Source organism: Coloeus monedula (genome assembly GCF_965178545.1).
Source record: "Coloeus monedula genome assembly, chromosome: Z".
NCBI classification, from domain to species: Eukaryota; Metazoa; Chordata; class Aves; order Passeriformes; family Corvidae; genus Coloeus; species Coloeus monedula.
In genome coordinates, this window is record NC_138822.1 from 48,850,289 (window position 1) to 49,138,646 (window position 288,358).

The 288,358-nt window shown below is 40.6% G+C and overlaps 6 protein-coding genes across 19 annotated transcripts; 4 read left to right on the forward strand and 2 right to left on the reverse strand.

The window, feature by feature from the left end:
• Window positions 1-3,771: 3,771 nt before the first annotated feature.
• On the forward strand, window positions 3,772-4,917 carry S1PR3 (sphingosine-1-phosphate receptor 3; the record flags this gene model as incomplete). Its single annotated transcript, XM_082301376.1, has 1 exon — window positions 3,772-4,917. The coding sequence occupies one exon, from the start codon at window positions 3,772-3,774 to the stop codon at window positions 4,915-4,917; it is 1,146 nt and encodes a 381-aa protein (XP_082157502.1).
• A 12,460-nt stretch (window positions 4,918-17,377) lies between these two features.
• On the reverse strand, window positions 17,378-68,959 carry SHC3 (SHC adaptor protein 3; the record flags this gene model as incomplete). Its single annotated transcript, XM_082302194.1, has 12 exons — window positions 17,378-17,506; window positions 20,558-20,853; window positions 22,969-23,163; window positions 24,079-24,175; window positions 25,154-25,307; window positions 26,364-26,490; window positions 30,466-30,517; window positions 34,663-34,716; window positions 37,872-37,991; window positions 40,685-40,748; window positions 52,984-53,054; window positions 68,420-68,959. The coding sequence occupies 12 exons, from the start codon at window positions 68,957-68,959 to the stop codon at window positions 17,378-17,380; spliced, it is 1,899 nt and encodes a 632-aa protein (XP_082158320.1).
• Window positions 68,960-107,351: 38,392 nt separating this feature from the next.
• CKS2 (CDC28 protein kinase regulatory subunit 2) lies at window positions 107,352-109,602 on the forward strand. The gene is made up of 3 exons (XM_082301101.1): window positions 107,352-107,523; window positions 108,302-108,429; window positions 109,248-109,602. The coding sequence occupies exons 1-3, from the start codon at window positions 107,465-107,467 to the stop codon at window positions 109,298-109,300; spliced, it is 240 nt and encodes a 79-aa protein (XP_082157227.1). The 5' UTR covers window positions 107,352-107,464; the 3' UTR covers window positions 109,301-109,602.
• Window positions 109,603-110,559: 957 nt separating this feature from the next.
• SECISBP2 (SECIS binding protein 2) lies at window positions 110,560-137,001 on the forward strand. Of its 4 annotated transcripts, none has more exons than XM_082301345.1 (18): window positions 110,560-110,627; window positions 111,763-111,908; window positions 113,749-113,941; window positions 115,947-116,076; window positions 116,495-116,649; window positions 117,760-117,847; window positions 121,007-121,140; window positions 121,669-121,827; window positions 124,508-124,609; window positions 125,912-126,031; window positions 127,198-127,330; window positions 129,858-130,027; window positions 130,800-130,938; window positions 131,391-131,520; window positions 133,076-133,296; window positions 134,015-134,169; window positions 134,606-134,804; window positions 135,580-137,001. In XM_082301345.1, exons 1-18 carry the CDS (start codon window positions 110,586-110,588, stop codon window positions 135,687-135,689), a joined length of 2,526 nt encoding a protein of 841 aa, XP_082157471.1. In that variant the 5' UTR covers window positions 110,560-110,585; the 3' UTR covers window positions 135,690-137,001. The 4 variants fall into 4 exon arrangements, with proteins under 4 accessions (XP_082157471.1, XP_082157472.1, XP_082157474.1 ...); XM_082301346.1 differs by having other exon boundaries at window positions 121,672-121,827; XM_082301348.1 differs by having other exon boundaries at window positions 121,016-121,140.
• Window positions 137,002-137,562: 561 nt separating this feature from the next.
• SEMA4D (semaphorin 4D) lies at window positions 137,563-239,717 on the reverse strand. 11 transcript variants are annotated; one of them, XM_082302214.1, is made up of 20 exons: window positions 239,586-239,717; window positions 184,831-184,893; window positions 177,090-177,481; window positions 174,643-174,788; window positions 173,376-173,438; window positions 170,958-171,056; window positions 169,735-169,828; window positions 168,678-168,791; window positions 167,609-167,760; window positions 166,193-166,368; window positions 165,914-166,070; window positions 164,895-165,117; window positions 164,420-164,535; window positions 158,449-158,621; window positions 158,189-158,232; window positions 156,748-157,074; window positions 154,062-154,268; window positions 142,704-142,913; window positions 139,941-140,038; window positions 137,563-139,437 (listed from the first exon to the last, which is right to left on the reverse strand). In XM_082302214.1, the coding sequence occupies exons 3-20, from the start codon at window positions 177,181-177,183 to the stop codon at window positions 139,408-139,410; spliced, it is 2,523 nt and encodes an 840-aa protein (XP_082158340.1). In that variant the 5' UTR covers window positions 177,184-177,481; window positions 184,831-184,893; window positions 239,586-239,717; the 3' UTR covers window positions 137,563-139,407. The 11 variants fall into 11 exon arrangements, 4 of the variants coding, with proteins under 4 accessions (XP_082158340.1, XP_082158339.1, XP_082158337.1 ...); XM_082302213.1 differs by having other exon boundaries at window positions 164,411-164,535; XM_082302211.1 differs by lacking the exon at window positions 156,748-157,074 and having other exon boundaries at window positions 164,411-164,535.
• A 44,015-nt stretch (window positions 239,718-283,732) lies between these two features.
• GADD45G (growth arrest and DNA damage inducible gamma) lies at window positions 283,733-285,761 on the forward strand. The gene is made up of 4 exons (XM_082302041.1): window positions 283,733-283,861; window positions 283,970-284,071; window positions 284,177-284,390; window positions 284,760-285,761. The coding sequence occupies exons 1-4, from the start codon at window positions 283,809-283,811 to the stop codon at window positions 284,868-284,870; spliced, it is 480 nt and encodes a 159-aa protein (XP_082158167.1). The 5' UTR covers window positions 283,733-283,808; the 3' UTR covers window positions 284,871-285,761.
• The last annotated feature ends 2,597 nt before the right edge of the window (window positions 285,762-288,358 follow it).

Consider the following 288,358-nt stretch of genomic DNA (forward strand, 5'->3'; position numbering starts at 1 on the left):
GTTGGAGAACACAGAGGAGGTTTGTCTTGCAGTAGGGCAGGTCAAGGGGTTGTGACCTTCCACACAGCATTGCTTCTTTCATAGCACATGTGGCAGAAAACCATACAGAGGGACATGGCATGTGTGGCAGAGGGACCATACAGACACTGGACCCTAGGTGGACCCTAGAGATATTATCCATGCTAAAGATCCCCTGCTCCAATTTGAAAGAGTGCTTGACCCTCCCGGGATCCTTGACGTCTCCAGGAGACCACATTAACCACTGGAGAAACCGCAAAGCATGCTGGTGGGCAAGGAGATTGCATAGGATGGGCAATGTCTTGGTGCTCGCAGCTGACCCCAACTGCTCTCTCTGTCCTTGGAGCTGGGATGACAGACATCAGCCAAATAGCTGGAGAAGGCAGCTGAATTGTCCTGCACATGACTGTGGTTCTTGACATTGTACCACTGCCTTAATTTGTGTAATTTAGCAATCACCATTTTAGCCAGCACATCCATGAGGAAGTATAGCCAGACTGCCCCTGCACTGCAAAGAGGTTTATCCTTCTAGTGGTACCTGGTGGTGCAGCAATAGGGATCCTCTTCTTTGCTTTAAAGAAAATAAAACTCATTTCCAGTGGTTTCAAGAGTCAGGGATGCTGAGGAACCTAACCGTGGACGTGCTGGGCAAGCAACATGCCACAGACAGGTTCTTCAGGTTATTTTTAAATATTTTGAACTGAGGTCCATACTTTGCAGCTAGGATGTGACTGGGGCAAACTTGTTTTGAGGAGTAAATCCTTGAGCTGTCACAAAGCAGTGACACAGGTTATCCTGAACCTGACTGTCGCTGTCTTGTTTTTGTAATGCACAACCTACATTAATTTTTCTAATTGTTAAAGAAAGAATGTGCTTTCTGAATTACTAGCTACAAAGCAGGAGGTAAACAAAAGAAGAGTATGGCTGAAAGATATTACTTGGAAATAAATTCTAATTTATTACATTATTATTTATATTAACTTTCAAATGTCTTTCAAATGCGTGATACTCAGTCACTGAGAGTCTTGGCAAATAATAATGTTACAACCTTCATTGTCTTACTAGCTCGTCAGAGGCAAAGATCTACTTTTGTGATACTAAGTTTGCTATAATAATTTTAAGAGAAGTAATTACCAACAATGGCAGAGACTGATTTCTGCTGATTGAGTGCATCATCCTTGCCTTCAGCCAGGGGAACTGGTATAGCACCATTACCTTTAGTAGAGTCATGACAGTTTACATCTGCTGAGTTGTGGCTGATAAACTCCTATGTCAGGCATATAATTCTCTTCACAGAAAGAAATGTATTTGCCCTTTGATAGACCAGTGTGATAACTCACTTGAAAATGACTTAAAGAAACATTTATTTTGTTGCATGTGGTGCTCTTAAATGATAGGAATATTATTCTCTCTGGCAGTCATCAGCCAGTGTGGTGAGTATTGCTGGTTGAACTATTATTAAAAAATACTTTTCTAGTCAAATGTAATTGTTTATTTTACAGTGGAAAGCACTTGCAATTCATATGGACACAGTAGGATTTTGTTGTAAGCCAATACAATGAAAGACTGTGACAGTTTATGTGATAACAGTGCACAGATTGTAACTGAATTACAAGTACACTGAACCTTAGCTGAGGTGAAGTTTTTCTGTTGAGAGCTTCACTGTTACCATGCTTCAGAAAAGAATTTAACAGCTCAAGGGCCCAGTTCAGCTCTTGGGAAAGGAATGAGGTGGTTGCTATCATCTTCAGAGTAAAAAAGGACCAAGGAGACCAAGCAGCCTGTGTGGTTCTCGGATGTCTTTCCCAGTGGACCTCTTCAACCAAAGTAGTTTGGACCTATGAACTAGAATGGGGAAATAACAAAGGGTAAACACCAAATTATTTTCTCAGAAAGTAATTTTAAATTGTACTAAAGAATTCAAGTCAGTTCACTGCAGGCTTTTATCAGATGACTTCCTTGCTGAAGGAGGGAATCAAGGAAAAGGAAGGGTGGGAATACAGGGTGTGTGTCATCCTTTAAATCCCTTTACTTTCATCTGGGATGTGGTTTGCTGCTCCCCTCATCCTCAGAAGGCACTTGAAAATGCATCTCTGACTTCCCAAGTGCCCAAAACAGTTTGTTGGGTCAGCAGTGGCCCACACATTTTTCTGATCTTAAGAAACCTGTATATACAATCATAAAATCAGAGAATGGTTTGGGTTGGAAGGCACCTTAAAGATCATCTGGTTCCATCCCTCCTTCCTTTGATACCTGTCATTTGAAAGTGTCTTTAATGTGTTTGGAAAATCTTTATGACCCTTGAGTAAAAAAATGCTGTGGTCAGGAGCTCTAGCTCTTAAAAAGTTCCCCAAACGAAGTTATTTAATTTTGGGCCCATGAGAAGTATCTTATTTCAGCACAAATTTTTTTCTTACCCTTCCCAGAAAAAAAAAATCACAAATTTGCTTCACATGAAACAAGTGCTGTCCTCATCACCATCCTTGCTTTCTTAGAGAAGTGAAAAATTGGCCGTTTGCTCATCTGCAGTGCATACATTTGGGGCATGAGCACTGATTGTCATTGGGGTATGCAGCAACTAAACTGCAACATTTTTGGTAAAATAGTAAGTGCTTCTGACATCTTCTGATATTTTTACTGTGCAGATTTCATCTGATATTTATTAAAAAAAAAGACATATTGGAAGATCTGCTATGCAAATGGAACCTCGAAGTCCATGGGAAGATGTTGCAGTAAATATAAGTTGTAACTTAAAGAAAATCAGAATTTCTGAGAAAGACAAATTTGGTGTAACTCTTCTTCATTTTTAAAAAACCAAGGAACATTAAATAGATGTCCTGTATACCTATGCAAAGGAAAAAAAAAAGTAAAATTAACCATAAAGAAAAACAATACTTATAAAAATATGACTTGCAATGTTTATTTTAAAAAACGTAGCAGAAATCCAACTAATTTGAATGGGAAGTAGGATTGCCTTTTTGATGACTGGCTTTCAGTGCATCTTCTCAATTGTAGATAGCATGAGTTTATACCATTAACTGTGGAAAGTTATTTTGGGCATTGACAACATGCACACTGGCATCAAGACTTGACACCAACTTTCTCAGGGTCTGTCCTACCTTGGGTCTGCATGGCAAACAAGAATAAGCTTAGAAAGCATAGAGTTTGCCCTACTGCTGTGGAGGCAGTGATGATTGGGCAGTGTTTTGGTAGTGCAATGTACACTTAATCTTTTTGAGAGGAGGTGAGCTGCTTTCTGTGCGCACTGGGGCTTGCTGGGTCTGTTTGCTCTAGTCCTTCTCATGACTCTTCTGTGTGTTTTTCAGCATGGAAATTTTATAGGGGGGAAACACCTTTGAGCAGTTTGCTACGTTGCCCTTGTATTTCTGCATCCAGGCTGTGTCTGAGCTTACCTACAGCTCCCGTGCGAGGCGTGCAGCAGTGCTTGACGTTGGTGCCTCGTCAGTCACAGTCCCTCGCCCTTGGCTCCTGGATGTATGTTGCAACTTAAGCACTGGGTGACACGAGAAGACAGTGATATTTATGTTGCATTTGTTAATTTTATTTTCAGAGCCTGGTTTGAGAGCCGCTTTCCCGAATTAATATGCGAGGCTTGCTGGAGCTGGGGATACACAACGCCTGCCCAGAGGAGCATTGGGAGGAACGTGGCTTGATCTCCCTCTTGTGGAAAATTATTGGAACTATATTCTCGTGATACTGAAGAAAAAAAGTCAAGGATCCATCAGGGAACAAATGATGGCAGCAGTTACCATGCCACCTGATGCTCTTGTCAGCCCTCAAGGAAATGAAGAGGTGGACTCTCTGATTGTACTGCATTATAATTACACAGGAAAGCTTATTTTAAGGGAAAAGGCAACTGATAAAATAGACCTGCCCACTATTTCATTTCTGATCCTGTGTAGTTTCATAGTCCTGGAAAACTTGATGGTATTGATTGCCATATGGAAAAACAATAAATTCCACAACCGCATGTACTTTTTTATAGGCAATCTAGCTCTCTGTGATCTTTTAGCTGGGATTGTTTACAAAGTAAACATTCTTATGTCTGGGAAGAAAACTCTGAGCTTGTCCTCCACAATCTGGTTCATTAGGGAAGGTAGCATGTTTGTTGCCCTGGGAGCCTCCACTTTCAGCTTGCTAGCAATAGCTATTGAGCGGCATTTGACCATGATTAAAATGAGGCCTTACGACGCAAATAAAAAATACAGAGTGTTCCTTCTCATTGGTACATGCTGGCTTATTTCGATTTCTTTGGGTGCCCTCCCCATCCTCGGCTGGAATTGTATAAACAACTTACCAGATTGCTCAACAATTTTGCCTCTTTACTCCAAAAAGTATGTTGTGTTCTGCATTAGTATCTTCATAGCCATTTTGGTCGCCATTGTCATCCTTTATGCCCGTATCTACATATTGGTTAAGTCCAGCAGTCGTAATGTCACCAACCACAATAACACGGAGCGGTCCATGGCACTCCTTAGGACTGTTGTGATCGTTGTTAGTGTCTTCATTGCATGCTGGTCTCCACTGTTCATCCTGTTCCTCATTGACGTGGCCTGCAGAGTCAAGGAGTGCTCTATCTTGTACAAAGCCCACTGGTTTATTGCTCTGGCCGTCATCAATTCCGCAATGAACCCCATCATCTACACCCTGGCCAGTAAGGAAATGCGTCGGGCTTTCTTTCGCCTTGTTTGTGGCTGCCTGGTGAAATCCAAGGTGGCCAGATCTTTGCCTATTCAGCCCACACCAGATCACAGTCGAAGTAAATCGAGCAGCAGCAATACCCAGAAGCCAAAGGAAGATTTCCCACCAATGAATGTTCCCTCATGTATTGCTGAGAAAAATGAATCTTCATTTCACAACGGAAACTTCTGTAAGTAAAGGACTCCTCGAGACAAATATTTTTCTGTGGTTTTTAGGTTTAAGCTACAAGTGTAGTTTAAATATTCATGCACTTCAGTCATAGGGGAAAACACTACCATTTATTTAACTTTGAGGACTTATTTATCAACAATCATTTGCTTTGGGTGTTCATTCAGTAACACACCTGATTCAGAAAAAGCCTTTCATGCTACCCAGCAGCCAGGACAAAGTCCATGCACAACTAACGACACCACGTGCCACAGTGGCGTTGCGTGCTAAGGCTTCATTTGGCACCTCCTGATCTTGCAAGACATCATTAAAACCTTTTAGAAACTTCACTAAAGACTTCTGACAATTGGAAGATGAGCCCAATTGTTGCCAACTGGGAGAATTCATTATATAAGTTGGTGACTATAGTTCTCTATATGTATCTTGCTGTTGTGTTAATGGCCTTATATGTATGTGGTATAAATAGCTGTATATTTGTACAATTTCTCATTAAAAAGTCATTGATTGGTAAAAGTTTACAACAGGCTAAACATTGTATTGCAGTATACAGTGTAAGGTGACTAATTGTACAAATAGATGCGTTACAATGGGGATATTTTAAATGAAGTAGTAGCTTTTAACTGTCAGAAAGTTTAGCAAGTCATATCAATGCAGTATTTTTATTTTTTCCACTGTTATTCAAACTTGTCATGTTTAGTGAAAGACAACATGGCAGTTGTCACTGTGGCATTTCACAACATATTTTAAGTAAGCAGTAGTAAATAACCATTGAGAGAGGATATATATGTTTGCTATTTAAAGTAGTTAAAATGTCATCCCTCAATACATGTGTAACAAGTGTATGTGCTGTTTCAATGCATATATTTTTGCTTACTATTTTCAATATATTTAAAAATGTATGTCCAACCTATGTAAACCTGTGTACATTGTGAATGCACTACCTAAGCTGAGATCGTTCAGTTCTGAAACAGATACGTATCATTTCACAGAGCAGTGAACCACAGTGGGTTCCTGTGGAATTCCTTCTTTCCTCTCCAGGCCCTACCACAGCATGGGATTATGTTAGAAATTCTCCCTGGGAAGTTTAGTCAGTGGGACAATGTCCCATTTTCTGTCAGTGGGACCCTATGCTTCTGCCATCTCTGGACACTTCGCAGATACAAGAGGGAAGATGCGGTACAACAGGATCATGCTGAAGGGCATATCTCCATTTATACCCGACCCTGATTTGGATCTGGAAGGAACGTTTCTTTAGTTTGGAAGACCTGAGCCCCAGCCCCGACCTTTTGAGAGGCTGTTCCAGAGAAACCTGAAAACAACTTTATAGTTCATCACTGCTTTACCAGCCTGAGTAGAGGATGGTGTTCAGTGTCAAAGGGGTTCCCTGAGTCCTGGAGCAGTAAAGACTTCACAGACATCTGGTTTCAGGTCCCCATGGAAGTGGCCTGTGGTACTTCCATCAACTGTATTTTATGGCTGGAGGCTTCAGTGGAATTTGATGGGAAATTCTGGGACAAGTTCCTATTGTCTTTCAGTAAGAATGTATACATCTAACTTTATTGGGCTCTTTCAAAAATTTGTGTTTAATGTCTCAAAACACACCTTGCCTTATGCACAATCAGAAGTAGTTGAGGCTTTTTTTAATAGACAGCCTGAAAGGTCTCATCCTTAGCTTTACTCTGGTCTTAATCATTTAAAGCAGCAGCATTAGACGCTCCTCATGTATGGATAGTGCATAAGTTGTGTATTGTATGTAGCAAAAGCCTTTGAAATGTAGAGGTTTGCATTGTGATTATCTTTTACAAATTAACAGTCTGTAAATGTTTTATGCTGTTAGAAAAGTGTATAAGAACAAAGAAGAATTGTATTTGAATGAAATAACTGTGAAAGAGAGTAGTAAATATTAAATAATTTCTACCAAAAATGTTGACAAGCAGTGCACTTAGACAAAAAGAAAAAGCTAAACCAAGCTAAGCATGATGTAACTATATGAATTGTAGATACAGGCTGCAGGCTCTGTAGCTTTGTGAGAAATAGAACTGGTGACATTGCATTGCCATGGCTTGATTAGGTTTTTAGATTTTACATTGCTGTTGGGCTGTATTGTGGAAGTTCTCCCCTGAAGTTGTGGCTTTTAAAACTGCCAGCTAAAATATTTGTATACTTGTGTTAGTTCCCAAAGTGGTGGCATGTAGCAGCTTCCTTGCTACTGTAGAGCAGATAAGCCTTAGGAACAGAATGGTTTGAGAAAACATGGTGGCTGAACCCACAACAACCCTCATGTCAATGATGTTACATGATTCTTGCTATATAGGTGAAAAATAAAGAAAAATTTTTAACAGACAGAGTCCAAGAAGATGTTCATAAAAGTGAGTTTTAACTTCTGCATTTGACCCTTAGCTATTGTCAGTGTTGGTGCAAGGTGCAAGTGATGCAAAGAAATCCACTGTTAAAGGCCATGTGATTGCTTGTTAGTACAAAACCATTTCATCCTACTTTGATTTCCTTCTCTGAGTTTGGAGCTGTGGGGATATTTTGTTAGTTCACTACCCTGCTGTACTTGAAGCAGGTTTCTAAGATTCATGGGTTCACATGTAACACTGATAATACAATTTACAAAGTACTTATGACTGAAGAGAAAAAAGCCTATTGTCAATACAATCTTCACTGAGTACATCCCATTGGGAAGTATTAGATAAGGGATAGATTGTGGAAGATTTCAGAGCAGAATTTTAAATTAGGACAAGTCAAGGGTTTAACAGCAGTGGACCTTAAACAGCCAGGAAAATAACATACCCTTGAAGCTGAGAAAAGATGATGAGTATCTTCTTTCACCCTAAAGTATTAGAAACACATCCCAGAACCTAAGCCTTTTATCTAGGCTGATTTACGCATACAGGAAACCAAATTAGATTTTCCTTTCCAATTGGTTTTACATGGAGAAAAGGCTACAAAGGAGACTAATATTTCATTCATATTATTTCGTGAATTGGAATATTTGGTTTGATTATGGATTATGAAGTAAATGCAAATCCAGCCACGTATGTAGAAAATAAAAGTTTTCACAATCTGCTTTCCAAGAGTCTTTTATTCCCAAAAGTCTTAGAGAGTATTTTCAACTCATTAGGTACCAGAAACATTTTGAAAACTTCTAATAAAAGTCTCAAACCTTTAAACTAAAGGTGTCAAGTAGCAGTCATTTTTCAAAGAATTGTGAAAAGGTTTTGGCCTTCTATGGAAAACATTTATTTAGACTCTGGGTATTGTGCCTGAAGGCAGTACCCCAGAGCCAGAAGGCTGGCTTGGTTAAACAGGGATCTTCTCTTGGGAATGAAACTAAACTGGAAGGTGTGTGCCCAGTGGAAGCAAGGTCGAGTGATGTGGGAGGAATACTGAAATGCTGTTTGCCAGTGTAGGGAGAAAATTACTGCGGTCAAAGCTCAATTAGTGATGAAGCTGACAGAACTGTGGGGATGATAAAAAGAGTTAGTTCAATATCAGTGACAAAAGGCAGCTTAGAAATAAAATCAACCCATTAAGGGTGAGGATGGTCACCTCACAAACAGGGACATGGACAAGGCAGAGGTGTTTAATGCATTCTTTGTCTCTGTCTTCAACACAGATGACAGACAAAGGGGGTCTCAGTGCCCTGATCTGGAGGACCATGGCTGCAAGAATGATCAGCTCCCAGTGGACCCTGAATTGTGCGGGACCTGGTGCTCCAGCTGGATCCCTACAAATCTATGGGGCCTTGGGAATCCTCAAAGAGTTGTTAAAGTCATTTCAAAACCTCTCTCAATGATTTTCATGGGGTTTTGGGAATCCAGAGAGGTCCCAGCTGACTGAAAACTGGACAACGTTATGCCGAGTTTCAAAAAGGGCAGGAAGGAGGACCCTGGAAACTACAGGCCTGTCAGTCTCGTTTCAGTGCCCAATCAGTAAAATCAGTAAAAATCAGTAAAATCAGTAAATCAGTAAAATCATGGTCAAGTTTGTTCTGGGAGGTATTGTAAACCTGGAGGACAATGCAGTCATCAGTCACGGTCAGCATGGCTTCATGAGAGGGGAAGAGTCCTGCTTGTCAAACATGATTTCCTTCTGTGACAAGGTAACCCACCTCGTTGATCAAGGGGGGCTTCCCTTGATGTAATCTTTCGGGGTTTCAGCGAAACTTTTCATAATGTCTCTCTCAGGATCCTTCTGGACAAAATGTCCAGCCCACAGCTGGATGAACACATTCTGTGGCGGGTGAGCAGCTGGCTCATGGGTCAGGCGCAAAGGGTTACAGTGAATGAGGTGACATCAGACTGGGAGCCTGTCACTGCTGGGGTTCAACAGGGCCTTGTCCTCAGTCCTGTGGTCTTCAACATCTTCATAAATTACTTGGATGCAGTACTTTACAGAATACTGAGTAAGTTTGCTGACAGTACTCTACTGGGGGAAGCTGCCAGCTCCCTCAAGGGCAGACAGGCCCTGCAGGGAGGCCTCAACAAATTAGAGGACTGGGAAAACACCAACCATATGAAGTTTATCAAGAGCAAGTGCTGGATTCTGCATCTGTGATTGGGGAGCCCTGGTTGTGTGTGTAGACCAGGGAAAGGGAGGCTGGAGAGTAAGAACCTGGACAGCAGCACTGTGGAAAGGGACTTGAGGATCCTGGTCCCTGGCAAGTTGAACATGAGTCAGGGGTGCCTTGGCACCCAGGAGGGCCAACCGTGTCCTGGGATGCATGAGGCACAGCATTGCCAGCCGGGCAAGGGAGGGGATTGTCCCGCTCTGCTCTGCACTGGGTGGGCCTCACCTTGAGTTCTGGGGACAGTTTTGGGCACCACAATATAAAAAAGACATTAAGCTATTGGAGAATTCCCGACAGAAGGCCAAGGTGAAGGGTTTGGAAGGGAAGCCGTGTGAGGAGTGGTTGAGGTTACTTGGTCTTTTCAGCCTGGAGGAGACTGAGAGAAGAACTCATTGCGGTCTACAGCATTCTCATGAGGGGAGGGGACCTCTTCACTGTCATGACCAGTGACAGACCTCAAGGAAATGGAATGAAGCTGAGTCATGGGAAGTTTTGGTTGGACATCAGGAAAAGGTGGTTGGACACTGGAACAGACTCCCCAGGAATATGGTCACAGCACCAAGCCTGACAGAGCTGAAGAAGCATTTGGGCAACTCTCTCAGGTACCTGGTGTGATTCTTGGGGTGTCCCATGCAGGGCCAGGAGTCGGACTCGATGATCCTGATGGGTGCCTTCCAACCCAGGGTATTATTATATGATTCTGTGAATGCTGTGCAGCTGAGGGTGGCAGGCTCTGCATGCACCGCCCCAGGGCCGGAGGAAGGCTTTGTCCCTGCTTTCTGGGAGCAGGGTCAGTCCCTTGGCCTATCTGCCTTGTCTGCTGCAGTTATGCCAGGCATGGCTGCTTTCTGGGAAGGCACATTTTGCAAGAAGCACTTGTAGTGAAGGTTTGTGTTGCCTTCAAGGCTTGTTTCCGACTGCTCGAGTAAGGAAATGGAAAACATACCTGTGTGTGAATTGTCAGGTACCAAAAAGCTGGGGTCCTAAAACTGAGCAATCAGCTGCTGCTGAGAGGAGATGTGCTGGTGTTCACCTGCAGGTGCCATTTCACCTGCCAACACAACTAAGGATACTGCCAGCAGGAGCTGGGAACCTAGGCCACACCGGGCCTGGAGACATGCCCTTCTTGTAGCCAGACTCATGGGGGCCAGGCACAGCAGCAGGGATTGGGGGTTTCTGCTGCTGCCCTGAGGCTCCCCAGCACCTGAAGAGGGCTGGAAGCACCGTGCAGAGGCATGCAGAGTTTGCAGGTACTCCTGATGCATTCAGAGTTGCATTTCTTCTCTCCAAGAGCAGCGTAACTTCCCAGGGCATGCTCAGGCTCAGCTTTTCTCCAAGTGGTCAAAAGGGAAGGAAGGACTTTTGCAAGAAGACATGTGGTCAGTGGAGGAAGAGGATTAGGGTTAGAGCTCAGCACAGCTAAGCTTCCTGCTGACACGGAGACATTGTCCTGTCCACAGCACACAAAATGGCTGCTTTTGTCCTTGCAGTCACTCTCCACAGAAACATCATGGAGTGGACTACCCTTTTCTATTCTCACCTATTTAATGTGCCAACTGGAAAGGCTACCTTTCGAGTATAGGGCATCATCTGGCTCAGAAGGAGGGCCTGTATTAACACTTACATGCATTCATGAAAATAGTATTTGTTGAGAACAAACACGTGTCTTCTCTGTCAAAGTACGTGGAGCTCCTGTGGTGGTGTAAGACCAGTGTAACTGAGGTCTAGCTCCCCATGTACTATTTGGTCCTCTGACATTTTTTTATCCCTGATTCTACTGGGTTGAGTAATTCATTGATTTATTAATATTCAGTATCCAGGTAAACCTTTTGGAATGGCACACATTCTGCTACAAAATGTGCCTCCCTTCAGGTCAATTAAAAAACCCAAGCCCAACCCCAAACCCAACAAACAAATCCTTTTAGGAACCTGAGCATAAGAGAACAGACTCAAGCCCACTCTATATGCATTTCAATCTAGTAATAGTGCTCACTGTTTTATTACTTTGGTTAAACATATACAAACTGAATAATCAGAAAACAGTTGCATGACACTTATATTCCAAACTACATTGCTCAAGGACTTCCTCAGAGACAAAATTTGTCTCTATAGCTAGAATATCACAGTCAGCAGAGAGGCAAAAACTTGAGATTCACAAAAGTGGTTAGGAATATAAATTATCACAATATTTCCACATACATTATTTTTCCTGCAATTCTCAGTTAAAAATGTTTCTAAAAGTAATAAATATTATTAAATAACAATTGTACAATAAAACTCCCTTTTACAGCAAAATAGTCACTTTTTAGTTTTGTTGTTGTTGCTGCCCACACAATGCAAAGAAAAACATTTACCTTGAAAGAAGAAACCTAGCTTCTTTCAAGTTTTGACTCTGCAGGACTTTACTGAGAAGCAGTTATCACACCAATCCAGACAAAAAGGACACAAATATATACTAATTAAAATATTCACATTCTCCACTGAATAGAAAATTTCACTTAATTTTGAATTAATGTATGCCTGGGTGTGTTTGGTGTCCTTTTCCTCATGGAAGAAAAAGGAGGACTGCTGGAAAAACTTTCATTTGACCTGGACTGTATTTGATCTTCATGATAGCTACATAAATCTGCATCTTAATCTCAAATTCTGAAGCCACCTTTGTTTTCTGAGTCATCTGCACTGTCTCTTACACAGTGGGGTAGCAGAATGAGTCACTCAGTTCTAGCTTCTTTCTTCCTTTGGTTTCTGTGACCCATTCTGTTGTCAAACAAGGTTTAAACACTCTTTATATGGTGCTTTTGCCAGAAATGTGTAGCTCCGAAATCTTATCCCCTTTACTGAGACAAAAAAAAAAAAAAAAGGCCCTGCCCTCTGCATTTTTTCCCCGGAAGGCTTAGGAGACATTTACGTCGGAGCGTGCAGAGGAACAGATCAGGGCTTGTGAACATAAACGTCTCAATAAGAGATGAGCAGTAGGCTTTGTATCCCCAGAGGTTCTGCTTTAACTCTATCAACCAATTAGCATGTTTATAATTTGGCAACAGCTCTCTATTCTCATTAGTGGCTTAAATGCCTACTGGCTCATGTTTCCAGGTTTCACATTTCTTATTCCTGAAGTTTTCTCTCCCAAGACAGCTTTTCACTCTCTACCCAAGCCTCTAGTTAACTGCAGGCAAACTGTATATCCATGTTATCTTTTCCACAGGCGTGCACTTACTCCTGCTGCATCCAATACAGATATGACCAAGGTCCACAGACACTGTGTGCGAGTGAGTAGAGTAAGCCCAGCTGATCACAGAGCATTAAGTGGAAATTCGCCCACATCCTGACAGCTTTGAACACATACAGATTTGTGAAGAGTGTAAACCTCAGTCTGGGCAAAAAAGTCAAGTGGTTTTGACAGTACACTAAGGTATATCTGAATTTAGACCTTATGCAGACATATTTTGAAACTGTCTGGAAAATAAAAAGGGAAGTATTTCTCTTACTTCAGCTTAGACTTTATTTATGCAAATATGGATTATGGTTTACTTAATATAAATCTTGGTTCTAACACTTACTTCGGATAAACATTGGAAGCTAAGAACAAAGTTTTGAAAGCAGGATTTGTAAGCTTTTTTCAGAATATTCACAAGTTCCAAATATCCCTCTTGTAACTGCAAATTTCCTAGAAGGTGCAAAACTTTGCTGGTTATCAAATCTACTGACAAATATCTAAATATGCATCAATTCTATTATTAATACATTCTAGCTGGCATCTGGCATTGATGTGCCAGCAACAATCACACTGTGGTATAATTTTTTAAAAATTCTCCTCATCTTATTGCACATGATGCCTGGGGACCATGGTGATAAGAAATGTGACTATATTATTCCACAGTGTGGAAAAAGTATGAATACAGGCTAAGAAATATTTAGTGCTGGTAGGTGATATTTACCAGATTGTTAAACATTTTGTTCCAGTGACAGTGCACATTTTGCAATCAAGTCTTGGTCCCAGGACTATGTCCTGTGTTCCAGCTTTTATTGAACATGTCTGGCAGAGAGCTTTTGGCAGAACCAGTGTTACCTCCCACTGTGAACCCTGTAGGAAGTGAAGTCGAGTGAAATTACAGTATGATTTTGTATCCACACTGTGTGTGCAAAGCCCTGGGCAGGAAGGTAGGCATTAAGCCATGGAAATTGCAACTTCTTATATGGTGACCAGCCAGACATGGTTAGTTTGAACATTCTCTTCTTGCATAAGGAAGGGAAGCTGCGACTCTTCATTCTGAGCAAATTCCCACTTGTCAGAAGGTAATTCAGTTTTCAAACCACATTTTCAGGTTTCATTGCTTCTGAAGAATCTGAAATAATTGAAAGTTTGGGAACATGATTGTACCTAGACGTCCAGCCTATCACTGCCAGCAACACTGGATGAATTTCATTAACTTAAAAATTAGTCTAGGTGTGCAATAAAAGTAATGAGAATCATCTGGTTCACATATAAACACTCTTTGTTTAAAGGCATTGAACGTGTTTTCATTGCCATTAGTTCCTATAGTTGCAACACAACTGGAATCAAAACTGTTATCAGGTAGGACTCAAAACCAATGTAGACAGTCTTGCAGAATATTTAGAGTTTCAGTTCTGATTTCTCAGCTCTTGTTGGAAAAACATCGAAAGATACTATAACATCACCTAATCTCAGTGATTTATATTGAGTCTAGAAATTTTTTCTTTCAGTAAAATCCAGCTTCTTGAAGTCATGGTACTGAATTACCACAAGCATCTAGTCCTTGAGATTGCATTATTAAAAAAAAAAAAAAAAAAAATGGATGAGGGACTCCAAACCGAAGGTGAACATTAAAAGACTCACATTATTATGCTGCCAGTAGTCAGGCTTTCAGCTAACTTCTCAGCATTTAAATCTATCTCGTTACTTTTGCATCTCTTAAATTGGTGGCAGCGTTGGCTCCTCACAGAAATGAGCTCAGCTGCTCTAGCAAGTTCAGTTAGTTCTTGTTGAAATCAGCTTAAAATGGTCTTTGACTCTAATGACAACTGCTTTGGAACTGCTATCCAAATAGCTTTACAGTTTATTTGCCCTTTTCATAAAGGTGAAAGCCAAATTCACCAGAGCGACAAAGACAAAAAATGTGGCAGGATCTACAAATGGAGTACTGACTGGCACACATGCTCTTCTTTCTTGGACAGTTTTGAGCCTGTTTGGCTCCCAGTGATGTAGAAAAGCCTCTGTATCCCCATATGTGGCCAGACAGGATCCGCCGGCCCGTTGCTTCAGCAGGGCACTGTCACAGTGCAATGGCGCTATTGCCAACTGGGACCAAACTGCATCTAGTCAAGATATATGTAACCTTTGCATCATCAGTGGGTATGCTGAGCTGGGAAAATTGGCTGTGCTGAAATAGCCACATTTCCTCGGAGGCAGAGTTTGTGAAATGCAGTCCGGGAAATTTAGTATTTCTGTCAAGCTGTTTCATTTTGTGTCTCCTTGATACCTGCTTAAATTTCCAAAACATGCAGCTAAGTGGCTGCTAAGTTATTAAAGCTACAGCTAGGACAGCAGTAAAAAATTAAGACATTTATTTCAGTGTATGTTTTGTGCCTTCAATTCATACACCCAAATCTTGCCACATTTTTCCAGGACATTTAGGATTCCAAAACAGACATAGGAAGCAGGTGGGCTTTCTGGAGATACCTAAGGGCATTATGCAGCAGACTTTTACTGAAATGATACGCAATATTCAAAGAAAAAAAGACACTTTCTCTTATAGGTAGTGACATCACACTGAAAACTTTCCAGAACACAGCTAAGGGAAGTTTAGAGCGTGGAATAACAAGCATTATATATGAAAAAAAGTGGGAACTGAGATAATTCAAACTGGAATATGGTGAGACATGGATAAAGAAAGTAATTTTTTGAGACTCTTGAATAAAATCATTTTGGTGGATACTACTTTGGGATATAAGATCTGTTCCTGTTTCCTTGCCACTCCCAGTCTTGTAAAACAAAGTTTTAAGAATTCCACTAAATTCAGTGCCATACTGATTTGTTTTCAAATGCAGCATTTAATTGCTCTCCTTTGCTCTCAGCTCCCATTCAGACCTAGAAATATCAAATAATAACCATCTGCAGTAAAATTAATCACAAGCATTTGGTTCACTAATGTCTTAGTTTAGCTTCTGGATGTCTTAATTACAGAATAAAGTGTATTTTTACATAGGCACAGATTACATGATTAGTCTTAGGTGTCTCAATAATTTTCAGTTTTGAGATTACCCAAAATCAAACCTTCATGTTGCAACTTCGCCATATTTAAAAGCAGAAGGTACAAGAAAATTATTTCAGAATTTTAACATGATAGTCCTGCCTGAATATATTCTAAGTGACTTCTTTAGTCAGTTTGATTACGGTTTGACAAATTTTGAAACTTAGCAAATCCTTAGAACCAAATGTAACTTTAAGTATACTGCAGAGTAGGCAGGTACTTAACCTAGACTTACCCTGCTGAGTTTTCCTGAATCAAGTCTGAAGATTTGATTTGAGAGACTGGTGCTAGAGAAGATCTTTGATTGCTGAAGGCTAAATCTTGACTCTGGCACAAGTATTGCCTTTACAGGAACTGTGTCTATTGAATTTGACTCATAATAAGATTCATAGAATGGGAGAATAACTTTATATAATGCTTAAATGTGAACAGTACAAACATCCCTTAAAGCATTTCCAAGTACCAAAAGTCAAGGGCATTTCTGCCAGAAATGCATCTTTATTTTGTGTTCATTTTTTAAACTTGGTATTTAGAAAAAACCAGTGTATTTGCAATACTTATCACTTGCTGAAGGCCAAAATGAAGTTATGCTTTGGCAAGTAAATGCAAGTGACATCATTTGCAAAACTGACCACTGAGTTCAGATAGTTTTCACTGCTTATAAGAAGAAAAGATTTTTCAGCTATGTCTTTGAACAGTCATGTACATCTTGTATTAAGCCTATTAAACACAAGTTATTTGAACTTGTCTAATCGTTATGCAACATCTTGTTTGAGACTCTTAGTTCAAGGACACCTAGATCTTCACCATAAGCAGAGAACTAATTATAAATAACCTTAGCACTGAAATTAATAAAGTTACAGTATATTGTTACAATATCATTAGAAAAATCAAAGCACACACCTTGTACACAGAGAGATCACACCAAGTCATTGCTAAAGCAAGATACAAATGTTTTAAATAGCATTGTATAAGAATTCAAACTTGACGTCAGAAAGATAAAATCCTTTTGATATCAGTGACACTGAATAATGCTTTTAAAAAACATTTTATGCTAAGTTTCTCAGTTGGAATACTAGTTACTGAATTCAGATTCCTTCCATGGTTAACTAGCATAATCCATCTGTAATCCCCATAGTTGTGCTTCTTAGGCAAAATCAGAAATAAGATTCATGTTACTAAATTTCTCAAGAAATTGAGACTGCTGAATTCTATTTTTTATCTGAACAATCACAATTGTCATTTTTCTTTTTGGTAAAAACACATGGCACAGAAGATAGTTTTATACTGTCAACAGACTGACTTGAAAAATATAAATATATACTGTATTTATATATATAATGTGTATATACACTATCAACATTAACATTAGAGAATCTGAACAATTTTGTTGAAATTACTTTTAAGAAAGCCTTTTGCTGTGATTTCATGTCACATAAAGCATTGAAAATGTTCAAGTGTACCATATGAAATGGGGCTTCTTAAACCTAAATAAAACATATTTGTGAAATGTATGTGAATATATGAATACGCATTTTTTAAATGTATATTTTCCTTTCAGATCTGCAATTTCTACCACTTATAGCTTGCAAGTTGCAATAACTAAAAGAGTTATCTGGAGTCAGTGTTTTCTTTCAGCAGGCTGTTGCAGGCAGAGTTCACTCACTGAAGAAACTATAGGCAAATTATTCTCAAGATGATAGTTGATGAGATGGCTTATGCTGTCAAAGACACGATCTTTTGTACGAACCTTCAAAAAAAAGGATGCAAGAAGATAGATTAAAGAGTAAGGTACTGTTCCCCTTAACTTCACACTAAAATTGTCTAAGAATAAAATGACAAAATCATATTTTAGAGACTGATTCCTCTTCAATCAAAATTGGTGGAAATTTGGCACTTACTGAGTGTGGCTTCCATTTTACCTCTTCTTCCCTCTATTTTCACTAAACAGATATTTTGAATGCAATTCCATGGATCAGCCTACTCTTATTACTCTTTCTGAATAGGTCTGCTTGAAAACCTTCTGTACATGATTTTGTTTCTCTGTAAGTCAGATTTTTAGATCAATTTTTCTTCTTCAAGGGACCACCTACTTCTTTCAGGTGTTTGCACTTTTTTAATTAGAAAGAGCTATCCTTCCAGGTATGTCAGAACCCAGTTTCTTTGTGCACCTCAGCATTTTTGTGCTTTTAAAAAGACATTCTTTTTCTGCTACTCGAAAATTCCCTTCCTAAAAAGTGATACAGCCACCATATGTCCTTAGCTTGGGTTTGCCCTGTGCTGCACAGTACATCCCTGTGCCTTTGGAACTGAAACATTTCAGGGCAGGAAACATCATTTTTCTAGCCCAGGGGCTAGAAAAATGCTCTCTGTACTAGCATCTTGCTGGTACACAATACTACACACATGATAGGAATAAACTGATACTGTAGGATGAAACAGTCAAAATTGCCAGAAGCCAAAAACTAACCTATATAACAAAGCAATCTTTAATTATTTAGCCACAAATATGTTCACAAAACTTTTCCTTCCTATGTTTCAAATGAGTTAGGCATACATCTGCTACAGGCAGAGCACAGGTCTACTCAAGCCAACACCATGTTGGACTACAACTTTCTATTGGGCTGGCTCTACACTGCCTCAAGCAAATGCCTGTGAGCACTGCTCTGGGTAAGGAATGTCATATATTCTCCTTGAACTTTTCTCAGGAAGAGAGAACAACTTGTGTTGAAACTTTGAAAAGTCATCTTACGCTGTGGTGGACACCTATTCTGAAATAATTCAGTCTTCAACATTAAGTTCTGGAAAAATTTCTAGAAGCTTAGCACAGGATGTCACAGAGTAAAATAAAGAGGAAACAAATAACTTTGGCATATGATGCTATCCGGTCAAACCAAAAGGCTCTCCCAATTTCTGAAGCATACTTCTTTGAAACGTCACATTCTCTAAAATCAAACTATATTTTCAGAATTAAAAGATACCTTTAAAAACCAGTAACTTTACTTAGCTATATTCTGGGATGTTCTTACCATAAGTTAGACACTCTACCATCACTAGAGTTCTAATTCCAAATCCAGAAAAATCATGCAGTCCTCTATTTTAAACATCCATTATCTGAACGAGGGATCTTTTTTCCTTTTTTAATTTTTTGCTAGCCGGATGAGAGCAGACGCAACTGGACAGCTAACTTTGCTCTGAGAACACACCCTTAAGACCTGTTACGTGTCACTGGGTAATGTGTGTGAAATTAATTTTCAGGCAACATTTGTGTGAATCAGTCTTTAAGAACAATCATTCTGAGACCACGCAGATGAGATGCAAGCCACCGGCACGCTGTGGCAGCTGGCCACACATTGGCATTTTATTGATGATTCTCCACTTTGACAAGTTGCAGATAGGGCTGCTCAGAAGCTGTGTCAGGATCCCACAAATCGTACAGACAGCTGTGCTGTCTGTAACTAACTGCAGCTGCAGAAAATCATTGTTCTGGAACAGCGCCTCCCAAGCAAGGCATTTCAGAGCCATTTGGGCCGTGATGATACAAGCAGGCTGAGGGAAAGGATAGGTGCAGATTACAAGCAGGTCCCTAACCAAGGAGGTCAGTAAATCAGAGCTGCACTAGAGGCAGTGCAGCAAAGATGGAGGGGGGCCCTGCAACCTGTGCAGGAAGAAAATACTGCGGAAGTCACCACAGGACCTGAGTATTCCATGCCAGTCAGCCCTGCAGCAGAGCTGCCGGTGGGACACAGCATTCCTGCACTTGCCACGTCACACAGCAGTGCTTCCCTTGCAGTAGCCTGTAACGGTTATTTGTGGGTTTATGCTGAAAAGAGAATTAGGGGACCTTGTTGCAGGAGTCACAAAACTGTTGGCAAATTTTAGCAATGGAGGCTGCCCCTAAAGAGGTGTAGAGCTACTCTCCTGGGCTTGTGTACCCATCAAACACAGGACTAGGCAGCTGGCGCCTCAAAAGTGCAAAAAAAAAAAAAGTGCATTCTCTGACTGGCCTCATGTGGCAAATGTAATTAAATGCAATGGGCGTTCCTCACCACTGCAATACAGACTCTGCAGGACTGGCATAGTTCTGCCACAGCTTTCTCAGCTCAGATGCCAACAGGCCAAGTCCTTTATGGGAGTTTCTCACTTACCTTGGGGCTGGTTAGCTAAAGTTGTCCTTTATAGAAGAAAAGGAGTTGCCTACTTGCAGCTGCCAGGGGCCAAGAATAAAACTCATGACAATGATTTTAATCTCTCTGAAGAGATTATGCCTCCACAGAAACAGGACAGAACAGCTACGGAAAGCTAGAGCTCCCTTGTCCCCTCCATCCTGCTGTGGGGAAGGTTCCTTCGTCAGGTAAGGGAGTCTTTGTGCAGCAAATAGATGGAGCAGGCTTAGCCCAGTTCTCTCCTGGGCATACATGCAGGAAAACACAGAGGGCCTGGTCCATATCCCAGCTAACAGAGAAAGTGGAAATTGCCAGCATGCAGGCTAGCCAAACCTCCTTCCTTTAGCAACAATGCTGAAGTGGCTTAGCTGCACTTTAGACCAAGACTGTGCAGCAGTGGTCAAAGTGTGAACTTGCCTGGGAGTCAGGTCCCTAAGGCTCCCTGCAATGTGCAAAAATCATGAGTTAGGTCTTCTGCTAGGCATCAGGGAGAAAATTAGAGAGGTGATGGCATATTAGAGATATGAGGTGGTGCTTATGATCAGTTGTGAATAAACTGTAAAGAAGATTAAAGACATTTAGAGAAAAAGTGTGGAGTCAGAAACCTCATCAACTAGTGAGGACTCAGTGCTTACAGTTCCTTCTGGGTCCACCAAAAGAAGATGCTTGGCTTGCCCTTTGTGCATGCCTGTCAGCACATAGGAGCCAGGATTCGTGGTACTCTTCCTCACGAGGAAATCTCCACATTTCTTTAATAGCTGTTCTGCTTCTTTCCTGCTCATCTCTCCTTGATACCACGGCTCTGTACTCAGCTCTTCAGCTTCAGTCCGGACAGCTGCTCTGGATAAAGGAGGACTGGTGCATCCCATGGAGGTGGATTTCTTTAACATAGTCTCAGATGTTTGATTCTTGAGAGCATCTTCAAATGGTTCTGGTTATGGAAATAGAAACAAGGGCAGGATCATTCAGAGGTAAACCATGTAGCAAAATGGTGATATTCTGGTCATTTAAAACTGGATTTATTTTGCATTACAGCCACTTCTCTTTATCTTTATGAAAAAATGAGGTAAGATATACTAACAGACTCACTGAATTATATAATATATTACTACTGAGGAGTGTAATGTTTAAAATGTATGTTATGCACAGAAAGATACTGATAAAAATCGGACTGAACCTTGTCAGGATCTCTTGAAAGGTACTGGTTTTATTTCAGTAGTGGCTATTGTCAACAGCTGTATTTATATGATCTGGTACCAGGAAAATCTCTCCTTCAGTCTTTCTAGGTATGTCAGACAGTTAAATTTCAAATAAATTGCATAATAGGGGTACCTAATGTCATTATACTCATATCTGGTCTCTGTTCAAACAACTTACTCATTTAAAAATTGTCCATTACTGAGTCTCTGGCCCAAGGCTATGTCTAGAAGGGAACATTCACCCTTACCTACTCCTAGCTCCATCTAGGAAGAGAACCTTGCAAAACAGACACAGGTTAACACATTTAACATCATTTCCATAGCTAAAATCAGCCTTGGGGAAGCATCTTTTAAACCTCAGCTAAGTCCTGAACTCAGTGCAACTGTAGATTTGCATGGAAAGGTGTGCCACCATGGATCCCAACAGTCATACAGAAATAGCAAATACGTCATAGGGTGCTTCATTACATGTTGTACTGACCTCTCAGAGGCTATTTACTCTTGCAAGACCTTCATCTTCCCCACCAGTACATATCAAAAAGAAATGTTGTTCTGTGCCCACTAGGTTTACAAAAGGACATCTGGAGAGCAGTATGGTGAAGTGATATACCAGCTGTAAATAGATTGTTCAGATGCAAGCAGCACACAGCCATGCTTGCATGGGGCCACAGAGAGGCAAGTTTAGGTCAGAGAAATAGGAAAAATACTGTACTATCACAGCTTATTTATATCTCAGCCAGTTATTAAAAGTAGCTTATCAGTGTTTTCACTATACTGCAGTCTGCACAAAGTCCAACATATGTTTAGCTTGTCAAACCACTAACTTTGGGCTAATTGGCACATTTTCTAATACTACTTTTCTCTGGTGTTCCAATGGCTGATAAGAGTTAACATCCCTGATTTCAAACAGCAGATTTTTCTCATTTCAGATCTATATTCACAGATAGATACTCTCTCAACTTTCTTCCCTCCTCCTTTCTTTCAATCCAATGTCTCACTAAGCTGTGGAAATAGAGCCATATCTCATCAAAAACATGCCAGGAAATGGTTTTATCTATACTGACATAACTGAAATGTAGATACTTTATTTTACAAATAATTTGTAGGCACCAACTGCTTTGTCTCACTGCCTTTTAATTATGTGAACTGAATTAAATAAAGCTTGGGTAAGCAGTTTATTTGAGGTTGGAAGAGTAAAAAAACCAAGAAAATTTTCTGTGCATCAAATGTTTTCACCATTACTTCACTTTATGTATCTCCTCAAGGCTGAAAACTATGTGTGTTAGTAACACCAATACCAAACTACAGCTGATGCTTAAGCCATGGTTTTGCAGCTATAGAGATGATTCTAATCTAGGACAAGTTGCCTTCAAAATTGGAACAGGTAGGACAGTAGGCCTACCCAGAGCAAGAGGTAACTCAGCACTTTGATTTCCATGCCAGATTCCTTGCTGCACAAAGGTTTTGATATATGCATTGACTTCCTCATAACATACTCACAGGACAGGCTGAAGATAGTTCTCCACCCATCCACACCTTCACCCTCCTTCACTTTCCTGTATGGCAAGCTTCCTGATTAATTTTTCTTCTGGCATAATTGCCTGTGATGTTAAGGATAACATAGACTGCAACTCACCTTAACTGAGTTATTATATAGCCCAGCTTCAAGTCTTCAGCCACCTTTTTTTTCAGCTCAGGCCAATATGAAAACACAATGGATTCTAAAATTCACCATAATTACATTGGGAACACTAAATTTGGATTTTTCTTTTTTTCTTAATACAGAAATAATGCATAAACATATCTGGTCCCTTGTTAGAAAGGAAGTGAATAGGAAGGGAACTCACTCATGTCAAACAGATCCTTTCCTGGGCTGCTTGCTTCAGCATTCTCTGTTGTTCCACTGAAGGTACTTTCAGCATCTGCCTGAAGTGCCAGTAGAGCTTCTCTATTTATATGCTGGGTGTTTACATATGTTGGCAGCTCTGCTGTTGGTGCTACTTCTGATTTGTCTTCTGACATACTACAAATATCCAGAGATCCTAGAAAATTCAAGACTTTGTTTTCTTTTTTTCTTTTTTTTTTTTTCTTTTCTTTTTTTTTTTTTTTATTTGACAGAACAGTGTTGGTATTATCACCAATTATCATCACACCTCATCAGCACAGGTTTAAATTTTCCTGGACTGGGAGACGTAAAGTCAATAATTGCTGGATTTAGTAGAAAAAAATGTTGATTAATGGATTCAGAACTGTGTTTCAATGAGGATATGGTGGGGCTGTGCTCCAGGAGAAAAGGAAACTTTTGTAAATAAATACTGTAAATTTCAAAAATTGTGTTCTGTTGGGGAGTTCATGAGAGCAGGAGAAGGTATAAAATCCTCAGATGTGTGCAGATTAACAACAGAGAACACATTCTGGCACTTGAATGAAAGTGTCCCTAGAAACACAGTAAAGTTGTCTCATAAAGGCGGATGGGGTGAAATTTTATACATGTATTGAAATTACTTACTTGAAATTGAAAGACAACAAAAGGAACATTATACATTATTTGCTATTTGTTGAGCAGAGAGCATTGCTTCACATTTTGAATTAGTCTTCTCACTTTAGGCTTTTCATTTGAAAATTCCATTTTTTTGCATATCCTAGTGGGTCAGATTTTCCCAACAGATCATGCAGCAGACCCTTAAATATCATAGAGTTTCAAGAAAGTTAGCTGAAAGTTTGGGCAATTCCATTTAGGAACTGCTCTGCAGAAGAAAATATTTCATGAAGGCGTGAATTTAATAATTTATCCAGAGATAATTATCAAATGCTTTTCACTGGTATCAATACTAAAACTCAGACAAAGGGAACCTATCAACCAAGTGCAGTTCGTTGCCTTAAACTTTGAGGAATCAGACTTTCACATGCCCCCCAAGACCACCTGCAGTATTATGGCTAAAAGTAGCAAAACTCACCTTGTTCAACAGGCCCATGATGCCATTCTTCACTGAATTTTTCTCCTAAGTGATGGCTCTGATAATAAATTTGCTCTCCTCCCACTTCTGATGCAGACTAGAACAGACACACATGCAAGGAATTTTTCAATTGCCTTTAAAATGCTCAGATACAAGTGGCTCTCTTGGATGTATTCTGTGTACCCTCACTCTTCCTTTCCAATTCATCATAATGTCAGAACATATACATATATATCCCAAATACATTTGTGTAAGAGTAAGATATTACTGGTGACCTTCATGTGTTCTTCCCTGCTTTCTGCTTTTAGTGACCCCCATGATACCAAATGATGCATCATTTCTATTGTACATTTGTACTCACATAGCGAGTCTTGACAACCTTTTGCTGGGAAAAGTGTTCCACATAAACACATGTGGGACCAGAAGACAGCCCCAGCACTCTTCAGAGAATGAGCTGAAAGAGTCACGTTGGTACCAGGGGATGCACCTGGGCACTGATGCGAGGATGTGGCTACAGATAGGACCCCTCTGGATTTAAGCAGAGTTGTGCTGGATCTGAAAACACCTCTTAGGGAGCTACATTGATACTGCAGTCAAACTTCCAACAGGAATGCTGGTAGAATTCTTAAAGCTGACCTTAGTTTAATATGAGGTGGAAAACCTACCTAGGAACCTGGCTGAATACTGATTGCTGCCAAGTCATTAACATAATGAACAGTTAGTAATGACTGCACTAGATAGTTTAAATGATTCTGCATTAAATCATTCCCAGTTAATGTATACTATTTGATACTCTGAAGCAGACATATTTTCTACAACTATAGTAGCCCCCAGAGGATCTCTGTTCCTTGAACCCACTTAATCTTTTAACACCATGAGGATTTCATCTCCTTTAATTTGTTCTGAACCTGCCTAATGTGTTGCCCCCTTGATCTGCAGTGGCCATTCAGATGGAAACTGGCCACACAGGAAGGGCTGTGAGTTACAGACGGTCCCAAGATATCCACCATACAACACATGTCTTTTTAAAATTTTGGATCAATCAACGGGAGAGTAGAGATGAGACTGTACTGACCTGAGCTGTGTCTGCACCAGTGGGAAGCTTTGTTTTGAGCCTGGCATCAAGGAATCCGCCAGGGGGAGGTATTTTATTTGGGATGCTGTTGTAATAGGGATGCTCTGTTTCCTCGATCTCTTCCTCCGTCCATGGGTCCTCAAAACTCTGCATCCTGTAGGGAAGAGAGTGGTTTGTTTTGCCCCTCACTTGCAAAGCACTTACAGATACTTTCAGCAGGTTAAAATTGCCTGTCAGGGGATCACTATTGCATATTTTATGGACACTCCAGCTACCATTTTAAGTCAGGAAGCAATGATGGATCATGCAGCAGATCTCTGTTTAGACAGACTGATATAAACCTCCTTTGCAATGGACCAAATTCTTTATGCTGACTAGAGGATGTTTTAACTTGGCTTTAAAGACCATTATAAACTGCTTTAACAAAGCAGTTCATCTAACTTTAAAATACCACTTGTAATATTATGACTTGATTGACTGACTAGGCTCTAAATCTTTGCCTTCAGTTCTGATTGCTCTATCACAAATATAATTCTGTAAGAACTTCACAAAGTCAAGAGATGTGAATACAGCATGCTCCCAGATTAGGATAGTAGCATTTTATATTTCCCGTATACCTGTTTTGCTCTGATATAAGACATTACAGAGGGTACAAGTTCACAAGGATTTCTAGTAATGTCAGTAGGCACATAGCAATCCATGTCTCCAAAGGAAACAGAATGCTATATCCCAGCCTTTTGTACATATACAAACAGACAGAGTTTGTATTCTCCAGAGAAAAATGCAGTCAAACCTCCCTGCAATACATCACATTCCTAGAAACATCACCCTAATATGAGAAATACTGAAACATCATTAGTCATTTTGGAAGCCCAGCAGTCTGACCTACTCCATCTAAACTGACACAGCTGCTATGACAGTAATGAGGAAATGCCACAAATAACAACCATTCTTGGCCATCCAACTCTGCCTAACTACAGCACAAAACACATGATCATTTCAACATTGCTGTGAAATCCATATTTAGCCTATTCTTTCAAACTGATTGTGGTCCTTTCATATTCGTTAGGTAAACACTGTTTAGCTAATACAGCAGAAATCTTATTAAAGCATTCAAATCCTGTCTGCCTCCAGCAACATTGTCCACATTTTATCAAGTAAACCAAAAGCGAAGGAAGATCCTTTAGCAGTCTTCTGCAGTAACACTCACCTATCAGGGAAAGTAGGTGTCTTAGAGGGACATTGCAAGTACTGCTTAAATCGAAGCTCAAATGCTTGCCCTATGGTGCTGATGACATCCTGGGCCAGGCCATCACAGCATTCCAGTATATGACAAGCTAAATGAAAAAGATTGACACATGCAAGTCACTGTTTATGTCATTGTGGGATGCACTGACCTATGACAAAACACCTACTTGTCAAGCTTAGTCACCCTATTAGTGATGTGCACATTTCAATAAAACCCAGTTTTGATACAGTGAATTTCAGGCAATCTCAACTTTTTAAAGGTTACACAAAATTGCACTGATGCATAAGTGCGATAGACAAGGTCACAAATCTGTTCCATTATTTTAACAAGTCCACAAACAGAAAAAACCTCATAAAATTTCACTTGTTATTACCTGAATGCAATAGATTATGTAAGAATTCTAAGCTTTAAATTGAAATTACAAAAATATTAATCTATTATAACAATAATAAAAACTTTATTTGCTTTCTTCAATTTTATTACCACTTCAGTTTTATGTCCAATCACCCCAAGTTCACAAGCTGCTCTCTCTTCCCAAATTACAGTCTGAGGGAGCAGTAGTATCCACAGATACTTTCTAGATAATGACCCCTGATCTTATTCCAGGAACACAGAGTACAAACATTGGTACGTTTTCCTGCTTCTTTGCATGGAGACACACCCAGCAAACTGACGGATCGGTGAAGAGTGCAGAGCCAGCTACCTGATTAACTCCAGCCCTTCCCCATGTGCAACCTCCCTGAACCCACTGTGACAGAGGCAGTAAAGGGGGAGGCTAGCAACACAAGCTCTCTTCCTACAGAAGACTGAGAAACCTTTAAAGAAGTCTGAGCAGCCAAATCTGTAACGGTTTTAAACCAGAGAATGGCTTGGAGGTCTGAAATATATGGGAAGACATAAAATATGTGAAAACACAAAGAGGTGAACTTGTGAAGAGCTCACTCAATATTACAGGAGCATAGATGGGTACTAATACCTGGCAGCTAAAGATCTGTATGAACAACATCTCAGTGAAATCCAGAGAAGCCCAAGAGAGTTAATCTTCCATATTCAGAGTTGGACAAGCATATTGCCTTACTGGCTATAGCCTGGATTGGATTTCAAACTATGGTTCTTTTCCAAGTCCTGCCACAGGAAAGTGGGTTCTTGTTCAAAGTCACTGATTTTTTCACCCCTGACTGATTTAATAACTTGAATATAAATTTTTCAGCTGAAAAACTGTGCTTTAGTACATGCCCAGTGTCCAACTCACTCAACAAGTGCATTGGATGCCAGTGGCCTACATATAAGGGTTGGTCATGACATCTGTGTGAAATTGTTTTAGTTAAAATAATACAGGGAGACTAAGTAGGTTTAGATATGGCTTTTCAGAGGCTGAAATACCAGACAGACTTCTGAAGAGGCCAGAATAAAGGGCCAAGAAACCTGCAGTTGTGTGAGTATGGAATGTCTGCTGTCTCTTCCTCAGCAGCAGCAGCACTTCATTCAGCTTGAGTTGGCACCAGTCACAGTACTAAACAGATACAGTGGTGTTCTCTTCTCACCTTAGAGCATCTACTGTGCCAACCAGGAAGCTGAAATGTCTTGTCCAGGGAAAATGCCCTTAGCTACATGTTGAAAGCGGATTCAGCAGACAAAACAGGACCTCCATGTGTCCAAAGACAGAGGCAGACATCCCTGACTAGCAGTGAGACGTTTGTTTTGACGCCCTCCACAACACTGCTATTGGCATTGAAAATTTAGCCTCAATGGAAGGTGCAGTAAATGTGGACCAAAAGTAGTTAGGCCAAACAAAGCTAAAATGTTTGCACCCTATAACTAGAGTGAGAATTTAAAGAGGTGACACTGCTCACTGCTAAACCTTTCTGGAGCTGAAATGAAGCATGAGTCACTAAGTAGTTTCAGTAGGTGACATAATGAGTAACCTGTTTCCTTGGATACGTGAATGGACTTTCAGCAGGTAGGAGATATACTTCTTGTAAAAGGATGAGAAGGTTTGGCTCACACAGAGATGATTTCTTGTGAATGTTACAGCAGAAAATAGACAGCCTTTAGCTTGCTAGACCCAGAATGCAAAGCACAAAGACAGCTTCTCCATCCTCGGGAAGAAATGAGTCTAACATGCAAGCTATACTACAGCACTGGCAGTGGGGTAGCGTCAGTAACAGCAGTCAATTTTTGCTAGATACAGATGTAAAGATAAATTCCCTTTTAAGGTAATTTGCAAACAACACAAAGAATGACAGAATGGCAAATGATGGTGAAAGATGGCAATTCAGGTCCCTTGGTAAATTAGACCCTTTAAAAAAAAATGTGTTTTAATACAGGTGACATACAAAGTCACCGATCTGCAAACCACTGATGTATACACACGAGTGGGGAAACCACGCATGGGAAAGCCGTAATGCAGAAGGCTTAAAGATCATAGCGTGAAGGAATTTCACATGAGGTAACAGTGCTTCACTGCAGCAAAGAGGCCTTAGGAGGAACCAGCTGACGATGAGGACAAAAGCAAGGAAAGTGCATTCTCTGCTATACTGGCAGCCCCTGTTATGCAGATATCATATACCTTTCTAAAACAGCTGCAGAAAAATGAAGAAAGGAGGTACAGAAATTATCTGAAAGATGGAGGATGTGCACTGCAGCTGGAACGCTGCAGAGTTCAATCTGTCAATCTTTTCATAAAGAAAACTAAGAAGTTACTTGACCTAAATACACCAAAGGAAGACAACGATATCAGGTGCTCAGATGACTCCCCAGTCTAGGATAGCCTAGCTCAACAAGGAGCAGTCACAGGAAGTTAGAGATAAACATATTCAGTGTAAGATGGAAGTAACTTAGTGCAGGAAGAACATAGTACAAAAGGAATATAGTATATAAAATCCACTCACACAGGGACAGAAAATGGAGCACAGGGCTCCTCCAAACCCTACAGAGCAAATATCTGGTGTACAATGCTAGTCCCTAGTCAATGGACCGAGATCTCTCAGAACAACTAAATCAGTCTTGGATTTAGCAAAAGGGTACTGCTAAAGCAGGTGGGGTGGAGAGCAGCTCTGCACCATGCATCCTGTAGTCTGACACTGGAACTTCTCTGACAGGCGACACATCAGGCTGTAACATAACAAGCATTGCAAAGAACTGGACTATTCCCTACCTCCCATTCCCCATAAATTTTCTAGGTGATATGCAGCATATTAGTATGCTTAGTGCAGGTATTATTTATGAACTAATATCCTCAAGCCTGGACATTTCTGCACATGGACATAGCAGATTCTTCAGGTATCATTAAAGATGACTACATATAGAAGCTATTGAATTAGTTGTGCCAATGGTAAGGTGGGCAGCTGAGGGTCTGCAGGATTGGCATTTTGGAGTTAAAAGTGTTTGAATTCTCCAGAAATCCTGTTGGAAGTACTTAATGTCATTTTTTTGGAGCTCATCTGTTCTTGTCTATGATCTATGAATAGTACACAACAAAATACTTTGTATCGTGCATTAAGACCTAGTGAACAAGATCAACCTGTCCCTGACTGATAGCTACTAAAGCAATACAACCTTGAAGAAAACTTCATCGAAAAAGAGAATTATGGCAAGCTGGCTCAAAAGCTAGCTATTGGATAAAGAATCTGATTCTGCCAGGAAGAGTTAGGCATGTACTGAGAAGACCTAGCAGATTCAGCTGCCTCTTCAAATGACTTAATCAGAGGGCTGCTTAGCTCTTGCACAGTGATTGGGTGTAGGTAAGACTCGGCTGTTGCCTAGTAGCTCACACAGCCAAGTAAGGCAAGTGTTTGATTTAAGAGATGAAGAGAACCAAACTCATATTTGAGTATGAACGAGCATCAAGTATGAACTATTCCAAGCCTGTGAAACAAACTGCTGCTTCTTATTGCTGCACAATCTTTCCATGACTCTGTCAAAGGCAATCCTTAGATTGGGCTACATTTATGTTTTTTGGAGTGGAGGGTGGGGGAGGTGGGGGGTGGAATCTGACCTAAACCATGAATAATTTGTGTTTCTCAAAGGAAAAACAGACTTCAAATAGATATTTCTAACTTACCTCTACGATTAACAGGATCCTTAGCTACATATGCAATATAGTCTGAAGTATCCTGTCAAAAAATTAAGATATCTACAATGAATGCAAAAAAATATTTTCACTGGTTACAGCAAAAGATCACAGTCCAGAGTAAGTACAGTCCTGTGGGCAGAGCCCCAAATGACATATTTTGCTCTACAGTTGCATACTACTTAAACCTCATATAAATGTTTATGGGTTTTGGTACTGATTGCACCACTTTACCTTTTAGAGAATGTGATCTAATCCAGCAGAATTTTAAAATCTATTCTGTCTATTAAACAAACTCAACAGGATTTGGCTCAGGCCTCATTTAGGAGGGAGTAGAATTACAAGTCCTTATCTTCAAACTACCCAGAGATTTCGGTTCATAACATGAATAATCATCTGGTTCTGTGGCAGAAAGAGTGGGAGTAACGGTGCTGCTCCCAGAAATACTGAGCAATGGCATTTATTCATGTGTGACAAGCAGGTGTTTACTTTACTGACAGCAGTGCCATATGGCACAGAGGTGCTCAGCCCCTGCTTGGCTCTGACAAGCAGTATCCCAGGACACCCTCCGCCAGCCCTTAGGCTGCTACCTGCCACACCTGTTGCCACACGCCTGATGGATTTTCTGGCAAAAGCACATAGACATCTTCTTGGGGGATTTTTTTGCTTCCTCTCCTGCCGCCCTTATGCTCCTGTGCACAAGTGGTGCAGACTTCTATCATTATGCAGACGAAACAGAAAGGCCTGTGTTTCTGGGAAACACTCAGGCCTGCTGATATATCTGAAAAATGCCATATTGCCTTGATGGAATCAGGAAGTCCTGGTTAGATCTGGTATTTCCTGACATGCCTGGCTAGTCTGGTACAACTAAACACAAGGGATATACAGGATACATTACAGCTGGCTGTGTAAATCTACCCAACGCCTTTTCAGGGGACTGACCCAAGACCTTTCCCAATTATGCCAAGATCTAATGTCATAATGAACATCACTCTTCAGTTAAAAGATAGACTTCTTCAGCACAGCTTTTTCTAGTGCAAGCACACACCACCACCACCCACCCAAAACAAGTCACTGTACCAAATGTCTGTACCATTTCCTTCCTAAGGAGAGAGCAAGGGAAATGACGAAGCACAGTCTTGGTTCTGGTGACAGATGTGTAACCATATCATTTAATGCATTGTTGGAAGGCACTCAGACACAGCAGCAGTGAGGTTGGTCTGTTAAAAAAGCGTTGCCCTACCATTTTGTCTAGTAATTTCTCACACATCCTGTGGCACAGGGTCTGGGCAGTGACTACAGTGGAATAAAGGATTCATATCAACAAGCAAGGGGAAAACAAAAGTGACTATGTCTATAGTAGCAAATAATACAGAGCTCTTGTCTCTCTGTGCTGTTTTCTCACAGCATGCCCTGAAACTCTGAGGGACCAGCACACGCTTAGCATCAACCCCAAGAGACGACTATGAGGGAAGAGAGGGAATGTGTTGGTGCAAATTGCACTATGTTATTTATTTCAGGGCTAGAAAGGCTAGAAAATGGGCCACAGATCAATTCATTTACTACTTCAGGCATAGTTAATGGATACCTTTATGCCTGAGTAAATCATAGATCTATCTCATAGCTAGCGTGGGTGTGACAGTCTGAGACCACCTACTCCTTATTTCGTCCAAAGCTCTGCGATTGAAGCTGACTATAACAAACCATGAAGCACCTAAGGTGGGCACTTTTCACCATGGCTCAGTTAGAAGACCCCCATCCAAAGACTATACAGGATTGGCTGATGCAGCAAAGTGATACTTGACATTCAAGGACTGAAAACAAGCATGAATAAACTATAATTTTCAACCTAAAGACATTGCATTGTGGTGTTAAAATTTGGAGGTATGGCTGAAGCTGAAAAACTACTGCCTTCAGGGACCTCTGAGAGACCTGCCTTATTAGATTTTATGAGATCCTCTGCCCCAAAATTTCTGCAGATATCTTCAAAAACACGTCTTGTCTGGCAGCCTGGAAACAGCCACCTGAAATTACTATGGAGCAAAATTGCTTAGTGTATCATAAGGAGGGGCTGAAGAGAGCTAAAGTGGATTGAGAACACAGTCTTGGAAGTGAACTAAAAATGGTTCTGAAATGGTGTATAGAAGGATTTGGTATGGAGATTCTTAAGCTGTTCTCCAAACCTGTGGAACAATTCTCCAGGGGTTATATTTTGAATAATACAATTAATGGTAATGGAGTGTGAGGAAGGTTATAAAGCTAATTGCTCTCACAAATGGGAGGCAAATATCCAGAGCGGGAAGGTTGATGGGGTAGAGAAGTGAGAGCAGTCTCACTTCCTAATAAACCAAACTCCAAAATTACTTCAAAACAAGGGAATCACTTACTGAAGAAGCATGGGCACAGATAAAATTTTCTAGGTCACTATGGCCTTTCTCCAACCAGTTTAAAACACATATAAGGAGATAAACTTATGGTCTGGAGCCCAGCTGTGGCTGGGAGACACAGTTTGCTGGTGGCAGTCCTCCACCAAGTGGAAATCACTTGAAAGTTATGAAAGTTATGAAAGTTATATCCAGGAGGCCCTCTGATGAGTAAATAAAGCCGCAACCTAAATCACATCCTTGCATTTTATCATCTTCTATGTGCACCCAGGACAAAGAACTACCTGTTTTATGCACAAGCTTTTGATTTAAAGTTGGTCCTTACTAGACCACGGAGATAAGCTTGTAGAACAACATTAGATCCTCATAAATACCTTCTTCCTCCCAGCTCCAGAATGAATTCATGCAGTAGTCTTATTGGGGACACAAACTTACAATTTCACTGTATCTTGTAGGCTCCCTTGCACCATGCAATTTTATTTCTCTGGTAGCTCACTGACTCAGTAGCGAGATTTTTCTCTCTCTAAAACATTTGGAAGAGCTTGTTTACTCCAAATCCAGAACTCCACTGCTGTTCCTCTCCTCTTTCCTGGTAAATCATTTCATCAGTGGGCAGTGTGAAATGGTGTTTCCAGGACTTAGCATTTGGGATGGCAGATGGGCAGCAAAGAATCTTCTTATGGAGGCAGGGAACTGTGCTAATCACTCCTCTGCCCACTTCAAGAATTGTTCATTTACAGCATCCATTGCAATCTGTTGTATTTCAAAGCTGCTGTTGATCCATTTTTTGTTCCCCAAATTATTGTGATATTGTGTCCTTTTCCCTTCTGTAATCGTACTGAGCTCAGCAAAGCTATACTAAGACTGAAATTCATCTTTATGTTTTCTGACAATAGCAAAACGAACAGAGAAAGCACCAAGCATCTTCACCTTAACAGAGTTGAACTGAGAGGCACAAAGCAGGCTAGAAATTGCCTTACCTCTAGAACATGACTGATACATGACAGATAATCATATGATGAAGAAAAAGGTACTCATTCAATTAATCTAAGTTTAAAAGCTTTCAAACCTCTAGGGTAAGAGGTGAGCACTGTCACTAATTTATAATTTTCCCCTTGCTTCCTGAGTGACAAATACATTTTAAGCCCATTTATTAATATACCTTTGGATGAACAGCTTATAAAAATAAGGAAAAGCACAATAAGCAGGAATCTGCCCTTTGATCTAAATGAATCAAATTTGTAGGTGTATCTAAAAGCTTTGCAAAACAAGAGAGGAAGATCTGTGCTTTTCCTGAAAGCCTGTCTTCAAGCTGCATGAGAGCATCAAATATACCTGCAGGCAGAATTTAGCAGAGTCTTCTCAATGCACACTTACGCTTGTGAAGAAGAAAAATAAAAAACCAAGCATGCATTACAATAAATATTATAAATATAACTGCAACATATTCTATTACTGTAAAAAGTGCAAGATGAGAAACAGTCAGGATAAAAATCCATGCAACGCCCATATGACTATACTACATTACTCTGAAAAAGGAAGCCCTGCTTACCAGTTATTATGTGAATGCTTATAGTCCCCTGATCCTTTTTGTTTCAGTCATTCAAAGGGGAGGATCTATGAACGCTTGTCAGGCGCTCCCCTCAAAGAGAACTTGATGGCAACAATCAAGAAAAATTTATGAAAGAAGAAACAGGAGCTACTGTGGTTATATTTTTCTGTTAGTAAGATATGCACTAAATTTTATCACACAGTCCTCATAAAGCAGTATCTATGTGGGAGAAGGCTTTAGAGAAATGCTTACCGGATCACCTCCAGACGCAAAGGAGATGGATTGCATATGGTGATTTGCTATGATCTGTATGGATCAAAAAGAATAAGTGTGAGTCAGATCCTTTTCTTACAGTTTGCAATTTTGATTTCTTTTTTTGCTTGTATGCTGGTGAAAATCCAAAATCAAGATCAAAATTACCTACAAGGACTTAAAAGAGTAGAAAGATAATATAAACAAACTTTAGGATGAATGTATCTATTCTGCTGTTTTTAGAAATGTACCAGGACACTGTAAAACTGCTAAACATGCTCAGAACTCCAGTAAATCAAACAGACCTGTCAGGGAGTATCTTTGGAGAAATTCTAATCTGCTAAAACTCACTTTCTTTATTACAGATAATGATAAATGAAACAAAAGGTCCTATTCATCAAACCATTTTTCTGCTGATGCCACTCTGGTGAAATCAATGAAACCATGCCAACCTGTACACCAGCTAAGGCTCCTAACATTGCATCCAACATCTACTGTCATTTTATGTTTCAAACATCAACATGTTTGCAATATACAAACAGAATTGTGAATCTAGCTGCAGTGTAGCATTGTGGACAAATTCACAGGCACACTCCAGGGCATTTGAAATTCAAATTGCTTATGTACAATTTGAACTAATATGATATTTCTCTGGGAAGAGACAAATTGTCCTGAACCTCTAATAAAAGCAGAACATCTCTGCTATTCTGAGAATTAACTTACGGAATTTTTTAATAATGAAATCATGTAACAACCAAGAAAGAAAATATCATTTGAAAGAAATTTTCACTTGATATTTGAGTCACAAAAGCCATGCCAAGGAATTCATCTGGGTTGGGACAGGCCCCTGTTTAGTGCCTAGTGACAACAGAATTAGGATCTTAATTCCTCAGTTTGGAGAGGGAACCATATACAAAAAATCATTATGGAAAAAACAAAATAGGCTAGAAAGATATTCTCTGGGCTGTTTCCTCTAATCTGCTTCTTAAAGACCTGAACTATCAACTACCTTCCTTGTAAAGAAAAAAGTCTGACAGGACTTTCTCTGTATCTTGCTGCTTTGCTAAGTCAGAAAGAGCTGATTACTATTTGTAGTGTTTCTTTTGTATAAAGAGCCCTTCATTTCCAAAAGCCCTGCTTGTCCCACAACAGCCTCTGAAGATGTGGTTAGTTTTTAAGTGTTCACTGGTGAATTAGTGTTCTGTTACTCATCAGTGACAATTTCCTTCTGTTTTTCCCATAAAGATAAAGTAACAGTAGAGTATATGCAATATAGAATACATATAGCATGTAGAATAGCCTAACAATAGAACTGATGTTCTATTTCATATTACCACTGTCTTGACTTATGCAAAGGACCCAATCTTTTACTTCAGCATCATATAAAAGAAAAATTATTTCAGATTGTCACTAAACTAACTTTTTCCAAATTTTAAGAAAGCTGAAAAGTGCTTGAAACCATTTTTTCAAGTCAGGGTTTTTATTGTTTTAACTCCACAGCTTATTTGGTTTAGCTTAGTTTGAGGTAGGGGTATTCCCCACTTCACTTCTGCCAATACCAAAATACTGAAAAGAGACACAGCAAATTACCAATGCCTTGCATTGCTCAAAATAAAATAATTCACTAATTTTGGCATATAGTTTAGAAACCTTTCAATCTATGCCAACTTGCATTTTAAAGAAATAAACAAAACAAAATCGTCTACCACTCATCCCTGCTTAATATGTTCACAAAACTGTTCTGCAGGGGTACGTGCAGTTACTTTCCTTCCACCACAAGGGCCAACAACACTGTTTGTCTTTTCTTCCAGATCTGCTGGGAAAAAGAGGCTAATAAAAGTTTGCAGCCATCTTCCTGCTGGGGGCCTCAAAGGGCAAAGCTGCTGGGCCGTGCTCATCTGCAAATCAAATCCTCGGCATAAACAAGAAACAGGGGCGGCCACAGCCAGACTAGGGAGCTCTGAGAAACCAGACATTTCCCAGGCCTGCAGCACCCAGAAGAATCTGCCTCAAAAAGAATGATATGAGAGAAAGATCAACAGTTTTGTCAACTCAGAGAAAAGGCAAAACATGTGGGGGATGACTCTTCTCTGGAATAAATCAGTTTAACTACATTTTTGCCCTAGTATTGGTTGACTACAAGGTGACTTTCAGAATTTGGCACTTTCCTAGCAGACCTAATTAACATCAAGTGCTTATGCTTCTGATGGGGGGTAACTGTCCTTATGAAAAGCACTGCTGTGTATATTCCATAGTAAAGCTACAAACTACTGCAGCCCGTCATAGCACTCCTCCCACAGTCTCAGTGCTCACTGCAGAAGATTTCTAAAAAAGGGTAAGATAAGGATAAATAAGGATAATGTTTTCTAAATAAGGATAAGAATGAAGCTATACAAATGAAAACATAGTAATAAACAGCAAGCTTTTTCTTAGTATATATATCTTTTCTTGTTTTTTAACCCTGAGGCTCCAAAGGACAATAGGAATTTTACTTTTTCCTCTCTGGCTGTATCTGGGCAGAAAGTTGCGTGCCTCAACGCAGTATGTGGTTCACAGCAAATAGCACAGCAGTGACTACGCATGTCTGTCTGCTTCCTCTTTATATATACCCTGAGCAAGGATTTTTCTCGTCTCATACATCATTCACAAACCACTGCAGTGATTCCCCAAAGTCTGTCTATACCTTCAACACAGAGAAGAAGAAACGAGTTACTTTAAAAATGCTGCCCTGTCTCTCTAAAAGACTGGCCTTTCACTGCACTGCAAAATCCCTGAGGCTGTATTTTTTAGCCGTGCCTCAGGAATAGTTTGCCCTTTAAGACTCCATATGGGAAGAAAACAACAAAATTGGGGATGTACATTCAGTATTTTAGTTTTTACTCCAAGCACATCCCTTTTACCACTCTGAAAGTTTGTAATCTTATTCAGTAAGAACTCTCATGACCAGAAAATGGTATCTCACATCATAGGTCTTTTAAGAGCAAAACCAATCTACCTGAAACATGGCATGAAGAAAATAATTCATCAAAGTTGTTTTGATTAGTGAATTTATCTGACTTCCACTCTGATTTATATTTTGGGTTCATTCATTTTATGATATTATTGAGGAATAATGACTTTGAGCAACTGAGTATTTGGCAGACAGCAAATAATTGTGCAGCAGGCTGTTCATCAAAAGCCTCACAAATTAATACAGAAGTTACACTCACCTGTTTTGTATCTGGATTCATTAGATTTAAGCTGCTGGTGGAGATATTCAACATTATGCTCATTCCTGCAAACTGAAGATTGCTCTTTCCCAAGATGCTAGAAAGGACTTTGCTTGGTGGCTGTGAGGAGGGGGGGAAAAAGCAGATTTTTGTTCTCTGTTTTTTTTTAATGACCTTCATTGTATGCAGGGTTAGTGGTGATCTTAAAGGCTTCTCAAAAGTTTATCACTTTTCAAAGATCATTTAATTGCAACAGCTGTTTTCCTCTGGAAATTATTTCTCTCTCTATTTATACTACTACTAACTACTACTACTACTACTACTACAATAATAATAATAATAATGTAGTACTAGTAGTTGTAGTAGTAGTAGTAGTAGTAGTAGTAGTAGTAGTAGTGATACTAGCCAAGCAGTTACTCATCTACCCTTGACCAAAAATACAGGGGTTTTGTGAGACAGCAAGGTCTCGTCTTCACCAAGGGACCAAGTAAGCTGCCTAAGATGAATGCCTTCAGTCAATATCTTAAAATGACAATGTTCTTATTCTGTAAAAATAGCTTCAACTCTCAAAAAGAAATCTGTTGTTTGCTTTACATCTACCAACTGTTCTACCCCCTTGCCACATGGAAAGTGGGACTGTAGTGATACTGGGATGCTCACAAAATGGGATATGGAGTGTTATGTGCTAGATGACCTCTAAAGGTCCCTTCCAACCCAAACCATTCTGTGACTTTGCTTGCAGACTTAACAGTAGATAAAAGCCAGATACAGATGAAATAAAACCTCTCTATGCTGGGGTACAACATGCATCTAAAGATTCTCAGAGAATAAGTCTAAGAATGTAATACAGGGAATGTAATAATATTGATTAAGTTTTGTAGGCATTTCACCATCTTTGGGGAGGTTTTTTGCAATAGATGTTATGCTGTCAAAGCAAAATTCACAAACTTCTCTCCTTTGACAACTATGGGGAGCAACATAGCTGCATGAGAGCAGCCTCATTCAAGTAACCAAAGCCTGTAAAAAATCAGACTGCCCAGCAGTAACAGACCAAGTCCTTCCACTTGCTCTACTTTCACTGATGAATATTGATACTGGTCATTAGGACATAAAAGCAAAACTGTGACTGGAGGCAGTGTTCTTCTGCCACTATATTTGCATTTGTCCTAAGCTGCCTGCAAGCTTACATAGTTTTGTTCGTAGCAGGATGGACACACCTGAGCTTCTGTAGCCCTGAAATTTTACATACTTTCAATTTTAGTTTCTTTTCCTTCTGATTAACTCATTAAAAATACACTACCTACATACTGCTCCTGTGTAACCTGTGCTGCACTATTTCAACCATGTCATGTTACAGAGCTAGTCCTTCATTAACTTTGCAATAAAACAAACTCTTTTGAATATTCTTGTATCTCTTTCCTTAATCCGTCATGATTCCCAGGTCATGCCTAAGGATCACCTATCCACAGTGTGGGTAAAGTGTGAAAACTTGGCTTCAGGAAGTACATATCACCTTAACCAAATTCATATGCCACTACTGGCAGAAACATGATGAATATACATACCAGAGACATGTCTTTCACATTTATCTGAAGTTCTGTTGCTATGTCTTTTCAATAACTGATAAGCAACATTACTTGTAAAACCTGTAATGCAGCACGGTGTGTCACTAGGCACTTGGAACTCTGTTTAACTTATTTTTCCAACTATATTTTGTGTCATTTTGCTATCCAAGAAGAAAGATACTTTCGTCTTTACTTTCAGATTTAAAATGAAAAGCCAGAGAACCAAGAAAAGCCAATGAGATAAATTTGGTGGTGGTGAAACCATAACCTTAATTTCTGAGTCAATTTCCCATGACACCGTGACACATGTGTCACATATGATTGATTTTACCAAGGGATGATTCTCCATAGCAAACAAGCGGCATTTCATCCCATCCCTTTTTGCTGAGATTCTGCCTAGATGGTGGAGCAGCTGGGGAGGCAGGCAGACCTTTCCCTTCACCTGCCCATTCTCCTCCCATGCCTAAGAACACACACGAGGCCTATAATTAACTACTTTCTATGCTTCTTCCCTTAGAGACAGCATTACATCCCAGCTTTGCCAGCAGGCCTCTGGAAGAGACTCTTGAGAGCCATCAGTGCCGGAGCTGAGCCAAGGCTTCCTCCTCTCCCTGTCTGAAGCCTCTAACTCCCAGCACACAAACAAAAATAAAAGCATGGTAACAAAATGTCAGGTACACAGTGGACTCACCATCAGCGCTGGGCACTGAGCATCAGCCACAGGTATTTACGGAAAGAACACAGGGAACAAAGGATCACCTCATATGCTATTTCCATTTCCAGAAATCAGTGATTACCAAACTCATTAAATGTCATCAGTAGATTTATGCTTCAATAACAAATCTAGTCACTCTCAAAACTATATATGTTTTGGGCTTCTGCGGTATCTTCCAGCACCTATTTTCATAATTTAGTTATGCATTTTACGAAAAGGCATCCCATTTTTGTTTTAACTCTTCCACTTTCAATCTACAAAAGAAATAAAATAAAAGGAGGAGATTTCTACGGAAGGAGCATAAAGGCACAGCCTTCATCCTGGATGTATTTATACTTCCAGATGCCAAGAAAAGCAGATCCTGACCAAGAGGGCAAGCAACAATATACAGTGGGTGAAAACAGCCAATACTTTAAATGATTAATCATCTGCAGTTCTCAAAGCTGCCTTAAAGTCACCTGCCTGCTGTGCCTGGTCTCCACTGTGCTGAACACAGAAAATACAGTCAACTGCACTACAAGAGAAAAAAATACCTTTCGTTTCTTGAAGGCTCTTTTGGCACCAGGCATGGCTTCACAAACACGACTGATTGCTTCCCTGAAGAGACAGAAAAAAGCTTTATGGCAAAAGAATGTGTGGGTTTCTTCATTATGCTTGAAATGCACTGGAAAGAACAACTTCGACTGTATTTCTGTTCACAAGTGAGGACAGCTAGCAGGTCAGTTAGCTTTGTTCTAAAAAAGAAAATGTTTCCTCACACTATTAAAAAGACCTTTTCTCACTGTAAATTAGCATATTGCTCTTAATACCATCCTTCAAGTCTCACTTTTGTACACTGCTTAACATCTTCTTTTTGAAAAAAATGTTTATTTTAATAAGAGAGTTAGAAATCATAATTTTTCTTACTACTATACTATGCACTTTTCCAGTGAGAGCAAAACCACCAGGCTTTAGATAGTATCAGAACCCAAAATATTCCTGGTAATATGTCCATTCTATACAGTACATGAGATGTACAACATTTTAATTGATACTAGTTCAATACAATCTGAGTAATTTATTAGTGGCCTTATGTTTACATTATAAAGAAAATTAATGCCATCAACTTTTTGCTTCAATTTTTTAATATTGCTTCATTTTTCCCATTGCACTCAGGTCGACTGAAAGAAATGTATGTCCAATACTGATCTGAATCCATACCCTTTCATAGAAGAGTAACTGCACACCACAAAAACTCTTGAAATCATACTGCTTCAAACAAATCTTATAGTTCCTTTCAGTATTTAGCAACTTATTATCTGAATAGTCAGTCTGGTCAGTGTTTAGAATTTGCTGCTGTACACACAGACCTTGTTCTGACCACCAGGTACAAGGCTTTAATAGGCTTGTCCCCCTGATACCGCAAGACAGAATGGCTTCACAGGAATGAGCAAAGGTGACTCCAAACCTTATTTAACTATTTTTAATATGTATTAAGACTAACAACACATTATATTTAGAGCCAAAACCATGAAAATAACACATATTTTATGCAAAAACCCCCTCCAAAACTGCAAACCAAACCAACCAACCAAAAAAACCCCAACCCAAACTAGAAAACAACAGAATGGGAGACAATGAACTACAAGCTAAAGAATAGTCAAAATAATCAAAACCTTGAAACAGCATCTGGATAAAGACATAAATGATTTTAACTTTGTGCCATATGCAGTGTATTTCAACTATGCACAGGATCAACAGGTGAGTCAGGAGAACAATGTCATACACTTATAGCAGCATTCAATTCATAACGACTCAGCAAGCGCTACAGATTGTATCAGGCGGCAATCAGTAATTGCTATATCATTATGCCTTGTGAGCTTTTAGCTAGGATCCAGTCCAAAGTTTGAATCACCTGAGAGAATCACATTTTATTGGTTTGGGGAAGTGGGTGTTTGTGGGAATGGAACATGCCTTGAAGCAGGTTTACAGTCCTGCCATTCTGAAGAAGTGTGAGGTTTATAGCAAGAGATGCTATAAAGATGCATCTCTTGCTATAAATGGTTAAAAAATCTTTTTTAAGATGGTTAAAAAAAAAATCTTTCAAGCACATTATCTTCCTTAGGTCTAGAGGAGAGGTTGATTGTTCCATAACTTGTCTTATTCCCCCAACTACATCTGTTTATCTAATAAAATTGCCTCTCACTACAAATCCTGCCTTACATATGCACTCAGGCCATTATAGCTACAACTGCACCCCATTTCATGGTTCAGTGCTTGTACTTAGTTCCCACCTTTACCACAATTTCTTTTTACTCCAAACAAGCATTTTAAAGTAATTGCTAGATTTTCTTACAAAGCAAGTAAAAAGCAGTTGGTTTAAAAGAACAGGTCTGATGCATTTAGAAATAAAGCACAGCAAGCATCACACAGCGATCACCATGATACTGAGACATAGGTCACTCCTGAAAATGTAATCAGGGAAAAGTAAATAGTATACCTCTCAATAGAAAAATTCACCATAAATGCTTGTCTTTGACTCAAGAAAAACAAACAGACATCATCTTTTACAGAGTCAGCCTCCCTGGCTAATGAGCTAAAACTTGTTGTTTCCCATCTCTTTCTTCTGCTGAAGCAAACCATTTGGAGGTAATGGAATGGGAAGTCCAGGCCAGTGGCAGTCTCCAGCCCACTTCAGTCTTTCAGACCCATGCCTCTTGCTTCACCAGATATGTCTTTGTTTCCCAGGCATTTTGACTGCAAGCTGCTCTCAGAGAGACATCACCAACGCTTGTCTCATCTTTGTCTCTTCCAGTGCTCCAACTGGTGCATTGAGATACCTTGCAGGTTTTGCATCTCACAGGAAAGACTTGGATTTCAGAGATATATTCTTGAGACATAAATTAGTCTATGACTTCCTTTCTCTTCCTATTTGCCCCCATCATCTTCTCTCTCTAGTGGCAGCATGGAACTTATAGAAAGACAAGGGGATTTCCAGGCCACTGCACCCAAGAAAAAATGTGTGCAATCTTGTGATTTTTCTAGTGCAGGGTTGGGTTTTGTAGCAGTTTTGCTACTAGCTCTTCTATCTGCCAGCTCCTGATAAACAGACATTAAGTGTGTTACTCAATAGATCCATCTGACTCAAGGACCTTGTTGATCAAAACTGCCACTTGAGCATATGTGAGGAAACACACTAGCTGAAAAGGCTGAAGGCCAGGGCAAGACTTGGCAAGGCAGCCTTGACTACTCCTTGCACGCCCTGTCTTGGTAGAGCAGAGAAAGCACTGAGAGTGGAAAAGCTGGGCTACACATCCTCTCACTCAGTAAAAAAGCACTATACAATTTCCAGCTACCTGTCTTCCTTTTGGTAAAATATCTCAGTTTTACAGAACTCAGTGTTCCCAAAGGCTGTGGGAAGACTGGGACCCTTTGGGTTTTGAAACTCTGTGAATACTAAATGTATTCAAGCAACTGCAGAGTTAAAGTTAACAATGCTTTTAGTGAAAATGCTGGGAACTTCAGAAAACATATTCATAGAGCAATTCTGTGTAATCAAGGTCAGAGTGTCCTGGCAGCAACTCTTTGCGTGCCTGAAACAGAAGGCACAGTACTTTTCCTGTGTGGGAGTGAAGGAGTCTAAAAGCAGTATTTGAAAAAATAATAATAAAAAAAAGGACGACTGAACATCTGTCACTGCACTGATATGCATTTTATCCAAAGGCCACCAAGATGATTAGAGGGATGGAGCACCTTTCCTACGAGGACGGGCTGAGAGAATTGGGATTGTTCAGCCTTGAGAAGTGAAGGCTTTAAGGTGAACTAATGTGGGAGCCTACAACAAAGATGGAGAGAGATTTTTACAAGGGCATTTAGTGATAAGACAAGGAGGAATGGCTTCAAACTGAAAGGGTAGGTTTAGACAAGATGTTAGGAAGAAATTTTCCACTGTGAGGGAGGTGAGGCACTGGAACAGGTTTCCCAGAGAAACTGTGGGTGCCCCATCTCTGAAAGTGTTCAAGGCCAGGTTGGATGGGGCTCTGAGCAACCTGGTCCAGCGAAAGGCATCCCTGCCCTTGGCAGGGGGATTGGAACTCAATGGTCTTTAAAGTCCCTTCCAACCCAAACCATTCTATGATTCTATAATAGTTTCCAGATCACTCTGTTCAGAATACTCCAGATCATTTTGGGGGTGAGGTTGTGCACAGATAGCCTGGTGATGTGGAAAGACTGGCCTAAAGATTTTTTCCCAGCTTGCATTGCCAGGTAGCACAGGGCAGATGTAACCTTTTTTTTTTTTTGCAGCAAACCAAATTTGCAAATGTCTAAGCAGCACAAACACCTGAGTCACAAATCAAGCCCAGGAACAGGTATTGCTGGTAGGCTGCCATCACCTGACTTGTGCAAAGAAACACTCGCCTATGTAAGGCAAAAATAAAAGTTCTGTATATATCTGCATGGCTAAATATTGTGCAGTTTGGTAAAGTTGGATGTGACTACATTTGGTTCCTTTCCAACATGAAAATTATTTGACACAGACACATATTACACCTTTCTAAGCTACATCCTGCTTCATTAGCTAGGCTCAGATGAAAATCAGTGTAGAGTTATGCCGATCTCTTGTAAAATTAGTTACTGTGCTGTCTGCAGTAGGGACCACATGCTGAGCTCCAAATCTGTCCAAGAGTATTTTCTGCTTTGCAGATGGCCATACTGTGGAGTCATTTTCTTGGCACAAAACATGTTGCATATTTTGAATATAATTTCAGCATTCAAATGTATTCAGTAAAAAAATCACCAATATTCATTTTCTGAGACTGACCAACCCTTCTTTAAAGTGGCTTGACATCTGAGACAGAAAAAGGGACATTTTATATTGCCATTTAGTTCCATTAAAAAGGCTAATGCCCTGGTGTCATTCATAGCTTTAGTGATATTTTATTCTGTTACACAAAGTATAACAGGAAGCTCAAATGTGCTCCTCTAGGAAACATCATCATATGAAAATACTCTCCATTTTTTGATTGTGATGTTTTATTGTTCCTGTTCTTAATTAATAGGATTTAATTGATTAAACCCCAGAATTGCAGAACTCTTATTTCAGGGAAATAACAGATACATACAAAAACCACAGATTTTCTCAACATATTTGGAAAAAGTAAAGCCATCTCAAATAATGAGGTGAGAAAATGTGACTACTTTTTGTCTGAAATGCTTTGTGTAACAATATTTAAAACCTACTAATACTCTCTTGTTAAGATATTCTACTGTCCTGCAGTTCCCAAGTTTATATTTCCCCACCTCAAAAGCTTAGGACTACACAGGTTGAAAAACAGACATCAAAAGAAAGACTTTCTAAATGGAAGAATTGTTCAGAAGGCTCACAGTTATTTCTTAACCTTACTAAGTTCCTGTCAATTTTAGTAACTTTTAATCATTACCAAGTATTGTACCAGTATTTGCTGAGGAGAAACAAAGTCTGTACTAAATATAAAAATAACTTGCTTCTGAGAAAATAGAAAAAAAAAAAAAACAGAGACAAAAACCATATTTTTAGAAGTCTGTTTAATAATTGGAGTATTTTTTGTTCATTTGCAAAGGCAAATGAGCATGTGCTGTCTGAAGTAGCACTGGGGACATTCCCAACGTCTGAAGACTAAACCAGTATTTGATGGAAGATTGACCATGTCTGGAGGATGGAAGGCTGAAGCAGTAGCTCAGGAGAACAAATCGCAGGGTGTGGAGAGGAAGGGGAGGCTAACTCTGCGGCGGAGATGCACCTACTGCTTCAAATCCAGAGCACTGTGCAGCAGCACCCCTGAAGGGAATCCCCCACAGAATCTAGTGCAGAGAGACTGAGTGATGCCATTTGTCACCATCCTGACCGAAGTGAAGCCTGTCTTGATAGGAAGCCTGGAAGAAAACTTTTAAACTTGTGGAATAAGGTGACATCAAGCAGATGTGTCACACAAGCTGATGTCACTCGTAGATCAAGATGACAACTCTTCTTTTTCTTTTTGTCAGCTCTTCATTTTGTTTCTTCAAATGGAGTTTTCTCACATGTAGAAAATCTAAAAGCAGAAAATGAAAGGAAGCTGGCCAAATTAATTTTTGGTTTACTGAATAAACTTTATACACTCAAGTGGTTGGCTTTGGCAACTATTAGGCATAGAATACCACATGTCATTAGATGTGCAGTATGCAATGTATCTAATGATAGTTATTCCTATGCTCCTGCATCTTCAGTGTGAGATTTCCATTAATCTCCTAAGAGAAACAAATGCACCTCAAAAGACTCTTTTGCTTTTACTGGCAAAGAAACTTTTTATCCATTGGTATGCTCTGTTCTCTGTATTTATAGATGACCTAACCTTTTAAGGAATATTTGAGACAGCTTCTGTACAATTTGTACCTTCTTTCATAACATGCAAGTAAGTTTCAGAAAATCCAGTTTCATTCATCAGTAATGGAGCAGTCTACCTGATCTTGATGATTTCTTCCAACACAGTAGTTCTGAACAACGGTCTTACTTTAAGAAATGTAGAGTGAAACTTGTTTATCCTACCAGCACACCTCAGCTATATCTCTAAACTCTGCATGCATACACAGCTTTGATGAACATAAAGTAAGGGCATATAAAACCTTGGTGTTGAATGCACAGCTACAAAACCTTCCTTACAGACAACCCTCCAACTGTCAAGAATATGGTCAATGACACAAAAAAAAAATCTAAACTGAAATGTACTTTAAGTTTTAGATCTGCTAAGGAGCTAAATCCTTTAATTTCTTTTATGACCACCAGGCTTTTCTCCACTCAGCCTGGTCTCTAGCTATTTATCATAGTCCTGGTCAGAGAAATGGAGAGAGAGAAATTAAAACTGTTTTCTCTTGCTAAATCCATTGCTAGGATCATAGTAATCTCCAAACTGGGTCCAGCCTCAGATCATTCACTAAAGTATTTTCTCTCTCAAAGAGTAGATATTAGCAGATACTTCAAAGGCAGACACAAGAAACTTTACAAAAGTAAAGTGAAAACATTTCATCTAACAAATATTTTTCTCTAATGCCTAACTGGCTTCACATCCAAAGCAGGACTTTGGAGACAGGTATCTTACAAAAGCTCTGTATAAGACAGATGATACTTTATAAACATCTGAGCTGTGTTTGCCAAAAAGGACTATTCAGTGTTGATGAACTCTCTGGTGTGACTGGACATGTCATGCGAACAACACACAAATTCCTTATGCCATTGATTCTTTGGGAAATCAAGCTGCCAGGTGTTATTAGCAGAACTTGAGAGTGTCTCGGTTTCCAGGTTTCTGGGATTTGTTAGCTTTGCACTGCAGTTTGCATTTAAAACATGTTAAGGCCACTCTGCTTCAGGTCCTGCCTCTGCAGACTCATGTGGAGTCATCATCTTTGTGAAAGTCCAGGATACAACTATATCCCTAACATCTTGCCTGACTACTTGGCTTTCAACTTTCCACCTTCCCCATCCCCCAAGAGGCTCTTTGTTTTCTTACAAAGGCAAATGGAGTGGGGGAGATCAATTAATTGCTCCCACTCTGGCTTTGTATTACCATATATTAAGCAAATTATTCCAAATACTAGGTAACAATTTCCACACTAATACTACATTGAAAATGAAAGATTCCAGTCTTAGGCACACAAAACCCTATTTATTCTACTCCATTGCTGTGCTAATAACAGCTTAACTAGCAAATATAAATTATTCTCAAACTACCAGGCACTATAGCTGTCATTGCCCCACTCAGAGGTGCGCTATATGAACTATAAGGCTGTCTCCATCCACTTTTGAGACTCCTGCTTCCTGGTGAACTGAGCAGCAGCCAGCACCCCATGCTTCCCACAGCTTTAACTCTGAACTAACTGGGCACACCTCGTCCTGCATACAGCTGTGTATGCAAATTGCAAAAGGTCTATGTGTTCTGCCATCCTCCAAGCACCACCCCACATCCAGAGCTCACATGGAAGAAGGCAGAGAGAAAACACACTCACCTTCAAGCAACACAGCATGTTAAGGAGGATACCAAATACAGAATTCACTGCAGATAACAGATTACCTATCTGCATTCAAAAATCACAGGAGAAACATTCTTCCTTTCAATGTCTTCCACCCTTTTTTCAGTAATGCTTGCTGGCAATTAATTTCTGCAAACAATACAGATACAGGTGAAACAGTACATCAACTGAACTCATTCATATTGTTTAGCATTGGACACAAATACAGCTCTAAACTTTGGATTTCCACCATCTCTTCTCCAGGTATATTGGCACAAATGAATTTGTTTTAATAATTTTATTAATAAAGTTCAGGCCCCAAATTTGGAGAGGAATATTTTTCAAACTGTTCATCCCAATACAGTTGATGGAGACGACTGGGATCAGAGTTTGGATTTGGGTCCACTGCTGATATGAGGCATTTCAGTCCTCTGACCTATTGCTATTAAAACAGCATGCAACATATGTTTTACTCAGCATGGGGAGGTGTGACTTTATGATGCTGCATGCAATAAATTGATGGCACTCAATTAAATGCCAATGAACATGCATCCTTGTAGTTCAGACCTGGATGTACAACAAACAGTGCATGCAACATCGAATTCCAACAAGTGCGTAAGTCACTCATGCATACAACACAAAAGTGAGGACTCATTATTCTACAGCAGCTTTAACAATAAGCATACAAACATTTTACATGAACTGCAAACACTGCACATGTTGCAAAAGAATTTTACCTGATTTTTAACTTATTTTTTTTATAAAAAGCCGAAAGGCACAAAGGGCCTGGCCACAGAAGCTTAAGAGTGGCCCCTTTCTATGACGATGATGGTAGGTTTCGGATGAACTTTAACCAGTTGCCACCAGCGGTTAGCTCAGTAGTCTTGTGCTAGTCCTCCTGTTCCTCCACTATGTTGAAAATTAAATGCTTTTGTTTGTCTTGCTGCCCAAGAAAGTCATCTTGACTTCACATGTGTTACAAGAATTATCACTGGGTAATTAAAGATGCAACACGTGGATTTAGCTGGCTTTCATTTATCATTATGTGTAACGGCTGACCGTTGTCTGGCGCATCCATTTATTTGCTCAAGAATTCACATGACATTACATTCATTACAGGAAAGAATAAATGCAATACAAGTGATGAATCTAGTTCCTCTATTTCTCCTGTAGTGAGAGAACATTGTGACTTCAAATGTGGAATGATAAAGGCAAAAAACTGTTAGAAATTGTAAATAACTGTTCATTTTTCCTCAAACTCAAAATTAGGACAGTAATACCAGTGCAAGGCACCACCAAGGTTATTCAGATCTGATGAAGAGCATGCCAAGTAAAGTGTTTGCTCACTGCTCTCACATGAAGATAAATGTATTACTGTAAGTTTTAACATTTTAATGTACAAAAAGTGAAAAGGCAAAACAAACACAAGTTACAGGATAGGATAGGTAAGACAGCATTAGATGGCACAAGTTGATATTTCACAGGACAGCTATAAGGAAGGAAAGACTGCTGACAGAACTATTTACTCTGGGGCTTTGATGCAGGTCCTGAAATTGAAGCCAAAGTTCTTCGTTTGTCAGATACGTCCATGCATGCACACTGATGTATATACTTTCCTAATGCATTGTAACAGCTGTGATTTTCAAAGCCATTCAAATTGTCTACACAACCTTTTCCCATGAATTTCTTATCTCTAATTCACCAGATAAGTGGAAATCTCAGTCCGATTTTTAAGTAATTTCTAAGTGCTCACTCAACAATTTAAGTGCCATTTACAAGCACTAATTCATTTAATCACAGAGTTGTCTGTGACTGGGATTAACAGTTTGTCTAAAATAATACCCACAGTTTTCAAGCAGAGCCAAAGACTACATGTCTTACCCTCCCATTACTGAGCCTCACAAGCTTTTTCTTCCAGGAATTGATGCTGCTTATTTTACTTTGGGGATTTGTTCATCCTCAAAGCTGACAGACACATAAAAGGACATGTGCAGTAACTGGAAGGCAGAAAAAAAGCAAATTTAGGATTCCTAATAACTGACTTCCTATGTTTAAGCTCTGCAACATGGAGAAAAAGTAAGGCTGAAAAAGGAGGCAGGGGTAGGCATGTGACACAGTGCTAGAAAGGGAGTAAGTGCTTTGTATGTGTCAAATATGATGTCTACTTATTAGGAAGAAATGCATCCAGGCTTCCACACTAAATCAAGAAACTTGACTCATTTTTTCTGTTTTTTAATCATACTTAGTAAATACTGCATAATGCCAGAAGTTAGAACAAGACAGATCACTTTCTTCTAAGACTGGTCTTGAAAGGTCTTGAAAAAATAACAGATCAAACAGGTGTGATGCATGCAGTAGGATCAATTTATAAAGTTGCAGGTCAGAAAGGGATCGCAGCTGCTGTGACACCTGTTTCTCTGGTTAGAGGAAACAGCACAGAGAAGTTTACACAGAGAAGCTTTTACTGTAGCTGTGGACCGAGGCTCCTTGCCTGATGTAGTCACAGCTAACACTACAGACCTAAGCCTTGGCCACACCACATCAGAAGCCATCAGGCTACCAGGACAGGTTTTTTTACTGCTGGAAAGCTGCAGAGAAGTCAGCGATGGACGTACCTAAAAATACATGTACGATGCAATAGATATAAATGTAACTTTCAGGTGCTTTTATTTTATTTGTAATCAAAGGTCTGCACAGGCCACTTGGTGCCAGCTGTCTTCTTAAGAGGGAATTGGTGCCTGTAATATCAGAACATCAGCCTTATTAATCCAGGGCATACCTTGAGGCGTATGTTATGTTTCTTAATACACACCAGAAAGTTAATTAGCATGTGTAAATTTTAGCAATTTCTTAATAATATTTTCTTAATAAACAATAGGCTTGCACATTAAATACTACATGACAAAGCATGTGAGTACTGAAAACCTAGGACATGACAAGGGGATTTCTAGAGCCAGATGAATTAATGAAATGCAGATTAAGATGCTAGGTCCTGATTCAAAAGCTACCTAAAACCCTAAATATCTTAGATCAGGAACTACATTACATAAATGATGAGATTTCATTGTTTTATGGTAAACAGAAAATCATGAATGCAAAATAAAAAAGCAAACCAGGAAGATAAGGCTTTCTGCTTGAAAAAAAAATACTTTGCTCTGGATATAATTACAGGAACATGGGATAACAAAATGATTTCATGTAGTGAAATATGCTATAACTTCAACAGAAAAAAAATGTAATGCCAAATTTGTTTCACAGTAAAAGCCAAGAAGATTTTTGGTTTTTTATTGGAGGAACTACAAGGCAAAGATATTTTGTTTGTGTAGACCATATTGCTTCAGATCACCAAATATGCTTATGCATTCATGTCTGAGTAGTGCCTTTAAGCTAGATAATGAGAAAAGTACAACACTATTCCAATGAAAGCATACAGTGAAGGAAACTGTGCAGAAAAATAAAGATTAATTCACTTCCAGATATAGAAAACAAACCAAATAATTACCACAACTGTTTCATAAGCCAGTATCACTGAACTTCCAAGTGGTAAACATAAATGTACCACCTGCATTGGAACTACAAGTCTGCTTTAGATATGAAATAATTTTGAAAGGTCACTGCTGAAATACATCAGAAATGTACATGCTACGTTTTAAAAAGTACAGCAGTAAAATTATCAAATGCCTCCATAGTCTACAATGCTTGAAAAACAGGATTCTGTCATTTACCTGTCCTTTTGCTTCTACGCCTCTCTTCAGTGCAGTATCTTCACAAATTAATGGTTAATTTTTTTGTGAGGACTTATATAGTCCAATTCAAAGCTGCTGTATGCAAGTGTAACTCAAAGTCAATGCATATGGACCATATGATTTCCATCCAAGCCTAAAACCAAGTGATTTTTCATATTTAATAACAGAAGTATTTAGCTGTTTATGACATGATAAATGGTTTATGACAGATTTATTTATTGTCAGCTGTAAGATGCCTCAAAGAGGTGAAATTCAAGCACTGTATTCAGTCATATCACTTTATATGTGTTTATCTGAAAAGTATTTCTTTATCATTTCAAATCCAGAATTTGAAGAAGTGGTCTCCAGTTGCTAGAAGACATCAGTGCTACATTCCTCTGAAATCAATGACTCAGCTTTTCAAGTGAAAATGCCTGCAAAACACCATTCCTATAGTTCTCAGAAAATATTCTTCATAGAAAAAAATGATTCATGGACACTTCTACTTCTTTAGTGTTGTACTTATGTACTGCTCTTACAAAAATACCATGACGAATTTAAAAGAATTGCCATAGGAATCTAATACAAGCTTATTGTTTCTTACATACAGTTTGAAAAAGAAACATTCTCTGGCTTTGTCTCTGGTATCATCATAGTGACACATTTTCATTTATATCCTTTGTGCAGATAGTTTGTTATCTGACAACTTTTCATAAGAAATTACTATAAAAACCCATAAAAATAAACTCCAAACCAGCTCCCTAGATTAATTTTGAGATCATAGATTTTAAGCATATTCTAATTCTCCCTGGCTTAAATGTCCTGAAATTGGTACCCAGATAAGTGCCTTACTTGGCATAACAAACGGCAAAAATTTTCTAAAGTAGTTCCTGGCATATCAAAAATCCAAAGAGAAAATATCTTTTAAGTCCTGTTGACACTGTATTAATACCATGTAAGGGATTTACCTGTAAAAGCAAAATTGAAAAGTGGACTTACTGTATCCAAAAATTCTTTACTGTGTGTTTTGCCATCTTTCTGGCCTTTCCACTCCGGGGACACAATTCAGAAGTTACTTTAAAAAACATAGTCGTACAAAGTCTTACCTTGCAACCTGCATTCTAGTACTGAAGTCAAGAGATCTCATTGACCGTAAGACTTCTATACACCCCAAGTACTGTAAGGAAAAAGAAACAGTTGGAAAATGTATTATAATTATGCTTGAGTTCTGGGAGAAAATGCAACTAACCATTAAAAGGCAATGTGCAATTATTATTTTTACATTTGATTTATCCTATGTCTAAATTTGCTATTGTATGTCACAGATTTGTTCCATAAACATTTTATTTTATTTGTCACATTTCATTCAACATATAATTTTATTTTTAACCTAGTCACTTTAATACACCCAATTTATAATGTGTTGACGTGCTTTTTTAGTTTTCTTCTGTCTTAATTGATCCATTTTAGATATAATCAAAGTAAAAAATAATCTTAATGAGAAAGGAAGTGTGGTAACGGAAATTCATCTAGGACAAACTTATTTAACAGGGAGAGAACTAAGTCTCATTAGAACAAAAAAGGCAAATTATAACAGGGAAAGCTGAAAAGAACACCAGCAACCAAATTCCTTAATAAACAGCTCAGGGATAGATGTGATTTAGTATTTTCATTTATTATAGTAGTAAAAAGATGGAAAATGCTAATCCAATATACTAATAACCCATGCTGGGAAATGGCTTTAACAGGGTCATTCAAGAAAGGAATGACATGAAGGTTAGCTAATATTAAGACAAGACCAGACTTTTTGACCCAGATTTCTGCCCAGCATCTCTGTGGGAAAAAGGGAGTACCATCATGAAAGATGTTAAAATTCAACAGTATCTATCACTGGGAGTGAGAAAAGCTCAAGTGAATCTTCTAGATTTGCTTCCAAAAGTGGGCATAACTTGCATACGCTAAAGTCTACAGGAGCTAAAGCTCTTATCAGATATTTGGATAGTGGCTTTGTACACACTGCCTCATGACTGGCATATCCCATGGCAGTGTCTTTGCGTGTAGGTTAAGTATTCAACCATACACTTGACATTTGACAGCCAAGGGAATTGGGGATGAGTCTTTACATCATGAGCCTAATAATGATGATCATGACGCTATTCTACCATTGTGTTTTTATATCAGCTCTTATATCAGTTTTGTATCAGTTTTTCTATATTTACAGCATAATGCAATCTATTTGGGTATGAAAATGGTGCAAAAATCAAGTGAGGCCACAATTTTTGGCTGTTTGAGAATTTTATTTTTGCTGAAAAAGTAATCTTTTAATTAGAGAATTACTGCATCAGTAACTATAATAACTACAATTTCAGAAAATATTTTCCATAGAAGCATGTATGTCATAAACTGTTTACAGGCTGAGGAAATACCTAGTTTGTTTTCACATATCCATTATTATTTCATTTATTTCTATCAAAGGCTATGAAGTCATTACAACACTGAATAAAATTAGCTAGAATATCAACTGACTCTTATTCGTTAAATTGCTCGAACTTGCATTATTATAGCACACAGTTTCTGAGAAGGGTTATCTCAAGACTCATTTCCTAGAATATTTTAGAAATCTCCTGCAAATCTATGTTTTCTGAGAGTTTATAAAATGGTAGTGGAAGGTATCTTGTCTAAAGAGACCCTGGCACATGGAGCTTTCAAGTTAAAAATCATACTCTCAAACTGTCATCTATGAGTGCAAAATTAGACACTCCTTGTATCTTATTACAAATAAATTCCTTTTTTTACATCTACTTCTGCCTCAGTACTTAAAACATATTCATGTTCTGATGAAGGGAGTTACGCCATTTACTGTATTTTTAATTATCTCAGAGGGTGATTTGATTTTCTTGGAGATTAAATTCTTTAGCATCACTTGAGATAATCAGCTGAAATCATTTAACTTATGCCAATAAACAGCAATGATCAATGTTTCCCTGTTTTCTTTCCTTGTCATTTTGTTTTAGTCTATGATGCTTTCATAAATTAATTTTGCCAATTATTTATTTCATACAAAATGCTTTTATAATTAAATATGCTGTAAATGGCATGACTATTTAAAGGTATCCCTGTGGGGTTTTTTTGTTAAAGAAATTTCATTATTTCATCAACCTGTTAGTTTAGACCTCTCAATACTAAAACACTCTTGGATTGCACTTGTTCCTTCACTTACCTATATTTGCCACAAGTCTTTTAAAGCAAAGTAATTGTACAAGTTTGAGAACCAGGTCCAGCATTTTGGAAGCAAACTCTGGAAGGTATTTTGACAAGTACATGCAGGCGTGCAAATAAATACACAAAAACATGTGCACACAAGTCACTGTCAAAATAAACGGACAAATAAGTAGACAAAAACCCATAAACATACTTAGAAGACGTGCATTCAGACTCCTTTGAGTCATACTACCTCATCTGCATTAACAAAAGTAGAGACAAGATCAGACTGAAGGAAGGTCAGATGGAAAAATTACCCTGTACTTGTTTTTATGTATATCACAGAGACAGCTGAACACAACATAGTAAGGATTGCAGTTTCCTGACTGATCAATGCAAAGATGGCAACTGATTTTCTGGGATAAAAGATGTGAACACTTAATCACCACGGCATGTTTTCAAGTAACGAAATTACTATAAAAATTGACATTCAAAAGGTCCAAAGGCCAACTACAGGGACATATAACTCACCTACTGCTATGCTTCAATTATTCCCCAAGACCAACACTGCTGTCTAAAAATATCCATTTGAAGTACATCCTGACAAGGATCCACAGAAAGAAGACATACAACCAAGATAGCAAGGAAATAAATTATTCATTTATTTCAACAAATAAATACCCTGATTAAAAAGAAATGCTATCTTTTGCTTTAGGCATTCCATGAAACATTTAAAATATAGTTATAAAACAGTCTACTTCTAAAAAAAGCTCCTCTTCACCCAGCACTTAATGTATATTCTAACCAATCAGCTACTGTGCACTGTGAAATTTATGAGCTCCCGCTATCATCCTCCCTCTCACTGCTCAGGAACCAAATATATCGAGATGCAGCCCACCTTGAAGTAGGAGGATTTGGGACTACTAGTTCCAAGATTTCTCAGAAAACATTCTGCCTTCTGTTGACTTTCTAATATTTGAATGAGTTTCCAGCTTGTGTACATTGAAAGGTACTATGTCCCAAAGAAAAAGTCTTTCACATGAATGAATACCTTCCCATTCAGAGGTTTTAGATTCATAACTTGTACTTTTCATGCTAAACAGTACCTTGCAGGAAGCAGAGTGCCACATACAGGTGGGACTATGTAGCTCTCATTCCATGTGGTTCCAACATTCTTACTAGTTACAATTTTGACAGATTAGTGTAAGAGAAGGCTATATGTCCCAGATTTCTGGTTTGTCCCATATGTGAAGACTTCTTCTGTACTCCCTAAAGTACCTGTCTTCCTAATGACTTAGAAAATTCTTGTTCAGCAACTAAAACTTTTTACTGAAGCCTGTCTAAGAGAGGATATTGAGTTCTCCCAACACTTGTCAGAAACAGACATGAATGCTGGCTGGGTGCATTTGTGTACTTGGAGCCAAGAGGAAAAAAGAAAAAAAGAGAATAGTCATTGTCAGAGAAGCCTTTTGCTCCAGAAATATGAACAACCTTGTTCGGTGCTTCCTAAAAAGCTCTTCAAAATACCAAGTTACTGGAAGAAATTCTCCACTGTTGGACCAAGAAGCTAGCAGTAACAACTGCAAGAAATACATCTATAAAAACATAGCAAGACTTATTCTATTATTGCATCAGGATGTAGCTCCATACAACACTGAAGCAGTCCAGCCTACATACACGTCTAGCAGATGAGTGTCTGCCTTGTACACAGCATGAAGATCTACCCGTCAGCTACTCTCAAGCAAAATAAGAACTCCGAGTCTCTGAATCCGAACTACCAAAGTAGCATTAACTCATCAAAACTGCATGGTTACTCTTAGTAAATTAAGATTTACTGGTTTTAATCTGTGTAACCAGACAACCATCATCAGATCTGAGTGGTTCACTACTCTGCAGCTTGTACCTGCCCTGTACAAGTCATGTAGGAAATAACATGGTTGAATCACCAAACAGACGTACACTTGCATTGTTAGACAAAAATTAGCCTGTGCCTTCAAATATTGATGTATCCCAAGTATGCTCTAAGATTACACAGCTGCAGATAATAGCCTGGGGACTCAAAAATTAGATTGTGATTTCTGGAGTTCTGTGTGTTGTATGGAGATATAAGTTTTGAAAATAGATATATACCTTGTCATAAGCTGGGCAATTCACTGCAGTTTTCTCACCCATGGGCTTAGGCTGTGCTTTTACTTGTCATGTGCAAAAGAGAAAAAGTGAGCATCTTTTACTTGCCACATCTGGTTCTCTGCTTCTCATGTGTATCTCAAGTCATATGCCTTCATTTTCTTTTCTTTTTTCTTTTTCCTTTTTTTTTTTTTTTTCTTTTCTTTCTTTTTTCTTTTTTTGATGGGTGGGGGAATTTGCTTGTTTGGTTTTGTGGGTTTTATTGTTTTACATTTTATTCTCATTATCCAAAGTGCTAATCCAGAATTACATTATGCCATGGAAGTAAAGGAGTAGTTAGTTAGTACGAATTGACTAGTGCTAGTTAACTATGGCTGAGGACTCCCTTATTTAAAAATAAGAGCTTTTATTTCAGATTCTATTGCTACTACTGCAATATGCATTTATTTATGCATCAAAGTGACAGTTCCTTCTAATTTCAGGTATCACCATCAACAGCTAAAGGAGCTTGTGAAATGTGCACTGAGAGTTCCACAATGTTTCACAATACTTAAAAATTACTTTCAGGTTTGCTATCATATTAAGACTCAAATCCAGATGCACGCTAACAAGCAGGCCATAATATAAAAATAGCAACAGCCCAGAACTTGATTTCAAGATAGTAAGCTTGTCCACATGTAACTGTGGATACAGTCAGGATTTTTAATAACCATATTGATGTGTGAAAAGGAGAAGGGGAGGGGGAAAAAAAAAAACCCCAACACAAAAACAGCCTCAGCCAAAAGCAGCCCAAGGCATAGCCAGAGACTGCGAGATTGACAAGTATTTTATAAAATGAATTTTTCTCTTTAGCAAATTAATATGAAACTCAATCCTTCAATCCCTTTGATATCACGTCAGATGAAATTCCCAGCTTAACTGAATTTACAAAACCCACTTTCTAAACCACTGAAGTAGGGAAAAAAACACCCACAAAAAAATTTTTTTTAAAACTTTAAAAAAAATTTTAACCAAATTTTAAAAAATAATTTAAAAAAGAGAGACAAGCCTAAGAAGGGACTGCAATCAGAAAGCGTTCCCTTTAATAAAATAAATTAAATTAAAGAAAAATAGTAAGTGCCACAATGCTTTCTAGTTTTTTAATTGTGCTTTACATGAACATTTATTACCCTGAATACCTTACTAGCTTGACTGAGACATGCATCACAAAATTACTTAACTCTGCTAATCAGCAAGACATGGGTACAAAAAGAGAAGATAGCTTACCAAAACATACATTTCCTTCTTTACTTCATAGGGAGATCATAGTGTAGTTGTATGTATTTTATTTATATGATTTGATTGAATCAACACTTGAAACCTTTTAAATATAGAGGTACTGCATTCATACTGAAGCAAAGTACATGTAAAGGCCCCTTATCATATGCTAGTAATTAACCCAAGGATGTGGTTCAGCTACCCAACTAGGACATAATCTGGGAATTTGATCAATCTTTCTGGACTCAATGATTAGCAAGACCTGCATTCTAACGTGCAAAAACCTTTTTTCTTTGTTTTTGTGGGCTTTGTTCGTTTCTTTGGTTTTTGGGGCTTTGCTTCTTTGTTTTGTGGGGTTTTGCTTCTTTGTTTTCTTTTTTACTTTAAGAGCTTCCCATTGCTAAGAGGGTGTTGTCAAATGTCAGGGAAACCTTTTCCGGGCAGGTGGACAACCATTGTCCTACCATTATCACAGCAAACATTTCACCCAAACTCTGACAGCACAGAAGTCTGCGGGATACCCTCTCACTTCAGGTGTTGCTGAAAATGCAAAGTCTTTGATGGGCAGAAGAGGCAGCCGTTGAAAATGCTGGCTACCATCAGCTGAGCAGATAGCAGTGTTGTTAGAAGAAGGTCCTACATGCACAAAACCATTCAGATTTATGCTAGTTTACCTAGCCACTTCCAGTAGAAGAATGGAATGGAAAATTTGTTCTGTGACATTTCTAATGTAGCCTAAGTTATAATATTAGAAAAAGCTGTGGGCAGAACCAAGACTAGATATTCAGAGAGAAATAAATTTGTATAAGCAGTAGTCAGAGAGTTTTAAGTCAGATGCTAGAGATTTCAGTTTCTCTAAAAAGTTTGAATAGTTTGGAATATAAATGTATTTGTCTTTAAATTCTCTGCTTAACTATCACCTAACACCATATTAAAATATTAGCTAACATGGGTGTTACTCTCCCAGCCATGCCATAGCCTCCTGCCCTTCCCTCCCCTTGGGGCAAGACGCATCTTCAGACACATATGCAGGTCTCTGGGGGCACCTGATGACTGTGCTCTACCGGTACATGCCAACACCCTCAGTCTGTACCTCTGCCCTGTGCTTTCCTGCTATACGCAAAACAGCATACCTGGTTGTGGAAGCAGCAATCCTGCATGAAAGAAACACTGGCAGCCTTGTTCTGAATGAGGAAAAGGCCCTATATTTAGACACTGTCAGAATCCGGCACCAAAAATGTGTCATAAACATATGCTGCCATGAAAAACAGAAAGGCTCTCTTCCGTGCTTTCATTACTTTTGCAGTTGGTAATTTTTATACCAGTAATCATGTACAGAGCTTTACAGTGAATCAATATTTCCCCCAAAGGTTTTTTTCTCATTAAAGAATGCATGTTCCAATCAAGACAGAAAACTCTAAGTAAGGATTGATTGAGTGGAAACGGAACAGAAAATCTTCTTTGGGGTTCAACTACAGATAAGCCTCAACCGTTCAGTGTAAATTTATCATCACAAAATCCTCCCTGAGACAAGTAAACCAACAGAGCTTTCACACTAGAAGAAATGATGATGGATATGACAATCAATTGCATTCCTCTTGAAAACAGGTGGTTCACTTCTATAGCAGTGGATGAGAGAACACAGTTCTCCCAAGAATACCTCCAGCTCTGGCCAACACCTTCCTATTTCCTCTTGCACAATAACTGGTTTCTACAGCAAAAAAACAGGTTATATGTCTCAATATATTCAGATTAACAATTCTTAAGTGGCAAATAATAGCCAACACTTTCTATGAATTGTCTTACCCTATGAAAGCATACTGGCAGCATCTCACAATCAACTCAACAGTAAGGATTCAGAATCTCTTAAAAAAGGCAAATGAATCAGCTAGGAAAAGAAGAAGGTATTTTATCTTATCTTGAAAAGCAATTTAGTAAGTCAACTCTGAGGTCTCATTCTTGCTAGTGAGGGGAAAGACATAACCGAGAAACAAATTTTGTGTCTGACTATTTTCTAATCTCCATCTCAAATGGGGTTGAAAACAAAACATCTTCAAATAAAATACTTTTTTTCTTATTTCTTACTTGCAGGTGAGTGAAACAAGATTGCCAACATCATGCCAAAAAATATTTATGTAGTAGACATGTTAAACGAATGAGGCCTTCATAAGATTTCAGAAAAATCCCATATTGGTAGTTTTGCATGAACAATATTTCTTATGTTCTTATCTTACAGATAACTGTTCTTGCATGCAAAACCTCAGAAATGTTAGAATCAGAAGTTCACACACTGGACAGTGACTTATTCTATTATTTTAAATGTAAACACATTTGGTATTAAGCCCCAATTTTTTGTATGGGCCAAAAATTTCCTTTAAAAAAGCACTATATTTGAGGGAAAAAACCCACAAGTTTTAGTTCTATACTTTTTAGGTTTAATTTTAAAAATACATAATAACAGTGAATGCAATTATTGCAGTTTGAACCACTTAGATTATGCACTGCAGTAGCATAGATGAATTGCTTCATTTTCACAGCTGCATACTTTAATTCAGTGAACACTTTCCAGACTCTATTGCTGCTACCTTGAATATCCACTAAGATATACTTCCCTTTAAAGCACCATGCAGATTAGTTCCAGCAGCTTATGTTCTGCATCAGAATTCCTTTAACACAGACACAAAAAAGCTTCTGCAGCCAAAACAATATGCTTCAATAGTTGGAAATCATATTAGACATTTGAAACTGTAAATATGGACACTGTAAATATATCTAACTATTAAAGAACTTGTTCTTCCTCAGTCATTAGAGAGTAAGAGAGTCATTAGGAAGTAGAACTTCTTGATGACGAGTATCACTAAAGCACAGACTCAGAAGATGGACGATCTAACAGGTGCTTTTCCACTACGCCAAATACAAACCCATGTTAAGTATCTGAAATGCATATACTGCTCTGCTTTCTAAACTGTGCATTTGGAGGTGTGATGTAGGAAGGACCTGTCACTGTTAAAACTGAAAATCCAAAACATGCAGGGAGGGAGAGGGAGTACTTTTTTATATGAATGCCACACATACCTCTGGTCTTCATCACAAGAGTTCAGCAATTAAACCAGATCTTTTTTCTGAGTCTTTATCAATATTTAACTCTCCTATGCTGAAGCTATAGTTTCTTGTGTTCTTACTAAGAGTCCCCAAAAGATGACTTCCACTGTGCAGAACAAAGGGATAAGGGGAGAGATTTCCAAGGCTGGATTTAAATAATGAAAAATCTCTAGAAGGTATCCTTGTAGCATAAAGGCTATGAAGAAGCAGAGCAGCTCTGGGAGGCTGGGGGTACCACCAGGCCCTTAATGGCCCCAAGCAGGCTCACTTGAGACCCCTTTCTACTGCCACTCCCAAAACTTCCAAGGCCAGGGTCATCTCAGAATCGGCACCTGCAGCTTCCAGCCTTTGTCCAATACCAGGCAGCCCTGCCTTTCCATCTTTTCCATCTTTTCTTTCCTTGCCAGAAATAAATATATTGCAAGAGAGCATTCAGACAATGTTTCTAGTTACTTAGTGCTTGATGCTTACTTTTTCTACACAATTAATTTACAAAAAAAAAAGTTAGTAAAAGTGAGTAACATGGTAGCATCTGCATTCAACATGTGGTGACAAAACATGGGCCCTACAGTCGGTGACAAAAACAGTGTTTCTAAAACATTCCAATTCCTTGGGAAGTTACAGGTGATTCTAAAATGTCCTGTGGTTCATGAAAGCAACTCATCTATAAAAAAAGAGACAATACTGCTTCTTTTAATTACTTTATCACAGATAAACAGTGTCAAACGTCAGTCAGGAAGGATGTTGCTGCCCCACAAGACATGCTCTCTCTTGTGTAATTCCTAAATTAGTAAGAGCTAAAAACAGAAATAAAGGCATCTTAGTACAACAACATATCCAAAGGATGGAAATGGTGCTGAATAAGCTAAGACAACATCTTAAGATAAACCTCTCTCTTTTGATCTGGTCCTTGTTATTTAAGGTATGTGTTCAACTTATGTCTCTAATTTCAGGATTTATTCTCAGGTAAAAAAAAAGATAAAAATACTTGTATCAGTAAATCCAATGTGATGATGCTGTACCAAAAAAACAACCTAGATAGCTTTTTCTGTCTACATCACATTATTTTCTTTGTGTCACTCTACACCCTGCCTACTTTTATTTTTTATGGTTCTGGTTGCCATTTCTGTCTAATTTCAAATCTGTTTTTTTCAATCTTTAAACTTTTAGCTGTGACTTGGATTGTCTGATTCAGCCTTTTGAGACTGAAATCTTACCTGGCCCTATGAAAATTTGTTTGAAAAACCTAGGGTAATATCTAGCTTATTAAACAAACATTCTAGATTATCCTTACTGAATTGCACCTAGTCCCTCCAGAAAACAAGGGATTACTGGAAATTGTGCTTGCACTGAGTCCCATCATTATTCCTATCACAACACAAATGGACAGGCTCTGCCTCAGATCTGACCTGACTGCAGCTGACAAAGGTCGAGCTGCATTACATTTTGTCATAAATATATAGGATCAAATGAAATTAATATTGCATGACTATGCAGAATTGCAGAGAAGCAATACTGAACCCCTCCCTCTACGAAATTTATTTCATCGCATGGGGCAGTAAATCACCTTGAAAGAGCATTAGCAGCTGGGAAGGCTGGTTGTCTCTGACACTATACCAAAGCAGATCTGAGCTTTTTCTCATTGTAAACAAGAAAATTTAATATTGATACTTTGTGCATTCATTTGAACTTTCAGCTATAAATGAAGCCAGGCTGGAGCACAAGTATAGCTATTGTGTTAGTGGAGACAAGATTTCTCTTCGGCTAGGGGAGAAAGAAGCACCCCACCACTGGGACGACGGAGAGCCTTGTCTCCAGCAGCACAGAAGGGCATGGGTTTTCGTGAAGATCTTGATTCATCTGTGTGTTTTCTTTATGATTGTAGTGGCAAATATTTACATTGGGCACATGATATTCTTACTGTAAACACTGTTGGAAGGCGAGTAAAAAAATCAACAATCCAATTCCCAAGGAAAAACAGAACAGGAATTCTGCCTGAATGCAATTTTACCTCCTACACTGACCAGCTAAATTCATTTAGGGATTTTAAAATTGTAGGACATACATAACTAGCAGGATAAATAACTAGCAAGAGTATAATTTTTGCTTTAAACAAAAATACTCCGTGCAAACACTCCAAATGTACTGGAGAACAGACATTCATGTTGACAGCTGAATCCTTCAACTCTGAAATCAATACATGCTTTGCTTTGTACAGAACGTGTGCAAATGTACAGTAATAGTACTTGATTCATGTAATTAGAATAATATTATAATTAAAGACTCTATGGTATGATTTCTGCTCGTAGAATCTGATCTAGTTTCTCTGAGAAATGTTCTCTTCCTGTTATTGGGCTGTACAACAGACCCACAGCAGTGCAGGTCCATGAAGATCAAAAGAAAGGTTTTCAACTGAGCAACAGGCAGCAATATAATTCTTTCATAGTCCAAATAACAGTAAAGGAAAATGGAAAGGATACTAACTGATCTCTCAGGAACATGGCACAATAGGAGGGGTTATTTACTTAACCAATGCTGTCTTTGTCACTTACTTCTCTCTCCCCTAATCTGCATGCATGCAGCTTTAAAATTCACAGTGATAAGCCAGTTTCATTAGTTTTTGTTAACACTGTTTGGGTACCCGGGTTGAGGGTAGCAGACTCTGAAGTAAAAACTCAGTATTCTATCCTATTATTACCATATGACTGAAAGACACAACACATTTTGTAAACATGTAAACCTCATTACAAACAGGATGCTTTGGGACTATGTTTTTTTGTTATTAGAATTACATGCACTAAATCCTACTGAGTATGTTTTTAGTCAGGCCATGCCAAACAACCAGTGATTAACCAACAGCACTACCTTAATTTGACTGACAAAAGCTTAATTCAAATCTGATTAAAAGAAAGCCAAACAAATTTGCACAAGTTTTTTCTACAAAGAAGATAAATGTAGCCAAAAAGAGATATGAAAAAGTCTTGCTGTGAAGTTCTTTTCTTTAGTGAGAGTAAATCAATTCTGGTTAAAACAGAAAGGGAAAAAAAAAAAGAGAGAAGTATTTTTTCAAAGAGTCCTGAAGTCTTCTAGAGGAAGGCAACATATGATGCAGTTCCCACTTTGTTAGCTCCATTTCAGGCTGTGCTTTGCAGTTTGGGTTAGCCACTGAAGAGACAGAGCCATTCAGTTCATCCCTAAGCACACACTTAACTTCCAGAGTACAAAGGTAGCCTCAATTATTTCAATGAGAATGCTCTCGTAAACAGTGTCATGCAGGAATGTTTGCAGAACTGAAGCCTTTACTTGGTGATGTGTTTGAACAGCTTCACAATGATGTCTGTTTTCCACATCAGACATAAACTGCTGTTATTCCCTCCCAAGGAATGAAAGTGTTAAAAATGTTCAAGAAATAATTGCAGTTAGGATTGTATTCTTGAAATATTTTGCTATAATATTAATAATTTCCTGTCCTTTTAATTGAAATATTATTTGCCTAACTTGCAGTGATTCTTTTGGATGAAACAGTTCTTCCTTCCTCTCTCTCAGATACTATATTTCTATCTGGTTTTTAAAACTAGATTTACCCAGGTCTGTTCTATACTACTGTGTTGGCTTTAAATCTTACAGGCTTTTTCAGACACACTTCATGATAGGTATATAAAATTAGACAGTATTTTTTGTTTCTTTAGTTTTCAACTTCACTTTAAACTCATTGACACTTGTTAAAAATCCAGCCATGAGTTACCTGAAGACAGAAATGCATTTGCTTCTCGACTGTTGTGCTCTTATTCAAATGAAACAAACTCCAAAATGTCTATAGCATTACCCAATTATACTCATCAGTAGATATTCATCACCAGAAACAACAGATTACAATGAAACATTTAACTGTTGTTACATTACTCTGGGTTTTTACACTTTTTTTATTCTATGTATTTGTTTTTCTGACAACATGAACATGTATAATCTCTCCCTGTAGTAATCAGTCCCACTATAGGGAAAGCGCTGAGCTCTTTAAGGACTTCCATCACAGCAAACTTTTTTTTTTCATTAATTCATTATTTGTTAAACTGTCCAGCAGTAGCATTAAGTAAGATATCTGCACCTGACCACCTTATGTCCCCAATATGATTATGATCATTGTCTAATTTGTTACTAAAATGTTTTTTGGGGTAGTTTTCTGAAAATTTTTATGTTATAATATATAAAAATGCAACATGAAATCCACTGGGAGGAAAAAATGCAGAAAGTGCCAGCACTTCTACGGTTGAAAACAATTACATTGCAGCAGACCATGGAGATCAGAATATAGCTACAGTTTACCATAATCCTACACCTTTTTAAGCATAGAGTTACACTGCCTATTTTAAAAATGAGTAATATGTGAAAATGTGGGAACAGCAGTGAAGTTTCAGATTTTTCATACATTGCACGTAGGAATTCTGTGTCTCTTACTTCAGAAGATTCCAATGTGAGTTATCAAACTGCCCAGTAGTTACAATTAACCCTGTCCCATGACTAATTTTCTGTCTTAAATGTGGATTAATGAGAAAATTGTAACCCAGTGCACATTTGCACAAAAAAAAAAAAAAAAGATAAAAGCTTTGCTGGTTAACAACAAATCTAATTTTTGTCTCCTTTAACAAATGGCATATGGAATTTTCTGCAAGGCATATGGTACTAATTAAACATGGTATGAGTCCCCCAAACAGTCAGTATAGCCATGAGGTACCCAAAGAATGTTTCCCCTCAGTATACATTATCTGTGTATTGATTTGATAGTCTGAATGGATAAAAGTCCTGGTTGCAAACAATGTTTAAGGATTTGGGAACTGCACTTCTATTCTTATCCATATGAATGCTGCAGTTGCCAAGGAAAACTGAGATACAAAATAAGCAAGCAAACTGGGAATTAATCAAGACCAGTTTATTTTCATTCATTCATTAACCACTTATTTGGGTATTTATTTTCAACCTTTGTTTTTACATTTAGAGTACTGTTCTGCAACTCTTATGCCAGAAACCACAAAGTTAAATTAATCCTCCTATTTTTTTAACAGAAACAGTAACCTAGATTCCATACATTTTAATGACTAATAAACTATTAACAAACACCTAAAAGTAAGTTGTTTAATTGATTTGGAAAATTCTGATATATACAGTGCACTTTCATGTACTCAACATCAATTGCACTAATTAAATATTTGTTCTACTATCTCTGTTAGATATGGGTAAATGACTTTAAATGCTAATCCACTTCTATATAACTTTAATTCTCTTTTCAATTCAAAGATACCACCTTCCTCTAGCATATAGTAGGCCAACTACTGAAAAGATTAAGAAATTGAATACTGTGTTTGTTCTGATTCATAGTGATCACTTCAGGTAAAACAAACAGCAGCAGTGTATTCTCACAGTAATTTTTGGGCTTATAATATCCTAACAAAAATAAAAAGTAAAATGGTTGAATCCCCTGAGCTAATGTGAAAATGGTAAATGACCTTGTGTTAACCAGAGTATTTCTGTGCAAAAGAACATCAGAGTCTCAACACCACTATGTCTAGCATCAGTGGGTTATTTTTATCAAGACACTTCTTGAAGAGTAACAGAGCAGCAGTTTGTGGCTTGAAAGGTGGCACTGACTCCTTTGTAGTTCAAGTAAATTTCAGAGTAGTAAAAAAGACAGTACAGTACAATTTCAACAGAGCTCTGAATTGACCAACTTACTCAATCTACCACCACCTGTTAAATCTATTATCACCACTAACACAAAGAAATGAAAACTGCTTCCTAGTCCCCCAACAGTTAAATATGCACTCTGCTTTTGATAATGAGACTTGAGAAAAAGCAGTGAGAGTTAAGTAACAAGGGTGTCACTCAGTCTTAAAGCATCCTGAAATAAAGTCACCTGTGACTCTTACACCAAAAATAAGATAACACTAAAAATAGACCTGTAATATTAATAGCCTGCTGCAAAACAGTTTAACACTTAAGATCCAAAAGCCTCTTGGCAAAGGAAACATGGCAACTGGAGAATGAATTCTGGACAATAATGTTATTTTTACACTTTCTGGATACTATGCTGAATGGTGTAACCAGACTCTCACCTAACTGCAGAAACATTGCACATACACTTATCTTGAAGGCTCTACTTTAACAGGTGGTTTCAAAATATTTTCAAAGCATATGGAAACATTAAGTTTACCCTGTAAACTTAAGACCCTCTGCTCTTGACATGCTGTATCAATGAACTGAAAAGAGCAATAACATTTAAGGTGGCTGAATCCTCATTATGTAAAACAAGCTGCATTTTCCTGCTCTACCCATAACATCATTTCTAATTGTGAAACACAATAAGAACTGTGCTTTCTGCCTTACGGCTGTAAGATTTCAAATATCATTTCACTTTAAAAAAACACTTGCCCTTAGAGGTTTTTCAAACTGAAAAATTCATGCAAGATTAACAGTTCTCCTCACATCAAGAAGTCTTTTTTTCCTCCTGTATATTGCACCAGACATATTGAAAGCCTACGTATCCAAGATATATACAGTATGTTAGGTAACACTGAAAACCTAAATTCAGAAGAAGGCTAAAAAACCCAAACCAAATCAGCTTTTAGCTTAGGAAAAAGATTTTTACACAGCTGTAGAACATTATTTGCAGTTTTGCTTTAATGTTACAAATTAACACAGCTTCCCAACCCTGCCTTCCTGCATTTACATTTCATGTATTATGCACCAAAAAAAAAAAAAAAAAATTCAAATAGAGATCCTTTCAGCCTGACTATCCTGTCAGCAAAACCAGCAGAGAATTTTTCATTGATAAAAGCAGAGAATGGAAGAAAACAGACCAACCTTCACAATGTACGTCACACCAGGTCCCAGGATCTTCTCACTCGAGTGCAGCCATCCTCGAGAGGATTTATTGGCAAAACTGCTAGTTTGATTCCAATCTTCACTTGCCAGGTGCATTTCCTCTGACCGTGCTTTTTTCCCCATACTCATCTTGCTCACGTCCTGCTGAGAACACGAAGTGGCAGAGACAAGGTTACATGTGTTGTCTGAAGCCCCTGCTGCTGAACTAGAAGCACTCGAGCTTCCCTGCAATTTGGAGACAGCAAGCTCCTTTACTGCAGAGGAGAGGTTTTTGATACCCAAAAGGCTCCCCGTGCTAGAGAGTTTCAAGTGGGACACTTTATGGATGAGGGTACACAGGGTGCTGGGTCCATCTTCTTGGTCCTTGCGGAGAACCTCTGGTGAGACCAGGTACGAAGGTGAAGTTGAAGTTGTAGCAACTGCTGAGACCTTGCTGTTCATGGGCAAATTGTGAATAAGATCATCAACAGATGTCACAGAATCATTTCTGAAGCGGTTATACTTGGTACGTTGAAGCATGCCCTTCTATCTGCTTTCCTGCATATGTTCTGGCAAGTCTGATGCCAATGCAGGAGATGCCTGTACTAACATAGCAGGCAATTCATAACGACACGGATGGATAACAAGAGTTTAGGGTAAAAAAGAAAAGAGTATAAGGAAAAGCAAAAAAAAAATGTATATTTTTAAGAAATTTCTTTTGGTTCCCTGTTAAGGTTGGGTGAAGTAACAGTTTTCTGTGACTGAGATCCCAGTCCTGCTTAGAGCTGCCAACTCGCTCTCAGCAAAAGCATGACTCACACAAATGAGAAGGACCCTTTTCAACAAAAGGCTGTGAACACTGCAAATCACTTCCTGTAGCCAAAAAAAAAGGAGAGAGAAGAAAAAAAAACCCACATCCACCCACTTACAGCACACTAGCACCAATCAATTTTCAAATTCCCTTTTCCTATCTTCTCAAACAGATACTTCCTCCCAACCTTTAATTCCTATCCCCTCCCACCACCCTTTTAGTACCAAAGGCAATTACCTTTAAAACTGAATTAATAGCCTCTATGAAACACCACTCTTTATTCTTCTGCTAAAATGTTCTTCCACCTCACATATTTGTGAATCTATAAAGAAATCACAATTAGATAGCAAATATCTGGATAATATTTACATACATATAGTCCCCCTCTCCTGCCCCTGCAGCAAAACACAGGCACCTTAAAGGCTTTCAGAACAGATGAGCAGAACTAAAGAACATATACATTTTTTTCCACAAAAGCAGCCTAACAGTGCCTTTTTGTCAATGCTGTTCCTCACAGAAACTGTTATATCAAAATTTTGATAGAGAAAGAAATCCTTCTCCCCTGTTACTTCACAAGAACATTCTATTTTAATGCAGGAATTACATAAGTACCTATGTGTGAAGAAAAGTATTTTTCTGATGTCCAACAACAGGCTTAACAGATGTTTTTTTCTTTCACAACTGATATTCACTCCGAAGAAAAACATGAAGAGGCTCTTCAATTCACTGGAATGTTTGGTTTAGTTCTGAAAAACTGAAAAAAAAAACCCTGAAAGAATATTAAAAGTCCAGGTAGCAGCAAACTGACATCCTGCAGTGAAAAATAAAAAAAAAAGCGCCTTTATTAAGTATAAATGCCAGTCACAAACATTTGATCTGGAGAAGTAGCAAACCATGCAGAAAACAGGTATTTCATTTCCCCTGCAATTTCTTTAAAAGTCAAAATGTTTACGGCAATGTGATACACAATGCCCATCACAAGCCATATGGCTTTTTCCTATAAATCAATCTGCTTTGCAAAACATTTTTTGGATGTAGGACAATACACTGCATTATAAACAAATTCAGACCAGAGAAGTTGTATAGTGCAAAGTAATTTTTTTAATAAATTACTAACTGCAGCACAACTTAAAGGAAAAAATCCTATGGAATTCCTTCCTTCTCCCATGGCTAAAGGCTGCAGTATACAAAATGCAAATACAGTGAAACAGCCGGCTCAAATACAGGTATTTAATTAGTATATTCATGACATACTGAATTAAGTCGGCACCTCTTATCCCAGCAGTGATGAATAACAGCAATGTCCTAGTCAATGTAAAGCAGTTTTCTACTGATCTGCAGAACAGCCTTTCATCACCACACTGCAAACCTGCTACAGCATCCTCACAGCATTCATTCCTCTCGTCATCCTCCTAGCACAGCAACAGCAAATATACACACCACAGCCTATTTTTACGTGTCTCTACTGCCCAGAAAACCCTACTGCTCCCGAACGGCTCTCTTCATTAGAAGCGGCTAGCAGGACTGCAAAATGTGAATGAGATGCTGCGCGTGTGAATGAAAGGGCTGGCTAGCATCCCCACATTTCTGTGAATGAAGCGAGGCCTCGCAGCCTCTGCCAGGCAATCCCTTGGGTGCTCACCAGCCCAGCCAATACCAGCCGGCTTTGATGACTCATTCAGCAAAGCCTTGCTAAATAGTGGAAGATCCCATTTCGAGCACAGGCGGCACCTTTTTTTGCTGCAACACCAGAAAATGAAGCCGGCGTGTAAGCAGACTGGAGGGGGTCGCGAAGCCCTTGGGGAACACAGGGTGTTGCCACAGAAATGCCTGTGGTATCCACAGGAGCAGCAGGTGAGGAAAACCGTGGAGTCAGATGTGGGTTTCTCCCCGACTGTGTTCATTCAGCCAATTCATTTACATTCAGGATAGGAACATGAATGCGCACATTTCGTTTGATGTTCGATTGCTCTCTGTGCGCCCGCAGATTCACAGATTTTACAGGTTTGTCTTCAGAGACCTCTGACAAAAACAAAACAAACAAACAAAAAACCCACAACAAACAAACAAAAACCCCACCCAACCAACAAAAAAACCCATAAAAATAACCACAAAAACAAACCCAAAGCCCTGCTTGAGAAAAAATTACATATGCTTATTTCTCCCTTATTTACCCTGTTAGCACAGTAGATATTTAAAGACAGTATGATCATCACTCCATGGGATGGTAGGCAAAGGGAAAGCTAGAGGATAAAAGCTTCCCAGAGCACCAGCAAAAGGTCTAATTTTTGAAACTTTCCCTAGACACAGAAACGCTTCCAAGCCATCCACTGGATGCAGAGCTCTCCTGCAAATCTGACATTAGACACTGCAGAGGAGTAGAAGCCACTGAATTACCCAGGGCTTGCAATCCGGTGCCTATTTCAGTGTGTGATTGGGAAACTGTCTCCTTTACAAATTCAGCCCTAAGGTGGGAGAACCGAACATTTTAAAACCTTGCCTTTTATAGTTCCTGGGACTAGAAATAGTACATAATTTTGCCCTACAGGCAGCAAGTTCAAATCGAACTCCAAGAAATAATGAATGAAATTAGAAGACTGTGTAATGGGCATAAACTGCAATTTAAATTAGGATCTAGCTCGTTCTAGCTATCGCCAGAGCATTTATAATGTCTTCTGTATTTCCAACACTGTGTCCGGAGCTTGCACACTGACTGTACCACGCCTGCCTTAAACAAGCTCATTGCTGCTATTATCATAGCAAGACAGCAAGACAATCAGAGCACTATTTATTCCTTACTTCTATTTGCAACCTATTCTAAGTCCGTGCATAAAGTGAATCCAAGTTGAAAATGGGCCTTTTTCTTTTCTTCTTATTTCTTTTTGCAAGGCTGTGAGCCCAACACTACAACACGATTAATAAATGGCCATGGAACAATTACTTCTTTGTTGACCCAGTAATAAAATGGCAGGTGGAAATTCAGTGTCAGTAAGTGCAAAATAATATATAATCCTAGAAATACATACACAGTCAGGGGGTGTACACTGCCTCTGACAAAATACAGTATTTCTTATGAACCACTGGTAATTTTGGCATCTTAGACCATTCCTTCCTTTTTGATTTTTTTTTCTGGTTTTTTTTTCAGCTCTGTTTTTTCATGGATACTCTCCTTACCCTGATTCAGTTTTTGTTTCACATCACTGTTCCTCCTTTTCTTCCTCCAAGCAGCTCTTATGAGCTTATCCTTAGCTGCTACATTTTTCCTTCTGTATCTAAACAACCTCTGCAGCCTGTATTTCAGAAGCTAGTAATTTTTATTAACCACAAAGGGCAAGGAAAGAAATTATGCTGGGGGCATGATTAGAGGGAGAAACAACATTTTGCTGAGTTTTAAATGGTTTTAAACCGCTGTGAATGTAGGAGACATTACCAATACACAAGCTAAACCAGGTAGGATGATGTGACCACCATAAAGAGGAGACACAGGGAATACAACCACTGTGTTCCCGAACCTATAGTAAGAAACTCTCCCGAATGCAAAAAAGGTGACTTTCAGTGATCATATTCAGAGAAATATTAATCATATAATCAGAATTGGCAAAAATACCTTTGTTCCTGTAACACACTGTGGTCAAGTATGTACTCTATACAAGTAAGTGCTAGAAACTATTGAAATTCTGCTGAAAAACTATTTGCATTTTCAGGGTTATTGCCCAGTAGCAATAAAATTACTTGCAGACTAAACTGAATTTAAGACAAATGAGAAAGACCTTGACTTTGGACCAAAAAAACCCTCCAAACTGAATTTGGGTTAGTTAAGTTATAAGACACACTGAATATGTCAGACAAACATAAATATAGATGTTGCTAAGAGTTTTAATACTACACAAAAAAAGTAGCCATAAGGCCATCACAGTTGACATTCTCCTTTACGACAAGCTCATCAGCAAACAGGATGCTATTCCCCACATTGTAATATGATGGACACAAGTGTTAATGCTCTGCTTTAGTAAACGTTCTTGCAGAATCTTTAATATTAACAAATGGTCAATTAATCAAATAAGAAGATAGCATTTATATAGTACAAAGATTTCTAATATCCTGTGGGAACATATCTTCTTTCAATAATTAAGAAGGAAAAATATTAGCATTCTTTGCACAACACGAGATAGATGTATATCAGAAATCTCTTATCCATGTATTTATTAATCAGCCTAATCCAGCTTCCTTTATGTGAGACAACCTCAGACAATGTAGAAACAGAAAAGCAAGATAACATCAAGATAAGCTAAAAGGCATTATGATCTAATCTTCTTAAGAAGATGCATAGCTATCTTAATTAAAAAAAAAAAATTCTAAACAATTTTATCTGTTCTGTTTGTACACACTTAATATATCATATTCCGTATTCCTGTTTCTCTGATTTATGTGCACACAGAACTCAGTTACATCCTACTGTGATTTCAAGGGGGGCTCATCACATGGCTGCCAGAAATATTGAAAGGCACTGAACTTCCCATCACTGCCATGACTATATACCTCAACTTCAAAACATTTTGCAGGAAGAAAAGCATAGACTGGGCTCACATCACTTAGATTTTTTTTCCATAATGGGTGTTTGAGTCTGACCTGAGCTTACTGTCCTATACAAAAAACCGTGAAGGCCTGTAGGTAAAGGCTGCTGTTTTCCCATAGCAAAAAACCAACCAACCAATCAAAATCCAAGGAATATCCCCTCCCCGCAAAAAGGCCAACCTGAAACCAAAGCTATTCTAACAAATTCTAGTTAATTTATTACCCCCCCCCCAAAAAAAAAGTGTTATAAATTGCCCCCACCTCCCTTTCATCCTCACCCCTTTTCTTTCACTGTATCAGAGTTTTGCTGTTTCCGTGGCAACATTATTGCTAAGGGTGGGCTGCATCAGGAAATAGGAGAATTATCTGTGGTTTTGCAAGTTATTTCTCTAGAAAACCATATTTTTGGAAGTATTACTATCCAAGATCACTGATCATTAATCATTAATGATGAACTTCCAACTTAAATTACATCAGTGCAAATTAAGGTCTCAAATATGCCTACAAATTTTTGTGCAGATGTTTATATTTTGAACCAGAAGCTGACCCTAAACAATGTTTAGGAGGCTGTTTTTTCTGTTAGTTGGAAATACTGAAACAATTTTGTCTTTAGACATGTTCACCATATGAAATATGACATGAAATATTTGGAAGAAAATGAAACTTGTAATTCCTTCTGCTCCATTAGTGGTTCCTAAGGGCCTACTGTTAAAAGTCAATACGCTACAGAAGTTCAGAGAAAAGATGGATCTGAGATAATACCCAAATCCGAACATGACAATGAGCTTTTGTGAAGAAGGATCAGACAGGGAAATGCACTAAAATCTGAAAACCAACACTAAATCTACTCTTACTAACCCCCAAATTTTACAGTAAATTATTCCTTTCTTTCAGCTGGACACTGAAGCTAGAGAATTAGCAGCAGTGTAACAGAGCTGTATTTCCTAAAAAAATACACAGTCTAAAGCTCTACCATGTCTGTCTGGCTACCTGCACCCACTGCAGACCTTTGTATCTAACAGGTCTTTTCCACCCTAAATGATCCTGTGTTTCTCTAGTTTTTCCTCTTTCTCTCTGTCCCAAGCTTCCACCCTCTGCACCAAGAGTCACACTCTAGATGGAGCTTCGCCCTAGAGACAGACTCTGCTTCTCTAAGAAATACATCCCAGTCACATTTTCTTTTGTGTCCACAAACCGTGGCATGGTGTACAAAATGTACTGCGTTGTGAATCATGTAATAAGAGGCCCATAACACGGTCCCACAATTTATTCATACTGATGGAAATGGTGCTTCTTCTGGGCATAATGTATTAATGTCCAAGTGTCTCCAGGTGTTCCTATTTTAAACAATCAGAAAAACCAGTGATTTGGAGGAGAAAGCAAATAGCAACCTAGTTCACTGACAAATTATGCTAGAAATTTTTTTGCTGTCTTCTTCAGATTGAAAGCCAGTCATTTACTCATTTGTTAACCTAGCATCTTTTTGGTTCTCATTCAAGAAATGCATTTAATAGTGCAGTAGTTTTCTTTTCTACATTCTAATAAGGTGTCTATTTTTGGGTTTTGATAGGTTTTTTCCGTATTTTATTTTTATTTTGTTCATATCTTTTTTCCCTAAGAATGGTTTGCAAAGTTTCTTTTAAAAACTCCCCTGTATATGAAATCTGACTTCACAAATTTCCTATTGATTCCAATAGGAGTCAAATTTTATCCTCCATTTTCAAACCTAAATGCAAGTCTGAGAATTTTAATTGTGTCTGACTTTTTGTACAAGATTTCTTAGATTGTTTGCCACTCATAAAGTACGCTTACTTTTATGAAAATGCAAATGTCTTTGTTTATATTTTGTTTTTAAAACCATGAAAAAATTATTTATACTTATACAGCTTAGACACCAGTATATTCTTTACCACCATAAGAAGCTTTATGCTCTAGTATCTACTCTTTTATTAGGATATAAATACCGGCAAGAAGAGCAGCAATGAAAAGGATATGTGAAAAAATGCATAGTTCACTTTGTTGTAACTCTTGGTATCAGGAAGGGCTAACTGTACCTTGTCTGAGCAGACAGCAATCCATTAAAAAAGACTTCCCCAAACCCATTAGTTTCCCCTCCTCTAATTAAAAGGTTATCCTCAAAACTGTAAGAACCAAAAACCAACGGAGAGTATAAATTACCACCTTTGTCTTATGTTGCACATCAGATCAAAATTCTGGCAGTGTGTGTAGAGATTTGGGGACAGCAGAGCTGTTCAGACTGCATCACCTTTGCCACGTTGCCATAAAGTGGCATGCTGTGGCATCTGGCTGAAGAATAGCACAGAAAAAACTGTTGTGGGGTTGTGGGGGTGCCTTTCTCATAGATCAGTTCTAGACCTCAAATCACTTCACAGTCATGAACGTTGAAGAGGGAGAAGAAACGAATTGCATAGGCCAGGACAAGTGTCTAATACCCACTTGTACCCACTTCACCCTGAAACAGAATCCATTAAATTGTGTCACAAAACGATACATACTTTCTTGGCAAACATGGAGCTGTTATCGATCAGCTTCAGTACTGAAAGAATTCTGGCAGTTCTGCAGTAGTGGATAACAGCACCAGTGGAGGGTTATTCACAGCAGCACTCACAGCACTCATTCCCAGTGAATTGAGAATAAGGGCTACTTCTGCATTATTTGTACATATAGCTGATATGAATCACCATACCTGTTTATGCTAATGCTGCTTGTTATCTGACCTGAAGTGATGGTTCACTTCTTTCTGGGTACAGTCAAATGAAAGAAGCATCTGCAGACAAGTGTATATGTGCAGGTATGCCCACATGCCTGCATGTGTTAAGGATTCATTCTTTTCTTAGCTGGGCTGCTTTTCTTCCTTGCATTTGAGTTGGCCTACCTTAGAGACAACAATACATATGGAAAGTAGGATGGCAAATCTGTGAAAGACATGATAATGAGGCAGGGCTGGATGGCAGGATTTAAACATCTGTTTAAATGTTCACTTAATTGGATTGAAGTTTACAAATTACATTGCTAGTAATGTAAGGAAAGGCACTAAGTGAAATGGCTGCAGATGTGAAGACTGGGAAATTCTGTTTTAAGCTCCATGAACTGAACCAGAGCAGAAGGCAGGCAAGCACCCTTAACTCTAAAAGGGACTCCAAGATTAAAAAATGTTTAGAATGGCAGAGAAATTGAGACAAAGATGTGTTTACTGCTCTACTGTCATACACAGCAACTTGTATATTTCTTTGTTGTAGTATTCAGAAAATGTGTTTTGTTCGCTCAAGCAGGGCAAGCCCCTGAGAAGCTTCAGTACAATTAAGGCTGAGTTGGCATGAAAACTGTTGGCATTCTGAGGGTCAGCAGTTCTCCAAAGAACCTTAGGCATATGCACTAAGACCAGATTTCAGTAACAGTAAAGACACATAGCAAAGGATGTACAGAAAAAAGGCTGGAGCAAAAACATGTCAAGTGCTTGAACAGACATGCAGAAACCAAAGCCCACTGGCCAAGCACAGGTAATTGATGGGTATTCAGGTCAGAGGAGATACCAGAATGGGGAAAAATGGTCAGCTACGAGGGTCTGTGAAGAAATCATGCATCAACAGCCCAACCCTAGAACTGCCCAGTTCTCACTTTGAATTGGGTTTCAGTAAAGTACTGGTGCCAGGATGAAGAAGTAGAGGAGAAATGCCACTGAGACACAGACCCCAGCTCACATTTCCAGATGAGAGAAAGGAAAAAGGGATGCTGAAACCACCACACGGCCTGAGAAGGCGTGCTATGGCAATTAGAAGCAGAAGGAAAAATCCTACCAAGTGCACTGAAAACCATCAGCCTTATTACCCAGTGGCAACAGTAGTGCTGTTGTCTCCAGTTAGTTCAAGTTTAAATGACAACACATCTGAGACTGACTGAACACTATCATTACAGTCAACATGTTAGCGTTGCATAGATGTTGATTGTCTGCTGTTATTATTCACTTTGACTAGGATATAAAAGGGTAAGGATCCATACTGTTATGAAATTATCATGTGCCACTGAAGCAACCTGTTACATGTCTGTTTTAACAGTTTTTACTGACCACTGTGAACTGCAATTGTCCGTAAACTAAGACTTTATTTTAATGACTAGCAGAACTTTATCTGTCGAGGACTACCAAGACAGAGTCACAGTGATTCCTTGTCCTAGTAAAGCTGCTCCTCTACCCAAATGTAAGAAACTTCACCAATAAAACCACAACTTTGCACCTAACAGTGTGCAAATATTAAGCCTGCTTTTGAACAGCACCTGACCAACATATGCTTGATTGAAATATCTAAACTGGAAGAAATCTGTTGTTTAGCTACAAGCATGAGGACCACATGCAGCAACAAAATCCTTATGTGCAATTAAATCAAAAACTCAACAGTTAAGGCAAAAGTAAGTCTACTATATGAAATTTTGTTTCAGAATATTTATACGTCTGTGTCGTAATACATATACAGAACACTATGATGAGAGTCAAATGAGAGAACAGGAGGATATTGGGAGGTTTCAGTACAGTGATGCATAGGTAGATGGTAATGTTCCTGGACTTACACTCTTTCTTACCTTGCCAATAGCATTTTAATTTTGCGTTTACATTTTTTGGCCAAAACAATAGTTCATTTTTTTTAAGGAAGAGCAAAAGAATATTCTGCTAGAAAAACACTTCCTACATGCACAAAAAAGCATAACCTGTATTTAACTGCTCTATACTACATCTTTCTAACCCTTTCTAGCATGCAGATGGAAATGTCTACACACAACCATTCCACACAAGCTTTCAGTCACACAAAACTAACACCTGCCCTCTGCTGTCCAAGATGCAAACAAAGCTGGAAGGAGCTCTTTCTTTCTACAGAGCACATTAATTCTCTCTAGAGCATTAGCATCTACAGGCTGCTTAATCACCTCCCAGGCAGCAAATCACACTCACAAGATGGAATAAGGAGAATGAAAAAAGTTTCGGCAAGGCCCCATGTGCTGGTTTTGGCTGGGGTAGAGTTAATTTTCACCACAATGCCTAGTATGGGTCTGTGTTTTGGATTTCTGCTGAACATAGGGTTGATAATACAGAGATGTTTTTGTTATTGCTGAGCAGGGCTTACACAGGGCCAAGGCCTTTTCTGCTTTTCACACTGCCATGCTGGTGAGGACACTAGGGGTGCAGGGGAGGTTGGGAGGAGACAAAGCCAGGAGAGGTGACCCAAACTGACCAAGGGATATTCCAGACTATGACATCATGCTCAGGATATAAAATGGGAGAGGAGAAGGGAAAAGGGGAGATGCTTGGAATGATGGTGTCTGTCTTCCCAAGTAACCATTAAATGTAATGGTGCCCTGCTCTGCTGGAAATGGCTGAACACCTGTCTGCCCATGGGAAGCACTGAATTAATTCCCTGTTTTGCTTTGCTAGTGTGCAAACCCTATTTAACTGTGTGTATCCCAATCCACAAGTTTCCTGCCTTTTGCCCTTCCAATTCTCCCTGATCCCACTTCTGGGGGAGTGAGCACTTCTGTGTAGTGCCTGGTTGCTGGCTGGGGTTAAACTGCAACACCATGTTATGGCAGCAAGAAGTGAGTGTGGGCCATCAAAATATAAGACCACAGTTTAAGAGGGCAGCAATGTCATGCCTGAGTGTGTCATCTGTTCAGAAGCACAGAGTACTGACCAGCAACCCAATATCTATTGCTCCTTCAGCTTTTTGTGTTCATGAAAGAAAGCAGTCTATAAAATATCATCAGTACATAAACCGTCTTGCTCAGCCTTGGGGGTGTCCTTTGCAGCAGAAATTCTCTCTCCATCACTTAAGGAAAAGAAGGGATATATACTGCCAGGAAAGGTGATGCAGAAACATGACATATGAGCAGTGTAGGTAGGATCATATGGTTGGTCTTTCTGTAATTATGCCCAGAAAAACATATTGTAGTTACAAAACTGCAAATAGATCAAAAGGATGACTGAAAAAAAAACCCAGGTAAATTTTTGTATATAGATAGTCAAAAATAAAGAGGCTGTTCCAAGTTTTCCTTTTTATCAGTTAATTTTTACTTCAAGACAAAAAAAAATGAAACTTCCCAGTACAGCAGATGCCTATAATCCTAATAATAAATAAGCACTGGGTTAAACCAGCAGAATATTCATTTGGCATCGCTAGAGATGTAACTGAACTTCACCAAATGAAAATACTTTTTAAGGGTTGTTAAGTGCCTTTTTGGGAAAGCTATTGATTTTCTAAACTATCATTAATTTGTTTGTTTTTAATAGAACTTTGGCCAAAGAAAATTAAAATTAGTTCCTACCATAAAAAGCATCTACCATAAAAGCATCCTTTACATATACACAGTGACTATGAGATACATGACGCTTTAGCCTGTTTTCCATTCCTTGGTTACCTCTGCAGCTGCTCAGTACCCTCTATCTGCATATCATCATTAGATTGACAGTTACTGAAACCACTGACCAAATTCAGCCAAAAACTACAAAGAAGGGGAGGTTTGGAAGATGTTAAGTAACAACACACTCATGGAATAAGCAGGAAGAGAAAAAGGTGAAATTATACCTATGTCTCCAGAGAGAGAGGCACCACAATATTAGCCTGTATTTCTTGAAGTCTAACACTTTTAATAAACATGCTTGCCATATTATCTGAGGTATTACCAGTATTACAACACTTCACAGATAAATGTCAAGACACTGGCAATATAATCAACATGGTTAGCAGGAGTTGTTTTGCTGTCATTTTACTGGAACAAAAAGATTTTGTATATGCCACAGAGCAGGGCTTGCATTTGTGAGCAAGAATCATAGAATCATTAATGACTTTCCAATAAACGTTTGAAATTTTAGATCCCATTTTCCTTTCTCTGAAATCTTAAGGCTGTTCATAATGCCCTTAATCTATTTTACGAAGTATGCCAACCTGCCTGTCACCCGTGTCTTCATGCAGAGTGGAATAAACCTGTTATCAATGCTTAAAAGAGACACTTGACAGTACCTTGGCACACCATCATACTTTGGCACACTTGTTTTCACTATGGTTACCTCATCTAGTATCTCTCATGCTAACACTCAAAAATTTTACATCTGATGTGGTGATCTGTTCACCCATTGCTTTTCCTGTCCCATATTGTTCCCCCTCCTGCTTTCCCTTGCCCCTAGCCCTGGCCACTCCCTCGGGTTCTCCCTATTGGTTCCTGTACCCCAACTCCACGTATGTACTGCCCCTCCGATCTGACAAAACCCCCCTGTGCCCAGATCACAAGGTCTCTCTGCCTCTGGGAGTCACCGGGACAAGATGTAACCATTAAAGATCCTCTGAAATCATTATGGAGAGACCCTTCTCGCCTCCTTTGCCGTCACTGTGTTGTAGAGCTGATAGCTGCTGGAGCAAGAGTGCAGAGCCATCTGAAAAGGACTGCGGGAGGACAGAATGGCTGCCCTGCCCTAAGGAGCTCTGCTGAGCTCTCAGAGAAAGCTGCGGCTTGCTAAACTAAACCTAGCACTACAACAGATGGCATCCCAACGTGAGGCATCTGAGAAGAGGTGCCCTGGAGAGCCTAGTCGCCTTTGGGAAGCCATTTCCCCAACGTGAAGTTCGCGTTTCATGAAGACAACAGAAGGAACAGCCGGTAGCCCCTTGAGAAAAGTAGCACTTTGAAAACGGGTCAGCTGGACAGTGACAGACCACACCGAGTGCCTTAAGTTGATTCTTACGTTCTGGTAAGCCCTAAGAGGAGCCTGGTGGGCCTGGTACGAGGGTGGGAGACTCTTTGTACTGGTAAGCCTCAAAAAGGAGCCGGGAAAGGCCTGGTTCAGAGGGTCATTTTTCTTTTTAGTTTAATCCTTTTGCCTCGGTTTGGGTGGAGGGTTGGGAGTGGGTTCTTGTTGAGGTGAAGGAGGTCGCACCTCATGTGAAGCCCCGGCAAGAAAAAACCCATCCCTAACAAGAGAAGATGCAAGTTCAGTGCCCCCAGTTTGGGAGTTTAAGGATAAGCGGTGCATGGGAGGTCCTTCCGCATGAGAGATAAAAAGAACTAACCTTTGTTTTGTTTCACTCAGTCATCTGGAAACAGAAACCTCCCGTCCTCTCCCTCTGACCCTCAGGAGAGATCGGAAAATGTTCTGACCCTTCTGTGTCTCCTCTGTCCCCTTACCAAGCTAGGGCTGATACCCTGGTCCGGGAGCTGCCCCTAAACCCTTATCCCAACCCCCCAAAACTCCCCCCATGTTAGCTCTACGTAGCAGCCAAGATGGCGGCTACCACATGTTCGACTCCGCCATAGTGCCTTCTCCTTCTTGTACTCCGTTGTCTTCCCGCGCGCACAAAAACTCTTGGCCCCTCCTTAACCCAGGCCCCTATGTCACTCAGTGTTGCTGCGTCAGTCCCCTCCTCCCCCGAAACGCGGAGTGCCTTTGTGCCGAGTCCCTGCCCTGCAGTGGCATGTGTGCCCCCGGCAGCCCCTCCCCCACCACCGCGTGTTCCATTCGGGCCGTGGCCGCCCCCCGCCCCGCCCCGGACCTGCAGGCTGCTGCGGCGACCTCTTCCCCCCTGGCAGCAAGTCCCGCCCATGTTCACGCCCTCCTTCACACTCGAGCCCCTTCCTGCCTTCTCCGTCGGTTTCCTCGCTTCCCAAACCCAAAAGTGCACGTGGACCCGGCCCAGCACGAGACCCCCCAGCCCCCCTGGCACTGCTCCGCCAGGGCCGCATGGCCCACCGCGGTCCTGCCCCGGGCCACCTCCCCGTCCCACTGGCCAGCTCCGGACCGCGGCGCGAGAGCAGTGCCTGTGCCGAAAGTGGAAAAAACAAATAAACAACAACAACAACAACAACAAAAAACCAAACAACAACAACAACAAAAAAAAACCCAAATGGGACTGCGTGGGGCTAGCCCAGCCCCAAGTAGTATCGGTGAGGGAGAGGCGGCTGTGCCAGGGAAAAGCCCCGGACCCACGGGGCGAGTCTGGCCCAGGGACGGTGCAACCCGGCCTGCCCCAAGGGTATCGGCAGCTCCACGCGCCACATGGCGTGGGAGTGGTGGCACAGCCTCCCCCATTCGCCACCCTGCATGGACCAGAAGTGAAACAAACAGCAACCAAAAAGATGCCATCCTAGCAGACCCAGCAGACGAAAGAACACGGTAAGCTACAAAAGCAGCTGCTGTGTGAGAACTCAGCCAGCACCGATCTCCAAAGTCAACAACAACCACCCGCCTGATCATTTTAAATTTAACTATTTTGCATTGTTTTACCTTTATTTCTGTTGTATGCCCTTCCCTTTTCAATTTAATATGAAAGGGGGAGATGTGGTGATCTGTTTATCCATTGCTTTTCCTGTCCCATATTGTTCCCCCTCCCGCTTTCCCTTGCCCCTAGCCCTGGCCACTCCCTCGGGTTCTCCCTATTGGTTCCTGTACCCCAACTCCACCCCTGCAATCTGACAAAACCCCCCTGCGCCCAGATCACAAGGTCTCTCTGCCTCTGGGAGTCGCCAGGAAAAGATGTAACCACTAAAGGTCCTCTGAAATCCTTATGGAGAGACCCTTCTCGCCTCCTTTGCCGTCACTGTGTTGTAGAGCTGATAGCTGCTGGAGCAAGAGTGTGGAGCCATCCAAAAAGGACTATGGAAGGACAAAATGGCTGCCCTGCCCTAAGCAGCTCTGCTGAGCTCTCAGGGAAATCTGCAGCTTGCTAAACTAAACCTAGCACTACAACAATCTGAGTTTGCCAAGTTCCACATACAAAAGCAATTAGTTCAGTTCATCCTTCAGACATTCATCTCACCATGATCATGATTACTGTCCCTAAATAGAATACACATCTCATGATTTCTCACTAGTTTGGCAAAACTCAACCACTGGTCCAGGTGTTCAGCTGCACATTCATTTCAATACAACTAAATATGATACTGTGCAATTTGCAGTTTACCAGCTGGCTTGAAGTAAGCTTAACAGTTAATAATTCCTAGAACAAAAGGTAAAAAGGAGCTGCTGTTAATATCGTCTCTGTTCTTTCATTTAACACAAGGAACATGTCTTCTGTGAGTGAATTCTTACTAGAACTAGTCAGTGACTTTCAAGGAAAATAGCTGGTGTTTATTAAAACTTCAGAGAGGCTGTCAAAACTCTGGGTGAATTGCTCCTGTAATCAGTCACCCAATTGCTTACTGTTGCAAAAGCACAAAACAAAACCACTGCACATTACACTTTGGAATCTGTTCTTAGCATGGGGAGAGAAGGTCAGTATTAGGTATAGTTTTTCTGGGTAATTCTTAAGGCTTAAATCAATCCCTTAGTAGCTACAATCCATTAGTGCTGGGCATACTCCTACATTATGCAGTCTGATGATGCAGACAGATTTGCTCCCACCTGCTGTGATTCATGCAGTCCAGTCAAATAATACAGTAGCATTATTCAACAAGCTGCAGCAAGGTAGTCTAATATTGGCCTTTCTGGCATTGCCTTCTAAAATACAGCCACATAATAAATATTTTTAGTATAAAAAAGTCACATGAAAAATTATCTTACTGTTTGTTTGGTGATCTTCTTGCACACAGAGCAAGTAGACAAAATGTGTTTATAGATTTAATTATATATAGACACACAGGCACACACATGCTTTTCTCCCTCTCTACCTCTCTAGCCAATATAAAGAAGTTACAGTTCATTTCCAAGGCTGTTTTTCCTCTTAGTGTATACAGCTATTCTGACTCCTGCTATGCCTGCAGTTTTGCTTTAATTCCAACATACTTTGTAAAGATCAAGTGGCAAACTCTGCAGGTATCTTATGTAATTCATTTGTCTTCCTCATCACTATGCAACACTGCATGATGGGAAAACTATGCACATATTTTGGCTTATTAATTAATTTTGCTTTCCCTAATTCTCTCTTGAAAATGTATTCCCATTGCAGAATGTCTCTGTCAGTATTTAGAGCATATCACACACTTCAGACTACCTCTTGAAATTAGCAAGAATATTAAACCAATTTTAATTTAATTAAAGACTGTTAGATTAAAAACACGCAGCAGTTAGGGATGCCATTTTTTTTCCTCTTAATTTGGAGTCACATCACTTCAAAATCAACATTGGATTCCATAAGACATTCGAGTGTACTTGACATGGAGATTGGTTCTGGTGTTCGTATGGTTAATCTGCTGAGTCGTGACTACTTGTAACTGTCAAATTCTCTCCAAGGATAAATAATTAAAGCTTCTGGAAGAATAAGCACACAGGAAGCAGTGGAGATTGGATGTACGTAGGTGTTGAGGGCATTAATTTTTATCCAATCGCTGAATAAAAAGCACATTATTCATGCAACCTTGTTCATTCACAGCTACGTGACCTGCACCACAATAGAAGACTGCAGCATCCAGTGCTGAATTCAAGGCATTCAAGGCAACGAGGAAAGGACTCCAACAGTACCAGCACAGAAGAGCAAAATGCTACACTGTAGGTGTAGCATGCAGCCTTTGGTTAATGCTTTAGCTCTTATGACTAATGCTAGAATGACACAAAAATACTTTTTCTCATTGAATATTTTTCTTTGGATGCAGTAAAAATAGCAAATATTAGCCTTAAGGTAGAAGGACCTGTTCACTTTCTTTTCAGCATGTATCTCCCACGTGTCAATGACAACTATCAGATAAAAAAATCCAAACTCATAGCAAATAACGAATAAAAGAATTCATTAATTGGTGAAGCAAAACAAATGCAATGCCTTGTAATATCTGTGGTACAAAACTTTTGACACAAAACGTTTCAATAAAGTGAATACTGAAAGGTGTAAAATCTACAAAGTAATTTTAGCTGTGAAGCTCAAAAAAGCCTGTTATAAGTTCCTGAGGGTTTTTAAAGCACAAGAGCAACTCCCTGTTCCAAAATAGATTCCTCCGCCTTCACATTGCTATTCCTATCCCATGTTAACTCACTACAAATTCTATCTTTGGCTTGATGCCTCATATGCGTGTTAACTAACTACTGTTAGATGTAATTGTTTATTTGCTTGATTATTTGTATACCACATACAAAGGTGAAACTCAAACAAGACTCCAGTGAAAAAATCAACACATAAATGCTAAAATTTTGGGTATCTATAAACATACATTAAGGTCCATGGTTACTGGAAAGCAAGGCACCTGCTAAAAGTGTTCATATCATCTCCCACAACTACCTACTCACTCTGGCATTTTTAAATACCAGATCAGTTACATCATTCTTAGTAGCAGATGTAACAGCTTCATATCTTATATCCAAGCACAGGCACAAAAGATTTTAACTTTCATTTATAATGAAAAGTAATGATCTTTTAGAAAGGCTTGAAAGCTGCAGAATTCCCTAATGACAAATTCGGGTGCTTGAAATGTTATCAGAATAAAAACTCATTTTATTTCTACATAAAAACAGAACTCTCCACAGATTTCAAGCATACAGGAATGAGGGAAATTAATTTGTTTCTTATCACAAAAAAGAAACTGAAAAAGAACCAAAGGGGATTTAAAAATGAAAACCCCTGTTATTTAAATATATAAAAAATGTAAATTTAAAATATATATATTATATATACAAAATGCTACATCTGCAGAAAAAAAAACGCATGCACGTGAGAAAAAGAATTAAGGTCCTCACAGTAGGAAAAAAGAAAATCATATATGGGCAGTCGAGAAGTAGAAGAAAATGAAAACAGAAATTTGGATATCTATTAATGGTTGTAACAGAAAAAATTTAATTTAGAAGTAATTGGTAAATTTGAAAATATCAAAGTCCTCAAGGAGACACATTAAACAATTAGTTGGAAAAACACAAAGTGCTTTATCCTACTGCCAGACTTAGAGTTTGGAGAACCTCTCAGAGTTGAGAATGGTCTTTTCAAAAGCATTGCTATCAGACAGACTTAGGAATCAGCATGAAAGTTTGGATAACAAACTCCTCCCCTCCACCTGCATTAAAGCTAAGGAGAGCATTGCAGAGCATATGAAATACGACATTGAAAATGGCAAAGTTTGTCCTGCGTGTTCTTCATTGGTCAGACTCTTCACTGAAACTCTAGTACAAAAATTTATTGCTAGAACAGGACAACATGAGATGTAATTAATCAAAAGAGCATAGAATTTTCCTGTCTCCCAATGATGTAGTACTAATGATTACCATTGTTGCTAAACATTTGCCTTACATTTTGAAGGAAATTAATCAACATTGCAATAAATCATATTATATAATTAAACATTGTTAATGCTGGGAACCAAGATTACTGAGCTCCTAGGTAACGCCACATTTGTGTGATGTTAAGAACTGTGTGACATTGCTTGGGAGAAAATAGCTTTCCTAATGTCAATAAAGAATGTAATATAATCTCCCTCTGCCGTTTCAAAATTGAAAAATGATTAACTGGAATGGAAGAGTAACACAGGACTAATTCTCCATTTATCATGGCCAGGTCATAAAATGCTGGTCATATCCATGATAGGTTCATTTCAGGGCTTAGCTCAAGAAATGTTAGTAACTTGGGAAAAGGGCACTGCTAATATTGCTGTAAGCCAGATTTTTTTGACTGCATATTTTATAGAAAAGAGAATATTCTCTCAATGTTCATGGCATAGATAAAAAAAGGAAAGATAAAGATTTTCAATTTTAAAAACCTGGCTAAGATCCCATGGCTTTTAAAATTCACTATTGCCATATGCGGTACTTGTGAAAATTCAATTCCTAGATATCAAGAGGTGGACCAACATAAGTCTTTTCTGAGCAACAAATAAAGGTGATGAATGAAAACTATGAATGTTTGCTTGGAAAGTTCAGATATGCCAATGAGAATTCAATGTGTTTAAAATAGCCACAGAAAGCCATCTCAAGTATAATTATGGAATCTCAGCAGAAATGCAACGTGTCCATAAACAGTACAACTGTTTTTATCCCACCCATATATAGCACATGTTTCTGACACGTTAATATGCAGATTGCAGGTGGGAGTTTCTAGGTTCAAAGCTAGTTTTTCCACTGAGTGGCATGTTCCCAAAATTCATTTTCAACCCACCTAATTTTAGGCACTTAGTGGAGGGGCTAAAGTTAGAAACCAAGTCATCCTAAACTCTCTCTACAGGCTATGGAAAGATAGTGACTAAGGGCTGGTAAGATTTTAGTGCAGCTGAATTACATCTAGTGAATGCCTGCTCAGTATTCAGACTGAAGCTATCTGCTTATTAGCAGATCAAATGTTTGAATATTGTTCAGAACAAACAAATTCCATCTAATCATTAAATGAGCTGTATACTTTCTCCCCTTATTCAATCTTCTCAATAGCTACTTCTATGAACAGCAACTTGCTGGCCTTTCAATCATCATTCTTTCTCTTTTTATTATCTTCCTAAAGAGATAATTCTTCCTCCTTTCTACTCTTGTTTCCTTAGGTAGCAAATAAGTAAAATCTAGTCCCTAACATAGTAGCACAACAGAGTTGGGTTATTTTTGTAACTACAGGTGAATGAGCAACTTGCCCACCTGATGGCTTAGATTACTTTAAAATTATCTGCAGCTCCCAAATACTTTGATTAGTGTTCAATAATTTTTTATTCTCACAACCAAAACCTCTGCTGGAAGCCTGGGAAGGTATCATTATTTATCAATTTTACTCTAAAAAGCAAGATCTCTGACAAAGAACGTGTCACAGTTAAATTTATTTCATAGGATGAAACAGTAAGTATTGGAAAATGGTAATAGGAAAAGTAAGGGCATTTATTGCCTTTTGCATTTCATACTAAAAATGTGATTACAGGAAACCATATAGTCAGTGTATATAATGCAATGATACATTTTCCAAGCCAAATATAGTTGACTAAATCGAGGCAGAAACATGGGCTGCAACTACAAAAATAGAACAAAGGAAATGTGGGGGAAAAAACCCAACAAACTCAAATGTACTTGAATTTTAAATATCTTTTTATATAATTATCTTCTAATTACTAATTTACAAAACATACTTATTCAAACATTTGTTTCAGAAAAATAAAAAACCCCAAAAGGACATATATCCTGAGACAAAAAAAAATATTCCTACAGTTTCAGTTCTACATGCCATCATAGCCACTCAGAAATCTATCTGTACAGCCTTCCTCATTACCATTTTTGATATTCTAGGAAGTCCATACATAAGATACTCCAGGTATTTACCTTGCATATTAAAGTATTTGTCATACATGCAATATACTAGCTTTCATTTGGGAAAAAAAAAAATCGGGAAACTTCTCCTTTGTTATTGCATCCTATGAGAATCTGAGAGGCAACTCCACAATCAGTCTTCCAGCAGACCTTTTTTTACCTGTGCAGGGCCCCACTACATTTAAAGAATTAATTGTGGATATATACTGATTCTATAAACACTATTATAAACACTTCAGAAGAGGCACTGTATTTTCTTACTTTCATTGTGAGAAGATAGCAAAACTTCTGGAAGTGAAGTAATACATAAATGAATAAGTTAATTATTAAACATTCATTTCATGCAATTATAAAATGGAATGATATTTCAGTTCTCTTGTGAAACTTTTACTGCTCACTATTCCCTCGGATAGGATATGCTTCACAGAATAATCTAAGACAAAGATCAGGACCAAGTAAATACTATGCTAGTCACATTTACAATGTTTTTAAGGAGTCAGTAAAGTTCAGTGAAGCCCATTAATTAATAATACGGAAACAGAGCAAGATTACAGGAATTTTTCTCACCTGCTTTATAAGGCTCGTTTTAAACTCAGCAAAACAAAATGTCTAGATTCATTTAAAACCAAACTGAAATCCTGCTACCATTATCTTCCTTCTAATTCTCATCATCTTCACTATTCATATTTCAGTGATATGTCATGCACCATATCAACAGAATAGAAGGCATTACATGAAAACAGAAAGAAAAAAAGGAAACACCCCCCCACACACAAAACCAAAAAAAATCCAAACAAAAAAAACCACCATAGAAACTTTGCAGTCAAAGAAAATCCCATGCTGCTAAACACTCTTGAAAGGATACCTGAAATGTATGGAAAATAGTGAGGAAGTAAATGCACATTTTGACCTCTAGGCTAAAAAATGAACATATTCACTCTTACGATGTGTACATACTCTTTAGTATACCACTGAGAGAAATTCACAGACATCTCAGAATGCAAGGAATTTATGCACATAACCCATCTCAAATCATGAATCTTCTTTCTACACTAAAAAAAGTACGCTGATATTTCATACATACACCAAAGCTGGGACTTAATACTCACTACTATTTTTAACAGGAGAATACAGAGTATCTGCAGGAACAGAATTAAAGCTGTGTTTTCCCTGATTTTAAATGGAGGAGGAGAATTTCATTCAAAAAGCCTTTTCTGTCCCTGGCAGTTATTTGCACTGGGAAAGTACTAGACAGTTGCCTTCCCAACTAATAGGTCCTGAGAATATGGTTGCATGTGTGATTGCAGTGGAGAACTCTGGATTGAATTACTAAAGAGAATTTGATCTCCTCCCCACTCATATTTTCAAGCTGCAGAAAGAGGCATCCTCCAATTACAAACAGGGCAGATTGAGATGCAACAATTGAATGGTAAGGAACAATCAGTCATAGATCTCACTCAGAGTGCCACAAATATGACATTCAACCATCTCAAAGAAACTGTGCTCACGCTTACCAGATGCTAACACATCCACTTCATTTAGTTTTGCCTTCTGCACAGTGAAAAATATTGTAATTTTGTAGTAATTACTGTCAAACTCACAGCTCTAATTATATTCTGCCATTTTAAAGTGCTTGCATATGCATTTAATGCTTCCAAAGATGTCACCCTAAATACTGACATTTTCTGTTCATTCACAGAAGATATACAGCATTAATAGCCAGTGCAACAGCACTTTAATGTAAAACAAATCACCAAGGAAAGTAAGGTTCAAGCAAACACTTTTGCATTTTAGAACTGAGGTACACCTACATATTTATATTTGCATTGTTGCAAAATACCCAGCTTCTTCCTTTTAGTCTGCTTCATGCAGCAGCAGAACTCTGACACCACCAAAATGCACGTTGAAGAACTGCTGAGTTTAGATTAAGCTTCAGGCTCTCCTATCTTTATTTGGTCACCATAAAAGTAAGCCAAACACAAGGGCAAAAATAATTTGATCCTCTTACTGTCTAAATTCTCTTACGCTTTGAATTACCATAGTAGAGTAGGTTCAACATTTGGTTGCTCGATTGTACAATCCGTATTGCAATTTATATACTCTCTAAAAAAACTTCATCTTGAACAACAGTTGGAGCAAAACACATCCTTATCCTGTAACAAGCTGAAACTGGAATATACAAAATATTCCCTACTGATGAAACCATATGTCTTCACCTAACATGCTGTATTTATAAAAGCTCAGTCATATGATTGACTGTATTAAAAAAAGGCAACACATTTAAACATATTTAAAGCGTTACTACCTGACTTGTCTCCTGGAAGCTTCACAAAATTTTGCAAGGTACTCTGAAACAGGACAAAGTGCTGTATTTTGTCAATCATGAGGAATATGAGCTTTGGAAAATATGGGTAAACTATGGATTTGTTTAAGCATCTCTATCAGTCTTCAACTGATTGGTGAGGAGCCTTGCTACTACTTCTTACTCTTCAGGAAGATCTTTCCCCTCCTGCATCCCACATCTCCAGGAAGGAGCTGACTGCATTGGCAAACCAGTTCTACGACAATGTTAAACTGCCACATTCCTAATTCCTACATTCAGTCCAGTGGCTCTGTTTTAATTTTACCTTTTCAGAAAGTACAATATTGAACACCCTGAAGGTTAATTTTTTCCACTTTTCCAGATATTGGGTTGAGGGCTTAAATAAGGGGATATAGCTTCAAGTTAATTAAAGGCTGTCATTTGTTGTTGCTAATTTGTGGTAATTGGCTTTGGTTATGTACTGATTAAATAAATGAGAGCACATGTTTAACTAACAGATGATACATTACAGGACTGTTTCCTTTAATTTATCATCAATCATATGGAGCATTTTTTATAACAGGTTTATTTTAGCATTATGCCATTCCAAAATTCTTCTCTCAAGTCTTTTTTCTCCTCTTGTGGCTCCATATGCTGATTGAAAAAATGTTAAAAGGTACCATGGTAACGCTTGCTATGCTATAAGACATATTGAAGAAAGTTTTCAGACTCCTCAGGCATAACTAAGACATTAAAAAAAATGCACAATAGTGTCAGAAAAATACTCCAGAGATATAGTGCTAGTATCCAGAGATACTATTTTGAGATTTCATAGACTTGTTAATTATATATATTTTACATTAAGAAATTATAATACACAGAGAGTGGAAAAAATGTCCTAATGAAAGCCAATTTGGTATTTCACAGATGCAACATATTTTGTGACTTAAAATACAGTTCCAGTGCTCTCAAAGTGTGAACTGGCAATTTCGAAGTCTAAACTTCACTGCGTAGCATCCAACTACCAACATCAATGATCAATGTCATTAAAAAAGAAATGATACACATAACGATTAATTTTTAGGGACAACAGGTTAATCTGGCTGCAAATTCAAAAGCACATACTGGTTTTGTCTTTATGAAAGTCCACCTCTCTCATCAAAGACCTAAATGACCAACCAGCTACACTGTTTAGACTGCTCTTGTTCCCTTAAAAATCAGACTAACCCGATCTTCACTGGGGGCTCCCTTGCAGCAGCACAGATTAGTAGCTGATAGCAAGCAGGAGAAACCAGCAGGATCAAGCCAGAGCACCAATCCCATATGCAGCCTTTCTTCTCACAAGAAAAAGCACACATCTAAATCCATACTATGCATGCACATTTCTGCCAACAGAAGCCCATGGAGAAAGGGTTCTAATTCCTGCCTTCAGGCTGGATAATAGTCTGAGTTCACACTTACTATTTAATTTTCTTTCAATTGCAAACCCACCCCACATATGATACTAATATAAATAGTAATAACACAGGAGTGTCTTCTGCATTTTTGCAATAGGACTCATTTCAGATTTGTTTTGCATTACACATATGTACAAAATGGTGTACCTGACAACACAACACCTCTGAAATCCATTTCTTCTTAAATGAAATGAAATGTTTCTTATCTGTCAAGTCTCAAACTCCAAGTATAACACTGTCTACCCAAAGCAAAGTAATTTTTGTAAGGAGGTTGTGTAACACTGAACCAAAAAAATGAAGTGACTTCATCTCAAGCAACAGTTTGTTTACGTAATGTCCCAAAACACACCCTCCCCCCCTTACTCCTCTTTTTATTTCTTGTATCTTCCCAAAACAGATTTTTAAGTCCAAAACCAAAGTACATTCTCAAAGCTGTATACATTTTATGGCTTCTTTAAAAAGTACTGTTCCAGATTTATAGCCTTACCATACTGCAGTTGCAAACCAAGAGCAGTTACAACATCTAACACAGTTCTTTCTGCATACAGCTGTAGGATTTGATAGTAAAGTTATACTCTGTAGGAAAGCTAAATATACCAAAGACTTAGCAATGATCTTAATATATCAATTTATAAGGTAATTTATTTACCTTATGTGAGGTAAAAAAATAAGGTAATTTATGAGGAGCCTGAAAGGGGAACCTCTGACCAGGTTTTAATGTGTGGCAACTGTGTGTTGCACATTGCAGTTCAGTAAAAATGTGTCTGCCATTTCTACACCCACTGTTGTTTCCATAGAAGATAAATTTATGACACATTTTGGCCAGTCCTTGGTCTGTGGCATACAGGAATCAAGAACCCAGGATGCATTCTGGCAGGCACATTCCACAGGCATAGATATACACACAGTTCCACACTGCAGATTCAGTTGAAAATGTGAATTAAGCTTACACAACCCCACCCCTCCGCCTGTCAAACACTTGCACTGCAGTGGTTATGTTACCAAGCACCTCATTCCAGAAAGCATGTAAAGAGACAAATTAGAGTATTTTTTTCTGTCTTCACAAAGAATCAAGCTATTGTTTCCCACAGCCTTTAATGCTTCATCTAAAATTAAAATCAACATGGCCACCAGTAAGTAAAGGGATTTTTTTTTTTTTTTTTTTGTAAATAGACAATCCATTAAGTCTGAACTACCAGCAGTATTTTGATAATCCGTGCATCATATAACCTCTGTCCTGAGTCTGAAGGCAGGGAGAGTCATGAGGGTTCTAGCTCTATGCTGTACAGCTGCTAGCATGAGTGGGACCAGTGGGTCAAAAGTGGCATTGTTGTGCCAGAAATGCAGGCGATTCCAGCATCACAAAAGGGAGGTTGAGTTGGAAAAATGTCTGGGGGAGAAGGGAAATGGAAATCCCTCTAGCTCCCTCTGTAAGCTGGCACAAAGTTCTGGCAGGGTTTGAATTTACAGTAAAAGACAAAAAAAGGAGGTATTATAGACATGACAGTTCTAAGATACAGCTGAAAAAGGTTAGTGTCAGGGAAAAGCAAGGACCAACAGCTCCCTAAGGGAAGGAGTGCTGGGACTCCAGTGTGTGACACAGACAGCAGGTTTAGGGTCCTGGGCCAGGCACAGGCATACCTGTGACACAAAGGGAACTGCAGCTCAGGCCAGACCCAGCTAGAAGCAGTTCCTGTAGGCTAGGCTTGACCCCAGCACATCCTCCCCATGGTGCTGCCTGGGAGCCTCTTCCCACCACTGTCACCAGTGGGAAGGGGTCATCAGCAACTGACTCAGCCACCACAATCAAGTCCACCCAAAGGGAGGCATGTTCCCACGACTCACAGACCATGATGGAAACACCAGAAAACACCACTGTAGACGAGAATTGTTTCCAAAGTTGCAGTCAGTCCATACTTTGAACCTCTGATAAAAAGATTATGCCCCAAAATAAAAGTTTTAAAAAATTATTTTCAAAAAAACAGTAGCCCTGAGGCCTAATATTTTGAGCCTGCATGCCTCTCTTACAGTGATGATAGGTTCCTGGGAGGAACACCAAGGTGCAGAAGCTGCACTACCAGACTAAGCCAGCAGAACCTTGCAGTTCGGTGTGCTCCAGCATGAAGGAAAGTTCACAACATGCATCTAGTTATCAGCAGTGGAATAAGATGTAAAACTACTTGAAAAATATTATGAAACAAAACATGTGTTGACATTCCATTGTTCACTTACATCTTAGTCCAAAATCTGCTGAGATGGCTAAAGACTTTTCACTGATTTCAATCAAGTTCATATGAATAGTTAAGAGGTGGGAAGGGAAAATCCCATTTTTAGCACATCTGCAAGATGGCAAAACAGGATCTGACTCAGTATCCATGACAACACCACTAATATTCCACTAAAAACACAAAACGGCATTAAGTTTTAATACCACTAAAGCAAGATGAATCAGTTTGCCTGTGTTTCTCTTCTATGAATTTGCTGAACTTTTTCTTTTTTTTTTTTTAAGGTAAGCCTGTAAATGCATGCAAGTAATGATCTACAATTCAAGTATGACCAAGGAAGACTTCAATCAAGGACATTCTTAGGAAAACTAATAGTTTAGGGCAGAGGCAATCCCTTTCATAACAGAAAGGGATACTGCTGTAAAAACAGGAGAACATTTCAAACTGAGCATATTTCCAATATATGCCATTTCTAGAGGTGAAGTTATCTGAGGAAGGCTCGTATCAGATTTGTAAGATAGCCCCATGAACAAATGTCCTGAATGAAATGCAGAGGTTAATTTGATGTACATTTTTAGTCTGAGAAGGAGTAAAGACAGATTCTGACAAAATATGTTTCCAGGTAGAATCTTCTTCCCATCTATGTTGTAACTGTTAAATTATTTTCTGTATAGATACTGCATGATAATGCACAATGGAAGTTTAACTGATGGATGTTTTTCTTTACATCATTGACTAAAAAGTGGATGGAAGGAAGTGTTGAGCACTAAGAAACTAAAAATATGTATACTTAATTGTGAACTATAAGAAAGGTTTACCTGCCAAGACAAAATCAAAATTTTGTGTACCCCCTGCAATAGATGACTTTTCAATATCTAAAATAAAGAAAGAGGGGAATCACCAGGAACTCTTGAAGTAGAGACATATAAGCAGGGAAATAAACAGAAAATAAAAATATAGAATTAGCTTGCAAAATGCAGGATCCAAAATCGTGGGGAAGAATTAAAATAGCTACTCAGTGCAAGGCAGATATTTTGAAATAGGCCAAGCAGAAAGTGACCATTGGAGAACAACAAATTAGATGAGTTTCCTTAAAGCAAAGCAACAGACTGACTGAAGTTCTAGGATAGTCATTCTCACAGGAACAGAAAGAATGAGATAACCACAAATGACTGACAAAATCACTTTAGGAACAGTGTATCTCATACAGCACATGTTTATCCCACAGAAAACTGGTAAGTACTGCTGTGAACTTAAGGAAGATGCTCATAATAAATATAAACCATTTAGCTCATTCATTGGATCAGGGATAGGACTACATATCCAAGAAAGATACTTAAAATCCAAAAAGACAAAGGAAAGATTCAGGCTAGGGAAAATACAAAAATATGAGTTTATGTAAGCAGAATTAACTGTTCCCAAAGTTCCTGAAAATTAAGTTTTGTTTAATGCCAATAAAATAAAGGATTGATTCAAAATGCCAGGAAAAACTGACACTAATTAAATGTGTTGCATTTTATCCCAGTTCTACCAGTGGTCCAAAAAGATCACAGCCCTGGGCCTGACTCATCACTGAAGCTTTCGTGCCACACACAGAATGGAGAAGGGAAGGGAAAATCTGTCACTTGTGTAGGTGGCTCCACAAAATGGGGAAACCCTGCTGTCTGACAGGAAGACATTTTACATTTTTTATGGTAATGGAGTGGGAACTCTGGTCCTTTATGTTCATTTTATGACATTTAGATCCTCCTGCCTTCCAAACCTTTGTAAATGTTCCCACATTGTGACACAGGTAATAAGCACAAGAATTGCTATTCTTTGAGATGAAAATGTAGGTGTTCCCTGCCCATTATCTTCAAAACTTCTGTTATCATCCAGTCTTCTTCAAATGGGAGTACACCAATTAATACTGCCTTAACCAAAACCCGCAAGTACTGGCTTTGAAAGAGAAGCTTGTCATTTACCATGAGATCAGTGAGCCCTCCAGTGGCTATTCTAAACCTTTAATTGAAACAATAACAGTAAGAAAAAATATTTGTATGTATGTGGATTATTCAGATTACACTTGATTTCATTTGTATTCTGTCATCTTCTATTACTTTAACTAAACAACACTTTAGGCAACCTTTATAATACTTGCAAACAGATGTATTTTCAGCTCACAAACACTTTCACTCCTGTGCATGTACAAAATTTTTAAGTGATACATTTTAAACATTTCAGTAACTTCACAAAAGTCAATGAGCAATATTTATGCAAGGGGAGGGAATACTGATGCATTGGGTTAAAATCAAAATCTTAGCCTATAATTCTGTAGGATATAAACCATATCTCTTGAAACTACAAACATCTGGGACAATGAATAAATATTCACAGGCCTTTTCAATGTAAAACCCAGCACATGGCAGATTTAACATAAACAAAAAATGCCTCTTCTCATAAAGGAACTTGTTCAGCCATGGAACTCCTTGCAACAAGATACTGTGGAGAAAAGGTATTTGGCCCAAAGACGACCTGAAAATTCATGAAGCAAAAATCCATATGGGCAAAGAAAGAAATCCCTCATCAGAATCTAGTCTAAGATGGGAATGTGTCATCACATACTTTTCTGACTCTTACACTCTTCCATTACAGAAGGTAACCACTACACAAAGCTGCTTGGGTAAAAGGATCTTTCCTCAGTTCAAACACTGACATATTAAAGTTTAAGTAAAACCTTACTCAAAGTATTTAAACACTGTATGAAAAATATCTAGTAACTGAAGAACTCTCCACTACAGAGTTTTTGCCCTTGATCCACTTTAAAACACTGTCATGTTGCACAGCTTCCAGGAAAAATCGGAGCAGGACTGTGCCTCATTTGACAGAATCTTCTTCTGCTTGACTCTCCAGTTATTATACAGTATCATCCTGAATTTGTTATATGAGCATTGGTTGCTATGGAAATCATCTGCTAAATTCTGCATTATTGATTTTGTTTAACATGGGAGTTGAATCATAAGAACCATTATGGTTGGCAAAGACCTTCAAGATCATTGAGTCCGATGTTTGACAGAAGTTGATGTTGTCAACTAAACCACAGAACTAAGTGCCATGTCCAGTTGTTTCTCGAACAGCTCCAGGTTTGGTGACTTCACTACCTCCCTGGGCAGCCCATTCCAATGGCTTGACAACCCTTTCCATGAAGAAATTCTTCCTGGTGTCCAACCTGAACCTCACCTAGCACAGTTTGAGCCTAGGTTCTCTTGTCCTGTCACTGGTTGCCTCGGAGAAGAGGCTGACCCCCACCTGGCTACACCCCCCTGTGAGGCAGTTCTAGAGAAGGATAAGGCCTCCCCTGAGCCTCCAGGCTAAACAATTTCAGCTCCCTCAGTGGCTCCTCACAGGACTTGTGCTCCAGACCTTTCACCAGCTCTCCCCTGAACATGTTCCAGCACCACAGTGTCTTTCTTGTTGTGAGGGGCCCAGAACTGGACACACAATTCAAGGTGTGGCCTCACCAGTGCCAAGTTCAGGGGGCCATCCCTGCCCTGGTCCTGCTGGCCACACTACTGCTGATCCAGGCCAGGATGCCATTGGCCTTCTTGGCCACCTGGGCACAGCTGGCTCCTGTTCAGCCACTGTCAAACATCACCCCCACATCCTTTTCCAGCCATTCTGCCCCCATCCAGTAGTACTGCCTGGACTTCAGACACAAGGACCCATCACTTCACCTTGTTGAACCTCATGGAATTGGCCTCTGCTCATCAATCTAGCCTTGTCCAGATCCCTCTGCAGAGCCTTCCTACCCTCCAGAGGATCAACACTCCTGCCCACTTTGGTGTCACCGACAAACTTACTGAGGGTGCATTCAATCCCCTCATCCAGACCATTGATAAAGTTGTTAAACAGGAGGAGCACCAATACTGAGGCCTGGGGAACCCCACTACTGACAGGCCACCAACTGGGTGTAACTCCATTCGCCACCACTCTCTGGGTCCAGTCTTTGCTTTAACTCAGCGAAGAGAGCGCCTGTCCAAGCCATGGGCTGCCAGCTTCTCCAGGAGAATGCTCTGGGAGACAGTATCAAAGCCTTTGCTGAAGTCTACGTAGTCCAGATAGCATCCACACTATTTCCCTCCTCCACTGGGCAGGCCATCTAGTCATAAAAGGAGATGAGGTTGGTCAAGCAGGACCTCCCTTTCCTAAACCCACACTGGGTAGGCCCAATCCCCTGGTTGTTCTGTATGTGCTGTGTGATGGCACTCAAGATAATCCGTTTCATAACCTTCCCAGGCCTGTATTTCCTGGATCCTCCTTCCAACCATTCCTGTAGATGGACATCACACTGGCCAACCTGCAGTTGTCTCGGGCCTCCCTGGTTAACCCGGGCTGATGATAAATGATGGAGAGTGGCTTGGTGAGCTCTTCCTCCACTCCCTCAGTATGCCTTGGTGAATCCCATCCAGTCCCATACACTTGTGATTGTCCAAGTGGCACAGCAGGTCATTAACTACTTCCTCCTGGATTGCAGGGGTCTATCCTGCTCTCCATCCCTGTCTACCAGGGCTGGCTGCCCTGAGGATAACTGGACCTTCTGTTAATAACTGAGGCAAAATTGCCATCAAGCAACCCAGCCTTTTCCTCTTCCTTGGTGACAATTTTTCCCCCCAAATCCAATAAATGATGAAGATTTTCCTTGGGTCTCTTTTAAGTTGTTAATGTATTTATTTTAAAAGTTTTTATTATCTTTCAAAGGCCAGAATGAGTTCTAGCTGAGCTCTTGCCTTTCTAATCTTCTCTCTACATGACCTAACAACACTGTTGTACTTTGCCTGAGTTGCCTGCCCCATATTCCAAAGGTCATAAAATCTCTTTTATTCCATGAGTTCCAGTAGAAGTTCCTTCTTCAGTCAGGCTGGTCTTCTTCCCTGCCAGCTCACCTTTTAGCAAATAAGGAGAACCTGCTCCTGTGCCTTTTAAGATTTCCTTCTTAAAGCAGATCCAGACTTCCTGGAACCCTTTGTTACTAAGCACTGTTTCCCAAGTGACTGACTGAACCAGTGTCCTCAACAGGCCAAAGTCTGCCCTCAGGAAGTTCAAAGCAGAGGTTCTGTTGATCCCCTTACTTTTTTCACCAAGAATAGAGAAACTCCATCATTCCATGGTCAATGTGCCCAAGATGGCCTCTGACCACCACTTCTCCCACAGCCTTTCTCTGTTTGTAAACAGCAGATCTGGCAGGGCATGCCCCTGGTAGGTTCCCTTACCAGCTGTGTCCGAAGTTACCTTCCACACTCTCCAGGAACCTCCTAGACTGTCTCCTCTCCACTGTGCTGTGCTTCCAGCAGACACCTGGCAAGTTAAAATCTGCCACAAGAACAAGGGCTAGAGGTCATGAAACATCCACTGATAGAATATTTCACTTCTTCCTGGTTGGGTGGTCTGTAACAGACTCCCAGTAGGATCTCTGCTTTGCTGGCCATCCCTCTGATTGTCACCACAGGCACTCAGCCTCATCCCCACTGTCCCTGAGCTCTGTACAGCAGAAACCCTCCCCAATGCACAGAGCCATCCCATGGCCTCTCCTTCCTTGCCTGTCTCTTCTGAAGAGCTTGTAGCCATCCACTGCAGCACCCCAGTCATTCCACCACATTTCCATGATGATAACTATGTCACAGCTTCCTGCTGCCAATGGCTTCCAGTTTGTTACCTATGCTGGGTGAATTGGTGCACTTCAGCTGGGCTGTTGATGTCAGACACAACAATGGCATGTCACCCCAGGCTCGTAAGTGTCACTTTTTAGATCCAAGCTATAGTCTTTTGAGTAGGTTCTGATCACTACTTCCACAAGAAAATTCATAAAAACAGAATGAGAGAATTCAATCTCAATGAAATGATACAGATCAACAATAGCCTCCAAGCTCTGCAAGGATCTGAGAGGATCACAAACATTCTGTATTTCTATACTCATCCGCAAGCTGGGCTCTTTTATGACTTGGGAATAATTTATTTAAGAATCTATTCAAGGACACCTTCAAAATGAAATTCTTCAACCAGCATAGGTAGTGCAAGGAGCATGCATCATAACTGGCTCTATTTGTCAAGTGAGTTTATCCTCTCTCAGAGGGCAATCCTCAGTGATTCAACTGGATTATTTTCAACACTTACATTGTTTTATTCACAGTCAGCTAGACCATCAAAACATAGCATCATTTTTTAGTCTCTCTACAATTTTGTGCGAACTGAAACAAAACAAAAAGAATCTGTCTTCTGCTTTTACTAAGGGGATGTTAATTAGCACACAAATAACACTTATGATAAAGTCCGTCAAATTAAGTAAGGCAGTAAATTCAAATTTAACTATCTAAATTGAGGTAAATTCTGAAGATCAAATCTTCAGAGACAAATACTGTTAATATTACACAAACAAGCAGCCTGAGAGTACTTTGAGGACTACTAGTGTTGTGGAATACTAGGCAAACACCATATGAAGCCAGCAAATGAAATAAACGAAATAAAATGAAATAAATTACCCTGACTGAATATAAGAACTATGTGAGGCTGGTTTTCTATTGACTCATGATTTGTGGCTTTACGCCTCAGAAAGCATGTGCACCAAACGCTGAGAGATATTTACCCCTAAAGCATTTATGCAAAGCTTTTTTCCCCATGTAGATTCTCTGTCCAATAAAATGCAAGTTTAACTGTAACATCATCCCCCATCAGAGTTCTTCTGCTCTATTTGTCTGCCTGTTATCATGAAACCTGCAAAAATTTACCAGCATTTGTCTTAAGTTTGACCAAACAAGCCAACAGGTTCAAAAGCTAGTTGAGGATCAAAACTCATGAAAAGTACAATTGTGTAAGCCTTGCTTCCATAAGAAACAATGAAAATATAAAACCACAGATAACAGTTCATCAATATGTGCTATGAATGTGATTCACATTCAAATTACTCAAAAGTTATTAACTGTGTATATGATTATGACTCATGAAGACAGTACAAAAGGTTCCTTGACTCTGATCTTGCTGTTCTATTCAGAAAAATACATTCAAGAATCTGACATTAGTGTTTTATAAGGACATGTTTGAAAACTGAAGCACAGTAAAAGTACATATAACTTTTTTTTTTTAAATGTCTCACAGAACTGAACAGGAAAAGCTGCAGAGAATTTTAATCAGAGACTGCTATGCACAACACAGATGGGAAATTTTGCATCTCCCCCTTCTGACAAAAAACACAGAAAATGTTTTCATGTACTATAACTTACATCCTGAACTCTGCATATGCCATAGTTAAGGTGCACATAGGCCCTTCATTGTAACACTTTTATTTATCATAGCCTACACATCTCTGGATGCCCTTAGTCACAAGCAAACAGCTTACATCGAGGCTTTAAATCTGCTCCTGTCTAGATACACAAAATTATCCCCCACAATAATGTTCATAGCCCATCTTTAGTTCTAAAGAGCCTCTGTGCTGACTACAGTCATGCTGTTCTCATACAGAGTGCAGAATACTAGTGCTCAATTTTATACATGTCTGTGTTACAGCTACAGGAGACAGAGAGGGCAGCTCAAGAGTATTCTCTTTGTGTTCTGCCATTTTATCTTGTGTTTCAACAGCAACTTAATGACAGCTGCTGCCCTAATCAGACAGGAGCTTACATTCCAGTTGAGCAGCTTGCTCACATTTCTCCTAACACACCTATACCCCTAAGGCTATGTGGAATATTTTTTAGTCTGTGCTACGGCAAACTTCTTTGATAAATGTTTTAATACATGCCTTCAACATGCCGAAGCAGAAGTGTATGATAAAGCTTTTCTCTTCCATAAATATGGGTATTTGTGGTTTCATTCACTTCTGACCTGGTTCAGAAGCTTTGGAGTGAGGATTCAATTCATCTCTTGATAACCTTAATCTTAATTCTTAAAACTAACTTCTCTGAATATAAAAAAATATAACAATTAAAATTAAAATGTCATCCTAGAGCACTGGAGAGAAAAAATTACTTTTGTTCTACACTCAGTGTTTGCAAAAGTTACAGTGGGAAAGCATAACTAACATAACCATAGAAAGCAGGCCTCAAAGAAACCACTGATTGGAGACAGGATCAGCTTGACCTAACCCATTACTGCAGAAAGCATTTTTTTCTGAAATGTTCTAAGACATTTAAATTATGTACTGGTAAAAAATGTTTCCTAAGGTCTAGCACAAAGCTGCCCTGACAAAGTTCAAGCATTTTTGTTCTCTCCACACTGTGTACAGAACAGTTTATTCCCTTCTTTGCAATGTGACTGACACAGCCTTTGTGTGTAACAGTATTCTGAAGACAATGATGAAGAGCCCTGTTTCACACAGTACCACACAGTGTGGCTGAGGCTGGACCTCTGGAGGGAGGTGTGTGGTATGACAGCCCTGCTCAAGCAGGGTCACCTACAGCCCATTGCCCAGAATCACATCCAGACGGCTTCGGAAGGTCTCCAAAGCTGGAGACTACAGCAGCTCTCTGCCAGTGCCCCATCTGCCTCACAGTAAAGAAGGCTTCCTGATGTTCATGAGGAACATCCCATGTTTCAGTTTGTGCCCACTGCCTCTGGTCCTTTCACTGGGCAGCACTGCAATGAGCTTGGTTCTGTTCTTTGCACCCTGCCTTCAGGTTTTCACACACAGGTTCTCATCTTTGTAGCCCTTCATTGAACTCTCCCTAGCAGCTCCATCTTTCTCTTGCACTAGGGAGCCTAAAGCTGGGCTCCAGCAGAGGCCTCACATGTGCTGTATGGAGGGGCAGGATCACCTCCCCCAACCTGCTGGCAACAGTCATCCTACTGCAACCCTGGGCACTGCTAGACATCCTTGCTGCAAGGACACCGCTGGCTCACATTCAGCTTGGTGTTCATCAGCATTCCCAAGTCCTTTTCTGGAAAACACATCTCCAGCTGGAGGGTTCCCACCATGTACTGGTGCCTGTGGTTGTTCCCCGCCCCGGTGCAGGACTTTGCTCTTCCACTTGTTCCCCTTGTTCCCCTCATTCTCCTCAACTTCATGAAAGTCCTCTCAGCCTATTTCTGCAGTTCCTTGATCTGGCAGCACAAGCCTGCAGTTTCTCAGTTACTCCTCCCAGCTAGGTGTCTGTCACCTGTGAACTTGCTGGGAGTACACTCTGCCCCACTGTGCAAGTCATTAATGAGGATGTTGAAAAGGCTCAGGCCCAGTTTTGACCCCTGGGACAGACACCTACTTACTGGTCTCTTGTGTCATATGTCACCATACTCTGGGCCCAGCCATTCACCTGAGGTCATTGTCTGCACAGCCAGTCTATACATCAACTGCTTCTCTTTGAAGGTATTACCCACAGTCGAAGGCCTTACTGAAGTCTACAAAAACAATGACTGCTGTCTCCCAGGCTCTTTAACAAATTGGTCAAGAGCATGATATTGCCTTGCTGAATGCATACTTACTCCTGATGCCTTCTCATTGTTCATCTGGAAATGATGCTCAAGCTTAACTATTCAACAGGTTTAACCATTTAGCAAGCTCACTGTTTTTTTCCAGTAATTTTACAAATTATATCCCTAACACTACTATTCTCATTTTAGGAAAAGGATAGCAAATTAATAGTAGAACTTAGCAAGTTCCTGGTACTGTTGCATTATTTATCATCCTCCAGAATTTTAAAGTCCTGTCTGGAAAAATAACTGATGAAAGCAGAAGCTGAAATGACACTCCAGTATTAAATAAGTAACCCTCGGTTACTAAAACAAATATGTTCATTTTTTAGCTCCACCAGGTGCCTGACAAACACACTTGGTCAGTCCTGAGGAACAGGGATTTTCAAATTAATCAGAGGGATCTCAAATATGATTGCATAGATATCTAAGAATCGTTTTGATCCTCTCCAAAATTGTTATTAGGTATGAGTACTTGCAACAGAAGGAAAAGTTGCTTTAAAGGGACTCCAGGTTTTCACTTCTGAATGAGCTCAATGAGAAAGGCTTACACATAGCCTTACATAAGGGTCAATTTTCTCTCATATTCAATATGCATGAGATAAGCAGAAAGCTTATAAAGAAAACAGGGAGATGAAATGTCTTTCATCCAGTAGAACCCATCATGGTGGTTTAATCTTTTTTCCCCCATTACTACACAATGATATTCCTAACAGAAATCATTGTGTATGTTCTGCCTCAAGTATTTAAAAATAACAGTTGTGCTGCCTGAAATAAGGCTAAAAAACTCCAAACCTCTCTGTTTTGAATAATCCAACCAGAACTTTAGAAAACTTTCAGGTGGTTTGTACTTTTACAATTATACTGGAATATATATTCCTTTGTTACATTGATGCCATGAAGATTTTTGCCTTTTCTTTTATGCTCCTGTTATATCTTTTTTCAATTTCTGTATTCTTAGTGCTTTTTGCCTACATTCTTGGACTTGTTTGTTCAGCTAGGAGACTAAACATTTTAGAAGTTTCGTAGTTACGGATCAGTGTGCCCCAGACCCCAAGGTCCTCTCCAGAACACATTCTGTAAACTAAGATAGAACCATCCATGGGAAGATTCCTTAGGGAGGGGGGCTCATTCAAGCCACTCATTGGGGAATTTTTTGATAGATATGCTAATTAATAAGACCTATAATGTTATACCAGATCTTTTGGGGGGGGCATTGTGGTGTGCACTGAGGTGCCTTCGACCTGGAGGTGGTGCACCTAAAGATCCTTAAAATAAATACCAAGCTAAAATCCCTTTTTCCCTTCTAACCATGTTTCACTCTTGATTTTAAGACCAGGAAAAAGCATCAACGTGAGTTTCACACATTTAACTGTATCAGTTCAAAAACACTGACTTCATTTTGCCTGTAAATGACCTGTGTCCAACAAGCTCTAATATGCAGTCCAAGTAAGAGAAAAATATTACGGCTAGATTACGATAAGCACTCCCTTTAATGATTATACGGTGTGAAACTGGCTTAAACTTTATTGTTTAAGACAAGCTGCAGTGCCAAGCAGAAACAATGCTGCTAAAAAAATCATCCCTATTACCCACGCATGTGTATCTGCAGTCATGCATCACATGGCTTCGGTTGTTTTTTTCCTCTATCAGAACTGTTTTCAGACACATGCATTACATAACCCCGGGCAGTACCCACGTTTCTGGCAGCACGATGGAAGCAGAAACTTCTTGAAAGACTTATCTCCTTTTTCTGCAGAGGCCCAGCAGGGAGAGGAGAGAGCAGCACACCACAGGCAGAGGGCATGGACCCTGAGGGGAAATTCAGGTTTGACGTTAAGAAACTGTTTACTGCGAGGGCGTGAAGCACTGAACAGGCTGCTCGGGGGAGGCTGTGCATGCCCCATCTCGGGGCGTGTTCAGGGCCAGGTTGGATGGGGCTGAGCAACCTGGTCTGGTGAAAGGTATCCCTGTCCGTGGTGGGTGGTTGGAACTACATAATCTTTAAGGCCCCTTCCGACTCCTCACCACTCTATGGCTCTATGATTCTATGAAAGCAACCTAAGATTGCTCTTTCTGGCCACGTTCCCACCGCCCTTATCTCATCCCGCAGGGCTGAAACAGCACGCTTATCTGGGGAGCTGCAACGCCTCTTAGCAGACCCTAGCGGCCTGCTATGCACGTATTCCCAGGCATGCGTTTGATGATTTGTTTCGCTGGGTAAGGATGTTTGCAAACTGAAATCCTGTCCGCAGTTCCCACCCTACTCTGGGCACATCTGCACCCCGCGTTTTATGTTTTCACCCTGAGCAAGTACGACCGACACTGCGGCCACTCCCGATAGCTGCAGCCAGGGCACCATGGGCTTACAGCAGCTACCCGGCAGGCCGGGGCCAGCGTACTTTTAATGTGAACGCGACGCTTTGTTAAGAGGACGAGGCGTCTCTCGCTCGCTACCCTGAAAGAAGCAGGCCCCCCGGACACCGGGGACCAAGCCGAGCCGGGCCCCGCCAAGTGGTGCAGGGCAGGGCAAAGCAAGGTACGGCAAGGCCAGACTGGGCTGGGCCAGGCCGAGTCAGGCGCCGCAAAGCAGTGGCGGTGAGCGCCGGAGCGAGCTACGCATGCGCGGGCCGGGGGCACCCTGCCCGGCCCGGCCGTCCCGCCGTCCGCTCGAGAATCCGCTGGAAGGGCCCCCGCCCGCCCCGGCCGCCGCTGGCCAATCACGGCGCGTCCGCGCCTCTTCCCCCACCCGCCCCGGCCCCCCCTCGTGCCGGCGCCGCCGCCCTGCCCGACCGCCACCGCCCGTTACGTAACGCTGCCCCGCCCGCCGCGGCTGCCGGGGATTGGTTGGGAGCGGCGAGCGCGCGAGTCACGCGGCGGCGGGCTCGGGTGGGGCGCGGCGGCGCGGCACGCGATTGGCCGGCCCCAGCGAGAGCCAATGGGAGCCGAGCCGCTGGATTCAAACGTTGAGGGGCGCGGAAGGGGGCAGTTAGTGCGCGAGGTGCTCGTGAGGGGGTCACCAGAGGGCTGTGCTGCTGCTCCAGCCTGTGCTGCTGCCCGCCATGGCCCACAAGCAGATCTACTATTCTGATAAGTACTTTGACGAGCAGTACGAGTACCGGTAAGAGGCTGCGGGAGAGTGCAGGAGGGCTAGCTGAATGGATTGGGAAGAGCCACTCCCTAGGAGGGCGGCTCAGGCAGGCGCCTTGGCCGAGCTGTGCGGACTGTTCTCAGGGAATGAGGGCTCCGCCGGGAGAATGGAGCCAGCGAGGGCGCAAGGCCAGGGGGGAGGGGCTGTGCCGAGCCTCCCCATGGGGGGTTTCCGCGTGGCTTTGAACTGGCTGGAAGAAGGGGGTGGGTGATCCAATGCTGTTTTCGGCTGGTCCGGACCGCTGGGCAAGCGGCCACAGGGTGATGGCGGAGGGGCGGCACTCGCTGCGCGACTCCAGGGAGGGGATTGTGGCAGAGCCTGGGATGGAGCAGCGTCGGCCCCTGCGGATGAGGGACTGTTGAGGTTTAACTCCCTAGGCTTACTTGAAAGCTGTATTACAAATATTTTATAACTCCAAAGTTCCTATTTTTCAAGTAGCTGATATGGCAGCCTGTTGCTAGGAGCGCATGCTTCTCTCACTGTAGCGACACTGAATTTCTTCTAGAAGGCAGATTGGCTTGCAGTATGCAGTTGCTTTACAGCTATAACGTTTAATACTCGTAAATAATTTTAAACTAGATTATGGGACGGGTGTCATAATCAAATTCATGCCAAGACTCTGTACCCTTGTTTTCTTCATAGGGAAACTGAGTATTCATAAGCTGCTTACTGTCTTTCAGTGCAAATCTGTTCTAGTTTTCTAGTGTACATTATGTTGTGTGTGTGTTTAATAATTAAACCTCTCCAGACATGTGATGCTGCCACGAGAACTTTCAAAACAAGTGCCAAAATCTCATCTGATGTCTGAAGAAGAGTGGAGACGACTTGGTGTTCAGCAGAGTCTTGGCTGGGTTCACTATATGATCCATGAGCCAGGTGAGCACATCTGAACAGAATTAGACAAACGAAAAAGTCAAATATCACCTACCTGGTGTTCAGTTGAAGTATGTGATGCATAACTCCTACTGTGGGATCCATTTGGAGTTCACTACTGAATGTTTAGACTCTCTCTCCTTGCTATTTTAGTCCACTGCCAACAAAGGCAATGTAATCTTTATTTTCAACCTTCACATCCTGCTTGCAAAATGCAAGTCTTGTCCTACATGTGTATTGTTTAACTGTAGAGAAAAAATACCAGACTGGAAAGTGTTCCTGCCTCTGCCCATAGAAACAGGCTTTTTGTGAGTTCTTAAATAACAGGGGTATGCAGTGACTGAATCAAAGTTAATGTAGCAGCGTATCTTTAAGTCATAAAGCTGACACACCTACTTTTACTTTCCATGAGGCATTTAGAATTAAGAAGATCGATAATAATGTAAGCTGGCTGTATTAACCAGAGTGGATTTTGTTGGTGTTTGATATGTACCTAACAGACAGTATCCGCAGTTTGTTAGTCTAAGTTACAGTAGCAGAGGTTATCAAATAGTCTAATGTAAAGAGACATTATAAAATACTCTGTATTTTCCCAGTACTTCCCTTCTACAGAAGTTTATGATACTGCCAGCATTGAGTATAAAAATGAAAGCTTGACTGTTGCAAGGGTACTGCCGACTGTTAATATTGCATGTGGGGCCATATTTGGGCTTACTAATTATTTATTTGAAAGTAAGCTTCAACTATCATTCTAAATTAAAGAAATCCCTTTAATCAAGACTTGGACAAACTGACACTTTGTTCAACTTTTCTTTCTGCAGAACCACATATTCTGCTCTTCAGAAGACCTCTTCCAAAGGATGAGCAGAAATAAGCCATCACCTCTTGAAACTTCTGGAACTATGTATATGAGTGTATATATGTTGGTAGTATTCAGTGAATACTTTGAATTTACAAAACATACATCCAAACCTGTGCATGAGCTGTATTATTCACAGCAACAAAGCTCAGTCAAATGCAATTCCAAGTAGGCTGCTATGATATTCAAAGAGTGATGACTTTACTGTTAATTGTTAATGTAAGTGCCTCTCTGACTTAAATTGTGTTAATGTTTGTGTTGCTTGCTCTAATTAGCTCATTGCTTGTTAGTGTTCTGTAACTTTTGCACTCATATATTCTGCTGTAGTGCAGTATGTTCAAATCCAGTAGTTCAACTGTTTAGTAGTAAGTAGGCTTAAGAAATAAACTATTTTTAATGTTCTATGAAACTTAAGTGTCTGGAGTTGTAATTTATTGGATAAAACAAATATTCATTGTCTAACATTTTTTTAAGAGTACCTACTTCAAAAAAACAAAAATAATTTGGTGAACCTATTCAATGATTACTTGTTATAAACTTAGGGTTGAGTAGTACTCAGTATTTCAAAGAGCTATTTTTATGCTCCTTTGTTTGCCAATACCGGTCAATTTTCTATCACAAGGTTTTTATGCTGGGGTTTTAGCCTGCTTTTCCTGTCTTGCATTCAGATTGTCACCGTGGCATCTTGGGACTCTGTAGTTATAGCCATACAACCACACTTTTTTGTTTTTTTTTTAAAGAAGGTGCTTCAGTGTATTAACAGGTTCATTTCAAAGGTGAATTACAGTACAGTTGTGCAAAAGTTGGAAGGCCAACAAAAGCAGGGCTGAAGTGTGTGCTCTCTCTGTGTAATGTGTGCTTTCATGGAGGCAGACAGAAGTAAGTAACCTGGCACGTTTGGTGAGGAAAGGTAGTCTTTCCTCCAAAAGCGCCCAAAGATGTGTGTCTCAAGTGCTGGTCTGTACCAGGCCCGGTCAGAGCAGAGCTGTCCAAGTCTGCTTTAAGGCATGCTTTTCCCCAGAACGTGACCACCGGCGTCCTGGGTGGCTGTCACCAATGCATGCCTGCCTTTATTCCGTGCTTTCGCTCCGGTGGGACAGAAGCGGCTGCACCTGCCGGCAGGGCGGCTCCGACGGGGCCGAGCCCCAGCCGCTGCCCGGGCTGCTTCCCCCGAGTACGGGCCCTCAGGCCGCGGCCATTCGCGCACCGCCCCGAGCGCGCGGACGGAGCGGGGCCGTGGCGTCATCGCGCGCGCCCTGCGCCGGGCCGGCGGCGGGAGCGGGGCCGCGCCCCCCGCGCCATGTCGGCCGAGAGGCAGCCGCGCTCGGGCCGCGGCGGCGAGGTAAGGGCGGCAGCACCACCCGCAGTCCCCTGCCCTCTTTCCGGCTCTTCTCGGCGCGGAGTCGCTCGCCGGGAGCCGCCTGGGGCGGGAGACGCGGGTGGATCTCCTCGGCTCGCGCCGAGCTGCCGCTCCCTGCCCCGGGGGCCGCTCACTAGCCCGGGCCGAGCGCGCCGGATGCCCATACACTTCCCCGGGCAGGGTAGCTGCCACCGCGCTTTGGATCAGCCTTTGGTTCAGGACAGGGAGAGGAGTCCTTCTGGAAGGTCAAAACCGGGGGGGGAGGGGTCGCTCAGGTTGGAGCAGAGCGAGTCTCTTCCTACCACTTGGGGTGGGGAACTCTAGACATTACTGCCAGTGAGCTCAAGTGTGGAAACATCTCCTCATTTAGAGTGGAGGGTCTGCTGGAAGGACAGGTAGACATCCCAGGCATTCTAAGGCTGGGTGCCCAGATTCTAACCAATTGCAGTAGTGGACCTTTTACCTGGTTCGGGGATGTTAGTGATCAACCTACGGTCACAGTTGCTTCCTGCGTGTTTTGATGACATGGCGGTAAATAGTTCGAGTCTCATTTCATTCAATATATACATATCCAGTTTAAGTCGATGGTAATTCAGAACAAATGGAAAACTTGTCTTAATAAATTTGTGTTGTGCTAGAAGCAACAAGGCTATTAAATGAAGTGTTCCATTTCAGGCAGACTGCCTTAAAATACAGATGTGCACAAAGACATTATTGTTACATACTTTCAGAGTTTGGTTAACAGAAATGCTAGTATATTTATGAGTTTTAGCTTGTACTGTTCAAATGCAAAGTAAGAATTTGTATATTTGCATTTATTGCATCTTGTTTTAAGCAAGCCTTTGTCCTTTATATAACTTACCTTTGTGAGTGTTTCATGATAAATGAGGGTATTTAATAACTTTCCAGAGCAGTCACATATTTTTTTGAGTTCCTTGGTTTTGTTTTCATCTTATTTCTCCCTTTCCTTTTGGTGAGCTTTATTGTTTTGCATGTTTTATTAGAAGAGAGCAAACTAACACTTTCCAATGACAGTTAAGCTCACAAGTCTGAGTATTTTTCACTTAATAACATTAATCTCCAAATGCATGTAGCCAAAAAACGTTTTGTTTCTCAGGGCATCAAGTTGTCAGCAGAGGTCAAACCATTTGTTCCAAAACACGCGGCGGTAACTGTGGCATGGTCAGAACCCTCAGAAGCATGTGTCTTTCCTAGGTATTTAACTACATGCTACCGATTTGTTCAGGAACCATCTTTGGATAAGTATGTATATTTTCTGAATCTTATTTCTTGGGGGATTTAACCTTCTGGTTTTGAACAGTGAGTAGTCTTACGAAGCGAGGTTCAGTATATTACTAGTCCAACTGTAGAAATGCTTCTGCATTATCTTCATGATTTCGTTTTTTACATTTATGTTCTCTGGGCATATACCGGGTACCTTGTCTTTTGCTCACAAGGGCCTGTACTGTTTCAGAGCATTAATGTGGATTTGGTGGTCTGTAATGATTGGTCTGGTTTTTGTGTGTTTTGGAAGGGGCTGAATCCAGTCCTTGGATAAAAGTTGTGTTATGACCGGGCTGAGGTAGATGTAGTTGTACACGAGCAAAAAGATTCTTCAAGAAGGTTTCTCATCCTGTAAATATATGATATATCGGGCCTCTCCTGGATCTCCTCTCCACAACCTGTGCATCCTCAGAAAGGCAGTTTTACTGAAAATGCTACAGGTTTCTGAAAGTTTTGGCGTTTTTCCATTAGAGCCCAAGAACAGTATTCGTGGTAGACTTATAAAAGTATTTTTTAACCCAGAACAAACTAGAAAGCCTGTATAATAGGATAGGAAGTAACTGAGTCTTGTAAGAATCTGATGATGTTACATAATTCTCTCATTGCTTCTCAGGACCCTAAGCTTTGGATTAATTATACAATTACTGCAAAGTTATTGGTGTTTCCTTAAAAATTCAGAACATTAGTGAACAAAATCATTGTAGGCCTTCTTTTTATCCTGCAGGGAATCTCAGTATTTTCAACCTATTTTCATTTGTACTAGAAATTTAATGTTGAGGTGAGTATGGCCTGTTCTATGCATTAGAGAAAGGCCACAGCATTAGCATTAAATCAATTACTATGAAAAAAACCCCAACGCAGACAACAGTAGTCTCCTAATGAGTGTTTTACCTTGTTGTGAGACATAGTTATATTTTTGAGTCTCATTTGGTATATTTCTACTTCGTGTGTAAACTGATTATAAGCATTGTTTTGACTACATTCTATCAGAATTGCAACGGGCAGTATGAAGTGTGTTATCTGAAGTCTCTTGTACTGATGGGAAAGTTTCTCTGTCATTATCTACACAAAATTCTGAGGTTGGCAGCTTCGTGGTGAACAGCTTTAAAACCTGAGTGTAACTTTTTGAAGCTGAGAAATTTCTCCCTAATGAAATCTAGACTCTCTAAGTATATATTTTCTGGACAAAGTGTAGAAGGAAATTGAAAGGGAATTTTTGAGCATACATTTGAAGGAAAGAGGCGTGCCCCAGACATGTTGTGTATTCATGAATTGTCATGGTTACATGGAGGTCAGTTAATTATTATTATTTTGTAATTCTGCATTGTATTTCATACATGTTTCACACTCCATAAAATGTTATACTCCTACTTTGTTACTGTAATTTTAAGACAGGTTTTAATGTTTGCTTTTTTGCAGTCAAATATGTGATGGATGTCATGTCCTTACACTGTGCTTTTAGTTTGTTTCACAAGAAAAAGCTTACTGAAAATAAGCATGAAGAATCTTGGTAACCTTAAACAGGCATGAGAACTATAACTGCAAAGCAGACTAGTTTTGACACCTGGAAATGGATAACATCTGTGTTTTAAGATATTTGCTTAATTACACGTTCTCCCAAAACAAAATTAATTGTTTTTGAAGAAGTCTGTAGCAGTGAGTAAATACTTAACTGAAATAACATGGAATAGTTTTCTTTTGAAATAGAGCTTTCTTGTTAAACAAATTCTTTAGACAAATTCCTAGACTTGTTGTCTAGGCAACAAGTAGACTTGCCCCAGGATGACTTTTCATTTCTTTCTCAATATCCATCACTTAGTGTTCTGGGAGATCCTGCCCTCCGTGAATACTCCAGCTGCTGTTACTCACCTGATGTTGTTGCAAATGTGTATCCAGGAGCTGGCTCACAATATCAGTCTAACAACTCAACACGCTATAATGGTTCAGGAATAGTCAGCGAATCTGCTGAGCAAACATGTCTGGTCAGACAAGAAAGTAAGAGCCTTTCAAAGGTGAGCAAATTTGTGTTTTTTTAAAAATTAATATTAAATTCTTACTTTAAATCAGTCTTTGTAAATGTTTGGTTCATACTTTTAAAGTGAATCATCATTCTTTCTTGTAGTGGTCATGAATGGTATTTAAAGAGGATAGTAGTATAGTGTGCCCAACTTCAGAATGCTAAAAAGTTCATGTAATTCTACACTTCAAATTAATACAGTTTTTCAAGCAGCATTTTTGGAACATGAGGAGAAATATTTTTTTTTCCTCAGAAAGCAGCATCTAAGGCAGGGTGTTAGGGGGGAAAGGTCATTCATTTGTGAGCTGTGCTTTCTTTCCTCACTCTTTGGGCATGGGGGGAAGGGAGAAGGGCTTTCTTTAAGCCCAGTGGCAGCTTCCATGAACCTTACTTAAGAGAGACCTTTGTAATCATCTGCTTGACTGGTAAGTGATAAGACCACTTCTGTTGTTGAAGGATTTCCAAGACTTGCTACAGGTTGAAGACAATCCACAAGAATGGAGGAACTTGTGTTGCCGTGGAGAGGGAGGAAAGGTTCATTTTAGAAATGTACTCTTTTTCAGTCAAAAGTAAAACAGATGTTCAGTAAACACCTTCAGTCATTTGTGTGTGTGTCTGTTTGGAGATAAATTTCCTGAAACTTGCAAAATATTTTCAAACAAAAAATAGACAAACCTTTCAAAATATAAAAGGGAAAAAACCCTAATGTATTATAAACTAATTTCCCTCCATGGTTAGACATTGTGCCTCTTAAATGTGTTGTGTTTAGTGTTGTTGTTTCCAGTAGTTGCATCTAATCTGTTCTGCAGTCACATCCTTCTGGTGGACCTCACTATCTAGGCAGAGACTTGGTAATTTCACTGTGGTCAAGCTTCTGGAGAGGAGTTGTAAGACTAGGTCGTAAGCATGCATTACTAGACATAACATACAAAGTCTAGACACCTAAAATTGTTCGTTTTCTTGCTGAGAGGAGGATTAAGCACTGAATCTGTCTGGGGAGAGGATGAGCTCAGCATTAGCACAGGTGATGTAATATGAAGAAACTTAGTTAAGCTTCTGGGGGGAGTTCTGTGATCTTTGTAGGGGCTCGGTCTGAGCTTTGTACTGTTTTACAGTTTTTTTGTCATTTTTCCCTGTCATGTTTTTTTGTGAACTTCAGAGAAGTGATTCATCTTTGCAGCTTTGCATTAATTTGATTATGTCTTCTAAAGCTTTAACAATTTACCTTTGGAGATCAAATAATGCCTTGTCCTGCCACCTAAGTAAACAATTTTGCTGCCAAATGTACTTCGAATTTAGTCCAACATCCTATAATCAGAGTTAAGCTATTTGTTTATGTTGGTATAGTATAGTTTGCATAGATGCAAACCTGGCGCTTATTCCTTGCTCTCTGATCCCTAAGTCCAGCTCTGCCAGACCTTGTTTCATGGAAGAATCATAAGATTTCCAGAGCTGTGCAGTCAATATGTGTGAATGTGTGTTCTTTAGAGGGATCATGTAGGTGTGTCTTCTCTAACTTCTTTGCTCCAAGTTTTTTGGATGTTGTGACATTGTCTTACACAGTTTTGTACTTGATATGTGATTTAGTTAAAAGATTGCGTGCTTATAAGATTTTGGCTCTGCTCTAAAAGAAACTTTGTTTTAGAAAATCAGACTGGATGATAATACCAAACAATTTCAAATTATTGGAAATGCTCTGATGAATGAGATCTTAAAAGTGCAGTTGTCTAGAAGCATATGTATATATCCATCTTATTTGAGCTATAATATATGCTAAAATTGGCACAGGTAACAAGGTAGATGAAATTAAATAGCACATCTCTAAATGGCTGTTCATAGTTTTATTGGTCACTTGTGGTTATGATATACTAACTATTTGTGTTGTATTAACTTGATGGTCAAACTCCAGATGCAGAGGTGGTTAACTGTAACTCATGGCAAACTTGCTGGCTTTACAAAATTTAAGTAAAACCAACTAAATATGTTGCAAATACTTGCAGCAGAGGAGATCAAAAGAAGGGGAGAAAAAACTGGACAAGAAAAGGCATGATGGAGGTGAATCTTCGGTCAGAACTGTGAACAGGACTTCATTCCAGACATCTACATGCAGCAGAGATTCTGTGAAGCCGGGTACAAACATGTTGTTTGGTTATAAGTACATGGAATAGATGTAGAATGGTTGTCTGTGCAATACGCTGTAGTTTGTGACCGTGTTTCTAAGTATGGAATAGTTAAGGAAAAAGATATTTTTTCTGTGTGACTCTTTTGAGAGGGAATGGTGACCTGTCTTTTCCTGATTGAACAAATTCACATCAACTGATACAAAAAATTTCTAAAACAAGCATCTGAAATTTATAGTTGCTTGTTGAGTCAGTGTTGTGTATGCATGTTGATTATAATTGCTAGGTTTTTTTATTTAATATGAGCTGTGCATAGCAACAGTCCTCAGTGATGATTACTGTAGTTATGTAAACTAGTGTACCATAAAACGTACCTAGAAATAATCACAAGCAAATTTAATTTCTTAGACTTTACATGCTTTATTTAGACAGGTTCAATAAAACTACAAACAAGAAGTCAACTGAAACTCCAAAACCAGAGTCTCGTCCTGTACCCACATTTGAAGCTAGCATTCTGGATTTCCACAAGTCACAGAGTTTGGGAAGCAGTGAGATACTGAATGTACGCCATAAAAGTACACCAGTAAGTTTGGTGGAAAGTAACACTGTCCTTAGTCAACCTCACATGTCTCTTCTGCTGAACACTGAGGTTAGCCTGTGCTAACCCGTGTTGCGGAACTCGTAGGAATAAAACTTGTCAAAAGTACAGGCATTTCTGAATGCAAGTATTTTGCATTCAGTATGGCAGTTTACGACCTATGTAAGTACCTTGCAAGCAAGGAGGTTCAGAGCTAGAGGTTTCAGGGCTCTTCTAGGCAGTGTTGTCAGTACTTGGTGTCTCTTACCCTTTCTTACTGTTCTTTCCTTGTCTGTGCTGGCCATAGATAGAGGAAAGCCAGGTTCCACTAGAACCTAGATATGTATTGATGTGGTCTATATTGCCTATAGAGACCACATATGTTCCTGTACTTTCTTAGCAGCTTACTGTTTTCTTTTTCACCTGGAAATAATAGTAAGTAGTCACTTATTCAATAGTTTCAACACATTAAAAAAAAAACAAAGTGTGGTGTTGTACTTAATTGCTTTGTGCTAAATGTTAAAATAAGAAACTGAATTCCAGAAGGAGAAAAAATATTGTTGAGTGTTATTCTTTATTTCCTTGGTTCCCTGTTTGTTAGTAAATAAAACACTGAAGTATTCAGCAGTATGTCCTGTATATTGAATCAAAGTTTTCAGTAGTGATTAATGATTAATAATTCTGAAGGATCCAGACAGAATAATATTTCTGATGCTTCTGAGTGGAAGACTGTAATGAAAAAAGACCTTTCTGCTAACTCTTGAGTTTCATTTTTCATTACTTGTTTGAGTTTGATGATGGAATTTGTTTTTAGCATACATGAAACATCAAAATATTTTCTTGTCTATTGTTAGATCCTTGTTTTGATGCTTTTGTAAAATATAAGGCATAATCTTGCTTGTACACCAGTGAAGAGACACCTGCTCAAATTTTGTATTACTGTAGGTCTGAAATAATGGTTCTTCTAAGACAAGCAATAAAAAGGCTAAAAGGGTCCCTATGCCTTTGTCTGTAGATGGGTTGAGGATTTTTTGGTTTATGGTGGTTTTTTGTGTTTAGCTCTGTTTCGGTCAGTGATTCTAATCCTTTTATGATACCTGATCATCTGTTTTGCAGGAAGATACTTCTGCAATAAGCAAAGCTTCACCACAAGCTTCAGATGAAGCAAGAGCCAGTTTAATTCCCTCTTCATTTGATGATAGAGGTAAGTTATCCAAAGAAAAATGATTTGCCTGCATTTTTAACTGCTTGTGTCTCATCAGTTTGGAAAACTAAAGTGTTCTGAGGAGCTGTTGATGTGTAAAGTAAAAAAAGGATTTAGGAGCAAGCTCATTATAAAAGAAAAAGCCCTGAAAAAAATAATGCTGTATCACTTTCTTTCCGGTGAAATGACCGCTTATCACTCATTCTGGCTTATATATGTCATCAGCTGGGATTGTAGAATTGAAGAATTATTGGACCATAACCCTAACACTGCCAAGTCCACCACTAAACCATGTCCTTAAGTGCCAAGCCTCCACACGTTTTAAATACCTCCAGGAATGGTGACTCAACTACTACTCTAGGCCGCCCTTTCTAGTGCTTGATAACCCTTTTGCTGAAGAAATTTTTCCTAGTGTCCAGTCCAAAACTGCCTTGGTGGAACTTGAGGGCATTTCCCCTTGTCCTGTCTCTTGCTGCCTGGGAGAAGAGACTGACTCCCACCTGTCTAGACCCTTCTTTCAGGTGGTTGTGGAGAGTGATGAGGTCTCCCCTGAGCCTCCTTTTCTCCAGGCTAAATAATCCCAGCTCGCTCAGCTGCCCTTCACAGGGCTTGTGTTCCAGACCCTTCCCCAGCTCCATTGCCCTTCTCTGGACACACTCCAGCACCACAGTGTCTTTCCTGTAGTGAGGGGCGTAGAACTGGACACAGGATTTGAGGAGTGGCCTCACCATTGCCAAGTGCAGAGGGACAGTCTCTGCCCTGGCCCTGCTGACCCCACTGTTGCTGATACAGGCCAGGATACCATTGGCTGCCTTGGCCACCTGGGCGCACTCTGGCTCAGTTCAGCTGCTGTTCACCAGCATCCCCAGGTTCTTTTCCACTGGGCAGTTTTCGTGCTGCTCTTCCCTAAGTCTGTAGCACTGCATGAGATTGTTGTGGCTGAAGGACAGAACCTATCATTTCACCTTGCTGAACCTCATGCAGTTGACTTCTGCCCATCAATCCAGCCCTGCCCGGATTCCTTTGCAGAGCCTTCCTACCTTCCAACATAAACGCTCCTGCCCGGTGTGGTGTCACCTATGAACTTGCTAAGGGTGCACTTGCTCCTCTTGTCCTGGTCATTGATACACAGGACTGGCCCCAATACTGATCACAGGAGAAAGTAAAGAAAACTGGCTCCAATATTGAGTCCCATTTTGTCATGTCATTGATGCTCAAGGGAGCATATTCCTGTAGTTGCCTCTCATGTTATTTCAGGTGAGGAAAGGAACATGTATTGGTTATTGGAAGTCTATTGAGTCATATCCAGATGTTTTCCATGAATAAATGAGAGACATATATTTGGTCGGTCTTTATATGCAGATTTGTTTTGAATAGTTGGCACTCTAGAGTTTAGTATGTACCTAAAACTTCTTTTGTGTCGTATGTTATTTCTGTTAAGAGAACTGTAATGCCAAAGCACTTCCCTTTTTTTGTGTTTGTTTTGGGAGTTTGGGTGGGGAAGAGGGGCTTTGGGGTTTTTTTTGCTTACCTGTTGTCTGACTGTGGGAATGAAGACCTTTTTTTTTAATTGCCACAAGCTATCACATGGCTAGTTTCATGTGAAAACAGTTTTGTTCATCAGGACTGTCTTGGAGGCATCATATACGTTAAGATTGAACTAAGTGCCTCTCACTGGATTTCTGTGCATACACATATATGCGCCAGTCTGAACAGTTTGGTCCTTATCTTCCCAGTAACTTCAGTAAGGATTCAGAAAGGACAGGAGAATCTGCCGAAATGCCTTGAAGGACCTTATAAAGATAAAGTTATTCCAGAAATTTTGAAGTCATCTGGTAATGGTGTTTTTTTAGTTAAATACTATTATAAATTCCTGTCCCTGAGAAACAAGTAACAGTTTCTGGTGGGTTGACTGTAGCAGCAGTCAGACTCCCACCCACCTGTTCTCTGGCTCTCCCTCCTCAGCAGGACAGGAGGAGGAAATAAGATAAAGAAGCTTGTGAACCGAAATAAGGACAGGGAGATTGCTTGCTTGTCAGGCAAAACAGACTCAACTTGGTGAAGATTAATTTATTGACAGTTAAAAATAGGGTCTGATGGTGAGAAGCAAAAACAGAACTAAACCCACTTTCCTCCCACCCTCTCTTCTTCCTAATATCTCCTTCATGCCCTGAGTGACACAGAGAAAGGCCACTCTGCCACTTCTTTCTCTGCAGGGTTGCAGGGGCACGGTTGGCTCCCCATGGTCTTCACAGGGGCTGCAGGAGAACCTCTGCTCTGGTGCCTGAGCACCTCCTCCCCCTCTTTCACTGACCTTGGTGTCTGCTGGGCTGCTGCATTCAGGGTTTTTCTTACCATTGGCCTTCCAACTCCTGCACCTGTTTCTTGTTCTGTCTAAACACAAGCACCACCAGCGTGGCTGATGGGCCCAGCTGGGGCTAGCAATGGGTCTGTGTTGGAGCTGGCTGGGGCTGGCCATGTCCATCTCCTCACAGCAGCTAATGCAGACTCCCCCTGCTACTGAAAATTTGCCATCTAAAACCATTACGCTATTTTATTGTTCAAGGGAAGTTTTTTCTTGTTCTTAAGAAAAATGTAGATTGTGTTCTATGTTTGCTTTGCATTAGGAATATTTACAAAATTAATTATGTCTTTCTAAACACTGATACACCTCAATGGTACTAGGTGACGTTCTTGTACACTGAGGCACACTGAGAAGTATTTCAGCTGGTACATGTGCCTGTAACACAGGGAAGGTTTTAGGAAATAAAAAGTACTGATGTGGCCTTGTGCATGAAAGCTGCATGACTGTTAGGAGAAATATTAAGGGAATTTTGTATATAAACATAGCAGAAGTTTCAGTATTTTGGAGAGGATCATGGGAGTATGGAGTTAGGGTGATAGAGTACAGATCTCCAAATATTGTTTAATTGTGTTTATGTGTAGTGTGGGACAGTATACGGAGTAGTTACAATTCAGGAGGCTTGCTGGAGAAATGAAATGTGTGTTTTATTCCAGTCCTTCTTCAGAAAGAATATGGCTCTGCTTTACTTGCTAGGCCTTGATTAATTAATTACCAATGCTTTTCCTTTTGAGTATTTGAGGCATGTTTTTGAGACGTCTTTGTGTTTCCTTTTTTCCCAATGTCATTTCCCGAAGCACCTGCAGATGGCTCTGCTCAGCCACGTGTGTCTTGGGCCGTGGTACTTTCGCAGCCTCCAAAGAAAATTGTTTCATCACCAGTATCTGAAGGTCTTTCTAGAGGCAAAGGGAAGCAGGAGAGTGAACCAAAGGTACGTCTCTGCTCTCACCTAATTTCTGTCACTGTGTTTGTGTCTCTTTGCTGGCATTTTTTCCCTGGGCTCTGTACAGTATCCACTTCTTTTAAGAGATAATGTAAAGTCAGCTTGTTCTTACTAGAATTTTTCTTGTAGTGGAAAAGAATCACAGGGTATCAAAAAGACAGTGCTACTCCAGGAATAAGAACTTTCAGCTCTGAGGCTGGATTTTTCTCAAATTCCTGACCCTCAGAATGAGACTTGAAACATGGAAACTCTTGCCTTACTTGGCTGAATATTTCCTAATTAAATCCCAGTAGTCCAAATATATTCTGAAAACAATGCAGTATGCTGCAACTGAAGAATTCTTGCTGTAGCTATGAATTTCTAAGAGATACTGAATTTTCCTTGTCCACTTAATGTCCCAGCCTGGATTGATTAAGATACCCTTTAGTAGTATAAGGCTAGTCACTTGCATATATTTTGGTAGGTGATACTGAAAAAGATCAGTTTTTAAAGGTCATGCCTCGTGGTCTTTTTCAGCAGTCAGAAACAAAAAATAATGCGAGTGAAACTGAGCCTGAAGAAGGGTCAGAAAAGAAGAAAAAAAAGAAGAAAAAGAAGAAAAAACCCAAGTCACCCACTGATGTAGAAGGACCTCAAAGTGAATCTAATACAATACAGGAACCACCAAAGATTGAGGTAAACTGAAGAAGTTTTTGTTGCTGTTCTTTTAAGTGTTATGAGTGTACTAGAAGACCAAATGCCAACACAGCTTTGTAGAAATTTAAGTTCAAATCCTATTTGTAGAGGATGTTGGTATAGTTTTATTTCAATTGGGATGTTTTCAGAGGTTACTGGTAGGAAACTGTTGTACTTTTTAAATTACCACATATTTGTTGAGCACAATTTCCTAAATTAAAAACACTCTGTAGCAATTGTTGCTTGGGGAATATACTAGGTGCTACAGTGTGCCACAGTTTTAAAGATTGTGGTACCGGTATTACAATTCTAATTGTCTCACATATGGAAGCAATTTCTGTGTAACACAATTGACAATGCTTACATTTCTAGCTTTTAATTTCAGTGTCTTTCCAAATTCATGTAGCTGTTACAGGCATATTAGTACTTTGATACTTCTATGTATCAGTATTGCAAAGGCACGAGCCTCTCCCATGTTAGAGGATTGTTGTCTGGTCTGTGGTTTAACAGTGCTTCACTGAAGGCCCAATATTGTACAGCATATGCATGTGTTGATTTACATGTTTGATCTAGCAAACATAATATTCAGTCTCCAAAATGACAGCATAAAGAAGCAGAACTGTGTCTACATGGTTTCATTGTGTGGTTCCTTGTCCAGGAATGGCACAAGAAATTAGTATTAACAGACCTCTTTGTTAGAGAATTATGGGTAAAATCAAAGATCTGCTAGTTCTTTTCTTCAGGAGAGTATCCCCATTTTTGCTATATGCTATCACATGGTGCCTGACCTATGAATGGACATTGTCTAGACTGCAAGAGAATGGCAGAAGCCATGGAAAATAAGCAGAATGGTAATGCGACTATTGAAGTCAAAATCGGAAAAAAATTGCCTATAATCATGGAACAAGACACACGCATTGCACTGAAATCCATGATGTGGATGCAGCAGTTCTTGTGGCAGTGGGGGAAAGCTTTGTGACCCTCTTGGTTTGCTGGGAATGCTTGTGTCCTCATCAGCTTGAAAAATGGGTGAGATGCTTGTATGATGCTCTTGAAATAATAAACATGAAGAGATGATACACGTGGAGCTTCTGGGCACCCAGGAGGCTTAAGAAGGTTCTGCTTATGTGCAGCAGCTCAACAGGGCCATGTATTGGATTGCTCACTAGTTTTATACAGGTCAGACATTTATAGGCACTGCTGATAAGTATAAGTGGATACATCTGGAGAAAGCCAAGCCTGTATTTTCATATGCATTGGTAGGTCCTGACCTAGATGTTTTTCTTCAGTTAAATATTGAGGCTGCTATTGATAATCAGGTGAGTGCTAGTAGTACTGGTCAGACATGCAAACAGTGCTGGGAATTACTAGGAAAATAAAAAGGAAAATGGATTATGACAGTACGGAATTTCAGGGCATATCTGATATAAATGTAGTGTGGATTTTATTTTCTTACATTCCCCCCATTCCTTAAAAAACACACATATTTGAACTAAAAAAGATAGACAAAAGGCTCCAAAAATAATCAAAGGTGTGAAGCAATTTCTGTGGGAGGCAAGACTGAACAAAATTAGGACTCTAAATATGCAAAAGAGATGGCTAAATGGGAATATAACAGTGTTAAGAAAATAAAAAGGAAATTATTTGACCTTTCTCCTAATTTTTGATGTTCTTACAGATGATAACTTACAAGCAAATACAGGGAGGTGTAACATCACACTGAGTGCTGCATTTTAATTATTTGGTTTTTTACTGGATGTTTCAAATGCCAGAAATCTCTTTGCATTTCAGAAGCAATCAGACAGACTTACTTAACTCTTCTGGTTGAAGATGTCACTAAGCTGAAGAGAGTGTATTTGTGAAATACTTTTTCACTTCCTTGCAGTTGCTTTTTGGCTTATTTGCGAGCTTCTTTAAAATTATTTCAGTGGTTAAAGTGTGTCAGTCCTTGTGCTACAGCTCCCTAGCTTGGGGTGTTTAAATGAAGCCTTTCAGGCTGGAAAAAGTCTTGGTGTGTTCAGTAGTACTGTATCACAGCTAAAAAGGCCTCTCAGGAAGTGGGAAGAGAAACAAAAACCTAGTTGGTGGATTGGGATCGTTATAATGGAGACAGTGGATATAGGGTGACCAGAATAAAGCAGACTTCAGCCTGTCTGCCCTTGATTAATCCAGATTCTGCATATGCATCTTCTGCTAATAAAACTTACTTTTGTATGTAAGCCATAATAATTTGAGTAATTCCTATGTTTATATCTGTACTCTAGTACATACTGCCTGTTTTGTTCTTCACCACTCACATAATTAAGGCAGAGTTGCACAGCTGGAGACTGTACTGGAAGAAGAGGGAAGTTGTTTGCAAGGCTTTTAAATTATTTGAAAAACACTCCTTTAGGAGTTGTTTACCTCTAATTATTTCTATCAGCTGACAGCCATAACCAGCTGCTGTTGGAAGCACCTCTGTTACAAGCTGTTTCAGCCCTGAATAAGCTGCTGCATAGAAGACTTAACCATTGTAATATTTGTCATAGCTGGTGGCACTACCCTTGGCTTCTGGATTTTTGTACAGTGAAAAAAATTATGATGAATGTTTGATAAGCAGGGAGAAAATCGTTGGAGTGTAGGAAAAACAGTTTTGAAAATACGGATTGTTCTTATGAAATCATCTGGTTTATTTGTTTAGGATGTTGAGGAGTTTCCTCATCTGGCAGCTGCTTCTGAGAGGAGAAACAGAGTAGGACCTCAGAAACCATCCTTTACTTCTGCAGTCAGAAAGCAGTCTGAAGTAAGTAATCCTGCGACACTGTGTGAGTCAAATGTCAGTTACAAATCCAAGTTGTTTGGGTTTTTTGGGGTTTTTTTTACATTACTGAAATAAATCCTAAGAATTAATTTAGAAATGCATTCAGTATGCAAATGAATCCTAAGCATAAATTACAATGATTGGACATATGATTGTTTTGTCAAAGCAAGTAGCATAGATAATAATGGTAACATTCCAGATTTCAGTTGCTTTGAAATTCGTTTTGCTGCTAAAAATTTTGGTCCTTGGTTTTATTTCCCTGTGAATTTTAGTGTTTTAAAAAAACCCCAAAACACAAGAAAACAAAATCGTCGTTTGCTTTGTTTGAGGCAATAAATAGTTTTGACAAGGAAGAGCGAGTAGCAAAAGGCGCAGCAATTGCTTAAAAAAGATTTATTATAACAAAAGGTGCTCTACAGACATGCAACTCAGATGAAAGCAACCCCTTACCTTTGTAGATGTAAGTGGGATATAACCCCTCAAAGCTTACGTAAACTGTAGAGACATGTGATTATTAGGCTATTCATATGCCTGTAACAAGTATTTGAAAATGAAGCTGCCTTGCTAGTTTTTCCTTCCAAATCTGAAAAAAAACCCCCCACAAATGTGATTAAATAGTATGGCAGCCAATAAATGGTCACTCTTCTAGAAGGCCACATAGGGTCTTCCCAGAGCCTTCTCTTTTCCAGGCTGAACAGCCCCAAGTCTCCATATTTTATTATAAGAGAGGTGTTCCAGCCCTCTGACCATTTCTCTGGCCCTCCTCTGGACCTGCTGTAGCATGTCCATATATTTCCAGGTAGGGACACACAAGAGCAGAGTAGAGGTAGAGAATCACTCCTCTCCGTTGGTGGGCCACGCTTCTTTATACACAGCCCAGGGCACGTTTGGCTCTCTGGACTGTGAGTGCCCATGGCTGGGTCATGTCCAGCCTCTCCCTTGCCAGCACCCCAAATCCTTCTCAGCAGAGCTGCTCTCCATCTGTTCATCCCCCAGCCTGTGCTGATAGTGGGAGTTGCCCCGACCCAAGTGCATCACCTTGCACTTGGCCTTGCTGAACTTCATGAGTTTCACACAGGCACACCCCTCAAACCTGTCAGGAATGCCATCCATCATTCTGAATGGCATCCCTTTCCTAAAGTGTACTTCTCGGCTTGGTGTCATTCACAGACTTGCTGAAGGTGCACTCAGTTTGAATTTAATAGCATCTTCACCCTTTTCCGTGTGTCTGTTTTGAAATATTTTTTCTTCCTTCCTGTCACCTTTCATCTTTGAATTTCAAAGATCCATCTCTCCGAAGAACCTTGTGATAGTTGGTCTCCCTCTCTGGATGAAACTCCCAGGGTGGATGGACTGTCAGGGAAACAAGTTTCATCTTCTGTATCAGAAAGAAAGAAAACTCAGGTAAATGAATTCGTGTTTGAAGAGAAATTCACAACTCAGAATGACAAAGGCAGTGAGCTCATTTAAATATAAAACTAAGTCCATTCTCATCTTGGATTCTGTATTTATACTTTGAGATAAGGGATATGGTCCTCTTGATTAGAAGCAATCAGTAGTAGTAATTGCTAGCCCCCAGGATATGATGCAGTGTTTAGGGAAAACCACAAACTTTTCATTAATATCTGTGGATTTCAGATACCAGGAATTTTTCTTTCACCTGTTTTACTTGGTCATGGCGTAAATCCAGTCCAAACTGTTTGTCATAAGGAGCTGGGAACCTCCTAAAAGTGGTTCTAACAGAACAAGGAGCTAAGGAGATCCCTTTATCTTGGGGCAAGGAGGAGGAATACAGAGCAAGAGTGAGGTCAGGAGGTAGTTTCGTGTTGGTAAGTAGGTTCTGGCACAGCTCTGATGCAAAGTGAGATTCCATTTGAAGACTGAGGAGGTCATGTTCTGTAACCCTGTTGTAAGAGAAATTACAATGAATTGATTCTCCCAGGTAAGACTTCTGGAAGTGCAAAGTCTGGCAGTCATTTCCTTAGCATGTTTTGCTGTGGTAGTTTGTCTGTTAATAGTCTTAGCCACACTATTCATTTATAGTCTATTCATATTCTGCCTCATTAAATATGGATCATGGCTTTTGCCTTCTCTTCAAAGCAGAGAGAAAGATGAGTGCTTTTGAGGAGATGGTGCAATATGATGACCTCTCTTTTTAGTGAGACATTGGAGATAATGATTTATGTGCCTTGCAGTCACATACCCTGGAAGAATCACCGTAGTTTTTTTATACTTCTAATAAAACTTTAAATTCTGATAAGCCTTTTATCTCATTCAAAGATAGATGGCAGTCTGACCAAAGTGGGACCCTGACATAAAAGCCTTCCTTTATTGAAGAATTTATATTTTTATGCTTTGTTGCAGTAGCTTTTTAAAAAGTTACCTGAACTGTTCCTGATATTTTTATATTTTTGACATTAAAGTTGATGTTTATTTAAAGATCATTGAGTGACATTAAAGATCAGAAGTATTGTGGATAAAGATGTTAAAAGATGTATTACACCATAAAAAATAACAGTCTTTACGTTCTGAAGCGGAGAGCATTACTAATTGGTTCTGAACTTGTTCAGGAAACATCCAGGAGCAGTGGTAAGAAGAGTCAAATTCCTGTGCAGTTGGATTTGGGTGGCATGCTTGCAGTCTTGGAGCAGAAGCAGCAAACAGAGAAGTCAAAACAGTCTCCTAAACCTGTGGTATTTTCAGGTAGTGGTTACTATGAAATTTCCTTTCTTTCACCTTAAGCTGTTTTTAAGTATTCAGACATTAAATGTAGTCGGATTTCTGAGCTGTGATGATCTCTATGCAGGCAAGAGCACAGTTCACCAGATACAGGAGAAAATGAAGGTTCTTGAAAAATTTAAAAAGCCTGGCAGTCTGAATTGTTTGATGGAAGACTTGTGGAAAGAAATATCTTAAGGACACTGATTTGTAAAAGAGTGCCTTGTATAAATATGAGGCATGATTGAAATGTTGCTTTGACAGAAATACCATTGTTTGTGGAGGTTTTTGCTCTGCCTTAAGTATGTGTGTTATTGTTCTGATCTGAAGAGGCAGGCATGGGCTACACAGTAAAAAAGGCTTTCTTAATCTCTTCTGATGCTGGAAATCATAGAGCTGTGACTTGATTGAAAACACTCCTTTTTAAGCACAGAGTTACATGAGAGTCAGGCAGCCTAAGCCAAGGGATGAGTTCTGACATACCTCTTAATTGTGAAATAATTGATGTTAACAAAATGTTAGGTTTTGTTAATGGAGAGCATCTTTCAGTCCTTTTGGATGTATAACCAGGATGCAGAAAAAAACAGCTCAGTGCCTTTCTCATTATAGGTCAAAGTTTAATCTTGATTATGCTAGTGTAGTATATTTTGCAGAAGGAACTGTGATATTTGCTAGCATTCAATGATGGTAAAATTTCTCTTATTTCAGCAAAGATGTTTTTTTAGAAATTATTTCAGACAGAGATCTAATCACAAGAGGTTTCATCTCACAATAATTAATGTGATAGCTGAAATTTTAAATGTGAAGCTCAAGATTACCAAGCACCGATGAGATTTTTCCTTCACTAAGCTGAGAGAAACTGTAAGATGCTTTTTTAAAATACTTTTTTTTTTTCATTTGATCTCCCTTTTTTTCATTTGAGCTAATCAGACTTAATGCTGCAGAGGCACTAATAACCAGTTTTGTTTCTACAAAATTACATAGTGCACGTATTGATGAGTAGGTGATGGGCCACAAAGGTGTGGGTAAAAATACCTCTTTCTAATCCTAAGTTTCCTGTGCCTGAATCTGCTGCAGCAGAGAAATTGATGTGGCATGTTTGTATCCTGGAAGCATGAAGACAGATGTTACCTTAGCTTTGTAAGTTTTTGATGTTCAGTGTACCCATTAAATTGGTGTGTGCCAAAGTACAACTGTAGGTTATGAAGTGGCATTGTGCTGGCCTCTGTTACCAGAAGAGGACAGTGAACAAGAACAGAAAGGAGTGTGACCACAGACAGTTGTTCTTATTCCACTTACTACTTCACATGATAAATAATACTGGTAAAGTCATCAAGTTTAGGAACATGAAAACTCTGAACTTGAAATGGTGATGTACACATGAAGGAAATTTGTGTCTGCAGGGTGTGTGCTTATTTATTGCTTCAAATCCAGCTTCAATTTTTGTAGCCACCTGTGCTGCATAACGTTCTTGGCAGTGTGTTGTCAGTTTGCCTTTGATACACAGAGCCAAAAAAGAAACATTAGGTGTAGCAGTTTTGTGACGTAAACTGTTTATAGTAAGAGTACTGCATGTGATGTGGGAGGATCCGCATATAAATACTGTGGAAGCAGTAAATGAAGATGGCTTAAGACAAGCCTGCCAGAATATTTGAGTGTATTTAGGGGAGAGAGGTTGCCTGAGTCACAGAGGTGTCAAGCTGGTTCCACTGATACTTAGTCATCCTCTCTATTGACTTGCTAATGTGAACTGCTTTATATTGCAGGTAACTGAAGTTTGACAAAGTGCTCTACAGGATGCAGCAGTTCCTACTGATAGTGAGGGAGAGTAGTTTTTTGGTATGAGGTCATGGTGTGGAAAATCCAGGTTTAATCATTTGTCCACTCATTTAAAGCTTCTGTGCTCTAAACCCCCTGAAAAAATACAAGTAAAGTAGACGTCTTCAGCGGGCTTTTCAGGTTAAGCAAAAGAGACCTAGCTGTAGCTTTGCATTACTCATTACCAATTTGCAAATGAATTTCATCCAGCTTCACTAAGGTGTAACAAAAGGTAGGCGTCAGTGCTCAAGTTTATTTACAGCAAGTAAATCTAAAATCTGTAATACTGCTACTCAGTATTTATCTTAACACAGTACAGAATCTGTGGAGGAAGAAATGCCACCACCATGAAACACAGAAATTCCTGAAAGTTTACCAAGCCAGCATGGCATGGTGGTGAAGGTATCTTGGACTGCAGTGTTTGGTGAAATTCTGCTTTTGAGACACAAAAAATCTGCTTGTGATTCCAGGGGTATAATAGAAGCAGAGGACGCAGCAGTCTTTTGTGAGTCTTTTTAAAATAACAGTGTTTAATGACACAGGATTGCCCATAAATATTCTTAATAGTAACACAACACAAATTTAATATGTGTATACCAGTCTTAAACTTGAAATTGGATTCTAGTTTAGGTATTTCATCGGTATATTTAGGTGTATCACAGTTGTCTGATGCAGACTTCTTCTTAAATCTCAGTTGGCGGTGCCATACCATTGCTTTCTAAAGACCCTGCTACAGCCACAAGAAGTCACCGTTTAAACCAAGGAAAGATGCCTCATAATCCCTTGGATTCCAGTGCTCCTTTGGTAAAGAAAGGGAAACAGAGAGAAGTACCTAAAGCAAAGAGACCAACACCTCTTAAAAAGGTCCTCGGGTATTTTTTACCTTAAATAGTAAAACCATAGGGTAATCTATTTTCTGTGAGTCTGTTAAGCCCCCTCATATGGAGATTTGCATCTCAGTGTCCACTGGTCTGAATTAAATTTTAGCTTTGCTTGGTTTCAAAGATGGGACAGGTAGAAGAGGGTAGTCTTGCTAAATGGCATATACAAATTCCCCAAAAATATACTTTCTTCCTTGAATCAATTGATAGCTGAAAAAGTGCCACTACAAAAGTGTCCACGCATCAGTGGTACAGGGGGACATGCAAAGAAACATTACTTGCCTTGGCAAAGATGACTTTATTTGCAGGAGTGGGGGGGAATGGATCAAACAGAGGTAGTATTTAATGTTTCTGTGCTCTTCCAAGCCAGAACAGAACTCCTGCTGATTCTGCAGCAACAGGTGTTAGGTCCAACTGGTGATTTCTGTTGTATCTTCCCTCTTTGCCCATTCATGTTGCTTCCTGTCATGTCTTCTATACAGAGGATTTTTTTAACTGTAGTTTTGCCCTTGTAGTTTATCCCTAGTAAATATTTTCTCCACCCATGCCCTGGTAATCAAGGTAAAAGACCTTTTCTATGTAAATTTAGGAATTATCTTTCCTTCTTTTTATGTACAAATAGAAAGAAAAGGTTGTAAACTTCAGATGCTAGTGCTGAACCTCTTTATGAATGGTCTGTATGTAAATATGTGGTAAGAGTAATGTTTGTTATCTGTATGACATCAAATTGATTTGGTTTTGATATGTATTTTTAGATTATTCTGAAAGAAAGAGAACAAAGAAAACAACAACACCTGTTAGAACAGAAAGCAGCACCAAAAAATGAAGATAACATTTGTCAGACAGCTGGAAATGTTACTGAAGACGAAACACTTCTACAGGATAGTCGCGCAGGTATCTTTTGAGAGAAGCTGTAATATACAGTATGTAGCTGAAAATTTGAGCACATTTAGTACTTTAGAAAATAGGTACTAAATACTACCAAATGAAAGCTGTGACCTCAGAATTTTCTGAGATTCATCTCAGGCTTATCTTGACTGTAAAGTGGGCCAAAGCTGCAAGTCAGTGCAGTTGAGTAATAGGGATTCTGATTACTGTTCCACACTTGTATGCCTGTTGGTTTTATGGTATGTTGTAATGACAGTTCCCACACACCTCTGGCAATTAATGAGGTTTGAGATGAGAAAAAAACCCTATGAGATAAAAAAAAAAAGTTAGACCTGTTTCCTTACTACCGCAGACTGTTGCAATATGAAAACTGTGACTCTTCCGTGCTTGACAGTTTAATCTTTTCACAATGGTTTTTGGTCTGTTTTTTCATTGAAATACCTTGATTTACATGATAGCTGTTCCAGTAACACATGTTGCTGAAGGGTTTCCAGAGAACACAGGGATCAAGGAATCTAAAGAAGGTTCTGTGACTTCAAAGCAGCTAACTACCACTCTTCCAAAAATCCACAGCAGGAATTTTAGAGAGTAAGTATTGATTGTATTGATGTCTCATTTTGCACAATGCCACCAATACGGCATTTTTCGAACAAGGTAATTCAGTTGCATTCCCTGCAAAACTAACTGGAGTTTAGACTGAAGGCTCTAAATTATTTTCTTTCAGTCTTTCTGTAAGCCGACACACAAAGGAGTTAGAAACTTTGTGTGTTTTGTGATTCTCACTTGAAAATGCATGTTTCTTGAAGGAAAAAGCAGTCAAACTCATTAGAGGGTAAGGGAGGAAAAGAAGCTGCTATTAAAATAATAGGTACTTTATTGTAAATAATGGGGTAACAGCTTAAATAAGGTGTGCTACTTTATTTCATAATAATATTTTTAGTTGTAGTTTGCTTTTCTAATGCCAAACCAAATGGCAAAGATGGAAAGAAACCAGATGACATTTTCATGTTGGGGCTGGGCAAAGAAATAAAGGGGATATTTATCAATTATTATGTGCAGTTTCAATTAAACATTTGAGGTGATGTGTATACACATTTCTTTATAAAGAAGAAGTAGTCATTACTATATATGAAGAGGTCAGAGATCCACTCATGACAGCTTAAAGCAGTTTCTTGAGGAAAGCAGTGTTTTAATTTTTTAACTCAGTCTTACTTATTACAGGATGTAGAGCATTCAGCAAAGCTTAGATTATTTTCTTTAGGTTAGGTTTTTTAGTGTTTCAGTAGATCTGTCTTCAAGACTTAGTGAAATCAGTAGGAAATATTAAGTAAATACTCTTGTAACATGAAGAAAATTTGGAAATAATTGTATCTCTAAGATCCAGGATAGATGTTGTGATCTCTTGTCATTATCTTACGTGAATTTGCCAATTGGCATCCTTCTGTTAACAGTGGAGTTGATGTATCTTTAATTTTTCTCTTTGATACCCTTCCTCAGTGAAAAATTCTTCGTGTAAAATGTGGGGTGGGCTGAAATAATTTGTAACTCTGATCTTCCCAGAGAGTACTAGAAGGATGAAGTGCATTGTTTTATATCCTTTCCTTACGAACAACACAAAGCCATAGTCAGATAAATGAAATAGGATGACAGACATGAACATAGGGAGGAGGAATCTGATCCTGTTTTCCGTATTTGTTACACACAGCCTTGAACTTACAGAAATAAGTGATAATTTTGTACTTCGGTTGCTGTACTTGGATTTATATACATCAAAATAAATGCCCTCAGAAAAATGCTTCAGTAGAAAAAGATACACACATACTTATCTATTGGGATAAAATATATATATGTGTGTGTATATATGTATATATATAAATAGGTTTATTGTATATATGTATTTTTAATATAGTTTGATTGAGGAGCCAGGTAACACAAGGGACAAAACTTCTTCCTCTTAAGGTCTCAGACACTGAAAAAACATCCCAAGTAAATTTTTATATAACACGTGTGTTTGGATTGGAAACAGAAAAAAGTACAAAGACACAGAATGGAATTTAAAATGTATATTTAATGTTTTACTCATTTAAATGTTACGTATTTGTAATTTTAGTCAATTTAACATTTGATTGCTCCTTTCTTCCAGTTACTGCAGCCAGGTCCTTAGTAAAGAAGTTGACAGTTGTGTGACAGATCTCTTAAAAGAACTGGTTCGTTTCCAAGATCGCTTGTATCAGAAAGACCCAGTAAAGGCCAAGATAAAACGCAGGCTTGTTATGGGTCTTAGAGAAGTTCTGAAACATCTGAAGCTGAAAAAACTGAAGTGTGTCATCATCTCTCCTAACTGTGAAAAGATTCAGTCAAAGGGTAAATAAGTTCTTAACAAAAAAATACCAGTTCAATAAAAGAAATGGGAAAGGTTCAATATACTGACAGCAATATTATTGTTGGAGGAATTTATTTGAGTATCCTCTGAAATCCAGCCACATAAAGTTGCCTCCTGTGTTCAGATTGTTTATTGCTGTGCAGCTAACTGTGAGCTGAGACAAGACTATCTTGGGTCTTGGGGTGGGAGAAGTTACCTCAGATTAGGGTCTCTTTAGTCACTGATTTGCAGTGCTGCCCTACAAAAAATTGCACTGAGACAATCCAAAGGCTGCTGATGCCAGCTGCTATCACAAGGAGTCGCACTGTATCAGTCTCTTTTAGGACATGGAGTGACAATAAGTCACTAGTCATAGTTTCCTAAAAGTTGTCATTATTTGCATTAATTTATTGTCATTATTGTAATTATTGTCATTTAAATAATTCCTTAGCAGCTGGGTCTTTTTTGATACTAGATTAGACTGTACTACATATATAGTAAAACATGGAATAGTAGCAGTCTGAAATTAATGCTAACTAAGAATTAAGAAAAAAATGTCAGGGTCTCCTTTAAAAATGGATATTCAATGCTACTGTTGTGATCCCTGGTTTTTTTCCTATAAAATGTAGTTTCAGAAAGCACCCATAATTTTGGGATTTGCCATGTTTTAACAGTATGGTTCTTTAGCTCCAGTCAGCCTGATTGTATTGTCTGCTCCAGGTGGGCTGGACGAGACTCTACACAACATTATCGACTGTGCCTGTGAGCAGAATATCCCGTTTGTTTTTGCCCTTAATCGTAAGGCCCTGGGCCGCTGTGTGAACAAAGCAGTGCCTGTGAGTGTGGTGGGAATTTTCAGTTATGATGGGGCTCAGGTAAGCTGAAATAAGTCACTTCATGTTTTTGTTCAGCTTCATTTTTTACCTGGAAGAGGAGATAAAAATACTGCAATATTTGAAGGGTTTTTTGTTCGTTTTGCTTTTGCAGACTTAGACTGTTCATCACAGGTCATACCCATAGCTTATATGAAAAACGGATTTTAGAAAAAAGCAGGCAGCACTGTTTTAAAAAAATTACTTTTGCTGTCTCTTCCTGACATCATCTTTATCTCCCTCAGGTTTTTTTTTCAAGAGAACAAGTGTTTTTATAAATGCTAATAAATGCTGTGTTCTTCATGTCTTCATGCATACTAAGCTGCTCAACTTTTATATATGAACCTACACATTCTGAATAAGGAATATTCATTAGATTTTCAAGGAGACATTAAAACTTGCTGTATGATTTAAACTCTAATATTTTATATTGCCGTAGGACCATTTTCATAGAATGGTACAGCTGACAACAGAGGCCAGGAAGGCCTACAAAGATATGATAGCAGCTTTAGAAGAAGAAGCTAAAGCAGGACTAGGAGAAACCCAACCCAGCATCTTACCTGAATCTGAAAAAAGTGGCTTGTTAGAAACTTGTAAAACATCTTCCAGGGACTCAGATGAGGATGTTCCGAATTACAGTAAGTATTTACTGACTTGTTTTTTGTTCCATTTTCATACATAGTGCTCATCAATTCTGTGATTTTCAGTGAAACAAATGATACCTGCACTAGTCATTAGTAAGGAAGGGGGAAATTCTTGGGGTTTTTTTTATAAATTGGAGGTCAGGTTTTGCTGAGAAAGTGTTAAAGAAAGTTCCTTTCTGAAATTCACCAGTGGCGAGCAGTAGTCATTGCTTTGCTGAAGAGAGTTTAACAGAGCTCCTAATTACATTTCTGTTTATTCAAAAAATCCTCTTAAGATTAATTGTAGATGTCCATACTTCATGACTGTGGTAGACTTGGCTTTTGTAATGAAGCCTCTTTGTGATCCATCTTCCTGTCCACAAGCACTCGCTCCTAGAAACATTTTCCTCCAGGTCTGATTTAAGTCAACAGACAATACAATGTATTGCAGATACTACTCAAAACTTCTTTGAAAATCTTGAAAACTTACAGGTTTTTTTAAAGCTGGAACCACCTTCAGAGTTAGCCTTGCTTGAGTAGGGTGTTGGACACAAGGAGGTCAGTAGACCCCATCACTCCTAAGCTATTTCGTGTGTCATCTGATGCTGCGTAATGTAAATGCCAATGTGCCTGTGTGTCAGCTTATCTCGGCACTTACTTTGAAGGGGAAGTAAACAATCAGGTTTGGCTTTTCATTTTAAGTTTTGCCTCAAGTATTATATGGTAATATGTTGATTTTTGTTTTTTCTTTGTTTTCTTGTTTGTTTGTTTGTTTTCCAATATTCCCTAGTTAAAGTCTGGAAGAGAAAACTTGAGGAAGAATATAACCCATATGCACTGGAATTGGAAAAGAGTGCAACTGCTGATGTGGCGATACTGAATTTGGAAGACCATCAGTAAATCCAGATCCAGCTCTATTGGGCTTTTTTTTTTTTTTTTTTTTCTGTAAGATCCCTAGGAAAAAGGTAGAAAAATAACCTAATCTAAAGAAATACATGAAGTTAGCTAAGTAAACTGTTCAGAATCCCTTTAAGCAAAATATACACTGGAGCATGTGAGGCACTGGTTAATTTTTATGTTCTGTGTGTTTGATTACTATAGCAGATGACACTACCAAATTGTCATAGCCCCAAACCATTTGAATTGGCTTGAACTTTAATGCTTTTATGGAGTAGCATTGATGTCTTGGGATAGAATATACCAAAAGAATCTGATAGAAAAATAATTTTCTTTGGGAAGAGATTCCTCGAGCCAGAAGGGGCTAAAGGAGAGTTGCCCTTAATTTGTAACTCCAGTATAAAAAACTTCAGCTGTTGTTTGATTGTGGGTTTGTTCTTAGTTTTTTCTTATAAATAAGCCTGCTCAGAAGGGCAGGCTGCTATCAGTGTCACTTTATTCTAGTCAACAAGAAATTAATTTGGGGCGGGTAGCTTGATTTAAACTAATTAAGGAAGGCCATGATGACAAAGTTCCTAGTTAGCTCTTCTGTGTTGTTCTTTGGGGATCATACATCAGGTGTGAAGGAGATAGCACAGACTACAAGGGTCTGAAATTCCTGAACTGAATGTGCTCTGTTTAGACTTTTTATAAATTTCATGTTTCTTTTGCTACTGAGAGTAGTTTATCATACATCCTGCTTTGAAGTTAGAGGATATTGCAGGACAGCAAATGTGCCAGCCTGCTATCTGTACCTTCTCCTTGCTGAGACTCCTCATTCCTTCAGTTTGGGGTTGTGTTGGTATGTACATCTAGGAGTTTTTGAGCAATCTCGGTTTGTATCTAAAGAGAAAAGATTTATATCTTAAAAGAAATGAAGTTTGTATCCTAGAGGAAATAAAATTCTAAAAACAGAATGTGCTTATAGTAGTGGTGGAGCACCTTAGTGGGAATGGCCTGTATCAGTACTGTTTTTTGAGGACAAGCCTAAAGAAAGTAACGAGGGATGCACATGTAACTTGTTGCAGCTTTTCTAAAAGGTGATACAGGTGCCAGGAGCTGCTCCGCATCTCTGAGGTATGTCTGCAAGCGCTTCACCATACTGAACATTTGTAGTGCAATACTTTGAAAAATAGCTGCCTTGTGATGATAGAAGTGATTTTAAAAACTTCAAATAATTTTGAAATGCAAACACTTTTGTAGAATATAAATTGTATAAAATCTGTTACAATATATGGATTCTATAAAGAATGGTTGTGATTTAAGTAAACTTGTCTTGTGGGAATTTAGTGATACTTGAAATGTCAGTTTTGGGAAAGAACACTGAGAAGGGGAGCCGGCCTTATGCTGAAATGCACAGTTGGTCACTAGTTATGGTGATGATGATCTTTTTGTATTAGTTCCTTCTAATCTTAAATGGAAATTGGGGGTGAAAGGTCCCATTGACAAAACATGCTTTTGGCCAGCATACACCCTTGATCCAAAGGTAAGTTGTGATTTATTCATTTGGACCTGTGCCATTCAGATACACATATAAAATTCTGGAACTGCTAAACCCAGTCATTGCATGGAATGAGGACCATTTGGTGAAGAAGTTTGGGTTTTGACTCTGTTTTCTATTTTGTCTTACTGTAGAAGAGCATAAAACTTTGGAAACACAGGTTGTTCACAATCTTAGGGACTTATTTTCAGTTCTTAGTATAAAAAAAATATAAGGTGTCACAGCTGGTGCACAGATTTTTTTTTTTTTTTCCCCACAAGATTGAACTAAACAAAAAATTTGGCAACTTTTTACTACTTGCAGTAATTTCCTGTAGAGACAAAGCAAAGCTTAGCTATGTCATCCATAACCCATGTTCCCACTCAACTCCACAGAACTAAACTTAAGTCTGCTCCAAATCTGTTGAACAAATGGAGGAGAGACAATTCAAGGAAAGTCTATTTATCGTTGTCCCAAGAACAAAAAAATTAGAACAAACGAGACAAAAATACCTCTGGTGGTGTCAGAAGTCTGCCTCAGCATTAATGAAACGCCTATGTGAAAAATAGGGAAAATGGTTAAGAAAATAGGGAAAATATGAGTTGTCACCCTGTGTGTGTGACAAGGTGGTCTCATACTAAAGAAAAAGGGTCATTCGAGTCTTAGCATGGGTTGACTGCTGTTTTTAATGTGGAAACACTCATTTAAATCTTACCACATAGGGATGACTATGAAGCTTTCTGCTGTGGCTCGAAGCAGCTCTCCACCTGGGCTGATTGATTAGGGAGCATCTTACTTGCTTACAGATTGTTGAAATCCATTAAGCAGATAATAGAGAAAATTTGATTTATACCTCAGACTTTTGTTTCTTAGATGCAGAAGGACAAAACTTTACGGCATTACTGCTCAGAACAGTTGTACTGTGGATAGTGTAGGTCCTCATATTTTCAATCCACACTTGATCATCATAAGGAATGATTGAATTCATTCAGCATAGAATTCTTTTAAGCTACATTTTCTCAAATATCGAAGAAGAATTTTCAAAAACTAGGGTCTTCTTGCATACTTTGTAATCTATCTGTATTTATTTGGTACAGAATTATTACTGTCATGGTTTGAGCCCACGCAGTGACCAAGCACCGCCCAGCCTCTCACAGTGGGAGCAAATCAGAAGGGTAAGAGCTAGAAAACCTGTGGGTTGAGATAATGACAGTTTAATAGGAAAAGTAAAAGCCATGCACACAAGCAAAGCAAAACAAGGAATTCATTCACCACTTCCCAATGGGCAGGCAGGTGTTCAGTCAGCTCCAGGAGAGCAGAGCCCCATCACATGTAATGGTTACTTGGGAAGACAAATGTTATCACTTCATACATCTTCCCCCACCTTTATATCCTGAGCACGGATGCCATACAGTCTGGAATATCCCTTTGGTCATTTGGGTCACCTGTCCTGGCTGTGTCTCCTCCCAGACTCCCCTGCACCCCCCAACTTCCTCCCCATTGTGGCAGTGCAAAAAGCAGAAAAGGCCCTGGCTCTGTGTAATCCCTGCTCAGCAATAACATCTCTGTGTTATCAACCCTGCATTAGCACAAATGCAAAACAGCCTCCTACCAGCCACTGTGAAGAAAATTAACTCTACCCCAACCAAATCCAGCACAATCACCGAAGGAAATGTGTTTGAACAAATGAACTTGATGACACTAGAAAGGAATGCTCTTCAAAACACTGGCAACATAAGGGTAAACATAGTAAAATTAAAATAAGCGTACAAGTTGAAATGCCTTTAAATAAATGTGACCCACATCCTAATTTCTAAATCATATGCCAAGATCCTCAAGCCCAAAATTACCTGTTTGGCTTTATGAACTCAAAACAGAATACAGACTATGTTCTTTGAACAGCATAAGTTTTACTGAGACTACTTTTGTTCTTTATTAAGCTGAAATAGCTGACATCAGAAAACCAGCTATAGTTGCAGCATGGGATGGATGGCTTTTCCTGTAGCGTGTAACGTAACTTAGTTATTCTTCGGTGCAGTAAGAAAATCCCCTTCCACTTAATGCTTGAGGTGATTCTGAATATCAGTTTTAAAGCCAACTCTAATGCTTTCAAAGACTTCCCCAAATGCAATAACACTAAGAGTATCAGGTATTCTTAACTTGCATACATTTCTCCTTCTAGCCTGTTCATTCCTTTGTCCCTTAGAGGCTGTTTCTCTTGTTGCAGGTCTCCTGAAGAAAAAATTCAGAATGATGTATTAATACCACTCTAAAAATGAAAATGGGGCTTAAAGGTTGCCTATACTAACTGTTCCACAGGCAGCAAGCATGTCATATCTAAGGTTTTCAAAATTAATCTTTGTTCTAACTGTTGACGAAAAATACTAATAGATGGGTATGGACCTTTTTTGTAAAAAATGGTCAGCTTTTATGGACAGTACCATTTCTGGAGTCCAGTAGTTTCTGCAATCCAGTTAGTCTACAGATGTGATGAAATTGATCTACTCTATTCATTATACACAGACTTACTCTTTTGGGCAGGAAGAGAACTACTGACTGATGAGCACTTGGTTAGTGGACTGAAGGAACAAGCTGACGTAACTGCGATGAATGTCACAGATAAAATAGACTTCACTGCTGAGAGGGTCATGAACCATGACTTGTACAGGAACATTGATCATTTTGTTAGTACATGCAGTTGCAGAACTGCAAGAGGCAGTTTATAAAAGTCTTACCCATGTTTTCCTCCAGTTTTGCATCATCTTGTCATGTTCACTGATGGCACTTCTCCAGGTATCAAATTCTTTGGTCCATGCATCCTGGCCATCACTATCTGAGAATTGTACATGGGATGATTACATAACCATATAATGGTAGAAGTCAGTACCTTATCAGTTGCAGGACTGCCTGTCCTGCAGGAAGGAGACCTAGAAGGAACCATCATCTCATTTGGCAGTTAAGTGCTGTTGAAATTGTTCTCTTACCCTGTGCAGCAAACTTAATATCCTCCAGAGGAAACAGGCTTAGTGCTGTTTATCTGTGATTCAAGATCTAGAAGGTAGGACCTACAAATTAATAGTTCAAACCCGTGTAACAAGCACAGGAATGCTTCAGTTAGATCATAACAAGCCTGGGGAGAAAAATGACATGATGGAGAGGACCAGTTGACATGATGAACCAATGACCTGATGGATGTGTCCAGCTAGTATTCCCCATTTTTCAGTAATCATAGAATCACAGAATCAATCAGGTTGGAAAAGACCTCTAAGATCATCAGATCCAACCTAGGATCCAACACTACATTGTCAACCAGACATGGCACCCGGTGCCGCATCCAGTTTTTCCTTAAACACCTTCAGGGACTGTGGCTCCACTACTTCCCTGCACAGCCAATTCCAATGTTTTATCATCCTTTCTGTGAAGAAATTCTTCCTAATGTCCAATTGAAACCTTCCCTGGGGCAGCTTTAGACTGTGTCATCCTGTCCTGTCACTGGTGGCCTAGGAGAAGAGACTGGCCCTCACCTGGCTGCACCCTCCTTTCAGGCAGTTGTAGAAAGGGATAAGGTCAGCTCTGAGCCTCCAGGCTAAGCAACCCCAGCTCACTCAGCTGCTCCTCACAGAACTTGCGCTCCAGACCCTTCACCATCTCTGTTGGCCTTCTCTGGACACGCTCCAGCACCTCAACATCCCACTCCATCATCTCCCCAAACTGCAGGCACCCAGAACTGAATGCAGTACCCAAGGTGTGGCCTAAGCAGTGCTGAGTACAGGGGAAGAATGGCTTCCCTGGTCCTGCTGGCCTGTTGCTGATACAGGCCAGGATGACATTGGCCTTCTTGGCCACCTGGGCTCACTGCTGGCTTGTGTTCATCCACTGTCAATCAGGACCTCCAGGTCCCTTTCTGCCTGGTCTCTGTCCAGCCATTCTGTCCCCAGCCTGTAGCGCTGCAGGGGGTTGTTGTGGCCAAAGCAGGACCCAGCACTTGGTCTTGTTGAACCTCGTTGCTGGATTCAGCCCATCAAGCCTGTCCAGGTCCTGCTGCAGAGCCCTCCTATCCTCCACCAGATTGACACTCACCCCCCAACTTGGTGTCATCTGCAAATTTGCTGATGGTAGACTCAATCCCCTCATCCAGATTATCAATGAAGATATTAAATAGGACTGGTCCCAGTACAGACCCCTGAGGGACACCCCTGGTGACTGGCCACCAGCTGGATGCAGCACCGTTCACCACCACTTTCTGGTCCTGGGCATCAGCCAGTTCTTAATCCAGCAAAGAGAGCCCCTGTCCAAGCCGTGGGCTGCCAGCGTTTCCGGGAGTATGCTGTGGGGGACAGTGTCAAAGGCTTTGCTCAGGACCAGGTAGACAACATCCACAGCCTTCCCCTCATCCACCAGGCAGGTCACCTGGTCACATAAAAGGGCATCAGGTTGGTCCTGATTTAGGAAGGACCTGCCCATCCTAAATCCATGCTGGCTGGGTCTGATCCTTCAGCCCTCTGTAGGTGCCATGTAATTTCACTCAAGAGTTCTTTATACTTCCTGCCAGTGATAATTAAAGAAGGGATGTGTTACTGCATCTTGGTAAAATTCTAGTGCTATTTCTGTGTGCCAGCTTTTTTTGCAGAAGGTAAGACTGATGGTGACATATTTTCTGTTTATCCTTTGGGACACTAGCAACAGTGGTATGTATGTTTTAAGAGCACAGTGAGAGCCCTTCTGTCTGCTTTACATTTACGTTGGTTTCACTGAGATGCTCTTAATTCTGCTTCTAATGCAGATTTCAAAGTAACTGGAGTGATGGCATAACTCCCATGGCTTTTCTCTGTCACTGAAAAAAGCAGCACTGAGCCTTGACAGACTCACATTCAGTATTAACCAGTTGGTTAATTTTTCCTTCATTTTGCCAAGAAAATCCATGCTGTGTCATGTCCATTGCTCCTGCTGTCTTTTTAAAGACTGTTCAGACCTTCTCCAGCCTGGGTAAGGTCTCAAGAGCTAGTTGCAGCAGGCATTCTGGATACTCCAAAATCCTGCAGTTGCTGAAGTTATTTAACTGCCTACCTGCCTAGTTAGTGTCCAGATGGAGCTGAGAAAACTGACCTTGCCCATCCATAGATGGTTTACAAATCATGCAATTTCAAAAATCTAGGGTAGTGGGGGTTTCTGTTTACCTTCTGACTGCCTTAAGTCCATGTGCATTAAAGAATTTTTCTACATTACCTTGTAGAATTCCAGCTGAGTACTTACTTGTAGCTCTCTAGTACTCATTTGGTTTTCAGTTTTTGTTAATTAGTTTAGCAGGTTTTGGTTCAATTTCTAGATCATAACTGCTAATTTACATAAGCCCTTTGAGGGACGGGGTAGAAAGAGTTTTTATGGCTGTAGGCAAGAGTTACCACCTTTAGATATGCACGTTTTATGGGTGAATATTACAGAGCTTTACTCTTTATCAAGGTCAGGCCAAACACAGCATGCATTTGGAACAACTGTACCTTTATCTTCCACTGTGATCAGCACTTCTGATGTTGTGTTCCCAACTTTTGAGATGAATGAACATCTGTATTCTGTGTTTTCTGATACTGAATCTTTCACCCAGCTGAGAACATGCACTCTGCCATCAAGCAGCATGTGAGATTGCTCCGTGATGCACGCCTTCATCTTTTGTCCATTCTTCTTCCAGACAAAGTAGGAGTCATCCGGACCTGTAAAAATGTCAGGTTATTCTGTAAGAAAATAGATGATGAGTCTTTGAAAAGAACACAAACCCCATCACATCAAGATTAGGCTTAAAAACATGAATGGTTGATTGTAATGTTTCTTAGGTTTCTTCAGCTAAAGTTCTAGCTACCAAAAACCTGGGATAAAGAGGAGCCAACTCTGGAAATTCAGGTTCAAGCCAAAGCTGTGAGTTTGTATGTATTGAGGAATTCTGTGTGGATTCTTGCAAGGGGAAACTTAGCACACACATGGTAGAACCAATGATGAACACCAGCACCATGTGCCCGTATGAATTCCTGTAGCACTAGGCACATTGCCTACTGCTGTCCAACATAGCTCCTGGTACAAAGCTGAAACCACCTGAGACATGCCTTGCAGAATCTGAAAAAAAGGCCAGGAGGGGAAAAGTTCAAGAACTCAGTGCGTCAAAGATGCTGGAAGTAGTAATGAAAAAGGCAGAAGTGGAAAAAGCACAGAACCAGTAGTCACAGCAGGCACTTAAGCAAGACAGAACTTGAAAGAAGCTTGGATCAACAACAAAGAGCAATTTAATTTTTTAGCCTGGTTACTGTTATTTGTCTTAACCTGCAAGGGCAACATTTGAATAAATCAGAGATTGACAGTAGCCTGGAGGAGAGAACAGCTGTTCCCAGAAAACTGGCAAGGTTGGCTGAAGTGTGCTTGGCAGCATCAGAGCCTTTCCATTTAAAATACAGACATCTGGGCCAAGCTAAGATCTTTGTATTCTGATGTTTAAAACATGACTATTTCTCCCTCTGGGCTTAGGATCCAGACTAGCCTTAGCATGAGAAGATGTAAAGAGAAATTTGAGGTAAAAAGAAGATGAACTATTTTTGCAAAATGTCTTGACAGAACCTACTACAGCTTTTACTGTGAGCAAGTTGATGTGGCATTTTTTCCCTAGAAAAATACAATTCTACCGTTAGTGTCCCAATTAAGTTTTAGATAATCATGCAGAGAAAAACCAGCTAGTTTTCACATTTGTGTACTTACTCAGTGTATCATATTAAATTCTTAACTCCTAAGTTTTATTTCCAAATCTCCCACAAATAATGGGCACACAAATTAGCAGTAAGAGTAAGGGTGAATGATAGAGAAAATGATCTAGTTAAAGCATTGTGGAGTTTCTCTGAGGGAAGTGGCACAGTCTGAAGGGCTGACAGCAGAAAATAGCTGGTCTAGCACACTTTTTTTTTAAGGTGTTTTATGGATGATTGTACTTATTCTATAGTTGACAGCAGACTGGTTACATGTCACTAAATTAGTGGGAAGTCTGGAACCAGGGACAAGTTACTTCAGTAAACTAAAGCTGAAGTTGAAATTTGGACAAACGGGAGGAATAGTAAGTGCAAGCACAGCAAAAAAGTCGAAATACCTAAGTGCCATTTTAGAGCCATGCAAGGAAGTGGCATGTTTAGTGCAGGACACTTCCCTAAACTTACTTCAAATGTACTAGAGAACCTGCTCTATTTTCCTGTGCGAAAGATCTCAGTTGTGCTGGAAATCGGCCAAAATTTCAGCTTACATCCACGTTTCACCAAGAGATAAATATGCAATCATTTCTTTATACATGTATAAAGAAATGTATAAGTATAGTAAAATATGTAAAATATAAATTTTGCAAGCTGTCTTGGTTCAGATTGGCCCCTTACAAAGTTGCAACTTGGCAATTTTACTCTTCCTTTGTTTTTCTGTGCAGTCAGAAGCACTGGAAATCCCCAGAGATACATACTCATCCCCACTTACACTGGTTGTCAGCAAAATCTAGGTGCAAGCAGTACTCAGGATTTTACTGATCCTGTTTCAGTGGAGCTTGTTTCCAATTCTCGGGCAATTACCTTCTCTACTTTGATTTCATTTTCAGATGGAACAACAGAAAAAAATACACTGTGAAACAGTTTAATCTGCAAAAATTTTCAGTCACATTTGTTAAATTTTCTACAACTCTATGGTGAGAAATTCAGCATCATATCTAATGGTTAGGGAAGTATTTTTTTAAGATAAAGGAAAATAACACGAGCATATTCTCTGCATTTTCTATTGTTACTATAACACAAATTAATTATAGGTCAAGTGCAACCTTAAAAATACAAGTTTCTGTCAAACCTGATCTACTTACTTTGCCATCCATGTTAGGAATGCTTGAAAGATTTAAAAAAAGTAATCTTATTAAAACATAATAATCAAGTAGAGAACTAAACAGCACAACAGGCCAGGTATATAAGCAGCTATGTCTGAGAAGTCATTAAATATATTTCAAACAGTTAACATCAAAAACATTGCTTCAATAAACTACATTAATTACACGTGATGAAATAAAACCAACTTCACCACCTTGGTGATTCTAGAAGGGGAATTAACAGATATCAAACAAAAATACAAGAAACTTTGTGGCATTATCTGAACTACCCCTTTTCTTTGCATAAGCCCCTCAAAATTTCCAGTGTCTTTGGAAGTGTTTGCTTCTTTCCCACATAGACTTCATTTCCTCTGCTTTCAGCAGTTTGAATGAAATTATAACACCCAGGTAGTAATGGCCCAGGTACTGTCCAGGTAGTTTCTGCCAGCAGAATGGGTTCTCTGACCTATGTGAAATCAGGCTGGTTTACACAAATGACATATTTAATATCCAGATGATTTTTTTCTCAGTATTTTCCATGAGAAAAAAATTCAGCTGTCATAGGTAGCATAGAAACTCAAACCACTGCAGCTGCTTGTAATCTTCTACCCACAGTCTGACTGCATTCACTGGGTTATTCATGTAAATTTGACCTAAGGTTAAAAAAGTAAGTAAAAAAAAGCAGACTTGAAGAACTGAAGTATACAGCTACAGAGTCAGAGCAGCATGGGGATGTGCTCTGCTCAGCTGGATCAAATTAAGCATTTGCCATATACACATCACATCCTAATAGACATATGGGTTTCAAGACAGCTTGGAGACACTAATTTAAAAGGAGCAGATTATGTATTAAGTTGAGCTCAGTGACATAAGGCAGGAGGACCAAGAGGGAGCACTGGCCACGCTGGCTCCTTGTGCCAAGTGCTGCAATGTGCAGAGAGCTGTGGAGATTTCAAAAGCAGCCCAGTGAAGCTGCACTGTGAACCCTGAGCAGTGCTACCACTGCTGGTGGTTCAGCATAGGGTCTCCCTCATTTCTAACCCAGTTCTTGAAGGGTAGCATTTAATAAGGCTTCCCTATATTCACAGAAACACTTCCAAGATAAAGACAGGGGACTTGTTACAACAGCAGGAGCCATCAGCAAACCTAGACCCCAGCTAATAATTTCTGCAAGTTGCCAGCAAATTGAAATGCAGGGAAGATAACCGACAGGTATCCCACAGAGAAATTCTACCAGGGTAACAAAGAGTCTTTTACACAAATGCCTATAATCTAGACAAAGAACTGCTACCGGAGGCTATCCACAGTGATGGGAAGTTCAGGTTTAGGAAAAAACTTCCAATACACACCAAAACCTCTTTCAAAGCTCACTACGTGCAGCAGACTAAGAAAAAGAATGGCATCTGGATTTAATGCTTGCTATCAAGCTTGCAGCTTTGCTGAATGCTACTGAAGCGAACATCCCAGATTTCTGAAAACCAAGATCATACAGGAAGCCCTCATCCAGAGCAGGGATTAAGTTTTAAAAAGGCCCTATAATCTGGATGCCGGAAGTTTTTTTTTTTAAATCAGGCATCAAAGTTAGCCCAGGAAGAGGTTAGTCAATCATTAATATGAAATATTACCACCAGCACTACCTAGTATGTGAATAAAAGATTTAGGGCTGGTCACAGTTCTTGAGTTGTAGGAGTCTGAGTCACTGCTGCTGCTAACGTACCAGAATAATAAATCAGTACAAAATGAAGCCATCAGAGGGTAACTGACTGGAAAAGCGAAGAAAAAAAATCTTTAATTGAGGCAATCATCTTTGCAGTTTTCTTCAAATATTGTGCAAATTAAATAGCCTGTACCCCCTATAACAGGGGTGATTTTTTTTTGTAGTTTTGTTGACTGGTGCTTGTTTTTGATTGTTAAAGTAGGGCAATGCATTCTAGAAGACAAGCTTGACAGCAATGGAAGAAAGTCCCTTTAAAAAGCCAAGAAAATAGACCGCTCTGAAATGCCACAGAATATTACTTCCAACACCATGTATTTCATACTGAAGGATGCATGGTGTCCTCCTCCTTCAGACACGTGGTGCTTCATTAAATTACCGGTCCCTGTGTGTGACATCACCACAAGCTGATGCAGCCTTACGAAGGCAGATGAAAAGCAGGAAGTGCTTCCTGCGAAACGTGAACCACCTAAAAGCTGGAAGCAGCAACCAGTCACTAGAGGTGATGCACAGCACATGTGGGTGCAAGTAGGACACGGCCTCTGTCTTCTTGGAGTGGAATTTAAAAGCAGGTTGGGAGAATGGCTGACTGGCACATTACATGAAAATGCAATTGGTAACTGTTCATGCATTTATTCAGATGTTCTCTGAGGGTGTCCAGAAAAAGGTTTTGCAATCGGAACATAGATAATTGTCAATGAAGAAAAATCAGATGAGGCACCAGTAAGCTAGAACCAGGGACTGTCAAAAAAAAAAAAAAATTAGGTTCCATTTTCACAGTATCACAGAATTAACTAGGTTGGAAAAGACCTATGAGATCATCAAGTCCAACCTATAACCTTACACCACCTTATTTAGACCATGGCACTACGTGCCACATCCAGTCCTTCCTTAAACACCTCCAGGGATGGGGACTCCACCACCTGTGTGGGCATCCCATTCCAATGCCCAATCACCCTTTCTGTGAAGAATTTTTTTCCTGATGACCAGCCTAAACTTCCCTGGCACTTTGAGTTTGCCTTATTATTTTTGGCCGTCCTATCAGCTAACAAGGCTACTACATTAAGTTTTAAAATAAAGTGAAGAAAATTGGAGAATATATTTTAAGGAGTAACATGCTCTCCAAAAATCACTCCTGTTCTCCAGAGAACACAAACAACTGCTTTTGCTTTGTTTGTCAGGTAGATCTAGCAGAAGATGACTGAAGAGATGGAAATGAGATTTTCATCTCCACTGTGGTGACAATGCACACAACATGCTGAGGCAGCTCTGGTAGCAGTTTCTGCTGAAATAGCTGAAAAAAAGATGACAGCTTTGGTCTAAATTATTACTCAGTTAATCAGCCACACCAGTGGATTAATAATTACAAGTCTACAGGCTGTAGCTCTCATGGGCAAGAAAAACATGTGTACAGGTAGCCAGGCTGCAATCCTGATCAGTTGCAGGTAGCAAGATGTTCTAAGGAAAACAGTGTAAAATTGTGGTTATGCTCCAGATTCCAATACCAGTCCAAATCCATCACATCTCTTTAGGCATGACTGGGAAATCATGGCCAGGGTATAGGAGTTATTACCAGTGTACTGCTCCAAGCTGAGGCATTACTGAATCAAGAGTTCCACATTAGCAAGGAGAAAAACAGTTGAAATATTTATGCTGAATTGCAAAAGAAGAAAAGCTAAACTGGGAGGCCAAGTAAACTGTTGTAAGCAAATGGTACAGGAACAAAACACACCTCTGAATCCCCCTCTCCTGAGATAAGACATCCCAAAAGGCATTTGGGTCTCAAAGACCCCAGTGCCAAGCAAGCTTCTCCTTTTATACATACCTAGGGACACTACAAAAGCTGACATGGATTCTGCAAAACTTCTTCCTGAGCCCTCGTAGTCTCCCAAAATCGCATACATTAAATTCAAATGGAGAATACTGCCTCTTTTGTGACCTAGTCAGTTCATCTCTGCTGACAGCCCATGCAGCACCCAATCCCCAAGCAAGCTGAAAAGCTGAACTAGACAATGAAGCAGCAAAGCTGCTGCTTCACAGAGGTACTCCTGCAGAGGTGCCAGCTCTTTTCCTTGGCCTCGACAGACTTTTTGACAAGTAAATCTCTCAAAAGGGCAGCTCATTCAAACTGTGTGCAGGTACCAGTGGAAGGCTTTGAAAACCATGCAGTGGCTTCCTTTCCCCAAGCCCTCTGCTGACACGAGATGCAGCCTGTAAGACTTAGTGGTGAGTGCCTGCAACACTTACTGGTGTGCAGGAGACACACTACAGCACACTGTGTTTCACGCACATTACAACAGCAGTAACCACTGCAGGCTACAGCTTCTAGTCCTAAGTGGACTGAATCTCCCACGGGAAGGTATTTTAGGGCCTTTCTTTATGTTTTAATCATTTATAAACTACCAAAAGCCACAAAAGATGTTTCCCAACTGCACCGTCTTATTCATTCTGCAGGAAAAACCTGTGCGAATGTGGTCAGCTGCACACTGTAAAAGGTAGGAAAAAAAATTGATGAAATCTGAGAAAAAAGTAAGACACTTTTGGTTCTACTTCTTTTCCTTGCTCTCCGCCTTTTTGATTTGATGCCTGATGCTTTTTAATTTGCTTTATGCTTAAATTATTTTTACACTGAACTTATTCTAGCCCTTACTGGAAAACCAATATAGTAAGAAAAAAAAAAAGGCAAGGAAAAGGCATTCTTGTTGCACACCTTTCCACATATTTCTTAGCTTGACATAGCCTTTACACATAAAACTGCACAGCAAAGAAAATTTCTACAGACATGTTTCAAAATCTGCTGCTGATGACAGAATTTAAAAATGCATCATCCATGTCACAGTCCTCATGAAAATGAATTTTCAATTTCCTTACAGAAATCACTGTGAAGGAAGCCATCAGAGCCCCGCACTTACAAAGGCGTTTAATGCTGTTAGTTTTGCATGCAGGCTTAGCTATGATGGTCTCAGCAAGCCCTATATCTAAAAAAAGAAACGCCAGCATTGTAGTAAAAAGATTACATTCCTAAGATACTGCAATCTAAAGCAACAAGGGTATCTTTAATGTCTATGAGTTTAAGGCAAAATAGGTCTGTGATATGTACCCAGTTTTGTAACCTTAAAACTTCCAAGCCCTTTTCTGTTATATATTAAAGGTACAATCTTAATTTTTCAACTTATCTTCTAGATGCATCCCAAATAATAATAAACAGGTGGCATGTCAGAGATCTGCACACAGGAAAGGTTCTATAGTGCCAAGGCACTGTTAAGCAATGTTTAGTCAGTGCAGAAATCATTGAAAAAAATTGTACAAATCTACAAAATGACAAATTAACAGCTACTATGAGACAACTGTAGCCAAAGACTGATATTGAGTCAAAAAGCATGTGATGAAACACCAAAGGTCTGTTAAGCAGACAATTCATGAAGTGGGATATGAAATTGTTTAACATGGTGCAAACTTACCATTCCCACAGGAAGGTAAACCATTTCCTAAGCATACAGATTAAAGTAATGGGTATTGCTTCAGGAAAGCATCACTGTGTAAATCTCAAAACATACTGCATAAAAACTTTGAAGTTCTATAAAGTTTTGAAATATTTGTGCAGTGGATTGATTTGTCCTGGAAGATGCAGAGCTTTTCCTTTCAAGGCTACCAATTAAACCATTCTCACATTTCAAAAACTAACATTGTATCTGTCCATAGCCATAATTAAGAGCCACTTACCAACTTCAACTGGTTATAAAACACAAGTGTATGAAAAATTGCTCTTGATATTTATGCTCTTGTAAGAGCAGAAAAGTAACAACCCAAGTAAAGTCCATTATAAGATGATGGCATGCTGTAATTTAAATGCTGTCATTGTAGTTCTGGACAAACATTATGTCCAGCACAAAGCACATTCCTAGGCAGGCTCATTCTGCTCTGGATGCTGCTCACCTCCATGCCTCTCCTGACTGAGCTCTACACCAGACCAGACCACCCCAGGGCACCATGGCTGATGCAATCATGCAAATGATGCAAAAAAACCTCACCCAAGAACGAATTACTCATTTCCATGGGTAAATCAGTCTCTGACAGGCGACTTCCTCCTCCCAGGGGAAAAAAAAAAAAATCAGGCGCAGCAAGGTATACGGGCTTTTGAGCCCTTGTGCTGGGACCTGCAAAGCACCAGCACTTGGTGACATGAGCACAGGCAGCCCTCAGGTGCCGGGACAAGCCTGGGGCTGGTCTCTTTCAGACTCACTCTGCAGGTGCCTTCTCAAGAGTCTTACTCAGTCTGCAGCAGTCCTCGTGAAGTGCACTGCATTTTGTATTTTCACTGCATTGCATTTTGTATTTTCCCACCCTTCTGCATGTCTTTCAGTGCAACTTCAGGCTCCACCAAAGAGGAACCTCTAGTGAACCACCCGCAGTTACGATTCTTCAGGTTATGGATCTTTTCTTCCATGGATGTGGGAAACTTTCTTGTACTCCTTCTAAAATAGCATAACCACAGGGAACAGGCATTGTACGTGGGTGTTACCAGATACCCATCTTAATATCTCCATGAAATAACAACTCCTTTAAAGTATATTGCCAAGTTCACAGAGCTTTTATGGTCACACTCCTGGCTTTTTTTACCAAAACTGGAAATAATCCAGTATGTAAAATCTCCAGCTGCAGACAAACTAAGGGAGGGAGTCATCCTGACACCATGGACACAGAGAGTCTTGATCTGCAGGTAAAGCACAGTGTTTTGCAGCATTTCTGATCACAGAAGTATTTACACTGTTGCACAGCACACTCAGTGTATTTTAGCTATGTCATTGGTCTGTGAAGTTACCGACATGGGAGATACTCCAAAGCTGAGGGAGGAGGTGCCAGTAAAACATCTCCGAGCAGAACCAAAACTCTAGAAAATGCCTGTTCCTACTATACTTTATTTCAACAGACCACACCAGAGAAATTATACAGCAGGTGCATACATCATCAACTCACTGTCTCTCCCCTGAACTAGATGGTATAGTATTTTGTTCAATTTATTTGAAGCTTTCCTCAACTGCCTGCAAAGATTTTTAAAATTCTGTAATGGGAGAGTAAAGTTCTATTAGAAAAAGTACACAGGAAACCTAATGTTTGCCCATGCACACACAGCAGACAGGTCTCTGCAGAAATGTGAGACTCTTTGGGGGACTAGAGAGAGACAAACTGGGAAGAAATTTGTGAAGGGAGATTTATTCCCTCCTTTTCCAGAAGGGCAGGAGTACTCCATGCTTGAAAAAATTTATATTTCAGAAAAAATGTACCAGTTTACCACAAGTGCTGTTTGTGCTGTATCCACTTTACCTTATGGAAATGAGCCAGTTACAAAGTTGTAAAGTGTTATCCTTAGGCGAGCTTTCAGGTTAAAACACGTGGGATGAGTAAGAGATGAGCAAAAGAACTCACCAACTGCTGCCGAGTTTCCAGACAGCTTGAAACAGATATTTACAATTAAAAAAAGGAAGAGATTCAGCAATTCTGATAAAATAACAATTAAGTTAAAAACTTAATTAAAAATAAGCTTGAGGTTTTTGACTGGATGATGCGGCAATCTATGTATTTGCATCATACATTTACTGATGCCATATCCTTTTTGCAGACAACAAGGCACAACATTTAACTCTCTGCCTGTCTCATTTAACCCTGTTGCTCCTTGCAAACACGTTTTACCTGACAGTCATAGCTGAGGGGAATAAAGTTCCATTACAGCTATGTTAATATAAAGAAATATCAACAGACACTGAACAAATCTGAACAAATCCAAGCAGAGACCTTCCTTGCAAAAGCAATTGCTTAGCCAACCCCCACCCGGGATGAACTCATATATCCCCACATACAGGACCCAGAAAGATACAAAATATCTGCACCAGTTCAGTGTGAAGGTTTACATTTGCTGGTTTGTTTGGTTTTTAACTCAAGAGACTAAAGTTGTAATCTTGGGTAAGACGAGTGTGATGTCAGCCAATTGCCTTGTTTCCCAAAGGGAGCAAAACCTCCATCCATGACACAAAGTCCAGTCCTTCCCTGCTTTGAGAGGCATTGGAAGTGCTTCCACAGCTGGGTCACCTTGGCCCCACCTGTGCCATTACTGCATCCCTTGGATGTCAGGTGTTGTTAGCTTCTCACACTATTCACCCCTACACCTCCTGACGACTGAAGTCCACAAGCTGACTTTAGGACACTGCACCTTCCTTCTTAAGTTCACTACCAAGGCAAATACAATTTTTAAGGACAGCATCAGCATCATGTTAAGATGGACACTGCTGGATGAAAAAAAACAATTTAAAAATAAAGTCCAGATTTGTAGTATGATTATCGAACTGTTTAAATCTTTTGTGCTATTGTAACTTTTTTTTCCAATGGTGGACAATGAAGTTTCTGAATTGCCTAAGGCAAAAGTGAACAAATTACTGCTGAAAAGTGTTTTCCTATCTAAATGATTCTATTCTATCAAAGAACTTTCATCCCACTGTTGTTCCTTTTAGCCATGGAAATACAAACAGTGCCTTTATTAAGATCTATGCTTATATAAAGATTTATGCATTTTGATCTGATTCCATGTAACACTAATGGACACAAATATGGAACAACACTACTTTTTATAATTATTCAATTAGTGTAATTTCTTCTTTTAAAGAATAAGGTTACATATGAAGACCCGTTTAGATCCATTAAACCACACTTAGTTTAAAACAGCAATTACAAACCGTAATTTGTAACAATCCAAAAAAAACCTGGAAAAAAATGTTGAATTGCTATGGAAAAAACAGCTCTGTCCCCCTGTACACCTCATATAATTTATCCATCATAAAATGGAAGTTGTTATTACTGTATGTACTTCACCATTTGAAATAAGATGAAAAAAGAATGACTGACCTGGTCCAGAAAATATGCTAAGTTCAAATCCAATAAAAGTGTGATTTTTAAACTGCATACACCTGACAATGGAAATATCTACCTGCTAGACATCCATGTGCAATCCTGATTCACTGAATTCCTTCAGCATGCAAGTGAGCCTAATAAAATCAGTTACCTATTAACATACTAAAGTGCATTGCTGAATCAGAGCCTCCATTATACAGAACAATACTCACAGTGACTCACTGTTGGTAAGAGCATGTTGGCATCCTGATACCATCTCTGCTCTTGTTCCCCCCCACCCAAACATCAGAAAAGTAAAACTTATACAGTACACAGTGACACAGCTAAACCTTTAATGCAGAAAGTGCTGGCTTATACAGGGGTCCTCCAACTTACCTGTGGCTTGGCAGAAGAGGTGGAAGGGTCCCCGGATACTAACATGCTGTGCCTGGTCACTTAGGAAAGGTGGCAACAACATGACCTTTACGGGGTCTTTGCTAGACCAAACATCAGGCTGGGTACTGGTGGGTGAAGGAGGTGAATCACTTCCCACACAGGACAAAAAGGAGGTACCAGTAGGAGGGAAAGGTATAGGAGATGAGGCTGTGTGACAGAAGAGGACAGAAAAGAAAGTAAAAGGGTACTAAGGAAAAAAGTTGCAAGAAATACATCACACAATGAAGAAATAATGCAAAAAGACAAGTGAGTTTTAGAAAGGTAGTAAGACGAAGTGTCCCTAGGCCCCTAGAGAAGAGCACTTCCCTCCTTCACCCACGTTGTTTTTCTCCCATCCTTCCCATCTCCCCACCCTCGGTTATATATAACCCATACAACTGAAGCTGAGAGGCTGCTTCAAATTAATTACAAAAAGTTTTTACATTCCCCCCAAAGGAAATCTGAAGGAACATTAGTGCTTGCCAAATGGAAAGCACTGTCATTGTGTCACGTTTCAGAAAAGCCAAGATGTAATACAATTTATTTTAATATTTATTCTGTTATATGTACATAATTAAAAATAGAAAAATAAAACCAAACTGAATCTTATAAAATATAAACCGTTTACACTAAGATGTTCTAAATTATGTTTGCATGAAGGTTCAACACAGAAAAGCAGCCCAGGCATACTGCTATTTACTGTTAAAATGTATTCTACTTCTAGCAATATTTACAGAAAGAAGCAGTGAGAGGAACAATTCTTCAGGACTGTACTGCACACAAAATGCTTTTACAGACAAACAGTGCTGCTGTGAACCAGGCTGAGAACAAATGCACACTTTCACGTTAGCAGGCATGATTCACATAAACAGTTCAAAGGACTGATTGTTTAAGCAGCTCCAGTTTCAAGTCTCCAGTTGCAAAGGAGAGTGAAGGTATCATCCAGAAAGGGTGACGCTGCAAGTATTTGTCACAAAAAGAAGCTGAGTTATTTCTGAATCTGAAAAGAAGAAAAAAATCAGCAATGTTTTCTCATCAGGCTGTGTCCTAACAGTCCATTCCAGCAAGTCACTAGCTGAATTGTTGGGAGTTAATTCTTCTTGATTCCTGTTTTGCTTCCACAATGCAAGAAATCTCTTTCCATGTCACTGCTAACTGACAGTTGCTTGCCTGTACTGTTCTATAAACTAAAGAAAAAAAAAAAAAATCCAGTTTTGTATAGAAAATAAAATGTGACTATGTCCAGCTGGCTGGCTGGTGGGGGGAGGAAAAAAAAAAAGAAAAGCATTTGTTTCCTCCTTCCCCATTCCCCACTTACTCCATGTTTTGAACTGATATTGTAGTACCTACATTTCTAGAAAGCAGCAAAGAAAAAAGCCTTTAAACAAGATTATCCCTGAGTCTTACATAAATCAAGGCAATGCTATCCCCATTATACCTTAAAATCTAAGATACTTATAGAGCAGTTAAAAAAATTAACTTTAACCAACTAAAGAGATCTAGTGTGCCAAAACACAAAGCATAAAACTAAAAACAATCACTAGGAGCAAAGAAAAAAAATGTCCCAATCTGGACAAAAGTCTATAATTTACCAATCTGATAAACTAAACTCAATTTCCAATTTGGAATTAAAATGAAACTAGATCTTTTTTTAATGGCAACTAAAAATATGTGTAGACTGAAGTACTTTTTAAAGCCAACTGAATTATAAAGTTACTTTTACTCTATTGAAGAATATGGCCAAAGAACAAGCAAGTAGCTTTACTAGAGCAAAGCACTCACTGGAGGGGAAAACTGGGAATAAACAAGTGGTGATCTGAAACTGGCCATTTGAAAAAAAAATAGAAAAAACCACAGTACAACACAAGATGCTACGGTCTCCAGACAAGTACACCACTTCTCTAATCTGTTGAGATCTGAATGAAAATTGGCTTGCTGTACAGCTTAAGCATGTAACCCCTGCTATGGCTTAGCTGTCACACCCAGGCTCTCCGTGCTCAAATAGCCAGCCGCAGGACCACAGCTCACTTCCGCCACTGAGAGGGACAACGGGGCCTTCACTCCCCCTCCACATCCGAGTCAGCGTACTTGAGCTCGCACTTGACATCGAAGGGCTTGTCCCTGGCCTCGCGGGATGCCTGCGAGTCCCCTGCCTGCAGCTGGCTGTTCCCGCAGTCGGGCTCCGTCTCGTAGCCGGTGTCGTGCGCAGGCTTGGGTTGTTCCCCACTCTGGTGGCTGACACTGCCCTGCTCCACCAGCGTCTCTTTCACACTTTGCTCACAATCAGAAAAATCTGACTTCGTCTTCTTCTTACCGAGCAGCATCACAGAGCGAAACTTCAAGCACTGCCCTGGCAAGTAGCCTTTGTAACAGTTGTAGGAGAGCAGGCACAAAAAGAGGATGAAAAAGAAGAGGAAGAGGAACATCAACAGGAAGTTATCATTTGACTTGAGGAACATTGTCTTTTCCGGGACTGCATCAGGAATTGAATTGAAGAGCTCTGTGCTGGAGGCTACACTTGTTAGGACAGGGCCAATGGGCTTTGATAATATCCTCGCTGTCGTTACTGGTACCATGTGAGTGGTCGAGATGTGAGCAGTGGACCCCTCGGTTGATACAGCTGATACTTTTGGCACATCACTATTACCTTCTGTTGGTGCGGCTGTCACAGTGGGGCCCACTGTGGTATGCTGCATTTTTTTCAGTTCCAAAACATGCTTAGCCAGCACTTGAGAAAATTTCTTGTTTTTCACTTTTTCTTCTGACAAACATTGGTAAACACCACTGTCTCCTTCTGATAAATTGAAGATGAGCAGTGCCTTTTCCAGCAGACGGTACTTGGGACTCTCCACTCTCAGCACATCATCTTTGAACTTCCAAACTACCTGTGCCAGATTGGACTTTTGAGAACACTTGAGTTCTGCTGTGCTCCCATGCTTGAATGTATGCTGTAGGGGATTCTCTCTTACTTTATCTGGAACATCAAAATAAACGTGCAGAGTATCAGCAATGATTCCAGTTTGTTCTAATCTGTACAGCTTCACCAGACTGTGTTACAGTCTTACTGGAAGCATGAAGATTATGGCATTCACCTCACAAGACCAGGTGGACAGCATGCAAGAATCTCAGTGGAATACCAAGCTGCACGTGAAACATCAACACAAACTAAGAGATAGGACACCTCAACTCTAAGACAGCCTCCACTTCTAGACAAGTGAAACCTCAGTGACCCACAACTGAGAGTACGCCTGAGACAAGTCATTGTTTGGGAAAGATACTGTACTTAGTCTCATTTTATATCCAATCAGTGCATTTTAAGTAAACCAGCAACTACAAAATATCCAAAAGGAAACTGAATTAGGAACTCTCTTCTGAAAAAAAAGATTAGTTGCACTTAGGGCACACCCACAATGCCACCCTGTAAGTTAACAAAAAAAATAACAGGCAAAGCTCTCATAGCAGTCCAGAGTTTGCTAGGATTAGAAATAAAAAGTGAGTACATCAAACTCTTAAGAGCTTTTTTTACTGCAGCTCAAATCTCCTGTAACTGTACTCCTCTTTACGATCTCCTTGATCTGGTGGCAGCAGGACATACTATAAAGAAAGGACCTGTGGTTACTTGTCTTAAAGCACTATGGAAGGTACTTCAGCTGCTCTGTATCATGTTCTGAGTTCCCCCTCCCCTCTCACCATAAAACCAGCTTTTTTTATAGAATCATTTAATCTGATCTAGCAGCAATAACCAAGCACTTGTCAAAGCTCACAGTAGAATGTCAAATGCTGCATCAAAGAGACAGAGGCCTCTGCATTAGAAGTACTTCTGGTATTGCTTTCATTCACAAGTCACTGTTGAGGTGCCCCCATTCGTTTCAGGGGGTTGTACACTGCATACTGAAATGCATACAAACACAGACAGTTTTTGAGACAACATGCAGGTCGTATAAATGCTCAAATATTCAAAGCAGAATCCCATACCTATTTAAATGCAAATCAATGTCCAGATAATCACAAAATAAAAGCTGAAATAAACAGAACTCTTTCACCACTCCACCTAGACGTATGACAGAGCTCTTCAAAGACTAACTCACCAGAACAAGAAGATGCATCTCCACCTATGTTTTGAATCCAGCTCCTGTAAAAGAAGTCCAACCATTACAACTTCAAATCTTGTTTCCTAAAGTCTGCCCATCCTTTTGTACTAAATAGGAGTCATCTAAACAGAACTAACAGACATAAATGGATAGGAAAAAGTCTGTATCTGAAAACATTCAATTTTTAAAATTCCAATCATCAGTAAGACTGATTAAATACTGGTTGTAACTGTAAGGTAACCAAAGGATACTATTACCTTTCCATTTCACCTTCTTTAAAAATATCAATGCAGGAAGCTTCAAGGGGTTTCCAAGCACAGTAAGGATCCCTTGCTAAAACACAGTCAACACAAGTGGTGTACTTGTCACAGAATGCCACTGGAGACTGCACCACACCAGAATTTGAACCAGCAAAGAGGTATCTTCTGCCCTAAAGAAAACAAAGCACAACAAAAAAAAAATCACAGCCAATCACTTTCTCAAACCCAAACAATCCAATTCATTGAACAATTTAAATATTATTAAAAAGTGCATACATACAGGCATTTTGTAAAAAGTGGTGCCTGAGGAGAATAAGCATTTGATTAGCTTTTATTTCTAGACAGTTGTCTTGGAAATATTGCAGCAGTGCTGAAAGCGCAAAAAGACAACAAAAAGCTGAAACAGGTATGTGGAAAGTAATCATGTCTAACTATGACTTTACGTCTTAGGTTACAATGTAAGATGTAACCAAAAGTATGTATTCTATCACCATCTGCTAAAACCAGGTAGGGCAGTGTTCCTTCTCTCTTCTGTGACAGATCCCTGATAACTCCTTCCAGAGAGGTATCTTCTGTTAATGGGCCATCTAGGCTCACTGCATGACTCATAAAATTACATCATCCCATTGTGAGATGCTCCACCCAGGGGGAGGAACCAAGCATTCCTACCTGGATATAATCTGAGGTTTGGAATGCCATAGGCAGCCCTTACCTACTGGATTCCCAGAGGACAAGAGCTACATAAACATCACTGGACCTTCAGAGGAAGACCAGACCCTTCTACAGGATCACCAATTCAATAGAACCACTTCAAAGAGGACTGCAGCCACCACTTAATCAGACTGCTACCACCACCCTGCCTGGCAGGGCGTCATGTTGTATGCTGACTGTCAGGTTAAGCCAGGGTTTCTGTATTATTGCCTTGTTATATATACTAGTAAGAAACTATTATTCCTATTTCTCATATCTTTGCCTGAAAGCCCCTTAACTTCAAAATTATAATAATTCAGAGGGAAGGGGGGTACATTTTCCATTCCAAGGCAGGCTCCTGCCTTCCTCAGCAAACACCTGTCTTTCAAACCAAGACAGATCTTGGCGCCCAACGTGCGGTTCGAGGGCATTGAGAGAAAAGGGCGAAAAATGAGTAACAATTCCTGGGTAACCTAATTTTTGTGTGCTGAATAGAGAAACCTCATTAGGCAGCACCATGTGGGCTAGCTTACCCTGGTTCGGGTGGCAGGTGGTCGTGGCTATATTTCTCCCATTTGCAGCTCCTTATCTAAACATGGGTCCTACAACTAAGGGTACCATGACTGTTATCCGTTTGCACTATGGGTCAAATAAGGTGAGGAATCAATGGATTTTTAAATTCCCCTGGAAGGTGGGCACATGGATACAAGGCTATCTCACACTGAGTGCATGTTTTTGGGGTTATGTTAATAATGGTACCTTCCGTGAGGCAGTAACACCGGGGGAAGTTTTCTCCCAACCCTTCAACCAGTTCTTTGCGCCTATCCCACCAGCATTGGAAGGGTTTAGATTACCTCTAGATATTAACCAAGTGGTGCTGATAGGCCTACTCTATTTAGCACTCAGAGGTAAGGTGAGATTGACTTGGATAACTACCCCAGACAACCACCCCAGAGACTAGGGGTGCTGCCCCAGAACCTGACATGGCTCCAGAGAGTAGGGACCTGCCCCACAGCCCACCTCAGAAATGAACCACCCAGACTTAGTAGGGGCACTAATGAAGGAGATGTGTGAGATGTGCAGAGGGAATACACCTCCCCAGCTAGTGAAAAACCCTCTCCCTGCCCCAAAGAGGGTGAGTCCGATGGTGCAGCAGTAGAACCCACGGATGTTACAACCATCCAGGCTTCAGCTGAGCCACAAGGACAACCACAGCCAGCAGCAGTCGCCCCTGTGCAAAGGGGGAAGTGTAAGACCAAATCAGTACGACCAGTTAATGATGATGGACAACCAGGGCCCTCACAACCAGCAGGAGAGCCAGAGCCAGAAATCATCACTGAGTCCCTGTCGTACGACAGTCTCCGCACTATGCGAAACGACATTGCGCGAAGGGGGCGTGAGCCTTATACCACCTGGCTGCTTCGGGTTTGGGACCTTATGGGCACAAGTGTGCAACTGGATAGTGGTGAGGCAAGGTATCTGGGATCATTGACCCAGGACCCAGGTGTGGACCAGGTATTTGTGAGGGAGCCAGGGCCCCTTTCTCTCTGGGAGCAGCTTTTAATGAGGGCAGGAGAGAGGTTTGTTCACACTTTATCACACAGTTTTTCCAGAAATATGAATGCAATAATCCTTCTATGAGGCAAGGCTTGTTCTGCGCAGGACCTGCTCCTGTTAACCCAAAGCAGCCCTACTGCTTTCAGCTTTCCAGCCAGCCAGTCTCTGCAGCCACATTGGCATCCCCCTTATGAGAGCCAAATGTTTCTTATGGAAGAACACTGGTAGTATTCAAAGGAAACAGCGCTGGCAAGACATCTAGGAGAAGGGAAATATAATCAGAATGGCTGTTGAACCATTGCTGCTGGGAATCCCAAATCCCCTGAGTTTGACTCAGAGTCTGACTCTAAGCACCGCAGGAAAAGACCACGCTCATCCTTATTATAAAAGGCAGGCAGCTGCCGTATTTCACTCATCTGCTTTAGAGCTCAGGGAAAACAATGGCTAAAAGTAGACTCTAACTTTCCATATTATCAAGCAAAGCCTCAAGAAATGGACCTGTGCTACAGTCCCAAACCACCACAACTGACCCACTACTCCTTTTGAGAGGCTCTGCATAGGAAGATGAATGGCACACCCCACCTCAGCAGTGGGCTGGCTTCACCCTGAGCAGAACACCGAGCACATTTATCAGCACCCTACTGCAGCTGTCAGGCAAACAAGCTGGATCCAAGCACAGAATGGCTTTTCCTGTACTGCAGCCATACCAACCTCAGTACACAGCAATGTACTCGGAGTCATGTCTGCAGTGAGACTGCTTGACTCCAGCAGGATGAGTATGGTCACAAAATGATGAGCAGACATGCAAGGAAGGATTTAAAGTAGAGAAACATTCTTCAAGAATCTCACGTTCAGGTGCAGACATTTGGTCTTGACATTGTAAACACCCTGAAGAAAAGAACTGACAGAGCATCTTAGGGCTGAATTTAGGTTTTGGGGCTCACTGATGCTCTGCTCTTTCAACTAAGGATGTAAGGAGATTCTTCCATGAGAACTCAGAACAGGTCAGTCTCTTTAATGCAGTGATCATGAGGAAGTCTCTAGAGGAAACTGCAAGACCAAGCACAAATTAATTTGAATCCTTCTTGAATATAAAGTGTGCAAAGAACCTTCAAGGAAACTCTTGACACTAAAAAATTCAAGATAAAACAGGATCAAAAAAGAAACTGCTGGTACTGCTGGAAGATACAGCTTGAAAGACAGTCAAACGAACGTTCAAAATGCAGTCTTCCATCCTGATATTTGACATAGATTAGTGCTGGACTGTGATGCAGTGCTCACAGAAGGAAGTCTACAGTGTTGGAGACATCCAACTTCCTAGGAAAAGTTTCCCATTCCGCTCCAAGATTTCCACAGTGCCCTAAGCACTGCTCATCTCTAGCACCCTGCTGGGTAACGCTGCAACAGTGCAACACTGTGCATGGATTGTAGTGTCTTGGCCTGTTTTCCCAGCTCAGGCACTCAAAAGTTCAAGGAACATGCAGCGAGCTGAGCAAACCATTTTAAAAAAATCCAGACACACCTTCCAGTCAAGCAGGAGTTAAGATAATCTACTGTAAGCTCATCTGACTCTGTCCCACCACCCTCCACACACTATGGGAAGAACCTAGAGACTAGCAAAAAATACTCTCAGAAAGGACTCTAACTCCAGAGAGGTCTAAAGCCCACCATCAGGGTAATGATCACCCTTCTGTGGTAAATCCACTGCTGTGGGTATGCCATGACATATATCACAGCTCAGTGGGGGACTTCAGTAGCCACTGACTGTGGAGGCAGAAACTTGAGTTTTCAGGCTAGGAAGCAGCAGGAATCCCTGCTTGGATGGTACTGTGACAATACAGTTACCATGGCTCTGGCACCTGGCCTCCCACTTCTCATCACTGAAAAGGACCTCTGGTTTTACAGGAATGTACTGGGCAGCATTACTTCAGGGTTTAGTTTTATGCGTCAACAATTATACTTGCAACATGGAGATTTTCCCTTGCAGAAGATACAAACTGTTACTCTCCACTGTGACAATGCAGGAAGCAGTGTTTTATTTCAATTCCAAGCTCTGAGAGAAGTTTCTCTGTGAAAAGACAGAGCATTCCCTATGCAGTCTCTATGCCATGCTTTCTACTGTCCCCTTTCTGGATATCCTTGAGGAACTGAGCATACGGCACCTAGACCCAGAGCGAATAAATTCAATTTTTCTACACTACCAGTATTTCTACACTAGTCTTCACTACCAAGTGTGTGCTGAAACTGCTACATGATGTGTCTTTGGTATCAGGCTTAATGCCCATTACTTTCTTTGCACTCCCCTGAAATGGGCAAATCATAATTGAGGAAGTGTAGGAATGATCCCACAATTAGAAAAATGTGTATTAGCATATTTATTAGAAGAGCTATCTACCACTGTCTTTTATGACAGGGAAAAGTCTGAAACTTCCTGTCAAAACAAGTAATTTGAAACTTTCTTTGCACATCAAGCAAATACTTTTGTGTGTGTATATATATACATACAAGCATAATGTATGTCTACACATACGTGTGATTAGTGTGATGTATCATACAAAAATAATACAAGCACGTTTACGGAAAACTAAGCACAGATGTTTTTAATCCTGATTTTCATTTGTCTAGCAAAAACATACTCTGTCCTTTCTTTCTATTATAAGCATGAACATATAAGTAAGTGTGCAGGATGAGCTTGTAAAAATTATGGCATAAAGCTTTGTTCCACTGAGCTGATCATGTTGACATGCAACATTTTATTAAATATCACACAAAAATAAAAGCTGTTTCAAAGTATTCCTAAATCCCTAAGCTGCAGAGCACTTATGGATCACTATGTAGCTACTAAAGGCTGGTATTACTCCTAGATGCTTCCAAAGAGGCATTCATTCCTTATGAAACCCAGAAAATCTCACTGATGCTACAAGTGACTTTAGGCATAGACAGATACATTCATGGATCTGAAGGTTTGAGTAACTAGGGCCAGAAACCTAACTCATGAACAAACTACACACAGTGATTATCCTCCTACTGTCACAAAACCCCTCCAGGATTAAACCAAGCAACTGATGAATGGTGCAGGACAGCTGCCAGGTTTGGAGCCTGCAGCGGGTCTTGTGCCACTCAGCTGCAGCTGGTGCCCCACTGGGCAGACAGGACCTCACCAGAGGTCCTCACCCACAGCTGCAGCAACGTGACTGCTCTCACAACTCATCCAGCATGCAGGAGCCTGTGAGATTTGGGACGGCAGAAATCAATTAGCTACACAATTATGAGTCTCTGTGCTAGAAGACTTTCTCTCTTCTTAGGTGTATTTCCTCAAAACCACACACCACTCCTCTAACCTTAACCCCAGGGATTTTATCTCACAAATCTAAATTGGCCACAAGGGGTCAGGTCTTTTACATTACTCCATTACTGAAATCTGGTATCTTAAATCACTTTACAGTTTCCAGCTTTTGCACATGCAAACCAAGCGAAGACCTGCACACCTGTGCTCCCCCGGCCCTTCCCCATGTCCACATAGCTTCAGAAGCTTGCCACCTACCAAACATACTGAAACACAGCAGGCAATACGTGATTGCTGCAGCATGGTGAGTTACAAATGCAGCCTTTGGCTCTATGCACAGTGATTGTTTCTTGTCACAGGCCCGCAAAAGTGGTAAAAAAAAAGTTTTGTGAAAGAACAAAATGAGATGAATGCTGTGATGCTTACACCACTTACTGTTTTGGATGAAAGCAAGAGAGTTTGGACTGGTTCAAAATTTGGAAAAAGCTGTGTTTCTTCAATAATATGCATTCCATTTTCATAGCTGATAGCTTTGTGCAGGGCTCCTCGATCTGAAACAACAGAGAAATATGTTTAAATAAGATCCTTGAAATAAAAAGGCAGGAAAAAAGCCTGTACAATTGCTACAAGTTGTCTCAATAATTTGCTTGCTGTTCAGCTTTGACTCTGTGTCAAAGGCCACCATTAAACTTGCCATCATCAGGACCTCTGAGCAAGAAATAACATTCTGGTACACAAAATGACCAGTTGGGGATTATATTGTGTGGTTTTGCTGAACTCGTTGAAGCTTTGCAGTTCTTTTCCCATGATATTTTTTTAAAGCACCTAAGATTGTCCACTTACTGCGGCATCTTACTTTTTACATCAGCTGGTGTGAAAACACCAGAAACAGGTGTTTTGTAGAACTCACCTGTACCAATGAACATAACATCATAGATGGTGCCATTGAGTACTCTGACTCTGTCAACTACAATCTGTGTGTACTTCACATCTCGCTTTACTAGCCGAGGTCTGTCTCCCATTGGGGTCACTGAGTCATCCATCAGAGGATGATCTTTAACAAACTGCAATGTTTTGTCTGGTAAATTCAGAGAACTCATGTAGTTTGATGCTCTGGCTTCATTGTTTATACACTAGAAGGGGGGACAAGGAGGGGGTGAAAAAGGAAAAAAAGACAACCAAATTGTATCATTTACTTGTACAAAATAAAGACAATTAACAGCAGCTGTATGCATTTTCTTCTCCACGTTATTTTGGCCAGTAACCACACCTGTACACTATCCTCATTGTAGCAAGGAAGGTTCTCAGGTCTCATTGCACTTTGGCTTCAGGGATGTACTAATCCCTGAGTTTTAGACTACGTTTTTGTTTTGGTACAAAACATATTCTAGGAAAATATTCCTCCTGTGCTCTCGTGCATTTTCACTACTTTTAACCATCACTTCTTTAAGCACTAGCAACAATATGATTGTAAGGAACGTAAGGAAGTAAGAAAAGTTGGAAGGAGACCCAGCACTAGGAAAGTTTGAGTTTGCAAAGCAGTGCACTACATTGGATAAACCTGCTGATTCTACTGTGACAATGCAACAGTTGCTGTATTTCTTTTCATCTGAACTAAAAAGTATATGATGTTGCCAGTGTAAACTGAGTTCTATTTCCCAATGAGAAGATAATTAATGAAATAATGAAATACAAAACCAGCGAATAACTTAATTCTAAATTTCAAAAACCCAAAACCCAAAGACTTTGATTCCCAGATAAAAAGTTCAGAACACTTGAGTGTTTTTCTACAAAGTTTTTACAAGAAGTAACCAGGTGAAGGCAAACAAATGAATCACTAGTAGGTTACTAATGTTTAGTAACTAATGCCTAGTCTGTTCACTACTAAGCATTAAAAAAGTCATCAGATCCAAGATTACAGAAACTTACCGCACCAGGTCGAGGATTAGGAATTTCCCCATTGTATCGTACCCACTTTGTGTGAGACTGTTCTACTGTAGCACTCTGCATGTATTTTCCTTTTGAGAAAACCTCTTCTACAGTAGACAGATTGTACGCACACACTGCTGACAACCCCACATTATTCCTGTAAGTTCAGGAAGAAATTAGGAAAAAACCCCAACAAAACATAGGAGTAATTACTATTTTCTTGTAGTAACCAATTGAGATTAAAGGAATTTATCCAGGAAAAGGCTATACCACACTTACAGCTGCGGGGTGAAGACTCCATATATCACTGGTTCCTTCAAAGTTGGAGATTTGAGAATAAAAACATCATTGATAACATTGAAAATTAAATTCTTATCAGGGATGGTACAAATCAGTCTGGCCTTGAGAAAGGAAGTCCATTTTTTCTGCAAGGTCCTTAATCCTCCTTGGTCCCTCTTATGATATTAAAAAAAAAAAAAAAAAGTGTTTGTGAGGAGAACTAGCAGCATTTTTGCATTTAAAAACCATTGCTGTATTTGATATTTGAGATGTAGCTCTGATACTTCTCTTATAAAAGGGCAAATTGCATTACTATTAATATTTCCATTTAATATTTCCATTCATTATCCAATGGTGTATGCAATGTATTAAAGGAAATCTACAAGATTTATTATAACAGTTAAGTATAAATGCTTACAGATTTGCAATCTGCCACTGATTTCTATTTCAAACAACAGTCTGAAATATATAATAATATAATAAATGAAGCTCTCATATTCCACAATACTCCCCTTTTAAAGTGTGCACAAGCTGTCAGTGGACAGAGTGCCACAACAATAAGCCCCATCTAAACCTGCCTCCAGCTCCTTGTTTAATGGAAATCTTAAGGGCACTAACTTGTTATTGATGTTTTGACTTCCCTGTTTAAATACAAAACAGTAAAGTCAAAATAAAACTTTCAACCTCATAAAAATGAAACAGCCAGATAAATTTCCTGTTGGAAAAAAAAAAGGAAATTGATACATTCCACTGAAAAAGTTTTTGTTAAATAAACATTTTCTACTGAAAAAAAACTTTAATCAGCAAGACTTTTAACCAGCACTTCTGAGGATGTACTTGAATCAGCTTAACACACTGAGGTTTAAGCACAGCAAGTGTGACAGAATCAGGCTGCTGGTGACCATCTCCCCTCAGGCTCTGGCAGCTGTAGCAGCTTCACAGAAGTACCATCTGCTACACCACAGTCAAGAAATATTTTGCTGTGGACACAGCTACAGTTTCGCTTGCACACAGCTACTTCAAAGTCACCTGACACATATCCTACCTGTTCAGCTCCAACCCAAGTCACTTCTTCACAGGGAGCTGTACTTGTTCAAAAAAAATTACAAAGAAAACTGGGGCGACACTTCTTCTGTTGCTGGGTTTTGTCATGGTTGTTTTGTTTTCTCCCAGAGAAGAGCAGAACCTTCAGATGTACTGAAATCTCACAACTGTGCAACATTAGATCAAGTATTTATTTACAAAGCAGCCATTAGGCTTTCTTAGTTCTGATTAACTGATTGGAACTGCTCATTGATTAAGATTCCCTGAGCTCAAACATCTCCATTTACCTGGCAGTAAGTCCACAATAATGAATGCTTTTTAACACGCACACACAAGATTCTAAGAGATAAAGTAAACTGAACTATCTCCCACCTTGCATACTCTAGCTATTCTTGGTATCATCAATTTTCCAACAAATTCATACTCCACAGACACCTCAGTGAAAAAGAAGTATATCTTGTCGTCTTCTCCATCTGTGCTGTTTGGATCTGCTCTTATCACATCAGCAAAAACAAAGTTGGGCTCTACAGATACAAACAGAAGAATTTTCTATTACATATGTGACTACTAACTTGATCCCCTCAAAGACCCTCAGAAGCTGTGTCTCACCCAAACTCCACACTGCACTTCCCTCCACTCACTGACCTGCTTACACAGTTTGCTGTTCATAACGTGAATAGGATTTCTAAAAAACACCAAACCACCAAAAACCTACCAGAAACAGAAAAAAAACCCAAGCCCCATAAAACCTATGTGAAAGCACTAAGATACCTGAGAGATCTCTATGATCTGACAGCTCATTACTTCAGCACTCTTCAGTCCACACTCAAATGTGGTTTTCTAATGGGCCTGGAGAGGTAACCCTCCCTTGCCTGCTTCTCCTCTATTTCAGCTATTAGCTGAAGCACTGAATGACAGTGCCATTACAATATGTATTACAAAACTCAGAATCCTGTGCTTTTTGGACAGTGATCATGACTTTGGTCCCTTTTGGTACAAAGCCTCAAACCTCTGAGCATTCACAAAGCTCAGTGAATTTTGAAATTGAGGTACTTAAAAAGCATCAAGAACCATGATCATCTCAATTTGAGAACCAATTCAAGACCAAAACCATTCCATTCCTTACCATATCATAACTAAGCTGCATTATTGCACAGATGAACAAGCAGGTAAGAGATAAACTGTTAATGTCAAGTTGAAGCATGTATATTCGGAAGCTGTTTTCATGACCAATGCTGATAGAAATCCTGAAATTTCAAAATAAAGTCTCTTGATGGCATGCATGAGGGCACACACTCATAGTGTATGCCAGTATAACAAAATCCATCTCTTTGAGATACCAGACAATTACTCCTTACCCAGGTCAGACACTTAAACCCTGTACGTGTGATGTTGAAAAAGGAAAAGTAACTTGTTTGAGCCAGTTCTCATGCCCACTTACCATTAAGCCAAGGAATTGCATACTCTGTTCTCAGAGGGCTCTGATGAGAGTGCCGTGAAATAATAGGTTCACTTCCCAAGAAATTGTAAGAAGTCCCAGAATAAAGCTCCTCATCTTCAACACAAAACCAAGTATGTTAGAACTTATGGACTGGATACCATAAAGGGTACATAAATATTTTGTAAGTCTATATATACGTTTTAACTTCCCACAAGAAAAGGTAAACACGGATTTCCTCTGAATTGCCCTACACATGTCTTTTATGTTTACATTTCTGCCAATCATTCTCAAGCCTAACACTTTTCCACACTTGGGTTTATTGTTACTACTGCTCTAACACGAGAACTGACAAAAGTCAATGTTATTTTTGTGGTACCTTAACACTTAACATGAAAACCTACAGTTTAAGTTATAACATGCAAATTTACTTAAATGCATCAGAAGTCTGGAATTATTTTCCTCTCTTTCTATGCCACCATTACACAAATTCAACTTGTACAAATTTAGGCACAATGCAAGGAGCATGTTCTATTGCTCTCATTTCCTGTTTCATGCTATATTGAGCTTCTCTGTTCTGATCTTGAGACACGCAGGTAAAGCCACAAATTCTGGCTTCCCCAAATTAAGATTCAGTGGTGTCTTTCCATGCAGTAAGTACACTTGCAGTAAGTATCTCACTTCCCTATTCTGCTGCATGCCTTCAGGACAGCTAACAATACTACTTGCTATATTTACTGAAATTACAGTAATTGATACTACAAGGGCAGTCTAAATACATTTAGACTATCTGGACTAAGTATGTTTAACATCTGGAAATACAGTTTGAAGACTGGTATTTTAGAAGTTGCTTCCAAAACAACCATGAGTTTGAAGTTCTACTTTTAAAGAACACGCTTAGGGTGACTATGTAAGTATTTTAATGTCTATATAGATACACAATAAAGACAAAAAAATAGAGATGCAAGCTACTGTTTTGATAATTACAGACTGGAGAGTGACAGTGGAAAAGATAGAACATTTTTAAACATAAGAATCAGGATGCAAAGTCTGAACTTACCAACCATAACAGATGTGTAGCTTTGAGCAGGATCAAATGGACATCTGCCCTTACCATCTTCATTTTTACCTCCAAGTTCAAATGAAATTAAATTCTGTTGAAAATCACAAAATAACTGTTAGCACTTTTTTCTTTCAGCCACTCAACTTGTGCAAAGTTAGCTAAAAACTAAACACTAAATAATGGGCTATATCATCAACTTCCAGCATCAAAGGCATTTTGTGTGAAATTATAGAAGGCATATGTGTTTTCAGAAAATCTTATCAAGTCCCAAAGACAGAGAGGAAATGTGTTCCTGTAATTTTGTGAGGGTGGAAGCAGAAAAGAGCAAAAGATGAAAAGTTAAATCCAGACAGACCTCAAGAAAGAGTACCCAAAAAAGATAGACAGCAGGAAAGGCAGAGAAGTTAACTGATACACAGAAAGAACTTGTAAGTATTCAATTAGCCTGAAAAAAACAGAGAGTCTTAGAAATCAAAAAGGCTTTCTGAGATGGATTAAGCAACTTTCTGAGATGATGTTAAATTTGTGAGATATGGTGTAATCCAACTACGCTTTAAAAAGCAACAGAGTACTTTGGCTGCTACTTTATAAATCCCTTACAAATCAAGAGAATGAGGATCAGAAAGCTGAAATGTAGACACAGTCCTGGGGAAGTAATCAGTTATACTATGTAATGAAGGTACTAGAAGCTAAAGACACAAAGAATTACAGGACTTCTCAATTTTCGAATTACTAAGAGCTGCAGTAAGGAAAATGATACAAGAGTCGGCAGCGAGAAAAGGGAGTTTTAATTTTGTGCCAAGACTTCAGTTTGAAGGATTCAGCACTACAACTCTTAGGCACAGCCAGGAGCAGAGACAAGCAGACAGGAATCTGAGAAATTTCAGGGAGATTTGGTAAAGGGAAGTTGCAAACAATGTAATTTTAGTTTCAGTAACTGGTTTCATGCTAATGCACAGTGCATAAAGAAGTATAAAAGCTAAGAAAAAGTAAATCTGCAGTTAGACAAGATGAATCAGTAACTCATTAAATGCTCTGAAAAAGGAGCAGCACCGTTTATTTCCATACTCTCCCATTATGATGGGACAGTGAAATAAATGCTCCTAACCATACAGCCAGCAGTGAAGATGCAACCATTTTGGAAATGGAGACTAACTCATTTTCTGAGCTGCTTTTAAGTTACAGCTGTTGCTGGGTCAAAACACATGTACATTTCTTACCAGGTAATCACACGTTGGCTGAAATGCATTAGTTCCACACACGTAGAGAAAAGTATCATTCAGCTGTTGCAAGACACGCACATAATTACGACACTCTGTCTGTAATAGAGGATGAGGAAAGGACTAGTCTGATAAACCGTAGCTTCTACATTCCAACATAAACAAACAACGTTGTCCATTGCCACTTCTTAGGCCACATCATACCAGCAAGCCCAGGTGACACATGGGTGACACTGGGATGCCATGTCCCTACAGCTCCAGAAGCAGGTGGCTTCCTACAGCCAGTAGTGTTCCAGCTACCTCAGTGTCCTAGCAGGATAGCATGCTCAGCAGGGTCCACCCCAAGCTGTTTTATGGAAGGACAAGCTCCAAACACATGAACAAGTCCATGGGAACAACTAGTTAAACATTAAGTGAGTTTTAGACTTTGTCATCCCTTGTACAGCTAGATGAAACAGTGACAGCCAAGGCTGTATCTTAAGTGCAAAACCTCTAATACCCTTAATTAGCTACAAAGCTTTGTCACTTATAGCCATACTTTTTCTATTTTTCCAGTCCTTGATATCATCCAAGGAAGCTCCTTAGTATCTTTTGCTCTGAAACAGAACAAGGAGTTTGAGCAAAACCCTTAATGAAGGATACAATAAAAATTCTTAATAATAATGAAGTAAAACAACTCTAAACATCCACTTAAAGAGAGGGAAAACAGTTTCGACAATACCCCTTAACTCTTGCTGGTACACTGCCAGATCCCTCCACTGAACTGTTACTCCATGAACTTCTTAAGCAAGTTTAAGCACTGACCTTACTATTCCTTCTTACAGGACAAACTAGGTATTTCTCTGACTGTGTGGGAGAACACTGCAGGAGGGAAGAGTGTAAAACCAGTTTTCTGCCAGATGAGGCCCCTGAGCAGCTGTATGAATGCTTTCTGCTGGCATTATACAGCATGGTGCTGATGCGTAGGGGAGAGAACTGCCCATTTAAGTGTAAGAAATAGCAGTAGTGGCTTAATTCCTTGACCCTTTTGAAACTATTGTACTGTGCAAAACATAATCGCTCAACATAAATACAACTACTCGGAGGTTAGAAGTACAGTGAGGAAAAAGTATGACTGGTAATAAGTGTGAGTTGCTAAACTGGGAGCAGGAGAAAATAAAAGAAAATAAATTCAGAGCTCAGTCGAAGTACATATTTATGGGGTCTAATATACCCCACCAGTAATTTTTGAGAGGACTTGTGGGGATTCACACACAAGTCTGCTAAACGTATGTTCATGCATAAGAGGAACTCATATCCCATATTCGTCATGGATGTATGTCAGTATTATCAGCAGCAACCCCAACTGAACAGGAAAACAACAATAATATTCTCTGATCCCATCCTGAAGAGGTAGACAAGGAGGAAACCTTAAATATCTGTCACACCTCGTGTTCGAACAATGTACTGATGGTCATCAGTGGTCAGTCAAGGAAAAGAAGTAGCTAGTCAAAGGGAGATAGTCCACTCCTACCCTGATGAACCACATGACTGCAGGACAATCATCAGCCCTGGATGCAGCATTTGGGGTTTTTTAACAGTGCGTACCAAACGGGCTGCATATTCAAGGATCACATCCCTCCAAGCGCGAGTAGATCTGCTTTTTGTATTCACAGGACTTGCAGACTTCTACTTTCAAACCTGTGCTAAAGGCCCAGCAAATCCTTGCTTTACTGCATCATTAAATGAAGTGGTGTTACACAACAGAAAGGTACATCCACATACAGTCAACTACCTCAAGTAAACCATCTCCACAGAGAGGCAAATGAGCAGGCCAGCCTGTGCCCTAGCACTCATGAGGAGTCTGTGGGTCCCAGAAACACCACGGAACCCTGCCCAGCTGACAGGAGGTCTGGCTGCTCCGGCGCTGGGGAACTGTCTGAGCTGTCTGAGTCACACCACAAGGGGCACACCCGCCAAGCAACCCAACACACATATACAGAGTCAGTGAAAAAAAATACACTGGCCTAATAAAAAACTCCTATGCCCTAAAGCAAAAATTAATCATTCACTCTGTAAAATCAAATGCTGTGAAGGAATTACTGCAATAACAAAACACAACAGTTGCTATCAATTACTTCAGTGAAAGCAATACTGGTTTATTGTCTTAATGGAAAACCATTAACATTAAGCACACATCAGGGTGTGGTTCAGATTTTCAAACATTCAAATAATATTCAACAACAAAAATAATGAACTAAGAATTAAAAAAAAAAAGACTAAGCATGCCGCAGTTTCTAACGCTCAACTTAATTAAAAAATTTAGGTGATTGTTTTGAAATTTTAACTTCAAACAGTTGGAGACTTTCTTCTTTTAACGTCACTCCTCTTGAGGTAAAATGCGCAAGATCTTTCTCAAAGTTCAATAAAAGTACATACCTGTTCTGATTTGCCCTTGACTGCACATTTAGTCCTTTTATCTTCTGTGACCTTCCAGTGTAACTAAGTGAAAAAACATGCAACAAAAAAGCACATTCGAAGCACTTTAATTCAATGCAAGGTCTGAAAACCTTGCAGTAACAAACACAATAAAAGACAATCCTAATACTGTCTAGAGCAAATTCAAGACATTTTGCAAGTCGGATTGAAAGGTTCAAAGCCATTTTTTCCCAGGGATGTGACACTTTCAAATCCATGTGCCTTAAGCAGAACTAAACTACCATCTTCTGGGTTCATAATGACGATTCTCCACAAATTGCTAATGAACTGTTCATTACCATGTGCATTAGGCAAATGCAACTGTAACTGGTTTAAGTGTTTTTTTCCAATTTAAAGTACATCTCTATTTCATTAACACTTGAATAAAAAACACTTTGGGGAAAGGAATCAAAGAAAATTTACTGGACTAATTAACACTATACTGAGTACAAATTTACAGCTATGTTTTATATGCTGGTAAAAGTGCCCACCACCACCCATTAACATGGTCTTCAGATTAAAAATCATATGAGTATCTTCCAAAGCACCCTGGGTGGGAGTTCATGCTGCACCTGTACATGTCAGCCTGTGTTGCTGATGTGATGAAAAGCAGAAGCCTGGGAAGGACCTGGAAGCAATACAACATTAGCAGACTTCTGCCAGGGCTAATCTACTTAGAGAAACCAGCACCAGAATATTCAAAGTACTTCTCTGAGCAAGCTAGATCAGACCTGTCTGCACCTCCACTTGCTGCGCAGACACACCTAGACACAAAGAGAAGATGAGACTGACAGGACAGGGCCTTCATTTGCAGCACATCTGCAGCCAGCTACGACTGAGCAAGCCCCAACTTTCTTTTTCAGATTACTTTTTGACTCAGATTAATAGAAGATGGCCCACTCCTGATACTAAGAAAATGTGTAAGAACTACTGCTACAGATGATACCCACAGTCCCTCTCGTCCAGCATCCTGCCCCCAAGAAGAAAATACCCAAGGAGACCTCTAATTACTTGTTTATATCCAGCTTCTCCTTTCTTACTCTCTATTACTCTGTAAAATCTTCCAAAAACAATACTGGAGTAGACCATACAGAGTAATTTCCCTTTTATTTCTCTTTTATATTCTCTTTTACCTATTTGCCTAAAACGCAATCCTACTGACATAAGGAAATTAAGTCAAATTTGGAGTACAATTTCTACATGGAGGATAACGTATTAAAAGGCATACCTCGTGCTGCTTCTCAGCAATATTCACTGCGTTTAAGGCAAAGATCACTTCCCTGGCTCCTACATATAGAACATTTTTGTCTTCACTTAACAGCAAGGTTGAATAGTTTGACACTTTTGATTCATTAAAATGTATTAGCTGGACCTCTGTTGAAATGGAAAAAAAAAAAAAACAGCACCTCATGAAGAAATACAATCACTTAGGGTCAAGCTTATGAGTCATTTTTTCTAAGTTGTCTAACAGCTGTTGGATAACTTGAAAACAACAAAGGTTAATTCAGACAACCCCTGTAGAAGACAAGGGACCCCTCAGAAGCTAGATTCAGCAGAAACAGCAGCTTCCAACAACAACATCAAAATCACTTGTCCCGACTTTCTCATTCAATTTCCAATGCTTAAATATGTCCTCTTGTGGTGATCCCTATAACTCACTTCTTCCTTCATTTTTTTTTTCTACCTACTTTTTCTAAACTTCCATTTTCCACATCTACTGTCAGGTTGTTCCTCACCTTTTCCTTTACACATACCAATCTACTGTGGAAAATCAGGCCAGTCACCACATCCCTTGCAACCACCCTTAACAAATCTTACAAAATATTCTACACCTTAAGACAACACTTCAGCACACTGACATAACAGAAAGAAGACACAGAAGCAAACACAGGAGCAAATAACAAATCATTTGCAGTTGATTGTGAAGCGAAAACCAGAGATGAAATACACAACATACACACAAAATAACAACATGAGGGAAAAAATCAAGATGAATAGAAATAAGATGAGAAAAAGCGGGAGATACGAGAGAAAAGGCAGTGGAATGAGGAAGCATACAGAATGGACCAGAATGGCTTGGAGAAAGATGACACAAACTGAATAATACAAAAGAGTATTTTCTCTGAGTGTACAACTATAATATAAAAATGACTGAAAGCTTTTGTACATGAAGACACAAGATTAATTAAGCATGGCTTTTTATGATACAGATGAAAGTAATGTACTATTACTTCCAATCCTATCATTAGTAATTGCACATTTTCAACTTTAATACTCCAGAAACATTAATTTTAAACTAGATTCTCAAGCCTGAATTTTGAAATCTTTTACTTGGCAGGAAAATTTTCCCCAAATGGATAAAGTGGTTCATACAACTCCGCTGAACTAAATTTCCTCTCCTATTCAAAGTAGGTTTCCAACATTTCAATGCAACAGTCTTTAGCAGACAGATGAGAGAGAAATACCAGGAATGAAAATAAACTCCATTTATTCTTACTAATTTGGATGTGAGTTAGCAGTACCTCACCATACCATTAAATAGCAACTTGCCAAATTTTAACTACAAGATAGAAGCATCAAGGTGTCTAAGCAGGAACTACAACTCTTGGCTAGGCCACCCTTTCTGAAAGGCTGTATCAGCAACTCATTAATTGCTATACCAATAATCAGGAAAAACACTTCCTACAGTCATCTCATAATCTGCTTATTCCTACTACATTCTTAATCTCCATCTATCTTTTCCTACAGAATGTCTGCTCAGAATTTAATATCCTTATTTAAGATTGCTTCATTATATGACCAATGTATTTGTTCAGGTTTGTACAGTTATTGCACAGTTGGATAAGTAATCAATTGCTGCTTACTAATATTAAAGAAGGACCCGAAGACAAAATCTCTTAATATTTAAAGCATCCATGCCACGTGGGGAATGGGGGGGGTGGGAGTAGAAAACAGGAAAAAAAAATGCATATATACACAAATGCAGCAAATTACTACTCTATAGTCTTTGCTCTAAAGTTCTTTTCAGATCCAGGCTAAATTATTAAACCAAAAGTTACTCTGATTTCTATTACTTCTCTCTGTACTGCATTTGCACACTCCTGATTATTTTATTGGAAGATTATGAATATGTGCTGCAATTTCAAATGCAAGAAAAGCACTGTTCTGTGAAAGACTTTCATATCTAGATACCATAAAATGCTGTCGGAAGAGGGCCAAATGCTGATTTTTCCTTCGCCTGGTGATTTATTTAGTGCTCAGGATGGCTTGGTGTCAAAATAGATTATTAGCGGGAGAGGTGCATTTTGCTAACGTATTCAGACTCCAGGCAAAAATAATTTGTTTAAAACAAAATACACCCACTGAGGTTTTCTCTTGAAACAAGTTTCAGTTGCAATATTCTTCAGCTGAGAAAGCCAAATCTGGAACTCCTCCTTTAAAAAGTTCTGTTTTCAAAGCTGCTTAAAGGAACCAAAATCAGTTAACCCAGTGCCTGAATGACTTTTGAATATTCTGGTCCTAAGCATTTTGTAAGATGAGCAAAGCAGCAACACCTGATCAAACTCACAGCAAATTGGCTGAAAGAGCCTAAAGCCTCAATGAGTTTCAAATCCCACAGAAACCCTGAGGATGTGGCAATGTCCCATATTACAATACTTAAATTTCTGTTCTTACCTTTGTGTTCCCAAGTGATCCTTGGTACTGGGCCAAATGCTACTGCCACTTCTAGCAACAAACCCCAAACTGCATAATAAGCACACAGGGCCATCTTCAGTGTCCTTGCTCTTCGGGGTTCACTGGTAACTGCAGCAGGTAGCGTTTCTTTGGCAGAGGAAATGCAGATCCCAGGGAGTATTAGAGACAAGGCATTTCAGACCTTGAGAGCAGTGCAACAAGGGAGGCTGGAACAACTGTACAAGTACGTGCTTTTCAGCAGATCACTTCAAGAGAACACACATTTTCCAGGATGCTGCATACAGAGACTGCCCACACGCTCCACAGGCTGCAGAGTTGCTGAGAAGCGTGACTGAGTGCATTCTTCTGTTTCGCTGGAGAAATAAATGATGCTGTGGACAGAGGAGGGAAGTAAGAAGTAAAAGAGAAAGCAAACCAAATACTGCCAAAAATAGCATTGATCTTGCACTAGTTCTACAGCTGTCTGTAAAGCTTAATTTAGATACAAAATGTATTAACTGGTGAAAACCATAATCTTAAAAAGACACACATTACATGGCAAACAGGTAACAATTGAAAGCAATCATTTCAATCTAGAATTCCAAGTGTAAATACTTTGAATTGTCAATTATGTTTAATGCACAAAACTTGACTCTATTCTTTCAACAGTGTGTCAAAGAAAATCCCATCTCTCTAACAAGCAACAAACAAAGATAACAAAAATCACTATGACTAAGATCAGAGAGCAAAGAACATGAGAAGTACAGCGCTAATAATGAGCATGGTTACACAAATCTGCTGTACCTCCCATAGTTGGGATCTTACAGAAGTGTCTTTTTTAGTGAAGTTTTCTATAATGCTCCTAACTCACTCAAGATGTTTAGGGGGTAGAAATATAGCTACAGACACAAAGAGCTAATGCACTGCATACAAAAATAAAGGGAGAAAACACTTCAACAGTAGTGTAGGCAGTTTCATAGGTAGTCCTATGAAAGCCATTGTGTCTCTGAGTCACCTGTTACTCTCAGACTCAGAAAGGTGTGTCCTAATAAATAAAACTGTTCACTGCTTTCTACACCATCTTCCACAAGTCTCCACCACTTCTGTCTTCCTACAACCACTCCTAGGTGAAGACTCCAGAAGCAGTGAGTGTATTCATCAATTACTAGATCATAAATAGGTTTTGAGGGCTGTACACTTGGGGTGGTGATGAAAAAAATCACACTGTTCTTTGCAGCAGAGTACACAAGATGCTAGATTTTCACTGTGCCACCACTGCCCGAGACACCGAAGTGACCCTAGTACGAGACAAACTACAATGCAAGATAGCTGTAATACCTAGATATCCAGCAGGAGAGCAAGTGAAGGTCTAGTGGTTTTGCATGGCCTGGTTTTGCTAGCAGGGGGGCTACAGAAGTGGCTCCTGGAAGAAGCTGCTAGAAGCTTCCACCATGTCCAGCAGAGCCAACCCCTGGCAGCTCCAAATACAGACATGCCATTGGCCAAGGCTGGCCCAATCAGAAATGGTAGTAATGCCTCTGTGATAACATAGTTAAGAAGAAATCAAAACAAAAGCAGTGGCACAGTTTTAATTGTGAGCAGAAAAGAGCAGAGTGAGAACATGTGAGAGGAACAACTCTGCAGACATCAACGTCAGGGGATAAGGAGGGGGAGGAGCTGCTCCAGGTGCTGGAGCTCATATTCCCCTGAAGCCTCTGGTGCAGCACATGGTGAGGCAGCTGTGCCCCTGCAGCCTGTGGAGATCCATAGGGATGTAGATATCCACCTGCAGCCCATGGAGGAGCCCCAGGCTGTAGGAGGTGGATGCCTATAGGAAGCTGTGACCCTGTGGGAGATCCATGGAGAGAGGGACTCTGTTCCTATGCTACATCAGCCTGTCCCTGAAGAACTGCACACCATGGAAGAGTGACCCACGCCGTAGCAGTTTGGGAGGACTGTTGCCCGTGGGATGGACTCACACTGCAGCAGGTCACAGAGAGCTGTTGCTTGTGAGATGGATTCATGTTGGAGAAGTTCATGGAGAACTGTCTCCTGTGAGAGGAACCCCACGGTGCAGCATGGGAATGACTCCTCTCCCTGAGCAGTGGGATAAACCGTGGGTGATGAATTGACCATAATCCCCACTTGCTGTCTCCTTGCACCACTGGGGCAGGAGGTAGAGCTTGGAAAGGAGAAAGCAGTGGGGAGGGGAAGTTGTTTTTAAGGGCTTTTTTTACTTCCCATTATCTTGTTCTGATTGTGTTAGAAACTTTTTCAATTCTTATCTCTAATTAGAGCCTGTTTTGCCCTGGTGGTATTTGATGAGCGATCTCTCCTGATCCTTATCTCAACCCATGAACCTTTTGTTAAATTTTTGCTTCTCTGGCCCGGCTGCAGAAGAAAGTAAGGAAGTGGCTTTTGTCGGCACCTGGCAACCAGCCAGCGTCAAGCCATGACAGAAGGTTACAAAAATCACTAGTAACATTAAAAAAGAAGGAGCCAGTACCTGAGAAACACAGAGGTTAAAAGACTATGGTGAAGCTGCAGCACGAACATCTCTTAGTGCAGGCAAGGTGCCTCTGGGAGGACTTGGGTTTAAGCAGGAAAAGGCAAGGAAGATGTAGCAAGGGCAGCCAGTGGACCTTAAGGCGGCTGAGTAGAAGATGAGCAACTACAACCTAAGTGTTTACACCTGCTTTACTAAATGATCACAGGCAAGATTAAAAGATTCAAAATCTCATTTATTTCTACACATCTTTTGTCTACTAAGAAAAAAAATCCACACAATGCTGTAACTTGCTCAAGCTGAACCTGTAACTTGACTATTTTTGTCTATTTGTTTTTTGTCTTGGTAAGCACTTTGGCTCAAATGCAACTGTTTGTAGCACATCATGTAAATCGTTTTGGTTTTTAAGGCATCATGTTTTCAGTTAGGCTTACTAGGCTTTTTTGTCTGTCCTTCATCCTTCTTGTTTATCATCATATACAAGCAATTCCAGGTTTTACCCTCCAATACATTAAAAAGTGCCCACTCATCCGATTTACAAGGTATCACATATTTCTGAGGCAAGCAAACAGCTTTACAGTTGAATGTTTAAAAAGGGAATAGTAATTCAATTATTAAAGTTCCAGGAAGTTTAGCTATTTTATTTTAAGAGAAATGTAAGGAAGAAAACAGCAGTTTGAAGAAACATCTTTGAGTCATTGTTTAGAAACACAGCTAATCCTTTTCTTAATGCTACCTTTTGTTACTGAAAAGACTGCATGTAATAATCAATTCCCTGTTAACTCTTTATTTTTTTTTCATTTATGAGAGACAGCCAGGACACCTTTAAGCTATCAGTTACAATACCATATAGTAGAGACGACTGCAGAGAAGACTTCAGAAGTCCTGTAAATTTTTTGGACCTTCAAATAGGATTAGCAAATGTAAGCCCTAGTAAAGGAAAATCCTGAGTTTTCCTATAGTCACATTCCTAGTCTAGCTCACATACCTCAGAAAATGCAAAATGACAATGAAACTTGAAACAAATTACATTATCTTTTGAAGGAAACAAATGGTCTGGCTGGATTGTTTAGTGTTTGCTTTTCTGTGTGAACTGAGAATAGCTCTAGCTATACAAAATGGAAATCTGTGATTTCATTCCTATTGTACAGGGTTGCAAGAAAGGTCCTTTTTCACATTAGTAAGTTTGACTTGTGGGACATTACTCGATCTAGAGCAAAATTTTGTATGTTACAAAAAAGAATGAAACAGACTACAGTGAACATTACATGCCCAATTGTGCAATATCTACTTTGTTCTCATTTCTATAACTTTTAATAGAGATGAAAATGCATTCAGAATCTTGTCCTTTAATTTAGTTTTCAATTCAATTACTCTCCCCTGCCCCTCCCTTCCCTGTGCTGAAAATTTTCTGGAGTAAGTCCTTCACTGACATCCACTGGGAGGTCATCCATAATCTAATATGAACCTCTTTTTACATAACACAAGTGGCACAAGAAGGAAAAATAACAAAAAATTTTAAAAGGCCCAGACAATGGCCTGATTTCCAAATTAACTCAGTTCCATCAGTGTTCACTGGTTTTGATTAGATCTGAATGCTTTGAATTTCTGAAAAGTTAGGTCTCCTAATACTTTAAGCACTGCTCCCAAAAAATAAGCTACAATTTGCTTGGAAACAAGTACACTGAAGGAGTAAAGCAAAAAGAAATGTGAAATATTTGGCTACATAATTAAACTCTAATTAAAGTGACCACAGGTCCACTTTTCTGTAAAACTTTTTAAAATTTTCTGAGGTAAATAATCAGTAAATTGGTAATTCAGGGATTCTATGATGATTTTACATCAATATATAATGATGAAATTGAGCAAAGTGAGTTTTCCATGCTGCTTGTTATTTATGGTGACTAAAAACAGGGCAACTACAGAACCAGAAACAGTCAACACAACTCCTGTCAGTTTGGCAGAGCACAGCTGGAACCTCAAAGCTGTGAACATTCCCCTTGATGTGTATAATTGTAATGCACAGCAGAGAAACAGGTAGAAACAACTTTCTGCTCTCTTGAAGGACAGAAATTCAAAGCTGTCAGAAAAATTTCAGGCTGCATAACTGCTAATAAGGAATACTAGCACGAACTTTTAAACAGGGAATGGCAATGGCATATACTGACTATTACTGGGATCAGAAACCATCCGTCTCTCACATCACCTGTGTCACTGGGCATCAAAGAAGCAGTGCTTTAGTCCACCTTCTGGAAAAATCCTAGCCATGCAGTGTGAGAAGCTGGAAAACCAGCCATCGGAAGGAGACTGTCATCTTTCTCATCCTCAGGACACAGAGGCAAAGTGTGCACAAAGAAGTAGTTACAAAATTTCATCTTTCGGAGATATCAATTCAGCAAACCTTACAAGTACTCATGTTTTTTTACACATAATGCAACCCAGAGGCAAGTGTCCTTTTCCCCAGTCAGCATGGCAGAGCTGGATCCAAGTGTGTATCCTGTACATGCAAATCTTGCACAAGTTAGCCAAATTCTGGAATTGCAAAGCTAGGAAATGGACAATTTTGCAACACTGATTTTGAAATATTTTTTTCTTCTAAGAAACACTTAGTTGCATTGTGCAACTTCTCAGTTTGGCTCAGGATTACATAAACTGCTAAGTGGATCTAGTTTGATTTTGTATATGAAGGTTAAAACCAGAAGAATTTACTAACACACCAGAAACAATCAGCGTTATAGCTGGGATTGTTGTGATTCCCAAGAAATGATTATTACCATCACATAGCATCCAGCCTCTCCCTGAAGAAAGCCAAACAAGCACTGGCCATCCTGGCCTAATTCTGTCACTCTTTTCATGATTCCCAGCCATGCTAAGTGTCCCCATAACTTTCCTCCCTTTTTGTATTGCACTTTATTCTCCTCCACAGGGTTTATCTTTCCTTGCAATCCCTCACCTACTCTGTAGTTATGTTTCCACCCATGCCATCACTCACTCTTCTTCCTCAATACAAGCAATGCACAGCTCCATGACCACAGGTGATGCCAGCCCTGCAGTAAGGCTGCCAGACAAAAGACCACCTTCCTTCAGGCTTAAAGGAAGGCCCTTTAAAACACATACTTCCCTACCTCTCCATCAAATCATTGTCACACACCACTCATTGTTCAGGGACAGCAAAATGAGGACCTCACAGCAAGGAACTACCTCCAGTACATCCTTCCTTCCCACTGCCAGAAGCAAAACAACCATGGCAAGTTTACCAGGCAGTCTACCCTACTATTTTTAGATAATTAAAAAAAAATATATATGTCTACATTTGCAAAACTTGGAAGGAGTAACTTGTAAGTCATGATGATGAGGGATATGAAGCTCAATATGTGGAGACAGGAGAATTTATGAGTGAATTGCTTCTGCCAGCAGAAAAGGGGGAGTTAAAGGATTCAACTGTCAGAGGGCATAAATTCCAAGTTCTTCCTAAATAACTTTCTTTTGAAAGCTTTTTAAGCTTTAACAGAATACAGGCCTGCTTTAATATTTATTGATGCCTATTTTATAACAGATTCTAAGGTTCAATACAGGAAAAACAAACCAGAGAAGTCCAGCTGTGAGATTTTGCTTAAACCTTTTTTTCTTTTCAATTTTGTTTCCAAAACTGAAAGGGAAGGTTAGCAATACTTGTCTTTTAAGTAATCAAAGTTACACAGAGAGAAGTATACAAATTACCTTTGACAGCTGAGTTTTATTTACACAGTTTGTGAATTTCAGGCCAGTAAAGACAGATTGGTTATATCCTTTGCTTTAGTTCTCACCCTTTTAAAAACTTCAAGCACAGTGCCATTTTTATACAGTCTCATGAAAAATATTATTTACAATAATGTAAATACATTATTTACAATCCTTTAATTATAAAACTCACATGGACTCATTTTCTCCTGAGGTAAGATACAACTTCAAACCAGCAGACCAGTAGCCTTTTATGACTAACATAAATGTAGAGCATGGGATTATTTGCATTTCAAACTGTCACCAAAATACTTTGTAGTTGCTAGATGATTACAAATTAGATGAAGATCCTTAAGACAATTGGTGTGGTCTTTATCTCTACCAGAAAGCCTGCTGGAGGATGTGCACTAGTGCTAAAAGAGGATATAAATTCTGAGGAAACAAATTCCCAGTTTTAGGCCAGAAATCAGTATTTTCTGTTTCTGCATGATAAATATGTCATCAAGCAGTCCTTGGGAAACTAATGCTTGTGCTTAAAGAAGAGAATTTATGTTCAGAAGGATACTTCAAGAGATCCTTTATTTTTTGAGATTCACATTCCTGTTCTTTTACTACCAAGTGCTTTTTCTGTAGGCAAAGATTACATGAAGATAAAGTGTAATGCAAAAAAAAAAAAAAAAATTACAAGACAAATCCTTGTTTTTCAGATTATTGTGGGTAGGTCACTGGAAACAGTATTCAACTTCCAAGAGCAATAGGAAAGAGCTACCTTGGATGCTGAGCTATCCCAAATACAGAATTGAAGAGCTGCCCTAGGCATGTTCTAAGACCCTTTTCTGCCTGAGTGGGTACTCCCAGATACTGAACCCAGGTTGTGACAGTGACAGTACTGCAGTTAAAACCAAGCAAGAAAGGAAACCCCCCGAGTTCATCTTCTCCTACCAGTTAAACATACTGTCACAATCAAAAATATTGCTCAGTTTGTTTCTCATTTCTTCTGGGACTCATAGGACTGAATGAGTCATTCAAAGTTACTCAGAGATGCCTATGGCAACTAATGGCAATGTGAAAGTACCTGCATGTCTAAATTAACAGGCCTGTGCGCTTTAAAAAAAACTATCCTAGGCGTCCAGCAACACTTTCAGAGTCAGACATCTCCAAAAGCAAGCCCAGTACCCCTTCATACATATAAACTGCATAACACAGGGAAGGTGCAACCCTGAACATGACCTTTTAGTGATAACTAAAGAACAGGTAAATACAGAGTATGTTCCCAAGTGAAGTAAGTCCTTTCCTGGTAAGTTTCCTGAGTGTTTCGGTCTTGGAACAAAAGAATGTAATAAATCAAACTTATAATTCAATCCTTATTAACATTTTTCAGTATGCACTAAGTCCCTAGTATTCTTGCAGCACGTTTATTTGTTTTGCTAACAAAGACACCTGTAACAGAGTCACCACGAATCCACCACAGCCCCCCTTGCTGTGGGGATGCCCCTCTGGTTTCAACATACGTACCTGCCACCCTTCAGAGCCTCCTGAACACCCCACAGCTGGGAAGACGTCAGAGACACGTCCTTTCTGAAAAGGGGTAAGAAACAGGTTTTGATATCAGTACCACATAATCCTGAATGGCAGGTTCTGATATGGGAATTATAATATATCCTCCCTCAAAAGTTTGGCTTTTCCAGATTACCAGGGCAGAGCATTCCTGACAAAAACCAGAACTGCTACATTTGCATCCAGTGAGCCAAGATCCTGACGTTGCACTTAACACAAAAGATATTAAGTGGACCTGATAAAAAGCAGACATATCAGCCCTTTTAAAATTCAATTTGTTTCTCCTATCCCAAGCTGGCTGATACATACTCAGTACAAAATTATTCAGCACTTGCATTACAGTAGCAATTACTGATACTGGAAGAGTCTGGGACCCCTCACATGCTGGTACAGGATGTACTAAAGAAAGGTTAGACACCAGCAAGCCCCCACACACAACTACCGTTACTAAATTCAAACAGAGCAGTTCCAACACTCTCCTGCATTATTAAATAACTGTATGATGCACAAGCTTAGGAAAGAGGATCTGGACACGGACAATGAAACCTGGCATGCTCATATTTATTTTGCTGTAATCACAGGAGAAGAATGGGGCACTCTGAAGCCATCACAACTGGGCGCAACAACGCATTTATCCCAAGACTATTCCAGGTAACATGCTTCTAATATGCAGACCCGTAACACTGTTACATCAGACTATATTTAGCATACGTATTTCCTAGTGCTCATCCAAGCACTTTTAGAATGGTGTGAGCCATGTGAAGGGGCAGTGTTTTTTAAATGCAAGTCATTGTGGGTCTGAAGTAGATTTCACTGAAGTCAACAGTAAGGAGGTTCCCAAAGACGCAAGTGGTTAAGATGGTGCACCTGACAAAAAAAATCTTCATTGCACTTCTGAAGACTTCATTCTTGATCCAGAAGATTGTAATGATTCACAAGACAGAGGCCCGAGAAGAAAAAGGCCAGAGAAAATTATAAGAAACAGCTCAATACTGCAGGTCTCTAAGGAAAGGGAGAGCCTAATACAGGGTCTTTTCCAGAGATCTTCAACAGTCCATGTTTTGTGGCTACCAATATGGTAAAAGGCATCAAACAGCTACATCAAACCCACTTTTGCTTACAAAACAGTATTTTCAGTATCTTTTGGGTCTTTGGGGCTATAAGGAGGGCAATCCAGTCTGATTCTCCCCACAATCTTTTTTCAACAAGATACACCACAAAAATCTATCACCCACCTATGTTATTACCAACTGGCTACTTTTCACAAACGGTAGCAGAATATAACTGACTTATTTTTGGTATAAAAAGATCCCATCCACTTTTCATTCTGTTGAAAACAAACCAGAGCAGGCAAACTGTAAATCATCTAATCAGTTATTAAGCTCTCCACAAACCAATTTACACCAGATCATTTCTATGGCTGTAGCTACTCAATATTTAAGTGAACACGTTAAATTTACAAAATATTCCTGCTTGTCACAAGAGGACATCAATCAACATAGCCAGTCAGTATGACTACAGGAGTTTTCAGATCCCAGTATGCCTCCTTATAGTTTACTGCTCACACGGCAAACTATAATCATCTACTTTAGCTGCAGGTACCTCAAGGGAAAAAGAAAATTCTCTTTTGCCTCTCATGAGAAAGAGCTTCCAGCAGCCTATAGCTTGTACAAGCACTTTTCATTGTAACAAAGCACTTGCATCTAAATGAATTGCTACAGTAGGTGTGAAACTCCTCTGAGAAGTCTAGCAGCAAATTAGCTAACCTATGTACTTTCCTGGCTTACTTTAAACAGCCTTACATGGAGGTTTTCAAGTCTCCACAAATAGCTCCAGGTTTCTGAACTGTGATCTGAGGTCACTGGGGACTGAAAGACAGGTAGGCAGATGGCTGGAGGTCAGGCCAGCTCTCAGCCAGCCTCTGGATCTCCACAGAGAGGGAATGATGCAGATCAACTGCTGGACTTCCAAGCTGTGGCACCTCAGCTCAAGAACTCTGCTCCCAAGAGTAGTCCATCCCTCCTCAGTGTGGTCCTTGGGAAGCGGTCACTAACCACCAGTGTTTCTTGCAGAGAAGCCCACAGACATGGGGCTGGATGTGAGAGGGTGGCTGGGCTAAGGTGAAGAAGGGTGGTTTGTAAGTAGGGGCTCATTCCTCTCCTTTGGTCACGCTGCCATTGGCTGCTTGTGAGGACACCATTTGTAGCCATGCTGCACACATGAGTAACTACTCCCTGCTTGCCAGAAGCTATGACATAATTAAGCCCTTTAATCCAACTTGAGTATGAAATTAAACATCCATGTAAGCACTGCAGGTTGGCAGACATCCTTCAGGTCCTCTTGTTTGACCCAAACCTCACAGGTGATCCTTTACAGCAGGCACTGCAGGAGCTCCTCAACAAACCTTAGACCCTGTCAGGTTTTAAGAGTACTTAAGTCTAAACTTACCAGAAAAAAAAAACCCAAAACTGTTTCTTCTGGCAACAATTACTTAAAGCTTGAGGAGAAGAATTACACCTCGAATAGCTCATTATTTTGACAACTGTAACTAAGTCTTCAAAGATTAAAGAAAACACCTACTGGATTATAACTGAAAGACAGCCTGGAATACATTATGTAGAATGAAAGGATAGTCACCTTAACGAAAATTTTCATCAAAGATCCACAATCCTTCATATATGTGTTTGCATACACTTTATTTATTTGAAGACCTTCTCATCTGTCAAATTCCAAAGCACATTAATGCATTACAAGATACTTCAGGCTGTCACATCCTACTTGCATTAAAAAAAAAAATCCAAAGAACAACTAACATGTACTACTTTTCTTTCTGCACATCAATTACCATCCAGATCAGTAGCATTTCTTTCATTTTCTGTTCAAGCACACGCCTGCTGTAACCATGTCCTAGTGATTCTAACTGAAAAGAAGAAAGGAAATTTAAGAAAACTAGCTTATAAACAAATTTTCTTTACTCAGAGGTCTCTTTGGGAGCCCATGGAGGCAAATTTTAAGTTTGAGAATATTTCTAGTGTTACAGCATTATACACTAACCTTTGTGAAATACGATTTCCAGATAAATATACCTTGATGATCACAACTAGAGCTGTATTTGCTACCTATATCTCAAGTCAGCCACAATCTACACATACCGGCTTTCTTAGAAAAACTATTTTAAAAGCTTACATGGAAGCCACAATAAAGCCAACATACAGCTATGAGTAACTAAGGCTGCACAGACAGCTGCCCACAGACAGTGTCTCTCACTTAGAACTTTCCTGTGAATGCTGTATGTGGTTTAGAGTTTCAAATGACATGAAAAGGTAGGCTAGACTACAAACTTCAAGAACAGTGCATATTACCATCAATTATATTTAAATAATTGATCTAACATACCAAAGTAACAATTGCTGACACGGCCGTAACTTCCACTGCTCCCACCCACTCTGGATGGGGCTGATTACACCTGCTAACCACCTGTGCAAGACACCGGGGGTGAAAAATCAAGTAACAAACATGCTACAAGACAAAGAGCAAAGCTCAAATGTTTTTTCCCCTTTCCTGCCTGCAAAGTTTACTTTTCATAAAAACATCCTTATTTCACAGACCCATTTACTGGCCTATCAACACCCCTCTACTTTTTCTAAAGATTATAAGAAAGATAAGTACATGAGCTTTAACCTGAAGCAGAGGCCCATCCTAAACCTTGTTCTGAAACAACAAAGTAAAAAAGCTCTGTTAGGTCTCAAAAAGACATCTCAATCTAGCCCAAACTGTGCTGGGATCCTCAGTTTTAATTCCTGTCACCTCGGCCCTCCTCAGATCTCACAAGCATCTTCAAAAAAACCAAGAAAAACAGAGACTAAACTGGTGACACAGAGATACAAATGCCTTCTGTATCCAATGGCAAAATACAAATATCAAGATTGGGCCAGCTACTGCCATGATGAGAGTTTCTCCATTTTTAAGGATATTAAGAGAATCTGTAGTTAAGCAACTTACTTGGTGTAAAAAAAATCCCATCCAGCTTGCATTCTGTTGAAAACAAACCAGAGCAGGCAAACTGTAAATCATCCGATAAGTTATGAAGCACTCCACAAACCAATTTACACCTTAACTTCCATAAAACTGAACAGGAGCTTTCATTATAGTATCTATGCATCCCAACCCTTCTTCAGGAAAGGATTTGGTTCTGAATCAAATTCCAGTAAAGGTAGAGAAAAAACTGTGTGAGAGCAAGAGCCACAGTGCAGGAGAGAAGAAATGAGGATGCACAAATGCATAAAGAAAGTAACAAGTACAAGCACTTTTGCTTCAGATTAATCTTTTTAAACCACCACTGCAGGAACATGTAAAATTTTTATGTATTCACATAACCTTTGCTTAGGGAAGGAAACAATTCAGAAGCAACACTGGAATATTCTGGTCAATAAAAACATAGTCTTTGAAGAGCAGAGATCACTGTGACCACCTCCATATTCACCATTTTTTTTTACCTCAACAAGGTCAAAATAAAGGAGACAACTACTAAGCCTCTTGTCATAAAATCCCATGTAATTAACGTCTCCTCCTTCTATCAGAAAAGGAGCAATCCTGGAAATTATTTGCTGGTTAAAAAACCTGCACAAGAATTAACAGCAGGTCAGCCTTCAAATCTTACTCTTGGTATTCAACGAAAAGTAACAGGAAACGTAAGTCTAAATTCTGCCTGTATTTTTCGCTAATGTTCTTTATCAGATGTTCTTTAAGCTCTCTAAAAGAAAACCAAGAGTTAAAAAGCCCTAAAAACCCCACAAAACCATCTGTCTTACCCAAAAGACTATCAGCTGCCAATTATGGGGAAACACTTCCTAATATTAGTAAGAGAAGTTACCTACTTCTGTATTCATTCTGACAACACACCAACCCAGGAAAGCTAAAACTAAGGTCAATATGCTGTACTATACCACCTGTTTTCTTAAGAGCTTAGATCAAATATTTTGTCCCTTTCAGAGAACGCCATTTGTTGCTTTTCAACTATACAATACTACAGCATTTCCTGTTTTTACTTTTCTGGATTCTTTACATAAACTGCATTAGCAGTGCTTACAGGTGATAGTCCGAATATATTTAAGAGAGTTATCTAAACATAGATTACAAAACACCTAGATTTCACAGTATTTCATATTTAGTATTTTTCAGTGCTGCCTTGGTATTTTTTTCTCTTGCCTTGAGAAACACAACGCCCCTTGAAAAAAAAACAAACCAAAAACAAAAACAAAAAAACAAAACAAACAAAAAACCAAAAAAAAAAAACCCAAAAAAACCAACAAACACAAAAAAAACCACCCAAAAACAAAAAAAAAAACCCAAACAAAAAAAAAAACCCACCAACACCAAAAAAAGCCCCACGCAGGCAAGGAAAAGACATGAAGAATCTTTAGTGTTCTTTAGAAGTGAGTATTTTACCATCCTGATAGTGCAGAAAAACCCAGTTATTCAGTATCAGATTCTAGTTTTTCAGGCTTTCAAGCCAGTTTTTAAGAAAACATGCCAGTTACTGACAGGTCCCAGACTCAAGTTTCTTGATTCTCAGAGGAGGCAAATACAACAACAACCTTTTGCCCACAGCAGCAATTTTCAGTACCAAAACATCTTTGGCAAGTTTGCCCACTGAGAACACTCAACTTGGTAAGCTGTATATATCCCTACACACTGTCAATACCATGCACTGCTCAGGGACACAAACAATGAGACAACACAATGCAAAACCAGCTTTAAACTAACTTTAAAAGCACATTCAAAACACTGCCTTCCTTTTTCTTTTTTTCCTAAAGTTATCTGGCATTAAGTGGAACAGAAGGAAAAAGAGGAGTAATTTTCATCTCAGCACATAAAACTACAAGCCAGTACTTCTTCAACTGCACAGCAAAACATTTTACACCTTAAAGAGAAGCCTTGGAAGAGGTTACCTGTCCGTCTGAGAAAAAGCTTCTGTGCTGAAAAAAACAGGCAACTTCAGTTTGAGGAGCCAGAGAATCAGCTCCCTGGTTGTGTAAGACATAGCACAACTTCCCTGAGGGAGCTGCACAAGGTTGCTGAAGTAGGGAATTTGAACCAAGTTATTCAAAACAGTGGAGAAGTAACGAAAACAAAACTTAACTGTGTTTGGCTATGTCAAAGTCAGAAATTGAACCTTGCAGCAGTAGTTACTATTAAAAAAAATCCCAATTAAAATTCACAGATGGAATTCACCCATTTTTTTGTAAAACCAAAACTCTTTATGTCCAAAAAAACCCTAAAAAGCTATAAAAAGGGATTTCCTCAAACACTACAAGTTCTGTAAGGACATCTCTGATTTATGAACAGGTAAAATTTGTTCTACTTCTGAGCATCTCTATCTTACTACCCTGCATCACACCTGCCTTATCACACATGCCACTTTGAAATTATCTACCCCTCATGTTCAATTGCACAAATCATAATGCAATGAGAATGTCAATAGAACTGGTTAGAATGATACTTCATAGCATGATAAAAACACGCCCATTCAATAGTAAGACAACCAGAATGGACCACAGGAAATTCATACATTCTTGAATCCTCCTGTACCACACTCCCAGTTACATTTGGGATGAAGAACTACAACAACCAAATGCCAAACAGGTCTGTGATAAAAATTTTGAGTTCTCAGTTTTGGATGCAGAGAGGGCATGGAAACATCAACCCTCCCAGTGCTTCACCTGTCACTCCACAGAGCTGCTTCTACTGCCCAACACGCACAACCAGCTTTGCATTTGACATGAATCATGCTGCCTGAACAGTAAAATCTGCAATTCTTCCTCCATCTGGCATTACACACATTTAAGGTGGTGCAGTAAAACCCTCTTTCAAAACACTTTTTCCTCAAGTAATTGTATTTCTATGGCAGTTAACTGAAGAGTCACCATCAAATGCTGTCAATTCTCTTTCCAAAGCTCCAAGCTGAAGCCAGTGCCTCTATGCATGTGCTGTTTGTTTTGTAAGCTGTTTTTTCAGAACAAGTTTCACTACTCGTGTTTCCATACAACAGAGACAGGGGTGTTAAGACTTGCACAGAACATCAATTCCTTTTTTCCTGTCACCCAGTCGTGGGATAAAGTCATACTTCTCAAAGCAAACCCAGTCTTGGCTTCTGAACTTATTTCCACTGAAAACCTGATACAGAATAAAGAATTAACAACAACAACAAAACATACTAAAAGTGGTAATTTCCCTCAGGTCTGCTTACCCTTCCATTAATAAAAATAACAGAAACATCTTTTTTTCTACCTTCCATACCCATTCTTTTGATACCTGACTTTCAGACAACAAATGTAAAATTCTATTTTCAGATACCACATCAACAGCACAAAGAAGCAACACAGTTTTCAAGTTTTCATTGCACTGACACAAGTAGAGTTTGACATTCTCAGCTCTCATGCCTGGTCTACCACCAGGTAACTATTTTTTTCCTCTTCCTCCTGCAGTATACCACTTGCAGTATGAGGTAACTCACTCTTGTTAATACAGCACATTTAGGCTCTATACGTTCTAGACACCAGCTGATAAATTACATTAACATCTGAGTTTTAAGACACTCATCATAAATTTAGCAATGAACCAGGGTAAATGGCTTAAAACAATCATTCCCTGGTTCCCCGAACAGGGCTGGGAAATACAAGCAAGATAACTGCTCTCCTTCCTTACAGTTTCAAGATGTCCAGCCTGCTTACTTACACTGTCCTGCCTCTGGCCACTCCTGTCCTCTGGTCTCCATCCATCCCTAATTCCCAGCCCAGACCTATACCAGAGGTCAACTGATCAACTTCCAAAGGCAAAAAATGTAGTCTGGGGAGGTGCTGGATCAAGGGAGTTTAAATCCACCCACAGTGCCCCTTTCAGCAGCCATGCTAGCCTGTGGCAGTTGAAATGTAAGTGGAACACCACAGGAGACATTAAGTCTGGGCCTTCCTTGGGCAGGGGAAAAAAAAAAATGGGAATGGCAAATAAGTGTTAAGACTCGCTCCAAGTCCTCCTTGCCTCATCTCAGGGCCAATATAAGAAAAAGTGAGGAAGAGATAAGCCATCCTGGCTCATAAAAGAAAACCCTGAAGGACTGAGGGCTGTATATTATTAGGCCTGTGACACATGTAATGCAGCTCTCCCTTCTAATGCTGCATAGCAGCCACCAGGTATGGACCTTTCTGCAGGACTGCTTGCCAAAAAAAAGATATTGAGAAGACAGAAGTCCACCCAAGGGTAATACCACTTCCCCAAAGAATAAATACTGCTCTTCTGCTGCAATACTGTTAGAAAAACAATTTACTTTATTCTGCCAGTGACAAGCGACTACAATTCCTTCTCATCAGCTAAACCCTGGCCACAAGCACGTTAACCCTTAAATTTCCTTGCATATTTAAGAAACTCCACTGTCTCTGAAGGACTGGCAAAGATCACATATCATGGTAAAACCGCATGTCCCAGCCAACCTCACTGAAAAATGGACATATGAAGTTTAGGGTCAAAATTCAGAATTCACCACACACTGCAAAGGTCATTTTAAATAGCTGAGATCTTGACAAGAGATTATCTCCAAAAGCAAAATGCAACTCATATTTTCTTGCCAAGCATGACAGAAATGCAGTAAAATAGCCTTGAAATTTAAGAAATCATCATTTCACCTTAACAGATACACTTAATGCAGGCAGCTTCAGCAGCAAGCATTTTAAAAGGTTTGGGATTTCGCTGTGTTTAAGGTTCTGCTAGGTCAGAACCGAATTCTCCTTTTTTACTGTGTTAAAACCTTTACATCAACCCTTGCATTTTTTATGCTGAAAAGTAACAGAACCATACTTCTGAAATAAGCCACTAATGCTTTCCACAGACAGCACAGACATGGGCTTTTACAAATCATCCTTAGATTATTTTATCGTTGCTCACTAACAACCTTTGCTGTTTTTTGAACTATGTACAGCCAGGGAATCTGCACTCTTCTGTAAGATATACAAAGAAATTATAGATACCAGCAAATACAAAAATGTTTGCACAGAAAAGAATTTGTTAAACATAAGCAGAATTCAGTTAGCAACAACTCAGCAATGACTGACTCTAGAGTTTGGAAAAAAAAAAAAAAAAAACAACCAAAACCCTCTGACTCTGGGGTATCTTCCACAGATGCAGTGATTCATCGTGTGCTGTTACATCTATTCTATGGGATTACAGAGCATCGATCTTAACTGTTCCTGCCTCAATACAACCCTTGTGTTGGTATTAACAGTGCAAAGGTCATTCTGACCTTTACGTAGTAACTGGGTATCAGGTTTTGCCCATATTACTGCTTTCCATACGTCCAAAAACACAGGTGCAGATCTTTCAGTACAAGTGCTTCAGGTTTCACATGAAATTATGTGTGAGCATGTCAGGGACAGGATTAATAGAAGCTTTGCTCACAGAACATTCTCATGAGCATTACTGGGATTTTAACTCCTACAAAGCCGAAAATGAGCTTTTTCTTATGCCAAATGAAATGCTGCAGAGAGTAATTATTACACTCGACGATTAACTTTCAAAACCTTGTTTGCACTATCATTACAGATATTTTAACAGGAGAAATAGGAGATACATACACCACAGAGGTTCTGCCTCAAACTTTGTTGACAAAGCACATAATTACTGCAAGTTTCTAGCCTTTGAAAGCTGAATTTGAGGGGTTTTAGCATTACAGAAAAGCAGAACTGGAAAATTACATGAAGGCATTAGAGGCAAGATGAGATTTATGTGTTTCCTCCAAGGTTTAGTGCTCAACAGAGAAACAAATCTTTCCTTGGCAAAGCTGACCTCCAAATGCCACAGCAACCACCATTCATGTCTTATCTCAAACCACAGATTCCCACCCCAAAACACTTACAGCTTTCACATTTCAAATGCCAGAGTGGAAAAATTAGGTTAAGCTCAGCCAAATGCAAAAATTAATCCCAGACAAGAGAGATTATGTTAGAGAATTCAGTGGAAATTAATGTGACTTGTGAACCGGATTCTGCATAGGTGTTCAAGCCATTAGCTGCTTCCCTGTATCCCTTCATATCCTTCTGAGGTCGTCACATTACCAGAAAATATGCAAAGAAGAACATCCTTGAGACTGCTATATCCTCTTTCCTTGCTGTACAACACAGAACATGTAGAGACAGGAGTCAAGAAGATAACCTTCACTGTCTGTATTCCAAGTGTCATTCTACACTGCAAAATATCCTTCTCTTCTAAAGTGCACTTAATAGAGCAAGAAACAAACAAAAGCCCCCATACAGCCTATAAAATAAATGGGCCCTGTCTACAAAACAAAACGAAAAATCATCCTTCTACATTAATTCAAATCAATTAAAACTTTTAAGTGGAAAGCTCTTTATGGATGTATTAATTTTCCAAATTTAAATTTCAATTGTTATGCAGCTCATTTCCTAAAAGTCTGGTGTTTTGTTTTGGGTCTGTTGGTTTTGGGTTTTTTTGGGGTTTTTTTTTTTGTTGTTGTTGTTTTTTTTAATAAGGGCAGATTTATTACAGTAAACAAATCAATGACTCTTACTAAGCATTGGTTTCCTTCTCACTCTTCCTTGACACTTCCCCCAATTTTCTCTAATTGGAATATTAGCTTTAAACTACTGCAAGAGTTTGTAACAAAACAAAACAATGTCCCATTATTAAAATGTGAGCCCAGCTAGATAATGTTATTTATTTGTGGAGTTGCTTCTGATACAGAGTTTTCTTTCCAGATAACTATTATCTACACTTCTTTTAATCCAGAATTTTTTTTTATTTTCAGAAATTGAAAACCACTGACCTTCAAGTTTCCTATACAATGTGCAGACTTGCAGTTAGAATTTAAATCTACTAACAATCAGCTTGCTTTATTATAAGTCATTCAAGGTAACCACAAATATACTTACTACAAACTGAAATCAGCACTCCAGACTAACATCCATGTATTAGCTGCTTTCCTACTGCTCCTCTACAATTTAAGACAGAATGACAGATTTCATTATTTTTGTTGCTAAGAATCCTGTCTCCCGTTGGACTGTTTGCTAGCGAGCTTCATTTAAGCTTCCTTATTCTTAAAGGCTGCAGACATATTTCTGCTTGGTAAAACACTGTCTTTAACAACAGATTTGTTGTTCAATGACACATGAGAAACTGTGCTACTGTTCGCATGCAGTGGTCTAAGCTGCTCACCAGCAAGGTCAGCCAACTGCACACCTCGAGACACAACACAAGCTGCTCCTTTACTGATCACAAAACTCACCTGATTTCCCTCTGAGAAACCCTAAAACTAATAGTCACTCTGCAAAAAAATTAAAGGTACTGGAGTATCTGTGCTCAAACAGCTTCTTTATCTTTCTAATACAATGGACATTATGTCCTTTACCATTAGCTCTTTTGAGCTACAGCACTTTAAAAGTATCTGAATAAGTTAAAGTTTTTAGAATCCTAACATGCTTTGAAAGGCTGGTGGCATATCCAACATTTGAGTGACAGAAAATTGTTATGCAATTTCACAACAGCTGACCCCTCCCTCAAGACTGCTAGCAAACACTTGTCATGCTGTGTCACCTTAGATGATGTTAAATGGCATCACCCCTCAGTAGCAAAAAAAGCCCTTGCTTACTTTTGTGTTAGAATGAAACAAAGAACTTAAAACGTTAACACTTGAAAGTACTGCTAAAAATGAACCTTCTGCAAGAAAATGACACACTTATGAAAAACTAAAGAATTATGTTTATTTCATATATGTTTCAGCAGTGATACAAAAATTTCTTTTTGCGGACATTCACCTAAGTTCTCCAAATTATTTGAGATGGACAGGGAACAAAAGATGCATCTCCTGTTGTTTCTCAAGAGTATGAAAACTGGTTGCTTCATTCTACCTACTAAAGGATTTTTTGCAAGATTTCCTACAGGAACCCTTCCCGTCTAACAAGAGAGAGGCTTCATAGGACACTTCCTGAGAAAACATGTTCTGAAAACAATGCGGTCAGCTCCTGACCAAGATGAGCTGCTGACTAGCAATTGCTCACACCACTCCTTGGGTGATGGGTCTTTTTTCACCCAAGGCCCAGAACTTGTCATTGGCATTTATCTTCTCTCCAGTGCTCTGGTACATTTCCAGCTATCAGAGACATGCATTATGTTTAAGCTTCTCTGATACATGACAGTGCAGTTGCCAGTTCCGTGTCTGACAGAGTGCAAAAGCCTGGGATCAACTGTTTCACCTCCAAAGGACGCGGTAACTGCAAAAACAGAAAGTGACCACGCCTGGGAAAGCAGCTACTCAGCAGAGCACTCCACCAGCTCCTGTGGCACACAAAGGCTGCCAGGAAACCTACTGAAGTGTCACAATGGACTCAATGAAAGCCTCTTCTTGCTAGGGCACTTGAACAACAGTTCAAAAAAGCAAAATTTTACTGATCAGAAAGACTTGAAGACTTCAGCAGCTCCAACAGAAAGAGGGTGAGAAGCCTGCCTACTGAGGATTTTCATGTGGCTTGTAAACGTTACAATTTGGATAATTCAGTGAAAGTTTGCACCACTTTCAGCTTACACATCTCAATGCTTATGTCACTGAGCAAGCAATTCTCTCCTAAGCCACTTCATAAGGTTTCAGGGGGAAAACAAAGTTTAATAAACATTATTTATCAGTCCCTTTAACAGTCTGAGGAGCTGGCAGCATTTCCTGTGAGCACCTCCCATCACCTGCCATCCACCTCCATGAGGCTCTCCCAGCCACTCACCACACTCCTTCCTTCACACCTATCTCGACACCTACCAGAGCTACCTCATTGCAGCAGCCACTCCTTTGCCACCACAGGACTCTTCCAGCTGCACCCAACGACCCAAGCCTGCCACAGAGTAGTACAACCACACCTTCAGTACTTACATGCAAACTTAGAAAACACCCATCAGCAAAAACAACCTCATGTATATGAATGCAGAGAGGTTTGAAAAAAGTGCCTGTTCTTTCAGCAGCACTCTATCTGGTCTTCTAGCAACTAAACCCTGTGCCCTGAATAAACCCATCTCCATGAGCTGCTGGTAAGTGAGAGACGCAGATGCAAGCAAAGACCCCATGCCAGCCCCTCTACTCTCTTCCATGCTGCCAGAAGAGGCCAGCTGGACTCTCTCCCATTGCTGTGCAGGGTCCTGTTTCATAATTTTGACTCCAGGATGACTGACAAATTTTCAGACCAACAAGCAACAAGAAGCACTCTCTCAGACAGCAAAGCACATAGCCTGTTCTTGGGATATCAACAGCAAAGATGCACGATTTCAAGGAATAAATATGCTGTCATTTGGATTGCCTCACTGAGAAGGTACTAAACAACCTAAAGCTGAATATTTTTCAGGTGAAATGCTCATCCAACAGGAAGTCTGTAGTCCTCCAATCCTTGCCCTGCCAGCTTGAAATTGAGACAAGTAAGATTACAAGATCTTAAAGCAATCTATGCAAACAGATAAAGCAAACACTTCAGTGTGTTACTGCAGCACACTGGAAGACTTAACCAAAACACAAATACTGTTTCTCAAAGGAAGAGGTCTTCACAGCTGCAGAGTACCATGGAAGAACATGGAGTTGTTTCTGCTGCTAGCTTGCCAAATTTAAACAGAAAATAGCAAATAAAAATGCTTAGAGAATATAAAATATTGTCAAACCCCATTTCAATAATGTCAATTATATGTCAATGTTTGTAGTCCAAAAGATTAAACTCTATTGGATCAGAAAGGATGACATGTCACTTTTAGAAGGCTGTCTGTGACAATTATATCCATGAGACTGCAGAAGGCTGATCACCAGCAGAGGGAGGATAAAGCAAGTCTACAGGCCTGAAAGTCAGGTTACTAGTCCATTCTGCAGACAATACTATAGTCAGGCCAGGGTTTACACAGCATTCAGGCTCTTAATCTACACAGTGGATAATGCTGCCCATCAACCAGGACTTGAGGAAGCTAGTGTAACAATGACTCACTTTTTTGTACCTAAAACAGAAACAACCACCACTGATGAGCAGGATTTGCATTAAGCACTAAAGAGAACAATACAAGAACAGAACAGGCACAGCTTGTTTGGGCTGTAACATGCCACGTGGTACAGCAGAGATAAAAACTAAAAACAAAAATAAAATTTAAAAAAAACCTGACAGCTGTTTCAGAGGAAAGCTATCTTGTGAATAAGACAAAGAATAAATTTTTAACCAGGACACTCTACAGTCCCATCATCATAAAGATCTCAGCCAAGAGAAGCAGCAGCACAGGAGTTCAGGGAAGGGAGCAAAAGGACAAGGAACAGGCAATTGCAGTTACTCAATTACGCACAACCTGAAGCTATGACTTAAGGCTGCATCCTTGGAGTACTGGCCTTCCTCCCACCCTGCTCCTGGGCCACTTTCTGCAGCAGCTCAGAGTAGTGTGAAGCTGTTCACACCTATGAGCTGCAACACTGACAACTAGATCAGAGTTGAAGGAGTGAATACTGGAACACCAGACTCATTTTCCTTTGCTGTGTATTAGGAAAAATCTGGAAACAGGGCAGACTCTGACTAAGAATTATTTGCACTCCAGCCTTAGCAGACATTTTATCTTCTTAACATACGGGTCATTATTACATCGCCAGTTTCAAGGAAGCTGATAATCCACTCCACCAGCACACAAAAACACTACCAAACTAGCAAAAATGTTCTCACATGCTGTGTATTATATGGTCCAAACCAAGGCTGACCAGACACACAAGAGGCATCTGATCTGCAATAGGTCTGCACACACCCTTTCCTTTGCTTTTGCTTATAGAGGGTCTGTGGTTGACAGAAGCTAAACAGAGAATTTCCATGTGCCGAAAGATTAAAGCTAGACTGCAAAGTGACAATCATTTCTGCCTTTATGAGGAAAAGGCCATGGTTAGAACAAGCTGAGTGAATTTAGTTAAATCATAACCACATTAAGCCATTCATCTCTGTGCAGAATATCCCAGGCTTTGCAGCTAACATTTCTCTACGTGAATGGATAGAAACATTTGCTCACATAAGCTGGTTAAATGTGATTCAGCCCAGATGTCCGAACGGCAGCAGTTTTTGTTGTGAGATGTTTGCAAAACATCAATAAGGAATGACAGACACAAATACATGACTGAGTTCCTGTACAGAGGACGTGCAAGGCCTGGCGTTTAACAAGACTACTCTTCATAGCACATACTGCTAATGCTCACTGATGTACCAGAACTACGGTTATACAACATTCAGTTCGTGTTCAAATGAAAGGTGAAAATGGATACAATCCAGAATCTAAAACACCTGACCATTAGTGTCCCCACACACTCATGCAGAGTGCTGCACCTGTCAGCAACAAGGAGGCAGAGAGACAAAAGAGGTAAGAAAAATGCTGCCAATCTTGGAAAATACCTGATACACACTATGGGATGAGGTGAAATGCTCCACTTACAGTCATGACTGTTTTCATAAATGTGTACCAGGATAAGTCCAAAAGCTTTGCCTTACAGACAGTGGCAGGGATGAGTTAGCTAGGCCCAGAACTGCATTTACAGTGGATCTGCTCAGATACTTCTAACACAACAGTAGCACCGTCCAGCTCTCTTAGTACCACATACAGTTCTGGAAAACACACACATAAAAGACAGCATTTTAAAACGAAGTATCATAGACATACAAAGCTTAACAGGAGAATCCAGGGTGCGAGTAACACAGGGAGAAACTTCGAACAAGGCCAATAACATGCCAGTAATTCATCCTCCCAAACACAAGGTCATTTTCTACCCCCATTGTGCAATGTATTGATTCTAATTAAACACAGAATTTCCTCCAGCAATATGATGTCTGGCTCAGCCAGTTTCCACAATACATGTGTACATTACAAATTTACCCTTAAAAAGCAACCTGGGTAAATACCACAAACTTGATCTATTATGCAAACGTGTAAATATTCACATACAAACTTCCACACCACTGCTACACTGAGGTATTTGGTTCAGTGTGGTGAAACAACCTGACGTACAAGCACCTTCATAAATAAAGGCATCCCCCTGACTCAATCTCAAACAACAAATTAATCCCAATACTACTGTCCCAGATTATCTGCTAGGGGCATTTTAACAGAATACAGAGCTGAAACCAACAAAAAAGCTTGATTAGAGCTGAAGTCTTCCCTGGAACACACCATATACCAACAGACAAGCCTTAACACACAAGTTAAAACGTACCAGCAGCAGATGCACTAGTTCTCCTCCACTACTTAAAACAAGCTAAAATCTAATTTGTAATAAAGAGGCATTTCACAGACCAAAAAATGGATATGCAGTAATAAATACCAATAAATTTAGCATTAAAGCAGGACACTGTCTTCCCAGACACCAGTTTATTGCCTTCAAATTTAATTTTTAAGACAACAAATTAAACACTCAACTCTGAAAGGGCCTAACAGCCCTTCAAACTCTCCTCCTTAAAGCTATCCCCATATTTGAAGCTCAACAGACATTCTTTTGCTTGTAAAATTCAGCTATTGAGTTCAGATATTGTAATTTGAGAGTATTTGCATTAACCCACACTTTAAAAGTCCTTTCTTTAACACTGGGGCTAGAAGGATTGGGAGAAAATTGAGCATCAAGTACCTAATTACAGCTCAGGTGCAAGCAAAGCAAAAATTTGCTCACACCGAACACACTAAACTTTAATCAACACAAAAATACTGAAACCCTGAGCAACCATGTTCTTGATACACTTCTGCCAGAAGTCTTTATATTCTAAAGGAATAAAATTACCTTTCGGGTATCATTCTCCTTCAAAAGTCCTTTATAGCTCCATTTTGTTACATTTAGTTATAAATGTAGTGTTCCAGTGTGTTCTCCAGAAAGGAAAGCAAAAAAAAGCGGAACAAAGGACTTTGTGGCAAAGAATAGAATTCTGGGGTCGAAGAGCAAAAAACCAACTAACAGAGATTCTCCTGTCCAATATCTAAAACATGCAGAGGAAGTTTATTGATGAAACATTCAGTCTTTTGTTATAATTAGTACCTATCATTTCACTGAACAGAGGCACCACTCTCCTGCATCTGTATTTTGAAGGTACATGGACCAACTGTTTTCCACTGAATTGTACCAATAATCTTTCTACCTGCCACACACTTAGGATGGCAATGTACAAGCAGTTACTCTAGCCAATTTTGTTCCAGAAGAAGCAACTGCTCTCCTTGTTCCTAAAAAGAATTTAATGAAGCCATCTGCTCACAGTTCAGTCTATTCTAAAAACATCCCACATTCTTTATGCTCTCTTTTACAGTTCACAGTCTGGCTAGCTTCCCAAGGCTACAACCTTTGCAAAAAAGCAAAGCAAGAAGCAGAAAAAAAATTCCTGAAAATATTTTGTTCATATTTACATTAAATACTTTAGTGTCTGCATATATCATATGCAGATATCACATTACTGACAACATTTTTGGCAATATTCGTATTTTGAAGAAAGGCAGTAGACTAGTAAATTGGAATGCAAATTGAATCTTGGAATGCTTGTTTTTAAATCTTTGAATAGATTATTAGGTATGTAAGCAATGTCCAATCGAAGAAGCTAACTAATAGAAAATTTAAAAAGTGTTACAGCCTCATAGGAGCATAGCCAAGAAATTAAGAACTTATGTTTGTTTAAACTCTGTCCAACCCATCTGTAAAATAGCAACCAGGAAATACAGATTTAAAATAACTGATGCAGGGTCTACAGGAAAGAGCCATGTTTAACTGTCACACACCTGTGACAGCTGGTTTCAGCTGTCAGGATGTTGCCTATCCATGCAGGATATACAGGACAAGAGTACTGGAAGTGGCACACCTAGGCAACAATGAACCTAAGGTAGGTCTCCTACCTTAAGTTACTGCTTTTACACATGGCACAGATACGGAACATGTATTGACTTTCAATACTCCAAACTTAGAGGCACATTTCTCAAATTTCCCCTCTGGCAGCAGTTTAAAACATGATTTTTCATTATTAACTTCTGGTGCATCTGGCAGTATAAATAAGTATTAAGTATGGTTTTCCAGCTGAAAAATACTCCCTTTACCCCACAAGTTCAAAACCTGTTTCATTGTGCATCCAACACAACTCTGAAATTAATAGTGCTGCAAATCCAACCAGAAACAGAAAATACATTCATCATGGTACCAAGCACAATGGAGCCTTCAATTTTGCCTGGCTCTTCTAGATCACTTTCAAACTCAATTAATGGTTATGCTAAATTACAAACAAAACATTGTGAACAAAAAAAAAAAAAAAAAAACCAAAAAAAAAAACCCGAAAGCCTGTAAATGGCACAATAAGAACACCTAACTTAGTTTGCAGGGAAACAGAGCCTTCAGACACCAAGAGCAATAGCCTGAATATACAACATACATGTTTTGGGTTTCATTGTTTCCACAGCAAGACTTTCTGGAAGGCTGGGGACAAGAGAGGGAGAAGAATCTTTTTCAGATGTTTTTATTACAGTTTCCAAAAAGCATGGTTACTCCATGGGACTCACATTTAACATACTAAGACTGCATATCCAAAATTTCAGTAATTATCTGGTGCCCGAGAGAGTCGGCAGTAGCACTGGACAGGCAAAAATCAGACCAAAACTGCTGTTATAAAAAAATAAATAAAAAATCTGCAAAATTCCACACCAAAACCTGGGTGTGAACATTTGCTCTGTTCTCACAGCACCAAGTGTCAAAATTCCATGCTCACAGTTCAGAACATATTGGCAAAGAGCTGCTTCTTCAAAGAGCCAAGCCTGTTGTAGCACGAAGAAAAAAAAAAGAAAATCTCAATTTACAGTTTTTTCACCCAGATTTCTCTGTAATAAAACCAGAACTGCGCCTTCCAAACTTGGCCTTTTCATGACCATAGAGCAAGGAAAGCAAGGCTGTAATTTTGGGGTTTTATACATGGAGAAAAAGAAGTAGAACTGCAATATACTGCAATAATTAAGTAATTTTTTTCCCAGTGCTGAGATTCTTCAAAAGCAATCACGTGCCTACTGTCACAGCCACGGCTAACTCATCTGAAATAATATGTGGCTGACAAAAGACAGCTCCCAAACTAGGCCAAAGCTTTCAAAGGGCCTCCATAAGGCCAGAATTAAACTTCTCATAGAAGCCAGTTCTCCTGTTGCAAATGGTGCCATTTCCTCATTCTGCATGTGGTGACTGAAACATAAAATTCATGAACATCAAATCAAAGCACCAAGACAATGCTACAAGTGTTGAAAACACACAGCATCTCCTGTTCTAAGAAGAAAAACCAGTCCATAATTCAAAAGAAAATGGGGTAAGTAGAGTGTTTGCTATACTCACTGATTTAAAACACACAAATATACCTGTCCTCCTCTGCTCTGAGAATTTGAGCCATAACAGCAAAAATCTTACTAACTGAACTGCATCAGCCTCACTCTCTGTGCCATAAAAGAAGGCACATCTGCAGAGTGATGGCAAGATGGGCCTTACTGTGAACGAACCCAGCATGCTGTGCCCTCCATCCCTACACAGCCCTGGTCTCAGGCCAGAAAACAGGCAGCCAACAACACATCTCATCACTGTGCAAAGGGGAAGTGAAAGATCTTCCCATCAAGGGTGGCGTGGGAACCTGCACCTGGCTGTCAGTGGCTACTTAGCAATTACTGCTCAAACAGCACCACCATCCAGCTCCTTCTCACATTCAATGAAAATTCCCAGCATCATCCCCCACTGCACACTGAACCAGCCTAGGCCATATGGAGAGAAGACTGGCATTCCCTATCAACACAGCCAAAAGAGAAACAGTGCTCTCCCAAACACCACTTTCTTAACCAGGGATTCTAGCTGGAAGAACTACGGCAGGGATCCAAACTTCTGCTTGTTTCAGCACTTCTCAGACCTGACCAGTTCTGAAGAACATACTTCTGGGATATATAGAAACAAGTTAGGCAAAAATGTATTTTCCAGGTTTTTGCTAGAGTAACATCTTCACATACACCTTTTTTTCCTCCCCCTTGTTGTCTGGTGTTACTTACCAAGGATTAAAGAGACTGTAAACTATCAAGTGCTTGAAATCTGCTCCATCAGAAAAGCCCCAAAATTCACTTGTTTGAAGAGTATCAGGCAAGAGATGGAAGATAATTTGAGTAAAAATTAGCAGTGCATTAATGGAGATAGAGAGATTTGCCAGCAACAAACACAGTCTTCTCTCCACCTACACCAACCAGGAACAGAATATCATCACCCAAGGGACGAGAAAAACAGGACCAGGCACACAAGCAGAAAACTTCGGACTTTATACAACCACCAGACTGACAGTGCCTGAAATGACACTTCAACACCAGTAAATATGTAACATATGTATTAGTACGAGAGATGCAGAAAGCTACACATGCATAGGTTTCTTCCCCTTATTTTTACAGGGAAATGAAAACACGAAATTTGAAGTTTCAAAAGACTTACCCAGACAAAAAACTAGGCCACTTGCTTTGATGGGGAGAAACGAAGGTGTGACTTTTCAGCCAGATCAGCTTCTAAATGCAGCTCAGTGTAGAGCCAGAAAAGTTTTAGTACTAATGCAAGGAAACAAGTAAAAGCTCACTTAACTGCACATTTTCAGGAAGAATATGCTCTCTTTCACAGTGCAGAACTACGGTTTTGGAAAGTGTTAAGGTTTTGACTGAAATTCTGCCAACCAGAGAAAATACATTGGAAGCTACCAGACCAGCTGCTGCCATGGAACAAAGCATCTTGAATGTGCTCCTCACAAATTTGCGTTTCCACTGATCCACCCGTCTCTTCAATTTTTAATTGCATGTGGGTATCTTTTGAATCTCTTTTATCTAATTTTCCTTCGGGCAGCTGCACCAGAGACTTGATAAACTATGAAGCATGTCTCTTCAGCTCACAGCACACACAGGGTTAATGCTCTTGCTAACCAAGTGAGAAAACACTGCAGAATACCATCCTATTTTATTTGAAGTCTGTGTTAACTTGTGTTTGAGCTACAGTGGAGGTGGTGAGAAGCATACAGAGAGGCTGGACCTCTGAGGCTCTGAAAAGTCTGTGCTGATACTAGAGGACTGAATAAACGTAAGTGCAAGTGCACAAGCTGTGCTACTGTCACACACACAGAGGAGAACACTTCAGAAACACCAACCTCAGTGTCACTGAAACACATAGCCACAGACAGCTATAGGATTCTGATCTACAACAGTATTAAGAACGGGTCAAAGCTTGTAACGCAGGTGCACTAAAAAGTGGAAGATCTGGAGTTCAGAATAGCTGGACTCAATGCAGATCCCACCACCTTTGCTCTCTTCCCATCCTAGAGCTTGTCTCAGTCCATTTAAGCAGACAGATAACATGGGCTTCAGCTGCCTGCAAAGCCTCTCTCTACAGAAGTGTATGAGGGATGCCAAGCCTACACTACTCCATTCTCACTCCAGCCAAAACATGAGCTGCTCCCAGAAGATAAATAAATAAATAAATAAATAAATAAATTGCTGAATGACAGCAGTCCCACAGCTCTCTTCTGTTCTCATGCTGACGAAACCTAGCAGACTGTGGCAGGGACATAATGATTTAGCATTATGAGAATATAATGATGCGTCACAAATGGTCAGCAGCAGGACCCGAAAACGAACACTGAGGAAGAACAGAAAGGGCGAAGTCACCTACGCTGAAGCCGGTTTATTTACTTTTGTCTTCCAACTTCAGTGACTGCAGAACACCAAAAGCCATTCTGAGTGCTGTGAGATAGAGCAGATAAATGCCTGACAACAAGTGTAATTTGTACCACAAGCTGGTTTCACAACTTGGGATAGCACAAATAAAGTATGAACAAGCAATGTTAGCATGTTTAAAATTTGCTTGCCACATGTTGGAGACTGAAAGTGCACCCTAAAGGATCACTAAGAAAACTAAGGCACTGGGTATGGCAAACACAGACCAAGTGCATTTACAGTTTTAATGCGAAGTCTCAGCCCTCAGCCTGATGCAACTTCAGGCAGCAAACAAAGGCTCCAAGAACAAAAAAACCAACCTGAAAGACACAGTTCTGTGTAGAAACAACATGAAGTAAACTAATTTGACATAAACTGATGTTTAACCAAATTCTGCCATCTCACTCTATGAAAGTTAGACTGGTATTCTCATCCAAAGACTCTAAATGCAAAACTGCTAGAGAAGCAGGTAGTGGAATGAGCAATTAATGGCTACCCCCCTCCAGATCAATGAACAGTGACAGACTGAACATGACACACAGTATAGTCACGACAGCTGCAGCAGACAGAAAACGCTTTGTACAAAAGCTGTAATCAGGAAAGTTTAGAGCTGCCAAAGAAAAAGTTAACATACAACTAAGACTTTCACACACAGGCACTTCATTAACCTTTGCTTTTCATGCTATGCACCCTTGAGTAATGGGTATGTGAAACTTTGTTTTAAAAGGTTTGTCTACCTTACTGTAAATGTAATGGGGTCCCAAAGACAAAGCATTGCAATTACTAAAACGGTTTAGGTGGGTACTGCCATCTTGAGAAACAGAACTAGGTCTGTGATTAAAGCCCTGCCTAAGCATGATGGCATCCACTTGTTTCCCTGTCAGAAGAACTGGATATTAATCCTGTCACTCTCAGATGTAGAGCTCCAAAACAGATAAATCATAATTCACAGCTACTGGCACAAGTCTAACTTTTCTGCCAATGAATGAGTTTTAGATGCTGAAACTCATACACCAGTCTGAAAGGTTTTCAAGGCAGACAAATATTCCTGTAGCTTAGTGTATCACTGAGCAATGGGCCTCCTAGCACAGCTCAGACAAACAAACTGTACCAACAGACTGTCCATTAACTAAAGCTGACGCTTCCTTGCCTATCAGGCAACAGCATTCAGGAGACATCACATAACGAAACCATTGTTAGTCAGTCTTTTACATATTCAACTGGAGAACAAAAGGTGACTGTTGTACAGTCAACAAGGGCTTGAACTTCTGCAGGTAGCTCCATTTCTCATCAACAAACACAACAGTGAAAAGAGATTTTGCACTGAAAGAAGAGGTGAAAACTCTTAGCAAAAATAGAAAGTTTCCCTGAAGTTTCCTCTTACAGTTTTTCACTGAACAGCACCTTTTCATAACAGCCATCAGATTTTAAGTTCAACATCATACCACTTAACTACTGCCATCAGCTAGCAAAGACAGTACAAAACCCCTCCCCAGGAAGGACAGTTTCTCCTCCTTCCAGCCTCCTAGGTCACCACATTTAGTGCTCTTTTGCAACTTTTAAAACCTATGAAAAAAATACAACATTCTGACACTCAGGTATGAGACAAACATCTAAAAAAAAAAAAAAAATCAGATATTCACTTCTTCCAAAACATTTGTAACATGACAGTTATTCTTCAGTAAAAATAGGACACAAGAAATTGCCAAACACTTACCATGAGGAAAAGGTAAAGAGAAAACTCCTTTCATAAAGGAATCTACGAAGGATTTTGAGTTTCTGTTGGTGTTTCATGAGCACATACAACACATTTAAGAATAAAAATCAATCATATCAATGTTGTTTCTAAATTGTGATGTTTTATCAACCACACTAACTACAAGCAGCAATCGCAGGTGGCACAAAGTGAGGACCAACTGAGAAGAGGTGAATAAATATTTTCATCCTAATTTTCATAAGAAGAGAAAATTGACGAAAGAACATCCAAAGCTTCAGAAACAAGTAAAGAAAGAAATCCCAGAATAAAATGAAATAGCAGGCTGACACAAGTAAAGGGCCTCTAATGGTAGTGATTTATTCTATCACAGCCTGTTAGTGTCAGGTTATGTAACAAACCCACAAGATTTAGGAATTCATGTAGGGAGAAAATGTTTTTCAATTAGCAATATGGATCTGAGTTGGCTGATGCCAAGTGCCTGTAAGTGATAATCTCGTGAAAATGACAAATGAACACTTTAAACAAAGTCTTAAAATTCATTCATTTTTATGACCCTAAGTTTATTAAGACATGCCTTAATGCTATCTTCAAAATCAACCAAAAGAAATTAAATACCAGATATAAGCTGTTTTCCCAACTACCAACATTTCTCTTTTCAAGTGTCTCTGCTTCCAAGCTAGGATACAGATGAAACAACGTATGAAGTCGAAACACAAAGGTAGGTAACACACAGCTGTGAATTAGAGTAGGTGAAGGCTGTAAGAAATGAAATAAACTCACAAAGAACAATTATTATATGACAAACATTTACAGAAGGGAAGATATGGATGGAAAAAAACCACACAGCTAAGAAAGTCAAAGCTGTCACTGAAAATTTTTGCCCTTCTGCAAAACAGAGGCTGCTAAACCCCTCCACAGGTCAATTGAAGTGAAAATCTGCTCTTAGAAAAGCAATTCCCAACATACAGCCTCCCTGCAGAGGTAGAATCCATAACCACTTTTCCTTTATGGAAGCATGCTTTATTACTTCTCTGAAATACCTGCCTCCGGTTTCCAAATATTGGGGTCCTACATATGTTACCCTAAGGAGTCAGCTAAATTTTTCTTCCCCATCATTTGTAATTATCCATTTATACCCATTATTTTTTCTTTGAGAAATCACACAGGTAGTGCTTCTTGAATTTATCCCTCTGTAAATGTTTTTTAGCACTTTTCAACCCTCCATGACTCAGGTAATACCCTCTACTCCTTCACAGGCAAACAAGATAATGGAAGAAGACTACACCAAGCTTTTGTGAGCTTCACTAAACTAATACTCACTACAAGTGTTACAGATTAAAAACATACATAGCATCAGTTCACAATGGCTAAGTCATTACTGATGCCTTGGAGTGGCTACCTCAAAACAGAGCCTAGACAAGATTAAGAGAATAAAGCAAAATAAAGCTCCAAACTTTCAAATGAATCCTTGCAAGTGTCTTTTAAAACTGTTTTTTGAGACATTCAGACAATGTCTGTCAAAAATCTTGTGTTTTCAAAGCAACCAGGTTCAGAGCCAAAAGTCATGACTGAGACCAACAGCCTCTGGGGGCTGTCAGCACTGGAGTCCTCTGATGTTAATTTAGGTAGCTGAGTTACTGAAAAGAGAAGCCTACAGCAAGCATTTACACTCCAGAATCTCTAAGACACAGCTACTCTTTACAACATAAAGGGCATAGGTAAAGCCACTTCTTGGAATTTGCTTTGGTTTGAGGTTTTTTTTTTTTTCTTTTTAAAACAGTTACTTTTCAGTACACCGAGATCTTTCATTAAGTCATGCAACTTCAGCCAGTTCAGCACAGTTCCTAAAGTTAAGCAGCAAAAAATTAACCCTTAGTGCACTTCTGCATTCTTTTCCACTGTAGTTACATCATTTCATGTGGGTAAAGGAGGTCTGTCAGGTAGAAATCCTTCTGACCAAGTAAGGACCAGAGATAAGCTACTAACACCCAACAGATTTTTCTCATGGCCCAATTTGGCCATGCCATGAATAGGTGTATTTCTCTTCAATCTGAGTCCAATTCTTAAATTGCTAGAAGACACAAAATCGTCTTCATCCTCTTACTCCCATCAACTAAAACCGACATAAAAGTTTGCAAGAGGAAGAGAAACAAATGGGATTACAGAAACAAAATTAAACCCTTTGACTCATTTCCTTCTTCCCCTTTCATTCCAGTGCAAGCCAACAAACCTCTTGCCTTCACCACTCAGATGAAATTGCTCGGCTTAATCACCATCTGAACTTAACTTCTTCAGGTCATAAGAATCCCAATGTCTTCCTCTTTAACTGAGCTTAAACATTACATGGATGAGAGCACAGCAATATCAGGATGGGCACAAAAAAGCAGTGAAGTGAGGGGAAAGCCACCCAGCTGCAACGCCAGAGAAGACAAGTTCCCTCACACTATAATGCCCAGTGCAGCACATGCCCCATAACACAGCTTTCCTTCCCCATGTCCTGCAGCCAGTCTGGCCACCACTGCATCTGGCTCTTGTCCTCCCAGACTTGAGTGCGCTGCTCAACCACAGGGAGGAAAACAATGGGGAAAGCAAGGTCAGAGAAAGGGTCCTGTGTTTTCCACCAGCTGACTTCCTGGTTTAAGGGCTCATTTTTGTTTAGAATTTGACTTACAGGAGAAGCAACTGATGTCATCTTGGTTCAGTACTCTAGGGCACCAGGACAGCAGTGACCACAGGAATTAAGGCAGTGGCTACCACATCTACTCTAGAAAGCTCCTCAACAAAACAGGCAAAAATACTTTAAAAATTGATACCTACAGAATTGAGAGGATTACAGAGAAGAGTTCAGCAACACCAAAATGGGAAAAGAAGAAAAAAAAAATACAATCCAATACTGTGCTGTAAGTGAGCCCTGGAAATCGTAGAAACCTGATGATCCAGATGGCATGAGTCAGCATTCAGACAAAACACATCAGTTTGGTCAAAGACTACGACCAGATTACACATTAGAAAACCTTATTAACAGCATCACTACCCAGAAGAGATAGAGGCCAATCCTCCCCGTAGGCCCTGTCGTTGTCATCAAATACAAATATCCTAGAAAGGCACCTTGCTCGTTAAACCTGGTATTTTTCCTGAATCCAATTTCTATAGATACAAAGAGGCGAGTCACAGTTCTTTACCAACATTAAATGGGACATGGAGTTCTTGTGGCAACCCAGTTCCACCTCCCAGGGCCAGCAGAGCAAGTCCTGTGCCAGAGGGTTTTGGTTTGCTGTCTCTCCCTGGTGCTGGGTCAGAAGACAGTCTGGACCCGTATGCTCACAAACCACCATTCTGGCTGTCTGCAATGTAAGCCAGACCATGCCACACAGCACTGGTCCCCAAAAACCACAGGGATGGTAAAAGATCGAGGATGCGCTTCTCAGAGGATCAGAGCCTGCTCCCTCTGGCAGGCACTGGGAGGCAGGGAGGGAGCAGCCAGGCACACAGGGATACAGCTAGGCAAGAAGCTGACAGAGGCAGTGATCACCATGGGAAACAGTGAGTGTAAAAACCTGGTAAGAGGCATAAATTACTAGAGATGGAGGCCATTTTTGTAGTGCTGCCAAAAGGAGCTGTGGCATTGCAACTTTCTCAATCATTAACTGAGGGGAAAGCAAAACATGCTTCCCACCCATCCTTCAGAGCGGGTTTCTCCTGGCCCCCTTCAGCTCCAGCAGCCTTTCCCAGAGGCTGGTGCTGGACAGACATGGCTCTCCTGTCACACCACCTGAAAACAGGGAAAAGCTGGCAGCTGCTCCTCCTTGTCCTCCATCCTTGCCCCATGCCTTCAAGAAGGGCATAAAGGCCTCAGAGGAAAGTCAGGCTGACACTGGGGCTGATCTTGCTATGCCAGATTCCACATACTTACAACAAAGGGGGAACAAATAAGTTAACATCAAGATACTCAAAATAAGAATGACTGTCAGATGATTCTACCAAAATCTACTACTCAAAGAAGGGTAAATAACTCCACACCTAATTTAGAAAGAAAATTAAGTCTGTGCTCTTAATAATCTTCAGATGACGTAAACTTGAAGAGCCTGCCATCCCAGCAGTAACGCTCCTTCCCCTCCTTAATGGATGCCCAGTTGCGTTTCTGTTTGGTGAAGAGTTTGGGTCAGAGCCTCCCTGGATCCCTACCATATCTCACATCCCCAGTCAGCCTTCAGCCACCCCTGAAGACTCTGCTCACACTAAGCCACCAGCAGCTGGCCAAGACTGCTCCAACAGCCAGAGGGCCCCTACACAACAGACACTGAAACATGTCACAGAAGAAGGAAGGAGGCTGTCTTGGGGTCTACAGCTATCATCTGCCATTAATAATTTAAGGCACAGTATCAGACAGTTTTACTATTTTTAAAAAGGGCTTTGTTCAATGTTAAACCACACAACTGATTTATCAGACCTTTAAAAGGCATTTTATCCATGCTGAAAACATCAACTGATCTGTTTGTTTCAAATTAAGGGTCAACCCTCTTTTCTTAAGGCATACAAAGACAGCTTATATCAGTTCACATTTTATACCTTGAAACTCTTGCCCAATCAGAACCTGACTGTCAAATGAACTGTATTTTAACTAGACATTGAAAAAAAACCCTAACACTAAACTCCACCAAACTTTTATCTATTTCTAGCTTTGAAGAAACCCTGCTGACATGTATTTTTCTTACCCATGAGCACAAAACAACACTGTGCCACCCTTGTAAAAGGCAGAAATATCTTCTCCATGCCTAAACCCTATTCCACAGTCAAATGTGTTACTGGAAATAAATGCAGTCGAAACAATATGGAAAATGAGGAGTTTCAAGAGCTAGATAAACATACACAGCATGACTAAGCACATTTTTTTCTCCAGGCGCCTCTCAACAAATAGACTAAAGATTTATCAGGTCTACAGCAACCATTCTTTCAGGAAGATGACTAAAAAGAAGCTGCCCACCATACTGTCCCTATGAAGCAAGTTTTGATACATAAAGATTTCTGCACACTTAAAAATTTAAACATCAAATCAAGGAGTAAATTAAGACCTGCCATTAAACAGCTGTGTTTTCTGACACACTTTTCTTAAAATTTTTCCACCATTCAAAAGCAAACAGTACTCCCATAAAAGACTAAAACCACATACTATATATATGTCTGTGTGATTCTCTGCAAAGTGTATCAAGCTACAGAAGGTTAAGTTCTTAAATTAAACAAAAACTTCTGTTTTCAGCCTTCTTACCTAGTAAGTAGCCTGCTGTTAAGACAACAGGACCAGCAAACTTCACGGGAGCTGTCACATATGGGCGAGCTAAAGCAAAACAGTTTTGTAGCAAAACACTGCCTACAGCCTGTGAAGTAATTTCTAAATGAAGATTCCATATTAAAATCAGCAACTTGCTCAATGTAATTAAAAAACATACGTTGGAAGCAGGATATTAAATCTTGAGGAAACTACTTAAGCAGAATGCAAGCTGTGAAAAAGTACCAACCACTGACAATAACAAAAATGCAGAAAACACCCCAATTCATTAGTAGCCAAATAATTAATCACAGTGAGCTGGTCAGTGTTGGAAAGTGTCCCCAAAAGCCTACAAAGCCAGATTACATACTTTTTAAGGAGAGCCCTCCCTCTACATTTAAAGTCTGGGCTTAAACAAAGACAGCCCACAGAACAAGATGCCACCTATTTAGAGTGAACAACATGGTAAAAATCTGTGCCTGCACAAACAAGATCAACTACTAACCTGAACTAAAATCAAAGAGAAAAGAAAATATGCAGCCTACTCTAAGAAACTGTCAGCTGGAGACATTAGAATGCCAGATGCTCTTATTAAACTGACCCATAGAAGTCAAGGTGCAGAGAGCACCGAAACATGAGGCAAAGACATCAGCATCAAAAGAAAAGTACATTGTGCAACAGGTCTCCAACACCCCATCCTCTGCAATTCCATTCTAAAACCTGGGGGGAGAAGAGATAGCCTGACAACCCATCATCACAAAGATCATAATCTCTTGCTTCAGGGAGAGGTGTGGAATTAAAATAATTCCCTCCTTTGGTGGCTGCCAATGAACATGACCTACAATTCCACACTAGATAATAAGTGAAAGAAAGCCAACACTTATGAAAGCTAAAAGAAACTGTCACTTCAGTCAAGTCAGATTTACCCCTAATTTGTTCATGCCCATTTTCATGCTCCAGCTCACCACAGCACAGATCACACCACGGTTTCACCAACACTCCTCTTGCTGGCAAAACCAGCTGAGGCAGCTCCTGGCCCCACAGCAGTGCTGCTTTGTCACTGGTGGGGCCATGCCATCAGCAAGAAGCACTGATGTGGTGCAGCATCAGGCCTCTAAGCAGCGACACTACCACTTCTGAGGAAGCTAGCATGGGAGAAAGGAGAGAGAGTGGGAATCAGCAGAAGTAGCTCAGACTGGCTTTTCTGGCATATGCAATGGCAGTGGTGCACCAACACTGAGAGACACAAGCCTCCGTGAATGCAATGACCATGAGAAACACAAAGCACCACTAATGCTGCTGCATTTGAGTTGATCTTAATGAGCAAGTGGCGACGTTGGATATTTGCATATGTATTCAAAATAAAGAGTTTTATTGTGCAATTTTCAGGCTATATTAAAACAATAAATATAATCATGGAGGAGAAAGAGGCAACTTTGGTTTTGCCCATAGTAAAGATGAACCCACAGGCAAGCCTGTGTTGGGAACACCCACATTGTCCTGCCCGTAAGGGCTTGCGTTTGCGCTTCACATGTCTCAAATCACACTGACTCCTCTTTCAGGCAGGAGGAGGGCAGCATGGACACTGCCACATGCCCAACAACATGAACAGGCCATCACACCACTCTATAATCTATCCCCTGGCAGCACCACTGTACCACCACAGCTAACCAACCCCAGGCCAGCTCTTCACAAGGTCTTTCTTGTAAAGGTGCAGCACCTGCATGCCCCAAGAGCCACAGCCATACACAGGCAGCTCAAAATTTGGGGTCCTTTGCAACATGACAGCCAGCCCATCCCAAGTTGCAAGCACTCCTATACAACCAAATAGTATGCCAAAATCAGCATGGCCTTCCTGCCTGCAGTACATTACAGGCATCCATTACCAACACAGCAATACCACGTGAAAACCTGCAGTCACCTTTCTTGTAGGTTTTCATGCATGTGTAACTAGTATGCACAAATAGTTATCCCAAGGCAAGGGGCCCACTTCTTGCTATAGTTAAGGTAAAACGTCTTGAGTACCACTGCTAGTTCAGAAACCACCACGGTACCTGAGTAATCTTTGCAAACAAAACAAGCCTCTTCAACATAGACTGTCTGGGTAGACACTGCCAATGAAGACAAAGGACAAATAAAGGTCACAAAGCTAGGAGAGTTTTAAATACCTGCTTTGGAGGCAAACCTCAGCAAAACATACAGGTTTAAAAAAAAAAAAACCAACCAAACATTTTCTTTATTTGCAAAGTACTGTGAGATCATCTGAGTTTCTATGCCTTTACCTCAGTTTGTAATTAGGACTCTCTCAGTACCATGTGCACAGGATTATAGATTTCCTTCCCTCCCCACCCCCCCCCAATCAAGTTTCAACTTTGTGGACCAGATCCAAGGAGCTGGTTTCTATGCATTCCTGAGGGAGAAAGGGCTATAGAAAAGTCTTTTATTTCTGCATGTATTTCCCAGAAGGCCCAACTAATGCAAAAGGAAATGTATCATGCTTCTTCAATGGGGGAGGGCAGGAGGGGATTAACATGTTTCATAGGCAGTGTGTGCAAGCCGGGAAAGTTGAGCACTTCAGTCTGAGCAATTAGATGCAACTCTTTTGTAAACCTTACGGCACGATATCTGAAATACCCTTTTCAACAGAAAAACCTACTCAAGTAAATGTCAAAGTAAATTGTGCTGAAAAACCGGCTATGCCACAAAAAGCTACTGCAAAGGGGCACACTTGAGACTGAATATGTACACCTCATGAGAATCACCACTGAAGCCCATCAGCATCGTGAAGTTAAGGGTATAAATTCAGGAGTGCATGTTTTCATTGCAAGTCAGCATCATCTGCATGAACAGTTTCATGTAACTGCTAGCAACGGTTTCTTCCTCCTAAACTGATCTTGTACATACTTCTCTACAAAGCTTTTCAAGAACTCTACCAAGTTTGAGTCCAGCTAGCATCAAGATTAAAAACAAAAACAGGCAACTAGGAACAGAGCAACTGTTCCCTATACTAAAGTATGTATTACAGGAAAACTGAAAAAAGTTATTGCTCCAGGATTATGACTCCTGCTGCTGAGTCTATTTCACTGGCAAAGCATATCTATAGGCAATGTACAAAGCATCACATCTCCAGGGGCTCAAACCGTGACTCCAGCTACCACATACAATGTCAAATGCAGCATTCCCAGAGCCTCTGCTGTTCCCCTAAGGGTTTTCTTTAAAATGCCCCCCTTCCACTTGCTCACAGAAGTAGAATTTAAGGCAGACACAGCGTAAATTTGCTGAAGGTACACATTGCTTCCAGTTTTAGAGAGAGGACAGGCAGCAGACCATGTCACTCAGGTTAACAGGCAAACATACAACTGATTGAATAAGAAGCTCAATTTGTTTTGCTGCATTCGCTGGTTCAAAAATTCCCACCCCACCTGTATTTAAAAACTGTTTTCAGTTTAATATAGCATGCAACTATTACAGCTGTCTACTCAAAGTAAAAACAAATTCACTCCCAGAGTTAATCAGAATTATTAGTTACAGTGTAAACAGCCTAGGATATTTAACTAGTACATTCAATAACATAATCCTCTCCTCTTCAACCCTCACATAGAAAAGTAAAAGCAGCCGCATTATTTATTGACTTAAAACCAAATTATGAGGTTGATTGTTCCACGACTGTGCTTTTAGATGGTGAACTATTCAGCATTGTATTTGCAACATTTAGTAAATCAATGGGGAAAAAAACCAACAAGATTTAGTACTGATTTTGCTCAGTCACTTCTTTCCTATGATCTTATTTTACAGTATTTGAAAGCTTCCACTTTTGCAAAACTATATTCTGGAATTTTAACACTACAAATGATAGACTCTCTGTACACAAAGATCAGCCCTTCCAACAGTAACCCATTTGCCTATGAAACGCCTATTACAGTCTAAGCAATATGTAAACAATTTAAGAGTTTATCATGTTGATAGGAGAAGGTGATATTGAATAGCATGGTCACTCATCTAATAAAGTATGAAAAGATCCAGCAGCCAGAAACTGATGATCAACAACAAAATGCGCAGGCTCTCACAGAGGAGAGTAATTAATGCTTGGAAATAAGATGGGGGATTTGCAATCATTAGAAACAAAATTAGTAGAGATCCATTTTCTGCATGGGGAACATGAGAGTAGTGGACAAGGCTCAGTATAGAATTTCACTCAGTCATTCCAAAGGTCCATGTTACTCAGGGGCTAAGGTAACACCTTTAATTTGCTATTCTTCAGGAAAGCACTGGCTCACTTTTTTCATTAGGTTATCTTCTCACCTTCAGCTGAAGCTTGCCACCCTCCCCCCACCCCTTCCCCTGTCTCAGGCAAAAGAGGGGGCATTGAAAGGGTAGGCAGGACAGCAGCTGCTGTAATTCTGGGGTGCTACAAGAAAACTGATTTTGTGGCTCTATCAAGAATTTTACTATCTTTTACATTTTTTACATAGTTCTACAATGCAGCCATGTCACAAAGCTGCAAAAGCAATGAAGGATAGAACACAGCTGCAGCACAGCCCTTTCTCAGGGCAAAACCCACTCAGCAGTCTTCTGCTACACTTGTAGCTGCCTCACCATCCCATCCAGTGCTCAGAAACACTTCATGTGTGTACCTCTGAGAGAGACAACAAAAGACCAACGCAGCAACCAGTCTTATGGCTGTTTTGGATACATTTCTCTATTATTTCACCCAAAACCAAAACAAACACAAAACAAAAAAACCCCACATCACACCAAAAAACAGTAATTCATCATTACAGCACAGATTCTTTTCATTATCAATCTGCCCAACTCACTGTCAAGCTGGAAGCTAAACCATAGCATCAGTACATATGTACTTAGGAAACAATGTCTAGTCAATATAGAGCAAAGCTCTACTCAGCGACCTATATGAAAATTATTGTGAAAAAACCTTCCTAATTTCTCTTTGGCTGTATAGCTTTGAAAAATCTCACTTAGATTTTTAAAAAGTTTCTGTCACAAAGCCACACTCCTCTAAGTCTGTTCTTATTTGCCATGAATCATTTCAATACAAGTTCTCCATATTAACTCCTTCCACCTCGCATGGCATAATTACATATGTTCTCTCTGCATATTTGTACATATTTAACTGAGAGATTTCATGCCATGCGAAGGAAATGTCTCAGTACACATTTATTTCACATGTTATGCTTACACACGGCTACACCATTTACTTCTCAATTTCTAGATAAGCTCTAGCATAGTGCAGGTCTAGTTCATAAACAACAATTATAACACAAGATAAAATACAATGTAAGTACACTGACAGAACATCAGCTGAAAGTAATGCAAAGGGAACTCCCCAAATTGCACGATAATTAAGGGCCTTCATGATGAATCCCATGTGAAGAAAAATTTCACTGTAGAACTGGAAAGTGATAGTCTGTAAGATCAAACAAATGGGAAAGTAACTTTCAGCCTCAAGACACTGTACATTCTGCATGCATGCCAAACCTCAGAAAACTCTCTCTGAAAACCTGACATGGGATCTGAAGATGTCTGAGACAGTATGGAGTGAAAGAAAAGCAGCATTATCTCATGTTTTGCCTATGGTAGCAACGCTGTTTGGGGAAACTCTCTCATCCCTCTCGGTATCACACATCTTGCCCAAATTATCATTTGACCAAAGCATTTGTGTTTGTACTGTTACTACCCTGAAGAGGGCACATGGCCCGAAGGGTTACTGAAAATACACTAGCAGAACACCTCACTCTGCATATCATCTGCCATACTGAAGTCAGCAGCAAGTGCCAACACAGCTAAGGATCCTTCCTCCTACACCAGTCTTTCCCTTCACAAGACTACAAATTCTCAAGCAGAGGAGGACCACTGATTTAGTGCCTGGTGTTGTAGTGCTACTGCTGAGACAGAGTTAAACATACTCCCTTTCCCAGAAGCCCTGTATCTTCAGAGCCTCTGAAGGCAAGGGTGGTCCCTTCAGGAAGTAATGAATCCCCATCACCCAAAAAGATGGGCAAAACATAGCCAGTTAACACCGAGCTCAAGCAGCCGCCCTTCTCCATTCTTGACTACTTCCTGAAATATTTCACCTGCTTCTGTCACCCACAAATCCAAATCAAGAAGGCAGATCATATAATAAGAGTGGTAAATGCTCCTAAGCTTGTAACTAGTAGCTTCTCAAATCAAAGAAACAGGTATAACTTGTTTTTCTTCCTGAAGTTCCTCATCCATCCTCAGAATAACACCGAACTTCAAGCAAACTTCAGGATCCTGACCTTCACTAGACTTCCAGACAAGAAAATTTGTATTTACATGATTAATAATGTAATTACTATAATTACTTATAATAACACATTAGTATATATTATATGTTAGGTACTACAATACATATTAACAAAGTGATATAGTTACTTATATTTATTAGAAAAATTTTGAAAAGTACAGGCCCCTTTCATTGACTGATGCCTTTAAAGTTTAAAGCAACATCTAATATAAAAGCAGAAAACAGTCATGAAAACTGGGCTATGCACTCATTTTACTCTGGTCTTTCAAGCAAATTTAAGTGCCTTACTTCATTGAGCTTTCTGAAATCCTCCCAGTTGTAAAATTCAAACAGCAAATTTATATTGTCCACATAACCTAATTTCAAGATCATAAGGCTATCACCCAAAGTCACTTAAAACTTTTCAGAACAAACTACTTTTTAAAACAAACTTCTTTGTTTAGTTACACTGACTTCCCCAGAGGCCAAAGCAAGGATGGCAACTCAGTCACTGCAGCTCTCCCCAAACCTCCTGACTGTTTGCAACTCTGGCAGGTGACTTTGTCAGCACTATTTCTGCAAACCATTTTAACTGCAAAAACCAGCATGCACCACTGGCTTCTGCTCTGGCATGCTGTGCTACATACCCCCAATCTGGTCCTTGGTCATACTGGTGAAGCGGCCACACTAATCCCAAACGTGTGTGATTTTTTCAAAAGAGCTCATTAGTTTCAAAGCAGTTTTTGTGGACCTTATTTTACACTGATGAAGGCTAACAGAAACAACCAGAACAGCCACAGCTACTTTGTTCACACAGAAAACAATGTGGAACTGCCAGCATCATTCTGAATTGCCAAAATTGCTAAGTTTTACTGCACTATGTTTAAATAGCTGGTCTACAAAGCAAAGTTACAAAACCGATGGTTGTTAATTTCCGTCTCCCATTCACCCTCCCTCACAGCAGATGCCAACTACTCAGCTATATTTCATTAATAAGAAAAACACATAGTCAGCTGATACAAACATGGTAACCAGAAACCTCTCATTGTTTTAACCATTTCGTTCTTGACAGAATAATGAGAAAGGAAGCCTGAACACTGTCCACTTCTAATCTGCAACTATACTTCTTCAGCTGGTGTTCACAGCACAATTCTGCAACTAAAAAGCAGTAACTCTCAGCACACAAATAAAAACTGTATTATGAAAATTACTTGGCAAATCCATGGTTTTGCAGGCTAAAAAAGAAAAGAAACAATGGCAAAATGTGATTTGTGTAAAATGAGAGAAGCTGTGGAGAAGGACGCAACTTTCATGTGAGGAACACTCTCAGTTCCACTCACTACCACCACCTGTGGTTTATGCCCTGACACTTGGCAGCCCAGCTGCTCCCTCTGTGAAGGTTCTGTAACAGCCCATTCTGGTGCTCCTATTCCTGGAGAGGGCAGCCTGGGGGCAGGCTGAAGAGGAGGCAACGGCCAACAAGCAGGCAGGTGCCCCAGTGAGGCTACCACAGCAACATCCACTGCTGACAGGTTAGCAGAGTACCTCCCGAGCTGTCCCACAGCACTGGCAACTCTGCTCCTGTCTGCCAGCACCTGCAGAAATCAGGGGAAAACTAATTACCACATAAGCGACAGGGACAAAAGCAAAGACAAAAGAATAGTCTGTACTGAAGTGCATCAATAAACAAAGCTGTAGAGAGTTATGCAAGATAGTAGTCATGTGGCATGAGCTTAAAAAAAAAAAATTAAAAGGGAAAGGAATAGGAAAAAGCAGACACAGCTACATACCCAGAAAAAAACGGGAGAGAGCAAAACACCAACAACAGCTACTCCAGATCAGAAGTATCAGCTTACCATTCCCAAAAGAAAGTTATGCCACGTACCAGGTTTCAGCCATTCAGGAGAAAAGCAGGTCTGTATCACACACATCTCCCACCGATTGGTAGGACCACCCTCTCAAATCACTCCAACTGAGTGCAAAGAAATACCACCTGCACCCACAAAAACAATCCTCATCTCCCAGCAGCCTTGAAAACCAGACCAAAACCAAGAAAAGCCTGCTGTGGCAAACTCCTTCTGAAGGACCTACCACCACCAGACCAAACTCTTACTCCCCTGCCTGCACCTATCTAGTGCTCCCTGCACACTGATCTATGGACACCATCTCCTCAGCCAAATTCTTCAGGAAAGTCTCCCTTTCCAACAAAGATGAACTTCCTCAAGAGAGCTATCCAATTCTTTGTGTGTTCCATGGTCTCACTTACTGTAAAATCCTTCTCCATTTTGCACACTACATCATCAGCTCTATTTATTCTGCTACCTGCCAATCTCCCTGGAAATAAACATATATATACACACACCTTTTTTGTCATAGTAGGAGGGAAAAGGAAATTTCAAGATATCAAACTTCAGATAGATAGCACTGCATGCACAACCACCACAAAAACTCTGTGAGAAATGTTCATTTCTCTGAATCTGGTTTTCTGTCATTGTTATCATTCTGGTCTTCTTTTGCTGATCAAATTTAAAAAAAACTAATTGGGAATTCATAGGTTTAGTGAGACCTTGACTAAAGGTCATATTAAACATATTAAAACAAAATTAACATATTAAAAAAAATTAAATATACATGTTAAATGAGAACCAGGGAAGTCTCTTCTTGAATTCTTAGCTTCTCAAAGTGCTCACAGAATCCTCCCCATTTGTTTTCTTTTTTTTTAACAGACAAAGCATCAATGTCATTAAAATGTAACAGCATCCTTTCAGTATTTAATAGATTCTTGTTATTAAGGAAAAGATCTTTTAGGAGCATAAAAGATTATTCTGATGCCTTCTGAAAGGCAGATTTTATTCTTGGTTTGCCTTTTGTTTTGCACATATTTCCAAACAACACCCTACTATTTTGCATTTGTGTGGAGTGCCTTCTGTTCATTTATTCAAGCGGGCTTCAGTGACGCTGATAATCAAGGTACAGTTAAATTTTTAAAATCACAAAACTGGAAAAAGCAAATACTAGTTACGCAATACATACCACAAGTTTTAATAAAAAAGCAAAAGCACTGGCACGATTTAGAAGCAATAACCAGAAAATGCAATAATACATTCTAGAGCACAAGCACAATTGAGGTCTGTGCCTGTCATCCAGCCCCCATTTATTCATCTAACTTCAGCATGTCTTTGGGCAAAAAATACTGATATTCATCTGCCATTCACTTTTGTAAACACAGATCAATCCTGAGATTTATTTTGAAGACATCAGGCTTTGATGTGATTTGTAGTAAGGTATACAGCATAAAGTTACAGTTTTGCACACTCATTGTGTAAAGAAAGCAGCCAACTGTTCAGCCACAATTTACACAAAATAGGCATCAGTGTTTTTCCAGAATTCTTCACATTTAAGCTGTATGACAATAGAAAACATACAGTATCTATAAACAATGTACCAACAACAACAAAAAGAAAACAGCTTCCCAATGGGTCATATTAGACAACACTGAGGCACTTACTCAAGCACTGCTGTTCCTGGGAACTATACCTGCATATGTCTCCAGCTGAACCAAGGCTATTACAGAAATAATGAAAACTACTCACAGAAAGAGATGCCAGTGTACCCGTACGAACATTTACAGTTAATCTCCACATACACAACATGACTCAGAGTCAGTTTAAGAAATTTCAATCTGCTAAGCAATTCAAACAGCTTCATTTTTAGTTTTGATGTAATGAAATTGACCAGTCAACAGTGATAACACTATGTAAGCCTCTCCCATTCGGAGCCTAGATTACACGATTTTACAAGTTAAAAAATTATTTTCCACTGCTACTAAATTATTCCCTATTGTGACAACTAATTTACTAGAAGAATCTTCAAATGAGCTTCCAATTCACCCTGCCTAATAAAATATCTAAAAAACTAATTTCTTACCTGCAACTCAAGCTGCATGGCTGTTCTCAGAGCTCTATTACAAGGACTGTAGCAAAAGGTTGCCTTGAGCATTTGGCAGTGCCCTAAATTTTGTCATCAAGTAATGAGTCTGCCACAAATATAATGACCACATCGTAGCAGCCTTCTGGATTTAAATCCCTTTGTGGCTTAAAACTAGATTTTGGATCAATATTAAAACAAAAACAAAACAAACCCCCTAATACTATCTGAAAAGAGTAGAAAGAATAAGAAGCATCAGTGCTGGTCTCACTAACAGGATGCAAATTAGCACTAGGCTGTTTTACATTTGAGCAAGTGTAAAGATAAGATTATGAAACAGAGAACACTTAGCTCTGCACATAGTCAGCTCACAAGTGCTAAATGCGTCATCATGTGAACGGAAAACCATTCTTAATAGACACTAATACTAAGAAACAGAAAAATAAATGTTTTGGGAATGGCATCCTCCCTTTCCAGCCCTGCTTACCCTTTGCTCCCATAAGGCTTCAGTTGTTGGTTAACATCTCTCCATCTGAAAATAATTGCCTGCCTCCTAAAGGCATCTCGGACAGTGTCACTCCTTAATCAGCAGGAGGACAGCTGAGTGATGTGAGGCATTTCCACCTTCTCCCTGGAGCAATCACACCATCTCCACACGGCACTACTGCAACATCAAGAACTAAAATGACTTTAGATGTGGTACTCTCCCATAATGAGAGCCATATTCCAATAAGGCTGCCCTCTAAAAACCCAGTCCTATTACCAGCTGCCTATTAGGACTCAGCTTATTGATACAGCTATTGCCAAGGATCAATCAGTGCAGCCAGAATACAAACCTCAGGGAAAACCCATTTGTAGAAATGAACACTCCCAATATGTTTGGTATACCTAGATACAAAACCACAAGCAATAATCAATTGCATTATCTTTAAATTTTTATCATAGTGTGAACATGGTAATCAACAGCAGTAGGTTTGCAAGTTCCAATGCTCTGGCATAGGAAGGATACCAGTAAAATTCTACTAGATTTATAAAATGTGATTAATTTACTTCCCTGCATAAATACCTTAGGAAAAAAACCTAGTTATCTATTTCTCATCAAATTGGAGGGATGGAGGGAAAAAATGTGATCATGGGCTTTGTTACTGTATTTGCAGTGGATAATACCAAGAAGGTAAGGTGTGAATCAGAATGATACATATTTCAGCTTGCATCAGATCACTAATACACACTACAGTCTCACTCCACAATGGAACAACCACATCTAGAAATTGCATGGATGAGTTTCTTCAGAGCAAGTCCCCTTTTCTTTTCACACAACACATTTGCTTGAAAATCTAGACATGATCCTTCCCATCCTCCCTCTCAAGAAGACACCAAAATCACCTTTTCTGTAAGAACACTTAAATCCTGTAATTCTTTCTTCTTATCCAGTTTTCCATCCTTCACAACTCCACGCCCTTCTTAACTATCCACTCTTGATGTCTGTGCCACACAGCTCAGACATGTGGGTGATGCTTACATCCCCTGCCCCACACTTTCAATTTTGCAGTATATTCAATAAACTAACAGCTACTGCTGCCTTTCCCTCCTCCAAGCATTTGGGATCCATTTCCACAGATAGCCTTATCTGGAAAGCATTTTCAGATGAAACAGCCAAACACAAATTTGAGTGACTCAAAGGAGCAGGACCACTTAAATTATCTTCCAAAATTCTGATTCTCCTCCTTCCATGAGGTTCACTTTCTCTCTTGTTTCAAACTATGCTGTCAACTTCATAGGGCAGTGACCATGTCTCCCATTGGTGTTTAAAAACCATAAACCCTTAACACACCTGCCTATTTGGGGCCCTCAAATGCCATCAGAATATGACAGCCCTGGTAGTGCCATAAAGCCATCAATTACACTTGAGCCGGAAGTCTTTAGATTTTTGCAGAAAATGGAACTCATTAATTGTGAAAGCAACAAACACTATCACAACCTGCAAGCCCTTCTTCTCCACATAAAGGGAACTACCTAATTTTGTTATATCAGGCACAGTTTAACTGTTGGGAACAAAGTTTCAGAAGCCTTCATAAAGACTTCCACAACCTCTCAAAAAATCACTTGTATTTCTTCTCTGTTTCCTAAATGTTTTTTAAAGCTCACGTTTTCATCAACTACAAAAGATTAAACTTCCCTTGCTTCATGTCACATCACAGTAACACAGAAACCTTTGAACATTTTCACGTGAACTTCAAAAAACAAATACAATTAGGTATTAAAATTAAAGCAAAATTCTGAAAATGGAGAAAGCAAGTCTTTGCTTTGGAAGGTCAAAAAAAAGAAGTGCTTTATATCCTGAAAATGATCAAGGCATCCTGAGAATCTTGAAGAAACATGGTGGCAATGTAAGCAAATACAGAACGCCTGAGTACAAGAAAATTTTACCAAATGCTTAAGGCATTCAAGTCCAGAAGTAAATAAACTCCAGTATTTCATCATACAGAGGCTAGACAGGAAAGGGGAAGTGCTAATGAAAAGCTTGGGGTTTTAAGTGTTTCCTGTTCACACTAGAAACACTTCCTTGATTAATCAAGGTATTCCCGTACAATGCATGTCTACATGACCCCCAAGTACAAAGACAGCCAATACACAATGAACAGTGAAGCTCACTAACCTCACATTTCCATCTCTGCAGATGGCTACAAGAAGAAGCATTAAGCTTCATTACTGATCCTCACTGCTATCAGAGTTTCTCCCCCTTCAGCAGTTTCAGACCTAGGCTGTTCCACATGCTTCTCAGACATGTAAAAGCCTGAGTAGCTCACCTCAGGCTTTGGACCAGATCACACTGTCCTCCTGCCAAAGAGCTGAGCAGGAGGTTACAGCCGAAGTCCAGATGCATGCCACAATCACCACAGCAAACACTCAGCTGTTTTAGTGAACTCCAGTTTCCACCTGCCACAAAGTTCAACCCCAAAACAAGCACAAGTACTTTACTCCTGTGGGTAACTCTCTGGCTGACAGCTGGGCTGAGACAGAGCCTCTCACGAATTCTATACCTTGCTGTGCATTTTATGAAAAGTTAATAGCTTTCACCCTCCCACTTCCTGCCTCTGCCACAAACACATTCACTTGAAATACTAATAGAAATACAAGGTTTTGAAGGATTGCTACACAGACTGTACAAATCACAAGAGAGCCCCAGAAAAGACAAACATCACAATGCTGGTGCTGTCCTGGATATTGCATGCCTTGCCTCTTGCTCTATACACTTAACCCTTTGGCACAAACCCCACTACTGGTTCAGCATGATGAGTCCAGAAAATCTGTGCCAATGTGCAAAGACGACAAACAGCTATGTGTGTAGTTTGTTGTACATGATAGTATTAGGAATTTAAGGCAACTGAGAAGCAGGCTTTATATACAATACTTCTTTGTCTTAGGTGTTAGAAATACCTACTTTATAGCCCAACTTATACAAGCTACATATACTATCCACTAAAAACTCACTAAACCAACTCTAACTAATTTTGAGACCAAAATTTAGATTGAAACAATTTCTAAGCATCTTGATATTAAAATTTAGACTAAAGTGATTTTAATTTTAATAAAGCCTGACTTTTAAGTCCCATGGAATATACCTGTCTTCAAAAGCAAGGTATCAACTATATCTTTATGAACTCCTTTGGAGTAAAGGAAATAAAACAACAGGAATTTAAACTAAATTGAATTTTAGCTACAGCTTTTCTCTTTGAGTGAATAGCAATAATCATCAGTTTTTATTACAGTTTTGTCCTTCACAGTCCTCTACTCAGGATGATTCAGGAAACACTGAAGTTGCTTGTTCCAGTACACGCAGAACCCACCTTACATTGTTCTGGCTCACAACAGTACAAACAGTTCCATCAATACATTTTCAAAAAATGACTTGCCAAAACAAACAGTGGCTCAAAACTGTGCTTTCCCTCTTTGAATGCTGAAACTGATATTCATCATTATTGTCAGCATTAAAGTGATAAAACTTCATTTTTTTCTTGCTTCACACAAGAATCTTAATATATGCCACCTTCAAACAGTATAGTCTACAAAAATGCTTGTGGCTTTACTGTCAATATCTGATTAATTTTAACCCAAACCAAAGGTTCCTCTGTCTGAACAGAGGGCATACTCAGGGGTGGTAATGTATAAAGAAAAATCTAACAGCATGTTGCCTCAGTAACCAAATATAGAATCTCAGCTACATTTACAATTTTCAAGTCTATAAAGTCTTAAATCTCAAGGCTTGAACACCTTGAACTCATGCAACCACAAAGGATTTTCAACACCTCAGGAAGGGTTTCAGAAGAGCCTGCTGAAGTCATTTGATCACATCTGAAGAAGTTTTGAAGTCACAGCAGCAATCCCGCAAGGATATCTAACCATTTTCATGGTGCTACTGGCTGTAATCTAAGTACCACATTAAAAATCCACACTGCTCTTCCTAGTGAGAGCATTAAAACATTTTTCAGAAGCCAACATAAAAACCTGCAGATCCTGAACAAAGGCTACAGTATTATCTTCTAGATGCGTATCTATTCCAGCTGAGCTTTATCCAGGCAGACATTTCAGGATTAGCATGAACTGTTCAGACTGCCCAAACATCATGGTCTGAACACTCAAGTTCAGAGCTGCCAGAAGCACACGTTCAGATCATCAGAGTCTATGCTGCATTTTATGCACCCATCTTCAAACTCCAACACGTGCTTTCAGTATCCTTAATTTTAGACCACTTGACTCCCACCTCTACCCCCCTTTTAGGCAGTTTCAATTAATGTTATTTATCTGGATCTTGCCTGGGTTTACTCTCTCTTAATGAAACAGGACATAAACCTTGACAAGGCTTGCAAACAAGTCTTCAGGAACCTAAAACAATGGTTAGGATCTTAGCTGTAACTGATAGAGAAGCTAGCTAGCAAATAACGTTTTCTATTCTCAAACATTACCCCAATCCACCCCTGTAAAACTGCTATGTTCTACTGCCACATTGCAAAAGCTGACAAAAACAGCACAACTTTCCTTCTCTGGTGGTAACTGCTGTAACAAAACCTCAGAGAGAGGGGTTGTGACTTCAGTGTTTTACTGAGAGCACTCTTCTCTCAGAAGACAAATGACCATGCTCTTTCATGGGTGTGACTGTATTCACTTGCATAATGTCTTGCATTCAGGTGGTAAGGTAACTTGACCCAAAAGCTAATTTGGCCTTAAAATGCATGTTTAACTCTGGTTAAAGCCAAAAATTGCCAAAACACCACCTCATCCTCTATTAAAAACAAAAAACAAACCACACTGACTAGTGCAAAACCTCACCTTTTTGGTTCATGAAAATTGATGGAAATGCTGTAACTATGCCACCATATCAATTTGACATGTGGTCCTGACACCACGATGACCTCTGTTTTCTGATGCTTTTACTTAGATCCCAAGCAGACAACAGTTATCTCTTATTTCAGAGTGGCCAGAAATACTTAATCATATCACAACAGCCACTGTAAACCATTCCCAATGCAAAATTACACAGATTAATAACAGTATCAAGATCATTTGTTAGCTTAAATGAAAAAAAGTAGTTTGCAATATCCTCTTATTTTCCTCTAAGTTTTCTTTTTCTTTTTCTCTTTTATAACAGAGAATATCCTTCTAAATATCCCAGCATCATGAACTTTCCAGTCCTCTTTGCATAGTCACTATGAACTTTCCACAGTAACCAACTGGGTCTTTCAGTACCAAAAACTCTCCCAAGGAATGTTAGGGATCTGTACAAGGGCAGCATCAAGGGTGCTTTGCTTCATGGTCAAGGCAGAAGTGGCACATGAAGCTTTTGGTAATGACACAGTGTGCTTAGCCTTAGCAATTCAAACGGAACAATCTATCTGTAGCACTAAAACTCCCTGTTTTGGCAACCACAGGCAACCCTGTCCATTTAAATTATCAATCACCAACCACTTAGCTTAGTAGCATCTATACATCTCTTCCTTCTGAAAGAAATGACAGCGAAATGCTGGAGAGATTCTGCATGCAGTCCCAACAAAGTATCTGTCATTTTCCCTCACCAAGACAGCAATCACCAGCCCCTTCTGCCCTTACCTAGAGTCAGTACTGACTAGTCCAAAGCAAAAAAAAGTCTAGCTGTCCAAAGCAAAGGCACAGAAGAAACACAGTTTTATTTCATTCCTCTGCAGAGGTCCCACTGCATTAGTTCTGGTACTACAGCTCAATTTCTTCTAGCATAAATGTGAAATCCAAAAGTAATTCACTATTTCTTCACAAGGATGATTCAAGAAAAGTGATAGGTGGCAAAATTCTGCTGCATTTCAATAACAGTAATTCCCAGGAAGTGCAACATGATGCATCTGAGAATTACAAATGAGAATAGCTAACCTGGACAGACAGCACTCTTTTCACAATCCTGATACCTGGCCACCACTGCACATAGTAAAATACTTTCAAGAACACAAAGGTGGGTAAAGGAGAGAGAGATGTGAAGATGCACCAACCATAAATATGCCCTTCTACATAGCTTACAAGCCAAGAGCAAGCCTAAGTTTCTGCAGGAACGGCTTGCTGTCCCCAGCAGAGTAAGGGTTTTTTTGCATCGGCCACTATACAGCTTAAGAAACTACGATTTAGGCCATCTCATGTTCCTCCTCTTTGAAAGTAAGTCTTATTCAACAGAGAATTAGGTTTTTTTCTCAAACACTTTTATCAGAGTAACAAATATCCTAAAATAATAAACTTCAACTATCATTTTGGTACAAAATACACTAATGTAAGTAAATAGCAACTAAATTGGTAGAGTGATATTAGTGCAGCTATGATCAAAGTCAGATAGCCATCTCCAGAACATCACATTTGCCCCCAAATGTCATCTCGAAGTCTACCAAATGGGAAAAGGACAGCTGTGTTCCTTATAAAACTTCACACTCCAAGGAATGTAAATAAGGGATATTGTTAAAATGAAAGATCTAGTTAAAGCTATACATTTGTAACTTTTAAAAGGTTTCCTCCTCCTTTTTGTATCTTTAATCAAAGGTTATAAATGTGTAAGGGATGGCTGTTGCCATGGAAATATTCAGGCCAGAATCTCTCTGTGGGAACCTCAAAGCTCCCTTCACTGCCGGGCGCCTTGTAATGACAGGGTCACATTAGCACCGTTGACTCTCAAAGCCCATTTATTGCATAGAAATTAGCACAGCTGAATCCATTCACCTTCCACAGACCAAACAGTAACTATTCCTGCTCAACTGATTTTCTGCTGCACTCACCCATGCCCCCAGGACATGCTCCTAAACCTGTTTCAGCACCATCCTTCACACTACAGCAAATTCAACTTCAATGTATATTGCCTTCTCAGCAAACACTACGCAGAAACCAGAGGTTGCACAGGCCATCAGATGTTTCACCTGATCAAGAGCATCATTTCATAATACATTGAGAAATTTATTTTTCCAAAGCAATTGACATATAATAAGTCTGCATTCTGCTCCAGAAGATGGAAAGCAGAACTATGAAGAAAAACAGAAGCAGACATGCAGCAACAGGAACTGAACTCTCCTAAAAGCCAACAATTAAATTAGAAAACAGAAGACAGCCTTTGAATCATGGTTACTTTTACCTCTGGTGGTTGTCAGTGCTGAAGAGGGAAAAAGAAGTTCTTAAAAACCACAGTGGAATTCCTGGATATCAGCATGTACCATTCGATGCACAATCGATTTATGCACATAGGAGGCCCATTTCAATACAAATGCAAACAGATGCCTTTTTTAATTATTATTTTAAATCAACTCAAAATAGGCAAATTCAACCATCTGAGAATGTCTTCTTAACAACATCTTAATTTACACATGAGCCAATATACACATTTAGTTTACGCAGTCATGTATTTGTATGAAATAGAGATTTGTGTCACATACCCTCTGACACTGCAGTAATAAATCCCTTAGACACATAAAAGATAAGATTCAAAATACATTTAGAACAAATTTATCTACATATTTGAAGAAAGAAACTATTTCAGTAGTATCCACCCTCATTAAAAACAGCCAGTCAAATATTTTAAACAACTAATATACTGCAAATGTATACCTATGGGTTCAGGTTGGTTGTTTTTTTTTTTAATTCTTTAGAGAGAGAAAATTGTAGAGAGAAATTTCTCTCTACAGGCTCTTAAGCCTGTAGAAAGGTCTCACATATTCACCATACAATCCTTTACAACTAATTCCACCACAAAAGAAGTGAAACGAAAATTACATTCTATGTCTCACTTACCTAGAAGATAACCAGAATGACCTTTCAAGGCAGTTTATCAATTTCACTGATGCTGAGTAAAAACCTGTCAGATTCAACAGAACAGTAAATTTATTTCTACAGGGCCAAGCATCTAAACATGTAACTGCAGATTTTTCACAATCCCAATAATTTAATGAAGAAAAAGGCAGTCATTCTCTCACCTAAATAACACTAGATTTTAACAGGAAAGAAGAATTTAATTCCCACTACTTAGCAAAATACAGACACTTTTTAATGGCTTTGCAGGGGTTTTTTATTGTTTGGCTTTCCTGGTGGGGGTATTAATTCCATCAAAGGTACTTATTTTCTTTACACCTACAGTTCTGATGGATGAATAATTTTCTGACAAATTGACCCTTCAGGTGGGGTACATCTACAGCCATATACAGATGGGGATCTGTGTGCGCATATATATGCACCTCTAGCAAATCCTTAGTAATTATATGCAATTGCTGAGTGGAAACAGGAATGCCTAATTTCTTGCCTCTGGCCATTTGAGGCACTTTTTGTGAAAAGGAACAACAGATATATGGGAGTAAAAAAAACAGCTTTGAGCACAGCACTGGTCCAGCAGACTCCTAAGGTCTGCAGACAACTAAAGCTTGCTACTGAGGGTTTTTGGTTTTGGGGGATTGTGCGTGTGTGTGTGTGTGTGGTTTTGGTTGGTTTGGATTGTTTTGTTGTTGTTGTTTTGGGGAGTTTTTTGTTTGGTTTGGATTTTTGTTGTTGTTTCTTTGAGAGGTCAGGAGAGTATACTTGCGCAGGACCCTGTACCTGACGGAAACCTCTGCAAGCATAGGCCCAGCCTCAGCTACGTTCCATGCACACAAACTTGCTAGCAAGACCAGGGCCCTGATTATTAACTTCTGCATGCAGACCACTCTTCTCTTCTTAAATGCTTTGCAGACAATTCTTACCATACTCAAATTAAGTGCAGATTTAGACACAGCACTATCTCGTGGCCCACACTGCAATGTCTGGCATGAATTACCGAGTCTACTTGAAAACATCCAAGATGGGGCTCAGAAAGAGGGGCAATAAATATTTTATAAGATTAGGTTGAGAGAATATTGATTTCCTAAAACCTGCCATTGTATCAGTTGGTCCAGTGATCCTCTTTCCACAAACTGTCTTCCTTACGCTCTCAGACAAGCAAAAGGAATCTCATCTGATTTTACTGAACAGCCAAACACTTGCATTAAAAACTGGGATTTCATTTCTTAAATATGACCTAGTAAGTGTCTTTTGAATAAATTCAAGCATTACTAGATGAGGTGAAAGCCGAGTATCTGTAAAATTGTGTACTGACATGCATTCTTACAAGTTACTTTAACTCTAGCAAACAAACCAGTGTTATCCATGTGCGTATGACAGTCCCATATACCACAGGGTATTTATTTGCCAGTTTAGTCTTTCCTACTGTCACAAGAAATGATCTGCAAACCAAAAAGGTAAAGTAAAGCATTTTATGGAGATAAATTACTGAATTAACTGTGTCCCCACACAAACTTTGACCAGTCTATATCATGCTCAGCTAAACAAACAACAGCTCCTTTTGAAGCATTCCAGAATTATGAGTTTAATTACAACAAATATAAACAAGGTCAAGCACAGCTTCAATGACCTGATTTCAGAGGTCAATTCAATGTGCACTTTGTTTTTTAAAAAGTCTATACTGCTCCATTCTCCCCAGAACACAAAATTTACACAGAGAGTTCAAATACAAATCCAAGAGCTTCCACATCTCTAGGTCTCTTCCTTACATCCTGCATTGTTTTTCCAGTAACACACAACCATAACTCATTAGCTCTTTCAGTGGAAATGAGAACGAAGACATTCTATAAAAAACAAAAAGCCTCCACATTCCTATGCACCTCTTTGTATATTCAATGACAAAGTTCATACAGTATCATTTGTTTATTAAAAAAGAAAAAAATCAAGCACAACTGAGCATATACTTACAAAATCAATTACTGGGGGCAAGAAGAATGCCTGCTTTATATTGGGAGAAGGAAGAAAACTCAGAAATACTGTTAAAGCCTGCCTGTGAAAACTACTCTTGAACAAAGCAAGAACTATAATCATGTTTCATGCATTTTTCTCCCTACTCTTCTGCTCTTCCATTTGCAATGCATGCAAATCTGTGTGGACCTGGAGGTTTTACTAAGGCACAGGGAACACCAGCCTCCCCACTGTCTCGCCTTGCTGCAGTTCTGTCAGACCTTCTTTAGCTTCCAGACAACCTTTGGTCTCTCTGTTGCATGCCAGAAAAGAGCTAAGTTTGTAGAAGTTTTTCCTCTCCTCCCTGTTTTCCCAGTAGAACTGTCCATCTCCATAAACCTTCCTCTGCTTTGCATATCCTTTTCTGTCTCCCAGCTCAGTCAAGCAATCAGATGCACTAATGACGCCACAATTTCCCAGTCCACTAATTCCATATATTTCCCAGTCACTTCCACAGCAGTGCTCCATCACCTACACATCTGCTCAGCATGCACAATCCTGCAGACGAAAACACAACCAAGCTCCATGCAAGGGACAGGGAGCCTGCCTCTCCTTGCAATGAGGCCAACAGGTACTAATTTTGCAGTAGTGTTCAATCCTCTTTAGCCTGCCTCATATATAGGCTAATACCAATTTTTTAAGAGGATCAATGCAGAAAATGCCTAGTGGATTATGAGTTTACTGCTGTACATGAACAGACAAAAAGGAATAGGTGGAAGAGCAGAGAAAGACAAAAAAGTGTGTCCACTATTTCTTGTGCCAATAAACTTGGTTCTAAACTTGATACGTGGTCTTCAATTAACTATATTTAGTCTTTACTAAGGTTCCTAAGTTCCTTATCTGCTTACATGTACAGATTTTTATTATTTTTTTGTCTGTTTACAGGTTTTTATTATTTTCTCATCTGTTTTGTTTCCCCCTCAGGCCACAAGAACTGGACCATTCAGTACAGAACAACATACTGTTGAAATAAAGGCTGCTGTTGGGTGCTTTAAAAGACTTACTTATCAAAAGTCTCAGAGTTACAGTACTGAGAACAACATGCATGCCTCTTCATTCAATACAAGTCTTTTTTTCCTCCTCCATCCCATCATAAAAAAACAAAAGCACTACACATACTAAAAATAAGTTTTGGCATATTTTTTCATTTCATTTTCAGAAATGCTCACATACCCAGAAGCTCACTGCACCACAGCTTGGTGTTACAGGGAGCAGCTCTTGGACGCCCTTGGCTGGAAGTGGCGCTCAACACACTCCTTACTACAGGCAATATCCTCCCTTATGGTGAAGGCAGGCTACAGCAACACCTTCAGCAGGCTGAACAGGCCTTTGCATTCCTGGACTTTACAGGGAGATAAAAGACCATAAAAGCTTTTTGGCTAGAATACAATTAAATGTAAGACCTCATTAATTCAGTTCTGGACAGCAAGATCTGTAACTTCCCAATCCAGGATGATGGCACACATTAGTCTGAAATATGAGGTACTACTTTTTTCTTTGCAGCTGAAGACCTTTGGGAACAGGAAAAGTAATTTTTGGTTCCTTTCATTAATTCATCCAAGAAACAATGACAAAACCCTCTTATCAAAAGGGAAACAATTAAAATATCTTCCACATCTAGCCTGCACATCTATATCAACACACGGGCAAGTTAACTGCAAATGGAAGCTACAGCAGTGCCTTTTGGCATTCCCAAGCTCCTTCTGATACACAACCAGTTGAATAAGCTTCACTGGAAAGCAGCTCTTCAGCCACTTCAACTTCCCAAACTCAAGTAACGTAAGTGGGACTTTCCTCATTCTATTCAATACCCTTCTTTTACCTATCTACCTAGACACTCAAGCACGGGACTACTATGCACAGACAGATGAAGAAGGCCTTATAAAAGACTGCTTTGTCATCAGAAAAATAACTAGTTACAAAGAAGGAGGCAGAAAATTTCAGAGAAAGCACAACCAAATAAAAAGCCAAAAGCACTTCCCAGCTCCTTGTTTTTTTATGCAGCCTCCCAATTGAGCATACCTTTCTTCAGTTAATTGACATGGCATAAAGCAACTAAGTATAGGGCACAACAGAGAATACCCCCCCAACAAACCGTTTAATATTACCACAGTGAAAGTTTACAATCCGCTTTGCTTGTTTTTGTTGTCATCTTTAAATCTCCAACCTTACTCTCACATGCTTCCCAGAATCTAAAACACCATGAAAAATTGTCTCAGTCATGTCTACAAGTACTTAATTCTCAGTTTAATAAGAAACATAGTAGATCACCACTCGTTCATGAATAACGCTTTCATGGTCATATACCTTCAGAAATTACTTTTCAACTCATTTAAATCACAGAATATGAATCCAGTAAGATCCAATACTTGGAAGCATTGAAGGCTTACAAGAAACGTTAGTCAACTTTGGAAATTATTTTATTACCTTTGCACAGCAAAAACCAGGATAAGTAACTTCACCTCTGAACATTCAGGGGAAATACTTTATATTCTTTTTACCTACAAAATCCCTATTGCAACAACTGCCTTGAGATTCCATTTTTCCTGGAGAAGACCAAAACTAAATCGAAACAATTGGCAGAGTTCCGAGACAACATAACTATGATAGAAATGCTTCAAGATTTTATTTCTACTGACTTGGAGTCACACTTTGAAAAGTCATCCTTAAAAATGAGATTACGGCACAACTGCCTATCAACTTATCCAACATGTTTTGCTAACTAGGCGGCATATGGACCTAGTATTACATCTAATGCTAGCAGCCCAAAGCAAGAATTAATTTTGACATGACTGAAAGAGACCTTCCACTTGCTTCACTGCAAGAAAACATCTAAGAAAACGTATTTTAACACAAAAATATTCATTTGGCACACACCCCCGAAGACAGCTGGTAGAGAGGGCAAGAGTGTGCTGCAAAGCAAGCACAGTGCAGCTTCCAACTCCAGCCAAGTGGCCTTCAGGAGATGACAGATCCTTCTGAGTTCTCCAGCTCCTCCCCAGCAAGAAGGTGCATGAAGCACGTAACTCTGAAGCTCACATGCTCAGGAGGCAGCCCAATAAGGGATGCAGCAGGGCATCCAGAACATCTCTCCTTCCTGCAGGACCTCCAAGTGGTATAAATCCACACATTTTGGCAGGCTACTGCTATATCCATTCAAGTTTAACAAAAAAGGTTATCAAGTGTTCATTGTAATGGCTGTTTATACAGGGACTGAGGTGGGGGTGGGAGGAGGGGGTGGTATCATAATACCAGCAAAGAGATGGCAACACAGCATATTAAGTCTGCAGGCACTGTACTTACAGTGTCCAGAAAAACCAATGAATCAGTGTTACAGTTTTGAAATAGAACCGTTCACATCAAACGCTTCATTTGTTCTGGAAGCAGCTACCACCCTCCCCATCAGCTACAATGGCTTTTGTCTCTTAAAAATAAAGAGAAATTTAAAAAACAGCTACAGACCTATTTTGGTAGGTATGAATGCAAGCAGCTTTTGTGAGCAGACTCTGTAGCAGTCCTTGACCACTGAAAAAGGTATATAAAGTAATTGCTTCAGGGGAGGGGGGAAAGATAGTGAAATACTCCCTCTCCAAGCCAAGAAATCACAGTAAAGACAGATTTCACCTGTCAATCCAGCGCCCCATTTACAAAGCTTTCTTGCCCTCCCCGCCTCCCCCACCAAGAATATAGACACAGTAACAGATTCCCATGCCACTCATTTGCTTTCAGTGGAAAAAAAGTCACCTATACCTCATCTCTGCTACCGGAAAGAACAATGAGTGTCCATCCACACATAGCCTGCTCACCCCAGGCAGCCCACTGTACAAATGTTCTTCCCAGCACAGCAGGGAACACGGTACGTACAGTGTTTCACCCTACACGAGCTACTCGGTTCTCTCTTACAATGCCCCTTTCTAACTCAGTTTGTAAATGATACTCCCACTCCGGCTCGGCCTCCACATTTGCCATCCATGCAGCCAGCACAGCTTCCTTTAGGCACACTTGCGTAATTGCCTGAGCTCGCACTCTTTCTAATAAAAGAAGTCATTAAACAGTTCTCCAACAAAACCTCCACACAGGTATCCAAAAGGGAGTATGAGATCAGTAGCTATTTCTGAGCCTGATGGGCATAAAGCACTCAACAGCCTTGTGCTCATTACTGTAGGAATTTTAGTTTTCTTTAAAAAAAGGGGCTTTATTACTACAGTGACTTCCAGAGCTACTAGAAACACTTGGGTGCCACAGACTTAAAGGCGATGTTTCACATTTTTCAGCCGAAGTAACTCCCCGCAAGAGGTACATGATAATAAAGACATGAATGGAGATAGGAAAATGTTTCAGCATTAAACCAAAAAGCAGACTTGAAAAGCCCTTCAACCTACAGATCCATCAGGTTCCCTCCCACACCAGGGCAGGATCAAGCTACTGTTCACTCCCTGCCAAACGCAGTCACGTAATAGAACGGAGCCGCAACAATGAAGTTACCACAGCTGCATTCGTCCACTCAATCCTTCTCCCCTAAACGCCCATTACGTAGTTTTGTATACGCGGAAAATACCATGCAACAACCCACACATCCGCGAAGCAGTAAAGACATCCCCTCAGAATTAGCAGAGGGGCAAATGGGGACAGAAAACTCTCTCTTCACCCGTACCTTGCAAACTCGGCACCTCTGTGGAGACGTGATTTAAAGTCTCCTTGACAGCTGAAAAATAAAACAGCACATAACAGCTCTTGAGCACACATGCAGCCGGTTACCCGACAGCAAGTACCCAGTACCGCGTCCTGCTATTCGCTGAATGAGGGACGGCGGCTCCCAGCAGACAGCGGCCTCCCCGAAGCGCCCGGACACATTCCTGGCAACCTGGGCTGCTGGCCTTTGGAAACCGACCGCTTTCCAGCCGGGCGAGAACGCCTCGCATTCGTCCCCACCACCCTCGGGCGCGCTCCCGGCCCCCCGTCTTCGCGGCAGGTGCGGCGAGCACGGGCAGTGGGGACCCGGCCGCCGCCCCGGACACGCACCTGGCGGAGCCGCAGCCAGCGGGCAGGCGATCGCTCCCGCCGGAGTCAGCGGGGCTCGGGGGCGGTGGGAGGAAAAGCAGATTTATAAACCTGACAGCCCTCGCTCATTTGCTGCTGCTGGAGGCTCCTCCTCTCCGCCTCACTCCAGCCGCGTCGCAGGCGGGGGCTGCCTCAGCCCTCGCCCCCCGCCCGAACCCAGCGGCGGCCCGGGCCCCGTCAGGCGGCAGGACCGACTGCGTTCCGTAGGTGCGGCGGCACCGCGCGCTCCCACTCCGGGTCACTCAGCCCCACACCCACCTCGGTGGGAGAAGGCGCGGCGGGCACGGACGGTCGCTGGCCCCAGTGCCGACCGCTCCCTCGCCGCCGCCTTCTGCTCCCTCCGCCCGCCCCCCGCCGGCTTCTCCTCCTCCCCCGGCCGGCGCACAGCCTGCCCCGCCGGGCGCTCCTACCTGCGGGGGGCTGCGGCGCTCCCCTCGCACAGCCCCCGCCCGCCTCGGCGCCTTCCCCGCGGCTGGGGCTGGGCCGGCGCAGCCCCCTCCTCCCCCTGCCGGCGGGGGCAGGGCGGTGGCGGCGGGAGGGGCAACAGGAGGAGGAGGAGGAGTTGGTGCCCGTGTGTAACAAGTTTGGGTTGTCCCGCAGTATGGCGGCCGAGCGGCGCTGGGGGCGGGCCCGGCCCTCCCCGGCGGGGGTCCGGCTGGGGGGCTGAGCCGCCCTCTCCTCGGTGCTGCTCGTCCGTTCCCTCGCGCCCGGCGCAGCCCCGTTAACGGCAGCGTCCCCGCCAGGCGGCCGGAGCAGCAAGGGCGCCGTGTGACATCAGCCCGGTCACGGCGCCCAGGAGCCGCTCCTCCCGCGCCACCTGGGGCTGCGTGGCTTGGCGAGGCGTCTCTGCCGAAAGCAGGTGCGGTGTCCCGCAGTTCAGCTGGGCCGTGCAAGAGCCGCCGCAGCTCCTCGCACCTAGTGCCACTTGTCGCGTTCCGCTGCTCCTCCTCCGCCTTTTCGTCTGGGGCAGGATGGGTCCGCTCGCCGCAGACCACAGGGAAAGCCGCACCTGGGATCCAGCTTCTCGACACCATGGGAATGGAATAACTCGTATCGAAAGCAAACGTTATTGGAATTACTGCACCTTAAAGCGTAGATTCGCCTAGGTGACTGCTTGGCGGTATATAAAAGGAGGAAAGAAAATAGGTCAGTAAATGCACAGATCTCACCCGAGATCCTTCTGCTGAGTCACTGATGGGTTATTGATTGCCATCATGTCCGTGCACGCCTGGTGTTACTGTTCAGATGAATGACATGGACCGACACATGGGTGTCTGGTTTTGGATTGGGGTTTGGTTTTTTTTATTGCTGTGGAACAGGTGATACCAGTGTAGTGAGATTGCCATAGCTCAGTTAGCAAGAGTCATTGAAGCAAGACTGAACAAAATATTTTGTTTGTCAGATATTGGCACTTGCTTTCCTGGCTGACCTTTAAATTCCAGCGTTACACAACATTGTAATTTTACAGTAACATGATAGTCAATCTCTAATAATTCACATTAGCTGTAGGTAAGAAATACTGTCAAGAAGAAATCACTGGGCAAATCAAGCCTCTTAAAGACATGGAGACATGATGATAACCTCAGATGAAGAAAGTTGAGGTGCAAAGCAGCCTTGATATTTCAGGGTCTATGAAATGATAGAGTATGAAGGAGGATACTAGCATAGCCGGCAAACAGTCTGTTGTGTGGAAAACACTGGGAAATCAATTTTCCTGCATTATGTTGTCAAAATGGTGATTTAACTTAGGCCACTTTAACATTGGGTAACCAGTGTCCATCACACCATTGACATCAAATGGGGTCATAATGCCATCAAAATATTGGATATGAAACATGGAGAAGAAAGCAGTCATACCCAGCTCTGGGAGACAACATCAGCAGGGAGCAGGAGGGCTAAGAAGCCATAGTCTGCCGGGATGGAGGAGAACCTGAGTCTTACGGGAGCATAAAAAAGGATCAGATGAACCCATGCCAGAAAATCCTTGCTGCAAATACAGTAGCATGACAAAAAATCCTTATCATATTTTATTTGGGCAATTGCAGTAATTTATACTATCAGAAGATTAACCTGCGTCTCCACTGGGACTGACTGCTGGTATTAATATGCCAGCTAAACCCTCTAGTATAGACAAGACTTGAAGCATCTCCTGAGGGGTACAACTATGAAATTATATTCCAAGGGAAGAAACAAAGATGCTTTTTTAATCTCTCATTTTACAAAGTCTAAACTTGGGCAGTTCTTAGCTCTGAGTAGGAAAATCACAGGGATTTTGTTAGGTTTCCCCAGGGAGTCTGCAGTCTGCACAAACTTCCAAAAACCCAGAGTGGCACAAAGGAACTGGAGCAAAGGCTAGCACCAAGACAAAATTTCCATTATTTCTGACTCTATCCAGGTGACATTTAATGACCTTTTAAGAACTGTATTGTTAATTTGTATAATGCAGTTTTCAATCTCCATTCTCAGCAAAACCTGGAAAGTCTTACAGACTTGAAGGTCGGAGGAATTGATACTTGTACCTTGTCAAATGTCAGATTCTCAGTCACATTTAGAACCTTCTTTCAAGTAAAATATATTGCCAAATGGGATTTGCTGTTAATAATAACAGTGTTGGGAACACACATAAATACCATAAATTGCACCACTGAAAATTCTTATAGGTTCCAGTGATAAGTCGTATCTTTCACAGGACTAGGAAACAAATGGCCTCAAACACAAATTTGACATGTTTTCCAGAGATCTGTAATATTAATCTGGGTTGTATGTGAGCTAGTGATGTAGGGCTAAAGACACTGGTCCTCACAGTAATTATAACTGATTTTGTTTTCCTAAAAAAGATTATAGTCTTCCAAATACTGCGTGCTGTGTCAATGAGATCATATAATGAACAATTATTAATACCTGTCCACATCAATTCCATAATGTGTATTCCAAGGACATGGAGGAAACATGCTTTTAAAAACCTCTACTATAAGCATAATAAAGTCTAATCTTAAAAAGGACACATAATGCTTTCTGCAAAGTAATAACATGTAAAGAATGCCTCAGTCATAATACACTTAGTTCAGACAGCATGTTGAGGTTGAATATACATATGGGTATTTTAAGTCTAGGCAAACCGTATCAAATCTGTGCCAGGGGAAAAAAAAAGCAATTAAGCAAGAAAAAAGGATTAAAGAAAGCTGTAGCAACTGATGGTGCTCTAATTAAACTCAGAAACAAGTAAGCTACAGCAGAGAAGATACAGGAGCAGAGTAGGGAATGAGAGGAGACCAAAACTGTCTCGGAAGCCAGGTCTGGGACTGAGAGCAGATCTGTCCAAGAGTGAGTGAGTGAACAGGTGGAAGGTTTTTAGTAAGTCGGTGAAAAGGGCAGTGAACGTGCCCGGAGGTTTGCAAACGGATATATGATGCAGGGAATAGGTCAGTAGCAGAGTGGATGAGAGGATGAATGGACGAGAGGATAAAAGAATAAGTAGTTGGGCTGAATGTGACTGTGAACAATTCTGAATAAAGTGGAAGTTTCAAGCTCTACCTTTATATTGCTATGATGGCATGACTTTTCAGATCACTTGTCATTGACGTAAGCCAGCATCAGAGGAAAAAAACACACATTCCCGAAGAAGAAGTCCCTTTTCACTGCCAGTTGTGGGAAAATAACAATAAAAATAAGGATTTTAAATGCATTTTACAGTCATGACAATAAAAATAGTTTTGGAAACATTATTATGGAAAAATAAGCACACAAAAGGCATTTAAAAGCATTGCCCAATAAATTAATGTTGATTAATGCTATCAAACTACTAGAATTGACATAGACCTAAAATTCTTTGCAGAGCAGGAAGATACCATTAACTATCCTAGTTAGGAACCTGATACACAACAGCTCAAAGGGATTTGTGCAAGATTATACACTAAGTCAGTGGCAGAACCACAGATGGATAAAGCCTTGACCTTTTACTTTTTTATTTTCCCCATCAGGCAGAGAAAATGCATTGACTTCACTTTTGCAATTACAGAGGCAATGAAACTAAATTATAATAGTCAAGGGGTGTTATCTCCTAACCTTGGGATTTTTTTGGTTTTGTTGGACTGAACACTTCCTATATCATTATGGATAAACGTGGCAATTATGTAGAGGATACACTCAGAGACTTTGAAACTGTCCCTGTATTTACCATGTTTGTATGCCTAAAACAGAAGAAGAGGGAGCTAAGTAAATGTTACACAGACTTCTGCATTTAGATGATGTAGTGTAGGGGAAGTGCATGTCTGGATGACGTGGCAGAGGAAGGTCTTTTTCTCTGCCTTTGGTGGATCTAGTGGCTGTAAAGGTCACAGAGAATATTTTCTTTTTATTTCCTAATCTGGAATAACAGATTTTGTGGAGCTACACTGTAGGTTAGTGTCTAGCCATGGAGTAATCTATAGTCCAGTCTCTATTAAATCTCACTGCAAAGCGTGTTAGAAAGTTCACTAAAGGGATAAGGGACACGGAGAATTTAGGGAAGGATGGCAAAAGTGGTAGGGATTTCCTTCATTGTGGTGCTGTGTCAGCATTTGTATTTTAAAATGTGGTATCACTAGCAAATTACTAACATACTTTGCTCCTAGACAAAATAGCAACAACAAATATTTTGTGTTTCCACTTATCAGTGTCCAAATACAGAGCCTGTAATTCTTACACAAATAGCTAAGTTATGTGCATGGTACAAAATTAAGAAACTAACCACTCCAGTGGTCTTTTCATTGGAAGATGGCGTGGAAAGACTTAGAATCAACAGTCAATGAATAATAAATGAGTGATAAAGACACTTTATCCACTCTACATGGTGGAAGAAGTACATGGGCTAGTGAAGGAGGCACATGTTTATTAATGAGAAAAATAATAAAAAAGGTGTCAGCCGTGCTTGCCTCAGGGGACAAGGTCAATGAGGCAACATCAATAATGTAGTACAATAAGAATAATGAAGAAACTAAAACTCAATATATTGTTTTTATGTTTTTTGAAAATGCAATTACATTTCCAAAAAGATTGAATTAATGAAAATTGTTTAATGGAGTCATCACCAATCACAGGAATTATTTCTGATTACATGTTTTTCACATGTATAATATCAATATCAAACTATTGATGTGGGGTAACATGTGCTAGTCATGAATAAATATGAAACCAGAGAGGTAACAAACGTGTTCAGTTGTTAACACAGGAAAAGCAAATGTAGGGTTTGACAGTAATGGACTGAGACATTTATAAACTTTATACTAAGCTTGCATTCTTCCTGTATGAACCCTACATTTTTATTGCCTGGACTATTATAATATTTTATGATGTTTTCTTATTTTTCATACTTTTTTTAATAGACTAATAACTTCGTATCATGTTTTACAAAAACAAATTAAGAAGTGGAATTACAAGGGATTTTTCTGGTGACAAACTTGATTGTAAAAGATAGTAACCACAGACCTGTCTCCTTTATGTATGCGTGTCTCAGATCATAGTGTGGCCTGAGAATCAGGCATCACCACAGTAAGGAATGAAGAGTCTGCCTTTTTATCATTCGGCATAGCATTTTAATTCAGTTGCTTTCCATACACACAATTTACTCGGAGAGGATCACAAGACTATTGGGATTCTTTGACTTGTACCGATGCCTGTAACTTATGCTGAATTACCCTGCTAAAACCTGTAGACTCCCCAAGTTTGAACCTTGATGGAAAAATAATGTTAAAACATGTATCTCATAGTTGCTCCTGTTTTTGTACGGGGCATCTGTCTCAAGTAATGCACAAGCCAATTGACTCGTGTCAACTCTAAGACAACCATGAATCCGCAAAATGAGAAGTCAGCAATGGAAATATAATGTGAATAAAAGGTGAAAGCAGACTGCTTTCCTCTCCTTGTGTGACCTTTTTTTTTTTTCCTTTTTTGTGCTGGCATCCCTTGTCCTTCTCACTCCCAAAGAATGCAAAAACCTGATGCAACTTGCTTCTTGAACTAAGTTGCCCTAATAACCACCTCTTTGGCTGAAGCTAAACCAGGTCACGATTTCCCAGTGTGATGTCTGTCACAGGGACATTTCTTTCCTGCCCTACAGTAAGGTTTTCTTTTCCACCAGCGGCTCCTATTAGGTTTCTGTTACTTTATATGGAGAACAAAAGCAAAGGATCCAATTGCCTCACCATTATAAATTAAATAGAAGGACATACAGTACAGGAAAGGAGGGGTTTTTCTAAGCTGATATGAACAATTTGCAACTATCAAAACCCTCTTAGGCACACAGAGCTTTGTTCAGTGAATAACAAAAGGGAAAATAAGATAGGTTGGAAGGGACCAAGAATAGTCCTTGACAAGAGACTCACAAAGATAATTTTAAAAGGTCATTTTAAGCATGCAGAAATAGGGAACATTTTATAGCTTCTCTAAGACTTGTGTAACAATCCAAGTGAGTAGATGTGCACTATGTCAAAATTCACATTTCTATCTTGCTGTCCCCCCTGAAAGACAAAGAGAGATGCAAAGACTTATGATTACCTCCTTCAATGTGCATTGAGCAGTTTGGCTACCAGGAAAAGATGTCTTTTGTCTGTCTGAAACAATCCCCTTCTTAGAAGTTCTTTATTCATGTTTCTGCAGAACTGCCAGACAATACAGGAAAATTTAAAAAAAAAAAAGAAGTTTAGGAAGAAAAGGGAGCAAAAGTTTTATAGTAGAGCAAGTTGGGATTTTTTTTTTTTTTTGTATAATCCTGAAAATTCTCCATTGGTTAACATAAAAACAACTTGCAAGGAAAGAGATTAAATTCTGTGATTAAATACTGATTTTTTAATTAAAATTATCAAGTTAACCAAAATTTTTATCCACTAGCCAAAAGTTTTTATCCTGAAGGTCTTCTCATTTTGAAAATTAATGTTTGTTAATTAACACTAAATATATATATGTATTCAATTACAGATTAAACAATTTGATTAACCCTTTCTCTGAGAACAATTTCTCTTACCGATTTTTTGGTGTTGCTTTAACATCAAGGAAACTTCTAAGGCAAAAAAGGAGTCGTCCAAATTCTTAGTAGTCTTCAGGGCAATAGAGTGTGATAGGAACTAATGACAGTGAAAGTGTGTTGGTCACTCAGATTTTCATGTCATGATTTCGTGAGTGTGTCACAACTATGCGGCACGATGCATCACGGATGTGGGCTGTGGTCACGGAGCACGTTTCTGTCCAAAAGGTGGGCCCTGGTAGCTGAGCCTGGCAAAACTGCTAAGTAAAACCTGTTAGCTCAGATTTTGGTTCTGCATTCTTTTACGTGACATTAAGGTGATTTGTTACCCAAACAGCTGTCTGTCTTTTCCCTCTGCCACAGTGTGGTCACTGGCATAAAGGGGAGGCAGGAAGGAGCATGGGAGGGGCTGTACGGCACATTTGGGCTTATGTCCTGGGCAAAAGTGGAACCTCTTCCTTAAACCTTATTGCTGAGGAACCCTGACTCCAATCAGGTGTAGCTGATACAGCTACCTACTAACCTTAGGAGTAAACTAGAAGGTGGGAGAACACAGTATTTACTCTTTGGGTTTTTTTTGATTAGGGCTTAAAATTTCTAATTTTTTTAGGTTAAGAGAGGTAAGAAGAAGGCTAAGAAAAATGTCAACAAAGAAATTATGAAGGACCTTAGCTGATAGCCACTGTTCTTTGTTTTGGCTTTAGGAATGAAAATACAGAAAGAAAAATCAAGTAGAAAGCAAGCATCTTTAGTAAGAAATAGTCAAGATAAAGAAAAAAAAAAAGAGGTAGAGAAAAAAAGATCAGAGAAAAATATTAGAAAAATTTAATGACTCAGCTGGGCCTGTTATTTATATGTTTCTCACATTTTAAATATGTTTTTCCACTGAGATAAGGGGAAAGATAAGACATATTCTGTAATTAGGAGCAATAAAGAAAGTTCACTCCCAGACTTCCTAGGGTTTTGAAGTTGCTTTCAAGGCCTGTTGTTTCTGGTTGTTATATGTTTTCAGTGTTAGGACAGGTCTGGAGTTTCCAGCTTCTGGGATTCGTTGAGTGATATGCCTAGGGGCAGACATTTTAAAGCAATGCTTTTGAGAGTCACTGGAAGTCTGCTTGCATTGTGTATTCAGTCTATATCTATTGTGTACACTCCTTTATTGGAAAAAAAATACCCTACAACAAAGGATAAGAAAATGCTATTTTCTGTATTGTGTGCCCACTTTTTCTTTGACCTTGCAGCTGAACAAATAGCTCAGTCAAAGACCCTCTGAATGGATTTCAGGGATCAGTATCATATCTGTCCCTTCTGGTCACTGTCACACTTGATACAGATCCTCCAGCCTTCTTTCCAAGTGAAGTCCTATTGTTTTAAGGCAAAGATACACACAGTGCCAGACTCCCTGGCTGGTGCTCTCTTACCTGGTCCAGAGCCCAACCTCATTTGTTTGTCTGCAGGTTAGTCACTTGGAAATCATTTTATGCATAACAGCCAAGGAAGTCTGGTAGTATGAAATTATTAGATAGTATGTAATGTTGAAAAAGCCAATGGCATCAAAAGAGCTGCTCATGAATGTCTGTGTGAAGCAAAGAAAGAAGTAAGCCAAACCCAAATCCAAACATGTTAAGCTGCCTACTATTTTTGCAAAAATAACAGATACGTTCACAAATGCTAAGTGATAGATCTTCCAAAGTGTAAATACAGATTCAAAATGCAGGCTGGGATTGCCCATTTGTGCAGGAAATTACCAGTGGTAGGAGCTGGGGAAAACAGTACCAGTGGTAGAGTAGGCCAAGTTGAGAAGACAAATTATCTCCAATCTCACTGCAATGGACTGGTGGCACAACATGCACTTGTACCATGTATCATTCAAGTATCATGCAATGTACTTATTTAACACATTTAAGAATGGGATAACCAACTGCTGTTCTGAGGGATTTTAAGCCTATTAATACCATGTCCTAGTTGTGAGGCATTATTTTCTTGTGTCCTTGTTGAATCTTGCCAATTTTTTTTCAATTAAATGGAGAAGGCAACTAGTAGATTTCACACAATCTCCCTTTATGAGCCTTGTAATGGCACTTGCTCAACTCTTCAGGAGTGAAAGACCATCCTCTTCATAGTCTTCAAACCTTAGCCTGGCCAACAGTTTCTGTAGGATGGTCTCATGTGTTCCCAGCTCTCTGATCATCAACTGAATTTGATCAGGGGGTGGTGCAAGATAACTTGCCCCTGCTATGCTGCATTTTGTGGGTGCAAGGGAGACTTGGCTTCCCCTCAGTGTCATCCCCTCTCTCCCCTTTTCCCATGGTTTTACAGCACCAGAGCCCCTCTTCCCTTTTCCCAAGTGTCATCAGTGTGCTCTCAGCTCAGCTCAGCACCAGAGCAAGTTGAGCAAACTCCTGACGTGATACAGAGGAACAAAGTTTCAGGGCATATTGCTTCATCTCTAGCAAAAAGTACAGATGTGGAAGACAACATGTTCCTCCCAGTAACACCTCCCTTCTCAGAAGGATTTGTGAAAATCCTTGCAAACACAGCCCTCTTCAAAGAGCTTTCCCATAGAAGGAAATGACAGAAGAAAATGCCATTATTTAGAATGTTCACAATCTTTTCCTCAATTTTGCCAATTCCGCCTCTGTCATATTCTGGGTTTTACTGGTAATTCTTGGCCAGTTTCCAGCCACATTTTCACAAGCAGGTGTAGCCGGCACTCAAGCAGGAATTGGTATTCTAGTGGCTAGCTGGAAATATACTTAGGGAAAAAGACAAATAATGATTTTAAAACATGTATTTAAGTCCTAATAAATCAGAATAGGATTTTTGTCCACATATTTGACACTGCTTTTGATGTCTCAGACCAAGGAAATAAAATCACACAAGATTTTTTTCCTGTGTTCTGCAGTGAGTCTGGCTGACTGGTATACAGCAATGAGCGTGTGAAGATTTTAGGGTAGTTTTAGAGTGCTGATTAATGATAATTTGAAACTGACTGAGCACAGGTATATACCTTGAGTTAAAAAAAAGTAAACACATTGCTGTCACTAATGTACGGAGCAGCAGGTTTTATGGGGGTGCAAAAGAGCCTGTCCACAACTCCTGTCCCTTGACAGCCCTTGTGCAATGCATGAGCCTCTACATTTCCACCTTCCTTTCTCCTGTCCTCAGGCATACAAGTGACCTTTATGGTGACAGATTTCTCAAATGACCAAATGCAGTACAGATACCCAGTCAATAGGCATGTTTGTTGTGCTTGTTTCATAATTTGAATGGAGGTAGAACATGCTTTCAGATTCACAAAACACCTAAATGTATCCACCAACCAGAACTAATTCACAGTATGAATTAATTAACATGAAGTAAAAGCTCAAAAAGGGGAAAACTGATGATTTTCACCCTTTATTGTGTATAGCTCCTCCCTGTTCTAAGAACAGCTCAAAATGAGTTGCAGGAACTGTGATTTGCATTGCTTGGTCGTGTTTATACATGTTGTTAAACCGCTCTCCATGCTGGTTTAGTTACACCCAGTACCGACACCCGTGATAAATGCAGGATTTTAGGATGCAGTTTATAAAGCTCAGATCCTTGTATACTAGGGATTCTGCCACAAAACAGCTCGTACCACAGGGAACTGTGCACTTCCCTCTTTCTGTTGGTAGGTTCTAAGGATTAAAGATGATTGATCATTCAGTCCTACCCTGTGTATCACAGAGGTCAGTCAATTCAGCCAGGGTTTCCTGCAGCTAGCACAAATGATAAGCATCATGGTTTTTTCCTGGAGCACAGTACAATAATCTTATTTGAAGACAGAGTAAAGATGGCAGGATGTAACTCCTCCAGGTTAAAAATTAAATATGGTATTTCATGGTGTGGGAAGCTTGTCCAGCTGGTATTCAAAGTGTATGTAATTGCTTCTCAAGGTTCTGCTTTGAATGAGAGGCTGTCAAGTTTTCATGATTATCTGTCCAGCACAATTCACAGACATGAAAGTCACATATAAATGTTTACAGACAGATATACATACCCACCATGCAAGATTATTCATCTTACTCTCTTACTTTGAAAGAGCCAGGAAGGAGAAGAAATGCTGTACTGGTATATATAGCCTCATGAAGAACAAAGGATTGCATACAGTAAAATAATGCAGCACAGATCTCAAGGGAATGAATGATGGTTGGGTTGTTGGTTTTCCCTCTACCCCACCACAGAGCCTGTAAGTCTGAAAACCAAACACATGTGGGAATCAAAGAGATTTCCTGTATGCGTGGTAATTCTTTAAGAGCAAGTCTGTAACAGAAATGCTGCCTAACCAGTGTGTTTTCAGATCACAGCAGTGTGCGATCTGTTTAAACCAAGGGGTGATCAGCTAATGACCACTTGGACACTTTTTAGGCACTTGAGAAAATTGTAGCAACCCTCAAGCCTTTTACATCCCTCCACTGTGGCTGCAAGCCAACGTGCTCCCTTGCTGAAGGCAGCAATAAGCTTAGGCAGCTTAGCCCAGCCAAAGTAATGAAATTACATGTCGCAGTTCAGTTCACCATGGTCAGTGCCCTCAGCCTCCATTTGGAGAATAATCTTCCTGATAGCAACTGTTCTCAAAGCTTGGTAATACCAGCTCTTGCCTCCTGCTAGTCTTTGCAGAAATAAAATCCCTTATTTTCCTTTTTGATTAAATAAAGTATCCCACAAAGCCAAAATGACAAAGCTTTAATGGTATTAGAAAGAAAAAGCAATAATTTTTTCTCTACCTCGGAGACAAAAATACCAATCCGAACTGAGAGTGCAGAATAAAAAGGAAGGAGCGCTGATTGATAACTCTCTAGGCATAAAAGTATCTTAGCTGAACTCAGATACAAACACATCTTCCCTAATGGAAATATTATCACATTTGGTAGCAATTTTAGTGCTAGCCATGGCTGTCTCCTGGCATACAAAATACAGTGAGTTCCTCCCGGAGGAGAAATCTCCCTGAACATCCATGTGTATAAGGCTACCAAGTGTTTGGCGATGATCCAAGCTTGAGGCAGCCCTGCTTCTGGGTCTCTTCCCTGAAATCGGCTTTCATTCCTAATCTCCCCTCTGCACACTCAGGTGTGGTGTCTGTTTGTTTGCAGGTTTCATTTTTTTTAAAGCTGGGACATTTCCTCAAGCATCTTGGAGCAAGGCTGCTGGAGTGGTCTCCCCACCAGGAGCAAACAGTGGGTAGGCAACCGGAACAGGAACACCTTCAAGCAGTATTGCCACCAAATGCTCCATACCATGAAACAACAGCCCAAGTAATTATACTTTTGTCAGCACTTCTCTTGATTTCATGGATTAGTACAAGGAAGACAGGCCGTACTAGAAAGATCAAGGGCTGTGATGACTAAGGAGTTAATTAGGGAGGTCTGAAGCTCTCAGTACCTTCCTGGCTCTTTCCAGACCTACTACTACTGTAGATGTGAGTAGGGCCATACAGAGAAGGCCAGAAGGTGAAGCTGGGTGTGAAATCAGTGCCCTGCTCATGTGGCATTCAAGGCTCAGGGAAGCTGTTCCCTGAGGAGCGTCTCCTAGGAAAGTCAAAATGTTGCTCTGACAGCCCTCCTGCTTTGCCCTGCCGACTCAGCCATCCTGTTTATGCATTCCTCCTGGATGCCTTTATCCTGCTCTGCAAGGGTTTGGGTGGCTTCTTATCAAATTAATTTCCCATCTTTCAGAAGTTGTTATTCATTAGTAATGCAGAAAAGTTTCCCATGCACTACAACCTTGTAAATCGAACTGGCGCTGACAGCAGTAAATGCCTTGCAATGTTCCCTTCCCAGGAATATGGTGTGTTGCCCCACTGCCAGTTTACAGGAACATTTTAATTTCTCAAGTGAAATGTAATAGTAGGAAGATGCAGTCTGAGCTCAGAAATCAATACCTGCTGCTAACAAAGCCGCTCCTTTGGGAACTTACTGGTATGAACTAGCATGATAAATTGGGAAAAATTACATGTGATCAGGTTTTGTAGAAAGCCGTTACATTATTATATTATTTACCAATTATGCAGCACCATAAAATGGTAAGAATGACTTGTCCCCACACAATGTATTTTGGTGGCATTTAATTTTCCTCAGCATGCATACAGTTACTGCTTAAACCAGAATTAATATTACAGAAATCTCTTGTTTATTGCTAGCCTGTTATGGTGGAGTCGAAAGTGTTTGTACTCAATGGTTTATTTATAAACATTCTTGATCCTTTTTGCTCAAATGGGATAAAGTCCTTACTTAAAATAAGTATTCTGCACTACTCCATCTTTTTTTACTTTATACAATGTCAGGCTTCCATCCTAGATGTACACTGGAAACATACAGCTATTCCCAGCCTGACTCCTCAGTCCCCAGTGGGTTAACTACACGAATTGATAGTAAGTGGTAAGCAGCCAAAAAGTACTTTAACCCTTTCAGAGGAGGTCCATAACAGCATTTCTTATGAATGAAGATGATCATTCATTAATAAATGTAATTTTCATTTATTGCATGCTTAGTGAGTCCAGAGTCAGTTACAGAAGGAGAAAATGTTTTTTACATGAAGTCTAGACTATTAAAGAAGGAGGCACTGCAGCATGCAGAAAATACTGCTCTTGGCGTTGCCATATCCCCGAAGGAAGGATGTGGCAAAAAGTAGCTTTTTCTATCATTTAAAGAGTATAACATTTTGGTTTTGGGAGTTTTCTTTTTGAAACAACGGTTCGACATAAAAACTTTGAATTTCCTCTGAGATGTGCTGTAAGCCTGGTAAAGTGCCCTTTCATTTGTGAATCATGTTTCCTTTGGGGCCAAAATGAGAAAGAAAGATCTCCAAGGCAGATGTGCACTACGTTGTGCTGTCGTTGGTTGGCTGCCCTGCAGAGGTGTATGTAGTCTGTGCAGAAGAGTAGGGAGAGTTCTTTTTTTCCTTTTCAAGAGCTTTAATCTGTGTGAGAGGTCAAACCGCAGGGATAAATGAGGTCCGTGGCACCTCCAGCCTGTGGATTGCCCACAAGGCCCCTCGGCACTCCTTCTGGGTTGTCTCAATGTTGACACTTCTGCTCCGCATCTCGCTGGAGCCAAGTATCTTTGGTTATATTTGTTATTTTCTGAATTTCGGTGCTTCTGGTGCTGGTCTTGGCCACCTTCCAAAAAGGCAGCGTGGAAGCTATGGCATGTGACAGGGATTGCCACCTGCCCGGGTCTTGTCAGACCTCCTGCGGATCGCTGCTGGAATAATCAGGTAGGAGTGGAAGTCTGAATTTTAATGAAGCTTTTAGACTAGACAACAGTGCTATGACGGATCTGATGGAAAAAGAATCTTCCACTATGGCTAGGGTTTGTGTAAGCATCAAGGCTTAACCTTCAGCTATGAAAAAGAATAGGAGAGGCCATGTCCCTGGCGCTTGTGTTACCTGCCTGCTTGCATAAGAACAGGCAGTTCGCCCTGGCACTTTAGGCTAATGTTTATGCATATTCTGCACCGAATTCTTTCCTTTGAGATTAGGAATTCGCAGCTACAGTCTGAATTCCGAGAGCCACTGCAGAGCAGGGATATGCCCATCCATGCCTGCAGGCCCCGGGTGGGCCGGGGGAGGCTCCGTCCTTGCCCGCTGCCGCCGGCCCGTGCCAGCCCAGCCTCGGCCCGCCGGGAGCCGCCGCCGCCGGCCGCGGAGCCGGGAGCTCGGGCGGGGGACACGGGAGGGACACGCCGCTTCTGTGTTTGAGCTGTGCTCGCCTCTAATTCATTTCTGCGGAGTAGCTCGCAGCCTGCCTCTGTTGTGCAGCCAGATAGACCGCACCGACAAAGCCTTGGCAGAAGCGTGGACCTTGCTCGTTCTCTCTTCGGAAGAATTGACTGAAAAGCCTCCCTGAGTATATAAACGCCATGTTGGGGAGGAGGGGTGGTGAAACACGGTATTACAAGAAGTAACGACTCAGTATCAGTTATGTTTTGCCTAAAATAAAAATAGAAAATATGACCTAACAGATATTGAGATGTGATTCCGCAAGAATTATCAAAGATATGCTAAGAAGATGTTAACAGGTCATGGTGAGGCCCAGAGCCCGAAGTTAATCACACCTAGCTAACGCATGAGTTCTATTTGGAAGAGCTGTAATAACAATAAGGCTGTCAACATGTGAGGAAAAAAAAAATTATACATATGCATCTATATCTACATCATCTACGTATGTACCTACATATATACGTATATATATATAAATGACATCCTTAACACTTCATTCTCCTTAAAAAAATTCCAAATCAGATTTTTTCTCAAGCTAAGCCTGTCACAGGTCTAGGTCACATACTAGCTGGAAGCTTTTTGATCTCAGAAACACCTTTTGTTTCCCAGCTGGCCTTTTGAGTGTTATGGAGCAGACCCACAAGGACATATCAAAAGAAAAGAGGTTTGAACTGCAGAGACAACCATCAATAAAACTAACTCTGTACAAAACCTGGGAAAATCCAGAGAGATTTCCTAAAATGAATTGCGCAAACCAAACACCCTGCGGCTGAGGAAGTTTCTGCTGTACCGATGCCTTATGAATCCACAAATATCATGGCAAAGATGGTGTATTAACTGCTGCTAATGAGTGCAAACATGAGTATAAACACTGGGAAATACTGTTGGTGTTTAAAAACAAACAAAAACTAGAGCGAAACAGAAAAACTCTCCTCTCCCTTTGCAGGACCTGTCTGGACAGGCTGCCAAATCCCTGCCTGCAGCAGCTCCCCATGGGAGCCTGATCCCAGCCTCTTTTCCCCATCCCTCTGCGAAGTGGGAGCTCAGATACCCCGCCTGTCTTCACTGATTCCCTCTCTGCCACTACCTGAGATGCAAGTGAGTGCCGGAGGGAAGATTGGGGATCCTTTTTTTTTTTTCTCTGGTGTCTGCTGCCTGGGTGATTTAGCTCATCCACTTTTTTTTGGTCCCTGCTGGATGTTAGCCCTGCTGTTCTCTATAGGATATTCTTCATTCCTACTTGAAATGTTTTTTTCCTTCTTCATATTACTGCAATTATCTGCTGGGTTAGATGAAAAACTGCTGCATTCTGCTTGTTTTCTCTTCATACACTGAGGAAATATCCCTTTCTCTTTCCCAACAGTTTAGTTGCTACCCCTCCAACTGACTGGAATTTGCTCTTGTGGATGATTTTAGTTGTCTTTTCTCCCCAGAGTCATCCTGTCCATGCTTGCATTGTCCCTAAAGGGCAGTGTGACTTTCTTTTTTTTTTTTTTTCTTCCTCACCCCTGATATGGCAGTAAGTTTAAGGGACATTATTTTTTTTCTTTCTACATCTGCTGTAATGACTCATATAGCTCCTGAGTCTATAGACAGTGCATTTTTCATCCCCTAAGTAGGACATTCTTGACAACCCTTCTCCTTCTGACAGCAGACCACTGTGCTAAGCAGCAACCTGTCATCTGCTTCTTTGGGCAGCCATCCTGAAGAAGTGCTCTTGCACACGCTGGGAGCAAGGACGGTGATGCGCAACTCTTGGGATGTGTCGTGTGTGGAGAGCTGTTTGGTGCGTCCATGTTTCTGAGCACTCTGGGACGTGCTGGCCGTGCTGGAGAGATGCAGCTGGTGAGCTGTGGGGCATACTGGGCTGCCCTCAGACTTGGCCAGCATGGATGCATCTGTCAGGGAGATGTAATTGATAAAGACAGGAAACAAGGCCCACCGAGTTAAGTTGTGTCAAGAAGTCTGCAACAGGTACTGGAAGGAAACTTTGCCCCTGAGCACTGCACTAATGGTTTAAACCACATCATGAGTAAAAATCAGATGTAACCTCACCTGAAAATATGTAAGGTACAGAGAACTCATTTCTGTTCATCCTTTAGACTCCATTGCCTCCTTTAGGATTCTGGTCCACTATCTGTGCTCTGTGTTTCTTTCTGGAAATTCTACAGATGCCCAGTTGCATAATGGGACACCTATGAACGTGCCAGTTTTCATGCACTATTAGGTCTTTGCAGGGCCAAAATTGTCTCTATGTCTTTCTTACTATAAAGTTATTGCACAGTTTTGGTAGATTGAAAAGCATCAATCTAATGACAGCTAATTACAAAGGGAAATAATTTTAATATGTGTTGAATGAAATCCTCCACCCCTATGTTAGACATTTCCAGATCTACTGCACCTAGTTTTCAAGTTTCTCTGGTTTATTTCTTTTTTTTTTTTTTTTTAGTATGTGACAGTTTAACTGAGAACCCAATGTACTTCAGATTGTCTACCCTTATTGAAAATCAGTAGATTTTTCACCCACACTTTTCTTCCTTTGCTTATCTGCAGTGCAGATGCAGACCTATTTGCTTAAATCAAGGCTTGCAATTCACCAGAACATCAAAAGAGCAGCTCCTATCACTTCAGTCGCTTTTATTATTGCACCTTGTCTGCATGATCTCCTCTGCATTCTTGCTGCAAAAGGAGGTCTCTTTATCACTTCCCTTCCTTTCCTTCTGCTCTTAGTGGAATCTGCCTTAGCAATCAGAATAATAATGATTTATCTCCAAGGGAATGTGAATGCAAGCCAAGTTCCCTTGGTACAGGGAAATCAGTTTGGTATTGTTTACTCATCCCCTGTGGATTCACCAGATGGCATCAGACAGCATAATCTGGATTCTGTGCTCAAAAGAGAGACAAGGCTGGAGCTGCAGGAATTGATAATGTGAAATTACCAGGAATAGTTCTGTTCTTTTTTTGAGGATATGGCATGTCTTTGTCATACAGCATGCAAGGAACCAAAACAAGCTGTAGCACACCTGGGCCCCTAACATGTTAAGTAAACCATTTTTAATGTGGTCACTTATGAATTTTGGCTGGTCTTCTGATGCTTGCTGTGGAGAGGATGCTTTTCCTGGGCTGGGGTGAAGGTCCTGAGCAGGTCAGCAGAGAAGAGGCAGTGGGAACTGAGGCATTGCAGCTGTTTCCTTCTAGGCTAGCACTGCTTGAATTCAGTAAATAGAGGATTTAGGTTTCTGTTCTTTAAATATCCCAAGCATAAATTATTCACTCAAAATACATTTGTCAAAGAAGAAACACTAGGAAAACAGAAGTGGAAAGCCTTAGCAGAGCCTGAACCAGCTACAGCTTTACTGACCACAGCACAAAGCACTCAGTGTAGTCTGATGTCCCAGCCCTGAGGGATAGAGATGATCTAATCATTCTTGTCCATCTTGTTGCTGTGATTTTATTATTTGAATTGTTCTCAGGCCAGATAGTAAACCAACATAAGCTTTTCTGTAGTGAATCCTGCTGCATTGATTTATAGCTGCTGAGTGTCTGGCCTTTGAGGACTGTTTTAACCTTTAGAATATTGATTTCTCCTTTTATTTTCCCTGGTGCTGGAAGCAAGCCCCTTGGTCAGGACCCTGGTTGTGCAAAATGCAAAAGTGTGATGGTGCCACGATTTGTAAAAATGAGCTACCAAAGGGGTGAAAAGTTCAGCAATCTTAGCTGCAGCACTGCATAATCGCAGTAAAAGGGGCCACGGCCTCCAAAAATCGCTTGACAGCCGTGTTTGCCGGGTGGAACCCATCCTGCTGCAGATGAAGGACCAGAACCAGAGGTGAGGAGCAGGCACAGGAAACCCAGAGGAGTGGGTCAGAGGACCCAGGGCAGGCTCAGGGCTTTGATGGGAAGGACATGAGGACTTTCTTGGTAGCTGCCCACTCAGGAGCATCCTCCCTCACAGGTCTCATTGCCTCTGACCCTTCCTTCCGGCACCATTGCCCACCACATCCATGCTCTTTTTCTCCCCTTCTCACTGCTGCTGTCCTCCTTTCAGGCCAGGTCTTCAGCTCAGAACCAGCTGTCAAGACTCTGAGGTCCCCTGGGAAGTGTTTAGAGAACACAGGAGCATTAGTTGAAAAGATTGCTCATGGCAATGGACAGTCTATGAAGGTAAAAGAAGTGTGAGGATTAAGAGCATAAAAATAGTTTGCAAAGTACCAGTGGTGCTGATCTGCCAACCAGATCACTTCCCAGAAGGCATCCAGGAGGGTGGTAGATGCTGCCACCCCCAAGGTGAATTTTCGTTCTCGAAGGATAGTGTTTGTGCTGGTTCTCAGAGGGACGGTGCCAAGCTCCATCCTCACTGCTGAGATACCCGGGAAGAGCTATTAAAGGGAAAGGAGAAGGAGAGGGGCAGACCACCCACTGTGCCTTCATGCCAGCAGCTGCGGAATGCGTTGAAAACTTTTGGAGACACAAATCATGCACGGGCTTATCCTGTGACAGAGCCACCAGGATCAGAGGGTCCGGACCAGAGCCCCAGTCAGTCCCCAGTACTTTTTGTGACTTCAAAGATGGCTGGCCCCAGCCAGAGGGGTGTCTTTCATAAAATATGTCTCTCAGTTTTACCTAGGCCTGATGCAGACCTGCCTTTCTTGAAGCAGCTAATTAAAGTGATAGAGTATCTACCATCTTCACCCACACCCGCTCTGTCACGAGTGGCTGGCTTCCTAAAAGGAACATATGCCTGCCTATGGAGCACCCCAGAGGAGACTGTTGCAGGAGAAAGTACTACCTTGTGCTGCCCCTTCTGTGGTTATCTGCATTGATAACAGTGATTAATAACATGTTCTGATAGCAAGAAGTGGAATTCAGAGCTAGGAGTCTACCTGCTGTCTGTACCCTTCTGTGTCCTCATTTTGTAACTGATGAATAAAAAATCAAGCTTTTGCTTGATTTCAGTGCTGAATTATCGTTCATTAAAAGCTTATAATGCAGAAAAAACCCCTGGAAGATCTCATACATTCCAACCAGTTTTTGACATATTCATTAGGCATACAGTGACATACATATTTATATATGAGCACAGTACATATTTGGGTATTTAGCTGCCAGAAAAAGGGTGTGATTTTGTTCTCATGCAATGGTTGTCCCATATGGTAATACCCAGATTTAAGTAATGGAATAGCACGATGACTTTGAAAGACATACGTGGTAACTACAGCCTGGTTAACCATCACAGAAAACCTGCTCTTCTCCCTGTGAGGAGAGTGTGCCAAGGGTACCGGGCTCACACAACCTTCAGACATCTTTTGCACTGTGGTTTTCCAGCTCATTCTAGGCTGGTGGTCTTGCAGGTGTGGGGATCGCTGTGCTAAAGCAGATACAGTGGTGGTTGCCACTGTTTGGATCTGGTTCCTGCTGCTGACGGGCAAAAAGGAGGCAGTGGGGCAGCTGTTCCTTCCCCAGTGCTGTGGTGACTCACAGTCCGTGTCAGTGGGGCTTTCCGTGGCCGGTATGGTGTTCCTGCTTTTGCAGGGCCCAGGGTGGTGAGGCTGCCAGGCAGCACTGCAGCTGCAGCAGGCTGGGGCTTGGTGGTCTGAGTCAGCACCTTCCAGCCAGCCTGGCAGTGGGAGCCTGGGAGAGCAGCCTGCCTCCAGCCTGGGATGCAGGCACCCATGCATGGGCAGCCTTCCATCCCGTATTGCCTTCCAGATCTTGGTGCTTTCACTAGTGTTTCCTGTCCCCTCACTGGGGCCTCAGGTGTCTGGATGTACTCAGCTACATCTTTTTTATGGCCTTTCATCTGCAGGGTAGAGCAATGCCCTGCTCATTCTGGCCTACTTGTTCCTTTGACATTTAAGTACGTGAGTAATGAGGCAAGTGAGCCACCGCATCAGAGTGAGCTCTAACTGAACCCTGGCAGTGCAGGTCCGACTCATAACTGCAGGGAAGCCTGTCCTTACCACCTGGAGCTCTTCCCAGCACGGTGGATTCCAGTTTACAAAGGGCTCTCTGGTTTAGGAGTAATCTAGGGGATGCTGTGAAATATCACACTCAGGCACTTCCTTTCAGTGCTTTGAAATACCCAATTCTCACAGAAGCCAATTGCCTATAATGAAATGCAGCTGGGAATCTGGAAATACCTCCTCTAATCTCCTCCCCTGTTTTCATGTGCCCCCTAGCAGAAGAAAGTCCAGAGAGGCGGGTAGCACAGAGTGTTGTGCCAGTTATCCACTCCCCAGAAATTCCCCACTGCTTCTTGTATGGCAGCCATCCAAGCTACTAGTACCATGAGACTAATGCAAAGTGCTCTTCTTTCCTGTCTGTTTTGAAGTTAGGGGTGGATTGGTTGGTTTTTTGGGTTTATTTTTTTTTTGGGGGGGGGTGGGGGAGGGAGGGGTTTGTCTTGATTTGTTTTGTTTTTCATATTTGTCTGTATATTAACCTGCAGCAAATCTCACTTTAATTTATCCAGATCCCTCATATGGATAAAAAAAGAACCCCAGCCACTTTTTCCCACCGTCTGTTCCTCTTGATACTTACAGCAGTGTCCTGTTGGCATCAATTGCACCTTGCTTGATGTACTGTTTACTCCCAGAAACTGTAGGCTGTCAGACAAGTAGAGAGAAAGGTATTGGCCAGCTATTTGTTCAGTTACATTGTCATCACCAAACCATCACATAAAAATCATGTTACATAGTACAAAATATTGTATGTTTAATATTTCTATTACTCCCTATTAAACTGTCTTTCCGCTAAAGCTAAGCACTTATCAGTAGACTTGCTTGTTTCCTGGCTTGGTGTTAGCCAATCTCTCAGGAAAGCTGTTACCCTCAAAATGTGCCCAGACATATTGGTTTCTGTCACAGGTTCATTATTATACCACCCCTTCCATGCAGCCAAAATGAAATCAGCAAATGCATTCGGAAAGACAGCTTAACATGACTGCAGTCTTATAGATACATTTTATTCTGTAAGTATGTCCACATTTCAAACATTTTAGTCTAGAGAATGAATAGAAACACTACTAGAAGTGGATTTCACTAAGAATTGCATTATTAGAGGACCTCTTTTCTATAATTAAACCCTTTCTATAACATTACCTATAAAAATACTATATACTTGTTTCATTTATGTGTAAAATGTAAAGATTTGTAACAGCTGTGACAACTGTAAATTGTGTCTCCCAAAAGCATAACTGATTTGTATACTCAGTACTGTGGAAAGACTTACTAACGTAGCCAATAATCTGATCGTCAGCAAAAGGTTCATACCCAAGCCTGAAATCAGGAGGAGGAAATCTACTCATCAACTTATGTTGGTGGTTTCAAGATTGTCTTAATTATTTTAAGTGCAATCCTGAAAAAGGCTGAGAATTTTCAGCTTGCATTAAAATCTGAGAAGTCAGTGCTCAAGGCTGTGCAAGAGCAGGCCTGAGAAAAGAACAATTACAAGTGTTGAATGCCAAATCCCTCACTGCAATAGCTGATCCGGAATTGAACCTGCTTGCACCACACATCGGTTTGGCTACAACACAGTAAAGCAAAAGAGCTTGTCAAGACAAATGTGCAGCAATATGCCATGTGAGAGAGGCCAAAGTACGTGTTAGAACACATCTTTCTGGCTGCCAGGAGCACGGCATAATTATTTGAGAGTGCTGTACAAAGTCTCGCTAAACAGGTCTCTCTGATTTTACGCATTAAATATGGTGAGTCCCATGACTGGGCTGTTTGATGCTTTGTAAAATGCAAGCTCTGTTAGTGAAATCTGATTTCTCTTCTCCTTCTTGCCTCCAGACCATGTCCTTTATGTGTTCTGAAGCAAACGTTTGTAGCTAATCCTGTATTATTTGTAATTACTAAATGCTCTGCTTCTGTGAAATCAGCTCCTCTGACTACAGTTCTGCATTCAGCTGCCATCCTGAATGTGTTTCATGGGATGTGCCATCAGACAGAGCTGCCTGGCTCTCTGAGGCATCCCTGCTGTCTGCACAGCAGCAATTGCATACACCTGAAGAACAGTCTTCAGCTTCAGAGCCAAGAGCAGGTTGCAGCTCCTCCCATAAGTATGTCCAGATCAGCCACAGGTCTTTGGTTTCTCTACAGGGAGTGTTTTTCCCCCACACTTTGCCCCAGTTTTGGCTCTTGCAAAGAATTGAAGGGAATAAAAAAGTGATTTTCTTTACTAAAAGTCATTTGACAATATCTAATACAGAACAAGAATGAGAAGGAGGGAGAAGGAGGGAATTCAGGAGGGGACATAATGCAGGCCTACCTGTAAGGGAACCAGGCACCTCCATATCCTGGTTTTGTGCTTAACATCTCTTGTCTCATACACAGAAACATCCTCTGGAGCAAGGTCTGGAGCTCAGGTCTCCCAGATTTTATTGCTAAGCTTAGGTCTTGCATTTCTTTCTGTATTGTAAATAGTCTCAATACTGCACCCGGAGATAGTAGGTTGAACTGTTTATCAGAACAGGATTGAGGATGGCGGATTCTGGCAGCCCTGGCCCAGATCTAGCTTCTGGAGTGGGATGACATTTCACATGTTTTCAGTGCTCAGTGCTTTTGTGCCTCTGTGAAGCGAGTGTGCTGCATTGCCAGTCTGAGGCACCGAGGACATCCAGTATGCTGTTTCAGCAGCCTCAGGACATAACACAGAACTATTGATCTTTTTTCAGGGGTCAAGTATTTAAAAATCGTTGAAACTCTTCAGTTCTGCACATCTTTGCTGCATCTAGCTCACACCTTTGTCTTTGCAAACTTACAGTTTTCACAGAATGATTTAATTTGTTATGTAAATTATTAAATAAAACAATGAATGATTTCTACAGTTACAGTCACTGGGTAAACAACCCTTAATGGAAGTGCACTTGGGAAAACTCTCATGCTTCTGTAGGTGCCAGTTTTCCAGTTTTCACAAGATTAGGTAACCACAAAGCACACAGATAGGTGTATTACAGGCAGTACAGCCCTGCTGGGGTGCAGGGCTGTACATCCACGCCACAGGGAAAAGAATATGGCCCATTCAGATACTTTCAACCAAAATGTGTGTTCATAAATTTTGGTGTGTAATTCTTAATAGTTGACTAACTTTGGTTATAGTTACACCACTGAAGCATGAACTGATACCAAGAACATAATTTTCACTTTACATCAGAGGGAGAATTTGCCTTCGAAGCAACATATTCATTGCCTAAAGTGTTTGTATTTCTGTGTCCTGCTTAAAAGTCTCTGGCGTTGGAGGAAACTTTCGTTTCCCATTACCTAATTTCAGGTATTTTCTAGCAAAGTCTGGCCTCTGTGTAGAAATCAAAGGTTTCCTTAATCCATGTTTTTGGAATGAGGAGACCAATTTCTGCTCTACTCACTAACAGTTTCACTCCTGGAGGGTTAGTTATGTTCACTACTGCCACTCTTAGGGACTGCAGAGATATGTAGCAAGCAGAGCTGGAGTACTCCATCTGCTTTGTGAAAACAAGCATAGCTCGATGCTAATGCAGGAGTGGCAACAAGCACCCTTTCCTACCCAGCTCTTGTGCCGTAAGGACAATGTGCAATCTTCAGGCTGCTCTGTGGGAATGAATGCGTTTTACCACCATCAGCGCCTCATACATGTGTTAGAAATCTTCTGTCCTGCTCTTAACAGAACCAGCCTGCTACAGCATTGAAAATGTGTGTCAGCAGGCCTGAAGTTAGTGTAACTAACAGTGAAAGCTTATCTCTCTTTCACAAGTAAACTGAATTAAATGGATAGTCAGGCACTATTGGAAAATCCATAGATCTCTGTGGGGTTCTTTGATGGCTGCTTAAATCCTCTCTGTTAGTCTGTCTGGGTTCAGAAGCACAGATCTCATAGACCTCTGCAGAGAGAGAAAGACAGAAATAGGCTGCATTTGAAAATAAACTAGTCATTTCCACTGTTCATTGGTTATCTGTTCCTGTGGTCATGACCTGTCACACAGGAACAAGTTTCTGTAAATAACCTACTTCTGTAGGCAGGTTAGTGGCCACAAGATCTGATTGGAAATCAAATAACTATCTTCCTCCATCAGTGGCCAAATGAGTGACCAACAGCCTCTTGGCCTTTCTGTAGGGTAGTTTTTCCCTTTGTGAAATAGGAATAATAATAATGATAACAATGATAATGATGATAGTGATGATGATGCTGATGATGATAATGCTAATACTAATACTACTAATAATAATTATAATACTTGTCTCCTTTGTAAAAGGCCTTTTAGATCCGGTGATGAAAAACAATATGGAAGTTAGAAATAATTGTTTCTTATTGTCTGAGAGCAATCATATTTCCTCATAGCTTTGGAAAATCAGAATATTTGTAGCTTTAGGGAATTATTTCAAGCAGAAATCCCCTTATTTATGGCACTGTTTTTCAAAGTGTGTCTGCATCTTGGTGACAGAAGCCAGGATGTATTTGAGGGTATGTCTAGTTTCATCGAGTGTTTAATCCGAGTTCAATTTTTATAAAAAATGTTGGTTTGGGGCATTGGTCATTTAGGAGAAGCAGAGACCCCAGACATGCAAGAAAGGAGGAAGAAGTATCAAATGCACCTTCATACAGTTTATGGAGACCACTCCCCCAAGGTGCCATGTGATTTTGACCTTCTCCTTTCTGGCAGTGTCCTGGTGTTTCACCTTGCTGTGCTCAGATCTGAGGTACCTGCAGCAGGGTGAGATTAAATGAGTTCTTGGGACTGCTCCTCTTGTCTGTGGAGGACCATGTCAATGATGCTGCTCAGTTAGACCCAGCTGGGATCTGCTGCTCTCCTTTGGGGCAGGGGCCATATGTCCCTCTTAATCCAGTGCTTAGTGCAATGCTTCCTGCATCCATAAGTGGACTACTGGGGGAGATGGCAAGGAAATTGGGCAAATCCCAGACAAGGGTGAAAGTCTGTGAGGGCATTACCTGGTGGTAACAGCAAAGGCAGGGCTTCTTTCTGTGCAGCTGCATAGAGGGGTGCATGCATCTCTCCTTGGATAACAAGGAAGTCCTGGAGCAAGATAGGGAATGTGGGAAATAGTGCAAGAGACCATGAAATAAGTCCGTTTGGAGCTTAAGGGTTCCCCTCCTACAGGACTTAAAGGTGGCAGTTTGGCATGGCCCCAGCTCTGCCTTCATGCTGCCTCAGGCACCTGGCTGCAATGGGGAGGGCCACCAGCAGAGGCAAGGGATTTGAAATGGCTTCTCTGTGGAAGAGACATTTTAGTCTTTGATGGATGTGTGAAAGGTATGAGGATACGGTGATGATTACCTTCTGTTCCATTAGTGAGTGACTAGGGAGGATATTAAATGGCAGATATTAAGCTTAAACATTTAAATGTCTGCAGGATTGGATAACTTCCAGGAATTGGCCAAAGAGCTTTCTGAACCATTAGTGTCGACACAATGAAAAATAAAAAATGGAACAGTGAAGACATTGAAAAGAGTTGGAAAAAAGCCAATCTTTTAAAAGAGTAAATGGGATGAGTGGGGCAGTAAATGCTCCTGAACCTGACATCCATCACAGAAGGGAATGGAGTGGCTGGTACAGGATGCAATCAACAGAGTGAAGGGTCCTAGCCTCCATCACAGGTCGCTTATAAGCCGATAGTAACTGGTACTGTACAAAATGACTGCAGCCCCCTACTGAATGAATTAAGAACTGGGAACCATGGAGTGCCAAAGCAACCATACATGTGAAACTGGTGTCCATTTGCAGCTGACCCTGAAAGAATGTGCTGTACACATGGCATCCTTCCACACAGTGTTTCTCTGAAAGGAAACCTGAAATTGTCACAAGTCAAGTGTGGGACTGACTTCACTGCTTGGTGTAAGACTAAGCAGTGGTATGAATGGGTTAGCTAAGTGTTCTGAGCTAGGCTGTTTATCTGTATATTTCAAAGCCACCAACTGGCAGATCTTGAAATAAAGAATATAGGCCACCAGGGAGGCTGAACATTATGGAACGCTGTGGTTCCTAAAAGGAGAGCTCTGTGAATCTGCCTAACTGAACATAGGCTCCCTGTGCTGTGCTCTGCTTGGGATACCAAATATGTTCCTCAGAGATATAAGGCAATATTCTTAAATGTACAAGTCTGTGTGATCCCACTCATAAAGCAGAAAGCTAGTGCAGTTGAGTTCTGTCTTCCACTGCTCCATATGTAAATATGTGCCATGCATTTCTAGAAATAGATAGCTGCTACTATCTGTTAAATACTACTGTGTAGATGGTGTGAATCAGCCAAAATTGTTTTAAATTAAGACAGTCATTTGTTTATTCCCATGGTACTACTCCTGCTATAGATTCAAGACCTATGCTGAATTAAAAATCAAAGCTGAACAGCCCTTTCTGTTGTGCCTCAGACAAAAGTACAACTGAGGCTGCTGGTGACTTACTTTTTCCTTGCCTTTTGCAATTGCATAAAAAGATGAACACTCATTTCAGGGGGATAGCATTGAGTTTGGGTTCCAGGTGGTTGGTTACACATCTTCCTCATAAGCTATCTTTCTTTGTTTGAGCTGGCCCAAACAGCTGCAAAATGGTTAAGTCAGAATCGTGCAAATTATTTTGTGTATGTCCTTGGGCTGTCTGCAATTCTAGTTTAACAAAATTATCTGAGTTCATTACAAGAAGATGAGTTTTAATGTTCTGTGAAGGCTGTTACATCTGAGAGACTGTGAGCACTGTGCCTTGTTAAGTAACACAAGGGACTTGACTTCCAGGCTCAGGTTGCCTAAAATAAACTCAGCATCTCATACATTCCCATCTAATGCTCCCCCCGCCTCTGCCCTAGACAAAGTCAGTCTGTGTGCGTGCAGTGTCCATTTTGTGCCATCCAGCAGCAGACCTTTTGTTAGATGAGTGACTGAGGAGTTGGCTCTCTCTCTTTGTTTGCCAGCAGTGGACTCTGCAGTACTTGCAGAGCAGGGGCTGTGGGGCCCAGGTGTCACAGGGACGTAGAGTAGGGCACACCCAGCCCTGGCCTTCTCCCCCAACATCTGCCTGGTGGCCAGCCTTGACTGGGTCTGTGGCAGGAAGAATGAATGCAGAGTAACTCCTTCTTGCAGCTTAGCAATGCAATGGGCATTTCAAGGTCACAAATAGTCCTGAAAAGCACCGAAGTAATTGTGAGGGTTTATTCCTTTTGCACTAGAAATGAGCTGTAAAAGAATTACAGTTTTTGGTGCAGCAGCAAACTCGATCTGAAGAATCAATGGAAATTTCTCACAGCCTTCTGAAGGTTTCTTTGCAAAACAATGGTGTGACATTTTTGAAGTATATTAGCGCATTAATGGTATTTTTTGGTTGTAAGCCATACCAGAGATTTTCCATAGGACCTGCACACAGCCAGCAGGGCTGTGTGTGGACTCTGGGATATGCTGTACATTAAAATATATGACAGGACCCATCTTCTGTCATGCAGAACATGCTGTCAAAGGGTAGCCTCAAATTTGCAGAAAGAGTGCCTAAAATATTTTGTTTCTGTTTTGCTGCTTGAGAGCCCTGAATGAGAAAGCAGAAGTCTTTACATTATTCACATCAAGCGCTATTTCCACCCACCCCTGCCCCCCTCCGCCCCCTTTTTTTTTCTTTTGGTCAAGCCATAAACTTCATTCTCAATTTCCTGAATGCTGATGCAAGGTCTGTGTTTTGCAAGTGGTGCATTTACAGTGTGTCAGCCAGCTGTGCAGGCAGGAGTAGGGACGTGCAGTTGAGGAGTTTATCATGGAAATTAGGGGGAAGGGTATTAGAGTGTTTCTCTGGGGAGCCGGGAGACTCCAGTGAGAGCGTGGTGACCTCTGGAAGAGGCTGGTGCCTCTGTGTGTGCCAGGAGAATTGGTGCAAGCAGAAGCGGAAGGAAGAGTGGGGGACCCAAGGGAGTGTGTGTCTTGCAGGGGGAAGGGTGCACAAGTGTGAAACTCATTTTTTTCTGCTTTCACTTCAAGTGTTGCAGATGTTCTTTTCCTGGCATTAGATGCTGGGAAAAAGAGCAATGTGTAAAACCTTCAGTTTTATTAATTATTACTGTTATTATTATCATCATAATCATCTAATTGTTGTGTAGAATTGCAAATATTTATTCAGCTTTTACTCTAGTATAATTTTAACCAGACTTGTGGGTTTGCAAATTAGTGAAATCATAGGATCCGTCAGACATTTTACAAGCACAAATGCAATGATAACATCTGCTTTCAGGGATCGGAGACTGTCTGACTGCAGATGGGATGCTATTAACCTCTTTCTGTCTGTTGTGGATGTGTCAGAAAATTGTCAGGACAGTGCTAAAGACACCCCAAATCTGTGTGATGTAGCAAACCCTTAGATCCTTACTCAGCAAAAATTTAATCCACACGTAGGGTAATGCATTTGCAAACAGTCCTGTTGCAACAGTACTTTCAAGTCACTTTTGTGTATAACCTAAGCCGGGCACAGAAATGGTTGAAGGAGCAGTATCCTGAAAAGTAACAATTACATTAGTATGCCTCATCACAATATATGGAAGGCTCCAGGTACTGGAATACTAACTACTTTTGATTCTAAATTGTGACAGCAGGATACCGTGACAGTCAGACTGACATTGTTAGATGGCTGATTTACTTCCACAGCAGTTGTTTGTTCTTTCGTTCCCAGTCATGGTCACTTTCATGCTTCCAAAGTCCTGGCTACTTTCAACTTTCAATGGTAATACTTTCTGCAGATGCTTGCCAGAGGAATCGTCAGCACATGCTTTGCCCTCTGAAAGTCAGGGGCTTTACAGGTGAAATGGGGAACCTGTTTCCCTATTTCCTACTGGTTTTGTGAAGCATTGTTTAGGCTCAGCTATGCAAAATCTATCCTATTTTGATTGCTTTCTATGCAGAAGCTAAATTAATAAAAGAGAAAGCTCTGCAATTAATTCCAGAAAGTGATGTCAGTGGAAACTTTTTAGCTGAACTCAGCGTAGCAGTGACCAGTAAGCACATGCTCAGTCTGGTTTCACCCTGAGACATGGATGACCTGCCCATCCGTGGCTGTAAGAGAAAACCCAGCACTAACAGGAGAATTTCCACAACTTTGCAAAAGTCATTTAAGAAGCTGTGTTCAGCAAATCTGCATGAGTGTAACCCGTGGGTGACACCTTGTGAGCAAAGCTGGTGAGTTGCCTGGCAGTTGAGAGTTACAGCAGTGGTTTTTTAGGGTGGTCCCACGCAGTTGGTGACAATACTCATTGCCCTTCCTTCACAATGCTGACAACTGCCAGTGTTGGTAATGACAGTTATGTGCTCTGTTTTACCCACTACCAAGGCCCACACACACACACAAAAAAGAAGTTTGGTTTAAAGAAGTTATTATTATTATTATTTATTTATTTATTTATTTATTTTAAAAATTTTGCTGTCAGGCTATGTATTTCATTCACTTCCAGCTTTTCTCTCAAGCTATGGGGGTCAAAAAGCCTTAATACCTAAAACAAAAAGCTTCTCTTCACTAGCATGAATCCAGGAACTGGGAGACTTAAAATTACAGAAAGCATGCAGGGCTTCAGCTGGTCTGCTAATCCTGTTTTGCACACATGGAACTAGGCCAGGCACAGAGAGCTGTACCGTTCTGTCCAGGGTTACATATAATTTTGAACAGAGTGAGATGTGCTGATGTCCAGATTACTAAACAAGTTTTCCTCTTCTGGAAAACAGGGATGACTAAATTCTTACAACATAGTCCCCATTTCAAACCACAATATGAGGTCACTTAGCCAGCACTCTCTTTAATCCTTCCTAGCAAACACCAAGCTATATGTATAATTTCTGGTCTTTTCTTCAGTAGTTGTCTTATTTTACAGTTGCTTCTGTGTTCTGAATGACAACTGCTCGTTGCACAGTGCTGTACAGAGGAAAAAAATCTCTGTAACAAGTTCAGTCTTATTATTGTTATATAAATGTCATTGCCAATGTCCCCAGACTCTCTTAATCAGCCAGCAGCGGGCCACTTCTCCAAATGTGTGTATCTTCAACAGTGAATAGCAACAGAGTGAAGTTGGATAACAGGTAAGTGATGTTCACATCTTCCTCCTGTTGTATCCACACAAACTGGAGCTAAGGGAAACTATATTTCTAAAAAAGTGATGTCATTCTTAGATTTTGAAATATACATGCAGGATCCAGAATGGGGGATTTGCCCAGAAGGGTGGGAGGCAGGACCTCGTGGGGTGCTGAGGGTTTGAAGACATACCTATTTTAACCACTAGAGGTCCGTTTCACACAACTCCTTTTCAGAGTACAGACAGGATTCTGTATTAGTACCAAATTTTAAACAGATATTTAAACTATTTTGCTTTAAGTGGCTGGTATGAGAATGCCACCTGAAAAGATAACATGTATTTTTTGTTTTCTGGTGGTTCTTGCAGTAGCAGGTAGATCTTTTTTCTTTTAAACATCTAGTCAGCAGACTACTGAAGAGTACTAAACAAGAAGCTAGATTAGTATCCATCTGCTGGTAATTTTACTACTTTCTCAATCATTAATACAGAGGGTGAAGTTACTGTGCGAGATAAGTCACAAAAGCCCACTCTGACATCCTTATCTTTTTCTCAGAATATTTGGAGGCACAAGTCAAAGGAGCTTGCTAATGGCCCCTCTTATCTATATTAGACAAATTACAGAGACAGAGCACCGTACTGGGACATGAAACACTGTGCCCTAAAATGAATTATCAAATGAAGAGTTGTTAGGAGAGGAGTCACTGTTCAATGAGTTTGTCTGTGACTTTGAAGAAGCCTTTCTAGCCAAGGTGCTGTGCATGGCTTTGGGTACACAACTACAGAAAGACTCAGAAGGGTGTTGGGGTCCCTCCCCTGCCATGTAGCCCTGGCAGAGGGGCCCTGAGGGCACAGACACGGGGTTTCCCTGCCCCTGCTCAGCCTCGTTGCCATGGGTTGTTTTGTGTTCCCTGCGCGGGCAGAAGGACCCTCGGTCCCGTGATTGAGCAGTTCCTCGGCAGAGCTCCGGCCATGCGGCTGGAGAAATAAACATCTCTGAAACAGCTATCAAGAATCTATCTGTCTATATATATTTCTTTTCCACGGGACTCCTGGTTTGATATATATATGTTGCAGTATCCCCACTGCCACATAATGGTGGAGATGCTGGGGGCAAGACACCGATCCCTGAGGAAGATTTGTGAGTAAAATAACCACTCTAGACCTCTCTCTTCTCATCTTGGTTTGGATATTCTCTCTGGACTATGAAAGAATCGTGGGAAATGGGGCTCTGAGCCACAGAAAAAAATGTATCTAGAAGTAAAAGGAATCCTTGAACAACAAAACAGAAAAGTAATGCAACCAGGAGATCTAGAACATTTTTTCATCTGGCTTTTCAAAAGGTTCTCCTATATTTCTTGAGACTTACTTTTTGATATCGAACCTCCTGAATCTTGTGAGGGGTATTTCTGGGATGAGATATGGGATAAAGTAAGGGATCAAAGAGAAGCTTTCCATGCATACCTTATAATCAGGGAAGCTCTTGAGGAGCATTTATATGGTCCCATTACCCCTAAAGCAGAGGATCCTACTTATCCCGTGGCCGAGGCCGCACGGCCGCCATCCCGGGAGCACATGACTGCAGCCGTGCCGGCGGAGGTGCCTGTGCTGGATGCGCCCGGCCCCCTTGGGAGTGCGCTCCTTATCACGGACCCCATCCCTGTCTCGGGGTCCCCGGCCACACGGCCGCGAGTGAGGGAGCGATGCCGCAGGCGCCGCGGGTGCCGTGGGCCACGAGCAGCCAGGAACCGGCATCGGCGTGGCAGGAACCGGGCATCGGCGTGGCAGGAACCGGCATCGGCGTGGAAGCCCGCTCTGAGCACACGGCTCGGAGAGCCCTGCGGAGGGAGAAGCGGCGGTTTCCACAGCGACACGAGAAGCCACGCAGCGCCGAGCCGGAACAGGGCCGCTCTCAAAGCAGCGTGGAGTTTGTGGAGCAGAACCGCTCACAGGGCACGGAGCCAGCGGCGATGGCAACGCGGGGCCGCGCAGAGCCCAGAGAGGCACCGGAGCAGCGCCGCTCGGAGAGCGCGGAGCAGCCGCAACGCGGGGGCCCGGCAGAGACGTCGGAGTCGGCGAGGCAGCGGCCACACGGGACCAGCAGCCACGACAAACACGCAAGCATGCGATAGGAGGAGTTACAGCAATGAAAGTCACAGGAACTGTGAAATGGTACAATGTAAAAAACAACTATGGATTTATAACACGAGATGATACAGGGGAAGATCTATTCATCCACAGAACTGCCATTAAAAGGAAAAACCCTAAAAATTACCTGCAAAGTGTAGGAGATGGGGAGGTTGTACAATTTGATATAGTGCAGGGAAAGAAGGGTTTACAAGCAGTGAATGTTACTGGGCCTAGAGGTATTCCCGTCAAAGGCAGCTGTTATGCACAAAATCATAAACAATATCCATCCCAGCAACTTCCCTATCCACAACTTACTTTCCCCTTTTACCCTATACCCAATATGAACCCCTTCTTAAGGTTACCCCATCCTCAGTTTATTCCTAATCTGTTTTTCACCCCATGGCTTCCCTATACAATTCCATTTCCCTACAATTCATTTCCGATGCCGAGGGGGGGATGAAAAGGGAGAGGGAAGAAATTAAACCCTCTCCTGCCTCAGTTTCCCCACAAAGCATGCTCAGAGAGTTCTGACTCCCTTCTGTCAGCCCTAAGATTCTGTCAGCCCTAAGCAGAATCTGATTGGACATTTAAAGACTCAGGAGGGTGTCTTGTTTTGTTTTGAAACTGTTCTTGTTACGTTTATCCAGTTGTTTTCATTCTCCTTTTATTAAAATAAAATGGGTGAGGTGTTGGGCTCTCCCCCCCTGCCATGTATCCCTGGCAGAGGGGCCCTGAGGGCACAGACACGGGGTTTCCCTGCCCCTGCTCAGCCTCGTTCCCATGGGTTGGTTTGTGTTCCCTGCGCGGGCAGAAGGACCCTCGGGTCCCGTGATTGAGCAGTTCCTCGGCAGAGCTCTGGCCATGCGGATGGGGAAATAAACATCTCTGAAATAGCTATCAAGAATCTATCCGTCTATATATATTTCTTTTCCACGGGACTCCTGGTTTGATATATATATGTTGCAGTATCCCCACTGCAACAGAAGGATAGGGCTGGGTGGGTGCAAGTTGAAGGATGAAGACCTTATTCCTCCAGCATCTCCATGTGTGTGCTTCAGCTTCCACTAGACACGTACCCCAAACCAAATTCTTGCCAGTGTGAGTGTCTAGAGCAATTTCAGACTTTCAATGCTGCTTTTCTGCAGCTCAGCCACATCTGCCTCCTATAACTAAGCCCTGAGAGTCCAGAGTGCACAGTCCATATCTTTAAAACTGGACTGAGCAGCAAATGCAGCTATTCTGCCTAGGCAAACCCAGGACCAGGGTCAGAGCTGTTGCTTCTGCCCCTGTTTATTCAGCTGGGTAGAAAAAACTTTGCTCACTGTTGTCCTGCATCCCAGTTTCCATTCCCAGGGCTGCCAGAAGCTCTCCATGGGCGTATTTTTGGTTGAAACTACATGCCACTTCCACAGTCAGTGCTTGACACTCTCTCTCTTCAGGCATTACAAATAGGGAGCTCCACTCCTCACCAAACCCTGGAAAGTGTTGCACTTGAGAGAGTCCCACTGAGACGCTCTGCTTCTACTGCTTATGGAGGGTAGCTGGCACTGGGGAAGCTGAATTCTGGTCTCCATTAATCTTTCACTCAAGGCTTTTTGATGATGAACAACGTCAGGTATCAGGGGCCAGGCATAAGTCACAGCTGACAAAGCTTATGCTGATGGTGTGGCTACTGAAATATTAGTTGTCGATAAGAGTGTCTGCCTGATATCCAGGGTAATATACAAACTGACTGGAACCAGAGAAATTTTCACATTTTCTGAAAGCAGTATCATATCCACACCCCAGATAGTAACTGATCACAGCACATGCCACAAGAGTAGGCTATGTGCCACCCCACTTCTTATATACACCATCTATGCCACTGCCTGCCACACTTTCCCCACACCAGATGAACAACTAAGGTCTAGGCAGAAACCTGTGATTAGGTTTGAACTAAAATCATATACTCAATAGCTGAGGAATAGGGCTATATGGGAAAATGACAAGGAATTACACATAGGAACATGAAAAAGTAAAAAGCAACAGAGCAACAGTGATAATTTAGCCAGGTGGCATACACATAATTTAATTAAATTACTTAAAGCTATCTCGATGAATTTCAAGATGGACAATTAACTAGTAAAATGTGATAGTGAGGAATAATAGTCCTGCAGTTATTTCATACTCAATAGCTCCCCACTGGCCTTTTGTCCTATACAGTGTTAAACTGTGTCCGAATGTTATATTTCTGCACATTCATCAGCTGTCACCACTTGCTTTTTGTAACCTTATGCATCAAAGAGTGCAACTAGATTTTTCTTTATGAGGTCATTCATGGCTCACTTCTCACTATGATATTTGGAGCGCTTGATTAACGAGAGCTCAAAGAGGAAATTTGAACTTTTAGATACCATTACATAGTACTTTAATTAATGTGCTTCTTTATATCTAAAGAAAATACCTCTGCTCATCCTTGTGGGTGAAAAGGAAAGAGAAAATCTGTGCATTTTCTAATTTTAAGCTTTTTCTATTTTTACTGTCACCAGGATTGTTGGATAAAAATGTTTTGACTTGATGTTGCTTGTGAGCAAGGAAAATTGGCAGTGAAGAAGTGTCTCAGCAAATAACTGAGGTCGGTAAAGATTTTGATGTTCTTACCTTTCATTTGTTTTAAAGAAAAGGGTGAAGGGAAGGTAACCCCGCCCCCATCACATTTTTTTTCTTACCTGTTTAGATATAAGCAGTTTCACATATTTTCTTTTTAAAGGCAGACAGAAGCACATGGAAAAATTCAGAGTTACACATTTAAGGTCTAGGCTGACCATCTGAATTTTCATTCTCCTGTTGCTTGTCCTATTACACCTACAACAGAAGACATCAAAGAACTAACAAAGGATCAGAGTATTTCACTCAGGTAGGCACATCTCTGCTGAAATATGAGAGGCTCTTGACACAGGGCAACACATCTACAAGTTACAGAATCACAGAATCACACAGAATCAATTAGACTGGAAAAGATGTCCAAGACCATTGAATCCAACCTTTGACTTATCACCACCCTGCCAACTAGACCACAGCACCAAGTGCTACATCTAGTCATTTCTTGAACACATCCAGGGATGGTGATTCCACCACCTCCCTGGGCAGCCAATTTCAATGTTTAACAACTCTTTCTACCCTGAGTTTAGCTCAGCTGGTTAGAGCATGGCGCTAGTAACACCAAGGTATGGGTTAAATCCCAGTACGGGCCATTCACTTAAGAGCTGGACTTGAAGATCCTTGAGGGTCCTTCCAACTCAGAATATTCTGTGAAGAAATTTCTCCTGATGTCCGGCCTGAACTTTCCCTGATCCATCTTGGCCATTTGTTCTCATCTGTTGCTGGTTCCCCCGTGAAGAGGCTGATCTCTGCCTTGCTACCACCTCCTTTCAGGCAGTTGTAGACAGTGATAGCGTCTCCCCTGAGCCTTCTTTTCTCCAGGCTAAAGTCACTCTTAAAGGTTGGGCAGAGAAGTGATTGAGAGCAGCCCTGGGGAGAAGGCCTTGGGGGTGCTGGTGGGTGAGAGGCTGGACATGACCCAGCCATGGGCACTCACAGCCCAGAGAGCCAAACGTGTCCTGGGCTGCATCCAAAGCAGCGTGGGCAGCAGGGGAGGGAGGGGATTCTGCTCCTCTGCTCTGCCCTGGTGAGACCCCACCTGGAACACTGCATCCAGCTCTGGGGTCCCAGCACAGGAAGGACAGGGACCTGTAGGAGTGAGTCCAGAGGAGCCCACCAAGATGATCAGAGGACTGAAGCACCTCCCCTGCAAAGACAGGCTGAGGAAGTTGAGGCTATTCACCATGGAGAAGAGAAGGTTGTGTGGAGACCCCATAGGAGCCTTCCCCATAGGACAGAGAGTAATAGGTTCAGATTGAACAAGGGGAAATTTAGGTTTGATATAAGGAAGAAACTATTTACTCTGAGGGGGGCGAAGCACTGGAACACGTTGCCCAGTTCAAGGCCAGTTTGGATGGGACTTTCAACGAATTGGTCTAGTGGAAGCTCATGGAACCAAATGGTCTCAGAGGTCCCTTCCAAACCAAACCATTCTATGATCTGTCTTCATTGTGAATTACATTTCTTCATGCTGCAGAATTACCCAGCAAAATGAATAATTCTGACAGCACCTGAGCTAAGAGAAGATTTTGCTCTTTTTTCCATTTAACAAACAGACAGCTCTTCAGTGATCTTCTTAACCACTTGATTTTTAACTTTTCTGGGCATGTCTACGAAATATCAGTACACAACAAAAGAAATTGCTGATCAGCTGTTTAAAAATTCACTTTGGCATTGTATGGAGCCATTCACTGGGAAAAACAACATCATCATTCAAATCTCTCTTTAATGTCTTCTGGTTGGACTGGAGAGATAGCAAAACAAGGCTGTTTTTCAGTAGTTCTGTTCTGCTGGAGGAGAGGGGCTCATATGCAGGCATTAGCAGATATGGCAGAAAAAAAATTAAGGAACTAAGGTAAATGGGGATGAAAAACAGCTACATTACAAGAAAATCCCATTTTTATTTGTAACTGAGCCTTACTTGAGACTATTATTGGCAGCAGCTGGAAGACTGCAGTGCTGAGTGAACGGAGAGCCGGAATCTGGGATTTTTGATTTGTCCCCCTTTCTCCTGGCTTGAATTATTAACAAATACAATTTTTTGTGTCACTTATGTAATTTTTTAACCTTCCATCTGAAGCCATCCTATTAAGTAAGATTTCCAGGCATTCTTGGGCAAGGTGTGTGCTCAAGAATAGTAAATCTGACACTGCAGGCTTCCTGGCACACAGGCTTCAATTGAACATGCGTGCACAATCTGTCCAATTTGGCCAGAAAACATAGGATTTACTGAGCTAGGTGTTACACAGCCATAGTGCATATGGGCTGTGAATGTGTCTAGGATTACCAGTCACACAGCAGCCAGTCAGAGCTGCTGTGAATGCACAATAAGGTTTCGGTTGCTGGACTTACAGACACACAGAAATCCCAGGAGAGAATCCTGAAAAATCTGCCCTGATAAAATTCTGATCTGATAGAAAGAAGGCATTGCCAAGAAAACCTGGCTTTCAGCAGTTCTTAATTAAAAGCAAAAAGAAAAGAAAAAAATAGATCATCATGCTTCCCAGTGTTTCTGAGGGACTCCTGAGCTGGGGTGCTGCAGAAGGTTCCCTGACATGTTATCAGCTATCCCCCACAAACTGCTTTGGACTGCCCTTCTCAGCTGCCAGGATGTGAATTATGCAGATTTTAGCAGAGGCCTGGGGAAGGAGCTGTCCCAGACACTTGCAGCTCACCATAGTCTGAGTGCTTGCCCTTTTGTTTTCCATTTTAATGCACACTAGAGTGGGTCTCTCAGGAGTGTAACAGTGGAGATAAGCATGGAAAAAAACCCATCTCCTGTCTGTAACTCTATTAGACACTCCTGGTGGAGATGGTCTTGTTTAAAATATGAAACCCAAATACGCAATGCTACTGCAAGAATGACATTGAGGTGCTGGAGTGTGTCCAGGGAAGGGCAATGGAGCTGGTGAAGGGTCAGGAGCAGCTGAGGGAGCTGGAGGTGTTTAGCCTGGGGAAAAGGAGGCTCAGGGGAGACCTTATCACTCTCTACAACCACCTGAAAGGTGGGTCTAGCCAGGTGGCGGTCAGTCTCTTCTCCCAGGTAACAAGTGAGGACAAGAAAAAACAGCCTCAAGTTGTGCCAAAGGAAGTTTAGATTGGATATTAGGAAAAATTTGTTTACCAGAAGAGTTGTCAAGTGCTGGAATAGGCTGCCCAATGAAGTGGTTGAGTCACCATCCCTGGAAGTATTTAAAAGATGTGTGGATGTGGCACTTAGGGACATGTTTTTGTGACGAACATGACAGTGCTGGGTGAATGGTTCAACTTGGTGCTCTTAAAGGTCTTCTCCAACCTAAATGATTCTGTTCTATATGTGACTATTGAGGGATCACATGGCTAGATGAATGCAGTATAGGAATCTAAACAGTAAATAGATCATTTGTACAGAGGAAAAAGGCTTGAACTTGCTAAATATTTCCATTTAAGTATTGCAGTAAAAGCAAACCTGCTGGGGAAAATAGCACTGTGTTTGGAGGTACAAAAACTCAAACATTCAAAATTAGTGCAAGGGCTTTTGCCTTTTTTAGTGCAAAGCCTAAAAAGATGACAGAAATGAGGGCTCTGTGCTCATCTACACAACATTCTACAACATTCTACAACAGTAGAACACTTAATTGAGAAGACTGCTGCTTCTATTACCACAGCTTTTTTTTTTTAACCAAGACTTGTGATATGCAGGGATTTTTTTGTTTGGTTGGTTTGGGTTTGGTTTTATTCTTTGTTTTGTTTGTTTTGTTTGGGTGGGTTTTTTTGTTGTTTTGGTTTTGGATTTTTTTTAAAGAAGAAGCTATGAAAAGCCTTACTTCACTGCTTTCTCAGTAAGTTAAACATCCCTGTTGCTTACAGATTGTGGATATTTGGTCTTGGCTGGTGTCAATTCTGTGGCAAAAGTGTCACAGAATAAAGTTTATGTACAGAGGATGCTAATTGGTTTACGAGGCATGGGGATCAGCAGTATCTGTGTAAGGTTCAGTGGAAAAAAATTATGTGAGGATTAGGTAGGTGACTGTTGATCTACTGGAAATACGAAATCAGCTTGAATTTAACCAGAGGATTTGTAGACCTTCCTAAAACTTGTGTTCAGTAGAAAGGTTTTTGATTTGGTTTTTATTTTGTAAGATAGAAGAAAGAAGCTTGCTGGGTGATTACAATAGGTCTGCAAAGGAGGAGAACAGGATGGAGGACTGGACTAGGAGAAGGAGAAGCTCTGATGGATTTGGAAAGACATCGACAAGGGACTACTCCATCTGAACTGAAAGGAGTGGTCTATCTTGGTAAAGAGAGTCTTTGTGATACAAAGTCTGGATGTGTAGCATGAGCCAGGACAGCACTAGGCAGGTGAAAGCAGTGTAGGAGCCCCACGGCTGGGACTTCTGTTAGCATGGCTTGCAAGCCTTTTCTGATGTGGAAGGTTTGAGTCTTCTCTCACTTAGGCCAAGAAGTAACATCTGTGACTGCTGCACTTCAGCTGGAGACATGCTATTATTTCCCCACAAAATGACAAAACTCATGTTTATTACCAGCTATACAGGTGTGTAAACCTTTCACACTTTTATCTGTCAAATTCTGCTGGGTTCCTTGCCTTTGTTGTGATTGAATATACTATTATTTCCCCTTTACTTTGTGTCTCACTTTTTATATTAGGTGTCTGGTTTAGAACCACAGAATCATCAAGGTTGGAAGAGACCTCTAAGATCATCCAGTACAACCATCAACCCAGCACTACACTGTAACCCCTAATCCACTAACCCACATCATCCAGCACCAAATCCAGATGCCTCCTAAGGACCTCCAGGTGACTCCACCACCTCCCTGGGCAACCAAATTCCGATGCCTGACATGCCCTGACAGTGATAATTTTTTTCTAGTATCTAATCTGATTCTGCTGTTTCAGCTGAAGGCCATTTCCTCTGGTCCTCTCACTGCAGGCACAGTAGAAGAGACCAACATCCACCTCACTACAGCTTCCTCTCAGGGAGTTGAAGAGAGCAATGAGGTCTCCCCTGAGCCTCCTCTCCTCAAGACTAAACAAACCCAGCTACCTCAGCAACTCCTCATAAGACAAGTTTTCTAGACACTTCATGAGCCTTGTTGACCTTCACTGTACAAGCTCCAGCACCTCAATGTCCTGGAGCTGTGAGGGGGCCAAAACTGGACTTGAGGTGCAGCCTCAGCGATGCCAAGTACAGGAGGATGATCACTTCCCTCGTCCTGGTGGCCACACTATTCTTGGTTCAGGCCAAGATGCCGTTGGCCCTCTTGGCCAGCTGGGCACAGCTCACACTGAGCCGGCTCTCAGTGAGCACCCCCAAGTCCCTTTTTGCCGACCAGCTCTTGACCCACTCCTCGCCCGGCCTGTAGCACTGCACAGGTCTGCTGAGACTGAAGTGCAGGACCCAGCACTTTGCCTTATTGAGCCTCATGCAGTTGTCCTTGGCCCATTGATTGAGTCTGTCCGGGTCTCTGTAGAGCCTTCCTGCCCGTGAGCATGTCTGTGCATCAACTCACACACTTTAGGGGATCTCTGTGTAGGAAGCACCAAGGTCTACTTTTTTGTTTGTTTGGTTGGTTGGCTGTTGCCTGGGGTATTTTTCTTTTCTTTTTCATTTTTTTCTTTTATTTACTTTTTGTTTCCCCCGTGTCTCCGTTGGAAGCATTCCGGACGCGGGAACGGGAGGGGACACTGAGGGTGCCGCGCACCAGGGCCGTGGCAGCTCCGGGGGCCGGCAGCGATGTCCCAGGTGACCACGAGAGGTCAGCGCAGGCTTTGCTGCGAGCGCGGCGCCGGGCGGCAGCGGCGCCTTCGGTCCCGTCCTAAAGGCAGGCTCTGCCGGCGAGCCTTGCCGTGCCGTGGGGAGGGAGCACGGACAAGTGGCACTGGTGTTATACCAGGCTGTCAGCAATCATGGCAAAATCCACTCACTCCTGTCTGTGTGCTGTTGCCAGGTGATATTCACCACCGTCCCCCATCTCCCCCTCAATCTACAGGATGATTTCAAGCACTCAAGAGTTGATCCTCCAAAGGTCTGTGCCCACCAGTTGGATGTATTAAAAACGTGGGAGGAAAAGACCAAGAAAGCAAGCAGTGCAGACCGACCTTCACTAAAGTTCAGTTTGCTTATTAAGCGTCAAAGGTATCACATCTGCAGGGCTGATGCCTTCAAACCAGGGACGGGACCTTGGGCTTGCACAGCTTTCATTTCTACACCTCCTCTTCTGCGTCAGAGGCCTGGTGTTGATACTGTGGTTTGAAATCAGCTGGATCAAGTATCCAGTAATGAATGCTTCATGGCCTTCAGCACCATCTGTGCTAGGAGACCCAGGAATAACGGGGCAAACTGAAAAGTGGGATGTCAAGAAGCCCTAGTTCCAGGGCACTGCATCATTAAGCTGAAACTGGAAGCCTGGATGTGGAGGGATGAAGGTGTTAATATGGATCCATATATCACTTTATTATCTAGACAAGTATATGTATTTTACTATTACATATGCACAATTCACCACTCTGAGTTACTTTGGCTTACTAATTTGGATCCATTTTAAGTAGCATTTTTACTGCAATGAGAAAGTCGTCAAAGTCATAGCTGATATCAGCATCTTTCAAAACTGTGAGTCAGTTCTGGACTTTCCACCTATTTCATCAGAAATAGGCCCTTGAATACTTCTAAGAGGCATACCATTTAGTGTGTCTTACCATTCAAGCTATTCTTCTGCATTCATCCCCATTTATATACCTAGGGGAAAAAAAGAAAAAATAATAAAAAAAAAAAGAGGCTGATGTATCAAGGGTTTTTATCTTTTGAGAAAGAACGGTACATGCTACATACACTGTGCTATTTCCAGCAAGTGGAGATAATTGCTCTTGCATGAATCCAGACCAGGAGATAATTTTCTGGAAACTTTTCACTTTTTTTTTTGAATAAAGCAAACTAAGAATTTATGCCCTTCTCAAGCAAATTAAGAGTGACAGGTCACTGGTTTAGTTTCCAAGTTAAGAGTGCCTTTGCATGTTAGTAGGGTAAAGAGGTTGTTAGGCTTGGGAATTGGTATTTACAACAAAGAGTTTTCTCCCCAGTACTGACAGCTCTGTAGACATCAGAGAAATATTCTTAGAGAGGCTGGATGTGTCTTGGCAGACATCATGCCTATGTTGTCACTAGTTAAAAATGGAAGCTCACTAAGTGATTACTGCCAGGTCCAATGCTGTCACCTGTAGTGTCACCAGGGCACTAACTAGAAACAACTGGAAGTAGAAACACAGCAGCTCATTAAAGTGGCTCAGTTTGAGAAGCATTTTGGAAACTGTGGGGCTCAAAGAGACTGAAACTGCTGAGCATTGTATTGTATATACCATATAGACGAGACGTGCTTGATCCAGGACTCCCATTGAAGTACTGGAAAGGACATCCCCGGGTTTAAACACATTTGAAAGGGGACGATGCGGCTGCAGGCTAGGGAACAGCAAGGGCGACAGTTTAGAGAGCTCTGTCTGTGCAACCCGCTGGAGTCGGTCCGGGCAGGTCGCAGTGGCACAGCTTACCCCCCAAGGTGGCTCTCCGCAACCTCTGTGAAACCGCTTGGGGCTGCTCTGAAGCGGTGACTCGGTGGAGACAAGTGCTAACTGTGAGCCCAAGCCTAAGCGTGTCAGACGCTGAAGGGACGTGAAAAGTGATTTGCATTTAAATATTTAGACTGTGCTCATTCACAGCGGGAAAATTTGTTTTATTTTTGCTTGGTTTGCGGACAAACAGGTTCAGATCTGGGTTCAGCAATCACACTCGCTTCACGCTGAATTAATTATGAAGGATACACTGTTCAAATTGGAGCTACTTTAATAAAGCCCGACTGAAAAAAAAAAATCTGTTCTCTCAACACCCCCCCCCCGCCCCCGCAGGATCATAGGCCGATACAGCCTGCAGAAAGGTTACCAGTGGGCTCAGAACAGGTGTCTCAGGGCTTTGTCGCATCGGGGCTTGCAGTCCTGCAAGGATGAAATCTACACAGCCTCCTTAGACAGGGAGCCTGCTCCTCTGCTTGACTGTTCTCAGGGGGAAAGGGTTTTCCTTACATCCGATCTGAGCCTCTTGCTTCACCGTAGGCTCACTGTCTCCTGCCTCCCCACTAGGAATTGCTGTGAAGACCCTGTTGTCTTCTCGATGATCGCTCCACAGGTTTTGCAGCCTGCAGTTTACCACCCAAACTGTGCATTCCCCAGGCTGAACTGGCGCTGGTCCCTCAGCCTGCAGAGCAGGATAGCGCCGCAGCTCTGGACACCTCGGAGCCCTCATCAGCACTTGCTCCAGTTCATCCATGTGTTTCCCCTACTGGGGGTGCCCAAACCGGACAAACTACATTGCTGATGTCCCGTGAGTGCTGAGCAGAGGGGGATTATCACCTCCCTCAGCCGGCTGGCCATGCTGGCCATGCTCCTGTTCGTACAGACCAGGGCACGGGGTGGCTTTGCTGCCTCCGGGGCACTGCTGGCCATGACCAGGTCACTGCCCAGTACAGCCCCAGGACCGTCTCCACGGAACTGCCCTCAGCCCTGGTACTTACAGGGTCTGTCCCTTCGCGGCGTTTACGTTTGCAGAGACCATATTAATAAAACCTTTTGTTTATTTTTTTCTTTCTTTTTTAATCTCCCCTGCACGGTTCGGATTTTCCGTTCTAAATCTTGGACACAAATCGCCCTGCTACTTGCCGGTGCCCACGGCGAGCGGTGTGCAGGGAGCGGCCGGCCGTGCAGGCGCACCGCCGGCCCCGCTGCCCCGGTTGGCCCCGGCGGCGCCGCTGCCTCAGGCCGGCGCGTGCCTGCGCACCCCCCCCCCCCCCCCGGTCCCTTCCCCACGTGGGCTCCCGGCACGAGCCGCCCTGCGCCGCCCCCCCCCCCGCGCTTCCTCTCCGGCGCGCGCCGATTAGCATAATAAAGCCGCCCCTTTCTCCCTCGGCGGCCAATGGGAGGCCGGGAGGCGCCCGCGCGGGCTATAAGTAGCGCACGCCTGCCTGCTGCCACTTCAGAGCGCTGAGGGGGTGAGGAGAGCGAGGGCTGGGCGGAGCGAGGGCTGAGGGAGCCGCTGCCGCGCTGTGGGGACTAACTGCTATGACTCTGGAGGAGATCCACGGACAGCAGCCCATGCCTGCGGGCCACGACTGGTACGTGCGGGTGGGCACTGGGAAGCCGAGGAAAGCTGGTAGCGGGCGGTTTCGGGGCGGTGGTGGTGACGGCACCGCGCTGACCCTGTGTCCTCTCTCGGCCCGCAGGATGCAGGGCGCCGGCACGGCCCTCCACGAGCTGCTGGTGTCGGCGCAGCGCCGAGGCTGCCTCACCGCCGGCGTCTACGAGTCAGCCAAGCTGATGAATGTGTAAGTAAGGCGACGGAGGCAGGGGGAGTGTGTAAGTCAGCCCGGCGGGGCTGCGGGGCGGCCGGCGCCGACCGCGGGACTCATCACGCTGCTCCCCTCTTGCAGCGACCCCGACAACGTCGCTTTCTGCGTGCTGGCCGCGGACCAGGAAGACGAGGGGGACATCGCCCTGCAGATCCACTTCACTCTGATCCAAGCCTTCTGCTGTGAGAACGACATCGACATCGTGCGGGTGAACGACGTGGCCAAGCTGGCGGCCATCGTGGGGCCCAGCGAGGACTCCGGGGAGCCGCGGGATCTCCACTGCATCCTCATCACGGTGGGTGTCCCGCGGGCTGCAAGCACTGTCTCCCGGCGCTGCCGGCTCTACCCCGCACGGCCAGAGCCTGTCGGGGGCGGCCCCTTCTCCGCTGCGGGGGGTCGAGTCCTCTGTTGGGCGCAGATAGAGCGCTTGGCACGCAGCGAAGTCAGCTGAGTAGTAGTAGGAGGAGGAGTAGGCAGAACTTCTCGTAACTGTGGATTTCCTCTGCTGTCCACAACGGCAGCATCTCTGCTTCCTGTCTTGTCTCTGTCAGGACAGAAACCGTCTGGAAGTGCCTCCACTCCTAAGCTAATGCTTCTGTAAATGTTATGATGACCTCAGCTGGCGGGCAGCACTCATGGTGTGCAACTTTTTTCTTTCTTGCAGAACCCGAATGAAGAAGGCTGGAAGGACCCAGCTCTGGAGAAGCTGAACTTGTTTTGCGAAGAGAGCCGAAATGTCAATGACTGGGTGCCAACCATCACCCTGCCTGAGTGATGGTCACCCGGTGCACCGGGGAGGCTGAAACCTTTGTTGCATTCTCAACGTGCTGTGCGTTCACCAAAATGTGCAACAAGCTGCTGATTCCATGGATTAGCCTGGTCAAGAGACTGGATTAAAGTCCCTCAGACTGGCATGCAGTGGGCTCTTACAGAGGAGAAAGAGGAAAACAGCTCATCTCACCAGTGAGCCTCAGTAGGCTGCAACCGTGGAGAGGCTGACATACCATGGAACTGAAAGAAGTATTGCAAGTTTGGCTGTGTGGAGCTGTTTCAGAAGGGAGAGGGAAAGTTGAGGGAAGTGGGCCAAAACTTTCCAGAAGGACTGGATAGAGTACTGTAACTAGGAACTGTTGGTGCTGTCTGCAAAACACAGGAGAAAGTATCAATATTTATGGAGTATTGGGGATTGGTTATTAAGACAAATGCAGATATTCCAAAGCAGACAGACTTCAACAGGCCTCTTGGGTCACTCTGCAGATCTGTTTTAATACTGCAATAACTTTTATTGAAATATTTGCTGCTATTGAAGCTTTCATAATAAATTTTTGACAATTAATTTCTGGGAGTGTCTTGCTTGCTGGGTGTGGGGAAGCATGTCACTGAAATACCACTGATGTTTTGCTTGTGTGCTGTAGTCAAAGGTCTATTCCACAGTAATGGAGTTATTGCTCAAATACTTTCCTGGGCTGGCTGAATGAAGTGCTGTGCTGTCCAAGTTGATAATTCAACCTTTTACGCTCTTGCAACAGCTGCTTATCGAAACAGCTTGCAAGACTAAGGAGTCGCATGCCTAATGAGCTCACTTATTGTAATAGGAGGTCTTTGTAGTCTACTGGAGGAACACAATGCATGTTAGAAACATGGATTTTTGGAATACAGACCTCCAGTAAATTGCATCATTATTTCTTAAGTATGACTTCGATGCATTCAGGGCTGACGTGTTTCCACTTGACAGAAGCAGCTTAAACATGATGGGGGGGCTGCAAAACTCCTTAGATGTCAAACACATCTAACATTTGCTTTGATTAGAATGACATCATTAAATCTAAAACTAGCAAATGGTGAATAAACATCACATCTGCCACAAGCTGCTCTCTGATTGCCATATGCTGTAACAATAGAAGCTGTCAGTCCAGAAGCCAATTTTGCAAAACCTAATTGCATGACAACACCAAATTAAGTCCAAAACAATTTAAGGATGGTGTGGTCTTTTTTTAGACATACTGTCATGAAAAGTTAATATGGGCAGGTTGATTTGGCCCTATGTTAAAAGGGAAAACATCACCCCATTTTTGTGCACAAACTATGCATGTGCTCTGGGACTTGACATTAAAATGGCACAGTAATAGTTCCCTTTCCACAGAGCAAGAAAGCTAAACTACTCACTTCCTTTATAGGCACTAAAACCACTCAGTTATCACAATTGCATTTCCTCTGGGCTGGCTTGCAGTGATTGACAGTAGCACTTGCTGAAAAGTGGTCATTTCCACTTGAGCAAGGAAGCTGCTTGCTCTCAGTTTCATTGTTCCTGATAAGGGAAGTTCAAATTCAGCTCCAGCATTCCTGGAATATGCTTCCTTGTGCAGGAGATATCTAGCAGTGCTTGGCCTTTGTTACTCTGTCATGAGAGGCTGTAGGATGGCAGCATAATCAGAGCTTAGACTGAAGTAAACACTGTGGGGGCCTCAGACCTCTCTAAGTATTCGTTTTTGCACTTAAGTTACAGGAGTTTCTGCGCAGCCTGTTTTGCTACTTAACCTGCACTCAGCAACTCGTGTCTGTCTAGGACTTTGAGAAAAGTCACATGGAGAAGCAAGAGAGTAAACAACTCTGGCAGCTGTGATAACAAAAACTGCCTTTAAGGCAGTTGCCTTGATACAGAGAATATATCAAGTGTGAGTGCTTTACTAGACATTTTTATATTTTTCTCTTAGCAAATGCAGGTTTCTTCATTTTACAGCCAAGAAACATATTTCTGCTCTTTGCTTGAGGCCTAATTGGTACTCCAAGCCAAGAACAGATTAAAGTGGACTGTCCTGAAAACAACTTTCATGTAAGTGTAAGCAGTACTTTACAGCCTTGAGTGGTTTAAACAAGCCTGAGAAGACTAAAGGAAGTTCTCACACATGTATACAATTACATAGATCATTAAAATATAGCAGAGTGAGTGTAACTGGTCTGTTGACTGAGACAGTAGGCATAGATAGTGGTACCTGGTAGGAAGTTTAACTTTCCAGCTTTTATGGAAGGAGTATACTACTGAGAAAACAATTAAATTAGTGGGGCAACACCAAAATACCCTTGTGAAGATGTTTTCTCTAGTCTCAGAGAAGATGGGAGGATGACCTTCTCCTTCAGCCTTGTGAAATTGTAAGCTGTATCCCATGAGAGGTACACAATTTCTTATTTATTGACCTGTATAATTCTCCTGAAATCCCTTCTAGATCAGTGCAAATACACTGTAATGCAAATTGTATGAAACTGAGATAGCCTGCAAGTGTTATTAATACAGCATTGCAACCAAAGGCAGCTCTGACATGCAAGTTATGTGCTGCTGCAAGTATCTGTAATGATCAACGCTACTTAATGTAGCAAAAATTCAGCAGCTGGTATCTGCATCTTTACATGCTCGGATATATAACTGCAAAGAGCAACTACACTACTACTATCTTTGTTAAAGATAGAGAGTAGGCTTGGGTATTATTGACTGTAGTGGGGACAGCTGGTCGGGAGATGGTTGGCTCACCAGATGTCTGGGATATTTTGTCAAGTACCTGGGGGACCTGGAGGTTGGGACACTAGTCTCTTGTGTCTGTGAGCAATATGCCCTGAGTATTTTGCCTTCCCAGTAAACAGAAGTACCCAGGAGAGAGGCACTGTGGGTTTGCAGAACCACTGGGACCTCTGCCAGGGTGTCTACCTCCCAGCTGTGTTGCATAGTGTGCATGGATTGGCTTGTCCTGTCCCATGGTGACCACGTCAGTGACTCCAGGGAGGAGACTGAAGTTAATAGATTTTAATAATAAAGGTGATTCTTCAGGGCATGACCAGCTGAGGGACGTGGCAGGAGGTGCAGGACATGGAGTGGAGTCACTGAGTGGTGGTGCTTCTGGCTTTGCTTTCCATCAAACTCTTCATTTGTGTGCTACTAGGTGATAAAAACTGTGTATTTCAATATTGTAATCATCAGCTTTGGTGTTGTTTTGACTTTATTTCTAGGTACATTTTTTAATGAAGTGATGCATAAAGTTTGATTTCAAATTTTTTGAGCAATAACTTTGCATTTTTCTGTGTATCTATTTCACCACCTAATAGTAGAGACTGACAGGAATTTCCCTTCAGATAAGGTTTCCTCTTCTTAATGCCGTTTTCTTTCTGTTGCACTTCTGTGCATTACTTTGCCTTTCTCTCTTTGTGGTTATAGATAGTAATCTCTTCAGATCACTGACGGTTTTAGTGTGTGCTATATTAACTGCATTATCA

Excerpts from the sequence above, each read along its gene's own strand:
- CKS2 (XM_082301101.1), top strand. The coding sequence starts at position 107,465 with ATGGCCCACAAGCAGATCTACTATTCTGATAAGTACTTTGACGAGCAG. Across the intron at positions 107,524-108,301 it reads GACGAGCAGTACGAGTACCG|ACATGTGATGCTGCCACGAG; the intron begins GTAAGAGGCTGC and ends AAACCTCTCCAG. Across the intron at positions 108,430-109,247 it reads CTATATGATCCATGAGCCAG|AACCACATATTCTGCTCTTC; the intron begins GTGAGCACATCT and ends TTCTTTCTGCAG.
- SECISBP2 (XM_082301345.1), top strand. The coding sequence starts at position 110,586 with ATGTCGGCCGAGAGGCAGCCGCGCTCGGGCCGCGGCGGCGAG. Across the intron at positions 117,848-121,006 it reads CTCTTCATTTGATGATAGAG|CACCTGCAGATGGCTCTGCT; the intron begins GTAAGTTATCCA and ends CATTTCCCGAAG. Across the intron at positions 131,521-133,075 it reads CACAGCAGGAATTTTAGAGA|TTACTGCAGCCAGGTCCTTA; the intron begins GTAAGTATTGAT and ends CCTTTCTTCCAG.
- SEMA4D (XM_082302212.1), bottom strand. The coding sequence starts at position 177,183 with ATGGCCCTGTGTGCTTATTATGCAGTTTGGGGTTTGTTGCTAGAAGTG. Across the intron at positions 169,829-170,957 it reads AGCCAACGTGTGATTACCTG|AATTTAATTTCATTTGAACT; the intron begins GTAAGAAATGTA and ends GATTTTCAACAG. Across the intron at positions 166,071-166,192 it reads GGAGTCTTCACCCCGCAGCT|GAATAATGTGGGGTTGTCAG; the intron begins GTAAGTGTGGTA and ends CTGAACTTACAG.
- GADD45G (XM_082302041.1), top strand. The coding sequence starts at position 283,809 with ATGACTCTGGAGGAGATCCACGGACAGCAGCCCATGCCTGCGGGCCAC. Across the intron at positions 283,862-283,969 it reads ATGCCTGCGGGCCACGACTG|GATGCAGGGCGCCGGCACGG; the intron begins GTACGTGCGGGT and ends CTCGGCCCGCAG. Across the intron at positions 284,072-284,176 it reads TCAGCCAAGCTGATGAATGT|CGACCCCGACAACGTCGCTT; the intron begins GTAAGTAAGGCG and ends CCCCTCTTGCAG.